Source organism: Chanodichthys erythropterus, chromosome 17 (assembly GCF_024489055.1).
Source record: "Chanodichthys erythropterus isolate Z2021 chromosome 17, ASM2448905v1, whole genome shotgun sequence".
NCBI classification, from domain to species: Eukaryota; Metazoa; Chordata; class Actinopteri; order Cypriniformes; family Xenocyprididae; genus Chanodichthys; species Chanodichthys erythropterus.
In genome coordinates, this window is record NC_090237.1 from 9553228 (window position 1) to 9841585 (window position 288358).

Genomic DNA, 288358 nt, shown 5'->3' on the forward strand with positions numbered 1-288358 from the left:
CGGAAGGAAGACTTTTAGAAAAAGTTTACTTAATGAAAGTTGCATTGATACACATTTTGGCTTTAATTTTTGTATTGTGTGGTAACCGTTTCATAGAATCAATCAGGTACTCGAGCTTACTTATATCATAAGTTGCATGATATTATTTGCATTAAACATTGTCTTTCCCTTGCTTTTTTTATCAGAACAGACCTGTGAGCCATTTTTGGGTTGTGACCCCGCAGAGAACCACCGCTCTCCACCACAAGTGTCAGTACGGTTAGGATTTAGCAGAAGATCTCTGAAAACAACAAAGTTAGAAATGTGTCCTTCATAAGGTAATTTATCCTGACAGGCAGCAGTAAAACTGAGAAAGCGGGAGAAAGAGGAAGACAAGTGGGGGTGTAAAACATACTGTTATAGCCAAAGGCTATTTTTATCAGCAGTAGGGTGAGACACTGGCGACCGTGTGGGATAATGGCAGACCTTATAATCAACAAAATTTATCAGAGGTTTTTGAGTACTTACTTACGCAGCGTACCGAAATGCCGTGGTATTTAGGCAAGACACAATTTATTTTATATTTTTAAATAGTATTTTGTAAATGAGCCTTATGAGCCAACCAAACAAAAAAATGACAATGTTTCTTTTTATAATGGACCTTGTACTTTGGTCACTAATAAAAAACTAGAAGAATAATGTACAACAACAAGGATATGATTTTATCTATTTATTAATAAAAGAGTCATCATGTTAAGATTTGGCAGTTGCTTATTTGCTTGTGTCAGCTTTTCTAAAGTTAATAAAACATGAACCAGACAAAAACTAGAAAAACAAACCCACCTAAACAGTGACTTTATAGCAGATGGCCTATAAAGGTCTGGAGACATGTGATAGGCATTAAAACACTACAGGAGAGGACAGAAAATTAAAACAACATGAAACAACCTTTATATGGATTCTTTTCTCTCTCTCTTTCTCTCTCTTTCTCTCCCTCCCTTTAGGTCTTTTAATCACACAAAGCTACAGCTTGAGAAGACTTGGAATAAAGTGCACACATTATATACAACTTTTTAAAAAAAATTTTTAGCTATTTTCACAACTTGGCAGTCACCATTTATGAAGTACATTTTGACAAAATTAAAACTTTCCTCTGAACGGTTCTTTTAGCTGTGCGTTGTGCAATAGAAGCATTCCATTAAACATAGAGTTTTAATTTTAAACACATATTCAGCTGGTGTAATGTAGAAGTTAAGAACATACTCAGACTGGGGAGGAAGGGAGGGAGTCGGGTTACAGTGTGTAAATTTGTCTGCCATTAAGTAGGCGTGCTGTGCAAGTGCGGCTCAGGCGAGATTAAACCAGATTTAGGGGACTGCACCTCGCATGTGGGTCATTTGCCAAGTGAAGCTGCCCTACAGCCATTTGTCAAAAATCACACAGCTTTACATTTGCCTACAGTAAGGGATTTCACAAAATCTGTCAATCTTTATAGGATTAGTTCACTCCAAAATGAGAAATTTTCATTCCAAACCGGTTTGACTGTTTCTATTTTCATGTAAAAGTTTTTAATAACTTTCTCTCTTTTTCATGCAAACGATGCAGAAGCAACATAAAAGTGATCCATTTGGTGTGATATACATTATTATGTAACTCATATTATACTGTAGTTTTGTGTGTGGAACAGACTGAAATTTGGGCCATATTTACTAACAGCTTGCTCCAGGGCAAACCCTCTTTTGGCTTTAAGAAATACTGTCAGGATTTACTAAAGACATGCTATAAAAAATTAGCACTTTTTTTTTTGTGGTTATTTCTGCAGCTGACCTTATTGCATATGCATTTGTTGGTGTTTCTCTGTCAGATGCAAAATTTATGGGAAGAGAGTATTTAAATGAATCGCGCAAGGTGATTTACTTAGGTTTGTGCTGGTAAATTTACTGGAATGTGCATTATTTTGATGGTCTTTTGATGGGCCCCATTGTATGGAAGCTGGTTAACGCCACTGAATAAAAAATAAAAAAGATAATTGTGACTTTTTATCTAGCAATTCTGACTTCTTTTCTCTGAATTGTGAGATATAAACTCGCAATTGAGAGTTATAAAGTCAGAATTGTGAGATACGGTATAAACACAATTGTGAGAAATAAAGTCAGAATTGCGAGGTATAAACTCGCAATTGCACTTTGTAAACTCACAATTGCGTGTTATAAACTCACAATTGCGAGAAATAAAGATTTTTCCTTGCAATTGCGAGATATAAAGAGAAAAGAAGTCAGAATTGCGCGGTACAAACTCGCAATTGCACGTTGTAAACTCGCAATTGCGTGTTATAAACTCACAATTGCGAGAAATAAAGATTTTTCCTTGCAATTGCGAGATATAAAGAGAAGAGAAGTCAGAATTGCGAGGTATAAACTCGCAATTGCCAATTGCACGTTGTAAACTCACAATTGCGAGAAATAAAGATTTTTCCTTGCAATTGCGAGATATAAAGAGAAAAGAAGTCAGAATTGCGAGGTATAAACTCGCAATTGCACGTTGTAAACTCGCAATTGCGTGTTATAAACTCACAATTGCGAGAAATAAAGATTTTTCCTTGCAATTGCGAGATATAAAGAGAAGAGAAGTCAGAATTGCGAGGTATAAACTCGCAATTGCACGTTGTAAACTCAACGCAATGTCTTGCAATTGTGAGATATAAACTTGTAATTCTGAGGGGAAAAAAAGTCAGTATTTAATATATTAAAAGTCATACTTTTTATATCTCGCAATTCACGACTTTATATCACACAATTCGTGAAAAAATTCAGAATTGTGAGATAAAAAAAAAAAGTCAGAGTTGTGAGATTAAAAAGTCACAATTACCTTTTTTATTTAGTGGTGGAAACAAGCTTCCATACCATTGACTGCATAGTATGGGAGGAAAAAAATACTATGGAAGTCAATGGGGCCCATCAACTGTTTGGTTTGTGACATTCTTCAAAATATCTTCTTTTGTGTTTAGCAGAAGAAACAAATTCATACAGGTACATTTTTGGGTGAACTATCCCTTTAAGAGGTTATTCAGCGAACATCCTGAACTCTCCCTTTGCTTTTCTTGGTACATTTATGAGAGCAATTATTCTTTTGTGTTGGATCTTTTCAATGAATCGTTGATCCACTTCACAACACTGGTCTAAATGATTCATTCACAGATAAATCATTTATTAGGTTTGGATTTTATTAAATTGTCTAAATAAATAACTATATTATATATTCCATATACCAAATCTTGACTCTGATTGACACACCTCACTTACATAACATGACTCAGCAGTTTTAGTAATATGTGTGTCATTATATCTCTGTTTCAGCTCTCTGGACTGCATCCAAGTAAGAAAGGCATAGTTGGATGGATCTGTAGCATGACCTGACAAGCATATTTGCTTAAATGTGGTGAAAAGCATGTGAGTTTTCAATGAACCTTAATTCTGTAATAAGCTCCATTCCACCGTTTCAGTGCCGACTATTAAAAATAATAGATCGGATATCCATTGATTCAGCTCAGTAAGGGTGAGTCAGCGTTTTACATTGTCTGCCTTCAGCTAGAATACTACACAGAGGATTGTTTGCATAGATTTACATTTACAATTATGCTTTTATCCACAGTTTGATCAAATACTGTAGCGCTACCAGTTTAGAGCAACTTTCTATTTTAATCATGTGCCGTTTGGGGAATCTTGAACACATCGACCTGACAACCACGTTCAACACACACTATCTAGGGTACATGTTGCCACACATATTCTTATATAACCTTCGGTAACACTATTCTCTTTGGCTTACACTTGCACTGTGCTTTTCTGTACTTCTCTGAACAATACAGTCTCTGTGTTAACACTATACAGTGGCTGAGGAGGACGAAAAGAAGGGTGCCAGCCAGGTTTTCGAGATAAACGTACAATATCTGGTTTCTCCGCTGATGCCATTCTGGTGCTTTAATTCACAAACTCTGTGCCCGGGCTTGCTTTCCCATGAAATGGAAACCTTCAGCATTGTATCGAGCTTTTCTTCCTTTCCCTGTTGTAAAAGGTCATGTGACTCTCAGGTCATTTTACCCTGTTTGCTTTGTTTTGCCAGCACTACACCTACTGTAACAGCACTAAAGTACAGCCAACTGACATGCACACATAATACTTTGTGTTTTAACCACACACATTTACACAGATGATAATGTAATAATAGAAATGTATTGGTACTGGTTAAATAGTCATGTGATGGTCATATAGATGGTCTTGTTAATATTTACAATTAATGTTATACTAAATTATTTAAAGGTGCAGTAAGCAATTTCAGAGAAACTGTTGATATTTGAAATCACCAAAACAAACACACCCCCACCCCAAAAGGATCACACCCCTATCTTTATAGCTCCGCCCCCAAATTCATGAACACTGGCACCACCCCCTAATGAGTGGACACGCCCCTTACTGCTGATTGGTTACGAGTATGTTTTAGTGCTCGATCCGATCCACTTTCAACAGCATTTTTCAAAAATCGCTTACTGCACCTTTAATAAAGGCAAAGACTATAGAATAACACAAGAAGTGTCACTCGTATTGTTTTGAATGGGAGAAAGTGCAACACGCAATATGGCGGAATAAGTCCCGCCTTCTAAATAAGAGCCAATCGCCGATTGTAAAGTCATCACATCACTGCAGCGACCGTTAGAAGCTCCGGTTCCTATAGAAACAGTCGGTGGCGCACTTCCTATAGAGATGCACACTTAGGACTACGCATGCGCATTAGCTTGATCCAGTATGAAAAATACCATTTTTTGTTTTTGTCATGATTCCAGCGTTTAGAAACTAAATTTATGAGACAGTCATTGGTGATTTCAAATATTAAATTTAATCGAAAGCTTGTCAAACTGCTTTGGAGAATTTGATGTTTCCCCATTCAAAGAGATAGGAGCTGCACTTGCATGCCCGAGAGGCGTCTTAAAGGGATACTCCACCGTTTTTTCATATTAAACTATGTTATTCCTTAACTAAGACGAGTTGATACACACCTCTCTCGTCTCAGTGCATGCACTAAATCGCTCTGTCTTGATGCGAAACTTTGTTAGCACTTAGCTTAGCCCAGTTCATTCAATAGGGGCCAAGCAGAGAAGCTACCAAACACCTCCATGTTTTCCCTATTTAAATACAGTTACTCAAGTAGTGTAACTCGACCTAGGACGGTGACACAAAACAAAACATTGCGTTTTTCTAAGCGTGTAAAATAGATAACTATATTGTATGGCGGAATACCATAGCAAGTGCTCGGGAGCACTTTGACTTGGCGAGGTAATATCTTCATTCGTGAAAAGTCCTCTCACCAGCCCCCGCTCCCTCTCCTGTAAAAGTCACGTTGGTTCTATTGACGGAAATGAGAGGGAGGAGGAGAGGGAGCGGAAGCCGGTGAGAGGACTTCACGCACTGAGACGAGAGAGGTATGTATCAACTCGTCTTAGTTAAGGGAATAACATAGTTTAATATGAAAAAACTGTGGAGTATCCCTTTAAAGGGACCTTGATATAGGTCTTTTTTGAGCAATAAAACTAAACTTTAGCATTTTTGTTTTTTTTGCGATTTTTGCCTTTATTGTGATAGGATAGTATAGAGTGGATAGGATAGGAGTGGATGGGATCAGGATAGGTCCGCGAGCCGGGACTTGAACTCGGGTCACCCGAAACGCAATGGTGCTACATGGCGGCGCTGCCCACAAGGCTATCGGCACTGACTTTAAAATTAAATTTTACATTTTTTATATAAAGTTTATTGTCAGTAATTTCTTCTTCATTAAAAAGTTTTACCTAAAGAAAGATACTTTTTTTTTTTAAATAAAATATTTAAACTCTCTTTTACATGGATATAGCAACAGCTGCTAATACAGATTTTATGTATTTATATCTATGTTTCCCATTATTTTTTAAATAATAAAAAAAGCTAATCTGATGAAAATGACACTGCAGTTGTAAAATGACTCAGCAACATTCTAAGCAGTACAATAAAATGAGATATAAAGCCTTCCCCACGCACCTTCAGATTTGCAGTGTCAGTGAGACATCTGGGAATTTTGCTCAGATCTTTTGTAGAATCTGAATGCAGACATAACAGGTTTTCTCTAGGAGGTCAGTACATGGAGCCAGGCGGGGCAGTGGAGTTTATTCAAGGGCATCAAGGTCATGACATCTGTGACACGCACAGAGGGGAGAACCAGTGTGTGAGCAAATGCTCTGTTTTGAGAAAGGAGGCCCCCTGCCTCGAACCATCCACACATCATCCTCTCTCGCCGTATGGATCTCTGGCACTCAAATCTCTCTCTCAATATCTGTGGAATGTCGTGCTTCTGTGAAGTACGGTTCACACAGTCTAGTACAGAGAAGATGAACCTTATATAAGCAGTCCCTTGGGTTTCAAAAAGGGACCCCCGATGAGTGCGCTAGGACTGTTTGTAGAGTGTAGACTGCTCTTATTAACGGAAAAGCTCTTCCCATAAGGCACTGCACCGGAAAAAAAACCTGTTTAAAGAAAATGATGGGTTTGTTTATTAAGGATAATCTGACTGAAATGACTCTGGCTCCATGCGGAGACCTCCGTCTTCAGCATATTTGATTACTCACTGTATGAGGACCGGAATGAAGACCAGGTTTCTGCTAACAATGAGATATTGTTGTTTTTTCTGTTCTGCAAACATGTTTCTTGGCAAAGCAGTGAGCCAGCAGGTAGGGTATAAAGGTTTGGGTCAGGTATTTTGATAACTCAAAGGCTGAATGTGGAATGGGATATACTAGCGTACTACTCCCAGCATTTCTTCCATATAAATATAAGGCAGAAATATTAAGAGTAGTATGCTAGTTTTCAGCCAGTATCCATGTAGGGCAAGTTAGTTCACTTGGTGGCTCCTATCTAAGGGAATCTCCAACACAATCTCATGGCAATTCTAACTATTATGTTTTGGCGATTTGGTGGGAAATTTGAATGATCTCATTTGTATGTTTTCGTACATCTGCTTACACCCCACTGAGGGTTAGAAGGGGAAAAAACCTATTAACAAGGTGGGAAAGGCAGGACTTTTGTTCCTTCAGGTGTCATACTGAGGGGCCGTTTACACAACGGCAGTTTCAACTAAAACCTGAAAACTTTCTATGTGTTTTGTCTATTCATTTAAATGATAAAAAATTTGTGGCGGCTTAAAAATGCAAACTGTGAAAACCAGTTTCAAAGTGACAACGATACTATTATCGCCTCATTGTAAACTACAAAAAATGCAAATTTTGTGTAAACGGTGACATCATGCGCATGCGTATTACATGTTCAGTCTATAGGCGCATGTTTTTTTACAAAGTGACATCGCCAACTACTGGCCTGGCATGAATAATTCAGCGTTTTTGTTTTTTTGTTTTGTTATTTTTGTAAATCTGTGTGATCAGGGATTGTTTTTACATTGCCGTAAAACACTGTACGTGAAAAACACAAAAGAACAATGTTTCCGTTTTTAGTACATAGTTGTCCTGTAAAACGTACCCTGAGTGTTACTATCTCTTCATTAATTTTTATTAGTGCTGTCAAACGATTAATCGCATCCAAAATATTTTTTTTTTACATAATATTATATATATATATTTAACAAAAATATTTATATATAAAATATTTATATGTATATAAAATCTAAATTATACATATATATATTTTTTATATGTATATGTAAATATTTCTTAAATATATACATGTATGTGTGTATTTATATATACATAATAAATATACACAGTAAACACACATATATTATGTAAATACAAACTTTTATTTTGAATGCAATTAATCGCGATTATGAATGTTATGGATAAGACAGACAGTCTTTAATTAAAAATTATTAATCGCATCCAAAATAAATGTTTGTGTCTACATATATGTGTGTACTATGTATATTTATTATGTGTATATATAAATACACATACATGTTTATATTTAAGAAATATTTACATAGATATATATTTATATTTATTATATATAATATTTATAATTTATATTATATATATAAATATTTTTGTTAAATATATACATGCATGTGTGTGTGTGTGTGTGTGTATAATATATAAATATATATATATATATATATATATATATATATATATATATATATATATATATATATATATATATATATATATATATATATATATATATATATATATATACACATAATAAATATACATAGTACACACATTAATTTAAACACAAACTTTTATTTTTGGATGTGATTAATCGTTTGACAGCACTAATTTTTATGCAAGTGTTCCACATGTTCAATGTGAAAACTTTTATGACATTTTACCTCATTTGCTGTATATTATGGATAAGACACAGACAGAAATATCTCACAATGTTCATATAACACCAACTAAACATAATAAGATGATGAGTTTGTTACATATTATAAATACTTCAGCCACAATTAAAATGTCTGAATGTCATTGCATTAGATGCAAAATATTAAATCAATGACTTCTGCAAACAAATGCTAGCTTTTCTCAGAGACAGCTGCCTTTTAAAACACACTTTTTTTGCAATTAAATAATTTAAGAACTTTTATCAGAATTTAAATACTTTTAGAATATGTAGTTCAGCACATTCATTAACATGTTTCACAACCATAAAGTGTCACAATACTTTAGTCATTGTAATCTTGACCTAGTATTTTATCATTTTAAACCAAATTTTTATTTATTAAAACATGCTTGTGCATTTTTATTTTTTTTTTTATTTTTTTAAATGCCACTTGGTTTGACATTTATTTGTTTGATTCTATAGTTATTTAATGGTATTCATACATTTTAAGTGTCTACGTTTTTTTTATTAAGGCCACTGTATATTATTATATAAACTTTTATACGCTTATCCATGCACAAATGTCAAAACCTTTTTGCTGGGTCTCAAGCATAGACTATAAAAAAAGGTCTCAAGAGAGGATATTAGAGAAGTATCTATATTTTCATACACGCCCCGCCCCTATGACGTCGACTGGAGACGTACTCTCCGAGGCGCCTTTTCTACACCAGTTCATTTCCACGCTGCCAGTAATACACGAAGAGAGAGCAGAGACAATCAGCTCGCACCAAAGACGCCTACATTCACTCTCCAAACATCAGGACACCTTCAGAGACCACAATGACGGAAGAAAAGATCTCCATAGAAGATGTAAAGACGTCCAACGGTGAAGCGCACACAGCCGTCGCCAATGGCTTGAGTGACCGCAAGACGAGCGAGCCGGAGACCACCGGGCAGAAGCTGAAACGGATCGCCATGGCCAATCTGCTGGTCATCTTGACGGTGTCAGCGGTCATCGCCGGCGTGTTCATCGGGCTCGGCGTGCGCAGCGCCGGCTTGAGCCGCACGCAGATCATTTACTTCGGGTTTCCCGGTGAGCTGCTCATCCGCCTGCTTAAAATGATCATTATTCCTCTGGTGGTCTGCAGTCTGGTGTCCGGCGCTGCCAGCATTGACCCCAAAGCCCTGGGCAAGCTGGGCGGCTGGGCGATGCTCTTCTTTCTGGTGACAACTTTGATCTCGTCGGCTGTCGGCGTTATTATGGCGTTCATTATTAAGCCAGGTGTCAATGACGGGGGAAAACTATCCTTAAACACTCAGGATGACAGCGCTGTTCCCGAAGCCAAAGAAGTCATCGATTCGTTTCTAGACTTGATAAGGTAAGTCAAATACTTGTCAAATACAACGTGACGTCATGGGTGCCCGGAAAGTGGCGTAAATTTGTTCCCCGATGAACACGTGTTCGCACATTTCACGATTCTGACTCGAAACGAGTCCTCTTTCCGTTGTTAAATTTCCTTTTAGACGAATAAACTATGACATTATCTAAAGCAGTTTCGTGAACGAACAGTTTCCTTGATTGAGCCGGTGCACAAAAACGGACTAGCAGACATTTTAACAAATGAATCGTAATTTACAGGCATTTTATCAACACTCATACCGAACAAAGTTGGTATTAATAGCATTTTATTCAAATACAAACACATTTTGAACATTACAATAAACACCACTATTAAAACGCAACTTAGTCGTAAAAAGCACATGCCTTGTTAAAATGTTAGAGCATATAATGTGCCTATGAACCCTTCTAAGCTGACTGTTCGAACGAACCGATTCGCCGAAATGATTCAAACTCCCCTCCATCTCAGCGCCAGCTCAGCTTTGCTGAACAGGAAGAGGAAAGAACAAATTTAGTAACAATGTCAATGAACAAGAATGGGTAGATACATTTGTGACACATTATGTAACTGGAGTCAAGAAGTTGTCAAACATATACGTTTAAAAACGTTGCTGCTATTGCCTACATAAACTGAATCGGAGCTGTCACCCATATGAATTTCATTACTGCTCAGGAACCGCCTTTAGCATGCTATGTTTATTTATTTATTTTTTATTTTTAATATCACTTTTTTTTTTTTTTTTTAAATAACGCCACTTATTGTTGCATTGACTATCATAAATTAATTTAGCGACATTGTTTTGACTATCTATAGCGTGACGATCTGAGTGCTGTAACGAACACTTGAGTTGCATCAGCTGCGCGTCACGTGTTAATCCGTTCTGAAGAGGATGCAGGTTGATGGTCAGTTTATAGATGTGGCACTTAACCCATTCACTTTTCTTGGTGTGTGGTTTCCTTAACCAGATAGAGTAACTTCACATTTTTTTAAGCATTATATGATGCGCTAGTAATTACAATAAATGCACATTTTTAAAGAAAATATGTATTTTGAACAGAGGCAAACATCTCTTGCATTCCGTAAGCGTGCCTAAAACCGACTATGGGTGGGTTTTGGGGTTTGGCCCCGTTTGTCGTGCTGTAAACAGGTCAAATTTCATCATGTGTTTTACAGAATGATGTGAAGAGGACACTCTGTTCTCATTTATCTTCAAAAACAAGTAAACAACAACCAAAAAGACATTTTTGTAAACCTTCTCACAACTACACAAGACATGCATGTTAATAAGAATATTTACAAAATGTAAATATTTACACTGACACACATTAGGGTGACCTGACCCAAGAGAAACAGGGCTTTCCTGTTTTTGGTGGAATGCCCTTGGAATTGTCACTCGGCCCACAAAGTGAGAGATGAAATGTTTTGTATACCTTTGCTTAAAAAAAAAAAAATCAAACATATCACACAGTCATTTCAACTTCATACTTAATCTTATTTACTTACAAAAATTGTCCCATTTTTAAGTAATAGATATAATTTCAGAAACCTGGTCACCTTAAAGGGATAGTTCACCCAAAAATTATGGCTTTGTCCAAAAACCTAGGTAGCTGTCTTGTTGCCTCGCTATCTTATAAGAGAATGACTTGTACGGCAGCGTTTGTACATGAAGTTACCTCACGAAACTGATTTCGGACAGACTTCTGAGGCAGCGTAACAGTTTAATGATCTACAGCAATATAGCGCGAGCTTTGGTGAGAACTAAACAAATATTTAATTACTACAGTAGTAATTTCTCGATAGAAATGATATCAAAATTGAAACATGTTGATCAAAATCGTACATTTATACACAAACTGAGCAGCAAACGCAACTTTCGGACGCCATCTTTATTTTTCTAGCTCAACTGTCACAGAATGGAAAGCACAGGATTGTGGGATATCAAAGGCAGCTAAGGATACATCTATGCTTCCTTCGAAAATCGATCTGAGGAAGGTATCTCATGAGAGAGGAAGTTAAGCTAACATTGGATTCGGACGTGCCTTGATGCCTTACTACCTTGAAATGTGTCCTCGGAAGGCAGCATTTTCCAGTTTTCTAAAAAGAAGATATTTTGAAGAATGTTGGTGACCAAACAGTTGACGGTAGCCATTGACTTCCATAGTAGGGAAAAAAAAATACCATAGTAAAAATACTATGGAAATCAATAGCTAATTTCTTTCGTGTTCAACAGAAGAAAGAAACTCGTACAGGTTTGGTAAAACTTGAGAGTGAGTAAATGGAGACATAAAAATGTAGTGTTTCTTTCCTCTCTTTAAGTTTATAGCAGTTGATTACGGATTCTGGTTTCAAGATTAAAGGAGTAATAGTTGATAATTGTTGAGGGTTTCGATTGCTAACAGTCGTGCATTTGTTCCCACAATACCGAAGGAGCTAAACGGCCAAAGCCTGTTTTATACCAGCATTGGGGCTGCTTTAGGTTAATGCAGTTTAATAACTTATAAATCATAAGTTTTCACCAAAATAGTTTTTTTTTTTTTTTGTGTGTGTGTGTTTTTTTTCCCAACCATAACAGACGAGCTATTTTTTGTTTCCGCGTGCTTCCTCGTCATTTCCTTGTTTCGTACTTTTGACCAGCTCCTCAGGATACAGAAGCTATCGTTCAAAGAAAAAGGATTTTGTCTACAGGTGTTGCGGTTCCTAATTTAAAGCCAACTGAAACATTTGTAGTGTTACTCCTTTGTGTCTCCAGGGCGAGTCAATGAGGCAGCGTATGCTTGCCACATGAGGGCAACACGCACGTGCAAACTCATGCAAACATGAGACAGCTGATGTAACTCGTGTCATCCATCAAAGGGTACTCTCTCTTTGGGTTTCACTGTGAATAAATCCTGCCATACAATCGCAAGGACCACCGTGGACCCTGCTGATTTCACACTCAGACAGTCTTTCTGTTGCAAGTCTACAAACAGCACGTTCTAGCGTCTGTTTTCTAAGTTTAAACTTGTGTCAGCTGTTATCTGTAGTTGTGTTGCCTTATCAGGTTTAATGCTAAGGCAAGACCCTGACAGCATGTGGTGGAACAAGCCCTCATTCCCCTGTATTATGCAAAAGATGTAGTTTATCTTAAAAGTTAAGCGAGTCTTGATGTTGCAAACCTATGTGACCTTCTTTCTTTGTGGAACACAATAGCAGTTTTTAAAAAAATGTTCACGCTGATCTTTTCCAGTGAATGAGCCGTTGAATGCCAAAAGCGACCAAAAACCAAAATAGTAGTGATCCGCACAACTCGTGCGCTACATTTCTCATCTTTTCAAGCCATGTTGTTTGGTTTGTGTCGAACAGACTAGTGGTCGACCAATAGTGGATTTTACGATAACTAGGTTGGACCACTAGATGGCCACCTTTAAACATCTACACAAAGGCCATAGCATTGAAATTAGATGCGTATGTATATTGTATGCAGGGTTGCCATGTTTTCATAACAAAACCCACCCAATTGCTACTAAAAAAACTAGCCCAAAATGAGCCCAAACGCGGTCTACGCGTTTTTTTGTAAAATTTGTATTTCAGGGGCTACATATCATGTTATTTGGGGTCACTACAACCCGCGGCAACAGTGTTGAACCCCAATTCAGTGGAAAAACCATGAATTTGGCAACACTGATTGTATGTATACTCTCCCATTTTATTTACTTTAATTTTTAGAAAAAAATAACAAAATAAGTGATGATAAAAAAGGAACTGAAGTTGGATGTGTTTCTGATTTAATGTTTCTTATGGCTGCATGAATGTGCCAATTTGCTTTCTTACGTCTTTTAAATATGGAACTTGGCTGGATAACGAATGTATAAAAGTGACCAGCTGGATATAAACTAATGCAAACAGATGGTAACAAACGTGATATTAAACATTTGGGTTGGACTTGTGTGTGTTTTTTTCACATCGTTTTAACCGTTTGAATAAATTCGTTATCTGTGTTTTATATCTGTATCTGTCTTGTGTGTCAAAACAAACTCCATGAGACATCAGTGATTTCGCCTCAAGAGGTCGCTCTCGTACCGTCCCTCCATCAATGGACGCAACACTGAAAAACTGTTGTTCCAGCAATTGGTTATTGGTGCCGATTAATCGGCAGACCTCTAGAACAGACTAAAATTTAAGTAAATTCACTGAAATATTGCTTGACAGCTATGATCACTTTCATAGTATGGAAAAGAACAGCTTGAACATTCTGCAAAATTTCTTTTTTGTGTTCTTCTGAAGAAAGCAAGTCCGATGCATCATGGAATGTCATGAGGGTCAGTAAATGATTCATTTCTGGGTGAATTAGTGCATGCTTTGTGTACAGTGATTATGAAATTCACACTTTTCCCCCCAGCATGGCCTTTTTTGTGTATACTTTGTGAAAGTTTATTTTAGACAGGGCAAATTCATTGTGTAGTTATATTTATCTGTTAATAGTTACTTTTAATATGTCAACAAACACCGGACTTGAGATGAATCTTTGACAAGGTGTGTGCAGTGCCACGTTTCAATAAGGTCCTGTTTGATGCGTGTACCTTTTTTTACACGCCTTTGTAGAACGAAGGAACTACAATCACGCCTACCAGTCATACTTGGAATGCACTGAGTCATTAAATTGTTGACATATTTGTCGTTGCGTGGTATTATTATTTGTAAATGATGCCTAAATAGAGCTCGTCCCACCCAGCTCACTGGGATTTCAATGCAATGCTTTGGAAACCTGTGACAACATTTGAGTGCGTCAGTAATCAAATATTTCAATGGTGTAAACTGGTCATGCCAGTGTTGCTATGCAGGTTCCTCTGGTGTTTTTGGGTTTCATTAAGGTTTTTGCATGTACTGTATTTTAAGTTCTTGCTGTCCTCTGAATGTTCAGACAAGGGAAATTCGAGGAGAGAACAACCCCTGGCATAGGTGTTTGGCAGTACCCTGCTGTCTGGGAAGCAGCCTGTTGCACAGCACAGCAATTTTGAAGTTGTTCTTCTCTAGGTTTTCCAGTCTCATCTTGCTTCAGCTGTACTATTTTACGATAGCACTCGTCTCCTGACACCTTCCAGACTTCTTTAGGTGTTAGCTGGGAATGATAGCGATTTATTGGAAAGTTCCCTATGGGCAACAGATTCCATACGTGTTCAGAATCAAGTCTGTAATGGTGCTTTTTACTTGCCTTTTTTGAAGATGTAACTCAAGCATAGCTGTTTTTGTGGTTTCACTGGGATAAAAAGTGGCACACAGGTCATATTAACATCATACCAGGCATTATTTTTACACCCAATTTTTTTTTATGTACACAGATCATATTAAGGTCAGGGATACCAGAATATTCCTGAATGTCTGTGTTTGTCATTAATCCCTATCTCCAGGCAGGTCCTAGTGCTCATCTAGTTCTTCTCCATTGGAGGGAATGGGGTTATGGGGTAGAAGGTAATGTGTGGAATAGGGATTAGTGGAGGGATATAATCGGACTAAATTCTCCCAAGATATTTCCACATCAGGCCGCTCAGGGATTGGCTGGTCAGGACTGTGAGGATTTTTATTGCCGGTGGGCTGAAACTGTGGCTAGAATTGGATCTTTGTTCTCTTACTACCTTGCTCTGAATTGTGTTTGCTAATGCTCAAAATATACTTCAGTTTTGATGTGAATGCTTAGCTTATACATACAACCAAATGCATAGCCTTTCAGAACAGCAATACAGTGTTGCCACCTTGTGAACCAACTAATTAGTGCAAATATCTTCAAGGCATTTGTACTATGCTGATATCAACATTTGTCACATGCCCTAGTGAACGCGTAAACTTTAGTATACTTTGGGTTTTATTCACTGCAAGATATGAAAACAAACTTCTGACATTTAACTAGTTAGGATTTGTTTGATTTAATTGGCCGATTTATTTATATCTGGTTTGAGACTGTCAGTTATATAATTCCTTCCTGTCTTCTTCTTTCAGAAATATCTTCCCATCGAACCTGGTATCAGCTGCCTTTCAGTCGGTAGGTTTAACAAGATTTGGTTTAACATGAAAAGCAGACGTGTTTTATGTGTTTTATGTTTTTATGTGACGTGATTATTTGATGATTCTGAACATTTCTTCTTCACAGTATGCCACTGGTTACAAGTTTGTGAAAAATGAGACCAACTCGACCATCTTCTCCATGGAAAAGGTACCAGGTCCCAGATTTACCCTAGGATTGTTTTGAAAGTCCAGATTTTTGTATAAATAATAAATATATTTCTATAAATATATCTAATATAAAAACATTTATTACAAAAATATTCTATTAATACATAGATAAAAAAAAAATATGTATATGGGTCAATGACGTGACGGGTATTTTTTTTTTTTTTTTTTTTTTGCCTTAATAATAATAATAATAAAAAACAAAAATATGACATCCAAAGTATGTAAGGTAGTACAACTTGATCTCTTTTATTGAATCCAAAAAGTTTTAATTATATTTTGCGACATATAAAGGTATTTTAAAGATTTTGAAGTGTCAAAAGCTCATAACCGTCCAAAGGCCAATACAGCCATTTCATCTGTGATTGCAATATCTTAAAATGTATATATTTTTATTCTGACATGATTTTATAACATCATATATCAACATAGTGCAAAATGTGATTAAAATTATGTGTAGAAGTCGTTGCTTTGAGAATGAATGTCCGGGAAAATGAATTTCGTTGATGTAAATCGGAGTAACTAATATAAACGGAGCATTTTGGAAAATGTAATGTTTTCACTGTTCATGCGCATGTCCCAAAACATCAGGTCATTTGGTACAACCGCTATAAAACATGGAAAATGTTGTAATATTTTAAAAACTTGTACTAAATATAAGATGTTTGATTGTCTTTCATTATCTAGCTATCAAGCTAACTAGCTAGCTAGATGAAAATATCGTCATTTGGTATTACCAAAAGTGTCATTCGGTAAAACCGAATTTTTGGTTAAACCGAAAGACTTTTTTTGTAAAAAATGACAAAAGCAGTGTTAATTGATTATAAAAAACACATAATCTCATTGTTAACATATATAAATATTCAATGAATTTTTTATTTTTTATTTTATTTAATGCTATTTTTTTATATTCTAGAAGTGTATTATAAAACATATAATATAAATATTAGTGGTTTAATGTCATTAAAAAAAAAAAAAAAAACTTTTCTTTTTTCCCCCCTTGATTTCAGTCATTTATGTGTTTTATTTTAGGTTCCAGTTGGCTCAGATGTGGATGGCATGAACATCCTGGGTCTCATCGTGTTTGCTATGGTATTTGGGGTGGCTTTGAGGAAACTTGGAGAGGAAGGAGAGATCCTTATTAAGTTCTTCAACTCTTTCAATGAGGCCACCATGGTGTTGGTCTCCTGGATCATGTGGTAAGGGAACGTCATGTGCTTTTATTGTTTTTATTGATGTTTGTTCCCAATTTGTGGATCACCATATCTCAATGTCTTCCTGTCTGAAGGTATGCACCACTGGGTATTATGTTCCTGGTTGCTGCTAAGATTGTGGAAATGGAGGATGTTGGCTTGCTGTTCGCCAGCCTTGGGAAGTACATCGCCTGCTGCGTTATTGGCCATGCCATCCACGGTCTCCTCATCCTCCCGCTCATTTACTTTGTGATTACACGGAAGAACCCCTACACTTTCTTGCTGGGATTGGTCACCGCTTTGGCTACTGCTTTTGGAACCTCATCTAGGTAAATAAACAGCACCTACTTGCACTCTTCAAAATAAAGGTTCTTTATGGCATCTATTTGGGTTTTGGCACTGGGTAGTTATTCTTGGGGCACTGGGATGCCCACCAGGGCAGTCCCCCGAGAATTTTATGTTAGAACCATTTTTCTGGTTGCATTCACACTCCCAGTAGAAACTGTCACTTATGTCCTAGCTGGAGCTTGAGCACACAGCTCTCACATTCTCCGTCTTCACCAGTTGTTTAACACTATAATCTCATATGTCTTAGATAAAACTGTTAAAAAAGGTAAACCGTATACAATAAAATATTATTGCATTTACCATGTAGTTGATGCCCATTGTTGCTAGCTGAGCAGATATACATAATCATGTTTCACTTGGTCCCTTCAAAATCTTGTTGGATTTCCTACTTAGCTTAAAGGTTGAGAAATGCCTGGACTTTGGCGTCGATCCTTCTATCACTGTTTTCCATGTTTGTGGAGTAAATATATAGGCTATAAATTGTTTACACACAGCTTTTTAAAAATGGTAGGTTCCAGATTTTCGCATGTTTTCAGCCAATCAGCGCACCTGTTGTGCTGAGTTAGACCCTACTCTGAAGTAGGAGCTAATTTATTTCCCCCAAAAGGCATTCGTAGAATTAAGATTATGTCCGGTTCCTGTGGTGCGAACACGCCAAAAAGTGGCTACTTCCGCCATTAGTTACAGGAACTATGAAAAAGTTCCTCCAGTGTGAAGAGCCCCTTATGGGATCATGATGAACCTTTATCTGAAGAACATTTTTTCACTATAAACCTTTTGTGCATTGGAAATGTTACGTGAGACGTCGTTTTTTTTATCGGGACAAACTTTTAAGGACGCATTTTGAAGATGGACCCTGAAAAACATACAAATTTTATCACAAATACATTTTAAAAATTGTATATGCAGTGGTTTTATATAGCAATACATTTTAAATAAAACATTTATGCATAGGTCCTTTATAGAACCTCTTTTTAAGACTAAGTCTGTATAAAACCTGATATTTACGTCCATCTTGGATCTTAACACAAGAGGTCTGCTGAGACTGTCACTCCTGGAAGTATCATGCACCACAGCTGTCTCCTGTGACCACTTGTGATCAGATTCCTAGATTTGATGTATTATTAAACCAATTTAAGTTTGATTACTCGCCTTGTTTTGATTTGATTTATTAAATGAGTATTGCATATGCAGAATTAAGCAGGAAATAACCATCAGCTTTTCTGATCAGCTCTGCCACATTGCCCCTAATGATGAAATGTGTGGAGGAGAACAACGGTGTGTCTAAGCATATCAGCCGCTTCATCCTGCCCATCGGAGCAACCGTCAACATGGACGGAGCCGCCTGCTTCCAGTGTGTAGCTGCGGTGTTCATCGCTCAGCTTAACGGGATCCCACTGGACTTTGTCCAGGTCATCACCATCCTGTGAGTTCATTGGATGTCTTTTAGTTACCTCCGTACTCTGCTTAGTTGGAAGACGTTTGTAGACTGATTTTTTTATTTATTTTTTTAATCTCCTTTATAGCGTGACTGCGACGGCGTCTAGCGTGGGAGCTGCTGGGATCCCTGCTGGAGGGGTGCTGACGCTGGCCATCATTTTGGAATCAGTGGGGCTGCCCACCAACGATCTGTCGCTCATCTTGGCTGTGGACTGGCTTGTGTGAGTATCTGGTTTAGATGATTTTGTGGGTTAAAGAGAAAGATGGTGTGGTAAGACTGAAAGGATAGCTGATAGGGAGGAGAACAAGGATGGATTATATTATATTGTTTCCTCATTCTCATTTTTTCAAACCATGAGGATAATTATTGTCTTTTCTGTATTTTTTTTCTTCATTTAGCGATCGCACTTGCACCGTCATCAATGTTGAAGGTGACGCCTACGGAGCAGGTCTTCTGCAGTATTTCGTGGATCGCACTTCCAGTAAAAAGGAGGGAGTGGAGCTAAGTAAGGTGCGAGTGGAGGAAGAAGACCCCGCCTCCAGGCCAGAAAGCTCTCCACTCATCGAGAAACAGGGAAACTTTGAATTGGAAGAGGTCGCTGGACCTAAACCCAGTGACAAGGAGTCCGTTATGTAGAATTGCACAGTATTTCAACAAACTTTCCTTCCCTACCTGCCTGATCTCACTAAATCAGTCTCTGCATCTACGCAGTGACCATGGGAGAGATGCTGGTTTAAATTAACACAGGACAAAGACTACATGCTTTTGACCCTCCTCTATACCCAGCTCTTGTGAAAAGAGTCTGCCAAAACGTATGCACATTTAGATGGAAAAATGCTTGAACAATTATTTATTAGATGCTGGTCAGACATTTTGGAACTTTTTTTTTTTCTTTTTCATTACTCTTTTTAAATATACAAAAAGTCAGTCCGGCCTTTTAAAATATTATTATACATGGCTTAATACTTCTTAATATATGCTCCTAAATTAAAACTCAGATTTCTCTCAACACCTTTTTCATGAAAAACATCTCTTTAAAAAGCCAAAGTACCCGCAAGAACCTCTGCATCCTTCACTGTCTAATCAGCGCACCAAATAATACGCTTTAGGTGGCGTGCTGTTCCGTTATGGCATTTTGAATTACCTCGTTCATGCGGATTCCCTTTAAAAGACCTCAGGCTCCTCAGATGTTGGTCCATCTAAAAGGTGCTGATACCTTCACTGAACTCAGGGGCCAAAAGAAAGATGTAGGAAGCCTAAACTTTATAACTTAACACAGTTAAGTGCTGACATCTTGCCTTCTGCATCTTTTGTCTTTATGCAGACACCATTATGTTTTGTGACGTCCTCTTTGGGGTCAACTTGATCAGACGTGAACACTAGCAAGTTATGTCTTGTGTCTTAAAGCTGCAAGGCTGTTCAGATAAGGCTGTGGAAACCTGTAGATGAGAGAGTTCTCTGTGTGCTGGTTGATAAGCAACTATCTGTGGTCAAGAGGTGTATTGTTTCCATTTTCAGAAGAAAGCCATAGATTAGAGCATGAATCCGGACTGGAAGTGAGATTTTGGATTCTGGAATAATGCTTCTTCATGGGGTGTAGGAAGTTAGATGTGTTACAAACACTGTGGACTTTCTCTGTTTTGCTCAGAATCTTTTTTTTGTTTTGTTTTGTTTGCTTAAAGAATTAGTGTAAAAAATATTGTTTGCATATCCTTTTGTAAAAAAAAAATATATATATACAGAAATGAAGTATACAATTGTTTGCTTTTTAAAAGTGTACTTCTGAGATCTGGTTGGTTTTTGTTTTGTTTGTTTTTTTCTTTTTTTCTATGCATGTTATTTGGAGAAGAGCACAAATATGAAATGCCTGCCATTTTCTGAAGGTATTGAATTTTATGAGGAGGAATCAGGCAGAAAATTCTGTTAATACCATTTACCGGTGAATGTTTAACCGTAACTAGCAGTTGAACTGAATTACTTTTATTCTAATTTTATTTTTATTTTTTTAGAAATGTTTTATATGTTTAACCTAAACACACCAGCAGAAGGAAAGTATCGGGTGACAGGGTGCAAGATGTTCACCAGTGTACTGTATGTTGACCAAATGTTTTTCAATAATGAGAAGAAAGTCGACATATCTAATTTCTGTAGAAATCACTTAAGTTTGAGTCGCAGTTGATCGGTGTGCAGTTAAATCCGACCAAAGATAAACATTAATCTTTCTTTTTTTTTTTTTTTTTTTCTTGTATTTACTCACCAACATTTTAATAGGGTGTCTGGTGCTTGTAATCTGCACTATTATCAGTCTATCATTTCTTTTCTGTTCTGTTAGTGCTCAAGATGTATTTCAAATCACGTGTATTATTTAAAATCAAACATCTGTTCTGCTGACGGATTTCACTCCATTAAAAGCCTGCAGTACATGCAGTACTGTAAAGGCTTTTCATTCCAGGTGGCTGTAGCATAGCTGCCCTGTTGATGCGGATATGTGTGGGTTTAACGGGTGGTTGTATCATAAATGGTTGCTTGATGATGTCATCAGCAGAGTCAAAGAGTACTGTTAAGAGAACTAGTGAATGTACTCCACACTGACTGCAGAATAAAGACTTTTTTTTTTTAAATAAATAAACTTGTGATGTTGTCTGTCTTATGAGTTCCCAGCTGACACTACATGGTGGGGCCAATGTATATGGGCCCCAAGTGGGTTTGGGGGCTAATTCAGACAGGGCAAACATAGAAACTACAGACAAACATGGTGTACAGGCTGTATAGAGCTGAAATGATAATAAAGCTACTCTGAAACCCATGTAGGGCCCATAATGGGGCTAATTTACACAGGGCTGACTTGAAACCCATAGAACCCATGTAAAAAAAATGCATTTGGGGGCCATCCTGGGGCTTATTCAAAAAGGACTGACATGAAACCCATCCACAAACCCATTTAGGGCCCATACCGGGGCTAATTTACACAGGGCCGACATGAAACCCATAGAACCCATGTTAAAAAATGTAATTGGGGCCCATACTGGGGCTTGTTCAGAAAGGGCTGACATGAAAACCATCCACAAACCCATGTGGGGCCCATACTGGGGCTTATTCAGAAAGGACTGACATGAAACCCATCCACAAACCCATTTAGGGCCCATACTGGGACTAATTTACACAGGGCCGACATGAAACCCATAGAACCCATGTTAAAAAATGTAATTGGGGCCCATACTGGGGCTTATTCAGATAGGGCTGACATGGAACCCATGGAAAGAAATGCCTTTTGGGCCCATACTGGGGCTAATTCAAAAAGGGCCGTCATGAAACCCATGGAAAACCCATTCGGAGCCCATAGTTGGGCTAATTCAGATAGGGCCGGCATGAAACCAATGGACAAACCCATATTGTGGCTTATTCAGACAGGGCCAACATAGAACCCATGGACAACCCCATTTGGGGCCTATACTAGGGCTAATTCAGATAGTGCTGATATGAGACCCATGGACAACCCAATTTGGGGCTCATACTGGGGCTAATTCAGATAGGGCCGACATGAATCCCATGGACAAACCCATTTGGGGCTCATACCTCAAGCCCATTATTGTGCCTATATTGGCCACACCATGAAAAGTTGTCTGGGAAAATCCCTAAAATGATGTACATATTGGGTGCTAGAGGATTTTTCAACTAACCAAAGGATAACCACTTGTTTGGTTATCATATTTCTTATTGTCTATATCATGTTTATTTCTATATAGCTGTGCTAGTTTCTCATATCAATCCAGTCTTTCTTCTCACATAATTTCAACTCTAATTTAAATTTCATGACTCAAATTATGTTAGTGCATTTATTTATTTGGAAAGAAGCCCTTTAATAAGCATGATAATGTATAGTCAGCTGGTCATTAGGCTCTTCAGCTTATTAATGTCTTGGTTTGATTTAAAATTCATGAATTATCAGAATTAGAATGTATTGTTCAGCATGTTTGAAGACTTCATGGCCTACTGCGCCACCTTGTGGTATATTTTACAGTAACTATATTTCCTGCTATATCTAAAACCATGAACACCAAATTAAAAACTCAAAAGTAAGTCCATGTGGTTCATTTCCAGACATTTTAAAATGCACTAACATGTTAAGACACAACAAGTGGTAAATGTTGTTTTTATGCATTTACATATGTAATGTACTATAGTGAACATTACGAAGTACATTTGTGAAACACACGGTGCCAAAACCAAATCAAACAAAACAACAAAAGAAAACAGTTAAAGAGGAGTTCAATTCAACAACAGTGTAGGTAAAAAAGTCTGACAGGAAAAAAAAAAAAAAAAAAAATTAAATATCAAAAGTGTAAAGTTTTTTAATCATGCAACATGTTTATTTATATGAAAATGAAACAAAACAATTCATATGGCATAAAAAAAAACCCAACAACATCAGTCTAAATTACCTGGTGCAAGTATCATTAATAAAGTGAATAGGTGCATAAAACAGTAGCTATTTTTTCAGATTTACCCACCCTCTCTTGCATTCTAGCCTTTCAACATCAGCTTAAACATCTCGTATGTCAAAGAAAACATCCTACACTCTACAGTTCATAGTGGTATAATGATGACCATACATATGAAAAGCAGCAAAGTCATTTTAAGGTTTTAATGAGCTGCCTGGGTTGTTTATTATATGGTTCACTTGTGGACCTACAAACATGAATCAGTTTTCCATGATGCAGGCTTTAAAAAAAAAGAAAAGAAAAAAAAAAGTGTTTCTCTGGCAATCAGTTTAAAAATTCTAACTTTTGTTTTGTGTTTAATTACTATAGAAATGGATATATTAATACCATGTATTTTAACAAAAAAAACAAAAACAAAACATGACCTTTACACCATTTTGACATTCCTGGGATTCAGCAGTGTAGAAATTACATACTTAGACTTCCAGAACTTTTATTACCATTGTTTCATACAGTATATTTAGACTATTTAAAGATTCATGACTCAGCAGACCACAACACACACATATAATAAATAAAATTGGCAAGAAATACTAACATTCAAGTGTTCAGATACAGACAGAGACATTTAGTCTGGTTGTAATACTCTACAAAGTTCAAAATGTCCAAAGATTTTTAAATGTCAGAAATGCAGTATTACGCAATTGTGTCAAATCGAGTTACTGCTTGCTACGATCCTAACATGCGACTCTTGTCCAGCCTTTTCTTGGAAGGGTTGGGGTACTGGGGGTTCTCAATAACCCCCTCCCCAAACTTGAGTTCCAAGAAAGCATGGTGGTTGTTCGGACCATAAGCGGTGATGCCAGCAAACTGCAGTGGCACCAGGGGTTGCAGGAAATGTTCTGGGAACTCCACGTCTTGTTTGTGCTCAGTCCAAGTGTCCCTGGTCATAACTCCATTACGGGGATAGAAGGGCCACAAGTCTACATGTAAATGGTTTGCTTCACTGTACTGCACACGGTAGAAGTCACCCTCGACCGCTCGCTCCCATACATAGCCGTTAGCATCCACCAGTGAGCCCGAGTCCAAGTTCTTAAGGTAGTCGCAATTCGGAACGTCCTCCAAGTAGATGCCCAAGTCTACATCATAGTCCCATGGAATTACGGTCTGGTGTCGGGCAGCTCCCAACAAAGAACCCCCTTCCAGCCAGTAACGCACGCCAGAGCTCTCCAAGATGTTGACAACATATTTAGTGGTCTCTCGGAGGGCACGCAAGCAGCAGGGTGGAGTCCAGCGCTCTACGTAAAGGTATTCTGGTGTGTCGTCACGCACTGTGCCGAAACATCGTGGCGTCTCTTTACTGCAGCCAAACCATTGATCTCGACCATCAGGCAACACTACACGTTTCAGGCCAAAGCTGCGCATGAGGTGATTGGTGGCATCTTTCAGGCGACTATCCGCCTTCCACTGGTTGTGTGCAGAGCTAAACAGCGGCCGATGACTGGCGGAGAACGAAGGTCCCTCCAGGAGCTTGACCTTCCATCCCCGCAGAGATGTTTGGACAAACAAGGAAGACATCAGGGGGCGACCTAAAGGAACCGAGAGATTGAAGAGGTCTTCGGTACGGATAAGAACCACGGCGTCTCCCTGCAGGGCTGTGCAGACGCTACCGCTGCTCCCTGAGGCCGCAGGGGTGTAGGTGGCGGTCCATTCCCGCAGATTAACCCGAAGGTGCAGGCACTGCACAGCCGAGCGTGTCAGCACTGGAGCAGCAACCAGTCGGACCGGCCCGCCACCTTCCCCTTCCAGCTCCCGAATAAGACGCTCAATTTGTCGGCCGTGGTCCAGCTCTACACCATCAGGAACTAATAAAGCAAATTCCGTCTGCACGTTGAACTCTGGACGATGAGTTTGTGGAGGCTGGTCAGGGCTCGGCGACAACACCAGGAGCCGGGCTCCCTCGGGAAGAGCCAAAGGAGGGTATGGTGGATTTTCGGCTACAGCAAGGAAGGGTAACTCTGGTCTCTGGCGCAAAAAAGAGCGAGCAACATCACCAACATGGTTCTCAAAGTCTTCAAATTCGCGAACAACGATTGTGACGCGTGGGCCACGCATGTTGCCCTCAAGACCTCCCAATTTGACGCCTCCAACTATGCTTCCACCAACCAGATTACCCATAGCTCCCAGTCCTGGCACAGGAAGAGAGGCTTTCTTTAAGCCCTTACCTTGTTCCCGACGCTTCTCCATCATCTGCTGCTGGGCCCGCGAGACATAATATAGGATGAGCAAGTTCAAAATTATTGCTCCAGTTAACAGAGCCTGGCAAAAGCTGATACGCATTATGGCTCTTATTGTTGTATGCTTTTATGGCACATACAGTAACTGAAATCTTAAATAGAGAGAGGACAGATAATCTTGACTTGTCCAAATTCCTAAAATCTTGAACATTAACATTCTGATTTGGTCAAAAAGAAAGCAAAGTTTGAAGTAAATATTTGATGAAGCATCTTCTGCGACCAGATCAGTTTCGGCTGATTCCATCCATTAAAAAAGACTGATGGGACAGATTCCATATTCAACTCGAACGCCTTTAGTTCATCACAGTCCATTAATGCTATACATGGAGACAAAAAGAGAACATTTTAATAAACATTTAATAAGCATATCAAAGTACAAACTTATTGTTTGAAAAATCCAGATCAAGTTTGTATTACAAAAAGCCTATTAGTCGTCATTACTAAGTCTAGCCAACAAAGATGACCTAGAAATACGCTCAAATCTGCTGTCCCAATTAGAGATGCAATCTAGATAACCTACATTCATGTATTTGAAAAACTCTCATTTGATCACTTGAGACAGGTTCCTACAAATATAGAACATGCATGCAAAATTCAACCTTAACAAGCCTACAATCATCGATTCGTGTAGGCTAGATCTATGTAGCCTCTGATCTTAAAAGCATACACATATTCACGTCATTATGCAAAGCGGTAGAAATCACGATTGTGAAAACTAACATTTTACGGTTGATTCAACATTTTCCTCATCAGCAGACTGTCTGCACGGTATTCTTGCAATTCTTCCCCATGCTGATTCGGAAATGAGCAAAGGAAGCCTGAGAGAAGATCACAATATGGCAGGAAGCTACACTACTGGGTCGCTTCAATCAATCCCATAGAAAGAGAACGAGCGGGTAGAATGACAAATTACGCAGTGCTTCAGTTCTCAAATGGGCGGGCTTTAGCGGTAACATAGGTTTAAAAAATATATAACGCTTCACTGTCTATTTTTAACATGTGTTATCTGTAAGCAAGATTATTTTTTACTTTATTCATTACAATTTAATTTTTTGTTTCTCTGCAATTTTGTAGTAACAACAAAAACAAAGATGGATTAAATTCGAATAATACATTATAAATATAAATTATAATATTTAGAACATAAAATATTATTTAGAAACATTATATTTAGAAACAAAATATTTAGATAACATTAAAAATAGAGTGTATGCACGTGACGCCACCGTCGACCGTTACAACTGCGGTCACGCCCACTGAGTGGCACAAAGACTGATCGGCAGCATTGGTTCTCAGCGTGAATGCCGTGAAAAACACACAAAACACTTCCAAAACGGGAAAGAGTTTTTGATTGTCTGTACAAATAGCTTTGATACAAAACCTGAGATATATATTTAAAGACTGCCGAAAGCTACAGAAATAAATTGATCTCTGAAATTCAAAGAAACAGCTGGACTCCAGGCAGAGAAACGTGGATTTGCAGTTATCATTTTTGTGTCAAAACGTTGGATTTTGAGGTAAAATCATACCGTATATATTGTATTGTTATATATTATGTTGACAACTCATCAATTAAATATTTACCATGTTATATTCTGCATTTGGGTGTTTTTTTTAAATAAATACTGACAAAAACTATACAAGTTTTAGGGCTGGACAATATGACGATATATATATATATATATATATATATATATATATATATATATATATATATATATATATATATATATATATATATATATCATTGATATAAGTGATTACTCCGATTTAGACCTACCTATATTGTAGTTATAACGCAAATCTGCCTGTAAATATTTTTATATATTTCCACGCCGTCGAAATCAGGCACATATAAATGTCAGGAAACACGACTCCTGGCTGCAAATTTTAGTGTAACGTAATCGTTTGTTTTACTCGCGTTACATACCCTCCTTATGCAATGACGCGACATTGCCACGTGATACCTTATACTTTTCTCACCGCTTGTCAGGATGGCCCAATCACAGTCTTTGTGATGACTGGACTCGTTTTTTTGTTTTGTTTTTTAAATAATTTTGTAGATTTTTTATGTGATTTTTATTTTTATTATATTTACGCTGTAGCAGTTCTATATCTTGTCTAATATTAAAAAAATCTCAAGATTTTAATTGTCTTTTGATCTTATGGAGCCGCAAAACGCCCCCTTGTGGAAGCCTGCTTTATGACCCAGAGGGAGGAGCGTTTGCCATTCCGTGGTTGGAGTGGACCACTATTTGGCACTTTTCCGTGTGTGTGAGTACTCGCCTATCTGTATCGGGCAGGAAAACGGGAGAGGGCTTCGGTGGAGACTTCAAACAACGGGGTGGCTTATTTTTCTGTATTTCCACCTCCTGGCTCCGGCGACAGCTCGAACGCTCTGATGGAGGCGGAAAGATCCGGCGGGGTGGCGGGCGGAACGAATCAGAGCCCTGCAGGAAGCGGAGCTGGGCGCAATCCGAACGGGCCGAAGGCTGTGCTCGGTCCTGCTCCCACCGCAGCAGCCGCCGCCGCGGCCGGGCCGATGGCTGGATCTTCCCAGCCGCGAGATCCGCAGGACGGGGAAGCGGGCCTCTCGTTGCCCGGGATCTTACATTTCATCCAGTTCGAATGGAGCCGCTTTCAAGCCGAGAAATATCGCTGGGAGGCCGAACGAGATGAGCTGAGGGTAACAGCGTTTCTTTAATCGCTTGTTTTGGTCTCTTGCAAACGGATTTCTTGAGGAAGAGCACATTTATAGATAAGACGCAGGAGAAGTCACGATCGCCTGCTGTTATTGTTGATCAGGCGTAGTTTTGGGATTACATTGGGTTTAGGTGCTTCTCAGATGTTATTCACTGAAACAGAAGCAGAATTAACTGTGAAATGTTGTCCTTTTGTTGAATAGCCATGCCCACCTAGGTTAAGGATAGGAGTCGATTCTGGTTCCGATTCATCTAAACGATTCTAGCGCGATTAGCGCTGTTCTTCTAGTACTTTTTGAGAAAGGAAAAACATCTATTCTTACTGTATTTACTGCTGTCATCAGTCTGTCACCTGATTATGAGATCGTTTGCTTTTTCACAATTGGTCGTACCTATTTGTTCAATATAAAACTATGTAATATAATGCTACATAATACAAATTTGAAACCCAATCTAGTGCACGTTGTCATATGAACAACCAAGTTAGTTAACATGCTGATTTAAATCTTACGTGATATCATAACACATTAACAGTTTTGCATAATTTCGAGTGGGATGACCAACTTGCGGTTCAGTAAGTGGGTTAAATGATTTCAAGAACTGAAACCAACTGTGTTTTGACTCTTTAAAAAGAACAGGCACAAAACAGTCATCCAATACTCGAACCAAATACACTGGTGTAGTTACATGTTTTTTGATTCACTAAAAAAACGCCTCATAAGAGTCATTCGTGAGGGAATTGGACTGGACACGCAAGAACTTATATTTAGTAAAAAAGCAGTAACATTATTATTATTAGGCTATTTGGTTCATTTCTCAACTCTCTACGGACACACTGAAGCTCAAGTCGCCATTGGCTAGAACAAATTTGATTTTACTCGCCAGACTTTTTACATGCAATGCAAAAAAAAAAAAAAAATCAATTTAATATAAAATATAAATATAAAGTATACATTTCAAATACTATGAAAGTCAAGTCAACAGACTGTAATAAAAAAAAAAAAATAATAATCTACTACAAGCAAGTAATAGCACAAATAAACAACAAAGATGCAAATGAAATAAACAGTGCTTTTCAGGTAGATCTAACAGTAGGTAGATTATATACAGAAATTGAATAAAGTAATCAAATGTAAAATAACGCTGTCTTCACTGTATAAATTAAATATAGATGAATCCTTATTAAAGGTACCCTAGAATTAAATATTGAATTTATATTGGCATAGTTGAATAACAAGAGTTCAGTACATGGAAAAGACATACACTGAGTTTCAAACTCCATTGTTTCCTCCTTCTTATATAAATCTAATTTGTTTAAAAGACCTTCGAAGAACAGGTGAATCTCAACATAACACCGACTGTTACGTAACAGTCGGGGTGTACGCCCCCAATATTTGCATATGCCAGCCCATGATCAAGCCATTAGACAAGGGCAGAATGTCTGGATGTGCACAGCTGAATCATCAGACTAGGTAAGCAAGCAAGAACAATAGCGAAAAATGGCAGATGGAGCGATAATAACTGACATGATCCATGATACCATGATATTTTTAGTGATATTTGTGAATTGTCTTTCTAAATGTTTTGTTAGCATGTTGCTAATGTACTGTTAAATGTGGTTAAAGTTACCATCGTTTCTTACTGTATTCACAGAGACAAGAGAGCCGTTGCTATTTTCATTATTAAACACTTGCAGTCTGTATAATTCATAAACACAACTTCATTCTTTATAAATCTCTCCAACAGTGTGTAATGTTAGCTTTAGCCACGGAGCATAGCCTCAAAGTCATTCAGAATCAAATGTAATACATCCAAATTAATACCATACTTACATGATCCGATGTATGCAAGCAGCATGCATGACGAACATCTTGTAAAGATCCATTTTGAGGGCTTTTATTAGCTGTGTGAACTGTGTTTATGCTGTTCAAGGCAAGCGCGAGCTCCGGGGGAGGGGGAGCACGAGATTTAAAGGGGCCGCAACGTATATATCGGTGCATAGTTAACGATGCCCCAAAATAGGCAGTTAAAAAATGAATTTAAAAAAAATCTATGGGGTATTTTGAGCTGAAACTTCACACACATTCAGGGGACACCTTAGACTTATATTACATCTTTTAAAAACAAGTTCTAGGGCACCTTTAAAGTTACAAAAGTTATTCATTCAGGAGCATTGAGTGTGACTCTGTTGTATGATTAACATTAAAAACACAGACAGTTTAAGGACTACAACAAACAGCTGGTAGGGACTACAGCTTCTTCCCGGTTTAGTGACATCACAAACCCTAAAACTGACATAAACCCTGCCCCAGAGAACACACAACAAGGGGGCGAGGCCATGTTGGGATGCTTTAGAGAAGAGGAAGAGTGTCAGTGTTGTAGTAGAGTGTTTTTATCATGCCGTCATTTTACGCCAGACTGCTTCACAAACGAGGGTCAATTCAATGCTGGATTTGCACAAAAGATTAAAATTACGCCACATGCTAGTCGATAAGTTGAGTTCAACAGCTACATAAATTTATCCACTAACCATTCAGAAACGTCCAGATGCATTCTAAAAGTTGTAACTTCTTCCTGAGTCTTTCCATCAGTGTCCGACTCCGGTTTGAACAATGTAAGGCTGAACAATCCTCATTTTGGCTGCTTGAGATTCTCCAGCTTTGTTGTTGTTGAGCAACCGAAGCGTGAGCTGTTAAAGCTCCGCCCTCTTCTGGAAAGGGGGCCAGGAGCAGCCGCTCATTTGCATTTAAAGGGACACACACAAAAACTGCATGTTGTTGCTCACACCCAAATAGGGGCAAATTTGACAAGCTATAATAAATGATCTGTGGGGGATTTTGAGCTGAAACTCCACAGACACATTCTGGGGACACCAAAGACTTATATTACAACTTGTAAAAGGGGCATTATAGCTCCCCTTTAACACAAAGCCGACTATCTATCCTAGGATACTCACCAAGACAGGCATTTTGACATATTTTTTTTGTGTGAAATTCAAGTGCAAGAAGACAGCTCAAGAGAGCTCAATTCAGTAGCCTATGCTTCAGATGTACAGTTTGCGCTCACAAAACTTCTCACACAGCACGCTCGAGTCATCTTTCGTGTCTTATTGCGAAACTTTGATGACGATGCAGCACTGGTCTGATCGGGAGAGTGACTGTTTTGTCAACGAGCCCTGCATGTGCTCTCTGTTTCTCTCACAGTAGCTGTGTCTCATTTCGAAAGCTGCGTCCTCCAGAGGTCGCATTTGTCGGCCATATACATCATAAAAGTCAGAAAAGTAGTCATTATAAAATTGATCAATTCCTAGTGTCGCATAACTTGATGTAATTTCTTCATGACTTTGTAATGTAGTGGTCTGTTTAATTGCTACTTTTATGCTATTAATTATTTTGCAACCAGTGTAGTCCAATTCCTGAACAAATAGCCTATTTCAAGACAAACACACCTAATTGTTCAGGAATTGGACTACACTGGTTGGAAAATAATTAGGTTGAATTCAAGTAATTTGTTCAGGAATCGGACAATGGTTGTGTCGAAGTTTGTATGTTTCTGATTTACCAAAAAGAAGTGGCTCATGAGAGTCGTTTATTCTGAAATCGGACTACACTGGTTGTGATATTAATTATATTCACTAAAAAAACGGTTCAAACTAGTTATTTGATCAGAATTTAGACTTTAATGGTTGTATGTTTTTAGTTTAGTTAGTTTAGTTTAACTTTATTGTCTGTACAGATTTCCTGAACAGAAATTCATCTTTGACACTGGCATAGAAAACAGACAATACCTTACATTCCCATATCAAATAATAAAACACAGAGAACAAAAAACAACAACAAAAAAAACCCCAATACAATACATATTGCCCACACATATGCATACACACACCTACCCAGACAGATACCTCATGATAATACCTCAATATACTGATGGTACAAATGATCTTTTATATAAGTTCTTTTTAGCCAGTGGTATACGCAGACTGCGCCCCAAAGGTAGGGCCTCAAAGCAGAAATGGAGTGGATGAGTTTGGTCTGAATATACTGCGATCGCCTTTTTTCCATAAAGTGAAAAAACAGCTCTTGCATTGTACTCTTTTTCTGGCCGGTGATCTTATTTGCTTCATTAATAACTTTTATTTTATAAATAAATTTATTTTTCTGTCTCATTACCATACCATGATACAGTATTATATGTTAAAATACTTTCAATCATTGATCTATAAACAATGGATAGGCTCCTTCCTATCCATCTTAAAATTCCTTAGTTTCCTGACCTAAACGCTGTCTTGCTTTCTTGTGTATATGGTCCACATTTTCCTCAAATGAGAGTCTGTCATCAATGATTGTACCTAAATATTTAAAATTTGAAACTTGCTCTACCTTTACACCTTTTATAGTAATTTGTTCATATGAGACACCAGCCGTACCTATTTTTGTTCCCTAAACATAGTTCCTTTGTCTTCTCAATGTTCGATTGTAGGTGACTATCATCAAACCACTGTACAAGACTTTTAATATACTCAAAATAAGTTAAAGGGTTAGTTCACCCAAAAATGAAAATAGTGATGGGCCAATTTCAAAACACTGATGGATCAATGGATCTTGAGTTACAATGGCATTGCTCTCAATTGAGGCCTCACCGAGCCATCAGATTTAATCAAAATATATTCATTTGTGTTCTGAAGATGAACGAAGGTCTTACGGTTGTAGAACAACACGGGTGAGTAATAAATGATATTATTTACATTTTTTGGTGAACTAACCCTTTTCAACTACTTGTGTCCAGTTGGCAAGAGATTAAAACCAAGTCATCAGCATATTTGTTCAGGGTGAGATCCTCCCTGTTACGTTGAAGTTTATTAGACAGAAAAAAGCAGAGGTGATGACACACATCCCTGTGGTAACCCTAAATTCAGGACTGTGCAATCAGATGAGATTCCACTGACACAAACTCGTTGGGGTCTGTTTCTTAAAGCAGAACTAAGTAACTTTTTTTTACCTTCATAAATAGTTTTCTAAGTCATTACGATGGTTAATTGACTTGTAGTGGTATGTTTTGAGGCATGCACTAACCCCCTCTGGCACGTCTATGGCAGAATACAGCACTTGCAAGTTGAGCTTCGCCGACCCGACACAATCTCGCCTCATGTTCACGTTCACGCGAGAGTGACAAAATGCTTTACGGTAATTCAAAAACAATGTATAGCCTATATTATGACTTTATAAGACAATTTTGAAAATTACCCACCTCCATCGAGATTTCTTGTACAAAACTACTGCGCTGGTGAGCGTTGTAGTCCAGAGCTGCGCTTGGAGTATTTACGACAGTGTGATTCACTGAAGGAACCTGTAGGGGGAGCTTCGCAAAGATCCACTTGAAAAAAATTTCAATTCATAAAATCAACCAACTGCATACACCTAAATCTTGCACTCTTTCTTTTAAATTTTGCGGTTGACTAGTATTAAAGGCTGATGTAAAATCCATGACATGAGGCATTGGTTTTATCTAGGTTTTGATTAGGGCTGCACGATTAATCGCATGCTATTCTCACGCGCATTTCGTCAGTAAAGCCGGTTCCCTGATTACCGCTAAATCGTCATCACCTGCTTTCAAATGAAGCGGCATTTAATAGACAGAGCCGTAGATCACTGAAAAGCCACGCAATATCGCGTTCATATCGCAGATGAATCGCCTGCGATATGAACGCGATATTGCGTGGCTTGTCTGTGAACTACGGCTCTGTCTATTAATAGGCGCTCCGTTTAAAAACAGGTGATGGCGATTTAGCGGTAATCAGGGAACCGGCTTTAATGACGAAATGCGCGTGAGAATAGCATGCGATTAATTGTGCAGCCCTAGTTTTGATTCTCCAAAAAGAATCGGCTCTAAAGTTGTATTGATTGTTTCTTGAAGTGCACCCCACAGTCCATCATGATTGCACAAACTATATTTCTTGTACACCACAATACGTTTAATCAAAATCAAATCAAATGACAAACTCTTTCATCTTTACATTTGTAGATTTAGCCTAAGTTTATTGGTGTTAATGCTGTACAATACGCACAATATCCTGTCCTTCGCACTATTGAGATGATTTTCCGTTATTGTCTTAGTTCTTTCTCATCCGTGGCATTAAGTGCATTAAGATAATAGAATAAAGGCTGTCCTGGAACTCCATCTGACATTTATTTGAAATTTAAATTCCAAATAAATGTTCTATTAATTGACATTGAGTCACATGACCCATTGACTGCTGCTTCTTTTGTGAATTGTGCAGCTTCAAGACATGACGTAATGCAGACCCGCTGGAGAATTGAAGCAAGTGCTTTTTTCAGTCCCAAGAGAGCCGATCTGTGTGTCCAGCGCAGAAGATGTCAGAGCAATTTCGTCATTTAGTGCTGTTACTTACATGTCTTACATTACATTATGTGAAAGATGTATTGCTCTAGTTATTTTATATGAAACCTGGAAACAAAAGCTTGCACTTGCATCAAGAACATTTTAGAGGGGAGAAAAAAACCTAAGGATTAGGGATTTTCTTCCAATAAAATTTGCTTAAACCGTCTTTTCTTGAGTCTGGACTCCCCTGGCCTAGTTTGCAGCAGATCTTGGCCTGAGAAAAAGCTTTGCGATTAGGTGACCCCATTCAAACAGTGCCTGTAGTAGATTACATAAGGAGTTGCCAGTGTGTGCTATAATAGGACAGGCCTTGTGGCTGTCATGGACGACTTGTGTGTGTTCTTCTGCCAGACCTCTTCTGGACATGCCCGTGGAAATGTGCACAGGCTTCAGGGACCAACTGCTAGGTTTTCCATGTCACACGCATTGTTTTTGACTTGGCCTATAAAAAGTGTGGTGAGGGACAGTTGTAGTGTGTGACCGTAGCTGTGGGGCGTCATGTTCCCTGATGTTTTTATGTGGGACACCTGTGCTATTGTGTTTCTTTTGTGACAGAATCGTTCAGGTATGGCGTCCTCTGAAGCAGGAGTATCATTAACTAAAACTGTAAAATATAAAAAGTTTTAAACAAAGCGAAAATTAGAAAGCACTAAAATTACTAACTGAAATTTAAATAAAAACTAATGTTGTACTAAAATGAATACTGAAATAAAAATAAATTCTAAGTATTAATATAAAGGGTATAAATTAATATAAATATATTAAATAATATATTCCTCATTTAAAGAATTCCTGCCTACACAAAATAAAGGTCATTGCACACTGAGTCCGAAATTCACATGCGAAACTTTCGCACGTTAAAAAATAAATTCGGATCAGGTTCGATTTTCTGCGTTTTTCGCATCTGTGGCACACATTTTGAGAGACGTTTTGACAATTCAGAGCCACCGTACACGAACGCAAAAATCCAGAATGCCATCTGACAACTTGATCCACGTGTTCTACAGCACTAAACTAAAGTAGCACTGAATGACAAACAACGTGAGGAATACAAAGAGACCGAATACAAAGACAGATTGTGCCAGTAGCAAAGCATCAAACTGAGCGACTGACATCCTTAAGTAACTAATCTTTGAAACGCTCGGATAATCCCGCAGCTCCTTGATGAGATGAATTCTCCTTTCTCTCTATGCAATCTCGGGATTGAATGGACCCAATATTTCCTTTCTTTTTCTCTTTTTAAGATGAGAGAAGACAACTAATCGTGCTCACTGCTGCTTGAAGACCTCATTTTATGTTTTGCGATTTCTTTTCTTTTTTTTTTTTTCGCAACGTATTCATTAATACGCATCAGACTCAGTGTGCAAGGTCTCTGTGCGTGATGAATTTTTAGGATTGCGAATACGAAAAAACGCATGCGAAAATTTCGGACTCAGTGTGCAAAGGCCTTAAAGGGGGCGAGGCCTGGTTGGGCTCTAGTGTTTTGAAACTTAAAGTTATGGTAAGGGGTGTAACATTTCTGAAACCTGTTCAAAGCAGTTGGCCAATTACAACACTCTGATCTAGTTGACCAATCAGAGCACATTGTGCTTTTCGGAAGGAGGGGCTTCACAGAGACCGGAATTAAGCAGGGTAGCGTTTCCCAAAAGCATCGTAAGCCTAAGTTGAGCGTAGCTCCATTGGTTTCAATGGAGCTACGATCAACTTAAGCTTACGATGCTTTTGGGAAACACAGCCCAGAGCGTTACTGACAGATTGGGAAAAGAGGTGCTGCAACAATGTCAAATATATACAAAATAATGTGAACACCTGGGTAATAGGCAATATTTCTTTAAGGTGTTTTACCAAAATGTGCTTTTAATACAACTTCCAACCTTATTAAAGGGATGGTTCACCCAAAAATGAAAATTATCCCATGATTTATTCACTGTCAAGCCATCTTAAGTGTATAGGACTTTCTTCTTTCAGACAAACACAATTGGAGATATATTTAAAGGTGCTCTAAGCAATCCTGGGTGGAGTAACTTCCTGTTGACGTTTGAAGTGTTGTCAAACAAAACTTCCTGAAACAGTCATGAACGCGCATTTACAATCATTCTTGTCGGTTATTGGCTGGAGCGTGTTTATTATGATTCATGGTCCAGGCTGCACCGGTTTGTTTTTATTGCCTTTTTTGGAGCTTGTGGCGACTACAGAGACCGCGTTTTTTTACAGTGTGTTCAGGGGACAGGCAGCTAGCGGATAGCGAGGAGATGTTTGCGGTATGTGACAAAAAATGTTTTGGCCTAAAAACGCGTGACATCACTTAGAGCACCTTTAAAAATTATCCTGGCTCTTTCAAGCATTATAATGGTAGTGAACGGGGGGCGTGTTTTGAAGCCAAAAATAAGTTCATCCATCATAAATATAATCCATACGGCTCCAGGGGGTTAATAAAGGCCTTCTGAAGTGAAGTGATGTGCTTTTGTAAGAAAATCTCATTAAAGTAAAATAACTAGCTTCTGCCAGAAGACCGTACGTATACTGCGCAAGTCGATTTGCACCAAATGAGTAACCCTCTGACACAATGTATGATGTAGGAGTAGTATAAGTTTAGACACGTCTCGCGGTTTAAACAAATAGGGCTGGGCACCAAACTCAAGCTCCTCTTCTCTTATATCGAAATCCTCTGACATTTCTCTTTAAAATTTCTTCTAATTTGTGACTGGTGTTTTGTTTTGCTCAACTCTCTGTGCTTCTGTGTTCGTCATTACGTTGTGCGTTCTCTTCTGCCGCAAATCAATGTGCACGGCCGTCTGCCGGAAGCTAGTTATTTTACTTTATAAAGTTTTAAATATGGATATTTTTGCTACAAAAATCAATCGCTTTGTTTCAGAAGGCCTTTATTAACCCCCTGGAACCCATGGGTTATTTTTTATGATGGTTGAATGCGTTTTTGGGCTTCAAAATCTGGCCCGCCCTTCACTATAAAGCTTGGTAGAGTCAGGATATTTTTAAATATATATCTCAGATTGTGTTCGTCTTAAAGAAGATACATCTAGGATGGCTTGAGGGTGAGTAAATCATAGGATATTTTTGGGTGAACTATCCCGTTAAAATAGATTAATACAACTTTTACAAGTCTCCAGTTGAATGTCATCTATCACAACATCTGCCAGTTGCTCCAGAGATGTTGAAGGAGGGAATCTGCTTCTCATTCTTCTCTCCAAATCTGTCCACAGTAGTTCAATAATCTTCAAGGTGATTAAACAGACCAGGGCAGATGATGAAGTTTATCTTGGTGCTCCAACTGTCCAGCTTTTATGATCATAACACCATCTTTTTCACATTTTAGCAGTGGTTTCTCTTTCATTGATGTTGGCTTCTGTGGTCTGTTTTTGTGGTCTTCAGGGTGAATATTGAGGTTTGCTTTCACTTTGCTGCAGTTGTTTGGACACAATCCTTCTTAGTCTTTGACAGACCCTATTATCCACTTTCGGTTTTCACCCTCTATTCTTCTTTGCTGATGAAGTCTTGCCATGCTTTGTGTACACAGTCATAATCATTAAGACTGTTGTTCTTGAAACACACAACAGTTGGGTGGGTATGGTTACAGATGCTCTTGTTAAATGGGCACGGATGATCTGACGAGTCTCCCATTTCGCACACAGCTTGTACTAAACAGCTGAAAACCACTTATACTGCACAAACTAGACAATATGGACAACAAAAAGATAAATAAAAGATCATCACAATGTTTGTTTTTTCACTGTAGCCTCCACAAATGATATTAACCCCGATAATAATGGGTGTTCACATTTTGTCCAACCCCAATAGCAGGAAAACAAGCATTAACCTATCAGCATTATTAACCCATCAGCATCCAGTACTTGACTACTATGTAATCAGTAAGTATTTATCAAGCAATATGGTTGTCACAATCACGACTCTTGCATGTAGTTTTAATGTCTAAGTCTGGTCTACGCCACGTACAATCAGCAAAATATTCATGATGTGATTCTTTACACGACAGACGCATAGGTCAAACAACAGGTATCTTCATCTCTGTCAACTCCCTTAATGTCAATATAACATTGTATTGTCAATACAACCTTTTTTGAATATAAGCTTCACTAAAGGCTGAAGGCCAAAGTTTCGCCCAGCTTATTGAACAGAAGTGGTATAAAAACACTTGAATAAACGAGTTCAAATGGGTTTGTATACTCTTAAAAGATTCGTCCCAGAAAATGTCTGCTGCTCCATTTGTTGGAGTGAGTCTCAAAGGGGTGCTAATGTGGGGAGAGAGAGTGCCCTTGACCTGTTCCCACCCACAGGAAGTCACAAGAGGGACGGTTTGCCACATAAATGTGTCTGTGTGGTAGTAACGGCCTCTTCCTAAACCGTCAGTGACCAAAAAGTTTTTTTTATTTTTGCAGCACAACACTACAGAACTGAGCTCAGTGTCTCTGTTCAAGTAGAAGTATTAGATTTTGCTGTGTAACTATTCTAAGCATTCATATGTATTGACTTTTTTTGCTAGTGCTGAGAATAATTATATTTTGATAGGTTGTGATGTGTCATTCCCAAAGTATTTCCTTGATTGACAATGATGTCAGATGCACAGTGACGAGTATCCCAGTTTCAAAGGCCGAAAACATGGGAAGTTACTTGCCTTTGTGAAAATGTCAAAGTGCTCCAAAGACCTGCCATAACAGGTTTCCTGCCCACACCATGGCAACTGCGGTCGAGTCGGTCTCCATGAAGACCTGTGCCAACTTGTCATGCTTTACTTTTCCTGCAAGTCAGCCTTGGAGACAGGGAGTGATTTTGAACAAATGTTATATATGGCTTGACACGGCCTACATAATGATATTAAAAACAGCTCTAATAGAGAACAGGCTGGAATTGTCCTTGTTTGGGACAAAAACTCACCTTTTCATGATTTTAGGAGTTAAGCACTGTCTAGTTCCTCACATTCAGCTTAAACACAAGTCAAGATAGGCTTGCTTGCTAAACAGATTTCTCGCAATATAAATAAATACTGTTATAAATAAAGTTTTGTTATAAATAAATAATAATAATAAGTATTAATAATATATAGTGGTGGTAATCAATAATAAAGTAATAAATAGCTATTATTATTATAGCATTTTTAATTTAAATCAACATATTCAGATTTATTTATAATTTTTTACATTTAAAAATTAATTTTAACACAACAACAATAATAGCTATGTATATTGTTTCTGTATTAATCTTAGATCTATAAATGGTATAAAGTATTATTCATGTTGATAATGTAAATAATTACCATAGTAGTTGTCATTTTACTATGGGTAGTGGTGGTAATAATAATAAATAATTAATATTTGTATTTAAATCAACAGATTTATTTAGAAATTAGGGCTGCACGATATATCGTATGCGATTGTCACGCGCATTTCGTCAGTAAAGCCGGTTCCCTGATTACCGCTAAATCGCCATCACCTGCTTTCAAATGGAGCGGCATTTAATAGACAGAGCCGTAGTTCACGTGAAAAGCCACGCAATATCGCGTTCATTATCGAAGGCGATTCATCTGCGATATGAATGCGATATTGCGTGTCTTATCAGTGATCTACGGCTCTGTCTATTAAATGCCGCTGCATTTGAAAGCAGGTGATGGCGATTTAGCGGTAATCAGGGAACCGGCTTTATTGATGAAATGCGCGTGACAATCGCATGCGATATATCGTGCAGCCCTATTAGAAATAAAGGGTTAGTTCACCCAAAAATGAAATTCTGTCATTAATTACTCACCCTCATGTCATTCCACACCCGTAACATTCATCTTCAGAACACAAATTAAGATATTTTTGATAAAATCCAATGGCTCAGTGAGGCCTCCATTGACAGCAAGATAATTAACACTTTTAGATGTTCAAAAAGGTACTAAAAACATATTTAAAACAGTTCATGTGAATACAGTGGTTCAACCTTAATGTTATAAAGTGACGAGAATACTTTTTGTGCGGCAAAAACCTAAATAAGGACTTTATTCAACAATATCTAGTGATGGGTGATTTCAAAACACTGCTTCATGAAGCTTCGACGCTTTACGAATCTTTTGTTTCGAATCAGTGGTTCAGAGCATATATCAAACTGAAATTTACGCCCCCCAGTGGTGAACTATTGAAATTTCGAAACACTTATGACATAACGAAGCCTCGTTTACTGAAATCACATGACTTTGGCAGTTTGATATTATTATTGTAAATAATTTATGTATTAGTTTTAATAATTGTATTAATGTTATTTATAATATAATAAATAGTTATTATATAATATTTAGTAATATTTTTAATCAACAGACAGATATTCACATTTATATGCTGTACATTATCTGTATGATGAACAATGGTAAAAATAGCTATATTTTAATTAATTATTAACTCAAAAATAAACATAGTTCACCCAAAAATGAAAATAATGTCATTTAATTACTCACCCTCATGTTGTTCAAACCCGTAAAACATTCATCCATCTTTTTAATTAAATCCCACAAAGGTAGTAAAGACACCATAAAAGTAATTTTTAAATAAATTGGTAAATTATGTTTTGTTGTGCAAACAAAAATCTCGCTTCACTTCATAAAACTGAGGTTAAACCACTGGAGTCACATGGATTACTTTAATCATGTCTTTACTCCCTTTCTGGGGCTTGAAAGTGGTAGTTGCGTAGGCTGTCAGTGGAGGAACCGAAAGCTCTTAGATTTCATTAAAAAGATCATTGTGTTCCGAAGATGAATGAAGGTCTTACGGGTGTAGAACGACATGAGGGTGAGTAATTAATGACAATTTTCGTTTTTGGGCGAACTAACACTTTAAAGGTATTATTATTATGTAATTTTGTATGTGGTGGAGTCCAACGCCTATACAGTTCTGTTGTGAGGTACACTGATGGTGTGGGGGTGTGTGATTGCTTTCTGTGAAAACAAGAATATGACTATGCAAACCTGAGTTCTGCTGACCAACACAAATCACTATTAGAGATGTATTTACCTGCAAGCATAGATTAACTGGGCAGTAAAGCAGCACGTTTTGTCATTTGTAATAGAGACACATGCAAAAATGATTTATAATCAGTAATAATAAGTCAAAGCCACAGAAGGATGCTCAATTTAAAAAAAAAAAAAATCTCTGGCCTGAACATGGCTCACTTTGTTGGTAACTTCAGCTTGACATCTCTAATTGATGTGGGTTTCACGGTGAACTCTAGGGGCAGTTGAGGCCCATTTTTATTTATTCATCTCTGTTTTCTCTCTTTTCTAAACCACAGCTGGCTGGGAAATGAATGGTTCTTGGTTTCTCCTTGTTTATAGTCTCTTTTCAGTCAACATATTTGACTTTCATGACTCTGGTCGGTGCTCGGTCAGCAGCAGTCTAAAATAAAGCTTGTGGAATTGCAGGCCTTTAGTTAACCGTTGCCCTCAGAATGTCATTGGTGGTGGCACCATCACGGAGCTTCAGCATATAACCTTTCATTTTCTCTCATATGTATCTGGTTTGAATCAGTACCATATTTATATCTTTGTCTTTCTCTGTGTGTGTGTGTGTGTGTGTCTGTCTCTCTTCCTGTGTTCAGGCTCAGGTGGCGTTTCTGCAGGGTGAGAGGAAAGGTCAGGAGAACATGAAGCAGGATCTGGTGCGGCGAATCAAGATGCTGGAATACGCTCTGAAACAGGAGAGGTGAAACACACACACACACACACACACACACACACACACACACACACGTTTGTTTTGCTATCTTAGTGGGCACTCTGCATAGGCGTAATGGTTTTTATGCTGTACAAACTGTATATTCTATCCCCCTATCCCTAAACCTAACCATCACAGGAAACATTCTGCATTTTTACATTTTCAAAAAAAACATCATTTAGTATGTTTATTAATCCATTACTGCTGGCTGGTCCCCACGATGTAGGTGATCTCAGGTTTTTATTACATCGTGGGACATTTACTGTAATATAAATATAAACAAGAACACACACACACCTCTTCAACTGGCAGTATAATGTGAAACCACTGTTCTTTTTTTTTTATGTTCAATTGTGTTTTTTTTTATTTTATTTTTTATTTTTTTGGCTCTTTGTTTATTTTTTTTATTTTATGCTCTGTGTTTTGTTCTCGTTTTGTTGTTTTTTGTTCTTTTTTTTATGTTCCGTTGCAGTGTTTTTTGTTTAGTTCTTTTTGTTACGTTATGCTTTGTGTTTTTGTTTTGTTCTTGTTTTGAATTGTGTTTTGTTCTGTGTTGTTCTTTTTATATTCTATTATGTTTTTGTTTCTTCTTCATTTTTGTTCGTTTTTTTTTTTTTTACTGTGTTTTTGTTTTGTTTTTTGGCTCTTTTTTTGTTTTCCTCAGGTTTTTGTTTTGCTTCGTTCTTTTTGTTTTATTGTGTTTTTTTGGTTTTGTTCTGCTTTTATCTTGTGTTTTTGTTTTGTATTTTTCATTCTGTTTGAAAACAATCTTTTCGTAATATTCTATTGTGTTTTTGTTTAGTTTTTTTTTTCATTTTTGATCAGTTTTATTTTTTTGTGTTTGTGTTCTGTTGTTTTTTTCTTTTGTTCATTTTTGTTTAGTTTTTTCCTCAGTTTTTTTTTGTTTCGCTTCATTCTTTTTTCCTTTTTTATTTTGTGTTATATTGTTTATTTTTTTACGTTTAATTGTTCGAGAGATGATGCTACACTGTGTCATTGTAAGATTTGAGGATTTTTCCATGATGTTTATCATTTATATTCTCATCATTTTGATCCCAGGGCCAAACATCAGAAGCTGAAAAGTGGCACTGATCAGAGTCCCGGAGAGAAGAAGCCAGAGACAGAAGCTGAACCAAGTAACAACCTAGAAAGAACCTATCAAACACATACACATGCTATGAAACGTAGTCTGATACATGTTTTCCCAAACATGTTAATCATATGAGAATAAATACTGTATGCTGTTGGTTATGTTTTCTTGTTTAGTGACATCATTCTGTTTCTCACAGTACCCAATGGGCCTGCAGATTCAGACTCTGAGCCAACCAATCAGATGCCTTGGAAGGAGGGCCGGCAGTTACTGCGCAAGTCAGTGTATTTTTCTTTGCATTAATTCTCAAATGTATTTTTCAGAATGTTGTGCTGACACTGTGCGTGTGGTGTTTTTGTGTGTGTTCATGAGCAGGTACCTGGAGGAGGTGGGATACTCCGACACCATCTTGGACATGCGCTCCAAACGTGTTCGTTCCCTATTGGGTCGCAACAGCCCAGAGGCGAACGGGCCTCCTCCCAGTGAACCGCCCGCAGATCCAGAACCTCGTGGAGGAGGAGAATCACTACTAGTGCGCCAGATAGAAGAGCAGATCAAACGGTTAGAACATGCATGTTTACATCAGTGAAAGTTGAAAATAACCGTATCACACACATATATATGTTAGTGCTGTTAAAATTAGCACGTTAACGCATGTGATTAATTTTTTCAGTGGTTATAGTACAGATACTTCTATCTTATAGGCGTGCTGGGAAAGAGACTTCTAAAGAACGGATGGGCAGCTCTGTCCTGGATAAAATTCCTTTCCTTCGTGGCTGTGAGGATGACGATGAGGATGACAGTGATGAAGAGGAAGACTTCCAGGGCATGACTACAGACTGCATTGATGGACGCAAAAACAAGAAATCCAGGGGCAAGGTCAGAGTGTTTACATGAAGATTAGGCTCACACGCACAGATCCTGTTTTGTTGCTCATATCGTGTCGTCTGTATGCATGTAGATGGGCGGAGAACCCATGACCACAGATCTTGACCCGGAGGACGAGGATGATGAAGATGATTCTGAGGACGCCCTGGGCGAGTTTGATTTCTTGGGCTCAGGAGAGGAAGGCGAAGGTGCGGGAGAAGCTCGCATATCTGGAGACGGCCGTGAATTGGGTATGGAGGCCCATTTGTTCAAAATGTTTCAGACAACTCGTCATTCCTGCATTGTGTTTTTGACAGTGGATGTGAGGGTTTCCCTTTATCGTCACACTGTGACCGCTCATTGTTTTCTTTTCATTTGCTTTTGTTTGTAACTTCCTGTTGATAAAATCTGTTGACAGGGCCACCATTTTGTCTTCACGTCACTGCACGCTTGTTTGTTCCTCTTGATGTTCCCTTCACCACTTCCAAACGTGTCATCATACCACCGGATGAATGACTGGCAGCAGTTGAATTGAGTTTTTTTTCTGCTCTGTCTGCTGGTTTGTTTACTCCTCTTACTTCCTCTGCCCAGGTTCAGAGAACCGCCGGAACAAGTTGCAAGGCATTATGTCAGATTTTCCCCCCAAACCCGCTCCACCCCCTACTATCCCAGGCCAGGCGCGCTCCAGTGAAGGTAAGAGCAGCCATTCGGCTCTCTGAATCCCAAAATGATCACCTACGATAATAAAAGCTTAATATTTTCAACTATTTGCGCTGATTAAAAGACTAAATAATTAATCAATCAATCCATTAATTTATTCATTAATTTATTCGAAACATTCATTGTTGCTAAGAGTAAAAATATTTGATACATGAATTTAAATAAATATTAATTATATTATATTATATTATATTATATTATATTATATTATATTATATTATATTATATTATATTATATTATATTATAATCTCAGTGATGTTATGGAATAATTTTTGCTTCATCAGTATAGCAATTCTTATAAGTAAAAATTCTTTATTTAAAATGTCAAATGCATAAAGGGATACATATTGCTAAGTTGATTTTTGTTTTATTTTATTTTTTTTTATATTTATTTAACCCATGTAATCATTATTCAAACAGACAATCATTGTTGCCAAAAAAATTAAAATAATTAATTCATGAAGTAAAATAAAAAATATGGTTAAAAATTAAGGCATTTTTCCACATATTATATTATATTATATTATATTATATTATATTATATTATATTATATTATATTATATTATATTATATTATATTATATTATATTATATCATATATCATATCGTATCATATATCATATCATATCATATATCATATCATATATCATATCATATCATATCATATCATATCATGTGACCCTGGACTGCAAAACCGTGTATATTTGTAGCAATAGCCAACAATACATTGTATGGGTCAAAATTATCGATTTTTCTTTTATGCCAAAAATCATTAGGATATTAATTAAAGATTATGTTCCATAAAGATAAATAACCTACTGTAAATATATCAAATTTATTTTTGTGATTGGATATGCATTGCTAAGCACTTCATTTGGACAACTTTTAAAGGCAATTTTCTCAATATTTATTTATTTATTTATTTGCACCCTTAGATTTACAGATTTTCAAATAGCTGTTTTTTGGCCAAATATTGTCCTATCCTAACAAACTATATATATTTTTATATATATATAAAAAGACACCCACACTATATAAAATATATATAATAATACTTTTTTTTTTTTTTTTTTATCAAGCTAGTCATTGAAATGGACGTTTAGTGTTAATGATTTAGACTTTATAACACTATTTTTTTCAAATAAAAATGACATGTTTTAGTGTCCAGAGACACTATAATACTGGCTAAAATTCTAATAGGCTAAGTATATATTTTTTTTAAATTCCAATTTCAGCATGTTATGTGTATGTGTCTGTGCTCAAGGGGGCGCTCTCGGCTTCTCATCTGATGTCTTCATACTGGATGCGGTTGGAGGAGGAGATATGAACCTCGGAGAGCTGGCTGACCTTACTGTTGCCAACGACAATGACCTCACCATTGACGTTAGTGTTATAAGTAATCTTTCCTCCTTTTTTTTTTATTTAAGGTATACAAACATATACTACTTTTGGTTTAGTAGTAGTACCCTTTGAAATGTTTATTGTTGGTTTGCACTGTTTCACAAACTTTTTATTTTTTTATTTTTTTTTTAATAAAGTATTTACTGCAAAATTGGCAGTATGTTAGTCAAATTTCACGTCTCACTTTAGTTGCAGGAAAGTCGAGAAGAGTTCAAGAAAACGTGGAACCCTCGCTTCACACTACGAAGCCACTTCGACGCCATCCGAGCACTGACCTTTCACCCCAGCCAGGCTGTGCTGCTGTCTGCCTCTGAGGATGGAACACTCAAGCTGTGGAACCTCAACAAGGCAATGCACTCCAAAAAGTAAGAACCACATCCTGAGCCTGCATCAAAACAAGACACGCCACACAAAAAAAGATCCTTATTTCACTTCCCTCTTATGTTGAGTATGTCACTATAATTGTGTTAGTGTGGGTGTCTCTAGAGGTATATTTAGAAATATTGATCCATAAATGGTTCTTTTTGCGCTGTGTGCTAAAATGGAAGCCTCTCATTTTTCGCTTTCACAGAAATGCAGCGCTGGACGTTGAGCCCATTTATACATTCAGAGCACACAGGTGAGTGGGACAGGTTTATAATTGGACTATAATCTGGGGTACGTCCACCTAAAAATTAGACTAACATACTCTGCCAAGTGCTTAAAGGGATAGTTCAGCCAAAAATTAAAATTCTGTCATAATTTTCATTTTTGGGTGAACTATCCCTTTAAGGCTAAATTATGAATCTAAAGCCCTGTAGTGGGCTGCAGCCTGTGATGTCATCAAATGCTGTTCATCAGGTTTTGCTTATTTTACTATTTAATGGCATTACCATTGTTTGTGGTCTTTGAAGTACCTTAAATTACAATGTAAATGAAAATGTATGGAAATCAGTCAGCACCACTGTATAAATCAGAGTACCATGGTATTACAATCTGATCACAACCTGAACTTTTTTGTTTGTGTGTGTGTGTGTGTGGTTTTAGTGGTGCTGTTCTTTCTCTGGCTATGGGGGAGGAGGGAGAATCATGCTACAGCGGCGGTCTGGACGGCACCGTGCGAGGCTGGAAGATTCCAGACCTTAATGTGGATCCTTATGACAACTATGGCAAGTCTACCTAATGCACTTGCAAGTTACACAATGTCACTCAAAAACAGTTGCGTTTATATTACAGTCCACTAGAGGGCACTGACTACAAATGCATTTGCAGACGCATTGGACAGAGCTAGACAGAAATATTGTGTGTAAATGCATTCAGATCCAGGCGTGGAGAGCAGCGTGTTGTCGGGGCATGAAGACGCAGTGTGGGGATTGGCTTACTCCTCCAGCCTGAAGCGTTTGGCCTCCTGCTCAGCAGATGGGACTGTGCGGATCTGGGACCCCCATAATTCCTCACCGTGTGTGTCTGTTTTCAACAAGGAGAAAGGTGAGGAGGAGACCTTGAGAGTTTGGATTGGTTTTCTTTCCTGTATGTCCCTCTCACTCATTCCCTCTCTGTCTTACAGAACACGGCACTCCCACCTCGGTTGCCTTTGTAAACACTGACCCATCCCAGGTTGTTGTGTCTTTCGATGGGGGCGAGACTCTGCTTTATGACCTCAACACAGAGCAAAGCATCATGGTCCTGGAGACCCAGACTAAGGATGGTAAGCCCCATCATACAGGAACTGACATTTAGCAAAATGTCACTACTGTTAAAATATATATATATATATATATATATATATATAATATAATATAATATAATATATATATATATATATATATATATATATATATATATATATATATATATATATAATATAATATAATATATATATATATATATATATATATATATATATATATAATTCATATATACACTACCGTTCAAAACTTTGGTGTCAGTAAGATTTTTTTTAATGTTTTAAAAGAAGTATCTTCTGCTCACCAAGCCTGCATTTATTTGATTGAAAATACAAACAAAAACAGTAATATTGTGAAATATTATTCCAATTTAAAACAGCTGTTTTCTATGTCAGTATACAGTTAAGTGTAATTTATTCCTGTGATCAAAGTTGAAATTTCAGCATCATTACTCCAGTCTTCAGTGTCACATGATCCTTCAGAAATCAATCTAATATGATGATTTGATGCTCAAGAAACATTTATGATTGTTATCAATGTTGAAAACAGTTATTTACATTTTTATTTCATGATGCTATGATGAATAGAAAGTTTAAAAGAACAGCATTTGTCTGAAATCTAAATCTTTTGTAACATTAAACACTACTGTTCAAAAGTTTGGGCTCAGTAAGAATTTAAATTTTATTTTTGGGGGATAGAAATAAAATTAATCAATACTTTTATTTATCAAGGATGAGTTAAACTGATCAAAAGTTACAGTAAAGACAATTATAATGTTAGAAAATATTCTATTTTAAATAAATGCTGTTCTTTTGAACTTTCTATTCATTGAAGAATTTTGAAAAAATTTGTACACAACTGTTTTCAACATTGATAATAATAATGAATATTTCTTGAGCATCAAATCATCATATTAGATTGATTTCTGAAGGATCATGTGACACTGAAGACTGGAGTAATGATGCTGAAAAATCAGTTTTGCATCACAGGAATAAATTACACTTTACTGTATATTGACAGAAAACTACGGAAGAGGATTAGGGCCAAGCAATAATAAAAAATAAAACCATTGAGATTAAAGTTGTTAAATTTCCAGAAAAAAACTCGAGAAAAATTTCGAGAAAAAAGTCAAAATAAAATGTTGAGAATAAACTCGTTAAATTACAAGAAAAAAGTTGTTAAATTTCAAGAAAAAAGTTTATTCTCAACATTTTATTTCGACTTTTTTCTTGAAATTTAACGAGTTTTTTCTCGAAATTTAACAACTTTAATCTCGATGGTTTAATTTTTTTATTATTGCTTGGCCCTAATCAAATTAATGCAGACTTGGTGAGCAGAAGATACTTCTTTTAAAACATTAAAAAAATCTTACTGACCCCAAACTTTTGAACGGTATGTGTTTTGGAAAAGGTCATGTAAATTAATAAAAAAAATATATACTTTTTTAATTTTGATAATTTTTTTTTTTCTATCAAATAAAAAAAAATGAAAAAGAATATAAACATTATGTAATTCTGTTAAATATACATAGAATAATTCTCATGTTTATTATATATTGTATTATATATGATTATTATATATTATAAATTATAATGCATTTATTTATTATGTATTGGGTAACACTACAAAAAGGTCCCATTAGTTTACTCTAATGCATTAACTAACAATGAGCAATACTTTTATTTATTTATTTATTTTTCAATAAATAAAATGAAATAAAATGAAAACTAGCTCAGGTCCATTAAATAATATTAATAGATTTAGATTTTGATAATGTATAGGTACATGTTGAAATTAACATAAACTAAGATTAATAAATGTTTTAGAAGCATTGTTAGTTCAGACTAATGTAATGTTAATGTTAGTATCACTGAATATTGTTATATTAATATTATTTTGTAATATTTTTGTCAAACATTTTAATTTAGATTATTTACTAATTGAATGAAAATTGGCATTTTGGAAAAGGTCATGTAAATAAATACAACTCCTTTGTATAACTCCTACTATAATTATTCATATCAATAATTTATTCATTATTACGTATTTATTATTAATTCAAATAGAATTTTACATATATATATATATATATATATATATATATATATATATATATATGAGCAGGCATTATTTCAAAGTATATCACAATGGATGATCAAATTCTTGACCTACGTTGAAAATCATATTTCCACGCATAACGTTACAGAAGTAAAATGGGTTAAGAATGCAATTTAATGTTGAACAGTAATAAAATATTGTGTTTTTCTTTACCGTCCCCTGCAGGCAGCGAGCTGATTAACCGCGTGGTCAGCCATCCTTCCCAACCGATTTCCATTACAGCCCACGAGAATCGTACCATCCGCTACCTGGACAACAAGACAGGTAGGTGTGTGTGTGTGTGTGTGTGTGTGTGTGTGTGTGTGTGTGTGTTGAGAGCTTGTAGCAATGTTGTTGCCCATAATAACACTCACTGCATATTTTCCAGCTGTGCACTGTGGGAACTGTAAATACACCAGCAAAGCCATTTGACCCTCCTATAGTGCAGTCACAATAGACCTCTCAAAGCAGTTAAAAATAACCTCCGGTATAAAAAATCCTCAATCGAATCGATGCCAGACACCACCCTTTATTCAGCAGTTTATATAGCAAGAGCCCTTGAAAAGAAGCGAATAACATTCTTGGTGTGAAAGATTAGCCAGTGGTGCAGTACCCGTGGCTTTATTTTCAGGCACATTAGGACGCTTTTATCGATTTTTGTGGATACGTGCCAGCAATGGAAATTGTCTTAAAGGGATAGTTCACCCAAAAATTACTCATCCTCAAGTTGTTCCAAACCTGTAAAAATGTCTTTGTTCTGCTGTACATAAAGGAAGACATTTTGGAAGAATGTTTGTAACCAAACAGATCTCTCCTACTGTTGACAATCATAGTATTTTTTCCCCCTACCATGGTAGTCAATGGGGGACGAGATCTGCTTGGTTACAAACATTCTTCCAAATATCTTCCTTTATGTACAGCAGAACAAAGACATTTGTACAGGTTTGGAACAACTTGAGAATGATTTTTTTGGGTGAACAATCTCTTTATGAAAGGATGAATATAGAAACACAATCTTATTCCATTGGTTGAGCCAGAACTTGGAATATCAGCCCACTCAGAAACAATATATCAAAAATGTCCCACATGACCTAATAATTTTCCTATTTCCTCTCGCTGTGGCTACAGGGAAAGTGATCCATTCCATGGTGGCTCACCTGGATGCTGTAACCTGTCTTACCACAGACCCTAAAGGCACTTACCTCATCTCCGGCAGTAAGTACATTTACACGAACATGCTGTGTGTGACATCAGCGAACAAAACAACAAGCCATCTGAATTCTCCCGAACACATCCACGTCAACAGATCATTCTCACGCAAATGTGAAAGTTGCCAAGAATCTGTATCTTGTGTTTTGTTTTTCTCAGGTCATGACTGCTCGGTGCGCTTGTGGATGCTGGACAATCGCACGTGTGTGCAGGAGATCACAGCACACAGGAAAAAACACGATGAGGCCATTCATGACGTGGCCTTCCACCCATCGCAGCCCTTCATCGCCAGCGCTGGGGCCGACGCGCTCGCCAAGATCTTTGTTTGATTTTCTCAATGGTAAATGCACATTCATACACATTAAAACTGGATTATATATAGAAGTTATAAGTTCAAGGTTCTGTATTTTTTTTTTTTTTTTTTCTCCTGTATAAGCAAAAATGTATATCATTTTCAAACATTTTATTTGATAGTTAAACATCTAACATATTTTTATGGAAATGTGGTTTAAAAAACCTCGCAATCCCTTGTGAAAAAGAAGTGAACTTAATTGTATTAAATGCCCACCTGTAGTGTACTTTAAATCTTCAAAGTATATTTTGTTAAAAATATTTAGTTGCAGAGAATATATTAATGAAATAAAAGGCCACTTAAGTGTGCTTAGGAAACACACTTAAGTACACTTATAAAAAGTGTTCTTCGTAATGTGACATTGTTTTAAAACATTTTAAATATAATTTTTACTTATTTTGTTCATTATTAAATCATTAATTCTAATTTTGACTGTAGTGTTATTCAGTATTACATTTAAAGTTAGTACATACTAAACAACTGCAGTACCAATCTCAACCACTAGCTGTCAATATTACATACCGCACATTTAAGTGTATATTATTTCCATAATAAGTACTCCTTTTAAAAGTATATTAAAGTGTACTTCTTTTTCACAATGGAATGATACACATTTATCAGTAAATAATTAAAAATTTTGTTGTCTTGTGAACAACCACTATGTGGATTTAAGTTCCAAAAACCTGAAGTAGACATCTCTGAAAGTAATGATCACATGCAGTTAATTTAGTGAAGGATTCCTTATTTGAATGATTCGAAGTGCTCACTTTTGATCGCAAGTCTCTTTGAACGATTAATTAAAAGATCAATCCATTAAAGGATTAATGGTTCACTTTAAAATGAAAATTTCCACAAGCTTTACTCACCCTCAAGAAATCCTAGGTATATATGACTTTCTTCTTTCTGATGAACACAATCAGAGATATTTTAATAAATGTCCTGACATATCCAAGCTTTATAATGGCAGTGAGCGATACCAACGAGTATGAGCTGAAGAAAGTGAATCCATGCATCATAAACGTACTCCACGCAGCTCCGGGGGGTTAATAAAGGCCTTCTGAAGCGAAACAGTGTGTTTATGTAAGACAAATATCCATATTTAACAAGTTATAAAGTAAAATATCTAGCTTCCGCCAGACCCGCCTTCCTTATTCAACTTTTGAAGAAAGTGTATACTGGCATCGTGTCGGTTAAGCTTTTTTCATAAGTTGAATACTGAAGGCATAGGATGTAGCGCAAGCGTTTTGAACTGCGAGAGGCATTGCACTTTCTTCGTAAGTTGAATACGGAAGGTGGTCTGGCGGAAGTTAGATATTTTACTTTCTTCAGCTCATACACATTGATCCCGCTTACTGCCATTATAAGCTCAGATGCATCGGGATATTTATTAATGTAACTTTGGTTGTGTTCATCAGAAAGAAGAAAGGGTCATATACACCTAGGATGCCTTGAGGGTGAGTAAAGTTTGGGTGTAATTTTCATTTGAAAGTGAACTAATGCTTCAAAATGACTTGTTTGTGAATCAGACTACACTGTTAGTGATCTATGTTTTTGTTAGCAACCATAAGGACAACTCAAAAAAATTTTTGCCAGTATTTTACATTAAACCATCTTTCTATCTTCAGATTTAATTGACTTGCATAACTCAACTCACATTAACAACTTGAGTAAATCACGATTTCTTTCATTCAGCAGCTAGTTGTCTTTAAGCCGTGAGTCCACCAAATAATTTTTTCAATTGTTTTTAATAGTAGTGTCACGTTTTTAAAACTGCATTAACATGACAAGCCGCTGAACGTCTATTTCATACTGAGCATTGTGCGTTATTTACCAGATGCAGGGTTGAAGAATGTTCAACTTTGAGTAAAATGCAGTGCTCATCAGAGCATAATTATGTCAATATGGTACAAGATTATCCTATTCAAATCAATGTGATTAAATGAGTTTTGTCAAAAATAATCTTAAAGTAATCAAAAAGTAGTCAGATTACATTACCTTAAATGTGTAATGTAATGGATTGCATTATTAAAGGTGCCATCGAATTGAAAATTGAATTTACCTCAGCACAGTTGAATAACAAGAGTTCAGTACATGGAAATGACATATAGTGAGTCTCAAACTCCATTGTTTCCTCCTCCTTAGATAAATCTCATTTGTTTAAAAGACCTCCGAAGAACAGGCGAATCTCAACATAACACTGACTGTTACGTAACTGTCGGGATCATTAATATGTATGCCCCCAATATTTGCATATGCCAGCTCATGTTCAAAGCATTACACAAGGGCAAAACGTCTGGATGTGCACAGCTGAATCATCAGACTAGGTAAGCAAGCAAGAACAATAGCGAAAAATGGCAGATGGAGCGATAATAACGGACATGATCCATGATAACATGATATTTTTAGTAGGGCTGCCCCCTAATAGTCGACTAACCGTTAGTCAACTTGAAGAGGCTTGGTCGACCAAGATTTTATTAATCGGTTAGTCGCAGAAAAATAAATCTCCACAGGAAGTGTCGAGGTCACGCATTCCTAGAGGCACAGATCATTAACTGCAGGAAATCCAAACATTCACCTATCATTTATCGACCTCAAATATGGCTTATCACTTGAAACATGTAAGTCGCAACTTTAGTCCATTCTCTTTAATTTTTGCCTATAGATAAATGTGCGCTATTATTTGGCGCGTATCCAAGTGTTTGTTTGGAGAGCGTGTTTACTGCATGACATGGAGGCGCCGGTGTGATCACTGCACTTAACTTAAAATACTCCGTCATTTTTGGTCATAGATAAGAGTAATGCAAAATGTAAAAGGTCTACTTTTATTTCTGTAAACTCACAATAACAGCAAAACGTTGTGCTTTTGTAAAACAATGAAAGCAATCAGGATGCGTTTTCTGATCTCGGTCTCGGTGAACTTGAGCTCGTAAACAAGCATGAACCGAAACTCATCGTATAGGCTGCTTTCCTCACAGACACAAGAAATATATCTGTAGCTTGGAATGTCTACTTTTAAACGAGCCAATTCAAATGGAAAATAAATATTCTCAGATTATGTAATCCATATGCAACTTGCATATAGGCGCGTCCACTACTGCGGAGATGAGAGATGAGTCAGCATTGTTGACTTAATCTCTGCAGCCGAAAACACAGAAAACATTCATAATCATTACGTTTGCCGGTGCACTGTGGCAAGCTTTATGCATGTGTTTGAGCACTGATTAGGCTATGTATACATAAGATTAAAGGCTCATTATGATTTATGGCTTATTAATATAAATGCGCGATTAGTCGACTAATGGCTTAAATGAACGACTACTGGTCGACTAGAAAAATCTTTAGTCGAGGACAGCCCTAATTTTTTGTGATATTTGTAAATTGTCTTTCTAAATGTTTCGTTAGCATGTTGTTAATGTACTGTTAAATGTGGTTAAAGTTAACATCGTTTCTTACTGTATTCACGGAGACAAGAGCCGTCGCTATTTTTAAACACTTGCAGTCTGTATAATTCATAAACACAACTTCATTCTTTATAAATCTCTCCAACAGTGTAGCATTAGCCCGTTAGCCACGGAGCACAGCCTCAAACTCATTCAGAATCAATGTAAACATCCAAATAAATACTGTACTTACACGATTAGACATGCTGCATGACGAACACTTTGTAAAGATCCATTTTGAGTCGAGAGCACGAGCAATTAAAGGGGCCGCAGCCTGAATCGGCGCATTTCTAATTATGCCTCAAAATAGGCAGTTAAAAAAATTTATTAAAAAAAATCTATGGGGTATTTTGAGCTGCAACTTCAGACACATTCAGGGGACACCTTAGACTTGTATTACATCTTTAAAAAAAAACATTCGATGGCACCTTTAAATTTATTGTAATCAGTAACTGTCTCTTTTTACCCAGCTGTCCAATCACAGTGGAGGAGGGGCGGGGCAAATACACACCGACCAACCATCACAATCTGCATGTATAACGATGACAAACAACAAAAAGCACATTTCTTAACCCAAAAGTGCCAGAGTGAGTGCGTTACATTGCGTCAATATTTTTATATACAGAAACAAACTATTTACGAAATCAGATATTAGTAACCGTTCCATGGACATTCTATATCAGCACATACAGCGCCCGTCGCAAGCAGTTTTCAGAATAATGCTGGCGTTTTCAAACGTTTTGGTGGAAACACGGCCTTATGGTCTAATTCAGTTATTTATGTATGCCGCAAGTTATCAAAATGGCTAAAATCATTTGCAGCACCTTGTTTCTTGTCGCGTGTGCATGTTCCCATGCGTTCACTTGAAACCTGCTGCCATGAGCTAATTTTTTGCTTTTATCTCTTCTCAGGGGAGCCACCCTCACTACTGGGCCAAAAGAGTGAAACGCCGAATATCTGCACGCACACACACACACACACACACACTCAAATGAGGGGAACAATGTTCTACACATCACTGCCTGTGTAAAAGGCACACAACTCAATAACCCATCATTTTTTTATGCCTCACATTGTAATACAAACTCTAATCGCTTTCAATACTAATGAGTTTGCTGCTCTGGTCCTGATTTCAGTTTCAGACGACACTACTAACAATCTGCACAGCGTGTTGCGAAGGATGTCCAATCTGTTGACGGATGGACCACGCAAACACACACCTTAACGCAACACACACACCCTGGTTTTTAATTTCATGCTCGGTTTAGGTTGAGGATTTGAAGGCTCTCGGTAAACAAGACATTACCCAAGCCTGCGCATTTTCTCAATGTAATTTGCATTAGTGCTAATCTGTGAATTAATGTCCTCGCGTAACTGTTGCCTAGTAACGTGAGGTGATCGATGCATTTCATTCCAAAGACTGCTTTAGATGAGTTTTTTTTTTTGGTTTCGTTTCAGCTGCGAAGTACAACACAGCTTTACCTTTAGCCTCACAGCTAAGAGCCTTAGTATTTCAGCCTTTCATAATCACCTCCTCAACACATTTCATTGGTATGACAAGTACACCTTGAACTAAAACCAAACACATGTATCTGCATGTGTACATTTGTGACGGTGCCAGCACAAGCCTTTTGCAATCACCGTCTTCATTCATATCCAATCAGGTGGCATTATCCGTAATAGTCAGGTGACTGTTGAGTAGTGTATTTATTGTAGTGTTCGATATCAGTCGGAAGACTTTTTGGGAAGATCTGCAGTTGGATGAGAAACTAATTTCTGTATATAATCAAGATGCGCTGTACATAGCACACTTGTTTCACAACCTTGGTGCTAAGATCTCTGAATCAGGGACCTGTTCACGACGAGGGTCGTAAAGTATCAAATCTCGGTTGACCCCTGCCATTCCTCGGAGTCATCATGTACAGTTTTTTGGCATTTCGGAAATACAGCCAGTGTGTCGGGAATTTCAGAATACATCTGGTGTGCCGAAGTGGCTTTTAAGGTTTTGTCAGGGTATTTTTAAGACGGGCGAGAGGATCTTCGGTTGGCGATTGTTTCCAATAAAAATTGAAACAAACTGCAAGTCCCAGTTTTTAAGGACAGCTGTATTGTTGATTCTTGAGTTTTTGGACATCTGTGATCTTGACCTAAGTTCTACCTAAGAAATGGTGTTTTAAGTGACAAGAAATCTAGTTCCCCCACTTTACGGTTGAATTTTACCAAGAAGGTAAAATTACAGTGGTGGAACATAGCAGTTGAAAAGTCCCTTAGTTAAGCCAAGATAGGAGGTGTTTCATGGTAAAACAGCTCTCATTTTTAATTGAAATAAAAGTGGGGTGCCTTGCTTTTTGTTGGCTAAACAAGGAATCAAAATGCCACTCTGAAACTTGAGGGGGGCACCAATGTGAGATGAAGAATCTGATCTTTAGGTTTCTTCGTTGGAGGGAGCCTGGTCTTGGGCTCTGGAGATCGAAGGTCACATCATGTATTAGCCAGTTTCCGTTTTGCAGGGTTTATTTTTGTCCTTTAATGGTTTTCCTTGGTCATAGATGAGTGGCTAGAAGGCAAGTCAGAAGCGACAGAAAGACTGATGGGCTATAAAGAGCGCTTTAGCATAATGGAGCCATGTCAGTCCTTAACCAGACAGCCTCCGTCTAGAATCACTATCCATCCAACCCAGAAAATGAGGTTGGGGGTTTGGTCTTTGGCAAAAAGCGGTCTTGATTTGTGAGTTGGCAAGTGTAGAAAACCTCTTGGAGTAATTTTATTAATGGACAAGGTTATGTCTTGTGTCCTTTTGTATAATGACGAGACCACCATTTCATTTTGGGATGTTCGCCCAGTCAATGAATGTCACAACCACAGACATGCGTTCAGTGGAATCTCATAATCATTTGCTGCTTACCTCTTTTCCTAGAGACTTCGCACTGCTCACTAACGGTTAGCTTTATGCTACACTACACGTGTAGAATAACACAAACAGTTCGGTTCATCGACGGATTGCTGCATCGTTAAGTTCTCTTCCAAAGACTGCCGGTTGCATGGGTGTTTAGACGAGTCCTGCTGTCTCTTTTGTACACCTTTTTTCCGCACCCCTCGATGCAATACGAGTCTCGAAATTACAGTGACAAAACACATTCCTTACCGAGAGAGGACAAATCTGTGTAAAAAAAAAAAAAATGGATAGAAACCGAAAATGTTTATATGTTTGACAAGCTGCCGATGCAAACTGTAAGTTTTCCATTTTCTCACATATATGCTTTTCTTTACTAGACATATTATCATTATGATTACTAGTAATAAGGTGTAAGACGACAGTAGTACCTTTTTTGCTAGGCTTAAGAATTGCTTGTGATTGTGTAAAAGCCTAAACTGAAAATTGTATGGAAATTTAAGAAAAAAAAAAAAAGAAAATGTTTCAGTCCACAGCCAAGGTAAAAAGGACTTTTTGTTATGTGTTTTTATTTTTTAATAGCAATTTATCACTGTGTGATATTTTGTACATCATATTAAGCTGTATTCAAACTGTATCCTCTAACTACAAGGGATAAAAAAAAGACCAGCCTTTTATTTATTTTGTTTTATTATACATATTTTTGAACTGCTTTCTAGCTTGTATCAAATTACATCTTTTTCATTATTCCTGTTGATTTTTCTTTTCTTTTTTTTTTCTATTTCTTTTTTTGTTTATTCTGCAGGTCTTGTGTTGTATGTCATTAAAAAAAATCCAAAAACAACTAAATAAAAACATGGTTTTGTACAGAGATTTCATTCTTGTTTGGTCTGAACTCTTCTGTCTGAGAAAGTGTCTTTAGGTATGATTTTTTTTTTATTTTTTTTTTATTGATTGATGATCAGCATGTTTGGGGTCTGATATACAGTAGGTCACCTGGTCTGTATGAGGATAGTCAGAGGCCCTTTTTCCACCTGGTATTAAGATACATTATGGTCGAATTGATCACAAGTGGACGAGGGAGACACATACCCATTTTTCCACCTGGTATTTTAGTCCACTTTCAACCATTTCTGTCCTGATTTCTTCAAGGGGAGGATCTATGGGCGGGTAAATGTATGTTTTTTTTTTCCAGCTCTTTCAATCTAATGGACAAAATAAGCTTGAGCAATTTACATATGAACACGCACGGAGACAATGGAAAAACGCTCGGAGAGCATCAGCTTTAGTTTCTTCTCTGATAGCCGTAATACGCTGAACGCTGTGAAGAAATTAGGAATGGTGAGAGAACATTGTGCTTGGTACATTTTTTTTGTCTTCAAACCAAACTTGGGTCTTCAGCCGACAAAGTTTAAATCCCATCTGGTTAGCGCACTTCCCATAATGTTTACACACATGGTCAGTAGGCAGAGAGTAGGAGTTATTTTGCGGCTGTTCGAACACATTTGACCACATGAATGTTTCCACTGCGAATTCAATCCGGTCGAATGCGTTTTCGACTACCTTTTGGATTTGGTCAAAAGTGGACAAGCTCAAAATATTTTCACACTCCACTTCACATTTCATCCACTTGTGATCCGATAAACCAAAGTGCACCTTAATACTAGGTGGAAACAGGGCCAGGAAGTCAGATATTTAATTACAGAAATAAAATCATTAAATTAATTTTGTAAACATAGTACAGAATGACCATTTATTGAAACTAAGCTGCAAAATGGACTCCTGATTAATTTATAAAGACCAACATGAGCGGTCACATTTCAATGTTGGCAAAGTCTCTATTCTGAAGTTTACATAAACATTTAGCAGATTTGCAGTTAAATTGTACAGTCTTTCCTGGAAAAACTTTCCAAAAATATTGACATCTCCACTATAAAGGTCTTTTTTTGAATGAGAAAATTCCCTTCCCACAATACCTGCCACAAACTAGCAATAGCAGGTAGAAAGTCATGGTTCATGGATGTACTGTAGCTAAAGCATTGGTGAATTTAAATGTTTTTTTTGTTTGTTTTTTTTTGACAGATTCCATGACAATGTCGATTGGTAAGATTCCACCACAAAAAGGTGCCCCTTTAATCTGAAGGATTAGAGAGAAAGCCGAAAGCCCAGTTTTCAAAGATGTCTCGTGCAAGGTTCTAATTTAATAGAAAAACACAAAGGAGAAAAATGTGTTTTCAAAACATGAAACAATAAGAATATTTTCCTTTCTAGGAAGCTGAAATGTATTTTTTCACCATTGTTATTGTTTAAGCTAGCAAACTTACTTTTTTTTTTTTTTTTTTTTTTGATTTGAGTTCTCAGAGTTTTGTGACTAATTCAATATTGTTTCTTATCTGTGAACTCACACTCGTCCATTCAAGGGGAAAAAATGCAGAACTCCCACCTTTTGTAAAGTTAGTCTGGCTGTAGGATCACACGTGGGCTGGTTATTTAGTTGTGTTTATGCTACACAGATCAGATATTTGGTTGTCATGTGGGACTGGGCAAAGAGAGAGAGAGAATGAGTGAGTGACTGAGAAAGAGTACAAGTTAGTTTGGTGCCCCAGGCAAAAAGAGGAGGACAAAGTTGTTCCAGGGTGGGGGAGTAAACAAGCCAAACTGTTACACAAAGAGACGTAAAAGTTGAGAGGGAGGAAAGAAGGTGTATGTGGGACTGGGAGGAGACAGAAGTGGATATGTATGATCTCATAGAGCTTCTCATTTACAGCTCTCCTTCCTGCTGATTGGCCAAAAGACCTGTCAGTAACCTCACTTCCTCCTGGGCTCTGCGAGTTTCAGACAGTAGGGAGGTGGAGGCAGGGGGAGGAGGGAGTGTCCTCAGTAGTTTTCTCACTGAGGCACAGCAGACACGGCTCAACACGACAAGAAACTGAAACACTGCCTGACTTGCAAAGCAAGCCTAACCAGGAGCTCTCTCCGGCTTGTTTGCTGTACTCGGAGGCCATCTTGAGCAGACGGGCGTACTGCTACAGGCGTTTGTTTTGTTTTCTCATTTGTTACAGTTTCTTTTATGTCACCAGTGTGTTTCCTTGAAGTTTGGACGTGTGCCTATTCAAAGTTTCTTTGGAGTCGTGAGAGAACAGGAAGCGGGAGGAGGAGGAGGAGGAGGAGGGGATACTTAGTTTGAAAGCTAAACTTTATCTGCATTGCTCACCTGCTCCTTCTCTGGAATGAAAGCTGTATAGAGAACCTTTCCGTGAAAGAGAGGGCGAGAAGAAAGAAAGCGACTTCCTGGAAAGGGATCAGTTGTTTTTAAGCTCTAGAAGACACGGGACACACAGCAGGGACGGCCACTATTGATGAGCGAGTGACTGCTGGTGTGTGTAGGTGAGTTTGCTGCCTCACACTACCCAGTCTTATCTCTCTCTTGACTGTCTTTGACTCTTCAGCATGGCCAATGTCAGTCCCTTCATGTCTCCGGGACCCATGTCCCAGGTCTTCTTCCCCCCGGGTGGCCCATCTCCACCTGGGTCGGTGGTGATGCAACAAGGGACGCCGGTCTCTGTCCATACATCTCAAACCCCAGGGTTCGCTACAGTGGACATGGTGGTTGCCCCAGGTCCCGGCGGGGCATCTGGAATGCCGTCTGGGCCTCCGGCGCCAGCTGGTGTCTCCTTCATCATACAGATTGGGCTGACTAGAGAGTCTGTGCTTCTACCTCAGACTGCAGAACTGGCCTACGTCAAACAAATTGCTTGTTCAATTGTGGATCAGAAGGTAAGCACCACCCAGTACATTGTGCCTTGCTACTGTTTGCACTAGCACTTTTGCACAGCTCAAACGGAAGTTAAAAAGTTTTGAAGATGTGTATATGCCCTCAGAGTTTGTGTATTATGTTCTCCAGAGTTTGTCTTTTCTAGAGCAGTTTATATGTGGAAATTTAGTGGTTTACCTTGGGGTCTGCTAAAATGATTTTCAATAAAAGCCAGACTTCAAAGATTCGTCATTGTATTTTTTGATCATTTTAAATGGACTAAGAAGGGTGTCCTTTACTGGAACCCCCCCAAGTCCTTCACACCATGCATGCCAAAAATATTTCTTACGTAACTCACTGTGACCACAGAGATATGCAATGTATGCAGAACATGCTGTGGAAACGTATGGCAACTCTTATCCAAGTTGTCCACATAAATATCCCACACTGACCTCCATACATTGCTAATGAAGGCACTGATATGTCCATTAAACTGAAAACCTTCAGGTAGTCCATCTTACTTGGGTTGAGCTAAATCAAGCCCTTGAATCAAAAACTCAGATGCACATAATGTCCTAGTCCAGTCCAGAACCCATTCCTGCACTAATGGGACAAGAAACAGGCCAGCCAATTCGTGACTGCCCTTACCTCAAATCTGCATTAGGACCTAACAACAGATTTTATCAGCCAATCAGACTGTGAGATGATTCGATTATCAGATTTCCATGCTCTGGGCAGTGGCCAGGGTCAGCTTAAAAGGTTCAGTGGGAAGAGATTTTTTCCAGGAAGCATTTGTAGAATAGCACCATACCAGTAATCATGCTTTGCTCAAAGCCCCTTTTAGAGAGCTTTGCAATAACTAGTTTGAATTTCAGGCTTGAATTCTGTCCATGTGAAGGTATTGATCTGTACCTATAGGAAGGTAACTTGTTGCAAAAGTTGCCTTGGAAGGGAACCTACAGATGTAGTCATGTTTTAATCCTCAAAAAAAAACACATCAAGGGAAACTATGATTTTTTTTCCTTGAACTCACAAATCAGATGATTACAACAAGTCCTCTGTTGTGTCCTTTGGATTGGGAGATTTGTGAGCTTGGCTCCTTCCCTCATCTCCCCTTGGCTTCAGGCAGAGTGAGTCACAGTGTTCCCTCTCTGTTTATTCAAATGGCTCCCTCTGTTCCATAGGCACTTTTTTCCATTCACTTGGAGGGTAATGCGGCGGCATCACTCAGTTCCTCCCCCTAGGCTCAATTTATCCTCTTCTAGGACACGTTTTCCTTTCCATCACTCCCTAAAGAACTGCAAAATTGTTTGGCCATGTAATACATAATTAAAGCATCTATAGGGCATAAGACAAGGACAGTCTCCATTGATTAGATTGTCCCTTTTGTTCCTTGCCCAGCCTATTTTCCCTGCTGGTCCAACACGTAAGCAGTCCATTGTCCGTGGGATAAAAAGGAGGAAATGAAGCCTGTTTCCTCCCAAAGTAGGAGGCCACAGTGTGTCCTCCGCCTCTGAACCGCTCCCTTGGGCTTCCTCCAGGAGTTTGTTTTCTCACTGCAGGTTCACAGACAATGCAGTTACTTGCATCTCTGCACATCTCCTTATAACATACCTTCCCTTCACATATAGCTGTTTTTGACTTTCTTTTGAGTTTGAGCAATGACTTTAAAAAAAAAAAAAAGAAAAAAGAAAACGAGGTGTTAGGAGGAGTTTTGTATGTGGTTGGCAACAAAATAGGTGTCATGGTGTATACAGACTGAAAATGAAACAAATAGTTGGGGGTTAAGTCACATGTGTCATCTTCCCCTAGAGAGGAATGTGTGTGGCTTTATCTAGATCCCTGAAGGAGTGCATTCTTTGGAATGCCCGGATCACACCATCAATCTCCTGTTCACCCATCCAACAGGCCTCGTAGGCCTGGGGTGTTAATAGTAGAAAAAGAGCAGGTTTGTGGTTTCATTTTGAGTGGTTTGAACAAGTTAGCAAGAAATACCCTGTCCTCTTTAATATAGCGTATAATTATAATCACAGTGTGCAGCAAGCATGTGAGTCAGTTTATACTAAACAGAAGAAAGTTAAACAGTACAAAAATGTCATTCTTGACCTGTGTACCAAGATACTCATGCACTGGACTGCGACCAGTGTCGAACCGAGGTTATTGCCATCATAATTCCCACACACTGTAGATCCATTCTTGACCTATAGGTTAAAGAGGTTGGATATCAGAGGGTGTTTCCCCACTCCTGAGGGAAGAGGACTTTTTAGGACTCTCATGTGGAAATATCAGCAGCTGGTGTAAAATCACTACTCGTTTGTTTTCTTACAAATGTGGCCACTATAAAGCACACAGTGTCTGGTATCAGGGGAGTCACAGGTAATTCTGCACCGTGCAACTCCTATGTACTATAGTCCTCTCACTCCTGCTCATTTGCATGGCTGCAGAGAGTCTTTGCATGGAAGGACCGTATTTCCTGGTTAAGTTACCGCTTTGCACCAGCCACCATTTGACTATACAAAACACACATTTGGTCGAGTGCTTATCGTCAGGAAATGAATGACAAAAGAGAAAAGACCAGAGAGACAATTTTCGACTTCTTGTTTTGTTAGGGATATATTCTTATGAGCTGAGTTGAAAGCTGTTTTGCATTTAATCTCAATGTCAAAGATTTAGATAAGAGTTGCTGGTCCTTAGATAAGAAGAAATCTGCTCAATTTCTTCTTTGATTTGATGTAGAGTGAACTCCGTGTTTGATCACAGACTCATTTTAATATTAATAATAACTTTTTTATGTTATGTATTATTTTAAGAATATATAAGTCTATAGATAGTATACAGCAACTGAAATTAGAAATGTAAATAAGAATTTTAATTGCAAAATAAATAAATGAATAAAACTATTGTGTGGCAATGTAATGGCAATTCACTGGCCCCAATTACAAGATTAGTTAATGTGAAATTCCTTGCCTGAGACTTCACTGTCAGCACCAAACAAAAATACTTTTTCAGGTGCAAAATAAAATAAAATAAAAGTATGGTGTGGCAAATGTAATGGCAATTTACTGGCCCCAGTTACAAGATTGGTTATTGTGAAATAGCTGTTTCGTGTCTAAGATACTTCACTGTCAAAATCAAACAAAAACACATTTCCAGGTGTCAAATATAATTGGTTTCTCAGTGGTACTGTACAGTTCCAGCGGCAGATCACTTTCCTCAGACAGGATTTTCTGGCATACACATTTACACTTCCTTTGTAGTTTTCCCCATCATATAGGCTATTATGAAATCCAATATCATTATCCCTTGTTTGTGTTATGACTTATAAGCTGTCTAACTTTGGATTATGGAATATGATTATGGTGCAAACTTTGATAAAACAGCCTATTATTTTAGGCCACACCAAAATTGTCATATTCTGAGTGTACTATGTAAATACCATTGTGAATACCAATGAATGGCGATCATGGTGTTTGTCAAAGTACTGTAAGTACTGTAGCATATGCTGTGATGTCAATTCACCAAAAGCCAAGGTATGGCGAAGTCTGATGATGTCATCAAATCTTACTCCCTCGAAATGATGAAAAAAGTGTATGTGTGTGTAGCACGTCCAATGATGAATCATACATAGCTTTGATCATAACCAAGCAAATTAGACAGTTATAGACCACTGTTTTAAGAATGGACTTTCAAGTACTTCACACAACTTTTTCCAGCACTTCAAAGATGTTATTTTTAATGTGATGACCAAAAACAATTTTTGTTTATCCTTCAAAAATTGATCACATTTGTAAAACTAAGTTTCATGATAAAAGAAAACCTAACACTTGGTGAAATACAAACACGTTTGTTTTAAAATAACAAAAATACACGAAATTACCACTATAACCAGTAGATGGCTGCACTTATTGTCTTATTAGCAATTTTCACTTCCTAACATAGTTTTTTTTTTCAAACCTCTTGCTTTTTCATTTAATTTTTAGAGATTATCTTTGTCACTTTTTGTACTGAAGTGTGAAGTATATATTTGCAGGAAAGGTCACAAAGTCTCATGAAAAACAAAAACTTTTATTCAAATTGCGAATGAAATTAGACACAGAGTAAAGACAGCTTCCTTTACAATCAATGAAGCTGTCGGTTCAGTCTAGACTAAAAGTCACAATGAATCTTTTATTTACATCGTGTCCACTTTGTTATAATGAGAGGATTTGCGCATGTAAAATATAGTAAACTTGCGCTAAACATAAACTGCCGTTTTGAACGATATTGAACTAATTCTCACTACCGTTAACTTAAGCACCTTTGATTGGTGATTATTTTCAACAGAAATGCCTGTGATTAGCTACAATACTCAACGCTGCAAAATCAAGTTGTAAATAGACACATTTGCAGCACCGTTGAACTCATGTGTCACAAATATAACAACCAGATTGCTTTAATTTACTTGCTTTTCTCTTTTATTAAACAATTAAAAATTGTTACACATATTAATATAATACTGTTACACCTGCAATTAAAATATTTCTTTACATTGACCAGCCGCTATACCCTGCCATACCCAATTGACGCCCCTGAGGATGTGATACGGTCGTTGTACCATAGTACAGCCACAGTAAGTTTGTGAAAGTATAATGACATAATGCGTACTATGTGACATATATTAGCTTTCACTGGTCAGTTCAAAAAGAGAAAACAAACAAGTTAGAAACAAAAGCAAACTTTTGTTTTTGTCTAGCTGGGAGTTGGAAGTTGGAGGTGTGTCCAGATTACTCTTTCAGTATGTTGGGTGCTCAATTATGAGGTCACAGATGGTTTCTGTTACCCGGGGCATTATGGCTCACCCATTTCACCATAGTTTCCACCAAAATACCACAGTTAACAGTGATTGTTGCTACAAAAAAACTTGGTGTTAGCACAAAATTAATCAATTCTTAAAGCTTCTTAGAATGTTTGATGACTATCTCGTAAATTTATTATGAAGTAGTAACAACTAGAACTTTACTAGAGCGGTTCTATAAGTAGCCGTTGAAATAATAGGGTGTTGTGGCTAGTTTCCAGGGTGTTGCTAGATTGTTGTGCTGTTCTTTATTTCTTATTTACTGTACTATAGATGTCTATATCATGTTTAATATTTAAAAGCCATGCTGTGCAAGAGCTTCCGCCAGACAAATGACATCAACTTCATTTTTAGTCCGTTTTTTTTTTTTTTTTTAGCACACGTCTGTTAGTTCTAAATAACAACATTATATTTGATGTTAACTCAGTTCAGCACACAGACACACAAACGCTGCTCTTTGTAAGGCTTTAATTCCATAGTTGGCACACCTTTTGGTTTTGAAATGTGTTGTTTAATGCCATGCTGTTAGTAAATCAGTATGTAATTAATCCCATTAGGATTATATTCTTTTCAGACCAACCATGGTTTGTAGTTGGTTTCTTTAGAAGAATGGAGATTTTGTATTGTAATACAAATCAAAGCAGCTTAACTTCACCATAAAAAAAAAAAAAGCATAAATGAGTGGAACGAGGTGTCAGGCTCTCATGTGCTTGGATTGACTGTAATGTAGGACGGTGTGAACGTTAGACGTGGGTGGAGAGTGCATGCGATTTTGGAGAAGGTGGAGCAGTGTGTTAGTGCATGTATTTGTGTAAGAACAGAGGTTTTGTGTTTAGTGTTTCCAAGCCGGTTTGCTGCAGAAAGTTGAATGGGTGGGTTACCACAGTGGGTAAACACATGATCTCAGGGTGAGGAGAGAAGTCTGGTTCCAGTCACACTGGCAGACGAGTATTTATGTGTGTGTTTTTTAAATGCTGAGCTCAAAAAAAGTACAGTAGTATTACCTTGTTTTTATGGACATGTGCTATGACACACTATGGTAATAATTCAGAGCCATTGTAACTATATCCCTTGTGAAAAAAATCACTTTTAAAAGGAGTGTTTATTACAAAAATAAGAATGAACTGAATTTTAACTGCAAGTTAATGAAAATAATTGTATATGCAATTATCTGAATTTTAGAGTGATTTTTTGACCCACTGAAGTAGCACTTTAAATAATAATAATAAAAATAATGTTATTGTCTTTGAAATATGGTTAAAATGTACTGCCATAAAGAACTTATATAATTTAAATATATTTGTAATTACATATTTATAATTATAAAGTTGCAATTTAGTGCAATTATATTATATAAATATATATTAAACTTAAATGTATTTTCAAATAACACACTACAGTTCCAATTCTAATCAAGTACTTTACATGGGCTTTAGTATGTTAATGTACTAATGTACTACTTTACATATGTTTAGTATGTCAACACATCAACTTGAAGAAGAAGAAGAAATTTTATTGACATTATAATAACATAACAAAATTTGTTAAGTAGCTCTCAGAGACCAGCAGCATCGAGAAAACAAAAAGTAGAATCCACAAAGTAAATAATTACAATATAAATATCACATTATATGCAAGTTATATATATATATATATATATATATATATATATATATATATTCACATATATATATTCACACACATTCACATATATATATATATATATATATATATATATATATATATATATATATATATATATATATATATATATATATATATATATATATAATATATATACAGAGGAATTGAATAGTGCAAACAATGCAGTGCAAACAGCTAGCCAAAGTATCAGTACATTAGCAGCAACGCTCAAGTGTTTAACTGTTCAATTTCCATTCTCCCACAAGTGTGTGTGTATATGTATGGGAAAAGGGTGTGATACATGCTACAGCTCTGGGGAAAAAGCTATACTATACCCTACTGAAGGTAGGGTAGGCAATGTTTTTTCACAAACACTCTTTATTAAGGTTGAAACTGTCTTTACATCCTGATAGCAATCCATAATAGAAGTGGTCTAAATGTTAAAAACAAATGTACATATCTTCTGTTCTGTGTAAGTCTCAGGACCAAAACATTTTTGTCCAATCATTGAATTCGGTCTGAATGCAATATGTCCTACCTGGCTGTGGACATGCATAGGCTACCTCCGCGCACCAAGCTCGCGCAGACATCACTGCAAACATTATATGTAGAGTTGTAGCGCTGCAAACAAACGTAGGCCACCTTTTACAGTTCCTCCTGATCCAAAACCTCGAGCTTATGCTAAATACTCACCATTTTTTTTTTATTCAGTATTAACAATACAATACAACAACATCTGTTTATGCCAGGGTTGATACACAAAATACACTACTAAAATAGACATACAAGACAAACAATAACCACAACATAAAATAGAAATAAAAAGAGACCAAATTACATGAAAGGATGCAAATTAAACATATTTAGAGAGTACAAAATCGGTCTTAATAGCCTTTCTATTTTTAAGACCTCTTACAGTGGTGTGATATTGTTTTAGCTCTACTAAAAGGTGTTCAAAATTTGGTTTGGACTCTGCCCATTTCTTCTTATGAATATGGAATTTTCCTAAGACTAAAAACAATTGGACAAAAAAAGAGAAATCCTTATCTGTTCCACCATCTTCAAAGTAAATAAACACATCTTTTCTCCTCAATGTTAAAGTTTGTCCAGTGTTACGTCTTATAGTTTTCAACATCTCTCCAAAATATCATAATACTCACCATGTCGTAACCGTAATTAAGAGATGGCAACCCGTGACGTTCCATCCGAAGCTGTTCAGGTTCTCAGACTCGAATTTATACATTTCTATGGCAACACTGTCAACGCCGAAATGAATCTACAGCAGTATAAGCAAAGACCCTTTAAGACAAGTCATTTCACTCGGCGGCCATCTTTGCAGCTCCTATCTCTTTAAACGGGGAAACAAATTCTCCAAAGCTGTTTGCCAAGCTTTCGATTAAATTTCATATTTTAAATCACCAACGAAATCTGACAACAACCATCTCATAAATTTTGTTTCTACACGTTCGAATAAAGACAAAAAACTGTATTTTTCAGGCTGGACGAAGCGAATGCGCAGTCCTAAATGCGCGTCTCTTGTGTCTCATTTCGGAGGCGCGCGTCTGACTGTTTCTATAGGAACCAGAGCTTCTAATAACGGTTGCTGCAGTGACCCGTGACTTTACCAATCGGCGTTGGCTCTTATTTAGAAGGTAGGACTTATTGCGCGTTGCACTTTCTCCCATTCAAAACAATACGAGTGACACTTCTTGTGTTATTCTAGTCTTTGGTATAAGTCAGAGCTCTGTAAGTTGTTTTCGTTCATTATTGTTTTTCATGTGTTTTGGAGAGCTTATTGAAGGGAGGGTGGGATCTTATGTTTTCAAAGCTAGCTTGCCATTGCTAGGCTGTGCAAAATTGCCTACTCAAAACTTTGTGTACTTTTTTAAAGCATGACAAACATTGATTTAAAATGTACTGTAGTGTAGACGTGTACTTAAGTGCGTTATAAACATATTCATGAAAGTGAACTCTCTTTAAGTACACTTAAATTACCTTTTATTTCATTAATATATTATCTGCAGGTACAGTTTTTTTTTTAAGTACACTACAAGTGCACATTTCAAGTACACTTATTTTACACAAGAAATATCAAATTTCCATGATAGTATTAGCATCAGATAGCCTACCATCACTGTATCATTTTGACACATTAAGGTTCTTTTATGTGTGTCTAGGTTTAGGAATAAAAAATACAGTTCTAATAGTTCTGATTTCATGGCATTTATGTACTGCTTCTTTTCAGTTAATTGGTAAAAAAGACTCAAGAATCAGTCACAACTTCTTCAAAAGTTCTAAAAGAATCTTAAGAATTTATATATATATATATATATATATATATATATATATATATATATATATATATATATATATAAACTTTTCAATTCTCTTCCATTTCCATTAACTTCTATTTTTTTCTGTCTAAAGTAATAAAGTCCTGACTATGGCTCTGGGGATCAATGTGGCATTCCTGTTGGCTTACCTGCCTCATCACCCTGACGCCTGGGCCACAAAAGACCATTTCAGCACGCTGGAGCACATACTCATTTAGTCCCCTCGCCAAGTCCCCTCCGCCCCCTTCTCCCCTCCGCTTGCCAGCCATGCCTCTCATGTTACCGTTCACTTGAATAAAAAAGGGCTGCTTTGTTTTCCGAGCCCTTGCTTCAGCCCCGGGCCGTGCACAGAAAGTGAGTTTGTGGGCTTAATGAAATCACTCTGTCTGTGTGTGTGTGTCTGCAACGTGTGTGATTTTTGCATCTAAACCAACATGTTGAGTTCAGGAGGTAGACGGCTCCGGTTCCACTTTCAGACACTGTTGTTTTTGTTGTCACTGTGCAGTTGAAGACTTTGAAAGTGGTTCAAAATCACATTGACTGTGTTAAAGGTAGGGTAGGCAATTGTTTTATAAACACTTTTTGTTATACTGGTTGAAACTCTCTTCACATCCTGATAGCAATCACTAATAGAAGTGGTCTAAATATTAAAACGTACATATATCTTCTGTGGAAAACACAGGACCAAAGATTTTTCGTCATGTTGACTGGCAGGTAGGACATTTGGAACGAATGCAATGATACGATGCCTGTCATGTTTATTGAACATATATGATGTATATATGAACATGAGGCTATGCAGAATTGTAGACAGACAGTCACAGAGCGTCAGCAACCACCTTTTACAGTTCCTCCTGAACCAAAACAACAAGCTTATAAGCTTATATTAAACGTCCTCCGACTCGGATTTATGTGTTTCTATGTCACCACTGTTAACGCTGAAATGAATCTGCAGCAGTCAGGCGGTACAAGTCAGAACTCTGTAAGTTGTTTACATTCATTATTATTATGATGTTAATGTGCTTTGAGACATGAGGTAATTTAACGGCGTCTCTCATTTCATAACACTTTGCAGACGCTGCTGTGTGCGTTTGTGTGTTTTAAAGGAGGCGTGGCTTTGGAGAGCGGGATCTTGTGCTTCAAAGTTAGTTTGCTACTGCTAGCCTGTCTGAAATTGCCTACTCTACCTATAAATAGAGCAAAATTGATAACACAACCTAAATTAATATTCAAGCTCTATTGATAGTATTTGCTATGCTGTTACAGAAAATTCCTTCAGTTACAAAAACAAAACTTGCTTACAGTAATACACTGAAAGTTGTAGGGTTTTGAGGGCAAAAATGTGCATGATACATTTTCTCATTAAAAAGCTTCTATTAATTAATCTATACCAAAATGTGTTGTATTTTAGCTGTAGTTGTCTGAATGGTCTTTTTATCTTATCTAGATGCACTTCTGGTTATGCATTCCCAGCATAATTTCCTTTGAGTGGCATTCGTTTCATGGAAAAGTGTTGCACAGATAGGCAAACCATGTAGTTATGTCCCTTCTTGACATCTTTGCTCACATTTTATGAAAATTACCGGGTTTACTGGTTTTTAACACTCATGAGAATTTTGACGTAACTGTATGGGCAGGGTAGGATAGTGACTACGCTATATTTAGCTTGTTTAAACTATGTGTGTAATTGTATTTAACAGTTTTTCTAGTATATAACTGCTACTTAGACTTCCATTTTAAATGCATAATGTGTAAACACACTTTTTGTTGGTTTTTACAAACCATGACGAGTCAGAATAATGTCTGTAGTGACAGACAGGATGCCACAGATGCTATCAATAAAGTTTCATTTAACCTGGAATATTATGGTAATTAGGGTTCAGTTTGGAAAACATAAACAGTCGGGTTTATTTTAGCTATGGTGCTCATGTGAGTGAGTATGTCTTAGACACGTTAGTATTTTCACAGAAAATAATGGTTTTAAAAGGCTTTACAGCATTTCACAAGTGCCTACAACTTTCCACAGCACTGTAGCTTTGCATTATTACAATTAATGGCAACGATTAATGACACTACAGCAAAAGATATAAATAACTTGTTTAAAAGCATTTTTTGGGGTGAAAATACTAACGTGCCTAAGATTTTTGCACAGTGTTGTATATCAATTATAATGCTGTAGCAGTAGTTTGATAGCACTTTTCAGTTAGTATGAAAATATCATTGGTATTTGGAGTAGTCCTGCAGGCTGCCATGCTCTACGTAATGGCCCTAGCCATGTGTGGAATGTAAATTTGGCCTTTACACCTTTTTCCATTACACAGATGTTCACCTTTGTTATTATATGCTATCTACTCGTGACTCAAAGGAAAGTAGTCTTAAACCACATATACGCTAAACTAAACAAAGAACCAGTAAAATTGGTACCTCCACAAACCTTTCCTTCCTTGCCCTCTTGAACTTGCGAGAACACAAACAGGAAGTCAGGCTCTTAACGCTGATATTCTACATAAACATCACAGGAGTTTTACCATGTCTTACAGGCTTACTGATCCGTGGTCTGCTGTTGCTTTTGCGGTAGTTGAGTTTATAAGAAAACCCCATGAAGATCCAATGAAATGGTTTGACAAACACAATTGTCTTTCCCGTCGTGACGTATTTCCTGCTAAAACAGGAAGTTGGGGCAGAACTTATTGAAGGACTCTTTCTGTTTTGAATAGTTACAGCCATCATTTGCTACATGCTATTGCTGTTTGTAGATGACATTTGAAAGCAGTTGTTCTAGAGATTGTAATATTAGAGATGTGCATATGTAAATTATAAGTATGTTTGCTTTATTGATAGAGAGATAAAATGTAATAATTGTGTGTATCTGCTAAAAGTTTGCTTTGTTATCTTTTTTGAGTGCACCAGCATTAGCTTGCTATTACAGCTAAATAGATTTATAGTTTGTCTAAAATCCACGAAAGATTGATTTTACAGGGTCTTTGATTGCTTTTATGTCCTTATGAAACAATGTACTTTTATCTCCCCTTTTACTTTAGGATACTTGCAAAAAGAGTACTGATTATGTATATAATATACTTAAGTGCAATCCAGTTTACCAGATGCTAAATGTGCTTAAATAGCGCTGTGCTGTGAGTATTTATATTGACTGGTTGTCAAGCGCCAAAAAGTGCATCCTTTTATTTTACCCTTGTGAAAAAAGTACACTTTGGCATGCTTTTGAATACACTAATATACTTAAGTGTGATCTGAATGTAATGTATTTGTACACTTAAATGCATGTTAATTGCAATTCAATGAAAATGTATTGAAGTTAAAAGTTAAATGCAGTTAGCTGTGTTGTTTAAGCTACTTAAGTAGGACTTGAATACACCTATATATGTAATTGTCTTTAAAATATGGTTAAAGTTACTGTTGAATACTTACAAGCATGATAAACTAAAATGTAATTTCTCTAAAACATGTAGGCCTATGCCATATATTAAAATATATTTGCAGTTACACATTTGCAATGATGGACTTGCTATTTAGTAAATTTAAAATATAGTTAACTGGAAATGTATCAAATAGCACTCATAATGAATTAATTTACATGTGCTTTACTGTAGTATGTTAGTCAGAACATCAAAATACACTCTAAATGCTGGGTGTTTCAACCCATGGTTGAGTCAAATTTGGACAAACCCAACACTTGGGTTTAAAAATTTAATTTAAAAATGTAAAAACCAATGGTTGGTTTTGTCCATTTGACCCAACTATGAGTTGAAACAACCCAGCATTGTGTAAGAGTACTTCTTTAAAGCATGACAAAAGATTATTAAAACAGTGATTTTAAAAAAGAATATAAAGTAAAAAAAAACATAATTTTGACATGATTACTAAGGGCACTTTTAAAAATGTACTTAGGAATCATAGTGATGAAAGTGTACTCTCTTTAAAGGGTTAGTTCACCCAAAAATTAAATTCTGTCATTAATTACTCACCCTTATGTTGTTCCACACCTGTAAGACCTTCGTTCATCTTTGCACAAATTAAGATATTTTTGATGAAATCTGATGGCTCAGTGACGCCTCCATTAACAGCAAGATAATTAACACTTTCAGATGTCCAGAAAGCTACTAAAAACATTTAAAACAGTTCATGTGACTACAGTGGTTCAACCTTAATGTTATGAAGTGACGTGAATACTTTTTGTGCTCCAAAAAAACAATTCACATTAACTGTTTTAAATACATATTTAGTAGCTTTCTGGGCATTGAAAGTGTTAATTGTCTTGCTGTCAAAGGAGACCTCACTGAGCCATTGGATTTTATCAAAAATATCTTAATTTGTGTACCAAAGATGAACGAAGGTCTTACACGTGTGGAAAGACATTTTTGGGTGAACTAACCCTTTTAGTACACTTAAGAAGCCTTGATTTGAATAATATATTATCTGAAAGTACACATTTTAAAAATATAATTTTAATATAAGTGCACAGTTAAAACAATTAAGTGCACTTCTTTTTCACAAGGGTAGTTTCTTTAAATGGTCAGCTACTTTACTAGCTGTTCAGATTTGCATAGCAAAGAACTCCTTTAGTTTTTGCGTATGCTGTAGGGGATTGCCTATTGCACAAGTGGACAATAGGGTGGAGGAATAGAAGAAAAGAGTAAAACTCAGTAGAATAGAATCTTTTATGCTATTGTGCTCCTGCTGACCTCACTTGTATTTGTTGTGAATCAGCTACTGACATCACCCGTTTATTGCGTCATCTCTTGCGACGGGGAATTCTCATTCATTCCTGTCTCTCAGGTTTTTGAACCGTGCCTCAGAGGAAAAAAAAAAATGAAAGAAAAAAAACTTGGCATTTCAGATAGGTTTCTCAGCTTGGAGGAACTATGACATCACGCGACCCAAAAATAACCTGACTTGCGAAAAGCATTTGTTCCATCACGCACAAACACAAAGGCTGATATAATGCCCGCACTAAGCCAAGCATTTGCCGGCCTCTAATGAGTGTAGCCTGTTGACGTCTTTACACAATAATTGCCATGCCATCATTTCATTTAACGTAAATATCTGCCAAAATCCTTGGGAAGTTTTTGTTTTAGCTAGAGACAGAAGACTATTTCGAAGGTGATGACGGTGGACGGCTTATGAAGTTGCAGCCAAGGGTGTTGTCTCAAACATTGTATTGCGTTATTCATTTTATGTTATTTTTACGATGAGCCTTTTGACTATGTCTCTTCCGAGTGCTGTTTGTAACATTTTAAAAACATATGCATGCCTGCCCTCCAAACATTAAGCAGCCACAGTCCAGTTTCCGTTTATTCAAATTTCTATGGTCACAATGGAACAAATGCTTATAGGAGAACTGTTTTTAAAAGGGTTATCTTTATGAAATGGTAAGTGTATAAGCTGTACTGACTGGAAACAAAACATGTATTTTGCAAACAATCAGCCATTGTTCCTAATATTCATTCAGTCTGGTGTGCCACTTTACACAGTAATCTCCTTTTGCTTCATACCCTTGTGAAAAGAAGTGCATTTTAGCATACTTTTAAAAAGTGCTTATTATAAAAAAATAATATATGACTGTGAACTCAATATTATGTTGTTTTTAAACACTTAATTGCATTATAATTGCAATTAATTAAAAATGTATTATCATTTAAATGGTAATTAGCTGAAATTTTGAGTGCTTTTTTGACCCACTTAAGACTTTCATAATTACGTCTATTGTTAAATATGGTTAAAGTGTACTGTTGAATGTACTGACAAGCATTTATTGTAAACTAAAACACATTAGTGTCATTTCTTTTGAAAAGTGTATGTTATCTGTTTAAATGCATTTGCAATTTAGATGTTTTAGTAGCACTTTATTTTACAGTCCACGTACATACTATGTACTTATTACAGTTATTAACTGGGTAATAACTACTAACTCTGAACTTACATCTAAACCTGTAGTTACCTTATATTACTCAGTATTTTCTTAGGTAAGTAGACTGTAAGTACATATACGTACACATACTGTAAAATAAAGTGCAACCGAAGTTTTAAAATATATTAACTTTAAATCTAATACTGAATAGCACACTTTAAAGTAATTTACATGTTTTTAGTATGCTATTCAACACATCAAAATAAGTGTACTTATTTAAAGGATGACAATAAATGATAAAAACAATGTTATAAAATCTACTTTAAAGTAAATCTTTTAATATGACTTACAAAGTGCACTTTTTAAAAGTGTAAAAAAAGTTCTCTGCACATTTAATACAATTAAGCACACTTCTTTTTTTACAAGGGTACTTCCAAGAGTATAACTTTCTTCCGCCTGCACACATATTATTTAAAAATTGACTAAGAATTGATAAGCCCAATTTTATAAACATTACTAAACAGTGCTAACTTAGCAACTGTTGCAGTCTGCCATTTAATCAGATATGCTTTTAGTGTTTGGATTGTTTTAAAAGCTTTTTCCTGTAAATTATTCAAAATATGGTTAAATATTGTTGACGGGGGGTCACTTATAAGAGTGACACAAGGTACCCACAGAGGTTCTTAGTGGTATTTTTTTTCCCCTTTTCCAAATTTCTATGCATTAAAGTATGCATCATAGGCTGAGTTCGAAATCGCATACTATTTTGTGTAGGTACGTATTTTGTGAGCACTAAAAGTTCTGTATAGTATGAATGTATGTTGTATGAAGGTAATCCAGACATACTACATCCTCCATGTTGTCATGATCATGTGATCAACCAGCGTCAGTTGCATTGCTTTACCGCCATTCATAAATCCTCTCCCTTGGCTTCATGGGATTGTGAAATATCCATCGTATGCACACTTCAGAATCTCACAGGAAGTAGTAGGTCATCCAGATACTTTTTGCCTACTTTTGTGAATTCAGACATACTTCTTTTGTCACATACTGTTTTTCACCTACTATATAGTAGTATGCGAATGCAATTTTGGGTGCAGCCTACGTTCATTCAAAATCACCAAGGGGGTGGAGTTTAACAAAGGGTCAATCAATTGTTATTGAATCTCATGTGCGATTTTCACAGATTGCTTTATGTAACACAAACATTTGGTTTTGATGCCATATATATATATATATATATATATATATATATATATATATATATATATATATATATACAAGGGCGTAGATTTGGTTTCAACATTGGGGGGGTTGAGCGTTGGTATGCTGCCTGTTATTATTTTTTTTATTTAAAAAAAAATGTTTTATGTGTAGCGTTGTTGGATAATTTATTTCTTCTCTATCTATCTATCTATCTATCTATCTATCTATCTATCTATCTATCTATCTATCTATCTATCTATCTATCTATCTATCTATCTATCTATCTATCTATCTATCTATCTATCTATCTATCTATCTATCTATCTATCTATCATAACTTTATGGAATTTATGTATTACCATTGATCAAATTCTAACACAACGGAGTGATTCTAAAAAGAAATAAATTATGTTATATATTGAAACCGCCAGTAGGTGGCAGCGATTTGACATTTTAATGAGTGAGCTACTTAAATTGTTCATTCAGCCAATTCGTTCAAAAGTCACCGATGTGAATACTTTTGTCATTGGTAATTACAGACGCTATTGAAAAATGAAGTAACAAAATAGATGGGTGTTTTAGTAACTGGTTACAGTTACACTGGTAGTTATGGCTAAATTGCAATGGATTAGCTAGCTAAAATATATGTGGAGTGTACCTAGCTTACAATGTTTTCATACCTCCTTCTCAGTTTATGCTTTATTCTTTTTAACGTCCCTCTTTGAACAGAAGTTTAATATTGTCGGCTGGGCAACGGTTCTCTTCATTTTTTGGTGCTACCCGTGCTCTCCATTCAAACATTAGAGCTCCACTCGCGTTGTGTTGGTGAAAGTGTGACGTTGGGCGTTACCAATCGGTTCAATGGAAGGCGGGTTTTTTTTGACTAATTTATTATGACAAACATATTTGATTAGAAACAAAATTATTGTTACAAAACAAATGAATTATACATATTTTAGTATAGATCTACTGTGATTTTCATGTTGAAATATTGGGGGGGTTGTAATTGATGGATTTGAATATTGGGGGGGTTACCTCCCCCCATCCCCCCTGCAAACTACGCCCCTGTATATATATATATATATATATATATATATATATACACAGCAAAATCTCCAGAGTTAAATCAACTCTGCTCAGGGTACATATGGTCCCTCTCTAAATAGTGTTAAAATAACACTGAAGCAGAGTTAAAGTTAATGAGATAATTAAACAATTAATTAAGTGATGATTGTGCATTAGTGATGAACACCTGCTGTTAACAAGCAGAATCACTGAAGAAAAGAGAAACACAAGAATTACAACTTACTTCAGTCACAGTTTAACACTATTTAAAGAGGGATCATATGTATTCTGAGCAGAGTTGATTTAACTCTGGGGATTTTACTGTTTATATATATATATATATAAATATTATTTTGAATTCAGATGTAGTTATATGGGCTTATTGTCCTTAATATCATTTTTTAAAAAGCTACTTTTTCATATGCATTGTTTGTTTATTTGCTTTATATTGGTCGACTGTAGTAATTACTGTGCAAATAGTGTCTTTAGCAATTATATTGGTCATATAAGCAGTTACAGCTTCTGGCACGATTCACTGAGTATGAGTCTGGTATGACTGTATAATCAATGACATCTGTGCAACTACATAAATCTTTAGAGCTATTTAGGCCTTATGTTTGTGAAGCTTTGTTTTTGTTCATTGATAGGCAAATAGTTGTAATATTTAATTTAATCTGCTTGTGACATTTTAGGCAGCAGTTTCAATTACAGTTATCTGTCCTCTTGATCAATTCAAAAGGAACTATCAAAAGAGAAGGTCTCACTTCATTGACTTGTTTGACACTTGTCTTCAGTACTTAAAACTGTGTGAACTCTTTTTTACAATTAAAGAAGCAATGCTGGGCATAAAAAGCCACATAAACTGTGTGTGTTGTAAACACTAGATATATGAAAGGAAATGGCGGTGATGATGAAAAGCGGAACCCTACTTTAATAGTTCATGTTTCTCACTTCTCTGTTGCTATTTTTGATCCAGATTCTCATGCTCTCACACAGTTCTCTCTTGGTTTAGCTACCCAGTCATCTTTTTTTCTTTTTCTTTTACCTACTATTAATGTGGAGGTGTTCAACCTCAGGGCCCACATGACCCCAAAAATGTACAGTAGATGAGGTTGCAAAAGATTCCTATAAATAATAACTTCAGTAAAATATGTCCAGCTTCTCTTGAGCTTAAAATATTACAAAATGTGGGCTACAATGTAAATTTGAGAACCTAAAAAATGGGTTCTAGACTGAAAACATCTCTATTAGAAATAGAATAGAAATCTGCAAGAGCTTATATAAATTGTTCTCATCAAAAAAAAAAAAAAAAGTACCAAAAAAAGCATAAAATGCTAAAATAGTCTATTCTTACGTTGCCGTGGTGCTCTTGAATGTGGCTCTCTGGTTGCACAACGTCTCTAAACACTATAAAGCAGGTCTTTGAGTCCTGAATTGGAGCAATGGGCATTTCCATTACAATTAGTTGATGTTTGGATAGCACACAAAGGGCAATCTAAGGAAAAAGTGACTTCTCATTCCATTATTAAGGAGTTTGTTTGTAAGAACGAGGCCTTGACGTGTGGGAATAATAACAGACTGAAGTGGGTCATAGTGTTGCAGACATTCATTCTAAAACTGCTGTGGCCAAACTGTGTTCGCATTGTCAAACCATGGTCTAGGTCATGTGAGCATGATCATATCACAGAATGAAGCCACAAAGTGGTTTAAGGGGGTTCATAGATGAGTGCAATATATCTTATTAGAGGCGGCCTTTGCAATTCAAAAAAAGAAGACAACAATTACTCAATTTTGTTTGTTATTTAACAATGTTATCTCATATTTAACTCTTAATGGTTTATTTGTCTCTTTAACCAGAGCTGGTTACAATCAACAAAACAACAGTATGGAATCTTAATCACTCACTTTATCAACCACCAGTAGGTGGCAGCATATCATTGTCTTAACGAGTAAATTTACACAACAACGATGCACTAAAAACGGAAACGTTTTTTCTTTGCATTTTTCGTATGCAGACGACAACGTTGTCAAAATGATCAAAAACAATAAAAAATGCTGTATTACGAATGCAAGCCAGTAGTTGGCGATGTCACTTTGTAAAGAAACACTATGCGCAAAATTTGTTTTTGTAATTTACGTGGAGACGATAATGGTATCGTTTTCTGAATTGTGAATTTGTGAAAACGAATTTTACGTGTTCACTCTATTGGCAAATAGTTTTTTTTTTTTTTTTTTTTTTACACAACGTGACCTCGCCAACTTGTGCAAAACTTTTACTAAAGCACAAAGTTAAATAAGCAAAGTTAGCAGTATATCAGTAAATAAACAAACAAAACAAACTACAGTGGTGTACTAAAGTAAGTACACTGAATTGTTGCTACCATTAAAATTCCATTGTATAGAACAAAGTACTTTGATATTAACATCTAATTTTTATTGTTATTAGTGTATGGATTATTATTAGTGTTAAAAGACTAGAACTTCAATTTGTGCTAGTGTTACAACTACTTGTTTTATGTTAGCCTACTAGCTGTGTTAGCTTAGCAGTAACTGCTATTTGCAGTATTAAAAGTAAACAAATTTAATGATGAAAAATATTTTATATTTAAATTTTCTCAGAGATTTGAAACATGTTGACAGTCACATATACCTGTGTGGATTGTTCACTTGCAGCTTCAATGTCTGCTTCAAAACCTGAGCTACTTTAAAAAAAAAAGCTAGTCGCATTGGGAGATCAATGGTGCAGTTTATTTGATACTAGAGTTTTATTAGAAAAAGCTGTTGCCAGATCTGTCTTAAATCCCTGCAGCGCACTGGGGATCACCCTTTATTGGCATTTGATGGGTAATACAAGGAGGGAAAATACAGTTCACACTTGGGAGTGCAAATAAATGTCACTCCTCTTTATTGCTTTCAGTCAGTCCAGAGATTTGCAATATTACATGCAAGCAGAGGACATTGGCTATTTATAGCATGTGGTTTCATATCAACGTGCTCATGTCTGGTGAGACAACACAGGGTCAAAGTCCTGACGGATGTTGTGAAAGGTGTTTGTGTAGACTGCTCTGAGAAAACAGAGAAGAGAAGAGAAGAGAAGAGAAGAGAAGAGAAGAGAAGAGAAGAGAAGAGAAGAGAAGAGAAGAGAAGAGAAGAGAAGGGGGCAAAGGTTTCCATAATTCATCAGAGTCATAATGGGCGCAGCCGTCTGAGACCATGTGGGAAACACGATCCTAGTCAACACAAAGCACCCTTAGAAACACTGCGCTGTCTCCAAGCGAAGCCCAGGGAATGGCAGATATGATTGCACCAGCGTCTATTGTTTGTGCCACTGTGCAAACATGCATAAGAACAATTGAGGATACATATGTAGCTGAGCGATTTGTGGCTGATAGTTTGGCCTAAGGGCCAAACTGTAAAATCCCACAGTGGTCTGGAAAAACAACTACCAGTTTAATTGGGAAATGAAATGAGAAATGGGTTGGTACAAAGTAGTAAGCCGCAAGTGCTTGTTGTAGTTAGAATATGCAGGCAATTGAATGACGCATCTTATATTTGAGTGTATTATTTTAGACCATCAAGGTTCTTATTAATGAAAAAGAAAAGAAAATACTCCGATTAAGATGTTTACGTGCAATCTAGGCTCATTGGAAAAACGTGCCTCTTCCAACATTTTTGCAAAACTCCAAAAATATACCTATACATTCAAGTCAATGCAGTTTCCAGGTGAAATGGACACTAGTGGCAGTAAAACAACAACTTTTGCTGCTTTTCACACAAATTATGATTACAGGGGTATATTATCAATTGATAAAGACTTATTTTCACATGGTTTATGACAGCAAAACCATAGTGCATGAACTAATGAACTTTTAGAACCACTAACCAGACATTTAATTTCCAAACTGCCATGGTATGATACACAAACTTTGCCAGATTCACGTTCATCCTGAACATGATTTATGTAAAAGGCCTTTTCGTTACTGCTCTTTTTATTTGCCAACTCTAGGCTACTCAATATATTGTCATTAATGCACCTAAAATCCATTCCCTTTTTCGGTGCTTCCATCTACCATGCATGACATCTATGTGCCATGACTATAAATATGTACATTTTATAATCAGAATTTATTTCTAAAAGTAATAAATATTAGTTATTCCACAAATGTAACCCTGAAAAAAAGTAAATTGTACAATTCAGCACATCAATGTTTTCCTTTACTTCTTGCTGAGTACCTCAAACAACTCTTGCTAGTATCTTTTACATGTTTGATTCCATTAGCCTTCCAAACTTTAGCAAATACAGTAATTAGTTCTTTTCTCAAAAGTGCTCATTGTAGCAGCCCGTACCATCAGCCAATCAGATTAGAGTTTGTCATTTTTTGTGTCAGTGAACAAGCTGTAGCTGTTCTGAGACAATAACAGTTTTATACTATAGTTATAATGGGACCGAAATAATGGTTTGACTCATCAGCCATTAAAACAGAAATAATATATATGTGAACCAGCTCCATTAATTGCAGGCAGATTCTGAACAGACTTTGCTCATTATAGCAAGAGCCTCAAACCACTGCGGGACCATTTTTGCTTGAGGCCGCCTGCTGCTGTCAAGTATGTTTAGAGGCTGGTTAGAAGTTGCGGTAGCAGGCCGGGTGTGGACTATAATCTTTGGCAGCAGCTCAAGCCTCTGGAAATAGACAAGATGGAGGGTTGTTGACTTTCTTGTGGAAGCTTCAGGCAGAGGGAGGGAGTATTTTGGGCGAAAGGCAGGGACCTGGGTCCGTCTCTTCCTCTGGATGAGGTGGAGGTTAACCACATGTGCTCCGAAAGGAACACATGGGAATCCTTAGGCGGTTCTGGCAGTGGAAAAAACAGGAACTGGGTGGAAAGGTGTTGTTTTGGGTATGGAGTGCAGTAATTCTCTATACTCTTTCTCTTTCCTTTTGTCTGTTTGTTTCTTCCTGTCTTCCGCAACTGTGGGGAGCTTTGAAGCTCTCTGATCTTGTGTATGGGTTTGTGTTCTCACACCCCTCGCTCTTGTGCTGTAAATGATTTTTCCATGCTCATATCACAACATCAACATGATCCCCTGCCAGATTGGATTGTACATTGTTCATTAGCATGTCAATGAATGGAAAGTCCCACCAAAACTCCACATTGAATGCAAGACCAGCGCACCAATTCTGGTTGAATCTTGAACCTGGTTTTACTTATTTACAGGATTATTTATGCATGAATGGATTTTTGAGTGTGCGATGTGTGTGTGTGTGTTAACCTGCAATCACACTAGACTAGGATGCAAAATGTCTACAGACGCTGCAATGGTCATAATATGACTTTATACTCTCTGCTGCATCTTTTTTTTTTAAATATAATTCAACACATAATACATTCAAAATGTATTCTTCTTCACTTTACTGCAATACTGCAGATTTAAAGTTTGCGTTCTATTAGTTCAGCTAATATACTTCAAGCCAAGCGAAATCAAAGAATGACATAATTTCAAACAAAATCAGGCCAAAACAACATTCGTTTGGAGTTCTTTCCGTGAAAACGAAACACCTTGCCAAAGTAAACTTTCAGGAAAAGTTGCTCAGGCTGGAAAACACCTTCGAACTACCATTGGTCTGTAGTGATTTTTTAATAGGTAGGTGTGGCTCTGAGGCTCCGCCTTCTTTGACATGGAAATCTTTTCCGGTTCATTTCTTCTGTTCAGTCCATCAAGGTCAGATGCGAGGAAGAACATGAACACACAGGAGAGCTGCTTTATAACAGAAATTGAAGCTCTATTGAAATTCTTATTGAAAGAGACACTGCACTGTGTTTTCGTGTTTAATACTGTAAAGCTGCTTATTTTAAAGCAATCTGTTGTATAAAGTTCATGCAAACATATCCACATCAGTATGGTCAGATGCTTTCTTAACGGCTGGTTTCTCACCGATGTCAATTTATTGGTTGTTTGTGTTGTTATTGAGAGGAAAACATGCAGCATAAATCTACATATTCATCTTTGCAGTGATATACTGTTAGTGATCACCCCAACGCTCCCCACCATTGTCGGGATATTCACTAACACTGTATCTCGGCAAAGGTATTTCAAACATCTTTCTACCCCAAATAGAAGAATGAAAAAGAACTTCGTCGTCGGTATATCAGGGAGTTAAAAAATCTTCCCATGACGTATCAATCTTTTATTAGTCACATATCTTCACGCAATACGAGTTCACCAAATTTGAAATTTAAAACACAGCAAAATTTGCATGAGCTTGTGTTTTCTGTCTCCCACATTCGCATGCGTATGAAAAGAAGTCGGCGGAATAAAAAGTGTGGATATTATCCTTGATTCCATGTTCCACAGTGGAAAATCCCATTGACTTTCTCTAGTGCTGCTCGCACACCCACAAAGACACAAGACGAGGGCCCTTCAGAAAGAGTGAGGCTGCTGTTGTGATGGCTTCCAACTCACTGAGTTGCATGACATGCATTGAAATGGGCATTATAAAGTATTCAGGAGATCTGCTCCAATGATAAACCTCTATGCATTTGACTGACATTATCAACCCCACGTCCCACACTCCTTTGACCTGCGGTATGGGGCGGCTGTATCTTTTTTCGTCCTTGTTGTTCCTTCATCCTTTATATGTAACACTGCACCTATGTCATGCTATTGACTCTGCCCAGCTTTCTCATTTCAAAGTCGGTCCAAGTTGGCTTGTTCAGGTATAATCTTCTCATGCCAGGTAGTTGCTTGGTGCCAATTGGGATTTCGCTCTACAATGATTGGCAGGCGATGGCTGTAATGCAGAAGTGCTCGGGTATCACACCCGACTGGCTCTCAGGCTTATATCTCAGCACGCTCACAGCTGTCAGCCTGAAATGAAAGGCAACCAACTGAATCCACCACGCCAGATCACATGCTAATTAGCCCAAATGGGTTCTGCGCGACACTGCGTTGGAATCCCCCTGCAAGATCTTCATCAAAGAGCTGTTTTTCTGCTGCTCTACATGCCTGGTGATCAAAAGGCTTTGGATGTAAATTATTTTTGTTGGTTTATCGTCGCCATATGGTTTTGAAAATGCTCCAAGCTGCAACTGAAAGTCCTTAAAGTGTTCATGTCATATGTTTTTGATAATTTTTTTTCTTCAGTTGATGTTAGGCAAGGTTTTCATGCCCTAAAATCAGTGATAATGTAATATTACATGACCATTTTCACACTCTCACTGACCAAAGTATGCTTTCTCTTTGCATGTAAAATGAGATACAAAGTTTTACTTATGGACTACAAGTTTTCTGTGTGATTCAGTGGAAAACCGTTGTAGAAAACCATTCTTCAATAACAGCCTCTTTGCAAAGGTTTGATTGACAGTAACCAGGTTTCCATTACAGATTTGCACAAAACTTTTGCAATATTTTCTAAATGTCGATAACTTTTGCGAAATGACAGTGTTTCCATTAACTGATGTTTTGCATCTAAAACGTAATTTTTTCCTCTTGTGATAAGTCATTGCAAAAATCATGGCAACGGATGTTAGTAGGTTTAAGTATATTGCAGCCAATGCACTAAGCATTATTTTTAATCGAAGGAGACGTAGGCATGTTATCCAGGCATTAATGGCAAAGAAAGCCCCTTATACTTGGGAGCGGCCATGTATGAGGTGTTTCTGGGTGCTTCGAGGTCCTGATAAATTGTGCCATTTCTTCGTTGTTTAGAATCCAGTATTCCCGTAATGACCTGTAAATGGAGAAAAAAACTCTTTCCAAATATTGCTTTTTTGAATTGCCTGAAAAACCACCTTATGCAAGCGTAAAAAAACTTGTTTTGCGCTATATGGGAGTTTTTGCGAAATTCATGCGTTTCCATTGGGCGTATTTTCAATTCGCAATTTCAGTTTGCGCAATTTGAAGGGTAATGGAAACGCTGCTATTGTGAGACAAACAAAACACATTTTGATGCTTGTTAGTCCACCAAAAATTAAATTTTTGTCATCATTTACTTACCTGCAACCCCCATTTTTTTATTGGCCATTGTCTAGTTTTGTCCCGCATAGCTGGCAACCCTGATTGGGCCCCATTGATTTTCATTGTATGGACTGTGCCGACATTCTTCAAAATATATTTATTTTTTGTGTTCCACAAAAGGTTTAGAACAACATAAGGTGAGTAAATGATGACTGAATTTTCCTGTTTGGCAAAATGGATGACTAGCATGTTTAATGGCAAAGGCAAGAACCCGCACAATGTTTGGAAAATTTTTCCTATGTTTGTTATCGTTAGTTACATACTGACTGAAAAAAATTATGTTTATGCATAATATACATCCTGCTGCCTCTTTTTTGTACTCTTTTTGGACAGTCAAAAGTTCAAGGAAATTTACATTTTTCTTAATACAATCTCCTAAAACAACACAAACAACAAAAAACCTCTAAATCCATTCAGAAGAATTACGGCAGCTCTCAACACAGCAGAGCTACACAAATTAAAGCTCTTCTCTGCAACAACAGGAAATCTTCAAAATGCATCTGGCAGAAGCAAAAAACAACCCCCCCAACTCGACGTGCAACACTTGCACAAATAAGAGAGGAGTTCCCTGGTGGGTACACCTGCAAAACTGCCACCATTTTTACACCATCAGGAACCCTTGCAGATGGCTCTTCAGTAACACAATGACCACTATTCCCAGTAACTCACCCTAAAATGCTGGATTCGCCATGTTTATCCAAGAGCCAAAAATCATTGAAGGATGTTGTGGTTGAGCTGCTGTAGTGCAGCGACGGTTGCTGACAACAGGAAAAGAGAAATATTACATTAGTGCAGTGCAGTGGATATGTATAGATGCTCTATAAAAGACGCTAATAAATTTATCTTGCTTTCTTTGTTTTGTCCAGTTTCCTGAATGTGGCTTTTATGGGATCTATGACAAGATCCTCCTCTTCAAGCACGACACCAGCAGCAATAACATCCTGCAGCTGGTCAAGGCAGTGTCGGATATCCAGGAGGGGGACCTGGTGGAGGTTGTTCTGTCCGGTGGGTAATACAGTTAACCAGCAGCTCAAAAGACATTCAAATTTGCAGCAACAAAGCTTGTAGAAGTCATTTATTATTGAGATTTGACGATTTCTGCTGACATGAGTCACTTTTGGCCTGTTTCCCCCATTTTTCCATTTTTCCCATTATTGTAATTTGAATGAAATTATCATTCTTGTTTAAATTTAATTAAAATTTTAAAATGATTCAATAAATGTAATTATAATAATGTTGTCATACTACAGTAATAAGAATATAAGGAGAGTCTAAAATAGTACTAAAATGACTAAAACTGAAATATATATTAAAGCTATATATATATATATATAATATATATATATATATATATATATATATATATATATATATATATAATCTATATTTGAGTTTTTCAGTTTTAAAAATATATTAAAAATGACAAAATCTTAAAGAGAGAACTGAAATATGCAAATCAAAGCTAATTCAGAAAATATGAATTAATGCTATAATATGATATAAAATAATGCTAAAATAACACTATAATAATGAGAATTAATAACTCAAAAGTAAAATATTTAAATGCAAAAAAAATCCTCCTTTTCTTTATGCCGAATACTGCATGTTTTATTCAATTTTCAAAACACAGTCACACAAAAATAGTTTTTTTTTTGTATTGTATGATTTACCTATACAGAGCAACACATAGAGATGTTATTATGCTGTGACAAATGGAAGCACTAGAACATGAATCCACAGGCTTTGTATTCCTGTGAAGATTGTGTTGAGTCCTTTTAATATCAAAACGCCTTTTAGAGGCAAAAACACAGTAGTGAACGGATATAAATCAACAGTATATGACTCAAAGTCATTTTTCTGAGAGTTGACATATTTTTCTGTAATGTTAAAATGGCTGTAAAGCCAATAGCCAAAATCTGAACAATAGCTTTTTTGGCACTATCACTGTAAAAAGTAATACGCTGTATCTACTCAATAAAATTGTAGCAACAGATTACAAGCAATATTATTAATTAAATTCAACATATAAAAATTCCTTAAAAGTCAACCATTTAAAATGTGTAAATTTAGCAAACACCATTACAAAAACCCACAAACTGACATAAGATGCAAAGAGTCAATCTGGCCAACTAAATGAAACACTGATCACCATAATAGTGACCAAACATTTTCAATCTGAACCTCTGTTAATCCTTGTGTTTATCTTTGCTTCAGTGATTCTGCTTGTTATCATCATGTGTATATTCAATGTTGGTAATAGAAAATAAAGAGTTCTTAATTCATCTTTGACATCTGTCTGTTATTCAGATATTTTTGTTTAAATTTTACCCAAATTTTACTCGTTTTAAATGGTTGACATCTAAGGAATTCATTTGATTAATTCTAACCCAATTCTATTTGTTGAATTTAATTAATAATATTGTTTGTAATCTGTTGCCAAAATGTTATGGAGTAGATACAGTGTATTACTTTTTACAGTGTTCATTGAAGGAATAGATTTGACCTGATTAGATCATATCAAAGTCCCATTCGGCCAATTTTGATCATTTATCTGGTAGAGAAACTCACACAAGCTCCAGTTAATTGTGAGCCTGATGTCCGAGAGCCAAAGTGGAAGATCAAATGTAGCTAATCAGCATAGAAGTGTTTTAAGAGGATGTTGAAATAATAGATTTAATAGAGCTCCAACTCACATGGCTTCATACACTGCAAATCACATAAATGTCCATAATTTACATAAGAATATTTTCAGATTTAGACTGAGTTTGCTACCTAAAATCAGTGTCCATTTACTGCACATTGTCCTTAAACAAGGTTTGAACATTGACATTTGATTTTTTGTTGCTTATTCCACAGCTGCTGCCACATTTGAGGACTTTCAGATTCGGCCGCATGCATTAAACGTGCACTCGTATCGCGCACCGGCATTCTGCGATCACTGCGGCGAGATGCTTTTCGGCCTGGTGCGTCAAGGACTCAAATGCGATGGTGGGGACTGGTTTTGTATTCATCACACTTGTGTTCATTAAACCATAGCTAAATTTATTGTGAGTGGTCTTTTGATTTTATCTAGAATATTTCCCATGACCTAACTAGCCCACTTCCATCTAATATGGACATAGGCATGTATATGGATATAAGCCAACCAAGTGTTCATTTTTTTTTGCCCTCTCACTGTCTCCCCCTGCAGGCTGTGGACTGAATTACCACAAACGCTGTGCCTTTAGCATTCCCAATAACTGCAGTGGGGCGAGGAAGCGGCGGCTGTCCACCACATCCCTCACCAGCAGTCAGTCTCTGCGTCTGTCCACCTCAGAGTCCCTCAGCAGCATCAACAGCAGTGTGACATCTGAGGATGCCAGCCTCATACGATCGCACACCCAGATGGTACAGGACACACAAACACTCAGTTTCATGTTTCCACAAAATTTTAATCAAGAAACATACTTTATGTTCTTTAATAAACCAGAAGTTGTATAAAAATAAAAATATAGTCACTTTGGATGATGCCTCTGCTAAATGAATACATATAAAAATTGTAAAAAAAAAAAATAATTGCTAAAAAAAAAAAAATATATATATATATATATATATATATATATATATATATATAATTTTTTTTACAAAAAATGAAATATATATATATATATATATATATATATATATATATATATATATATATATATATATATATATATATATATATATATATATAGTAAAATATTATAAAATAGGGTACAAATAAAAGTAGTTCATGTTAACTAATGTAATTAACTAATGTTAACTAATGAACCTTATTGTAAAGTGTTACCGATATTTCATATAATATCTCTGAAATGTAAATATAATGTTGGTCTCTCTCCAGCCCCGCACCCCCAGTGAGGCCCGGCGCTTTTACACTGGGCGGCCCGTCCACCTGGACAAGATCCTCATGACCAAAGTGAAGGTCCCGCACACATTCGCCGTTCACTCATACACGCGCCCCACCGTGTGTCAGTACTGCAAGAGACTGCTGAGAGGACTCTTCCGCCAGGGACTCCAGTGCAAAGGTCTGACAGGCCCGCTCAATACATTGCCCTGACTTCAGAAATTGGTAAAACAGAACAGTTAGGAATGGGATTTGTTCATGATGTATTATTGAATTTGTCATTTTCTTGCATATTGACCTATATGGATATTGTACCAACAAGGTGATCAGATTGATTTAGTAGGAATGATCGGCTGATTGTACATTATGCTGCTTATTATGTGGCTACTCACTAAATACCTAAATAAATGCATGGCCATGAAATATTGAAGTTCAAATATAAAAGCTTAAATTCAGCATCAAATCAGTCAATTCAAGTCACATTTATTTATATAGCTCTTTATACAATACAGATTTACAGTGATGATGCAAATAGAATTTAACTCTGCTGTGAAGCAGGTCTAAAAAGACAATAGTAAACAGTCATTATTCAGTTGAAATCAGTTAAGTGTTGATTCATTTCGGTTCAATAACTGTGTAAAGTACATCAATTATGAATTATTTTAAATGAGTTCAATTCAGCTATAAAGCATCTCTACAGAAAAGTGATATCATCATCCAGCTAAGTTGGAGTCAAATCAGTATTGTTGTTGAATATTAAGTGTCCCCAACTAAGCAAGCCAGAGGCAGCAGTGGCAAGGAACCCAAACTCCATTAGGTGACAGAAATGGCACCCAAAAAACCGTGGCAGAAACCAGGCTCATTCAGGGGGCCAGTTCTCGTCTGGTCAATGAATGAACATGGTGTAATTATAAATATTTCATGGGGGTCTGTGCAGTGGACTTGTCTGGTTCTTGTGGTCTTTGCTGAGGATCTGTGCCGATGGCTGTTGTGTTGATGAGGTCTTCACAGGGGATTGTTCTAGTAGACACGGTCTCTGCTGACGTTCAGGGCTGCGATGAGGTCTTGTCTAGGTGCAGATACACCATTTGATCTGGATACGACCCAGATCTGGCTGACTACGGTAACCTCGGGATAGGATGAGACAGACAAGACTAATATTAGCGTAGATGCCATACTTCTTACGATGTAACAGGTACGTCTGGTGTTATGGGAAGTGTCCCTGGTTCCGGTTGACATACTGTAATTTATGCAGCCTAACAATACTTTAACGGATTTGAATTATAGAAATGTGATAATGTGTTATGTTATAACAGGTTAAAAAGATGTGCATTTAAACTGACAGAATGTGTCTGCTTCACGAACAAGGCTATGAAGACTTTTTCTAGAGTTTGAGTGCTAAATAGGAAAAAGATCCTGTCCGCAGTCGATTTTGATATTCTAGGTAATGTATGCATTGTTTAATAGGGAGCCAATGCAGTGACAGAACTGGGTTAATATGGTCATATTTCCTGGTTCTAGTAAGAACTCTAGCTGCTGCGTTTTTACCAGCTGGAGTTTGTTTATTAAGCGTGCAGGGCAACCGCCCAGTAATCTAGCCTTGAGGTCATGAATACATGATACTAATTTTTCTGCATTTGTCTTTGAGAGATTATGTTGTAATTTAGACATATATTTTTAAGATGGAAAAATGCGGGTTTTACAGAAATGTGGCTTTTAAATGAAAGATTGGTTTCAATGAGCACACCCAGGTTCCTAACTGACGACAAAGACTTGACAGAGCATTTTTTTCAGAATTAAATGGTAGGAAATTACTAGTCATCCAATTTTTTTACATCAACTATCCATTCTGTTAATTTTGTGAACTGGTATGTTTTGTCAGGGTGCAAAGAAATATAGAACTGAGCATCATCAACGTAACAGTGAAAACTATTGTCATGCTTCCTAATGATATCTCCCAAGGGTTGCATGTACAGGGTGAAAAGGAATGGTCCTAGTACCGAGCCTTGTGGTACTTCATACTGAACTTGTGATCGATACGACACCTCTTTATTTACTCCTACATATTGCTATTTCAACCAAGGTGGACCCAAGATTATTTATAAAGCAATCTAGTGGTATAGGTGATAGCAATATAGATATAGCAAGTGAGCACTGCATCTTTCAAAGTCAAATTGCTGTTGCATGTTCAACAGGATTGCTGTTTCAGAGCATTTCACAATCAGTGAATACCGCACATTTATGCCTAACAATTGCTCATGATATATTATATGTTGTAGATGGTTGTAAGAGTGCTTATTTATGTCTTTCATCATTTTAAAAACAAGCAGCTGGAAATAGTAAAGTGTAGCCTTTTCAAAATAAGAGTTCTTGTGTATTTTGGGCTTGCTTATGATTAAAAGTCCCTCATTATGCATCTTTTTTTTTCCTGGCTATTATTGTTATTTTCATTACACAATAAACAGTATCTGGCATTTAAATCAGCGCAAACTATTGCATCCTCTCTCTGGGACACCCCATCACAGGAAAGAAATACTAAGAACATTATTTAAACTAGTTTTATTAGTATCGGCACTTGTTTTATTGCCTTTCTTCAAAAGCACACCAATATTGATGGACCTCTACTTCGTGTGTATTGATGTATGAGAACATAAACCAATTTCAATACATGTAAATACTGAATAAAACATGTACTGAGTATTTAAACTTGCAGCTACCCTGTTTTGCAGTTAAAAGAATTTGAGATAACTGATTTATTTTTAAATTGTATGGGTTTGTTCTGTAACGGCATACAATATTAATTTTATTTGTGGCCGTATTGTAAAATTGTGGCCAATTTTAATTTTTATTATTTGATTTGAAAATAACACTTGTTTTATTTCTTTTAGACTGCAAGTTCAACTGCCACAAGCGATGTGCATACAAGGTCCCAAATGACTGTTTGGGGGAGACTCTTGGTAATGAGTGTGAGAGAAATATTATTGACATGATAGACATTGTTAACACATTTGGAATATTTGCACTGTGTGTTGTTTTTGCAAACATGCAATTATTGTTTGTCACTTCATGCTGCTTGTATGTGACTTTTTTGACCTCTTTTCCATCTGTATTTCTCACAGACATATTAAGTCCAAGCACAGATGCGGAGGTGCCAATGGACTACAGTAATGAGTATTCTGACACTGATAAGTCTTCTATGATGGATGACTCAGATGAGGCCTGTAGTATCCCTGGATCTTTCTCCCCAGACAGCGGCCAGGAGGGAGCCAGTGGAGACCAGAGGTAGTTTGACAGGTTTAAGACACACAGAGTGTCTATTTATACCAAATGCAAATAACCCACCTTGTTGGCAGAGACTATTTACACCAACTCCGCCCACCAATGTCTGGTTGAGACAGACAAAATTACAAAAGAAACCCATCTGATAACAGGAGCAGTGGTGTGGAGAGTAAGGGGCTGTTCACGTTGCGTCTAAAAACGTGGTAAACGCCGACCACACAGCTTTCTCCTTCTTTCCGAAGCACTCAGAAGCTTGCTCTCTCTTGGTGTCTGCCATTGCTAAGCAACCAGGAGCTGCACTCTCCATGACGATGAAGAAGTTTCATCAAAGTATAAATGGATTTTCAGCACCGAAATCCCTTGTAGTAGCTCTCCTACTAAATTTATTTAGAAGAGGGAGAAAAAAACAGCTGTTCTTAGCTGAGCTTGCAATGTTGTTACAGAAAGGGTGAATTTGATTGGTTGGTTCTTGTCACATGACCTGCAGTGTGCTTGTGGCATTCTGAAAAGTTGGGATTTTTTATTTTGCTACGGTGTAGACGCACCTGAAAACGCGTCACACTGCATGATCGTCGTAACGGCGTCACTCTCTATTGTGAGAGAAATATAGAGCTGAGTATCATCAGCTTAACAGTGAAAACTAACGCCATGCTTCCTAATGATATATCCCAAGGGTAGCATGTACAGGGTAAATAGCAATGGTCCTAGTATTGAGCCTTGTGGTACTCCATACCGAACTTGTGATCGATACGCCACCTCTTTATTCAAGTCAAGTCAATTCAAGTCACATTTATGTATATAGCCGTTTTTGCAATACAGTTTCTAAGCAGCTTTACAGTGAAAATAATGCAACAGTTTGTTTTGGCTGTACAGCAGCTCTAGAAGAAAATAGTGTCATTGTCCAGCTTAAGTAAGTTTGTGATAATTGAATTCCTTTGTAAAAAGTTTATATTAAAAAAATAAAAAAGAGCTTGCTTGTTGCGCGTCTACATTTAAAATAATGAGCTTGCGCTCGCAAAAGACATGGCATGTGAACTTGATTTCACCAAGTGCAACATATTATTGGATCATGTTAGGTTAGGCTTAGGGTAGGGATATGATTAGGACTAATTTTTGGTCAGGAATCTTGTTTCAGGTATTTAATAGGCTTATTGTAAATAGCATATATCTTTATTTACACTTAATGTAAACAAATTGCCTCTGTCTAAAAAAATTGGAAAGTATAGTAATATTTTTATGGATTATACAAATCTTACACACCAAACAATTTGTAGTCATGAAAAGGTCACATTAAAATTAGATAAAGCGTCTCTATGGAGCCTTTCACTTCCAGTGTGAAAATTCGATATGCATTTTTTTTTTTTGTCTCATACTGTGGGTGTTTTTATGTTTGTCTCTGTGAAAAAAAACACTGACTTTTCGCAAACTGTTCACAGGCAGTTAATGCTGCTTTGTTGTGTTTCTCTTGGTATGAATAGACTTTATTTAGCAATTGACTTTATTCAAACAAATGCCTATGTACCTCTACTGTATGTCTGTCACACAGACCTCATGAACATATGTCCTGACTGTTGTGATGTCTCTCCCCAGTGCTAATATTCCTCTGATGAGAGTAGTGCAGTCCATCAGGCAGACCACACGTCGTTCTAGCACGGCCATCAAAGAAGGCTGGATGGTGCACTACAGCAACAAGGACACACTGGTACTTCCTCTTACTGCTGGCTGACCTGAAAGGGACAGTTCACCCAAAAATGAATATTATTCACTCTCATGTCATTCCAAATCCATATGACTCATATGTGGAACCCAGTTGGTGATCTTTTGAAAAACATCAATAGATCTGTGCCCCTTCAAAATAAAATGCATCAATTATTGATGTATTAATTAAAAAAATAAAACTCTAAATAAATAAATAATTTCTCAAATTCACAAATAAATAGATGTATCTAACACTTCAATATTTAATTTTTAGATGATTTTCAGTGCATCATTGATTAATTTGAATTATTTTTATATGTGATATTTACATATTTATTAGTTGCTTTTCTTTATTCTTTTGCCAAATGCTTTTGTCTACACAAGCAATTGGCCAAAGCTTTTTTTTTTTTAAATGCCTTTAAAAATCAGGTATTAGTGTATTATTTTATTACAATTAACTGATATTTTAAAGATGAACTTCATAAGCAATTTTAAATCTGTCTGTCAGTTTAAAAAGTAATTTATCTATTAATTTTTTATGCTTTTAATTATTAATGGATTATTCATTACTTCAAATGACACTCGTAGTCTAAAGAGATATGTTGTTTACTTTCACGCTAATTTAATACATGTTTAATAATGCATTTAGTTATTTAAATATTGTGCATTTGTACTTTTTGTACATTTAATGACTTAACTTTGAGTCATTTGGCACTAGCAGTGGTAGATTTTAATATTTAATATTCAATAATTTATATTTATTTTATATATTTATTTTGTCATTTTGCGTCTTGAAACCCCCAGTCCATATCACAAATTATCTGAAAAATAGTTACAAGGATATTCTTCAAAAATGTGTCTTCTACAGGTTTGGAATGATAAAAGTGAAGACATTTTTGCGTGAACTATTCCAGAGTTTTCTCTCTACTCTTTACACTGTCCTTACCTCACTTCCAAACATCGCTATTGATATTTCTTTCTGTGTTCTGCATCAATCTGCACACTTGCACTATAATATCAGCAAATCTTCATCTTTTAAATCACAGCCTATTCTGGGTGTCTCCTGCAGAATTACTATTGGAGTGGGTATTGATTTGTAAGAATGAATAGCCGTAAATGTCAGTCATAATGTTCGATGCTTCTAGACGAGTATTTCCACAAAGAATGGGGAAAAATTGGCTAACCGTTTTCTCAACATAGATATATTGACCTGTTCTCGGCCTCCTGTAAAACTTCTCGATTTCTGTGTAGCATTTTACTCCTCTAGCCTTTTCGTTCTAACTTTCCTCCTGGTTTTTCTCTTGCATCCTCCTTTTCTCTTCAGCTCTGTTTACCCTTCGCTTTCTTCCTCCTGTCTGCTGGGGTGAAGCTGACCCCCAGCACCAACTCCTTGTTGACCTATGACCTCTGACTTCTCACTCCACCCTCCAACAGAGGAAGAGACACTACTGGCGCCTGGACTGCAAATGCATCATCCTATTTCAAAACGACACCACCAACAAATACTACAAGGTATAATCTCCATTTATGGTTTAATGACTGTTTATTGACACTATGAGCTAAAGTGCACATGAAGAAGGAGTTAATGCGTGTGTGGAAATGCCACATTACGTTTTGCATTATGCATTCGCAGTGACAGATGAAGCATGAAAATTCTGGGTTCATGAAATAATGCATTACAAATGGTTTTCACACGCTCTTTGGTCATTTAGGTGACTACACATGTATAATTACATGGTCTGGTGTATCATTTCAGTTAATTATCGAAGATCCTGCTGTGAAATTAACCTCTGTGCACTTTGTCTGAATGATAGAGGGTCTAATTTGCCTCTTTTGTCTGCCTCTGCAGGAGATCCCGCTCTCAGAAATCCTGGAGGTACGGCCGGCGGGTGACTTCTCTCTTGTACCTGCTGGCACCAGCCCCCATTGCTTTGAGATTATGACGGGTACCATGATCTACTTCGTTGGTGAGGACCCCAACACCACCCCGTCCCCGTCATCCAGCGTGTCTGGCCTGCCCATCTCCATCACCCCCAGCAGCGTTGCGCCCAATAGCGGGGTGGGACGAGAGTTTGCCAAAGGCTGGGAGACTGCTATACGTCAAGCCCTCATGCCAGTCATCTTCCAAGACAACCCTCCAGCAGAAGGTCACACCCCTCACCGTAAGTGAGAGAAGTGTGACAGTGCTTACATAGTGCACAATAGGGGGAATGTTGGTATATGAAACCTAAACGAATAACTTGGTTATGTGGAGAATTTAGTTCTCGTCAGTAATATTTAATTTGGACTATTTAGTAATACACCGATCAGGCATAACATTATGACCACTGACAGGTCAAGTGAATAACACTGATTATTTCTTCATCACGGCACCTGTTAGTGGGTGGGATATATTAGGCAGCAAGTGAATGTTTTGTCCTCAAAGTGGGCAAGTGTTAGGATTTTAGTGAGTTTGACAAGAGCTGAATTGTGATGGCTAGACGACTGGGTCAGAGCATCTCCAAAACGGCAGCTCTTGTGGGGTGTTCCCGGTCTGCAGTGGTCAGTATCTATCAAAAGTGGTCCAAGGAAGGAAGGCTGGCCGGTGTGGTCCGATCCAACAGCTCAAATTGCTCAAGAAGTTAATGCTGGTTCTGATAGAAAGGTGTCAGAATACACAGTGCATCGCAGTTTGTTGCATATGGAGCTGCATAGCCGCAGACCTGTCAGGGTGCCCATGCTGACCCCTGTCCACCGCCGAAAGCGCCAAGAGTGGGCATGTGAGCATCAGAACTGGACCACGGAGCAATGGGAGAAGGTGGCCTGGTCTGATGAATCACATTTTATTTTACATCACGTGAATGGACGGGTGCGTGTGCGTCGCTTACCTGGGGAACACATGGCACCAGGATGCACTATGGGAAGAAGGCAAGCTGGCAGTGTGATGTTTTGGGCAATGTTCTGCTGGGAAACCTTGGGTCCTGCCATCCATGTGGATGTTACTTTGACACGTACCACCTACCTAAGCATCTGGCTGTGGCCTCTTTCAGCAGGATAATGCATCCTGCCACAAAGCAAAAATGGTTCAGGAATGGTTTGAAGAGCACAACAATGAGTTTGAGGTGTTGACTTGGCCTCCATATCCAAATTCCCTAGATCTCAATCCAATCGAGCATCTGTGGGATGTGCTGAACAAACAAGTCCGATCCATGGAGGTTCCACCTCGCAACTTACAGGACTTAAAGGATCTGCTGCTAACATCTTGGTGCAGATACCACAGCACACCTTCAGGGGTCTAGTGGAGTCCATGCCTCGATGGGTCAAAGCTGTTTTGGCAGCAAAAGGGGGACACAATATTAGGAAATATTAGGAAGGTGGTCATAATGTTATGCCTGCTTGGTGTACATAAAAAATGCAGTTCATACAACAAACTACTTTAATTGAAATAAAATAAAATATATAAAATATAAATAAAATATATATATATATTGCTTTCCATTTCTGAAAGAAACTCTTTTTTTGATAATTATTGTAGAGTTAAAAGTAAAAAAATGCCTAGTTAGTCCAATTGTCTGAACATGTGACAATTCTGAAAGGCTGAAATTCTGATATATGTAATGGCATGGCTAAATGTTTTATTTATTTATTTATTTATTTTAAATAAAATAAGCAGTGAAACTATTTTATTTTATTGTATTTTATTTAATTTAATTTTATTATTTAATTTAATTTAATTTAATTTAATTTAATTTAATTTAATTTAATTTTATTTTATTTTATTTTATTTTATTTTATTTTATTTTATTTTATTTTATTTTATTTTATTTTATTTTATTTTATTTCATTTCATGACCAAAAGAAAACTCATTCAAAAAAGTCAAGAATTTAAAAAAAAAAATTGTTTTAACTTGAAAAGTATATTTTCTCTCTCACATGTATTTAAGATGCAAGAAAAGCATTTTTAGTTCTTTTTCTTTGATAGTTTTACTACTTGACATTTTTAAAAATTAAATTAAGTCATTAAAAAATGATATAAATATTTTTCAAAAATGTTTCATACCAACATGAATACAAAAATTACATTTCTAATACAAGTTTTTATTTATTTAATTTATCATCCTAGACACTTCATTTGTCATTGTCCCTTATATCCGTATAATACTGAGATTATAAAGTGAGCCTAATTTGTTTATTAATCATTTTGACCTTCAGGGCAGGCATCAGTCAGCATCTCCGTGTCTAATAGCCAGATACAAGAGAACGTGGTGAGTGAGTGATATTGACCTTTAAAGATGCAATACATAGTGTGATGATAAAGATGATGACAAAGATGATTATGATTATGATAATGATAACTATTAAGATAATAATGATGATGATGTACCCAACAGGACATTGGAATGGTGTATCAGATCTTTGCTGATGAGGTTTTGGGTTCTGGACAATTTGGTGTGGTGTATGGAGGTATGTCTATGACTGCAAACTGGAATTTTTTGCTTTGTGGTTGCTAAGGTGTATTTGGTGGTGTTCAGGAAGATTGCTTTTTTCCTACTGGTCCAATTCAGAAGAGCAAACCACGAAAACGTTATGATTTTCCAGATAGAACTCAAAGTCTAATTCAAAAAAATACTCTTATCTGAAGTATGAGCAATGATATTATGCAAAAATGGATATTTAAAAAAGGTGCTACATATACAGATCATTATCATTTTCCCAACCCACACAGGAAAACACAGGAAATCTGGTCGAGATGTAGCCGTGAAGGTAATCGACAAGCTTCGGTTCCCCACCAAGCAGGAGAGCCAGCTGAGGAATGAAGTAGCCATACTGCAGGTGACCAGCAGGGGGCGATAGAGAATCAGTGATCTCATCACTCATGGCACTGTGTGGCTAATGAGTGCCATTGTATTGACTGAATGATAATGAACACATTTCACACAATTCTGCTGTGTAGCCTCTGATTGTGAGGACACCTAACATGAGGTCATGAATGCAAATAAGCGACAACAATGTGACTCACTCAAACGCGTCTCTTTATCTTGTCCTTTCTTTCTCTCTCAGAGCCTGCGACACCTGGGTATAGTGAATCTTGAGTGCATGTTTGAGACACCAGAGAAGGTGTTTGTAGTAATGGAGAAACTCCATGGTGACATGCTTGAGATGATTTTGTCGAGTGAGAAAGGACGACTTCCTGAGAGACTCACCAAGTTCCTCATCACACAGGTCAGCACTGTGGTTAGAGCACAAAACATGCTTCTTAAAAGGGCCGTTTCTTAGAAGAGCCATTTACACCAAGAATGATAACTGTAAAGTTTTAATAATCATTCTAAAGGCCAAAATCGAAGAAGAAGGATGGATTCTGATTGGCTGTTAATGTTTTTATCCTTCATCAGCTGAAAGACATCATTCTGAAATGGATTCCAGTGATATTGTTCCTTTGTGTCGTTATTATTATAGTTGTAGTGCGAACTCTGCTATTCTCATAGAATTATAGGGATAGTTCGGCAAAAAATGAAAATTCTGTCATCATTTACTCACCCTCAATTTGTTCCAAACCTGTATGAATTTCTTTCTTCTGCTGAACACAAAAGAAGATATTTTGAAAAATGTCGGTAACCAAACAGTTGATGGGCCCCATTGACTTCCATAGTATGGGTCACTGAGGCCCATCAACTGTTTGATTACTGACCTTCTTCATTCTTCTTTTGGGTAAACTACCTTATTTTTGGGTGAACTATCCCTTTATGGCTTGTTCACATCAGTTCACAATCACTATATTATTTATCCAAATGTATCCTCTAAAATCACAGAAGGTATTGTCTCTTACTTCCTGGTCATGTCATAAAATTTGGCCATTCTGGCAGGGTATATTTAATTTCCTCTTAAAAGCATGTAAAATTGATTTGGCACCTGGCATTTTTGGGGATACTTCAAGTATAGGAAATAAATATTTATCCCAGGCTGTTTCATTATGCATGATCTTAGCAATGAAGGCAATTTTATCTTAATTTATAACTTCTTAAAGGCTCTGTGGTCAAGGATAGATGTGTGCTTCGACAAGTCTTAGATACTGTCTGTTATTTTAACTAGGAACTACAGTAAATCCGACAGTTAGGTTAATAAAGATTGTTACTGCCTATTGTTTTAGTTCCTCTTAATGTTAATGTAAAAGGGAACAAGTGTGTAAGTATCTTTTACAGGTTTTTTTTTCCATTCTTACATTCTTTTTACTTTTGTTATTCAGTTAACTTATTTCCACTGACGTGTATGAACAGACGTATGTGGGTTGTCGAAAGTATGTAAGCTTATGGTGCGAGTATGTGAGTATGCATGGTCATGTACGTGTATGAGCCAATGATGTGACAGGTCATTTTTTTATCCAAAGGCCTTAATAATAATAATAATAATAATAATAATAATAATAAAAAACAAAGATATGACATCCAAAGTATGTAAGGTAGTACAACTAAATCTCTTTTATTGAATCCAAAAGGTTTTAATTATATTTTGCGACATATAAAGGTATTTTAAAGACTTTGTGTCAAAATGTCATTCGGTTTAACCGTCAATACAGCCATTTCATTCGTGATTAAAATATCTTAAAATTTAATAAATGTATATATTTTTTATTAAGGCATGATTTTATAACATCATATATCAACATAGTGCAAAATGATAGTAAAATTATGTGTAGAAGTCGTTGCTTTGTTATGAGAATGTCTGGAAAAATTATGTCATGATGTCATTCGGAGTAACCAATATAAAGGGGCCATTTTGGATCAAGTCATGCGGTCAATATCATGTGACAGGATGTGACTTCATTCAGACACCTGCAAAGGACCACATGGTCGTGAAGCAAAGTAACTAACTCTCTCTTAACTATTTGAAAAATTCATGTTTTCACTTGCTCATAGGCATGTCCCAAAACATCAGGTAATTCGGTACAACCGCTATAAAACATGGAAAATGTTTTAAAAACTTGTACTAAATATAAAATGTTTGATTTTCCTTTTGCTAGCTAGCTAGATATCAGCCTGTTAGCATTTGAAAATGTCGTCATTCGGTATAACCAAATGTGTAATTCGGTAAAACCGAAATTTTGGTTAAACTGAATGACTTTTTTTGGTGACAAATTTTGTCCATCTTGTAAAACATGACAAAAGCAGTGTTAACTGATTATAAAAACCACAATCTATGGATATTATTAGTATGCATTCTTATCATGGTAATTTTATTTATTCATTCATTTTATTTATTTTTTATTTGTCCTAAAGTTTATATATTCATACATTGAAGTCTTGTTTCTGAAACGTATAGTGGTTGAACATGTTGTGATCGCTATTCATGGTTCCCTTTTATGAAAAGCTAAAATAAAGTATTAAAAAAATATAAAGATTAAATAAAGAATAATCATTCTAATTCTATGAGAATAACACCACAGCTATAATGATGACAACACAGAGGAACGATACATTTGGTATCACTTTCCAAACCAGTTGATGAACAAAAAATGGTTAGCAGCCAATCAAATTCAACAGACTTTAAAGAACTCAAGCATTTAAAGTGGCAGGCGGCAAAGCTGCAGTGCATGCTTATAATAAACAGAACGTCATCGTCTGTTGGTGTGGACACTAATATAGTTATCAGTATACAGTAGTTAATGTTCTTTGTTTTGTTTCTCTCTAGATTTTGGCTGCTCTGAGGCACCTTCACTTCAAAAACATAGTGCACTGCGACCTCAAACCTGAGAACGTGCTATTGGCATCAGCGGATCCTTTCCCACAGGTCAGAGAATTCACAATTTTAACACGTCAGCGCCCCGACAGAGATGCATGGGAAACAATTTCTCTGTTGCATAATGCAAGGTTTTATTTCTCCTTTTTTACCCTTTGTTGACTCTTGTGACATAACATGTCTCACCACACATGCTGCATTTTCATAGGTGAAACTTTGTGACTTTGGTTTTGCTCGCATCATTGGAGAGAAGTCTTTCCGCCGTTCTGTTGTGGGCACGCCGGCTTACTTGGCCCCTGAGGTCCTCCTGAACCAGGGATACAATCGCTCTCTGGACATGTGGTCTGTTGGTGTGATCATGTATGTTAGCCTGAGTGGAACGTTCCCTTTCAACGAGGATGAAGACATTAATGATCAGATCCACAATGCCGCCTTCATGTACCCGCCTAACCCGTGGAAACAGATCTCTCCTGAAGGTACACTTATAATATTACACCAAATAAATACAAGCACCTCATTTGTTGTACAATAAAATGTCAGGTCAAATTAAGAATGAAAGTATACGAAAAGTTAAAAGTGCTGAATTAAGAACATTTTGCGTGGCTATTCCTGGAAATTTACTTCATAACAACAAAAAGAAATTCGATGCATTAAAAGCAGGCTGATGGTTGAGTTGCTCCATCCGCCTTTGATTTTCTGTCCACTGCTGTAAATCATTTAGCTCCAATCAATGTAGATTTTGTTTGTGTGATCTCTGTTTCTCCATAGCTATCGACCTCATCAATAACCTGCTCCAAGTGAAGATGAGAAAACGCTACAGTGTGGATAAGAGTCTCAGCCACTCCTATCTGCAGGTAATGCCAATATCAGACCAGCCACATTCATGCTATTAATGGCTCTTTCCATGAAAAGGGTGCCAGATATGGCTTTCTGAGAATATTGTGTGCACTTAAAAAAATAAATAAAAATAATTGTGAAATAAGACTTATATCAAGAGGTCAGATTAAATTTTGCACATGCTGTTTTATTTTAAATAGTGCTGTCAAATTGATTAATTGCAATTAATCACATCTAACATAAAGGTTTGTTTACATAATATATGTGCGTGTATATATATTTTAATATTTATATATATTGTATATGTTTGTGTGTATATGTATATACACACAAACACATCATGGGCCCTATTTTAACAATCTAAGCGCATGGTCTAAGTGTCCGAATCCAATTTTGCTAGTTTAATAACAGAAAAAATGTTCAGTGGCCAGGTGCATGGTCTAAAAGGGTTGTTCCGATTCTCTTAATGAGTAATGGGTGTGTTTTGGGCGTTATGTGCAATAAACCAATCAGCGTCTCATCTCCCATTCCCTTTAAAAGCCAGTTGCGCTCACGCCATGGCAGATTCGTTATTTACGTGGCGGAATTTGCAAGTGGAAAAACTGAACGCTTCTCTAGTGAGGAAACGGATTAAACGGTTAAAGCGCGCCATCTTTCTACGGGAAAAGCTGGATTCCACCAAAACATTTTTATCTTTATGCACACAATAATACATTGTAATCCTTTTATTTTTAATATCTGACATGTTTGCATGCTACTGCACGTCCTTGTGTGTGTAACAATCAGATTGTACGAGCGTTGTGCGCTCTTTAAATAACAAAACAAATATTGCGCCATTGACTTTAGACCAGGTTTCTGGTGGTCAATGGCAGTCTATTTCAGTTGCCTCAAAATAGCAACACGCCAACAATGCACCTGAACAAACCTTGTTTTCAGATCAACACACATTATATAAATCCACACACACATATATATTATATAAACAGAAACTTTTATGTTTGATGCGATTAATCGCAATTAATCGATTTGACAGCACTCATTTTAAAATAATATATTATGATGTTTGGACCTTTATCAGCCCTCTAGCTAAAATTTAAGGCATGCCTAAATACAGTTACAATTTTTTTTTTTTTTTCACTATTTTCTGGTTATAAACAAGAAAACATCTGAAAACATTTTAATAAATTATTTCTTATAAATTACAGAATTATTACTATAATTTTATCTATTATATTTTAGATTTATTTATTACAATTGTTGTAATTGTGCTATTTACATACTGTTTGTATGGGATGATGCACAAACAGTCAGTTGTCAACTTAAAATAAACCCTGATAGAATGTTTAGGAGACTAACACAGTGTTTATTTGAACATTTTTTATTTCCTTACTTGTAGAGATGGAGAAACAAGCACAGCTGTATGTAGGAAACTATGTAGGAAATTGCCTGGATAAGCAGTCAGTTTGATAATGTTGCTATGGACAATGGTCATTTTTCAGAAATACATCAGTGATGAATGTAATGACCAATCAAGATCAAGTATTCCTTTATATTATATTATATTATATTATATTATATTATATTATATTATATTATATTATATTATATTATATTATATTATATTATATTATATTATATTATATTATATTATATTCACACGAATATTTGAAAAAAGGTCAGTAATTATGTTAAAAGCAGAGGAAAAAAAGACAAGGGTGAGATGACAAAATTTAAGTATGGATTTGCTGTAAAAGAGAGTTTTATGTTTGAGGAGCAAATTACATTAAGGACAAATAAGCTCCCTAAGTAAAGCGCTTTTAGACACCGCAAAACAAAATGGATCATCATTAGCAGTGGCGCCCTTCTGTCTTTATCATCTCCTTACGTGCTCTCCCCCTCCCCCACCTCCCCCGTCTGCTCTTTCAGGATTACCAGACCTGGTTGGACCTCCGAGAGCTGGAGTCAAAGCTCGGGGAGCGTTACATAACCCACGAGAGCGACGACAGCCGCTGGCAGCAGTACGCCCGTGACCACACGCTGCCCTACCCTCCTCACCTGGTGCCCCCGCCACCTGCGTCCGACGACGACGAGCTGGAGGGCGCGGAGGACGCTGATATGCAGGGGCTGACAGAGCGCGTTAGCATCCTTTGAAGAATAAACCGACATGCCGGACGAGAGGAATGAATAGAACCTGCCAGAACTTTAGCAACTTTTAGTGCACCACGAGCGTAGGATGGAGGTAGTTATGTAGCCCTCTGTATGAAAGCGTAGCTTCGTGTGTCTTTGGTGGTCAACAGCAGGCCCTCTGAGCTCTGACCTCCTTCAGCCAGAGGACTGGCGATGATGTGTTTCTGAGATGCAGATATTAAGGTCGAAAAAAAGAACTGTTTGGATCCCTGCACAGGCGCAAAGTCGAACTGTTTGTTGTAGGCCTGTGCGAAAGAATTTCGGCCAATCTGTTTTAAGGAAACCCTTATTTAATTTGACTGGTTTTGGGTTCGCGTCACACAATTGTACATCTTTCTTAAGGTGCAGTCACATTTACCACTGTTTAGCAAATTTTCATGAGCCAAATCCAGTCATTTCATAAGGAATCCACAAAATCAGGAATCTTGCATGAGGGTGAAAGATTTTGAGATTGTCACACAGATTTGCCAGGTTTTCCAACAGAAAAAGTTTGAAAGTGACTTCTGTGTGAGCAGTGCTTCATACATTGTTTTTTTTTTTTTATATATATATTTTTGACTTTTTTTGGTAGGACAGTACAGATCAGACAGGAAAGCATGGGGTGGGGAGAGGGGGGTGGGATAGGCATGGACCTCAAGCTGGGACTCAAACTCTGGTTGCCGGAGGCACAGTTGCGATATATATAGGGGTGCATTTCCCAAAAGCAACTTTAGCTAACGGTTGCAAGTTCGAACGTTGCCAACATAGTTGAACGATTTGTAGTTTCCCGAAACCATAATTCCAATGAGCAGCAGACAGCGTCACAAACTAACATAGTTGGATTTATAGCTCTCGAGCTGTGGTTAGAAGCATAGTTTCTTGTAAAACTGACATGTGGACTTAAAAAGATCATGGCATAGATAGATATTGGGCATAATATGCTGACATATGAGGGAACCTGCAGTTTATCAAACCTCAAATAAAGCAAAACGACAGGAAACAAGTAGTCCTCAGTTCGTTACAGCAACATGTCAAAAAACAACTCGACTCCAGGAAGCGAAACTTAAATATGCAGTTATTATTTTGTGTCAGTATGTTGAATTTTGGGAAAAAAATAACAATAAAATATACAGGGTATTATTTTATGTATTGTCTTCACAACTCATCAATTACATATTTACCATCTTATATTCTGCATAATTGGATGTTTTTAAATAAACGGTGACAAAAACAATACACGTTTTAGGGGTGGATGATATTACAATATATAACATTGATATAAGTAATCACCTGGATTTAGACCTACTTATATTGTATTTATAAAGTGTTCACAGGCAAATTTTCTTTAAAGGTGCCTTAGAATTAAACATTGAATTTATCTCGGCATAGTTGAATAACAAGAGTTCAGTACATGGAAATACATACACTGAGTTTCAAACTCCATTGTTTCCTCCTCCTTATATAAATCTCATTTGTTTAAAAGACCTCCGAAGAACAGGCGAATCTCAACATAACACCGACTGTTACGTAACAGTTGGGATCATTAATATGTACGCCCCCAATATTTGCATATGCCAGCCCATGTTCAAGGCATTAGACAAGGACAGGCACGTCTGGATCTGTGCACAGCTGAATCATCAGACTACGTAAGCAAGCAAGAACAATAGCAAAAAATGGCAGATGGAGCAATAATAACTGACATGATTCATGATAACATGATATTTTTAGTGATATTTGTAAATTGTCTTTCTAAATGTTTCGTTAGCATGTTGCTAATGTACCGTTAAATGTGGTTAAAGTTACCATCGTTTCTTACTGTATTCACAGAGACGAGCCGTCGCTATTTTCATTATTAAACACTTGCAGTCTGTATAATTCATAAACACAACTTCATTCTTTATAAATCTCTCCAACAGTGTGTAATGTTAGCTTTAGCCATGAAGCACAATCAAACTCATTCAGAATCAAATGTAAACATCCAAATAAATACTATACTTACGCGATTAGACATGCTGCATGCTAGGTGCCCTAGCTAGTTAGTTTCTACAATGATCCATCATATTATGGTGCTTATGCAGTAAGGTACGTCATTGAATGGGAAATGCACCCCTGTATGTTGGAGCGCTGCCCATGTGGCAACACATTCTGACAACACATTGCTACACTATTGACAATAGATAATGGATCTTATGGATCCGTTATGTTCTGCCCTTCAGAGTGAGTAGGCCATAGGGATGCTCTCTTCCGACTGGAATTGCCAAATGTGACTGCACATTTAAGAGGACATGTTCTTGTATTCAAAAACAAAATGGAAGAGAATTAAATGCAAGATTGTGTGTTTATAAAAGTTTAACTATTTTTTAACTCAGCACAGTATTTTAAAATCTCAACACTTGTTGGAGGACGTTGCGAGATGTGACACAATGGCCAGAGACTTTCCTCTGAATGTGTATTTTCTGACAGCGGTGCTTTGAATGCGATGAATTAAAAGACACAGCTTTTCTGAGATGGTTTTTATGGTCTAAACTGTCTAAAGGTGCGTTTACATTTACATTAGATGCTCTGCAAAATGCCATGGGTGAAATCCAGTCATTTAATTAGTAATTCATGTGATTTAGGAGTTTTGTCCCCCAAGAAGATTCCTATCGGGTTTATGTTGGTCACGTGAACAACAGAAAGCTGCTTGGTTTGAAAGTGACTGCATCTTCATACATCTCTATGCTATTGACAATAAATAATGGACCTTTTTTGCCCACAAAATTTCGGCAACAACTTAACTGCAAATTGAATAACAGAGAAAATCAAATAAGTTAGTCAACCTCACTAATCAACTAGTCAACTATCATGACTCTTCCGTAGTTCATCATACACAACAGACATACGTCAACAGACTGAGCTATGAATCCCCAGGTCTGACGTGGTCTTTGCATTCAAAAGAAATGTATCAGTCATGATTTAGTGATTTAGTGACTGGAGTTTTTTTTTGTTTTTTTTTTTGTCAACTTTAGTTTCAGATCTATTTTTACATATTACTGAGAATCTTGTCATCAGTTAGGGTGATGTTTCCTCTGAGAAAGAACATCATCTTATAATAACTGATAATGTCTGACTGATAAGAAGGGCACAGAGACTACCTAGACTGTTCTCAGATCAGCAATGGGCTAGTTCAACTGATCTTCACTAGTGGAGCTGTACTGGTGGTGTATTATTACTCCTAACTGACCCTAGACCTGAGCATTAGGCTGCATGTCACTGAGAATTAGGTTTGCTTTAAACTTATTGCTATGAAGGACTGTTTTGTACACATGTAACCTTAGAAATTATTATGTAGTTTGTGGAAGGGAATGTCTGAGCATTTCCAGTAGATATAATAAACATGGTGATACATAAATCTGTTTAAATGAATCTTCTTGAATTCTGATGTTTGAGTCATGTTGAATTCTTTTTATCCTCTTTCCCTGATTGATTCTCAGAAGAATCTAGCAGAAACAAGGATAGAATGATAAACAAAAATACATGGAGAACTTCCAGGTTCAAAACGGTTTGATAGCATCTGTGCACACAGAAAATAACTTCCTCAATTTATAAAAAGCAAGTTTGAGTAATGCACTTACAATGGAGAAAGGCATTCGAGAGGGTTTCAAATATTAATTCTTATACCATTATACAAAAATGCAAAAGTGTTGAGCTGTAAAGCTGTCTAAATCATCTGTGTAAAATGCCTGTTATGCTGTTTTAAAGGTTCCTACACAGCAAAATCTCCAGAGTTAAATCAACTCTGCTCAGAGTACATATGGTCCCTCTCTAAATAGTGTTAAAATAACACTAAAGCAGAGTTAAAGTTAATGAGATGATTAAGCAATTAATTAAATAATGGTTGTGGATTAGTGATGAACACCTGCTGTTAACAAGCAGAATCACTGAAGAAAAGAGAAACACAAGAACTACAATTGACTTCAGTCACAGCCTTATTAATTGCTTAATTATCTCATTAACTTTAACTCTGCTTCAGTGTTACTTTAACACTATTTAGAGAGGGACTATATGTACTCTGAGCAGAGTTGATTTAACTCTGGGGATTTTACTGTGTAATTTGTTTTGGATGTCTCCTACAATAGGTTTACATGCATCCAATATCAAAAAACACTTTTTTTCCTCATATACATTGCAGCATCACCTCAACTCAGTCTAAAAACGATTCGTTAACTTGTGTCCGAAATAAAATACTTCCCTACTATACAGTATGCAAAAACAGTAGCCTACACCAAAATGATTTGTCCGAATACATAGTATTCGAAACACGATAGGGGAAAAGTCCCCGGATGACCTACTACTTCCGGCGAGATTCTGAAGTGTGCATTCGATGGACACTTTACTATCGCACAAGGCCACAGGAGGGGATTTATGAATGGAAGTGAAGCAACACAATTGAAACTGGTATGTCACGTGACAGTAATGTGGATGTAGTATGTCAGAATTTAATTCATACTACTCATACTGTATAGAGCAGGGGTGTCCAAACTAGAACCTGGAGGGCCGCTGTGCTGCAGATTTTGGCTCCAACTCCAATTAAACACCTGAACCAGCTAATCAAGGTTTCACTAGGCATATAGAAACTTCCAGGCAGGTGTTTTGGAGCTGGTTGGAGCTAAACTCTGCAGGGCAGCGGCCCTCCAGGACCGAGTTTGGACACCACTGATATAGAGTGTACTTTTTTAACAGTCGTGAAGTAATTTCAAGTGTCTCATGGAGCCCGTTTCCGAGAGCCTACTCTGCTCAGGTTGGTCAGATGGCCCGGTCTGTTGTGATTGATCTACCACTTACAGTGCATGTCGGAAAGGATATGCCCATTACCATATCTGAATTTCAGCTCTGGATCTTCTTGCATTTACAGTAATACAAACAGTAACGATGGCGTTGTATTAATTCAACCCCAAACTTTTGAACAGCAGTGCAGATGTTTCAAACTTCCTGAATGAAACGTTACAGGATTTTAATGTGGTCACATTTTGAAATATAATTACTATTAAAATTAACAATTTAATTGTCCATATCAATCAAAGGTGTGATTAATGAATGTAGTGTATAAAGATGAATGTGTATGCATTTCAATTTTTTCTGCTCCAGTATCTTGCCACTATAGACCTACTTCAGCTGTTAGTGCATTATTGTAAAAACATTTTTTACAGACTAATAAACCAGTCAAAATCATTTTATGTGATAATCAACAATATGCCACAAATACTGCTGACAGAGTTTAACCTCTTTTGAACCCATAAGTGAAAGTTCAAACTAACATTATGTAAGGAATAATTGACTCCAGGCCGTTGCATTACACCTCAGGTGTGCTTTATTTTCTAAGAATTCAATGGCCCACAGTCAAATATTATTTATGCTACAGTTACCACACCTCAAGACATTTTTCTGATGTATTTCAATACATTTGTCAGGTTTTTAGTCCTTAAACACTCTTGTGTTGGACTAATTTGTTACGCATCTCATCCCAAGCCTCCGTTGATAATTCCAAAATAGTCTTATCTAGCAAAACAATTGGCCATTTTCTAAAACAAAAATAAAAATGTAAATACTTTTTAAACACAAATACTCGTCTTGCACAAGCTCTGCGATGCGCCACACATTATGTCGGAAAGGTCACACGTTCATTTTCTCCTTCAAATTCAACATCGTCCAACATCGTTTGACTTAGTCTTTGCACTTAGGGTGCGTTCACACTTATAGTTCAGTTCGTTTGGTTAATTTGGTCCTGACTCCTGACCAAAGAAAAAAAAAAGGCCTGATCCGATTAGCGTTCAGATTGGCAATTTTATCACCGAACCAAAAGATACCGAACCTTATAGGGATACATTCACAACGTGATTGGTCGGATTTTATGATGTATTGCCTATTTTGAGACGGAACTTACCGAACATCCGAAACAATGCTGTTTGCTGAGGTAAATGCGCTCGTTGTGTGTGTGTAGCGGTGCGTAGCCTGCATGTGATGGTATTTTGGCCAGCTGGGAACTCGTGAAGAGCTTATAAAATGTGCAAAGTAGTCAAAACACTGGCGGGAATCCATCCGTCACACACACACAAATGATCTGCTGTGAGGAGACGGGCGTCTGATGCCTGTCATTGGCAAACTCGCGTCTATGACGAGAAAAACTGACATGCGTGAGGATTCTCTCCTTTTTAGGGTCTGGTCTTCCTGTTTTTGGTTCGTTTACATGTCTTTGGTCCGTTTTGCGGTTATATATCATTCGAACCGCACCAGAGTTCCATCTTTTCAGCGGTCTCTCTCCGCTTGTTTGGTGAGCATCAGGGTTCGGATGGCAGCGTTCACATATGTTCAAATGAACCGCACTACATTGCAGCATCACCTCACCTCAGTCTGAAAACGATTCGTTACTTTGTGTCCGAAATCAAATACTTCCCTACTATACAGTATGCAAAACAGTAGCCTACACCAAAATGATTTGTCCGAATACATAGTATTCGAAACACGATAGGGGAAAAGTCCCCAGATGACCTACTACTTCCGTCGAGATTCTGAAGTGTGCATTCGATGGACACTTTACTATCGCACAAGGCCACAGGAGGGGATTTATGAATGGAAGTGAAGCAACCCAATTGAAACTGGTATGTCACGTGACAGTAATGTGGATGTAGTATGTCAGAATTTAATTCATACTACTCATACTGTATAGAGCAGGGGTGACCAAACTAGGTCCTGGAGGGCCGCTGTGCTGCAGATTTTGGCTCCAACTCCAATTAAACACCTGAACCAGCTAATCAAGGTCTCACTAGGCATATAGAAACTTCCAGGCAGGTGTTTTGGAGCTGGTTGGAGCTAAACTCTGCAGGACAGCGGCCCTCCAGGACCGAGTTTGGACACCACTGATATAGAGTGTACTTTTTTAACAGTCGTGAAGTAATTTCAAGTGTCTCATGGAGCCCGTTTCCGAGAGCCTACTCTGCTCAGGTTGGTCAGATGGCCCGGTCTGTTGTGATTGATCTACCACTTACAGTGCATGTCGGAAAGGATATGCCCATTACCATATCTGAATTTCAGCTCTGGATCTTCTTGCATTTACAGTAATACAAACAGTAACGATGGCGTTGTATTAATTCAACCCCAAACTTTTGAACAGCAGTGCAGATGTTTCAAACTTCCTGAATGAAATGTTACAGGATTTTAATGTGGTCACATTTTGAAATATAATTACTATTAAAATTAACAATTTAATTGTCCATATCAATCAAAGGTGTGATTAATGAATGTAGTGTATAAAGATGAATGTGTTTGCATTTCAATTTTTTCTGCTCCAGTATCTTGTCACTATAGACCTACTTCAGCTGTTAGTGCATTATTGTAAAAACATTTTTTACAGACTAATAAACCAGTCAAAATCATTTTATGTGATAATCAACAATATGCCACAAATACTGCTGACAGAGTTTAACCTCTTTTGAACCCATAAGTGAAAGCTCAAACTAACATTATGTAAGGAATAATTGACTCCAGGCCGTTGCATTACACCTCAGGTGTGCTTTATTTTCTAAGAATTCAATGGCCCACAGTCAAATATTATTTATGCTACAGTTACCACACCTCAAGACATTTTTCTGATGTATTTCAAGACATTTGTCAGGTTTTTAGTCCTTAAAACACTCTTGTGTTGGACTAATTTGTTATGCATCTCATCCCAAGCCTCCGTTGATAATTCCAAAATAGTCTTATCTAGCAAAACAATTGGCCATTTTCTAAAACAAAAATAAAAATGTAAATACTTTTTAAACACAAATACTCGTCTTGCACAAGCTCTGCGATGCGCCACACATTACGTCGGAGAGGTCACACGTTCATTTTCTCCTTCAAATTCAACATCGTCCAACATCGTTTGACTTAGTCTTTGCACTTAGGGTGCGTTCACACTTATAGTTCAGTTCGTTTGGTTAATTTGGTCCTGACCAAAGAAGAAAAAAAAAAGGCCTGATCCGATTAGCGTTCAGATTGGCAATTTTATCACCGAACCAAAAGATACCGAACCTTATAGGGATACATTCACAACGTGATTGGTCGGATTTTATGATGTATTGCCTATTTTGAGACGGAACTTACCGAACATCCGAAACAATGCTGTTTGCTGAGGTAAATGCGCTCGTTGTGTGTGTGTAGCGGTGCGTAGCCTGCATGTGATGGTATTTTGGCCAGCTGGGAACTCGTGAAGAGCTTATAAAATGTGCAAAGTAGTCAAAACACTGGCGGGAATCCATCCGTCACACACACACAAATGATCTGCTGTGAGGAGACGGGCGTCTGATGCCTGTCATTGGCAAACTCGCGTCTATGACGAGAAAAACCGACATGCGTGAGGATTCTCTCCTTTTTTTTTTTTTTTTTTTTTTTTTTTTTAAGAAAATGACTGTTTCTCTAAATAAGACTCTTATTCCTCGGCTGAGATTGTGTAGAGTCCTTTGAAGCTGCATTGTTGAACCCCAGTGAAGTCCACTATATAGAGAAAAAACCTGGAATGTCTTCCTTAAAAAACTTAATTTCTTTTCAACTCAAGAAAGGAAGACATAAACATCTTGGATGACATGGGGGTGAGTAAATTATCAGGAAATTTAAATTTTAAAAAGTTGCTTTCAGTTAAAACAGCTCAAACATGCATTTTAGTCTGAAACTAGGCTTAAGCCTTATCTGTAAAAACCAGGGACAAATGTGAGAAGTAATTCAGAAACCTCTCTGTACTCTAGAAATCAGTCAATCAGTGAAATGAATGAAATTGCAAACCAGGAGAAACAAGAAGCATGAACCAAAGTAATGCTGTAATGAACTCAAAACAGTGTGTACTCATATTAGAATAAGTCTTTTATACGAGTCTCAATCCTTCTCATTACTGGCTCAGTTGTAGTCAATAATGTATGAAATTCATTGAAAGGTCAAAACACCTTTAGAGAAATGTGAAGCCTATACCTTTTTTTTAATCAAAAATAAGAGAACTGCTTTACATTTCCTAGTGGAACATCACCTTTAAATAATTAGTTAAGAGAATAGGTTTAACTTCATTTCAAAGAAATCTCAGATTTCCCAGAATGCCTCAGACTGAGAAACAATAGGTGGTTTTGCTTTTGAGGGGGTGGAGGTGGTGGTGGTGGGGGGATTTAATTAAACTTTGATTCTAATAAGGTTATACTGATGTTGGAAAAAATCTGGGGGAAAAAAAAAAAAATGACTAAGTGCTCATAATGCAAATTATGATTTTATTCCATTATGGCAAGTGCAGAGAGCATGTAGACTGTAGTTTCTGTTTTGTGTAACAGGAAGTTGTGGCATTGTGTAGACGTCTGAAACAAACTGTACCTTCAGTGGAACTTTGTCATCTTCTGCTGTTCACTACCGTGTCTGGAAAAAGCTTTTACTCATTGTGGTTCTCCATCACATGCAGCTCAAAAAAAAAAAAAAATTCCACAAGTCCTAGCCTAGCATCTTCCTGTAAACATGTGTGAGAAATGTTTTATCTCTCCTCCCCTTTCTCCCTCTCAATTCATCTCCTCTCCATCCACTCAGCGGCCGAACCTGCTCTCACAGGGTCACTTTTGATCATCTCCGGGCAGGAAGCGATACTGAAGTGCATGACAACCCCCTTCATGTCTGAGATACTCTTTTCTCAGAGCTCACGTGGGACTGCAGCTGGACTTGAGGAGGTTCTGGGGCTGAGCTTGTAAAGTTACACCGCTAGGATTGGGTGGACACTGGTGGAATTGGAGGAGAACATTTTATCATTTCTTGTGTTGATTTGCAGGTGAGATTCTCTCTTTTCTGGGCTGGTTTCAATACATGAACTTATAGTGGAGAATGAGTGTGTGCGTGCGTATGTGGGTATAAATGAGATAAAATCAGAGGGTTAGACAGTCTGCTATAGATAGTAACTTGAGCAGTGCAGTTGTCAGAGACTTGATCCTAGTAACTTAAAATGTTTACAACACTTGGATACGTATTTGGCACATTCAAAGAAATGGGTGCCACTTCAAGTACGATGAAGAGATTTGAAAGTTTTTTTTTTTTTTTTTTTGTCTGATAGTATGTACAAAAATACAATGTTTAATAAATTGCATTGTGGCAAAGCATTATGGGAGATAATTATACATTCTTAAAGGTATATTGTTGACAGTTATTTTGATATTATGATATCATTAAAATACGAGGTGTGTTTTAGAATTCAATGCTGATGTTTCTATAAATAACTGCTTTCACTTACAAAATTATGCGGTAACAGGGTTGACATTTTAAGATTCGCTACTGACGATAATAACAAACCATAAGATGAGGGGCAGAAAAAGATCAGACTTTTGGCTTGTCTTTGAAGAGCTCTTGAAAGAATGATGTTGTAATTATGATAGTTTTAACAATTAGTAATCAATGGAACAGTACTGGAAAGGGGGCAAAATATGATGGTAACAGGGTTGATGCAGAGTTTGGAGACATAACTTAATGTCTTTTAATGCGTGTGTAATGTATTATTAAAAAGACTTGAAGCTGTGTCTCAAGGCTCTGTATCAACCCTTTACATTATAAAAAAGTGCATCTTACTTAATTCCATTAATTTTCCATTAATTAGTAGTTATTAAAAATAATCTTTTCAAGAAATAAACTTTTTACCAAATTTGTTTCCATCATATATGTAGAATAAAAGCAAAATGTTTTAATGGCTCTAATGGCAGCCATTTTATATCATAAGTGGAGTGCACAGTTCCAACCCCCAATAGATTTTTAAATTTATCTCCTTACTGCCTAACCCATCGTGTTTTTTTGGGTCATATGTCTCTGCATTGATTTAAAGGCACAATATGTAAGATTTTTGGATTAAAGTATCCAAAAACCACTAGAACAATAAGTAACACTTTAGTATAGGGAACACATATTCACTATTAATTACAACGTTTCCCTCAATAAATTCCTAATTTACTGCTCATTAATAGTAGTTAAGTTTAGGTATTGGGTAGGATTAAGAAAGCAGAATAAGGCCATGCAGAATAAGGCATTAATATCTGCTTACCCAGACAGCAACATAGTGTCGGCCCAGATCCGGCCCACATCTGGTCCGTGTGTAATCCACATATACCATAAGTGGGCCAGATCTGGGCCACACTATGTTGCTGTCTGGGTAATAAGTACTAATATACAGCCAATATTCTAGTAATATGCAAGCTAATAAGAAACTAGTTAAAGGGATAGTTCACCCAAAAATGAAATTTGATGTTTATCTGCTTACCCCGAGCGCATCCAAGATGTAGGTGACTTTGTTTCTTCAGTAGAACACAAATGATGATTTTTAACTCCAACCGTTGCCGTCTGTCAGTCAACTAATGGGAGTGAATGGGAACTTGAACAATAAGAGTTGAAAAAACGTGCATAGACAAATCCAAATTAAACCCTGCGGCTCGTGACGACACATTGATGTCCAACGGTGTATTAGAGGTAAAAATTATATAAATACTGTTCAGTTTCTCGCACAAACCGATCGTTTCATGTCTTAGGACATCAGTGTGTCGTCACGAGCCACAGGGTTTAATTTGGACTTGTCTATGCAAGTTTTTTCGACTCTTATTGTTCGAGTTCCCATTCACTTGCATTATTTGACTGACAGACGGCAGCGGTTGGAGTTAAAAATCATCATTTGTGTTCTACTGAAGAAACAAAGTCACCTACATCTTGGATGCGCTGGGGGTAATTTTTGAGTGAACTATCCCTTTAAAAGACCCTAAAATAAAGTGTTACCGAACAACGTTATATATTTTGTTGACTCGTGTACTCACAATATTACAAATTTTTCCAACAATTTTTAAATCCAGAGAAATCAGCTATTTTAACCTCATAGTCTCATATCAGCCACCGAGCGAACGCACAGAGTAACGCTGACATAACTTTCAACATGTTCACAGGATGCCTCAGGATGGGAGTTGGCTAGGGAGTGATTATGCCATTCAGAGTGGCTGACAGGAGTTGCAGTCCACCACTCTTCTTTCCAGACCACTAGCTTGAACCTCAGGGGTGCTCATTAAACCTGTAATTACAATAGCAAAACAAAAACAAAGCAGTGTAAACACATTATGTAAGCTAAGGTAAAGGAAATGGACAGGAACTCTCCATTAAAGTAGATTATGTGTTTATCAATACTGTACAGTAACTGCTTACTGAGGAATCCAGCGTTGTCCCTTCCTTTCTGGACAAAAGTCTGAAAATAACATACTGATATTTTGAATAATACTATTGCTAACATTTTAAGAGCAAAAAAATCTGTTAGAACATCCCTAAAACATAACAAAACAATCACTAACGCGCACCATCTTGTGGCCTTTGCTTTATTGAACCCTGAACATGCAATTTGATAGTAAAAACACGCAGTGAAAACAACCGATGTTCCTTTAAGAGAATGCCACTGTTTTTAAATGTTTTTCAGCAGCTGTATGAAGTGCACTTAATTGTATTGACTGTGCACTTGTAGTCAACTTCAAATATTAAAAATATATATTTTTTGAGAACGGCAGATGTCCACTTTGCTATAATGTCAAATTAAAAGTTTTACTTTAAAGTCCATTTTAAATGTTTGCTGTTTTAATAAACGTTTCTCGCAGTACACTTATTTTGATGTGTTGACTAAACATGTAAAGTACTTGATTATAATTTTAATTGTAGTGTGTTATTTGATATTACATTTAAGGTTAATACATTTTAATGTAATTGTATAATTATAATCGCAGTTAAATCATAACATGAAATTAAGTGTGCGAAAAAAATGACATTTAATTTGGAATAAGTATATTATGTCTGTAATAAATACTCTTTTAAAAATGCTACATTGTACTTCCTTTTCACAAGGGAGTCAGTAGGAACACAAATCAAACCATGTGTTTCATTACTCACTTGATCTGTTATGGGATTTTCATGTCAAAAGTTCTGTACTTGGAAAATTTTAAAGTAAAGTACCTGAGATTTTCCTCGCTAAACTTCTAGGGTAGAGTCCCTTTTTGTGGTTTGGATTATGTGTTTTTGGTTTAAATTCATTTCTTGGCCTGTAATTTCTGGTGTGTGTCTGCAGGTGCAAAACCAAAAACATCGTCATGTTTGACGTTTAAAAGCGTCAGAGCATCAGAGATACACGGCATATGTTGGGGTGGGGTCCGGTGGGAGTTAATTATTCATTTCTTAAGTTTTAAAGTGAAGATTACATTTTAGCAACAGTAAATAACGTGCAGTTTCTGTTTGGCGAATCGTGATCTAAAATTCAACCACATCCTATAGCCTAAATGTGCACACCACATTGCCCACTTAGTTGGTGACGTAAATTGGACTGTGAAATGACAGTATCATTTGCATAGACTTCACAACAAATGAATCAGCACATCATCATCGCTTATAACCTTTAGGATTATTCGGCACTATCGTCATTCACAGCAGAGCTGAGGGGAGGCTGTGTGTGATGCAGCTTTCAATTATTAATGTATTGTATGGGAGACTGTTGTGTATTTGCTGGTTCAATCTAATTCGACATCTAAAAGTCTTCTTTGAAGCTTTGAGAGTGTGTGCTCAGGTTACCCAGTTATCGATTTTTTTCCTCTGTTTTACACGGGTAGGGTGAATTGCACACGTTGCTTAAAAACCGTTGGTCAGTTAGACCTGAATTGAATTTAAGCATGATGCACCACTGGTAGGACAATCACTATAGCAGCTAATGTTGTTAGTACGGCTGTGTTTGATATTGGCAGATTAAGAAACCCATTAAGAACTCAAGATCTCTTGAATGAAGCAGATGTCTGTGAATACACTGCATTTTTAAAAAGCTCTTGGAACTTAAATGTTTTACATGTCTTTGTTTGCAACCACTTATTGTGTACTCTGTTTCAGCTATTTTTAGAGTTCAGATCCATAAGAGCATCAGTTCAATTGTAGAGGGTAGTGTGCTTAAAGGGATAGTTCACCCGAAAATGTAAATTCTGTCATCATTTACTCACCCTCAAGTTGTTCCAAACCTGTATGAATGTCTTTGTTCTGCTGTATACAAAAGAAGATATTTGGAAGAATGTTTGTAATCAAGCAGATCTCGCCCCCCATTGACTACCACAGTAGAGATCTGCTTGGTTATAAACATTCTTCCAAATATCTTCAGCAGGACAAAGAAATGTATACAGGTTTGGAGCAACTTGAGGAGTAAATGATGACAGAATGTTCATTTTTGGATGAAAAATGTACTTTTTAAAAAATGTACTTGCTGATAATATAACATAAATAATAAAAAAGGCCACTTTCAAGAGTACACTGTAAAAAAATATATTCATGATTTATCACAATATTTTTTCTTTTTATCAGATCAACTTAATTAATGTGGTTCACATAACATAATATTTTGAGTTTCTGTTGATTAAACCAATTGCCTTCATTGTATTAACTCAAATTTTTAATTTCAATTAGGGATACACGATATATCGGTATTGGAAATTTTAGCTGATATATTAAAGCCAATAAATAATGGCTCATTTTCTTCAGCTGAGACACTTCCGATCCGTCTCTGAAGTTTAGCATGATGGTTTTGAATTGCTTGAAATATGATTGGAGTCACTTCAAAAAGGAAAATACAGTTAGGTTAAGTGTAACGTGCAGTGCAAATCTGTCATTAGGCTACATAAAATCATAATGATATAATATAACATCATTATAATTGTGTGCTTGGGACATGGCATTTTTGGTGAGACTTTTGTTTTTTGTAATCAGGCTCTCAAAAATTATATAAAATGTTGGATTTAGGTTTATCAGCCAATATATCGGTTATCGGCTTTCAATTATCGGTTATTGGTCACAATTTTAATATCGGTGCATACCTAATTTTAGTGAACTCAAAATTTTAACCAGGGAACTTACTTTTTTAAGTTAAACCAACAATTCTTTTTTTTTTTTTTTCCAGTGTAAATAGTGCACTTTGTAATAATGTCAAATTAAATCTTTTAAAGTACATTTTAAATCATTGTTTTAATAAAAAAAAGTGCTGTTCTGTGATGTGTTGATTAACATACTAAAGCGCATATACTAAATTATAATTTTTATTGTAGTGTTATTTGATATTGCAATTAAAGTTATATTTCAAATGTACTAAATAACAACGGCATCATTTCAAATGTGTAATTACAAATAAGCCTATATTTAAATACATGATATACAAGTTTCAACCAAGTATATTTTAGTTTAAAATAAATTCTTGTCAGCACATTTGACAGTACACTTTGTTTATTTCAAAGACAAAAAAATGATGAAATTACATATAAAAAAAAAAAAAAAAAAAAAATGTACTTCAGACCTATAATTAAGTGGGTCAGAAAGCACTCTAAAGCTTTTAAGCCAATTGCATTTAATCTAAATTTAAACTATAATACATTTTTATCTAATTGCAATTAACATGCAGTTAAGTGTCTGAAAACACTCAGTTCACACTTAAAGGAGCACTATGCCTTAAACCATTTGGATCTGTTTATATGAAACTTAATTTTAGGCATCATGTTCTTAGGACAAGCCTGCTAACATTACACAAATCACACTGGTACATGCAGCTGAGAGTAGAGGTGCTTTCCTGTGCAAAATCTGCCTCCATGATGCTTTGGTGTCATGAGTGGTCGTTTGTTTCCTTGTTAAATGTCAAATGAGCCCACCTCATTTGCCCAACACTGTCTCATTTTGGTCTTTAGATAAAGCTTGATGAAAATTTACAAATATTAGCTGACAGTTTGCCATTCATTCATGTCTGTAGCAGAAATTAATCAAGATGAGTTACATTTATATTTATATTTACGATTAGGAGTATAATGAGCAACACTAAGAGTGATGAAATAAGAACAGGATATTAGTAGTGCATGTGTTGCTAAAAGGTTTTTTCCTGTTGTATGAAGAGGTGAAAAACATGTTTTTTTTTTTTTTACTGTGGTTGTGGTGTGTTAGCATTTCTCCCAGGACTTGCACTGAAGAGCAAGAATTGAGGAGCTGCAAACCCTTCATGTGTGGAGACTGGCAGCTGTATAAGTCGGCAACAGTATCTTGAATTGAATCTAGCAACAAGTGAAAATACTTTCCAAAGGTTAAAAACAAGCTGAGCAATAGCCTTTAAGATGAACTCTAGGGAATGTGCAGGTAGTGATGGAGTGTCTAGCTGTGAAATTAATTGAGCAGCACAGACATGGACCTTATGGAAATTGTAAAATGCTATGAATAGCATCTTTCAGAGAGAATTCAAAGTGTACGGCTCATCACTCGTGTTATCGGAGAAAATGCATGTGTATATATGCAGCATTTGAACAGATGTAAAGGCTCTGCTGACAAATATTGATGATGTCAAAGATCTGTGTAGGCAAAAGCAGCTGGAAACCTTTCGAAATACCAGATTTGAGGCTTAAATTCATTATAAACCCACTCAGTCCAGGCGAAAAACTTTTCTTTCCCTGCCGGTTCAAAAGAACAGGTTTGCTCAACCGTGAAATTAAGTTTAACACCAAGTTTGACATTTTGCCTTCAAAATCAACAACATATCATAAAATATATAGCAAATAGACAAGGAAAGAATTCTGGTCACAGAGTTAACAGATTACTTTCATCCTTCTGAGCTGATATCTGGGTAATATTTGTGTCGTATTTGAGCGTTTATATTGCACTGCACTGTAAAAAGTAATACTGTCTACTCCATCAAATTTCGGCAACAGATTACAAGCAATATTATTAATTAAATTCAACAAGTAGAATTGAGTTGGATAATCAAATTAATTCCTTAAAACAAGTAAAATTTAAGTAAAATTTAAACAAAAGTATCTGAATAACAGACAGACGTCCAAGAAGTTGCCAACATTGAAGACACATGATGATAACAAGCAGAATCACTGAAGGAAAGAGAAACACAAGAATTAACAGAGGTTCAGATGTTGATGGTCGCCATTACGGTGATCAGTGTTTTGTTTAGTTGGCCAGTTTGAACCTTTGCTTTTTTTGTTTTTCATGTTTAATTCTCCATCAAAATCATGGCACATACAGACAGTAGTACTGGGATGACATTTTGTTACCCAGTTTGTTTTTAATTAATTACCAGGCTTCCCGCAAGCTGTTATTTCTGATAAGAATGACTGTGCAACCTTTTGTGAACCTTGATTTTTAGGGGAGTGTAGTGTGTAAATAGATGAATGAAATTTCCTTTTCAGGTAGCTTATAAATAAAACAACACATGTGTCTGGTAGAATAACTATTGTGAGTGAAAGACACATTCATACTGCAGTGGATTTTATTTGAAGCGCAGGTGTTAACCTAAGACCCTTTCACTGACTCGTTGCTGTTGGTCTCGGCTGCATTGCATCTATACGTAAAAGGCAAAGTTTTGAGCTTCATATATGTTTTTCTCTTCTCACTCAAACCACAAACGTTATGCAACTTGCAGGAAGTTTGTGGTTATTAACTGGAGTCTGCGTTTTTAAGAATATTTCTGGTTATGTGTGTGATGTGCAATATAAATTCTCTCATTTACGAGAGTAGACTAGTTCATTAGCACATAGTCTGAGTCACCCTTTCAATAGATTCATTTTACACACGTCATTGCAATTACTACGTGAAAACTCCACAGATTATTTATAGAAAGGACCTTTTTAAACATCACTATCTACATCAACAACAAACAACAAATAACAGGGACAACGTTTGCGGTTAACCGCATTACAGTTAAACAAGAACTCAAATTTTAAAAACGTAAAGGTAAGTAGTTTACCGCTCTTTCACATGCTCAAAGGACTGATCAGCATCTGTTATGCAAATAGACAAGTAGCTGTACAGTGTGCTTTAATAATGCTTGTGAAACTTTACCATGTTTTTACAACACTAAATGCAGCCACTTTGTAATGTTGTAAATTCAGGCATAGCCTATTAACCCTTACGAAAAAGAAGTATACTTCAAGTTCATTTTATGAAGTATACTTGAGTATGTTTAAGTGTATTTTTAAGTATACTTCATATAGTAAGTATATTAATATCAATACACTAATAGTAAACTTGTAAGTGTACTATTTTAATACTGCTTAGGACTGTAAAACTTTACTGTAAATTTACATTATACTGTATTTTCATAAAACAGTAACATGCTGTAAATTTTACAGCATGTCTGTAAATATACAATAGTTTTCTGTTTTCAGCCCGTTTCACTCATAATACAGTATAATACTGTAGAGGCATTCTGATTTTTTTTTTTTTTCCCCGCGCTCATTTCAAATTTCTAGGCATACATCTTAGCTTCGGTCCCAACGCTTTTAGTGCTTCACGTCGACTCTTCAGGGTTTAATGTTATCATTAAATGATATTTGAGTGAATATAGTGTGCAGTTTTAAGCTTGTGAAGCGTCAGTTCGTGAGTCACGACTGGACAACGCTGCTGAGAAGACGGAGATGTTATTTTCCGCCTGATTAATCAAAACGTTTGTTTCTATGTCAAGAAGATGGATAAACGATTGTTCGGCTGAGAATACGGTAAGTCAGTCTTTTTTTGAGCTTTTCGTTCACGTTTCTACTTTGTTGTGAATGATTTGATCTTGAAATGTTTAACTTTTGTTCCTCATAAGCAAACGGTTCATGTTATAGACAAACCTTAGCATATGTTATTCTTACAACCTGATTTTATTCCCCCGATTTTATTATTTTAATCCCCATTTTTAAACTTTTTTTTTTTTTTTTTTTCCGTTTCAGGCTGAATCATCTGATGTAGCTCCATTGTTTACGTAAGTGTTATGCTTATTTTCAAGTGTATCAGGTTTATGACAAAGAATTCAGTGAATAAACGATTTTATTTTGTCAATTATTTTAAGCATTATTTTAAGAGGCATCTTTTCTGAAGTGTAACAGGACACATTACTGAGATCATATGTTTAGCTGTGAGTCCTTGTGTTCACAAAAATGCTATGGTGCATATATTCACAATATATATTTTCTCCTTTTTTCTCTTTCTTTTCTGCTTTTTTAGGCACTTTGACATCAACCATGAACACGGCTCAAGAAACAAGAAGGGAAAGTGACTTCCAAGACTGGCAACACTTTTTCTTTTTTCCCAAAAAAAGGAGCAGTACTGAAAAACTTGTAGGCCTACTATTTGTTTTTACTCCACATTTGGAAAAAGTAAATAAGATTGCTGTATTGTTCATTGATAACTGTTGAGTGCATTTAAAATGTTGACCTTTCAAGGTTGCAATTCTCTGCTTTTTTTCTGTAAAAAAAAATAATAATAAAAGTTTTAAAACTCAAAGTATGTTGCTTTCCATTTCCTTTGCCATAACATAAAAACAAAAGTATATTTTTAATTATTTAATGACAAATATAAGTGCAGTATGAAAAGCTGTGTACATGCAGTTAATAGCTGTAGATAAACAGTATAATACTGTAAAAGTACATAATATTACAGCAGGATACTGTATTAGGTAATTACAGTACTATACTGTAAATGTTGTTTACAGAAGTAGTACTGTAAAAATACAGTAAGTGGCTACTAAATTTACTGTAAATTTACAGTGAAAAGTTTTACAGTGTAAGTCCAATTTAGTATACTTTAAGTGTACTATCATTGTAACTTTAAGTGCGCAGCTATACATTTCTCATTTGTACCGCATCTGTATTACTAGTAAACTTAAGTAAACTAGTAGATTACAATTTTAGTACTTGTAGTACACATTTTATCATGGACACCAAATTTACCACATAAACTTTAATTGTTGTAAGCTTCCAGAACTAAATGAGCTTTTAGAAAGCTCCTGAATACTGATAAGGGTGTAGTAGATCTAATAGATAAAGGCAACTCTTTCCATAATCTTGGTCCCAAAACTGCAAAAGCACGATTACCTTTTTGAAGGCAATTTGTCCTATACTGCAAGGAGTTTTTGGTTTTCTGACCGCAGTGCTCTAGGGGGGATTATAAGGAATCAACAGATTAGTAAGGTACGTGGGGGCCTGATTATTTGAAGCTTTGTATACAAACATTAAAATCTTATATTTGACTCTAAAATGAACAGGGAGGCAGCACAAATTTGCTAAAAACGGTGTAATGGATTAAAATTTCTTGATCCTCTTTAAGCCTCGCTGCAGCATTTTGCACAGATTGCTGTGCCAGGGATGCCACAATAGAGAATTACAAAAATCACAATGTGATAAAACAAAAGCATGAATGACTCTTTCAAAGTCTACATTTGATTTTTTGCTAGGAGACGCAAATTATAAAAGCAAGCCTGTACTACCAAATTTGCTTTTCCATTTTTAATTGATCATCTATATAAAGAAACCTAAATCTCGTACCAACGTTTTACAGTGCCAATGGTCTCGAATCTAAAAGGACCTTGACAGAGTCATTTGACTGGCCAAAAACAATGACCATCTGTTTTGTCTTTAACATTAAACAAATTTTCATCCACTTTTTAACATCATTTAGGCAAGCTAAAAGAGAATCCAAAGATTTTGTTGGGTGCCTTGGTAAATACAGTTTAAGTGAAATAATGGAATGATACTCCATATGCTTTCTAAAGATGCTGCCCAACGGGAGTAAATACAAAGAAAAAAAAGTGTAGGAGATAAAACAGACCCTTGTGGTACACCCCACAAAAGGCATTTTTAGTGGATGTTGAATTTCCATAATTGACTGAAAAATATCTATCACTTTCAAAGGATTTAAACCATTTCAAGACCATATCTTTTAAAACTACTGTGTGTTCCAGGCGAGAGATAAGGATATTATGGTCAATCATGTCAAAAGCTGTGCTGAGATCCAGCAACACTAGAATAACAGCATCTCCTTTATCTAAAGCTAAAAAAACAATCATTTAACACTTTCAACTGTGCCGACTCTGTTCCTGTGGGCTGCTTTAAACCCAGATTTTACTAGAGTTTCCATTTAAAAGTGAAAGTAATTGTTGGAAAACTACTTTACTTAATTTTCTAGACAAAAGGCAGTTGTGAGGTCTATAATTCTTCATATCATCACCTTTTTAGTTTATGAAGTATACTTTCAGTAAACTAGTAGTTTAGTAGGCTATAGTTTTATACTGCAAGTATACTTGTAAGTTTTCTTTAAGTGAACAACATCACACTTATAGCTTACTATTTATAAATTATTTTGCACTTTAAGTATACTACTAAGTTCCTAGTTAGGTTTTTTTTTTTTTATAGGCTACTTAAACTATAGCTTCAACTATATTTTGTCTAATTTTAAAAACATTTTATTATAGCTTCATGCGTCATTTTTTATCAACACTTGAATGTGGGTTTAAACATTTTAAACAAAAAGCTGAGAAAATTGAATTTTTTTGTCAAAGATATTGTCCAGATGGGATTCAGAATGATGATCAAAATAGACTTAAAGTATTCGTTCAAATTAAGCACACATGTTTTTTTGTAAGGGAAAAAGTCATCCATAGTTGTATTTGTGGTGGTTACCAAGGTCTGAGTACAAATAATATAGTTAAACTATGCAACAGTAAATTATGCAAAGACTGTGGTAAATTTCATTTTAAAGACAGCTTGAAAGTAATATGTGGTTATCTGATGGTTGAGTTTATTTTTTTGACTGTATTTTTCAGAGAATAAATGAAAATACAGCAATTCTGAATATTTTAAATGATTGGCATTTCATGTAGAATTCACTAACTGTAACCAATGAATTAAATTTAAGCTTTCTTTGTGCACGCAGATTATGATGAACTCAACATTCAATGCAAGCAACTCATCATGTGTGGTCATGAACCCGTCGGCAAGTCACCTGCTGATGTCCATCTACATCATCGCCTTCATCCTGGGACTGCTGTTCAGCCTGGTCACCATTGGCCCCATAATTCAGCAGATCTGCAGAAAGAACATTCTAGGGATCTACCTTCTCAGCCTGTCCGTCTCGGATCTCCTGTACATCCTTACCATGCCTCTGTGGATCTATTATTTAAGCAACAACCACAAATGGACCCTTGGCCAGGGACTCTGTAGTATGGCTGGCTTCTTTTATTACTCCAACCAGTACATCAGCATCTTTATCCTCTGCTGCATCTCCATCGATCGCTGCCTGGCCATCACCTTCCCTCTGAGAGTCCAAGCCTTCCGGCGCCAGCGCTATGCCTGGATCATCAGTGGGCTGGTCTACGTTTCTGTCATGGCCTTGCACTGTTTGGTGCTGTACCTGGACAAGCTGGAAGATCCCCTGGATGATAGCGACCAGAGCTGCTACGAGACCTTCCCCATGACAGAACGCATTGCGATGTTCAACCTGATACGGGTCGGAGTTGGCTTCTTCGTACCGCTGGTGATCCTCACAATATGCTACTGTTTGATCTCAAACAAGGTGCAGCAAAGTACAGGGGTGGACATGCAAGGCAAGCGCAAAGTGAGGCTTTTGTCAATTGGAGTCATTGGCATTTTCTCTTTCTGCTTTGCACCGTACCACATCCTCCTGATGATAAGATCCATCATTTTCTTTTCTGTTGGAGAACAACAAAGCTGCTTCTTTGAACAAGCAATGTATATACCCTTCACTTGCTCCCAAGGGCTATCCAGTCTGAACAGCATGGTGGACCCAGTGCTTTATGTTTTGGCGAGCAATGGAGTTAGGGAGGACATGAGGTTGTTCTGTTGGAAAACGAGCAGAGACAAATGACAGGAAGCCCTCTTGTTGGTTCCAAGTGGAAGACAAGAGTAATAAACTTGAGTTAAAATCAACTTCAAAGTAGATTTGTGCCTGACAGAGCACTGTTTATTTGTAATGTGGGTGTATTTGGGTGTATTTGCACCCATTCAAGAGTAGTGCAAATCAGTACCCAGCACAAAATTGCCCAAACCGCTTGTGCTGACAGCACAGGCACAAATTTGAGGATGGTTTCTGAATGTTAAGATGTGGAGGGAGCACACATAGCTGCTGTACTTTTCTGGAACTCCACCACTGACATCCAGACAGCTGAATCAAATGTGTTCGACTAATGTGCTTGTCTGGATTACAGTGATTTTCTTTATCATTCGATGAGTAATTGTCAACATGGCTGTAAAACCTGCTTTCTGCAAGGCAGCTTTTGGTAAAAAGCACCAAGTTGTGTGAGCAAAGCTCATCTGTAATATGCCTAATCTGCATAGAAATCAATGACATGTACTGGCAATACTGATGCTGCAGCATTTTTTGTGCATTTAGCATCTGGTTAAACTGGATTGTGGTGGCTTATTGAATAATAACATAGTGTTTAGTGCTGAAATACTGTGCAAAAACGACTGTTTAGGGAATTAGCCACTTTATGCAAGTGTTGTAACCAGGGACCAGTTTCATAAAGACAGTCACTAAGTCAGACTAGCAGTTTGCCAAAAGGGTAATTTTTGGGGTTCAAATTAGACCTGTTTAAGTAACTTACTGAGAAATGTTATGACCAGGCTTAAAAAAAACTATATGGCTAACTCTTGATCCCAAGTCCAAGATCATATTTTCATGGTTTTGGTCTTGGTCCTTGATTCAGAGTTTATGTACATATTTTCATAGTTTTGGTCTTTATCCTTGAGTCTGAGTCCAAGACTAAATTTTCATGGTTTTGGTTTTGGTCCTCTATTCAGAGTTTATGAACATATTTTCCGGCACACATCTTGTACATGTGGATTACACAAGGACGAGACGTGGGCCAGATCTGGGCCGACACTATGTTGCTGTCAGGATTTGGTCTTAGTCCTCCAGTCTGAGTCCAAGACAAAATTTTCAAGGTCTTTTCTAAACTTTCATGGATGATTTGGACTCTCTCTTGACTTGATCTCAACTCTCTTCTGGTCACTGTCCTGACTCAGACTCGAATTAACTGGTCTTGACAACAACATTCCTGTCTGCAGATGTTAATTTATTTATTTATTTTTTAACTCAGAATCCGTTTAATCTATTTGTGTCGAAAAAGAAAAGGAATAATTACTTTGCTGTTTTATCTGAGATAGGACGTATGTCTGTGTCTTTACGAACACCAAGAGGATGTTTACAAATTATGGATTTGCAGTGGAACAGGACCTGGATCTCTGTCTTTGAAGGACCCTTGAATCACTTGAACTTTCTATGTAAGAGCCGTACTCAGCCCAAGTGTTGTTATTGTGGGATAAAGCCTCGCTTGTTAGTCCTGTTTAATTCACAGACAACTCCCTGTAACGTACCGTTAAACCAGATTTAGCTGTTAAAGATTTAATCTGGGTGTTAAAAAACAACCTGTTGCAATGTAAGCAATTTCAGTGCTCAACATGTTGCTATTCTCTCTTCTTAATATATTACGCTCAATAAAGCCACATTTTCATTCCTGTAATTTACCAATGACGCAAAGAAACTAAATTATGAAATAAAAGAATTGCTCTGATTCTGACTCTCATGAGACATTAAAGGAAGTGATACTTTCGTTACAGTTCTTTAAATGAAGGTAAAATGAGGGGGTGGGATCATCTACCGACAGCTTAATCATGATGCTTCTGAAAAACGAGCGACCCATATCACACCATCAACTGTTCTAAAGCGCTGATGACGAGGAGCGCTTGTGTAGCATCTCTAACCGTTATCGCCCACAATACACTTTGTACAGTTTTGTTCCCCCACCTTCTGCTAGCATGATTGCCTCTATAGATGAGTGGCTCTCGTGTGACTGCGGTCTTCTGTAAGTCTGTGAGCGAGAGTGGCCTTCTGCTCTACTGTAAAATGCCTCAGACCAACTGAATGGAGTGATTTTGAAGTGTGAGCGAAGCAATGAATTGCAGCTTTGAGTACCTGATCTGCAGTCTGAATGGTTTAAATGACTGCTCGCTTTCACCTATCGCACCAGACGCCGCCGTGCCATTCAGGGAAGATTGAAATGGGATGCGATATAGTGTCAGAACTTGTCATCCGCATATATGGGCCAGAACATTTCTGCAAGGTTCACATAAGGAAAGAAAGCCACATTCTTTCTTCATAATACATGTATTGCATCACAATAGAACTAATGTGTGCTATTCTGCATTACACAATGAAGCTGCTGCTGAGGTCTCACCACAGCAGGAAGTCTGGAGGGATTTAGAGAAAGAGAACAGCACAGAACACTGTGTCTGCTTTCCTCCACTCAAGCAATTGATTTGCACCTTCCTGAACGCAGACAACAGATGGAGGTGAGAGAGCACGCACATGAAAGAGCTGCGCACTGGCATTGCATCAAAATGCAAATAATTGATTTTGTGTAACTAACGGCTGAATCTCACAAAAACATGTCTGGGTCGCATTTACCCCATCCCCCTAAAAAAAGAAAATCAATAAAAAAATGAAACATATTACTTTGAATGTGTTTGTACACATACACTATAGGGTTCACGCCATATACTGTAACTACGATATTTTGACTCGTAAAAAGTGTTCACGTCCTCGTAGAGCTCGTAATTACAGTTTGTAAGCTGGGAGTTTTCTGAAAGCTCCCACGTGAACCACATGGCTGCTGTACCACCTGACCAATGTTGATAGTGGTGCCATAGAAACGCATTATTCCGAGACTTGAACAGCTCAGAATACAACGTCATGAGTTGTCATCTCAAGATTACGATAATTACAAGGTGGCGTGAATGCAGCATATCATCCAAAAGTTTGGGGTCGTAAGATTACTAATCAAATTTGCCTTCAGGAATTTATTCACCACTTTCAATGACATTCTGACAGTTACTCTAACTGTTATTCACGTGGCATAACCACAGAGCTCAGAATGACCTTTTGGACTGAGAACCTCATAGGGACATCTCAGAACACACCAAGTGAAATTCATTGATCCAAAAATAAGAAAAGATGTTGTCAGGGTTGTTGCAGTTGGGATCATACACCTCATTATTATTCTCACAACAAGTCAGCTTTTTCGTCATTAAAGCGCCTGGAATCCATTGTGGAATCCATTAGTGACTCTAAATGAGAGACTAAGAGATTTTTTGTCTTCTCAATAACCCATTTTTTCCCCATGCAGACCAAGGAGTATTTTATATGGGATTTATAATTTATTGTTTTGCAGCAACAAAGGTGTAATGTTTGAGGGAGTCACATTCACAACAGGCATTTGGTGAATGTCTTAATAAGAAGAGACTACATTAGCAATAGAAAATAGCAATTCAATGTGTTTTTGATTTATAATTTTTGATATTGTTGAATTTTGTTGAAACATATTTTTGATCTGAATTTGCTTTTTATTTTCACATTTTGCAGATAGTAACAAGTATTAATATTGTAGACAGACCTTTATAAATGGTTAAAGCTGTTGACATATTTAGCTTACCATCATGCTTTCTGTGGAAACCTATAAAATTAGTAACATTAGACATCTGAACATGATGTTCCATAAAAAAAATAAAAAAAATTGGAATTTTCAAAAGCCAGTGGCTTATTTCTATGATCATGCTCCTTAGTAGAATAATCTCTTGCATAAACAAGCACCCAAAATGATTAGTCTATATTAATTAAAAATTTAATTTATCTTGGCATAGTCAAATAACAAGAGTTCAGTACATGGAAATGACATACAGTGAGTCTGAAACTACGTTGTTTCATCCTTCTTATATAAATCTCATTTGTTTAAAAGACCTCCGAAGAACAGGTGAATCTCAACATAACACCGACTGTTATGTAACAGTCGGGATCATTAATATGTACGCCCCCAATATTTGCCAGCCCATGTTCAAAGCATTACACAAGGGCAGGACGTCTGGATCTGTGCACAGCTGAATCATCAGACTAGGTAAGCAAGCAAGAACAATAGCAAAAAATGGCAGATGGAGTAGTAATAACTGATGCATGATATCATGATATTTTTAGTGATATTTGTAAATTGTCTTTCTAAATGTTTCGTTAGCATGTTGCTAATGTATTGTTAAATGTGGTTAAAGTTACCATCGTTTATTACTGTATTCATGGAGACAAGAGCCGTCACTTTTTTCATTTTTAAACACTTGCAGTCTGTATAATTCATAAACACAACTTCATTCTTTATAAATCTCTCCAACAGTGTGTAATGTTAGCTTTAGCCACAGAGCACCATCAAACTCGTTCAGAATCAAATGTAAACATCCAAATAAATAGCATAGTTAGGCGATTAGACATGCTGCATGACAAACACTTAACCAAAATTGTAAAGAACAATTTTGAGGGTTATATCAGCTGTGTGAACTTTGTTTATGCTGTTAAAGGCAAGCACGAGCTCCAGGGGCGGGGAGTGTGAGCATTTAAAGGGGCCGCAGCCTAAATCGTCTCATAGTTAATGATGCCCCAAAATAGGCAGTTAAAAAAATTAATAAAAAAAAAATCTATGGGGTATTTTGAGCTGAAACTTCACAGACACATTCAGGGGACACCTTAGACTTATATTACATCTTTTAAAAAGATGTTCTACGGCACCTTTAAAGCTGCAGTCCGCGATTTTTCCTCTTTGTCGCCATCTCTGTTTGAAACATGCGATTGCAGTCATATGTGGAACAGTTATCTGTACATGTGTTGTGCAACGGCACAGCTCGTCAGTGCGGATGAATCTAATGTTTGCTGTCAGTCACCGCACCAGTGTGGATACTGAACTTCAGAATCACAGATTCTACATCTTGAAAGTATGACCAATATAAGAATTTTCACTGGAAAATATCATCTGAACAAGTAAGTAACATTTCTGCCACTTTTGTTCTGACCAACTGAGGAAAAAGGCATTAGGCCTACAATAAATCACGCTGCCAATGATGATTAAATCTAATGATCGCTTAGCTCAGATCATGCCAAACCATGCAAATTAGTGTAGATTTTAATTTCTGTAGCCACTCAACAGTCCAAAGTCTTTTGCTTTTTGACTATGGGTGAATCTCCAGTTGTCACTGATGATTGTCATTTGGACCTTTCTGGATTACAATCCACCATCAAAATGAAAAGTTTAATTATTTCAGCTGCTGTGAGAAAAGGATATAAATGATCCGCTACCAGCAGCGTCCTCACATGATAAAACCGACTAGCCTGGATTCCTTCCTTTCTGTTTACGGACTTGACATAATGACGCACAGACGAACTGCTGCAGGCTCGAATTCCCTGCGGAAATCCACCATGTTGCTCTTATTATAAAACATTATTACAAGCTTACTGTTGTGAATCGAGCTAAGATAATGAGATAGTTTTGAACACTGGCTGGTTATGAACTTGTTAAAAAATTGATTTTGGATAATTTTTAACCAAAAAAAGTTACGGATTGCAGCATTAATATTAGTCAAAATTAAAACGATTCCTGCAAATATTGGCTCAAAGAGCACAACAGAAAGAAAATTTCATGCACTCACCCTATCAGCCAATCACTGATTCATAAAGTCATTGCATCACTACAGCTGTCATTAAGAAACCTGAGACTTGCGCATAGGACTGAAAAATAAGCTTCTTTTTTAATGCTATTTGAGCATAGGAAACAACATTTATAGGACAGTTCATGTCAGATGTTGTTGCTGATTTGAAATATGTTATTTAATTGTTTTTGAGATTTAAGTGTTCCCCTATTCATCTTGGATGCCCGAAACAGCTGCCCGGAGTCATTGCAAATATGGCCACCAACTGAACAGACATTCCTTGAAAGGGACTTTGGTAGCGATCATAACAGTCAAGTCGCACTCGTTAAAAAATCTAAATTTGCCAAGAAGCATTACGACAAAGGTTTTACATCAATGATATCAATTGCTCATTGGCTCTTGCTTGCTTTGTGACTAGGGTTGCAAAATTTCCATGGAAATATATGGGAATTAAAAGGGGTAGTTTACCCAAAAATTAATATTTTGTCATCATTTACTCACTCTCATGTAGTTTCAAACTTTTATGAGTTTCTTTGCTCTGTTGAATGCAAAAGAAGATATTTTGAAAAATGTTGGTATAACCAGCCATTGACTTTCATTGTAGGAAATACTATGGAAGTCAGTGGGGTAACGCTTTAGATTACAGCCCGGAAAGTACTGCGTAATTACAATGAATTTACAGCATAACTTTCAATAATTATAGTGTAACTATACAGTAAGTATGTGTAAGTATAGGGGAACAAAATGTAAAGTATTGGGAATAAAGGGGTAACAACCAGGAAAATAACAAATTATTTATACTGTAAATATTTTATAACTAAGGGGTAAATATGACATATAACTAAGGGGTAAATATGACATTACGGGCCATAAATTAAAGTGGAGCTTGTTACCCTCTTATTTCATGTAGTTACAGGGTAAATATGACATTACTGGCCGTAAATTAAAGTGGAGCTTGTTACCCTCTTATTTCATGTAGTTACAGGGTAAATATGACATTACTGGCCGTAAATTAAAGTGGAGCTTGTTACCCTCTTATTTCATGTAGTTACAGGGTAAATATGACATTACTGGCCGTAAATTAAAGTGGAGCTTGTTACCCTCTTATTTCATGTAGTTACAGGGTAAATATGACATTACGGGCCGTAAATTAAAGTGGTGCTTGTTACACTCTTATTTCATGTAGTTACAGGGTAAGTAATTAATAAAATGCAAACAATCTGATATCACTGACTCTGAAACCTTTATTTGAAAAACAACTTTATTAAAAACAGGTCTACAACACTTATTAATTTTTTTAAATAAACTTTTCATTTCAAACTCTAAAGTCCTGACAGAAAGTAACAAGTTTTGTCCGTTTTTTGGTTGTTGTTGTTGTTTCTCGCTTGGCTTCCACCTGCTGTTGTTTCTCAGCTGATGAATCTTAAGAAGGAATCCCGTTGCTATTCTGTATTATAAGAAAATACAGTACACCCCAAAATTTTCTCATGGTTTAGGCTATTCATCTTTTCGCTTCTGACCAACTGTCACCAGCGCCTGCATGAGATTCGACTTTGCGTTCGATGAAGCACATTGAAATGATCAACGTGAAGCTTTCATGGCGTTCCACATGAATGGCGTTTCACACGAATCTCCCGCGAGAACTGCCGTCTCTGTTATTCTGTCTTGTTTGTTTCTCGTTCTCATTAACTGTTATTCTGTGTATTTTGTTGTGAGCATTACTAAAAAAAAACTAAAAAAAAAAAACTGACGGCATCCAACATCTGCGTGAGTTTATGCTACGTCACGCTTCAAGTTCAAGCATGAACTCTCAACCCTCGCATGCACGCGCAGAAGACAGCTGGTCGAAAGTTTTAAAAATATTAAAATATATGGTATTTTTCTTACAAATACGTATCGTTTCACTTCAGAAGACATCGATTCATCCATTGGGGTCGTATGGATTACTGTAGTTATTGCTGTTTGATGCTTCGACTTTAGGAACACGTGAGCTTGCATTATAAAGCGTTCCCAGATGATTTATTTTTTTCCTAAAATCCTTTTTGTGTTCATCTTAAGAAGGTCGTATTCATCTCAGATGGCATGAGGGTAAATGTTGAGTACATTTCCGGGTGTACTGTATTTTTTAAATACAGAATAGCAAATGGGATTTCGTCTTAAGATTCATCAGTGGAAAGAAAGAAAAAGAGGAACAAGAGGAGGAGGAAGCCAAGTAAGAGAAACAAATAAGAAGTGTTGTAACTTTAAATCTGTTTTGAAATAAGTTGTTTTTCAAATAAAGTTTTCCAAGTGATATGACTGTTTGCGTTTTTATTTATTTATGTATTTATTTTTAATTAATTACTTACCCTGTAACTACATGAAACAAGAGTGTAACAAGCTCCACTTTAATTTACGGCCCGTAATGTCATACTTACCCTGTAACTACATGAAATAAGAGGGTAACAAGCTCCACTTTAATTTACGGCCCGTAATGTCATACTTTCAATACAATACAATAATACAATGTTTATTTATATAGCACATTTAAAACAACCGAAAGTCGACCAAAGTGTTGCACAGAGTATGCAAAAAAAGAACAGTCAACAGGGTAACAAACAATAAGACAATCCATAGAACAAACATTGTAAAATGGATGAGGTGTATTAAAATATATCATTGCACAGCAAGTCAGGAGATGTTGAATGCCAAGGAGAAATAAGTTTTAAGAGTAGACTTAAAAATAGACAGAGTGGTAGCAGCTCGAATTTGAATTGGGAGACTATTCCACTACTTACCCTGTAACTACATGAAATAAGAGGGTAACAAGCTCCACTTTAATTTATGGCCCGTAATGTCATATTTACCCCTTAGTTATATGTCATATTTACCCCTTAGTTATAAAATATTTACAGTATAAAATAATTTGTTATTTTCCTGGTTGTTACCCCTTTATTCCCAATACTTCACATATTGTTCCCCTATACTTACACATACTTACTGTATAGTTACACTATAAATATTGAAAGTTACGCTGTAAATTTGTTGTAATTACGCAGTACTTTCCGGGCTGTAATCTAAAGCGTTACCGTCAGTGGTTACCATCTACTGTTTGATTACTAACATTCTTAAAAAAAAAACATCTGTGTTTAACAGAAGAATGAAACTGGTTTAAAATAACTTGTGGTTGAGTAAGTGATGACAAAATTTTCATTTTGGGTGAAGTAACCCTTTAACTAATTTGTAAAATTGCAAGTTAGCTTATAGGGTACTTAAATGTAGTTGGAAAAAACATCTCCAGAAACTAACCGGATACACCCTTTACAAGCCTATTCATCACCGATTGTGACATGCTGTGTTTATAGTGTACGGAGTGGATCAGGATACGATTTTCACCGACTAACAACTGTGTATCTGTTACATTTTCCTTTAGACTGCATATGAAATGGTTAGCGATATTGTACAATAGGCCTAAAACAATACGATTCTGTGTTGGCATTTGCTTATGGGCTAAATAAGGCTCAGGTGTGGCTCGGTTTTGGGATTTCTGGATAAAGACTGTTGATATGGTTTACTTAAAGGTGCCATAGAACTTTTTTTAAAAAGATGTAATATAAGTCTAAGGTGTCCCCTGAATGTGTCTGTGAAGTTTCAGCTCAAATACCCCATAGATTATTTTTTTATTCATTTTTTAACTGCCTATTTTGGGGTATCATTATAAATGAGCCAATTCAGGGCTACTGGCCCTTTAATTCTCATGCTCCACGCCCATGGAGCTCGCGCTTGCCTTGAACAGTGCATAAACAGGGTTTACACAGCTAACCCTAACCCTAACCCTAACCCTCAAATGGATCTTTATAAAGTGTTCGTCATGCATGCGGCATGAATGCGTCGAATTAGGTGAGTATTGTATACTGTTATATTGTTTACATTTGATTCTGAACGAGTTTGAGGCTATGCTCCGTGGCTAACAGCTAATGCTACACTGTTGGAGAGATTTATAAAGAATTAAGTTGTGTTTATGCATTATACATACTGCACATGTTTAAAAATGAAAATTGCAAAGGCTCTTGTCTCCGTGAATACAGTGAGAAATGATGGTAACCACATTTAACAGTACATTAGCAACATGCTAATGAAACATTTAGAAAGACAATTTACAAATATCACTAAAAATATCATGATATCATGGATCATGTCAGTTAGTATTGCTCCATCTGCCATTTTTCGCTATTGTTCTTGCTTGCTTACCTAGTCTGATGATTCAGCTGTGCACATCCAGACGTTAATACTGGCTGCCCTTGTCTAATGCCTTTCACAATGTTGGGAACGTGGGCTAGCATATGCAAATATTGGGGCGTACACCCCGACTGTTACGTAACAGTCGGTGTTATGTTGAGATTCGCCTGTTCTTTGGAGGTCTTTTAAACAAATGAGATTTATATAAGAAGGAGGAAACAATGGAGTTTGAGACTCACTGTATGTCATTTCCATGTACTGAACTCTTGTTATTTGAGTATGCCAAGATAAATTCATTCGAGGGCACCTTTAAGGCTGTGAATTGGTACCAATATTAAAACTTGTTCTGGCCCAGTTCAGGGCTGGTTATGGGTTATTAATTGGCTGAGATTTGGGCCAGTTATGGCCCATTTGAGGACCGTAAAGCGGCAGATAACAAAAACTGCAGCATGTGCTTATAATAAACAGAACGATATTGTGCGTTGATGTGGATGCTAATATAGTTATTCTGTTCGTGGTGTGAACAGGCCTTTAGATAAGATACCTTCATAAAACATTTTAATTAGTGTCTACTCAACATTTTATTTAGCGTCTACCTAATGTAAGCTATATTTTGGAAAAAAACTAAATATAGCTTACATTGACTCTCTGGTAGAGGACCTTTTTCATTCCATACCAGCTTTTCCAGAAGCATTTTTCTGCTATTTGGTAATGGTTGACCCAGTGACACCTATTTCTGGCATTTTGCAAAAAATGGACACACTCTGTCTCAAAGACACACAGCATGCGCACTTGGTAAGAGGGAGCAATCTGTTCCCATCGATCAAATCGGTATCATACAAGTTATATGTAAGAAACATGTCACAGAGGCACCATGTATAAAACATAAGGATTTGAAAGCCTTCAGACCATTAAAGGATAATTTACTATCATCATTATGTCTTTCCAAACCTGTAAAACATAAAAAAGTTAAAAAAAAAATCTTTTAGACTCGTCTTTTGTGTTCCGAGACACCCAAGAAAGTCATACAGGTTTGGAACAACATGAGGGACATGACAGAATTTTAATTTCTGGGAGAACTATTCCTTTGAAGATAACTAATTTGGTTGCTAATTTTAATCAACCAAGCAAAATTGGTCATGACAGGCAGTGATTATCATGTGTTTTTGTTGTACGGTATGGAAAAGACAGCTCTTTAAATGTGAGATCTCTGCCACAGCATTTAAAAAAGCACAGTTTTTACTTGCAAAAATCGCGCAATCTTCTGAACAAATCACTGTATACTGCAATGAAAAATTCACTTGGCTCAATCTGGCCTGTGCATGACAAATCTGTCTTTATTCACAATGTATTTGAATGTGAACGAAATTAGATACCAAGACAGAGCAAGACCTCTATTCATCTCTCCTCCTCAGAGAAGTATTGATTAAGGTTTGTTCTTTTCTTTATTTATTGAGCATACAGAGTTCACAGAATACTAAGAGCTCCTGATCGTTTCAAAAATCTCCAGACGGCAAAGCCACATAATCATCTCTCAGATAATTACTTGATAATAATGCAATTTCGCATCGCACATCAGGAAAATTAAAGTGGTTCACATGTATAGGCCTACAGCTGTTCAAAGCCATAATTTTTAAAAGCAAAATGAATACAGATTAGCAGCTGATAGCTTTTTTTTAAAGCTCTGCAAATACAGCTCGCCTGCATTTCAGTGTCTGGTGCATTTTGTCATTTGTCTTATTCATTGTTATTTCCTCTTCTGAACAGCCTATGCAAATTTATGCAAATCCCTGCATGGTTTACCTTGGGAAATGCAGGGCAAACACTTGAAGTTTCTGTAAAATAAGTGCATATGTAACTAGCTGACTACCCTGATTGCGGTTCGCATTAAGGCTAAGAGGGCTTACAGCACGAATTGAGATGGCAATGAAACCAAAATTTTAAGTGTGTGCGAGGGGTATTGTGGGTATTGAAATTTAAAGAGGCTTCCATCTTGTGTTTTTGAGGCCATCGCTAACACATTTCTGTTTGATGTTGTTGTTATAGCAGCTGCCATTTAGGATTTGTACTTTGTGCAGTTCCCCACAGGAATATTGTGAAATGAGAAAGTGATGCACTGCCAAATGGGAACAATCCAAATGAATATTACTTGAGTGGAAACTTAAAAATGGTTGCTATGGTTTCCCCAAAGCACCATTTCACCCCTGCAATGTTCACTTACACTTCAGCTCTTTGAAACATGTTGTCAGTACTGCGCCTGGAGTATATTTTTCATGGTTAAAAAAAAAAAAAAAGAGTTTAAAGTTAAGTGTGATTTTCTTTTGGCTCACAATGAATGCACAGGAGATTGAATTTATGAATGAAAGAATCAATTACTTGCTAGCTGGAACTACAGTTCTAAATCAAAGCCTTTTGTGCAGTTTTAGGACACAAAATACATTCATGTTCCTTAAAGGGAAAGTGTCATTTTTACCAGTGTTATAAAATTAATTATGATATTATTGTGTTAACAACACACATACCAACGTGCAGAGACAACTATATTGTTGCTGCTGGGTGGAAACCTTGTATCTCTATATTTTGTCATTATTGTACTGTAAACCCAAATAAGTTGGGCTAACTCAAAATACTGAGGTAATCAGTTACTTAATTTTTTTGAGTTATGATGTTCCCAATTTTAAGTAAGCAGAACTATCAAGTTTTGAGTTTGTAGTGCTCATGCATGTTAATTGCTCATAACTTCCCTAAAGTTAGCTAACGCATACATTTTGATAGCAATTAACAAAGTTTTAGTTAATTCACCTTTTTTTTTATCTAATTCAGAAAATTTCTTGAATTATGTCAGTGCTGTGAACTCAAAAGACAAAAAAACGTTTCAAATACCCCTAACAGTTAATTTAACAGAACTAATTTGTTTAACTTAAGTTTGTCTTACTCAAACCAAGTAAGTAATTTGAGTGTTTACAGTGTAGTCAACATTTGAAGTGGATCAAAACCTTTCATCAAAGTTGTCCTAAAACCTTATTCTTAGGACAACTTTGATAAACTTTTTTGATCCGCTTAAAATGTTGACTACTGTATTTGTCACTATTAATATCTGTCTGTGGATTTTGCACATATTTATCAAAAAGAGAGTGTGACTAAACCTAGTAACTCCATTGAATCCTCAAACTGTCAGTCAATCCTCATAACTCCACCCTGCCTCAATCTTGAATGAACATTTCAACATCAGATTGTCTCTGGCTGCCTTAACTGCTTCCAAAAACAAGCTTTGTTATAGCAAAAATTGCAAGAGAAAGTCTGATCAGATTAATTTGTTTATTTAGTGATGATGATTCACTGACTAAACTCTGAGTGTATTAAATGTTAGTTGTTGTTTTTTTAATGCATTATGCTGAAAGAGTTTTGAGCAGTGTCTTTTAGACTCACACAGACATCATGAATCAGTGTATGAACCTCAACAATGGTGAAAATAAACAATCTTTTTTTGTGACTTCAGTAGCTTGTTTTGTGATGCTCAGAGTCAATCTGTTTTTTTCTGTAAATTTTGTCACCGTTGCTGAGGATCAGTCGCAGAATCAGTCTGTGTGAATCTATATGATGCAGTCTGAATAATTTCTGCAAATGTTAAATTTTTTTAGAAATTTTACATTCCCAGAACATTCTCTGAACGTTCATTCTGGTGTTAAGGATGTGATCTAGTAACGTTCCCAGAATGTTCAGAGACAGTCACGACATGGAGTTCTTTTAAGGTTTGGGGAACGTTATTTTACAGACCTTCACAGAACATTCAGGATGTTCTCTGAACATTTAGGGAACCATATTTTTATGTGGAAATGTTCTCAGAATGCCCCTGCTGCCCTTGTCAGAAAACTGAATTGAAAATTAGAGCTAAACTGACTAATAAAAGTGGCTGTTCAAACAAAATGTCTTTAAGAAAAAAAAAAAAGGTCTTTACAGGTAATTCCTGGATTAATATTACAAAATCTTTTCTCTAAAATGTAAATCACTTGCAGAAAGTCATCAGCTGACAGCACATGTATGAGTTAATGTAACTGCTGTATCACTGCATCAGCAACTACACAGTTACTGCAGCCTTTATATAAAGCAACATGCAGCAGAACATCAGTGTTTCTGGATCATCATTGACTTAAGCACAGGCTCTACTCTCCAGCACAACGGTAACCTTACAAACAGATAACAGAAACAGAACATTAAACTCTACGTGGCAGTTTCCCGGACAGGGTTTAAATTAAGCCAGGATAGGCCTTAATCTAGAATAGTTCATTGTGGCTTAAAAAATGGCTTTCTGAAACACAAATTAAGTACAGATTACTAAAACCTGGACTATGGAGTCCTGAATTAAAATAAACCAGATTAATTTAAAACCAACTGCGCTAATCTGAATTAGCATGAGAGAGGTTGCCTTGAAAACATGGAATGAACCAAGAAAAGCTTAAAATTGCTTAGAACCAGAGGTGGGAAGTCCAGGGGTCAGAGAGTAAAAGTCCTGCCATATTTTTATTCCGCCCACTGAAGCATTAATGAGATAAATAAATGTTTAATTGAGTGATGATTGACCATTATTGAAGACACCTGATGATAACAAGCAGAATCACCAAAGGAGAAAAATCACTATTTTTAAGTTACCATCATCGAGGTCAGGGTTTGTTTTAGTTGAGCTCTTGACCCTTGTCTTTTTAATTTTAGATTTTGTTTGGATAGTTTTAACTGCATTAAAACCAACCAGACAAGCAAAGATGATCAGGTGGTGTTGGTTATGTTTTCACATAATCATTATTTGATCTGAACTCATTTAAAGCCCAATCTTAGTTAGATTTACATTATTGATTACAGCAACACTGTGATTCTACAGCAGAAGATCAACTTTATCATTTTATTTATATATATATATATATATATATATGCATTAATGAGATAAATAAATGTTTAATTGAGTGATGATTGACCATTATTGAAGACACCTGATGATAACAAGCAGAATCACCAAAGGAGAAAATCACTATTTTTAAGTTACCTTCATCGAGGTCAGGGTTTGTTTTAGTTGAGCTCTTGACCCTTGACATTTTAATTTTAGATTTTGTTTATATATATATATATATATATATATATATATATATATATATATATATATATATATATATATATATATATATAAATAAAAATAAAAATAAAAAGTTCTGATTTTTAAAAAAAGGGTTCATTTAAACACACAGACATCAAGAATCAGTCTGTGAATCTCAACAGGGGTGAGAATAATAACGCATGTTGCAATGCATTCTGGGTGCCACCAATCAAAATGCATCCGTGCCTCCCATCATGCATTGCTGTATGAATAAATTATGAGCTGAATTGTCTTAGTAATTTTCTTTATTCTCACTATTTAAATTTTGCTGTTTTTATGTGACTTTTTAGTAACTTGTTTCTTAATGTTCAGAGTTGATCTGTTTATCAGAATATGATGCTTGTCACCGTCATTGAGATTCATACGCTGATTCTTGATGTCTGTGTGCATCTAAAGAAAAATATCATTTTTTTGTGTAATAGGAACTTTCAAAAAAAAAAATTGTATTGATAAAGTTGATCTTCTACTGTAGAATCACAGTGCTGCTGTAATCAATAATGTAAATCTAACTAAGATTGGGCTTTAAATGAGTTCAGTGATTCAGATCAAATAATGATTATGTGAAAACATAACCAACACTGCCTGATCATCTTTTAACTTTGCTTGTCTGGTTGGTTTTAATGCAGTTAAAACTGCCCAAACAAAATCTAAAATTAAAAAGTCAAGGGTCAAGAGCTCAACTAAAACAAGCCCTGACCTCGATGATGGTAACTTAAAAATAGTGATTTTCTCCTTTGATGATTGACCATTATTGAAGACACCTGATGATAACAAGCAGAATCATCACTCAATTAAACACTTAATTATCTCATTAATGCTTCAGTGGGTGGAATAAAAATATGGCAGGACTTTTACTCTCTGACCCCTGGACTTCCCACCTCTGATGAAAACGCAAAACGTTTCATTTCATGACACATTCAGTTATGCGTTACATGAACTAAATGTGAATTATACCATGTTACATTCATTGCTTGCATCTCTGGTCGTTCAGCATTCCTCTTGTAAAACAGCTGCTACTTTCCACGCACTCTTTCAGAGATAAAACTAAATTCATATTTGTCTTCTCTAAGACCTGCCTTCTTTGATTTGATTGGCCATCTCACTCATTTTGACATTGACGAGCGCTGTTAGAACCCCCTCTCCTTTAGTTTATTTTAGTTGTGGGTTTATTTTAAAAAACGATGAATAAATACACCTATCCATTTAGTTTAGTGAGCCTGCTATTTAGCATAAGCCTCAACTATGGTGGGAACAGAACGAGAAGAGAGTCAAACTCCGCCTATGAGCGGGACCTTGATTGCGCGCGGCTCCACTTCAAGCTCACTTCTGCGCAGGCTCAGGTCCTAAATCAGCACAAGATGTCAGCGCCATATTGTGACAATGGTGGCTTCAGTTTTCTACAATGGAAGAGAGTGGAGGTGTATCATCCTTTTTTTTTTTACAGTCTATGGTCCCAATGTGTAGTGAGGAAATGTGAGTAAGATTTTGAAAGCATGTTTCCGTAGAACTCGTTTTCGTAGAATCTCATTTTTTGGAGAGCTCTGACTTATCGACCTATGCAGTGTCGGAAACATCTAAAAATGCCAACAGCTTCAACAGTAAAATGTAGTTAATCAGTTTTTTTGTAATATTTACATTTAATAATTCCAATAATTGATGGTTAATTAATCGATATTGTTCATTAAATTATAATTAAGGCCAGTTGTTTAACATAAAGCGTAGCTAGCACAGTTGGATGTATACCATCCTGCTTCTGTAGCTGAATAAACAAAGTTAAATACTAAGCTGAATAAACTTTTATTAAAATTTTTTTAAAAAGGCATTTGCTTAACACTCTCTCTCCCCCCCCCCCCCCCGTATTAATGTGTTATTATTATTATTAATGCATTTAAATGAAATGCCTCATACTGCCTTTCATTTGTACAAAAGGTGATGCTTGTGCCCCTAATTATTTGCAAAAATGAACCCCTTAATGAGTTAAATTTTCAAAAGAGGACTCAATTCCTGACCTGCACACAAAAGGCTGAGCTCTTTTGATCTCCGAGCCTCGTTTTTCTTTGTTTTCCTCCATCTTGAGGTTTTGCTGTACAGTTTGTGTCTTTGAGAACCACTTTAGGATCCTTCTTAAGTCAAGAGGCGGTCAGAGAAATAAGAACATGAAATTTCACTCCTAGAATCCTTTTATCGCACCTCCTTGTGTAGCTGATTTCTTTCCAATTGAATCTAAAACAGCCAGATGTGTTTGACATTGGAACCAATAACAACAACTGCTATTTATGAAAGCTTCTGGTGCGGCTTGCAGAATGTTTGTTTCCACTGCATGATAATACCTGCATCTTCCAGTCTGCTGTGCTCTTTTACCTATTCCTCTGCAAAGCTGCTCTAAGCTTAATGACATCATTAGACCCACACTCCCACTTCACTGATTTTCCTAATATGTTCTGCGGGAAAGTAAAATAGTCCCTTTGTCTGGATAGAAAGTTTGGTAGATGATGTTTATATACCTCATGCTGTATTTAGCAGATGTCATGTTTGAGCACTCTCATGGAAAAGAAAAATCACAAAGGAGATATCTTTAGTATCTCAGTTGAGACAATGAGTCTTCAATGAGATTAAATGGAGGGATAGAAATTCCAAAAATCTCAACATCACAAACTGTGCTCGGACTTTCCAAAGAGTGTGAAATATTAGCTGTGACTATATGCTTACTCATAATGCTCAACATGGGGCGACAAACTGTTGCTGCCTCTCACAGTTTCAACAAGGTCCTGGGGACTATTTGTCATCTATTATGAATCACGCCTATTAGCATTGTTGCTACCGCGCTCCCCATGCAAAGAGATCCACTGTATGAAATTAGGTGGTCCGGACATGTTGACTGCAAGGAATACACAAGTTCTTATTAGGGAACCTTTGGGTATTATCGGTTAGGTCCATTTTTTTCTTGTGTGCAGTGGGCATCTTGCCCCTGGTGTCCCTGTGCTGGGCTAGCAATCAGCGTTGGTGGCTAGATTTGATAATTAGCATGCAGATCCATTCGCAGGCATATGTCGCCTGACAAAATTGTACTAACTTCTGCTTCATCCTTTACCTACTGTGCCTATGTATGTAATCACAAAATTGTATGTGCCTACATTCATGTGGAAACAGATTGTTGATTCATGCTACTTGTGTGCAAACCTATTTTGCATATACTGTCATGTAATATAAGCTTTCTAATAAATGACAAGACAATACTTCAAATACTGCTGAAAGGTTTGCATTTTACTCTCACATTTACAAGGTAACACAATTGCAAAAGGTCGCCCATAGTGACAGCAGATGTTATCTGTTATGATTGCATTCACACAGGTTATAATCCACATTGTCATAGCATAGAATCAGCTCAACCAGAACTACAAGACTGTATGATTTGTGTGTGTGTGTGTGTGTGTGTGTGTGTGTGTGTGTGTGTGTGTGTGTGTGTGTGTGTGTGTGTGTGTGTGTGTGTGTGTGTGTGTGTGTGTGTGTGTGTGTGTGTGGCTGTTGTAATTCATGTCTAAAGCTGAGTGCACACTGTTTCACACATTTCAGGGGATGTAACATTTTAGGCTTTTTTTTTTTTTAAAGCACAGCATATCTACAGTAGTTTAAGGAGATGCTTGGGTTGTTTAATTTGTATTTCGCATACATCTTAAAGGGTTAGTTTACCCAAAAATGAAAATTCTGTCATTAATTATTCACCCTCATGTCGTTCCAAACCCGTAAGACCTTCATTCATCTTCGGAACAAAAATTAAGATATTTTGATTAAATCCAAGAGTTTTTTTTTTTTTTTTTTTTTTTTTTTGGGTGATAAAAAACGACATGAGGGTAAGTACTTAATGACAGAAATTTCATTTTTGGGTGAACTAACCCTTTAAAGGTGCAATGTGTAAAATTTGGCAGGATCTATTGACAGAAATGCAATCTAATATACAGTGTTTTCAGTGGTACATAAAGACCTTACATAATGAACCGTTATGTTTTTATTACCTTAGAATAAGCCATTTCTGTCTCATACACTGCGGGTCCCCCCTCCATGTCAAGTTGCCATTAAGCGCCGGCATGTTTCTACAGCAGCCCTAAACGGACAAACACTCTACAGAGTGCGTTTCAACACTATGTTGTTGTTCTTCTAAATCATTCATGTTTTTAGAGGCAGCTTGCATCGTCACTATGTTGAATACGCAAAAAGAAGTAGTAGTAGGAGTAGTTGCCTGGTTTATTAGAAGCAGAGACCGTTCTTTGTTAGAAGTAATAAGAAACCTCAATGCTTCACACAAGCTACTCTCTGCTCTCTCAAACGATGACATGTCAGCCAGACGGCCACCGTAGCTATCTCCCACGAAAGGCAGGGTGCGAGGGGTGTGCGCCGTTAGTTGCAGTTCGCAACCCCACCGCTAGATGTCACTAAAATTTACACACTGCACCTTTATGATGTAAGAACTGATAAATATTTGATTTTACCCAAGATCTCACCAGAATCATATCATACAGTCTGACAAGCAACTATCCAGATGCACATGAAAAATTTCCTTCTATCCCAGGAGAGTCGTGCAGATAAAAAATGTTGTAGAATCAAGTAACATCTAAGGAGTCATATCATTGTTAAATATTCCAAGTATTGGTTTTAGATTGGGAGGAAATTCTGATTAATCATCTGATCACGAAATTGGACATCATGCATCACTAGCTATAGTTCAGCTACAATACATACTATTACTATGACTGTTGTTCTTGAAAATACTTAATCTGCAGTAGCTTTTTTTTCTGTAAATAAATGTATTTGTGTTATTAGAATGTAATTTGCAGTTACATCAAAAAATGATTGTGATTACATAATGTATGTTACATAATGCTCTAAGTAATCTGATTATGTAATGCGTTACTTTACTTGTTAAATCAAAAAGTAATCTGATTACATTATACATGTTACTTGTAATGTGTTACTCCCAACGCTGCACATTTCAGATGAGATTGAAAACAGCTGATCGCTAGTTTTACCACAGTCTGAAAATATCAATAGATCAATGTTGATTTCAGTCTGAGATTTTCTCAGAGAGGAGAGCTACCGTAGAAATGTGTTCATTTTGAACATAATCAGAATTATCAGCTATTAAGGGTAAATCATCATACTCTGGTAGACTGGAGGCAGCGTGAGCATTTTCTACATATTCTGAGTTGAGTTTCCACAGAGTTGTACCTTCACCAGTTGGAGAGATTTTTGATGGAATCACATCCTCATGTTCTGATATCTAAGACACACGAAGTTCAAGTTGTATGAAGTTCTTTGTCTGCTGGTTGAAAGGGAACAAACTCAATTGTGTTTGCATTAATTGAAACGGTATTAAATATACACTGTCCACTCAAGTGGATATCTGAAAATGTGTGTAAAAAACAAACAACAAAAGTTTAAATCTTGTTTTTCATGCCTTAAGAGCAACAACACACACACACACAAATCCTGACTGATGTTTTCATAATTCATGCATGAAAGGGTTAAAAAAGAAAACCATGAATAGTATGGCTTTGTTTGTCACACAAATACACACAGTGACATTCTATAGTTAATTACCATTAATCCTTTGGGTCACATACGCTTGTTTATTCATCTGGGAAAAGGTTGACTTGATGAGTAATGTAGTGTTGTGTGAATGCATTGTAGATCATCTAATTAAGGGTATCTCACACCTCCAGAGAACTGTTAGAATGAGACATCAATTCTCACAGCTCTCCGAGGAAAATGACAAAACCACATAATAGCAAAACAACGGCACTTGCTCCTGTGAAATTATCATCACTTTAGCTCCTGCTACTTACAAAAGGTCAGACTCACTCTGTTGAACATTTCGTAGAACTATGCCTATCTTCAGAAATATAGAAGTGTTCCAGTGCGAGCTATGTGCCTCGTATGTGTCTTAAAGCAGAGTCTGCAGTCCATTACCAGAGGCGAAAGGCTGTCATTTGATTGAACTCTGACTGCCAGAGCCCTCTTGAGAGTGTCTGGACTTGAGAGTGAGAGGCTCTGAGGACAAATTTCCGAACAGTGATCTATATCAGACATGCAGTGATCCTTAGAGGCTTGTGAGGCTGAGAGGGTCTATAAGATGTTCTGCATCACTTGTTTTCTGACATGGCTCTGAGCGAAAGGGATAGAATTAACCGCTAATCATATAAATGCAGATATAACAGAGTCAGTAGGGACAGGTTAGAGGTACCTCAGCCAAAACACCTGAATTTTTTTTTTGGCTACTTGCTATTAGCAGAGAAAAACAAGGAAAGGAATTGAAGTGAAAAAGAGCAGTCAACATCTAGTTGTTGTTTGCTGATATTCCCCTTGGCCGTGGTGGGTTCAAAGACAGGGTATTCCCAAACGGATTTACACCTCCAGTAAAAGCAGCACTGTAAATGTGTTTAACATCAGAAGTTTTCACTCAAGGTACTGTAGGGAATCTTGAGCCTGGATCACTAATGTCCACATTAACATCAAAACAAAGCTGAGAGCCTGAGTATTCTTTTTAGTCCTCATGAAAGAAAAGCCCAACGACAACAAAGCCTTCGTTTTCAGATAAGAACATTGAATATTGGCTGGGATACCTCTCCAGTGCTGCGGAACCTCCTTAATGTCTGAGTGCTCCTGATTAGTCTGTGCATCTTCAGAGGCAGCTGTCAGGGACAGGGCTCTCAGGTGATTGGCTCTCTTTCACCGCTACCTCTGAGATGAGTGTCAGGCAGGTGGCAGGGTTGCGGGAGGCACAGCGAGAGAGTAGCTTCTGCCCACTACGCCTGCAGGGGCACAGGTAACCCCGCAGGTGCATGCGGACCTTGCTGTGCAACGAGGCATAGATGAAGGGGTTGTAGCAGGCTGAGCTCATGGCTATCAGGTGGCAACTGACCTGCAGCACGTTGACGTAGCGCTTGTCCACAATCTGGAAGTCTGAGTCTAGATCCAGAAGGAGATTGAGGACTTGCAGCGGGAGCCAACAGAGGGCAAAGGCAAGCACAGACGCCACCAGAAGGGAGAAAGTCTTGCGCCGTTGCTTGCTCCATCGCTGCTGGCTTTGGGAGGGCTCTCCAGGCAGTGTGTGTTTGCGGAGGTGCACACTGATGGCACAGTAGGAGATGCTTACAGACAACAGGGGGATCATGTAGGACGCCAACAAGAAGAAGCAGGAGTAGAGTAGGCGCTGCCGTTCGGTACCCAGCCAGAACTCCTCGCATACTACCAGCTCCATGCCACTTGGTCGCAGGTCCACGTAGCGTGTGTGGAGGGAAGGGGGAGCGGCAAGGGTCAACGAAACTGCCCAGACGCCCAATGCCACTGCGCCACAGCCCCACACGGAGATACGCCTCCGTACCGGGTACGCCACCACCACGTAACGGTCCATGGCGATGGCAGTGAGGGATAATACAGAGGCGAAGACCGTTGCACCTTGCAGCAGAGGAATAAGGTGGCACATTGGACGTCCGAATGCCCAACCACGCGCATCAAAAGCGTACGACGCGGTCAGCGGCACGCAGCTCAGGCACATCAGCAAGTCCCCAGCTGCCAGGTTGCCAATGAAGAAATTGGTGGCATTGTGGAGCTTCTTGTCTGACAGAATGCAGGCAAGAAGGAAACTGTTCCCGACACCAGCTACAACAACAACCAAGGCGTAGAGTGGGATAAACAGAGGTTTGAAGCGCCAAAGCAGCTGGGTTCCCGAGAATTTATCCAGGGGGTCTGTCCGATTCAAAGCTCCGAGGGTTGCGTTAAAGCCAGCCAAAACTTGTTCCAGAAGAGGATCCATTTCTACCTGTGACAAAAACATTCATGAACAACAAAGACAACCATCACAAGCACACAGGTACACACTTGCTCAACTGTTAGAGATAAACTCAGTGTGAGATTGGCACATGGAAACACCGTTGCCATGCTCTTGATGGAACCCTTTTAAAGAGTCTTTCTCCTTCTGTCTTGATGAGACTTGAGCACCCTCTAAGCGCAAAGCAGAAAGGCTGCGTTTCACAGATCCAATTAATTGTCAAAGCTGTTTTTTTTTTTCTCAAGGTGAGTCATAAAGTCTAATTACAGAGTTATTATTTAGTATTATCTAGAAGAAACTCCTAAGATATTTACCTTTATTTAAAGTCAAATTTTCTGGAAGATATAATTCATAAGGATCTACTGGTTATCAGGCCTTATGAATAGAGAATGCATTTGATGACTATAATTACTTTTTGAGTTTATATATCAACCTCCATTACAGAATTTCACAGTGTGATTACATAAACGTATGATTACAGTAGCAATAATACCGCAGCAGATATGAGTGGAAAAGGCCATAATCAGTAATAATTATGATAATAAACATCACATTTTAATCAATTAACAAGTCATTATCAAATTTCCATAACGATTTGCACTAGGATACAATGTGTTCCAAATATGCACAGTGATAGAGATTAAGTACAAATAAAAAAACTGATATTAGTGTGTCATATGAGAAATGGTATCTGATGGTGGCATTAACCGCCAGTAAAGCAGTCAGGCAGCTGGTGGTCAGAATGAGACAAAACAGATGCAGTGAACTGATAAAATTTGAATCCGTTTTTAATCATTAGTTAGGACTTAAGCAAAACTTAATTGCTCAATCAAATTGAATTAAATCCACTCTTTTATTCACTGATGTATGTGTGGAAAACAATTGAATAAAAAGTGTACATTTACAGTACAGTTTTGAAAAGGCACATGCAATGTGAATGAAAAGCAAATGCGTGTTTGTGAAAGAAAATGAAAAAGACAGAGAAAGAAAGAGTACCTGATGCACAAATCTTGATGTATAGCAAGGTGCGGTTTTGATGTTCCTTCAGTGTTGTTCCACAATTAAGATATTGTTCATCTCCACTTTTCCACATCCATAAATGATCCTCTGTGCCCAGTTTGCCATGCAGTAGTGTGCATCTGATGTCATTTACCACTGTCTCACTGGAGGAGAGTGGTTAGTGAGGTGCAGACCACCAACCCAATGGTTTGTGGTGGAGGGGGTGCTGGGGGCTGAGAGGGAATGGGAGAGTGCGAGAGAAAGAGAGAGAGAGAGAGAGAAGGGGGAGTGACTTCTGTCACAAACGCAGTAAGGCTGAAAAGAGACACAGTTCTCCCTCTGAGACCAACCTTCTTTCTCTCTTTCTTTCTCTCTCTCTAAACTTGAAGGCACACAGACATACTCTTTTATAATAAACTCAGTATTTAATCTCTGTTTGAGATCATTTTTCACTTTCCCAGCTTGCTATCTGTGAGCTGCTGATAATTCTGCACGTGGTTGGAACTCTATTGCGCACCACACAGAATCACATATTGATATGAATCAAAACAAAACTGGCAGTTGCTGAACTTTTAGAAAACAAATATAATACTCTTAAAATACTTTTCACATGCTAAGTAGTTTAATTTGTCTATACTAACAGTGTCTTAGAGTAGCCGATATGGATTAACAGAATTATTTTTTGCCAATATGAAATGACATTAATATTTTCCACCTCACTATAATTTCCATCACATCTCAGATGGATTGTGTATATATCCTAAATGCACATGATTAAATAAGTGCATGTTTGTTAGTTTTTTTTTTTACTGTGTAATTGACAAATTTATATTTATTTACCTTGATTTATATTTTCTTTTGTTCAGACATCATGTCTAATTTTTAATCTCAAGTTCTTCTTAATACACTTAGTACACCAAGCAACTTTAGGGGGAAAAAAAAGAAGAAGAAGAAATATGAAGTTATTTGTTTGTATAGTCATGACACAACTTATTTTATATAAAAAATTATTATATAATGTTTAAAAAAATATTTATACTTATTTTTTTTTATAAATTTAAGTTTTTCATTTTAGTTCTGTCTTATTTTAGAGAAAAACAAATTACAATATTTTTTATACAATGACAGATTTTTAAAAGACTATAGAAGATATATATATAAAAAAAAAAAAAAAATATATATATATATATATATATATATATATATATATATATATATATATATATATATATATATATATATATATAGATAGATAATATGTGACCCTAGATCATAAAACCAGTCATAAAATTTGAAATTTGAAAGTGAGACTTATACAACATCTGAAAGCTGAATAAATAAGCTTTCCATTGATGTATGGTTTGTATATGCCGAGATACAACTATTTAAAAAATCGGAATCTAAGGGTGCAAAAGAAAAAAAAAAAAAAATCGAAATATTGAGAAAATCGCCTTTAAAGTTGCTCAAATGAAGTCCTTAGCAATGCATATCCACTCAAAAAAAAATTTCTTTTAAAATATATTTACGGTAGGATATTTACAAAATATCTTCATGGAACATGATCTTTTCTTAATATCATAATGATTTTTGGCATTAAAAAAAAAAATACATACAGTGTCTTATTGGCTATTGCTACAAATATAACCGTGCGACTTATGACTGGTTTTGTGGTCCAGGGTCACATATATTACACATTACACATTTTGTATATAATAGATTTTCATAGTTTAAAATGCTAGGTTGGGTCTTGGACAAGCTAAAACAACAGAATTTCTATATAAAAGGCACTGTAATGTAGTTTGAATAAAAATCAACCCCTGAGGCATAAAGGAGCCTAAGTTGAAAAAGCACCCAGTTACACAGCAAAATGTCACCCACTGTAATATTTCTCCCTTCTGATGTTGATATAGTAGTAAGGTTAAAATGACAGACTATACCTCATATCTGTCATTGAATTTCACACTGTCATTAGTTAGGGAAAGATCACTACATCCATTTTTCTCCCTCATATTTCCCAGACAACCACTTCTGATTCACTGTTGTAGATCTATTTTGATTTCCATTGATTGAAACCAACCCTCCTTGATTTTCCTAGCGTGAGGAATGTTCCATACTAAACCATTCAAAAAATGCTCTTGTGCCGAGAACAAAGAGAAAAGTTGAATGTCAGATACATAATTCCTTCTATAAGCATGACTCCTAACAGTTAATCATCATTAGCCTTGCTATTTGCACCAGAATGAGCAGGCAATCATTTGTAGAATTTAAAATCATTCAGTCATACAGTCAAACTTCTCGTGGTCTGATGTGGTTACTAAATCATGGTCAGGAAAGAATCAGAAGAATCAAGAGTTTTAGTGATGCTAAAAATACAAGTCTCTAAAAGGAGGTTTGGGATTCAGGATAGATTTACGTGCACAATGTGCAAATGCAATCTGAGCATGAAACAAATGTACTGATTATGTACTCTGAATTTCACTAAAATGAAAACTGATGTTTCAATGAATTCATGGAAGTTAAGTGTCCATAATCAGCAATCATTGTTTGATTACACATTTAATTCACATGAATTCAAAGTAAATGTTTTATCTCCATAAAGGACAGCTGAAGTTTTGGGTGTGTTTTCAGTTTGGACAGTCGAACTGACATAGAGTGGATGTGTTCGGGGTTGGCATGAGGCTAAACACAATTAATTACCATCTTGCTGATGCCCTGAGAAGGGTGAACTAAAAATGGCCAAAAAACAGGGTGAATAGAGTGGATTTGAAAGGTTAATTGCAGTTGTGCCTGTCTAAGTCAATGTCTTGGCATAGCTAGTTTTTCTGAATTTGGCTGCAGGCAAAGCCTTTAGTGTAAGACAATCAACACTAATAATTTTATCCCTCGATTTTGACCTCTTCAGTCACCTGACCCTTGTTCAACCCCAGCAACTGCTCTCAAACTGTGAACGGTGGTGTCATATGCGAGCTGTTGCTTTTGCTTGACGAGGGGATGAATAAAAGGATAAAAGAGGGCAAATGGAAAAGTTATAGATTCACTGGACGTAGTACTGGCTCTGGTTAAAACTCATTTAGTGGCACTGAATCAGAATGCCAGACTCAGACGTGACCTATTTTTTTTTTTTCAAAGCTCTTTGAGCAAGTCAGTCACAAAAGGCTTTGTGACTTATTTTTGAATGAAGCAGGATATTAAACAAGAAGAAAAAAAAAAAATTCTATTGTGAACTGATTGGGTTACAAAAAGTAATAATGTATCTTCCTGATACTTCCGTGGCAAGTATATTTTTCCAGCTACTGCAATGGCCTTGGGGTCTCAAAGAAGGTCCACGGTGTTTAAAGTGACAGTAGCCTAATAAAACATTATCTGTGATGTCTGTCATTAATGTTAATCAAAGGACAAAGGTAACAGAGAAAATTGTACTTTTAATAAGGATTAATCTGTATTTAATTTATAATTTATGCAGTGAAGAATTTAAAGTGTTTGATAACAATTTCTGTATATTACCTACCTGTTAGACAGGGAGGAAGGCCACTGGTAATGGCATTTGTCATTATAATGGGTTTATGTTTTAAGTTCACTTAAATGAAAAGTCTAATAAATGTTGAAATTGATAGTTTTTAGTTAAACTGTAATGTTGAATGTCTATAATTAATGTAAAAAAATCATAAAAAGATGCCATTAAATATTTAAAATATACTGTCTTTATGTTGTTTCTACATTAATTTGGAGAGTAACTGTGAAATTATTACAATATAAAAATATTAAAAACTGTTTTTAACTGTGATTACTTAGAGAAAAAATGTGTGATTAATTAGTTAATCACAAAATATTATACTATAATATAATTGACGACGGGCCATTGAATTATTAGAAAATAATGCACATCCATGGTGGTTGCAAATGTAAATATAGCTGCAAGCGTTGATGATGGGGCCCAAGCCCCAGTGGCACTGCCACCCCGGTGTTTTCAGGGCAACAGTGCACAACAGGAAATATGCATTTAAACTTTGTAAATGTAAAAGAATTATGTCAAGATATGAGACTCTTCCTGTTTCCCTTTATGTCATGATGTTAATCACTCGCCATGGCAACACATTTGATATATCCAATATCTGTTCACAATTTAACACTGATGCAAATTTGTCTTGCCACCATGTTCAGAAAGTTTGGTGTGAATCGTATGAATCCCTTATGTGGAGTAGCTAAAAATTAAGAGCCTGATTATAAAAAAAAAAAATCACATTCAAACCTAAATATCTGACTTCCTGCTGGTCGGAGCTAATAACTGTAAATTATAAAGTTGTCCAGCTCAATGAGAACAATATATGTCCCAAGTTTGGTGACTGTAGGTAAAACTAACACTTTTGTCAAAAGGTGGCGCTACAGAGCTCTCCACAGCAGTTTCGAAGGCTTTGCCCATGTCTACTGGCTGACCGCTCTGATGTGTTTGTTGAGTTTCATGTAATATGAAGCATGCTAAGAGCCTCAAAAACATCCAAGAATATTATTAAAGTTCGGTGTGTTGCCATGGCAACAGTATTTAAGATATCAATAATCTTTACACCTGCCCTGCTTTGACATTACACTGATGAAGTTTGAAGCAAATCAGGTAAAAATAAGACGGTGATTTCAAAGCATTTTGAAAAAGACACTTCCTGCTGCCAGTTGGTGGTGCTATGACTTTTACTCACAATAGTCACATCCATGTGATTAGCCTCCTACAACCAACACATAGCTGAAATTTGAGTTGTGGACCAAGATTTCAACCCCATTCAGGGGACGCTGTCGAGCCCCCCTGCCATGCCCGGGTACCAGCTTCAGCCCGGCGCTAATGGCCATGGATTCTGACCTGTGTGCAAATTTTCAAGAGTTTTTGAGCATGTTAAGGGCCCCAGAAGTGCCCAAGAAATCGTGAAAAAATAAAAATGATAATAATCCTTACGAAAACAATCAAGTTCAAGTTTGGTTTATTTCTAAAGCACATTTAAAAACAGCCAGAGGCCAACCAAAGTGCTGTACAACAATGAGTGGAGGAGTGTACATAAAATATGCAAGAAACAGTGCAAAGACAAAGAACAGAAGGCAGAGAAATATACACACTATATACACACACATATATACAGTGGGTACGGAACAGTGGCTATTGCAGCCATTTGCTAAAATCATTTAAGTTCATTAATATACACACAGCACCCCATATTGACAGAAAAACACAGAATTGTTGACATTTTTGCAGATTTATTAAAAAAGGAAAACTGAAATATCACATGGTCCTATGTATTCATATATATATATATATATATATATATATATATATATACACACACACACACATATATATACACACACACACACATATATATATATATATATATATATATATATATACACATACTCAAATACCTACATATTACATACAAAATGCAAGAGAAAAAAGATGAGTTTTAAGGCATGACTTAAACTCAGATAAACTGAAAGCCATTCTAATAGAGTTTGGAGGATTGTTCCAGAGTGTGGGTTCAAAAGTGCACTTCAAAAGCTCGATTACCCCTTGTCTTTAGATGGGTTCTGGGGATCTTTAGGAGTAATTTTCCCTCTGATCTTAGTCCTCTCACAGGAGTGTAAGGGTGAAGTAGGTTAGTCAGATATGAGGGAACAATCGCCCTTTCAGGGCTTGGCCCTAATAATTCAATAGACCGAAGTCAATTATTCCGCTTATACTAGTTACCACACCTCAAGAAATGTCAGGTTTTTGTCCCTAAAATGGTCTTAATTTCTTACATATCTCCATTGCTAATTCCAAAACGTCATTTTAGAGCTAGTAACCAAGGCTTAAGCCATGGATAGCAGACTAATGCAGTTATTAATGCTGTTATTGGAGAGAGAAACAGAAAGAGATTAAGTGTGTGTGAATTACCTGAGTCTATGGACCCTATCATACACCTGGCGCAATGCAGCGTGACGCAAGTGTTTTTTGCTAATTTCAGCCTGAAGCAGTTACCATTTTCAAGTCTTGCACCACATTGTTTAAATAGAAAATGCATTTGCACCTATTTGTACGCCCATGGGCGTGCTGGTCTAAAAACTAGGTGTGAGCGCATTGTAGGCGCATTGCTATTTTGAGACAATTGAAATAGTCTGTGCCACTGACCAACTGAATCCTGGTCTAAAGTCAATGGTGCAATATTTGTTTTGTTATTTAAAGAGCACGTTAGTAATATGGGCCTATATGCGGGTGCATGACGCGCGTACACTCTGCTTATGAAGATTCAGAAACTCCCAAGTTACTGGTTTGAATACATAACAGAATATGTTTTTATGTATGAGTGTTTCAGTAGCTATTTATGTCAATGTGTAGTTGAAGGTGAAGTGTGTAATTTATGCACCACTATAGCGAAACCAAACAGAAAGCATTTTAAAAAGAAAACACACATCACCCCCCTGAGCAAAAACAGAGTTCTATAGGGAACTGGTAAAAAGAGCTATTTTAAATGCATTTCAATATGAAACAAACACAGAGCTTGGCAAAAATGTCACCTTCACACAAATACCAAAATTTGTTTTGTCTATTCAGAGGTATTTCAGGTGATTTCTTCAGTCCTTCTGAGGTTTTATCATGCAGTCCAGTCAGTGTCAGCTGCATAAAATTGTATCTTTCTCCGTTCGGCCATCCCTTCAGTGCTAGTAAAGGGATCATGCATCTTTTCCCACTCTCACATAAAGCGACCTCTGACCCCCTCATGCTTTTAGCGTTCAGCGTGTCTCAGTTTATTCATTACCACTCACACAGGAGATAAACAACATGGCGAGAACTTTGAAGGTGCTGCTCAGCAGTGAAGCTCCACTTCTAGTCGAAAAACACAGAACTCAGACACACAAGAACTTTAATTACAGTACAATAACCCTAAAGGTCCATTCACACCAAGAACGATAACTATAAAGATAACGATAAAGATATAGTTCTAAAAATCGATCTAAATATAAAAGAATAGCAGTGTCCACACCACAGTTATAACAATAACGTTATAGAGAAACAATATCGTTGGGATCACTTTCAGAACCATTTTTTTTTTTCCAGCTGTTGAACAATAAATCACTGACAGCCAATCAGAATCTGTTCGAATTTAAGGAATCGCGCATATAAAATGTCAGACGACATTGTAGAGAAGTTAATTGCCGAGGTCCAGAAAAAGCTACCACTGTTTGACAAGTCAAACCCCCTTTTCAAGGATACTTGAAAGAAAATGTAGGCTATATTGGAAAACAATCGGTCATACCCTCGGAATAAATGATAAGAAGTATTAACGATGAGATCATTATGTCAGGCTAGCAAACATTGTAACATAAAATTACCTCAGGCATCCACCGCTAATTTCGTCAACATTGTCTTTCTTCTTTTGAAGTTGCAGTGAAAAAGACTAGGCGTTGTTTTTATTCCACTATATTGACTTGGTCAGCTAAATCCACTGTTAGATCGATTACACTAGCTATATTCACTCGAAACATAGCATGCTGAGGACATCTGCTGGTTAAAGCCTTGTAAATGAAAAAAGAACAGCAAAAACATGTTGTACACACTTTAAAACCGCAGCGTTTGCGCTCAGAATAAACAGACCAGATTACGTTTGTTGGTGTGGACACAAATATAGTTATCGTTATAGTTATCTTTATAGTTATCGTTTTGGTGTGAATGGGCCTTAAGAGAGAATGGAGTATTCTTGTTCTTCACTCTGTGCAGCTGGTTTAAAATGTTTTCTGGTCTTTCCCAAGGATATGGCTTGAAGAAACAACGTTAAAGGGTTAGTTCACCCAAAAATGAAAATAATGTCATTTATTACTCACCCTCATGCCGTTCCACACCCGTAAGACCTTTGTTCATTTTCGGAACACAAATTAAGATATTTTTGTTGAAATCCGATGGCTCCTTGAGGCCTGCATAGCCAGCAATAACATTTCCTCTCTCAAGATCCATTAATGTACTAAAAACATATTTAAATCAGTTCATGTGAGTACAGTGGCTCAATATTAATATTATAAAGTGACGAGAAAATTTTTGGTGCACCAAAAAAACAAAATAATGATTTATATAGTGATGGCCGATTTCAAAACACTGCTTCATGAAGCTTCGGAGCGTTATGAATCTTTTGTGTCGAATCATGATTCGGATCATGTGTCAAACCGCCAAACTGCTGAAATCACGTGACTTTGGCGCTCCGAACCGCTGATTCGACACAAAAGATTCATAACGCTCCGAAGCTTAATGAAGCAGTGTTTTGAAATCGGTTGAAGTCGTTATTTTGTTTTTTTGGCGCTTTATAATATTAATATTGAACCACTGCACTCACATGAACTGATTTAAATATGTTTTTAGTACATTAATGGATCTTGAGAGTGGAAATGTCATTACTGGCTATGCAGGCCTCGACTAATCCATCGGATTTCAACAAAAATATCTTAATTTGCGTTCTAAAGATTAATGAAGGTCTTACAGGTGTGGAACGGCATGAGGGTGTGTAATAAATGACATTATTTTCATTTTTGGGTGAACTAACCTTTTAAGGTCAGCAAATAGGACAAATAGACGTCTCCGAGATATACGTATGCAATCAGGGATCATGAACATGTTTGTTACATCACAAAAAGTGGTTATCAGCTCCCAAACAGACTGAGAGGCATCCCTGTAACCTGATTGGAAAGCTGATCTGAGACTCTCAAACACTCCTCCTGCTTGTTGTCCAGATGGAGATCCATGTGTGGTCATGTCAAGTGTCTCAGTTTCATCCAGGACTCTAACATGAAATTAATGGCACTTGAAAATGACATAAGCTGGTCCAGCTTCACATACATCAGATCAAGTCATCTATAATGTAATTTTCCCCAGAATCTTAACCTAAGTTAGTAAATTATTAGTATGACATGAAGACCCAAGTTAATTTAACTCCCTTACTGATTATTATTGGCCACCTGGTGAAATCTCTAGATCCAGATGGAGAACCATGTAAATGAGCTCACTTCAACCAAAGGACCAGATTAATAAAAAAAAAAGGGAAAAAAGGCAAGGCAAGGCAAGGCAAGGCAAGGCCATTTTATTTGTATAGCACATTTCATACACAATGGTAACTCAAAGTGCTTTACATAAAGAGGAAAAATAAAAATAGAACATAAGAAATAGAAATAACAGTAAATCAGAGAATTTTGCTATCTGGATGGATGAGCTAGGAAGTCTTAGGGAGTTTTTTTGTTGTTGTTGTTGTTGTCCATCAGAGTGGATCTAAACGGATCTATCCATCAGAGCAAATCTAAATGGATCTTCCTCACACGACAGGACTGCTACCTGTTAAGGCACTTCAAACTGATGAACAAAGTTTCAATCTCCCCTTTTGCCAAGACACCTCAAACTGCGCCACACAGCCCTAATCCCCCTTCTGGAGATATCTCATCAATGCAACGCAGTTCAAATTTCCCCTTTGGAAATTTCCCTCTTTGGAAAGTGTTCTGACTGTAATCCAGAGATATCTTAACCATGCACCACAGCTCAAATTTCCCCATGGTTTATCCCCTTATCCAAATTTAACAAATTTTAACCTAATCAAAAATGCTTTCTTCCTAATTCTCCCAGCTCTTTCAACCAGACAGCAATATTTAAAATGCATTCAGAAATAACAAGATTATACATAAAAGATATAAAATACATTAAAAATGAAATAAAAACAGGAAAAGGATTTAAAAGAATAAAAAGATAATATGTATAAAATAAAATGCAAACAGTTCGGGCATAGCACAGTGCTCAATCTGCAAATGCATAGATAAAAAGATGTGTTTTGAGTCTGGATTTGAATGTGGCTACTGTTGGAGCACACCTGATCTCTTCTGGAAGCTGGTTCCAGCTGCGGCTGGCATAACAGCTAAAAGCAGACTCTCCTTGCTTTGAGTGAGCCCTTGGTATTTCTAAATGACTTGACCCTGATGATCTGAGTGATCTGTTAGGTTTATATTCTATGAGCATATCTGCAATGTATAGAGGTCCTAGGCCATTGAGTGATTTATAAACAAGTAACAGTACTTTAAAATCAATTCTAAATGCAACTGGAAGCCAGTGCAAGGACCTGAGGACTGGTGTGATGTGTTCATGTTTTCTGGTTCTGCTCAGAATCCTGGCAGCAGCATTCTGTACGGGCTGCAGCTGTCTTATGGTCTTTTTGGGAAGGCCAATGAGGAGCCCATTACAATAATCCACCCTGGTGGTGATGAAAGCATGAACAAGTTTCTCTAAATCTTGACTGGAGCATCAAAGCATCTAATTGCAATATTTTTGAGATGATAATATGCTGATTTAGTTACTTTCTTTACATGGCTACTAAAACTCAGGTCTCAATCACACCAAGATTCCTGACTTGATTTTTAGCTGTTTGACCTGAGTGAAGGTACATGTTCACTTTGAGAACTTCATCTTTGTTTCCAAAAGCAATGATTTAAATTTTGTCTTTGTTTAACTGAAGGACGTTTAGGCACATCCAATTTTTAATTTCATCAATGCACTGGCACATGGAGTCAATGGGGCTGTAGTCGTTAGGTGATAGGGCTAGGTAAATCTGGGTGTCATCTGCATAGCTGTGATATGCAATTTGGTTCTTTCTCATTATTTGGCTCAGTGGCAGCATACAGGTATATAGGTTGAACAGGAGGGGCGCAAGTATTGAACCTTGAGGGACTCCGCATGTCATGGATGTCCACTCAGACTTATGGTCACCGATACTCACATAATAACCTCTCCCTTCTAAGTATGACCTGAACCATTTAAGGACCACCCCAGAAAGCCCAACCCAGTTTTCCAGCCTGTCAAGAAGTATGTTGTGATCGACAGTGTCAAATGCAGCACTGAGGTCGAGTAGAACCAGCACTGATAATTTACATGTATCTGTGTTTAGGCGAATATCATTTATTATCTTTATGAGCGCTGTCTCTGTGCTGTGATGCGGTCGGAAACCAGATTGAAAGTTGTCAAAGTATCCATTCAAGCTTAAGAACTTGTTCAGCTGATTGAAAAAAGTAATCTAAAAAGTGTTTTAGATTAAAGTTGTTCTACTTAATACACTACAGCTTTATAATAGGCTACTTACCATAAATAGTTTGAAATTAGATCATAAACTGAATGATAAATATTTCTTAGGATCCAAGGTATATCTTATCTTCAGACCCCTGGTTGAAACAGGGTCTGAAGCAATTAAAAAGGAACTGACTAACATAACAAACATTCATTATGTTAATGAACGGCTGTATTTGTAGAGATTAAACCATTACGTTTTGAGGAATGCTCCTTGTTTAGATTTTTATTGAAAACTTGTTTGACTTACAGCATAAAAATGTTATAATGTATAGGTACTGGTTCACTGTTGCACAACCTTTGATGTTTGAAATTCTATTACCAGGAGCTGAACATTCACAACAGAGCTGAGAGAGAGAGATGGTAGGGGATGTATGAAGTGTGGTTCAAAGGAAGCTGGACCAGGCTGTGAACAAGGATAAGGTTTCGTTCTGTTGCACCTTTATTTTGTATACACGCTAGAAATTCAATTCTATTAAGTCTCCTCCCAAGTTTCAAACAGTCTCCCCCACACAAAATGACAATGAACCAAATCTGAAAGTTTTTTTCAAGCACCATTTTTTTTTTTTTTTAAATGCACAGATTTATGCAGACCTTTTTTGCACAGATTTCTGTTTTCTTCTTTTTGGATTTTATCTCCCCTGTAAATAAATGTACAAAAAAAATAAATACTGCAGTCTCATCATATGTCATATATGACAACTTTGGTTAGAGGGAGAGAAGATGTGGAAGCTGACTAACCTGGACTCTAATACCACCTGTTGATGCCAAAAAGCCTTGCCCTGTCAGTGGCAGAGAGAAAGGTAGCAGCATCTCTGGTCTTCCCATGCTGATTGAACTTGGGCGCTGCTGGAATGCCGGGGATGGATGGTAAAGGGTTTCCTCTGGTCACAGAATTCACAGAGTTTCCGATGTCGGGAAATAAAACACATTTTTGCCACCTCCTCTTCATGTGTCGGGATGGAGGCCTCATGTTAGGGATGAATGGAGGTAACTGGTTTGGGCAAGGGACCTCTAAAGTAGGTGTCATGGTCAGCCTTGTCAACATCTTGCTTTTTCGGCTTGGGAAACATTTTGATAAAATGTATTTAATCATTTGAAATGAAAAAATGTGTAAGGTATAGGACCACAAAACCAGTCATAAGTCACACGGTTATATTTGGCAATAGCCAACAATACATAGTATGGGTCAAAATGATCAATTTTTCTTTTTTGCCAAAAATCATTAGGATATTAAATAAAAATCATGTTCCATGAAGATATTTTGTAAATTTCCTACTGTAAATATAACAAAAATGTATTTTCATAAGTAGTATGTGTTGCTAAGCACTTTAAAGGAGATTTTCTCAATATTTTGATTTTTTTTTGCACCCTCAGATTCCAGATTTTCAAATATTCATATCCCATCCCAAATATCTTCCATACATCAATGGAAAGCTTATTTATTCAGCTTTAAGATGATATATAAATCTCAATTTCAAAAAAATTGACCCTTATGCCTGGTTTTGTGGTCACATATCCTTAATACTTAAAATATTAAATATTATAATGCTTTATGGCTATATGGAACAGATGTCCAGATGAGTTTAAAATGAGCAAACGTTCAAACAAAAATATACATAGAAGCATCCATTAAGATGCAATCAGTCTCGTGCTACTGCTTACCTATTCATTGCGATCACAAACTGCTGGACTGATCTGAACAGCTCCACTCAGATGAAACTCTAAAGACGCATCATAACTATGGCGTCATAATGCGCCAATCTCTACTGCTCTGTTACTGCAGGCGCAGAGTTCAAGCAATACAACATTAAAACAAACGCTTCTTACTGTGTATATCTTGAAAGAAAAAGTTTAAAATGCCTTTGCATTCGTGTGTCACACACATGAATGCGGATATTAAATGCATAGAATTACCCTTATTGGATGACTGTACGGTGTAATATCATGTAGGAATGTGTGTGTGTGAACGCGCTATGAATAATACATGATTATTCTGACCTCTTGTGGTGAATTTACTCAATCGCTGGGAAAGATTTAAGTTGTTTAATAAGATGTTTTCTGGTTTCGGTTCAGTCAAAAATAATTGTAGAATACATTTTCTCTAAACTGATTTAAAATAAATAAATAAATAAATAAATTAAAAAAATAACTTTCAAAACACTTTGCTTCTCTTCCCGAATTTAATTAGAGAAAATAAGGGAAATATTTCATTTTCCATAATTTAAGAGATTTGGCTGGAGCCAGGAAATTCTACTTTCCACAAAAAAAAATAAATAAAAATTATTAGGCATTTATGTGAACATTTATTGTTAATTAAAACAGAATCACTGTCCCCAATGCTAAGCATTTTAGAGATCAAAGTTGTTGTTTTTTCCCCAAAATTTGGTGTAAATTAAAAAAAAAAAAAAAAAAAAAAAAAAAAAAAGTGCAAGAGTGACATGTAACATGTCATTACATTTAATAATGCATTAATTTATTTATCATTATCTGAGAGTCACTTTACTACTAAAAGTTCTGGCAGAGCAGAAGTTCTTTTGTGTGGAGTTTGCACATTCTCCATGTATTGGTGTGGTTTTCCTAGGTAGACTGGATACACTACATTTCCATTTCCATTTAGTCATTTAGCAGACACTTTTCTCCAAAGTGACTTACAAATGAGAATAGTAGAATCAATTAAATCAACATGAGAACAACAGTATGTAAGTGCTGTGTGAAGTCACAGTTTCGTCAGTAAACTGCTCATGGCAAGGATTTTTAAAAATAAATAAATACACAAATAGATGGAAAAAGAATAGAAATCAAAGTAAGTGCTACTATTACTGACTCAAGTGCTGATGAGAGAATAGAAATCAAAGTGCCCCAACTAAATTGGTGTGGTGGGTTCCAGCACTGGGGTTGCATGAATTTCTCTGTCTCAGCAAAACAAGTATTCCTTTAACAAACCCATTTAATAACATAAGCAAATTTCACTCCTTTGTCCTCTCAATACCAAAACTATCCCAACTACCACACTACTATCACTTGGAAAGCATCAAATGGGAGGGGTTTTAAGATCTCTCACTCTCAGTAATCTGAAACACCTGTCACCGAGAAAAAGGGAAAAATATTTCAGATTTTTTTTATTGATCATAATAAACCTTAATTGTGAATTTACTGTATAGTTTGTATAAATTTTGCATGCATTCATCATACTGCTGATGAAAAACAGGAATAAAGTGTGTCAGAAAATACTGCATGTAAAAGGTTTATGATGGGAGTGGCTTGTGAAACATGTCATCACCTGAGTGAATAATATGAGGGTTTAAAGAAATTAGCATGGATCATCTGTAACCATTTAACAGACAAAATATGTTTGTTGTTACACTGACTCTTTATTCTTCATTTAAAAATCTGTTTTGGGAATTTCCTTAACATTTTTACGAAACATAAAAAAAAAAAAAAAAAAAAAAGATAAATCACAACATTTATAAAAATGGGAAATCTACCATACAAATATGAAAAACATAGATGAGAATGAGGAGAAAACAAACCAGATTTTAAAATAGTTTTTAGTTGTATAGATATAAGAGCAATATTTTTAATGAAGAAAGAGTAACAGTCCCACACTGGCATACATCATATTTGTAAAATATCAGAAGACATTATGCTAACAATGAGTATTGTTGAATTACATTTAGCTTTTTACATTTAACATAGGCTATTTAAGATGAAAATGAGTAAATATATGAGGAAATGGTCATAACACATTATTACAGGAAAAGGTTCATACATTTTTCATCAACTGGCATGTAAGTGATAAATGAAAACTTCACCTTCTGTTTTTTTATTTAGATAAAAGTTCTATAATACAAAACTGTTTTATCAGCTGAAGTGAAATCCTGGATATAATAATGCTGGTGATGGGCATTATCACTCTGTAATGTGAAAGGCTTCTTTCAGACTCTGTAGTGCCTCCTCCTTAGTGATTTTCCCCCATGCTTCAGGCAATACAGCAGGTGCACACTGATATTCTTTGGCAAATCTAATGTTGTGCTTCATGAACACATACCTCCAGTAGACTGCAGCCCCATTATTCCTAGAATCTTCTGGGTAAATGTTCCAGTCTGGGTAGATGGACCGATACTCCTTAAAGGGCAGAGACTGGCCCCCTGTATGTCTGTTTTGAAACTGGTTTTGTCCTACAATATCTGCAGAGCAGGTGTTGTGGGACAGAGTGGTGGAGTTAGCATTGGTATAACACACTAGGCCTTTAGGTCGATGCACAACAGCTTCGTGCACTTTATGTTCTTTTTCTTCCAGGTCACATGGAGCTTTGCAGAAAGGACAACGCTTATCACACCCCTTCACTCTGTCATATAGCATGTCCTCAAGTTTATTAGGGAGGTCATCAGGGACTTCAATGACGTCCTCATTCTCCATAAATTCCTGAGCAATTGAAGAGGACAACACAGAGACTGATTCCTGTAGGTCTGCAAGGAAGTGCTCACGATGTGTACTTATGTCAAACAAAGGTTCTTCCAAGATTTGAGTTGGCATAGTGATTTTTCCCAGACTCTCCAGGCTGATGCAAACTTTCTCCAGTAGTAGTCTAACATTGCTCTGTGCCCCACTACTAGATTCTGATGCATGCTTAATGCTCCTCTTTACCCAATCAAAGATTTGGTGCATTCTCTGTTCCCTGCGGTCTTCGATCATAACAGAACCTGACAGATAAGCTCTGATAAAGTTCTCAATACTCTTCCGGCTGAAGCTTTCATGGGACTGAAGATACTCATGGAAATTCTCAAAGCTATCCTTTAGCAGCATTTCTTTAAGTAGACCATAGTGGAACTTCTTTGGTGAGCTATAAAGCCGTGCATTTTTGTTCTGGAGCATGTCATCAAATATCTGTCTCTCCAAACTGCTGTAAATAAAGTCTTCAGCTGTTGGCTTGAGGCACAGGTTGGTGAAAGACTGAGCAGCTTTTTGACACTGGTGTCTTTTTCTGAACTGATATATGAAATTCAACATGTGCCTGTCCTTGGTCTCATTTAGAAATCTTTCTTTAGTTTCCCTTTCCCTTTTGAGCAACTGCTGCACCTCTTGAAATGACACCAGTGCTTTGCTACAGATGTATCCTTTGATATCCGCTTCAAATTTGGGATTCATCATGAATGACTCACCTTTTAAAACTTCTAGACCCTTATCCACAATTGCAAGCAACTCCCTCATGTAACTGTCTGAATAGCACTCTTTGTGGTTCAGTTTTTCTGAGACTCTCTTGTCACAGTCTTCTATCAAATTATTGGTGAATCGTTGTGCAACATTCTTATTGTACTTCAATGTTTTCTTCATCTTACTATTCAAAGCAAAATGGCTAGTCTTCACTTTAAAGCCATTGAGTTGGTTTGCATTTCGGAGTCTAACATTTTGCTTTTTTAGACCACGATTGCTTAGGTTTTTCTTTAGCAGCTCCATCATCCTTGCTAAGATTTCCTGTGTTTCTTGGGGGGGTTCCTTCCTGTTGGATGGGATATTTTCCCAAACACTTACAAATTCACGTTCAAGCTCCTTGTCCTCAGTCACAGAGTCATTGTTTTTGTAGGTCTGCAAGAGTGAACGTAACCTTACCTCCAGGGCTGCTTCAAGTGATGTCAATAAGGCATGCATCTTTATTGTCATTTCATGGCGAATGGTAGCAGACTCAAGTTTCTGGGAAACATCAGATGTCATTTGCTCTTGAATGAGGTCTACTCTTTTGAGAAGGCTTCCTTTGTACTTTTCCACAAGGGCAATATCAATATCTTCCTGCCTAAGGTAGTCCCAGAGACTTGCCTTAATTTGGTCTCTCTCTGTACTGATTTGGGTAGTTGCTTCATTCCTCAAAATTGTGAGTACGCCATCTGAATCCATACCTTGTCCATTTTGTAATGCGGATTCTTTTAATTCTGTTATGTGATTGTCCAACCCTTGAACCCAAAGATCTAGTTGATCATTGAGCTGCTTCTCTCCCTGTACAAGTTTTGTGCAAAGGCCAATGATGGCATCAGCTGCACCTGTGTCTCCAAACTTTATGGCAAAATTTTCATTTTTCACTTTCTCCCATAGATTGCACATGTACTCCATTAATGCACCTAAGCAGGTTGGCTGGCCATTTATTGCCTTTTCATGGAACATCGTCAACAGGCTTTTCTTTAGCCTCAGAACTGCATCACTGTTGATTTGATCATTTTGTGATGTCACAGAATTGCTGGTCCATGAGCTGGACAGGTTATGGCTTACACCCCCTGTTACACTTGTGAGAAGTGTTTCTTTTTGAGATTTATTTGGTATCTCTCCTGTGGTAAGTACATCAATTGCATAACTCATGATTTTTCCATCCATTCCTGCATCTTCTGAAGCAACCTTAAAGGTAGTTTTCCTCTCCAGGTTTTGTGTGCAGAGAAGAACGCTGACAGCAATCTGAAGGTTGCTTCTTGCTTCGTCCTGACCCTCAGTTGGTAAATCTACCAGAGTAATGTCACTAAGTCCACTAACAAAGGTAGCCAGTTCAATGTCATGCACAAGACTTCCTCCTGCTTGGCGGTTCAAACCTTCTGTGTCAATCAACATCAGAAATTCACAGTCCATCTCCATTCTTAAGTTGTCAGGTAGGTTGAAGAGAAGCATGTACGCCCCTTTGATATGCCTTCTACCCCACTTTGGGAAGTTGGCACCAAACATTGCAGATAAGATCTCTGCATTCTTAGAGTTGTGGAAACCTAAGATTGTCAAAACTCTCATTCGACTGAACTTTGGCAGCTGCTTGTATACCTCATAAAGAACGCTATATACCCATTTCATGGGAAATACTGAGGCATCCCCATCATAGAGCTCAAGGGGTACTCCATACAAAAGTAGTTCAGCACCTACATACGGTAAGCGGAACATGTCATACAAGTCACTGTTTGGACCACGGAAGTATCGTTCGTAGACCAATCCCATTTCTCGAAGGAAATGTTCAAGTCCAATGCAAGGTTCTTGCATCCATTCCTCATTTGTTCCCCTAAGATGGGACAGTTTATCCAACTGCTCAACTTCAAGTTTCACCCTCATCCAAGAGAGGAAAAATGCCCGCTTGGTTGTGTCAAATGAACAGAGAGCTGCAATAAAAGCTCTCATAGCTGTTGTTAATTTATAATCAAGCAGTTGTTTTATAAGATTTTCCTTCTCCCCTCTTAAGCTCTGGGTTGTATGTTGTTGGTGACGTCCCTCTTCCTTCTCCAGCTGACACAACTGTTTCCATACCACACCCTGCAAGGGCAGCTGGTTCTCCAAATAGCTGGTCATTCCATCTTCAATTCCACTGAGGACTTCTTCAACTTCTCCGAATGCCATTCGACAGATCTCATCTTCATCAACATTAATGTCGAGGTCACTGGCCATACCAGCTGTACCTACAAGATTTGCGGTGTGCAGGTATGGAATAAAGCGATCAAGAACATCTCTTAAGATTTCAGCAATTTCTTCCTCATTACCTTCATAGCCATTAAGCATTGTTCCTTCAGGCATTTCTAAATCCTTCACCAGCCTTTGTTTAATTTTCTCATTATGATTCTCTTGGCCATCCTCTACTGACGTTGAGCAGTCAATTATAATCATGTGGCTTGTATTCTCCCTCCACGAGGCAAGCAGTTCTCGTTCCTTGGCACCAAAACTTCCGCAGAACACTATGAGGACTGCAGATGCGTAACACAGCAGACTCATCTGTTTTTCGCAGTTGGCTGCATCTCCACGGAGATTAGCTACTAGCACAGGACGAGAGAAGACATTGTCATGATGATCTCCTGAAGGCAAGTTCCAACACATCTCCACCAGACCATCTGAGAGAACACGAGGCAGCTGCCCTCCATCCATACCACAGTTTATGAAGCACTCACTCAGCTTGTGTGGACTCCCAAGAACGCGGTTGAGTACTCGAGATTTTGAGACACTGCAGAGACCTAGCCTCACTGCGGAGAGAAATGGCATCCTGGAATTGGCCATGTTCTTCATTATAGTTCCCTCAGAAGGTGACTTCCACTGACCCAGAACACCTCTAAATGGATACAGAAGCATGGTCCCCTTCTTTTCTGGGTAAACTGGTGGAAGATACAGAGGCACTGCAAAGTTGCACTGCAACATTCTGTGAGTGATCTCTTGCTGTAGGAAACTATTTGTTGTCATGTAGATGACAGCAACCAAGTCTAAAGGATTGATAGCACATTGTGAATTCTCATCCATGTCCAAACCGTAGTCTCCTACAGGTACCTTGCAGTAAGTGCTGCGGGCTTGGGGATTACATAACCAGAGCCGCCGGAGGAATGCATTTGAGAGCTCTGTTGGGTTCTGTGGAAAGTCATCTTCAGTGCTTGGAGTGTTTACATATAGCATTGTGGTAAGATCCATAGGTGAAACCTTTTCCCTGTGCAGGTCCAGCATATACAGTAAAGTATGCTTGTCCCTGTCAATTTCAGACACTAGAGAAGAGATATATTGGAAAAATATTTTTAAATAATCCTGCAATATTACTGAAAGCTATGATATTAGCAGTTTCTAAGAAGCTTGGACAAAAACATGTTTATTAATGGAATGCTGGATGCTGAAGATTAATGCATAACCCTCACCTATCTCGGTAGTAAGAGGCCCCAGGTCGGGGGCAATCTTCCGATGTAGAGACATTGTTTTAGAGTGTCAGTTATAATATGTAGGATCACATTGACCAGCCGGCAAATAATGGCAATGTTAAAGAGTGTCCATATTTTTGCTTACGAAACTGGAAAAAAACAACAACAAATAAACTGTTACACAATATATACACAATGCAAATTCAAAATGCATGTTTTAGCATTGACTATACATTTAGTCAAATAACAATGCTGATGTTTTACACTTTTTATTAAACTTAATGTCATTTTTGCAGCAAGACCTTGAGAGTTCATCTGATTATAGATTCAGTAAGTGCCTACCTGTCCTAAAAAGGTCAAATTAGATTTTCGTGTCCTTGATGGAGGATAAATTATATCCAGACTTTTCTAAACTGCATCCATCTGAGGAACACAATTCAACAAAATTGTTCACATTTTGCCTTGAGGGAACAAAATTATGGAAATCATACTGTGCTAATTAATTTCTGACACTGTTGGGGCATTACTGATTAGATATCTAACTGTGCATACTGTATTGTATTAACTTCACATAGCTAAGCTTTTCTTTTTCATCTTATAATGTAACTGTGAATGTGACCAACGCTGTAAGTATTTTGCAGCAAATTCATACACCAACAACTACTTAACATGCATCTTTCTTCCCTGATTTCCAGAGTCATAAGTATGCTTATCACAAGCCACACAGATGGAAAACTAATTTGTCATTAAAAGCAATGCCTTTGCATTCCTCAGCAAGCATTATCCAGTCACTAGTGAATAATTAATTAACCACAGATCCAAAGCCACAAATACCAACATCAGTTATAATCTATTCAGTTAAAATCAAATGTAAAGTACAAATCAGTGTAAATGAAAGCAAAATGAAAGCAATTTCTCCTTTAAAAAAATCAGTTTGTCTGACCTGATACTTTCGTTAGATGCGAGCTGTACTGTCATTAGATGGAACCAACATGGACATAACATTGAGCTCTTATATGAGACCTGAGAGCGATAAGGTCTGCTTTTGTGGAATTCCCCCCACCCCACCCCATTCATTAGGTATGTACGCACATATAGTTCTTGATCACGTACACACTTCCATATCAAAACAACCCCCGTGAAGCAGAAAAAGTACCAAATAATCCAAACAAACTTCTTACACAGTATTAAGCAATGTGTTATGTGATTGTCTAAAACAGTTCTATACATTTGTTTAGGTAACAAAATATCAAACCAAGTGGCATTTCATTTAAAGATAAATGCATATATTTTTAAGCATGAATAGACTTTTAACGTATAACATTTCACAAAAAAGCTTGTTAAATTTGTAAACAACAACATTTGGTTACTCTGCTAGGAAACCTGTGCGAACTCCTCAGAAAGGTTCACTCTAAAAAAATGCTGGGTTAAAAACAACCTAAGTTGGGTTAAATATGGACAAACCTAGCAGGTTGGGTTAAAGGGCACCTATTATGCCCTCTTTCACAAGATGTAATATAAGTCTCTGGTCTGGTCAAGTTTCAGCTTATAATACCCCACAAATTTGCCCATATTTGGGGGTGAGCAAAAACATGCCTTTTACTATATTACTATTTTGCTGGCTAAAAAAATAAATCCAAAATTGGTTGAAAAAAAAAATGGCTGGGTGAAAACAACCCAATTCCTGGGTTTGTCCATATTTAACCCAGCAGTTTTTAGAGTGTTCGGTCTAAGAAAAACTTATTTTTTTGCAGATATTTTGATATTTCAGACAATAAAATGTGCAAAAAAAAAAAAAAAATCTTAGAGACTTACAGTACATTAAATAAGATTCTTAAGCCATATCCAGTGACTTGATGGTGTGCTCACGTAGAAGACACTCAAAAACAGCTTAGCAAAATTGGGAACCCAAAACATTGTGGCAAGTACCAAATTTAAAAATCTAGTTTGAATTACTATTGCTGTTAATTTTTAATGCATTTATGGTGTATAGATTAGGATTATGCTGCCGTGGCTGTAAACGTGATTAGCTTTCATGCAGGAGTGATGACTTCATTAGTGACATCAAACCTTCAGTTATCTATCCAGTTACTGACTGATTAAAGCTTGATTAGTAGAGAAGAAATTCTGAACATTCATGTACTTTGATAACATCTTTATAGATAGACTTGTTTACAATTGTGATTTTTAATGTGGAAAAGTAAAGATTTAATGACATGTCCTGATTTAATGAAAAATGTATAGTTTTTACAGAGACCCTAAAGGGATATGGTGAAGGGAAAAAATATATTTCAATGTTTTTGCAGTCCTCTGAGAAACTTTTGCAATGATAATGAAAATATTATGAGTGTGAGAGGAATTTCAATGCAATATTTCAATTCTTTTGCAGCTTTTTCCAGGGAATGCAATACTTTTGCATGAGAAAGTTTGTATGGGGAAAGCAAAACTTTTTGTGAGACAGCGCAAAAGCATTAAAATATAATTTTTTAATAAATATGAAATTATGTGGATGTGATATTATTCAAAATAATGCAGAAATTTTTAATACAGCAGTATTTAATAATAATATATAAGTTATATAATAAAGAAATCACAGATGTCTGAAGAATTCCTACAAAAGGGGAAGCAGGTTATTTTGAAAAGTACATTTTTACATTTTCTGAAGTCTTTAGCACTTAGCTTTAGCACTTAGCAGTGCGGTTGCTATGTTCTTTGGTTGCTATGTTCTTAAGTCAAATTCAGGTAATTCAAGTTAAAGTGTAATGTCTGGCTCAGGATGAGGTTAAAGCTCTACCCAGAGGGATAAACGCTCATGTGCGCATAGGAAAAGATTACATGCCTCCTATTTCTGTAACGCAAAGCTCTTTAAATGACTTAGCTGTGTGAGTGTGTCTGGCTGAACAGAAAGATGCAGCTCTAGATCCTTGACTTCTCTGAGTATCACCACGGTTGACAGGCTCTGCCCAGGACTACCTAAAGAAAAACACAAAGAAAGACATTGAACAGGCTTTCAAAATGCTGGTGACAATGCTAACAACCATGTACATGTTGGTGAGAGTGGCTGAACAGGTAAGGCAACTCATTAGATTACATCTCCATGCATTTGTCGCCAATTGTCAACATACCAGCCAAAAGCCATTCAGTTGACTGAGATTCTTGTCATTGTTTCGTATGCCAGATGAATGAACTATGACAAAAATGTTAGATGGACAAATACAACAAAAGTACTCATACCACAGAGAACAATATCAGGACTATAATTAAATAAGTTATTTTCTCATTGACTACATGGAAATGAGAGAGTACCCATGTACTTCAATGCGTTTTGTAACCTATTTTGTAACGTTAAAAACAAAGTGCTGACACATTTTATGGACATATACAAAGGTATTATTTGAGTTAACTTTTAAGGGTGTTTCTTCAACTATGGCCATTTTGGCCCTTGTAGACTTTTAGAAAATAAACTCTCTTAAAACACTCTCACTAGTTTAATATGTAAATGTCCAGCATATATCAGTCCCCTTATTGGTCAGGGTGGAAATTATGTCACAACTGAGGGACAGTCATAATTTTTGTAAATAATAATAACAAAAATGTTTTATAAATCATATGATTTATGTTTAATTTACTTCACAGTTTTAGTTTAGTTTTTTGTGTAATAGTATTTTATGAGGCATTTTCACATTTTAAGATTGTCATAAAATAATAATAAAAAAAAAAAAATAATAATAAAAGTATCAAGAATAAATGAAGGCATGGTAAAAGGCTTTAATCACAGCTATATTGTAACATTCATTTAATGAAAAGCAAATGCTGAAACCCAATAGTTTTAGTTCATTTAGTTCATGTAATAATATCGTATGAGACATTTTCACATTTTAAGTTTGGGACAAAATAAAAACAAATAAATAAAAGCATTTGAAATGCATCACGAATAAATGGAGGCATGGTAAAAGGTTTCCAAGACAGCTATAATGTGACATTCATGTAAGGAAAAGTTAAATGGTTTCAAATGAAAATAGTTTAAATAAAAATCAACCCCTGGGTCACAAAAGTTCCTGTAGTTGATGAAACACCCTTAAATGCCATTTTAGTGGTAGCACTTTATTTTACAGTCTTGTTCCTCATGTACACACTATATACTTATTATATAGTAATTACAATAACTGGGTAATAACTAGGTAATAACCCTGAACCCTAAATGTAACCTTAACCTATGTAGTTACCTTCTATCAACCAGTACTTTCTTAGGTAAGTACACCGTAAGTACACATACTGAAATATAAAGTGTAATAGCAAGTGCACATACTGTAATATAAAGTGCAAACCTCTTAGTTCCATGGTATGTATAAAAATATCATGTACCTAAACACCATTTTATGCACTTTTTTATAAGCATTTTTTAAAAATAATGGCTTTTTGTTATATGAAAAGTCTTCATGTTCACATGTCATCTCTGGCTGCTTGAAGATACATCATCCTCCAGTCTCAGTAATGAAGGTATTAGGGTGCACGACATTGCGATTCAGGGCCTTAATACTCTTGATAAACAATAAGAATGAGACTGCAGGAACTAGATTACTTAAGTTTTGACACGACTTCTGTTTATTCCACAAGAGTTGATTTAATTCACAGGGGACAAGATAGATGCTTTTTAATGACAGCTTAGCATGCAAGATCATGACACATCATAAGGCAAACCAAAAGACCTGACGTCATCCTAAAGAAGCAAAATGTGGTCTGAAATGGAAAAGCGTACACACACACACACAAACAATATATTGTCCATCAAGCAACACACACATGCACACACTGATCTAGCTGTGTCTGTTTCAGCTGGGCATTCGATGGGTACGTCAACAGGAGCCTCTTCCGTATGTGGTGTCTCAGCCCCTGCCGTGGCAGGTCCACAGTGTCTCCCATTCTCGGAAAGGAAGTCGTTCAGAGGAGGTGAAATACTTGACTATTTCTTAAAGGGTTAGTTCACCCAAAAATGAAAATTCTGCCATGAATTACTCACCCTCATGTCATTCTACACCCGTAAGACCTTTGTTCGTCTTCAGAACGCAAATTAAGATATTTTTGATAAAATCGCCAGCAATAACACTTCCTTTTTTAATGCCCAGAAAGCTACTAAAAGCTTTCTGCTTTCTGGGCATTGAAAAGGGAGGTGTTATTACACTGTCAGAAAAAAAGGTATGGCGCTCTCATTGGGGCAATACCCTAAGGTACAAAAGTGAACCTTTGAACCTTACTTACCCCTAAATGGTGCATATTAGTATCTTAAATGTACATATTAGTACTTTAAAAGTGCATATTTGTACTTTAAAGGTACATATTAGTACCTTTTTTCCCAGTGACAGCACCGTACCTTTTTTTCTGACAGTGTACAGGCAATGCAAAAATATCTTAATTTGTGCTCCGAAGATGAACAAAGGTCTTACGGGTGTGGAACAACATGAGGGTGAGTAACTAAAGGCATCATTTTCATTTTTGGGTGAACTAACCCTTTAACTATTACTGTACCTACAATACACAACCAACTAACCCCCTAACCAACTAAGTCATATTTCACCCCCTAATCAAAAGAAAAACATAAGAAAATGTTTGCACAATTAAAACGGAGCCTGCAATAAACATTATTGTCATGTCAATTTTTTTTTTTTAAATTAAGTATTTATACATTATGATAATATTTGTGTAATAAGATAATTTAACTGAATAAAATTAAATACCTAGTTCTCTCATGTAGCTCTAGATGGCACAGGCTGATAGGTCCTTAACTCAATTTGATAGTGATCACATCGTTATCTACATAGCGCAGCTGATTGGTTGCTGTTGCATTAGTGGTCAATGAGATGCGGCTCAACATTCAAAAACTGGTAGCGTTTGCTGTTAGCAGTCTGAAACCCTCCTCCTCCCCAGCACCACCTGTATAGATCTGCTAGGGGTTATTTCATGTACAGTATATGTGCAGCAGCAGCATGTCTTACATGTTCACAGCAATGTCTGTGAATGTATTTGCAGTAGCAAGTCTCTGTACTTGCTGTGTAGCAGCAGCAGAGTACTCCGCCAAGACCAAATACAAGACCAACATTACATATGCATTACCATGCCAGTCTCTCAGAGAGTTGTCATGAAATGAATTCATCCTAAAAGTTGCACTGTGCTTTGAAAAGATCTTTGTGAAAGAGTGAAGGTGAAAAGGGCAATGCTGGTGGGTGGGCAAAGAGATGAGAATTTTAATGTGGCTCCAAAATATGCAGTGGATGGTTTGTTTGAAAAAAAAAAAAAAAGCATTGAAGCCTTGCTCAATACTTTGGTCTCATTTCTAGGTTTCTTTCTTATTATTAGTTTCCATGTGAACTTAACCTTACATTCTTAGTGGTTGCATCCTGTTATATCGTTCTACTGAAGTTGCGCAATATGACTTAGTCTTAATTCCAGTAATGGTCAGACATTACTAGGTGCCGTTCAAGGCCGACACACACACACATATTCCACTCTCTGCTAACCTCAGAAAATCTAGGCTTGGACATCCCTCAGGTGCCTATAATCCAATGGAGAAGGATTTGTGTCTTAATGCAGTATGGTCCCTAGAAATGAAGTCTGTATTGAAGCCCTGAGGTTCTTAAACAACAGCCACTTAATACATTTATAAATCAATGGTTAATTATCAAATACATTAATATTTCACTAATAATGAATTAATTTCCATTTGGATCCTTAATTTTCTCAATTGATATAAAGAGAAGAGAGTTTAAAGGTAGTCATTTAGCTGATTTTTTATCCAAAGCATATCACAGAACATTCATTACGAGGACAATCCCCTATAAAAGTGTCCTTACTAAAGACAGTAAAGCAGCTTTCCTTTTGGCATGTCAAAATGGTCAAATCAGGCTGCTTTACATTTAATAATTTAATCAAGTGATGACATCAGTGCACTTTCTTTGCGTTAAAGGATTAGTTCACTTCAGAATTAAAATTTCCTGATAATTTACTCACCCCCATGTCATCCAAGACGTTTATGTCTTTCTTTCTTCAGTTGAAAAGAAATTATGGTTTTTGAAGAAAAAATCCCAGGACTTTTCTCCATTTAATGTACTTCACTGGGGTACAACGGCTAAAGGTCCAAACTGCAGTTTCAGTGCAGCTTCAAAGGGCTCTACACGATCCCAGACGAGGAATAAGGGTCTTATCTGGCGAAACGATTGGACATTTTCTAAAAAATAATAAAAATGTATATACTTTTTAACCACAAATACTCATCTTGCACTGCCCGGTGATGCGCCACGCATTACGTAATCACGTTAGAAAGGTCATGCATGATGTAGGCGGAAGTAGTCAAGAGCCCATTACAAAAAAAGGTAAAACAACAATGTCGGTCGAGAAGAAAATGAGAGTTTTTCACCCTACCGAGGTACCTACGTCACACAGATGCCATCCAATATGACGCTAAATACACTACTTGGTCTCCAGTACGAGATCAAACTTTCCTGTCAAATGTAGTGTTATGTAGGGGCCACACAGTCGTGGGTCATGCAGTGCCTTTGAAGGGAAATCCCCAATTAGAAGTATCCAAGAAATACTCTTAGACACTGTCATGCACATTTCCTATCATACTGAATTTTTCTGAAAACAATCATGGTCCATTTTAGTGACAATAATTGTGGGTCCACGGAGTAGAGCGGCCATAAGGACCGTGACATGCCCTCAACGGCATGAACACATTGAGTCGCAAAGTAACCCGCTGCAGTGGCATGTGTGGAATGTCCCGGCAAAGACGTCTCACACCTGCGTGATCTGTCTGGGCCACCATGTCTCGCACATTCCAGCAGGAAAGACAGAGGCGACACTTGTGATAAGACTGTCATGGCTGATGCTTTCGTGCGTACAAGGACATAAGGATGCACTGACACTTCCGAAGACCTCAAAGTAGCGATGCAAAAGCAAAGTGTAAAAGCATTTTTGAGATGGTGCTGAATTTCTGAATCTTGTTAAAGGGATAGTTCACCCAAAAATGAGTATTCTTATTATTTACTCACCTTCATGTAGTTCATTTTTTTGCATAATGGAGCATCTATTTTCATACATGTGAAAAAGGTTTATATGGGAAAAGTTGAGAGCCTAAAATTACAAAAAAGGCAATACAAGTGGTCCATATGACACTATATCCCAAGTCTTCTGAATGATAACTAATGTGAGCAACAGACTAAAACAAATAACCTTGCGGTGAAATCATTCCCCTCACAATAGAGTTTTTTTTTAATGCCTACAAATATGCAGTTTGATGTCAATGACGATCAGTCAGGAGACAGACAATAACCACTGATACCAAACTTGGGACAACTTCTTTCCAAAAAGTTAGTAAACACAAAAGAAACTTATAGGCTACTACATAATTTGGAACAATAAAGGGTGAGTAAATGATTTTCATTATGGGGTAAATTATCCCTTTCTGTGCAGTTGGAATAGAGTGCCCTTACAGAAAAAACACATGAACTTCACATGTGCAAAAACACATGTGGTCACATGTGACCACATGCACATGTGATTTTTGCACATGTGATTTTTGCACATGTGAAATTTAACATGTGAAAACATGTGAAAAGCACATGTGATCACATGTGACAAAATGCACATGTGAAATTTAACATGTGATCACATGTGAAAAGCACATGTGTTCACATGTGATCACATGTTTTTCACATGGGAAATGTGTGCTTTTGGAACATTTACACATGTGAAACACATGTTTTCACATGTGAAACCCATGTTTTCCCATGTGAAACCCATGTAAACATGTGTATATTCCCATGTGAAACCCATGAAATCACATGTGAAACATGTATAAAATAGCCATGTGAAACGCATACATTCCCATGTGAAAACCATGTAATCACACGTGAAATGTATATTCCCATGTGAAACCCATGTGATGGAATGTGAAACCCATAAAGTCTCATGTGAACCCCAAGTAATCACATGTGAAATGTATATTCCCATGTGATCACATGTTAAACCCTTATATTCCCATGTGAAACCCATGTAATCACATGTGAAACGCATATTCCCATGTGAAAACCATGTGATCACGTGTTAAACCCTTAAATTCCCATGTGAAACCCATGTAATCACATGTGAAATGTATATTCCCATGTGAAACCATGAGATCACATGTGAAACATGTACATTCCCATGTGCGATCCTTGGAATAACATTTGAAACCCATCAACAATCATTTCTAACAAAACAACAACAGAAAATGATAGCATGTTCTTATGTAGGGCCTATAGCCATGTTTCCCAACATTAAAACAAACAATTCAAATTTATTTACAATTCTTTATTTATAAACAATTATTTTATTTAATTTCATTAGAAATACAAATGTGAATATGAATTTTTAAAACAAAAAAAGCAAAACCAAATATAAAAATATGAATTGTGAGTTTCTGAATGTGTGGAATGTCGTTTCAGTCCTCTGTGTCTCCTTCAGCAGGTTTCCTGTTTTGGGATAGTAAAACAATCAGATTAGGGCAGTCTAATATCTATCCTGATAAAGTAAACTTAATAAATAAAGTAAACTATCCTGATAAAGTAAAGTTTTATTTCTTTTCTTTATGGATTTCAGGATCATATATGATATGTTATATTGGTAGTAGCCAATCATATCCTGTGCGCACCTACAGCATGCCCTCTAGAAGCCATCCAAAATGGGAGTTCTAATGACTCTAAGGATTTCTAGTGAGGTAAAAACATAGCATATAAAGATTTGTATCTGACTCAGAGTATTCTATTTATGTCTACGTATATGCAGGGTTCGTACGGGTGCTTGAAATCCTTGAAAGTGCTTGAATTTTGATGATGTGTTTTCAAGGTTTGAAAAGTGCTTGAATTTTGGATAAAGTGCTTGAAAATCCTTGAAATTGTAACTGTATTTCTTTTACAACAAATACCTATCTGTTTATTAAATGGAGAAATAAAATGGCGCGTTTATATTTTCGCCTGGCTCCGCATTGCGAGCATAGACCGTAAAATAGTGAACGATTCGTTCATTTTGAACGAGTCTTAAATATGACTCGGGACAACGAGTCATCTCAGAGAGCGATTCGTTCATTTTGTGTTGACCGCGCATGCGCAACATCTCATAAGCATACTACGGGAAACAGAAAAGATTAGTTCATTTCTCGAGTCCGCGGGTCCGAGTCGTTCGTTCATCAAGTCACAGCTCCATATTAGGGCACGGATATGCAGTCTGTACTGGCGGAAACAGAAAAGATTAGTTCATCTCTCGAGTCCTCGGGTCTGAGTCGTTCGTTCAAATCCCCATAGGCTGAATACAGAAACAGAAATGATTAGTTCATCTCTCGAGTCCTCGTTTATAATAATATTTATTTTAAATAATTTAAATAATAACAACACCACATTTAACAATAAAAATATTCTTACACAAACAAGATGGAACTTTCTTTTTGTTCAGATGTTTATTGCAGACTTATTTTGATAATTTTATGAAAATTCTTAAATATAGTAAAATATACAGTCTATAATCCGAATGTAATGTTGTATATTTTGCGAGACACTGGACCGGGAAGCGGTCACGTGACAAAAGAACGAGACTCGGACCCGAAGACTCGAGAGATGAACTAATCATTTCTGTTTCTGTATTCAGCCTATGGGGACTTGAACGAACGACTCGGACCCGAGGACTCGAGAAATGAACTAATCTTTTCCGTTTCCGGATGCTGGTGCTGGTATGCTGGTCATCAGCATACCAGTACCAAAACACAACATATGCTGGTCTTGCTGGAATGGGATGCTGGTGCTGGTATACAGTTTTATTTTATTCTATTTACAACTACATTGAATTTTGTTATGATGAAAATCATGAAAATACAAGCTTTCATTAATACACATAAGTTAATGTAATAATAATAATATATTGTTCAGTAAACAACATTAACACAATAATAATAATTTTTTAACAAAAACAACAGTCATCTGGCTCAGCAAGCAAATTACAATAAAACATTAATTCAACAATAATTCATTGTAAGTGCTCAAATTTGTAAGGATTTTATGTTTTTTTTTTTGGTCTGTTGAGTTGCGAGTTATAGTCAGAATTGCTTGATATAAAGTCAGAATTGTGAGAAATAAAGTCAGAATTGTGAGAAATAAAGTCAGAATTGCGAGATATAAAGTCAGAATTGTGAGAAATAAAGTCAGAATTGTGAGAAATAAAGTCAGAATTGCGAGTTATAAAGTCAGAATTGCGAGATATAAAGTCAGAATTGCGAGATATAAAGTCAGAATTGCGAGATATAAAGTCAGAATTGCGAGATATAAAGTCAGAATTGTAAGATATACAGTCAGAATTGTGATATATAAAGTCAGAATTGCGAGTTATAAAGTCAGAATTGCGAGGTATAAAATCAGAATTGCGAGATATAAAATCAGAATTGTGAGTTATAAAGTCAGAATTGCGAGATATAAAGTCAGAATTGCGAGGTATAAAGTCAGAATTGCGAGTTATAAAGTCAGAATTGTTTTTACTGTATGTTGATCCAAAGAACGCAGCCTTTGTGAACAGAAGATACTTTAAAAACATTAAAAATCTTATCGACCCCACACTTTTGAACATTAGTGTATGTTTAAGAGGCTTTACTTACTAGTCATTTGGTCCGACAGGAACTTTTTTATCCGCTCCAACTCTGCTATGGTGCAGGGCATCAACAGGGAAGGATCTAGGAACATAAACAATTTGTCACAGAGCCAACAATATTATTATTCAATGCCAGGTTCATTAAAAGAAAAGAAGCTACAGCAGGAAAAGAAGAATACACATAAACTGAATTTATGTTTTTTGTTTACTTATTCATTAAATATTGCTCATACAGTGTCACTTACATTTGGATGTCAAAGCCTTCTTAAAACAAATTAAATAAATAAAAACTGTAAATTTGAGAAAATAAAGAAGAAAATAACAGATGCATGGTATAGGTAAAAAATATTGTGGAAAACATGGATATGGAGTTAATTGGTGAGTTTCACCTGTGTTTCCTTCCTGTCAGCAGGTTCCTTCAGAAATGCTGAAATCTTCTGAGCTTTCCCTCTGTTGTAGAGGGGTTATTTTGTCGCTGCTGAAATCACAGAACAATGTTTATCAATATTTGTTTACCATGAAAGATCAAAACGCTTTTGAAAACTTGTGCTCCCTGCAAGTTACGTCACCGATTAACAGTAGGCTACATTTACGTTTATAAATTAGCCAGCTTCTAATCACCCATAGACAGCAAAACCTTTACAAAACTATCAAAACCTCTACACATAAACCTCTACACATCATCTACACATAAAGATGTGATTAAAAGCCTAAACTATTATAAACAAATCGATCGTTAGAGTTAGCCTACCTCTTCTGAAAACGGGATGCTAACGGAGATGATAACGGAGTTTTTCGAAGACACTAAACTGTTTCTGTAAAGTAAATATTCAACATAAGTGTGTCAATTGCATGTTAGAGAAGTGTCAAGAACAGTTGTGTGTGTTATTCGTGTGATTTTAGCGACTAAACTCACCTGAAAGAAGTGAAAACAACAGCGAGAGGCTGCTGTTTTTGCTGCTTGTCAGTTGTTGTTTCTCCGTTTCCATGGCAACTCTGCGCCGCTCCAGGGTTTGAAAGCTACTCAAATGTTCAGCCCGCACGCTCATAAAACACGTCAGTCACGCAGTATTTACATAAATAAACATGTAGAATTAACACATTACATAAAAAAATCTCATTAATATTAAATCATGAATTTAAAACTCATTTTGTAGTTTTATGACCCTATAGGAGCAAAATGCCACCCCAGCATAGTGGGACAATTGTGGCACTTTTATAACTTAATAAGTGTGTAACTTTTATAACTTAATTATTTATTTTTTTTACAAACATTCAACCACGTTATTTTATTTGAAAGCGTGCCCATAGGCAGTTTTTATACCAAGTTTTTGATATAGATATTAAGTCAGTCTTAATATTTTTTATTCAGACTTTCAGATTTTTTAACTGTAAAAATAATATAAAATAAATACACACTTATCAAAAAAGATGTCCTGTAAGCGCTTAGTAGAAACTGGACCGATTATCGGCTTGCCACTGGTGTACCAATGGTGACCCAGCAGCGGCAAACCGCTGGTGATGTGCCACCCAAAAAACGCTGTCAGATTGACGGCATTTTCAGATTGGTCAGCTTGCCGATGGTGTGCCGACGGTGGTCCGACCGTTTCAAGCCGCTGACTTTGTGCCGCCCAAAAAATACAACATGTGAAAATATATTCCACATGTGCTCCACATTATAACCTATAGGCTAGTAACATGTTTTCCATATGTGCCACTTGCTCCATTATGTTCAAACTTTGTTCACATGTGTTGACATGTTGTTCACATGTGGTGAAATGTTGTTCACATGTGGTGAAATGTTGTTCACATGTGGTGACATGTTGCTCACATGTGATCATATAAGTTCACATGTGATCACATGTGGAAAACATGTGATCACATGTGAAGTTCATGTGTTTTTTCTGTAAGGGTGCAACCACTGGTTCCAAAAGTAAAAACTCAATTTTCTCCATATGGAAATTGATTTTTAACGATAACGTGTGTATATATATATATATATATATATATATATAGATCTGTCAGTATACAGTAGATCTGTCTTAAACATTTATATATATATATATATATATATATATATATATATATATATATATATATATATATATATATATATATATATAAATGTTTAAGACAGATCTACTGTGAGTCCAGAGGGTGATCACAATTTCACCAAGTACAACATGTTCCTGAATCAGTGTCGCTGTTGATCCTGGAACAACATTCCAATCAACCAATCAGATTTGAAGGACAACTTTACAGTTTGTCAAGTTTAGGCTTACAACTAGGGTTAGGTGCTTCTACATCAGTGTTATTCACCTATCATTTCCCTCTGATTTTAGGGAGAAGTTATGGTAGGGTTAGATTTAGAGGTAGGGATTAGGACTACATTTTTGTACAGAAATGTTGTTCCAGGATCAACAAAATATGTCTTACTTGACAGAATCAAACAAGTTTGTCTGTCAGTTTGGTACTGAAGCTACAAATTCACCAATACAAAATTTGCACATAGTTAGTTTGCCTGGTTTGAGTGTGCAAAAAAAATAAATAAATAAAAAAAAAAAAAAAAAAAAAAAAAAAATATATATATATATATATATAGAACACGTACAACAATATATTATATATATATATATATATATATTTTAATTTTTTCGTGTAATTAAAAAATTATTTAAAAAATGAAACATTTTTGAAATGTGCACACCTACATTATAGGAAATGGAGGGGTTAATGATACAATTATTTTTGTTCTTTTATGAATTTAATAATCTCAGGATAAATGGTAAAAGATATTTACCAGGAAAAAACACATTTATTTAATAATAATTGCTATTATGACACACTTTCATCATTGGAGTCCCCGAGTCTGTTCACTCGGCGGCCATATTTGCAACGCCTACAGGCAGCTATTTCAGGCATCCAAGACCAAGTCCAATCTATTTGAATGGGGGAATCATGAAATCTCAAAAACTGCTTGGCCAACTCACAATTAAATAACATATTTCAAATCAGCAACAAGATTTGACATGAACTGTCTCATAAATGTTGTTTCTTATGCCAAAATAGCGTTGAAAAGCATATTTTTTTCAGCCTATTCGAGCCAATGCGCATAATTAAATATTGGTTAAATATTGGTATATATTTTATTTTAAAAATTATACTTTTTTGCAGTATCTATGGGGAAAATGAATGGAAAAACACATGTAACCAATGCGACTGAAAAATTGGTTGGGCACTAATGCACCAAATAGAAAAGCAACATCTTTCAAACACAAACATTCCCCTCATCTGCCATTGGTTGAAAAATAGATAGTCCCAACCACAATCTTTGGTTTAAACACTGTTGCTATACCAGGCCGATCAGGAAGCTCAAATAAACAAAACAATATTTTGATACCACCACAATGATTATCATCACACTTTTCTGAGAACTCAACCTACAAATGGCTTATTCATAGTTATAGTTATAGTTATTCATATATATATAAATAAAGACACAGAAAAAGTATTTTAATAATTAATAAAATACACACTTCAGCATTTGTGTGTGTATGATTTGTTTTGCAGTTTGAGGGCCAGAGAAGGAACAGCATAGGAGTTTACAGAAAGCGTAAGTATTACCTTAAGTATTGTAATTGTATTAAAAAACAATATATATAATATATATGTATTGTATATATAATAAAAACAATATATACATATGTGTGTGTGTGTGCGTGCGTGTGTGTGAATATCACAAAATACTCCATTTTAAAATATTCAATTTTTAGACTCTTCATCCAGTAACGGACACACCGGAAACTCTGCTGAGAAGGCCGCGTCTACAATTCAGAACCAGTACAGGAAGTACCAGCAGAAGAAGCATAAAGACCACAAATGAAAGTTCAACCAGGCTAAACTGTCAGCATTTGAAGTGTCCATTCCATGCTTTTCAAGACACAATATTCTCTTGTCTGAACCTTATAACCCCAACAACTGTCATCACTCAAAACTGGTCTCCATCAATGTTAAAAGACGACTTCTGTGAGCTACACAGTCACATATTCTGATTCACAGATAGCTGACACCTGCACAAACGTCCAGACAACGACAAACATTTCAGACCATTTGCTGATAAAAGACGCCACAAACTTCAGACACAAACACTTTAAGATCTTTAAGATAAATGCAGACAATATGTTCACAATATATAGTAGAATATCACAGGAATGTACATGAGGACAAACCATAGACTTCTTTAATTTGTATATATACTTTAGACTAACCATAAAAAACTCTTTGTATTTTTAAGATTAAAAGAAAATATATTTAGTTTTTTTCTAATTGAGGATGCCCTTGAATGCGGAGTTGGAAGAGTTACTTTAAAAATGTATTCTGTTACAGTTACAAATGACTTCATGAAAAAAGTATTCGGTAACGTAATCCAAGCACCACAGTATGAATGTAATCTGATTACTTTTGGATTTCTTCAAGGTCACAAATGTAAATAAAGTCAAGTAAAATGCAAATGTCATCACAATACTTTCAATTATTAAGGACTTGATGCAAATATTAAATATTTAAGAAAATGCCATGTAGTTGTAACTATGCTGTAATTAAATGCTCTGGTAATATATGAAACCAGAATTTTATGCAACAGAAATGTTTCAGTAACAGAAAAATGCAGGGTACAAATTTGCATTTTTTTTTCCTCAAGCAAATATAAGAACAGATGCACTGAATTATTTTAACATTAAACAAAGCTAAAAAAAAAAAAAAAAAAAAATTATATATATTGTAGTATTTTGAATTCATAATTCTGTCAGGTATTGCTGTTAGTCTGTTGGCAGCATTTGCCATACCTAATAATGACTTAGCTGCGTCTCATCCTGTGTCCAAACAGAATGATTGGAGACAGGTGTTGTTTGCGCACGCGCCAGTAGGTGGCTCACGTGAGTCATGACTGCCAACAGAACCAGAACTATAATCAAATTTCATTATAGCCTTGTCAAAATACAATTTTTTTTTAACAAAATGAAACTGTAATCTGAATACTTTGTTATTGATGTAACTGTAAAGAATTAAAGCTACCCGTTTTTGGTACACTGATTACAGAACACTGGAATTGTTGAATTAGGCGCAATTGTGCCCCCAATGTATAGCTAAATAAACCCACACAAACATTTATGTTTTTTTCCTAATCATTTTAGGTTAATCAACATTGTGTAACATTTCTCTGTTACAAGTGGGTGCTAGTGGTGTTTTAAAATGGAGGCAAAGTCCTCAGTTTTTTTTTTTTTTTTTTTACTTTTTTTTTATCAAATGTAAATTCCCTGTTACACTTAATGTTGTCACATTTTCCTGGTTAAATAAACATTAGTGTTACATAAATACTGAATACAATTCTATGCTGTATTTTTTACGCTATGTAATATTGTTGTATTGATTAAAACCAAGTAAAAATCTCGAGTTTTACGCATTTTTACATTTATTCCAAAATAATAACTAGGCAGTAACAATCAGCTCGGTAAACGCTGGTCACAGACACGAAAATTTACCCAAGCTGATTGCTCACTAAAACCCCCCCAGTTTTTTCAGATCATTTCAAGTTTGATTTTGACGTGACATTAAGCAGTGATATCTAAGTGGGTAAGTTGTTTACTTACTTTTTTAATCTCCCCATTAACGGCATCGTTTTCTCCATTCAGGTCGATTCGCGAACGCGCACGAAAACAAGAGGCGCGGTTTATCGCACAAACCAATCAGATCCAATCATAACCGTATGCACGTGACGTCACCGTCGACCGTTACAACTGCGGTCACGCCCACTGAGTGGCTGACTGAGCGGCAGCATTGGTTCTCAGCGTGAATGCCGCGAAAAACACACAAAACACTTCCAAAACGGGAAAGAGCTTTGTGATTGACTGTACACAAACCTGAGATATATATTTAAAGACTGCCGAAAGCTACAGAAAAAAGAAGCAAGGATCTCTGCAATTCACAGAAACAGATGGACTCCAGGCAGAGAAACATGGATTTGCAGTTATCATTTTCTGTCGAAATGTTGGATTTTGAGGAAAAATCATACTATGATATATATTGTATTGTTATATATTATGTTGACAACTCATCAATTAAATATTTTCCATTCTGCATAACTGGGTGTTTTTAAATAAACACTGACAAAAACTATACTATAAAACTATGTTTTAGGGCTGGACAATATGACGATACAACATTGATATAGTGATTACACGGATTTAAACCTACTGATATTGTAGTTATAGATTTGCAGATTTGTTTTCCCCGGCGTCGATAACAGGCATAAATGTCAGGAAACATGAGTCCTGCTGCATGTCAATATCCATGGATTAGGTTTATTTGACAAGTTGCAAGTCCAGCCTTTAGTGTAATCGTTTGTTTTACTCGAGTTTTCAGTTTCCCCTATTAAATCGGAACTTTTGCGAAGCTCCCCCTACAGGTTCCTTCAGTGAATCACACTGTCGTAAATACTCCAAGCGCAGCTCTGGATTACAACGACTACAACGCTCACCAGCGCAGTAGTTTTGCAAATACAGTACAAGAAATCTCGATGGAGGTGGGTAATTTTCGAAATTGTCTTATAAAGTCATAATATATACATTGTTTTTGAATTACCGTAAAGCATTTTGTCACATACCCTCTATACATCTCATCTCACGTTACGTCTTCTCGGCCAATCATTGTGGAGATTGAATCTCTCTATCACGAGCACAAGTTAATTACGTTCCTGCCGTGCAGTTTTGCCAAGTCCATGGTTTTCCCGTGGAATTGGGCTACTTTTACACTGTTGCGGTGGGTTAAATCAACCCAAAATAACATGATATTTACCCTGGAATGCAAATTTTACCAGGGGAGCCCCGCCAAAAACGCAAATTTTACCCCCCGGAATGCGATTTTTATCGTTGGACCCCCCTCAAATGCCTTTGGGCTAGTTTTGAGGAGCAATTTAGCGGGTTTTGTTGTGAAAACCTAGCAACCCTGCTGCCGCAGCACTTAGATCAGTTGTTTTCAAGCTGAGGTTGATAGTTTAGCAATAAAGTATAAACTAAAGTATAGAAAATGAGTTCAGCGAATTGGGAAAGTTTCCTCTCGATGTTCTTGTGTTCCCTATTCAAATGCGTCATGTGAACGAAATCGGCTCATTACAGACACTCTAAATGGGCTCGTGCATATGAGGCGCCAAACTGGACAAGCGATGCGAATGCCGCGAGCGAGCGAACCTGCGCGAGAGAGATCGAGTGTGTCCGAGAGCGAGCGAACCTGCGCGAGAGATCGAGTGTGTCCGAGAGCGAGTGAACCCGCGCGAGAGAGATTGAGTTTGTCCGAGCATTAGTAAATTAGTACATTAGTAAACAGTGATCAGATTATATGCAATCACTAAAACAATTCTACTGTAGGAGTGGAATTTGGGGACCAAAATTGGTTTCAAAATTAGGATAAAATTTTAACAGAAAGAACACAACAATTTACTGTAATTCTACCATTTCAATACCATTTTACATTTGCAGCAATGATTACAGCTATAATTCTACAATATAAAACATAAAACATTACATAAACAATACATAATTAACATCTTTAGTGGCATATATAAAATGTAGGCTATACAGACATATCAAACTATTATTCAGTAGATGGAGAAAAAATAAAGAATAAATAAATTATGGTACATAATTTTCTGTTTATTAAAGCACTATTCTATTTCTATTTATTATTTTCTATTTATTATTTAAAAAAAAAAAATAATAATAGGCATTGACAAATTGGCTGAAACTGAAACCCATCATAAACAGCCTTAACAGGAAGTTAAGCAAAAGGAAAATAGCACTTGCTTTAAAATGAATCCTTTAAAAAAAAAAAGTTAATTTGTTCAATTAAATTCTCATTATTCATTTACCCTGATGCACAACTGCCTTTCTTCAGCAGAACACAGATATGTTTAGAAAGAAATTTGAAATCTGTAGATGCATACCATGAAAATAAAAGACTGCAATCATTTGGAAAGTCTAAAAGAAATCAAATAATGTCTTATAGCAAAATAACAAAACAAACAAAATAAATAAAGCTTTAAAAGCTCATCCTGTTTGCACTCAATTCATTAAGAGGCTGTGTAACAATTATGTTACCATGTTCATGTGAAAAGAAAGTGATGCTTTGATTGCAATAGAAGAATGAACTTCACATGGGAGTTTCAAACCAAATTTCAAACACCATCAGAGCCCTGGTCAGATGCACTAATTTAAAGGTGAGGATGTTTTACTTATTGATTTGTTTTGTTTGCATAAATCACAATGGTGGAACCCATTTTCTTGCATTATATATGCATACAGAGCTTGAATTTCCGGCAGATTAAAAAAATGCATTTGTGTTCTGAAAAAGAAAGTCATGTGCACCTGAATGGCATCAGAGTAAGTAAACAATGAGAATCTTCATTTTTGAAACAATAGGCCTCCTGCTTTATATTTCAATCATTATGATAACAATGTTAAAAAAAACAATGTTAAAGAGAAAAGTGTAAATCGCACAGTCCAATGAGAAGAACTGGTTTGTCTATAAACCTTAAGAAGAGTCCACTTTTTTCCCTTTATGTTAGAAAATGTAACACATGACAAAAGATTTATCATTAACACTGCACATGGCTGTTGTGTTCTTTCTATTACACTTTTATCCCAGTTTTTAAACTGTAATATTGGTCCCCAAATTCCACTCCTACAGTAGAATTGTTTTAAATGACTGCATATAATCTGATCACTGTTTACTAATGTACTAATTTACAAATGCTCAGACACACTTGTTCTCTCTCGCGCAGGTTCGCTCGCTCTCGGACGCACTCTGTCTTTCTCGCGTAGTGTCGCTCGCTCGCGGCGTTCGCTTCACTTTTGTCCAGTCCGGCGCCTCATACGTGCACACCTCAGAGTGTGTAAAAGGATTAGTCCACTTTCAAATTATACTCACCCCCATGTCATCCAAGATGTTCATGTCTTTCTTTCGTCAGTCAAAAAGAAGGTTTTTGAGGAAAAAATTCCAGGATTTTTCTCCATATAGTGGATTTCAGCTGCTAACAGGTTGAAGGTCCAAATTGCAGTTTCAGTGCAGCTTCAAAGGTCTTTAAACGATACCAGACGAGGAATAAGGGTCTTATCTGGCGAAATGATCGGTCATTTTCGATAAAAATACAACCGTTTATGCTTTATAAACACAAAATATTGCCTTGAACATACTTCCCGTTTCCGCGTTCTTAAAAAAGCTTATGCTGAATATCATACGCCTTCCCTATTCTACTTACGGAATGAAGGACATTCAGCGTAAGTGTTTTGAAGAATGCGGAAACGGGAAGTACGTTCAAGGCGATACTTTGCAATATTTTATCGTTTAAAGCCCTTTGCTAAAAACTGCAATTTGGACCTCCAACCTGTTGAAATCCACTATATTGAGAAAAATCCTGGAATGTTTTCCTCAAAAACCTTCATTTTTTTTTGACTGACGAAAGAAAGACATGAACATCTTGGATGACATGGGGGTGAGTAAATTAGTTTATTTAAAAGTGGATTAATCCTTTAAGAATGCGGGAGGGTGCCCTTCTCTTAAGCCAAAAAATACATGCGGTCCACAACGGCATCAAATCTGTACAGCAAAAGGCCCCCTCAACATCTGACAACACACAGGCTCTCCATGACAGCGACCCAGAGGTGGAGTTCAGACCTTCCCACTAAGGTACGCCTAATTATTTAACTATTGTGGTAATTTGCAGGTCGTGTCAAAAAGTTCTTGGACTAGATAAATAGCTGTATTCTGTATATTACGTGTATGATAATTTTCTTCCAAATAGATAATTTTGAGCTACTGGTATGATACTTTGACATTTCCAATCTGGCAACACATACTTCGGGGGTCTGTTACAAGTTAATGGGCTCAGAGGAGGCAAGAGAGACGTGGTGTCCCGCTGTAACTTTACCTGCGGCATGGTGTCGCTGTTGGACAGTGTTACTTTAGAAACATTTATGCACTTTAGTTTTAATGTCACATTTTGTGATATTTGCATTGTTTTATTTTTGTAATATCAATTATTTTCTCATCCAATTGTTTTGAGGAGACACTGCCTCTCTTGCCTCCTCATAGGAAATGCCCCTATATGTGCCTAGGTGGGAAGCAATGTGAAAATCTGTCATTTCAAAGTCTGTAGAGAGCGATGTGTATTTTGCAGCTGTGAAATAACAGATAATGTACTAGTGATTTTTATAAACTGCCATGGCAACGTACAATCACATTTAATAAACATTTTACAAGCCCCAAGTTCTCCCTCCAAAGCAAGATGTAGTCATTCTTCCCTCTGCTGGTGAGCTGGTGCAAGTGGAAAACTTGCAGGTGAATTGCTACTACAGAAACTAACCCCTAACCCTACCCCACACCTTGACAGACATTTTTGTGACCAATTAAAAAGAACTTTCTCCACGCCCCTACCTTATGTCACGAATATTACTCCAACCTGCAGATACCCACACTTAGATTATAGAGAAAACAAAATAAACAAGAAAGAGTGCCTTATATCTGAATATAAACTTGTTTTCCATTTCATTGTTTTCTAGACAGACAGACAGACAGACAGACAGACAGACAGACAGACAGATAGATAGATAGATATAAGTGATGCAGGAAATATTTATTCTATATCCTAAAAAAAAACACACAAGGGTCAAGACACCATTCATAGAAAGATAGCTTTATTGCACAAGGTGTTGGAGTACTCTTTTTCTGTTTTTGTTTTGTTTTCATAGAAAAAAAAAACTGTATATTTAAACACAAGCAATTGCAAATTGAAGCAACTTTTCCATAAAAGTTTAGGAATCCCCTCCGCATTTTTTAAACTTTTTTTCCCCTTTAGTTATTTGTCTCCTTTTCCTTTTTCTTTTAATAACCAGCAAAATATTCAGAGCATGCAATGCCATTTTTCGTCAAGTTAACCAAAAGGTAGAAACAAAACAAAAGTAAAAACAAACAAAACAACCAACAACATAAATGAATAAAAACATAAGACAAATTATAAAAAGGAAAAGATAAATCAAACACCAGACGTCTGGTCTGGGTTTATGTGCCCCATTCAAAACTCAAGGTGTAAAGTATTTTTTGTTAGATTTTATACTTTTTTTGTCTTTTTAATCCCCTCACATTTAAAGTTATACCTTTAACCAGACTTACAATTGTGCCCTGGTTGCTAATGGAGATGTCGAAAATAGTAATTATTTATACAAAACAGTTTCATATATACAAGAGTCTTTATTTGTAGATTAGAAATTATGCTGACAGGGAGGTCTTGGGTATAGCAGGATTTTTTTATTGGTTGATGAAAAGGGGCTAATCGGATCATTTGGGCGGGGAAACAGGCGTGTGGGTTTGGAGTTCTATTCCTGACTCCGCCCAGTATTCACACAGCTTCTCCTGTGATTGGTTGGAGCTTGGGGTCCCTGATTCGACTGGCTAAACAGGCCTGCCCCATTGCGTAACACAACTGCATTTTCTTTTCAACATAAATCCTCATAGAATCAAACAAAAAACTAAGTTGGATACATATATTTTTTATAAACAAAGCAAAAAAAAAAAAAAAAAAAAGAAAAGAAAAAAATGTAATTCAAGTCAGCAACTGTCTTTTAAATGTGAAAAATCATGGGACGTGAGGGCTTTGTGGGGTGGTCAAGGGAATATTTTCACAAAATGTTTCACCTGAACAGGCATGAATAGATATAGATATTGGTCTAATCCTAATGAACGTTCATGGCAAAATGCACTGGGCACGTCTGCCATTAAACAGACAGACAAAACCCAGTCAGTGGGCATTTGAGCAGCAATAAGAGGAACACATACTTCTTTCATTGTTTTTAAAACAAATCCACATTCTTCGCAACTATGTCTCAAGATTGGTTTAGATCTGGGCGATCAAATTTATCTTACACAGCTTTGGGTACACTGTAACAATCCTAATTTATCAAGCCACCAATAAAACATCTCCTGGTGGTAAGTCAAACAGATTTTCTTTCATATGCCAAAAACAGATATATTATCGTTCAATACGCTCAATTTTTAACCCAACATGACACGTCCCTATTCTGTCCCGTAGGATTTGTTGTGTCAAGTCTTCCTAACATGAGATATGCTCAGGCGGCTGCATATAACTGAATCCTGTTGAACAAACTATGAATGTGTGCTATATTTCCTGTGCTGACGTCTGCAGGGGTTGCATGTTATAAGTCACCAATAAATATGCAGTACATAAATGTAGCGATCTTTCCCCTGATATATAAGATCTGACCTTTCAGACATGCTGTAAGCTTAAATTTTTTAAATCACAGGAGCTATCTCACCTTAAACGGACGGTTCACCCTGAAATTTTAATTTGTAATAATTTATTCTCCTATGTCATTCTAAACCTTATTTGTTTTCTTTGAAAAATTAAAGAAGATATTATGAATTTTTTGTTTTTTGATATTCAACTAAAGTCATTGGGGTTCAAATTTTGTTCAGTTGGGGCCGTCACAATATCAGATTTTCACTACACGATTACTGTTGCGCAACAACATTATTGCAATATCTATAGAAATTTTGGCGGGCTTTTCACTGTTGAAATAGTTAACCCTGGGTCATTCTAAACAGATTGCTGGGTTATCTTGCTTCACGTTTTACACTGCTCATAATTTAACAATTAATCCTGGGTATTCCTAAACTGATGTTTCACATTGCACATTCCTAAACCCTGGGTTAAAGTTCTTATTTGCATATTCATCCAATCAGTTTCACTGATGTGGTTTTCCCGTGGAATTGGGCTACATTTACACTGTTGCCGCGGGTTGTTTTTCATGTCCCCGGGATGAACATCATATTTAGCCCCTGGAATGCAACTTTTACCTGGGGAGCCCCACCGAAAACACAGATTTTACCCCCTGGAACTTGATTTTTACTGTGGGACCCCCCGTTAAAACTTGATTGGGCTAGTTTTGAGTAGCAATTGGGCAGGTTTTGTTGTGAAAACCTGGCAACCCTGGCTCTAGCATTGCGCATCCTCGTATTGCCGACTGTACTATCGAGTTTATACTGAATGAACATTTCAGACTATAAAAGGTAAGAATGAAAAAAATCTTCACTCAAATTGTTGCATTTTCTGTCGGAATTTGACATTTTTCCTCTCAAATGCTGAATTTACTGTTTATATACAATGTGCATTTTTCCATGACTGTCCAAAGCAGGCAAATAAGAGTACGCGATTGGTTGTCTGTTACTAAGCATCTAGCTGCATAATTTCACACTGTACAAGTTTGGCACCACAATGTGGAGTTAACACTGCAAAAGTTGAGCTAACCCTGCTTCGAAGCAGGGTTTCATACCCCGCTTCTAAATTAGTGGGAAACTTGCCTTTACCCGGGGCTAAAACAAGCTGTGTTTAGAACGACGATAACCCAGGGTTAAGCGCAGTGTGAAAAGCCCTAATGTAATCATCATTAACTTTGATTTTGTGTTTCATCAATTTTGGCTAATGAATCACACTCGTACCTGCAGACGGGGCTGTCTTTTTATGAAAACTCCAACAGTGGTGAGATAACTTTGTTGGTAGATTTGTCATCTCCTCCAACATGATTTTGTGTGGCAGTAATTGCGGCACACTGCACTTTATTCTTTTTTCCATTTGCCTCCTACTAAGTTGGAGTGTCAACCATGCATTGGATTAATTACGATATTATGTGCAGTATTAACATAATATCAATATTTTGGTTACCGTCAATACCAGTGTATTGCATCTCCCCTTTTTTCTTTTTATAGGAAAAAAAAAACAACACTTCAAAACATTTTCTTATGTGTTCCACAGAAAAAATAAAGTCATACCGGTTTGGAACGACACGAGGTTGAGTAAATGATGACCGAATTTTCAATTTTGGGTGAACGGTCTCTTTAAGGGCCTGACGGAAAGCTCTCTAAGCACTGTGGGTATTTTCTACTATTAGTTTGGGCAGTAGAGATGGTGCACGGATTCAGATGGCGCTCACAGATGTCGTGGGTCCATCTACGAGCTGGAGTTGCAGTGGCAAATTTCCATTGTTTCCAAGCAACTGTAGAGAGTGTGTTGGGAAATGTCCATAAATATCTCCTTCGTACCATACAGGCATGTTGCACTATGCAGCCCGGCTGATTATAACGATGACAGGAAGTTAGTTTGGGAATCTCAAAGGTCTTTTCCCAGAATTCCCAAAACGGCGACTGCTGCGGCATGTCGAAACACACCCTCTGCCGTTCTTTTTCAATCTCTCTTAGTTATGTTACCCGTTTGTCTCAGCATTTCGTGATCGACACCTCCTCTCGCTTACTGCTGCACCTCCCACTGAGCGATTGTCTTCAAATCTTTTTTTAAAATAAAATTTTTCTTTTTCAATTAGATATGGCATTAAATCTCTGCTCTCACCACGTATATATTTACTATATCTTTAGATAGAAATATATATGTATATATTTTGACAACAAACATTGCAATATATTTTCTTTTTTTTTTTTCTTCTTTTGTATTGCAGGAGCCCTGATGTAGTACTTTTTTCCATTGAAATCATTGGGAGAGTTTGTCGATTTTTGGAAGTTTCTCTGTGATGGGGCTTTGCTTTGGAAACTGAGTGCATGAAGGAGGATTGAGAGGATATTCGATTCATTTTGGGGCTGAATGAATCCTTCCCCTCCGACATTTCACTCATTCCCTCCTTTATCCACCCCTGCGCTACCTAAAGCTAGAGTCTCTATGACCTTCAAATAGGAATGACCGCTAGAGTCTTCGTGTGGGGAAGGAAAGCAAAGAATAAAGAGAAACGATGAACAAACGCAGAAAAGCTACACAGCGACGGCAGATATCTCTCCCTCTCTGTTCACGGGCCCGTCTGCCTCTAATTCCTCCCTACCTCTCTGCCCTCTTCCCGCCTTTCTGCCTGTGCTCGGTCCATCCAGGAGAGGCTGTTAGGCGTTCACAGTGAGACAGAGGAAGTGGTGACGTTTTTGGGGAGGTCTGGGTGGGGAAGGAGGGGTAATAAGTATATGGCATCAAACACAAACAATCGAACAAACGAACGAACCAACCAACAAACAGCAAAACAAGAGCCTTTCTTTCATATCGAAGGCAGCCAAGAGAGACGAGAAGGGAGACGCGTCTACCCTTTACATACTCCCTATATCCTGTCCCCCTTTCAGATGAACTCTAGACCGTGTAGCTCAATGGGTGGCACTTGGCGTCTCCAAGCCGCTCCCTTTCCAATGCCGAGAGACCAAGCGTGTAGGCCTGGTTGTGTGCTTGCCACATGTATACATATATATTTACACATATACATACACATGCATACACACACACCACACATACACAAGCTTGAGAAAGCTCAGTGGATCCACCTGGCCCTCCTTAGTGCTAAAGTTCAAAATTTCGAAAACAGAAAACTGAACAAAAAAATAAAAGTACAGTAACCATACATCCGCTGTGAAAATGGCTCCAGACATTTTTTTCTTGATTTTTTTTCTTGTTTGTTTACAAAATAGTCAATAACACTCTATACTGTGTCATCAATTGCATGAAAAAAATCCCAAAGACTCGATTCAGGCGGTTGAGACTTTCGTCTTCAAGCTGTTTTTCCAGACCGATGTGGATCAGGAGGGGCGGAAGGTGAACACCGTGGTGGATTCGTTTATGCATAAGCTTTCCGAGGCAATGCGTTGCAGTATGAAGCTATGCGAGAGACATAAAAAAGAGACACTTTTTCAACAGCCTAAAAACATCTAGACGGGTCAATGCGAAACAATATATCTCTTAAAACCGCTTTTTCCTATTTTCTGAAGTCGAGAAATCAAATGAACAAGTGCACATGGAAAGCATTTCGTGCATAAGGTCCAAGGTGTCTTTGACAGAGAGAAGGAGTGGGGGGTGGGGGAAAGAAGGATACAACTTAAGTCAAAAACAAGGCAAAATTGGGGGAAAGGGTCTGGGGGTTTGGCATATTTAATCCTGGAGAAGGCCAGATAAGCTTGAGCAGAAGAATTAAAAAAAGGAAAGCAAATAAAGGTAAAAGAGAGGAAAAGAGAGAGACCCCTGTCCCGCCATTGTTCGTTTCCGCCCCTGCCCAGACTCCAGGTGTGTGTGTGAACGTACTGTATGTGTATACGTGTGAGCTACACCAGAGTGTAGGATTTGGAGTACGCCCCAGCATTCTGCTTTTGCAGTCTGCCCAGGCCGGACGAGCTGCTCTCTAGCAGAGAGTCTCTGGATCCCCCGACCTTGGAGCTGCCGGGCGTCGGGCCGCTGCCTCCCGTGGAGCTTGCACTGGCTCCCGCTCCGGCGGCGGCCGCCCCGCTTGGGGCCGAGGAGGTGGAGGAGGTGCTGGGCATGGTGAGAGTCCTCTGGGGCAGGGTGGCCGTGCCTGAGCTGATGCTGGAGCTCCCAGCGGCCCCGCTTGAGGCTGGGCCCGACGTACCGGAGGCCCCTGAGCTGGTCAGGCTGCTCAGGCCGCCGTGGCCCAGCGTCAGGGCCTGCTGCTTGGAGGGGTCTAATGTCATGTGGCGGCCCTGTGTGTGGTAGGCCCGGGCGGCGAGGCTCCGGATGGAGGCCTCGCGGGGTGGGACCACAGGGCAGGGGTCGTGCAGCTCTGCCTGTTTCCGGAAGAAAGGGTCCGTCTTCATATAGAGGGGGAGGTTACAGTACTCACCTGCAGGACAGAGGGAAGTGTCAGTTAAACAATATTAAATCTGTAGCTGGAGGCTGTTAGACATAGATTTTCTCAACAATTTTGACATTGATACCATGGGGGAAAACTGCCATACAGATATTTTTAATATTATCTCATAATTTGGCAGCAGGTATATTAGGCTGCTGTAACTTTAAGACCTGACGCATTGACCCATTATACTGTTACATATGCGTTTTCTCAAATATTTACGTTCTGACTGTAATCACATGAATACTCGCCAAGACTGGCATTTTGACATAATTTTGTGTGCATTTGACTGTTTATGTGCAATAGGCAAAAAAGAACTCAGTTTAGTACTGAGAGGCGGCTTTATGTGCGTGCACTGTGGGTGTGAGCAAAAATGGTAATGTGTATCTATTCTGTGGAAAATGAGTTTTGGAAGCATTTCAGATATTTCCGTATTGATATGTATCGAAAAATCAACATTTTGACATCACTAAATTGCACTTAGTTTATTATTTCAAATGCCTTTTTGAAAGACTACTTTTGAAAAATGTATATTATGTAAAATTCAACCGGTCAGATTGGCTCGTAGGAGTGACTGCGTTACGCGCCATTGCTGAAATATCACTGCTTAATATCAAGCCTTGATTATAGTTATTTATTTGTTTTTGTAATATTTATTTTTTTATAAAAAAATTAACAGAAAATTTAATTAGAAATTATATAAAATAATACAATTATGTGACTATTTATTTTATATTTATTATATAAATAATAATACAAATACAAAACATAATTATTATTTGTTTTTGTAACAAAATATTTTAGAAATTCATAAAAGTGTAAAATATAATTTAAAACATTACTTATATTCATAATTATATAAATATTTATTTTTTATATATTTTTTAAATAAACCCTCAGAAAAATCAGAAAATGTTCACTGAAATTATACATATGCAAAACATTTAAACCAACCATGTTTTTTTAATTATAAACTTTTTACAGTATTAACCCCTTTAGAAATATAAGAATTATTATTATAAAAAATATTATAATGTTATTTAATAAAAATGTATAGCTATAATATTTTACATAATAAATATGATTTATAATAAGGGAGAAACAGTTTTGTAAATGCCACAAGCTGGACTAAATGCTTAAGATTACAAAACCATTTAGATGTGTCGTCAACTCACTCTTGTTGGCGCGGTGGGGAATGGGCACTGCCACGTTTTTGCCACGGTCGTAGTCCTGTGGTTTGGGTGGGGAGGCAGTGAAGCGACAGATGCCCGGTTCGGATGGTGTGCTCATAGAGGTCATGCTGTCTGCGTTATCATTGGTACCCGTGGTCATCTGATCGGAGGAGCTGTCTGAGATGAAGCACTCTGTGATCTCAAACTTGGCGTGCTGCAGGTGCTCTTCCAGCTTAGCGTGTTCGTACGCTCGGGCCAGCTCCTCATATGTGGAAGACGCACTCTCTGTGGACACCATACTGTTACGTCCCTTATCTGGGAACAGGAGAGAACAGAGTTAGAGTGAACACACTGTTAAACTGTGGGTGATCACTTTATGTGCTGGTGTAACAGCCCCTTTCTTTCAAAGTGGGCAGTTTATGGCTAATGAGACCATACATTTTTTTTAAAACTTGAAATTTGAGTGTGTGTGTGAGTATGTGGACCTGTGTCCTGGGACAGGCTGGCACTGTAGCTGTCACTTTCTGTGACCGTGATGCCATGCTGGGAGCCCACCGTCCGCCAGTCTGAGGTAAGCGTGCGAGCAGGTGTGGACGCCTGGCATTTAGTCAGAGTCCACTGGCTGGAATAGCGGTTCCTCGTGCTGTGCGCAGACTTCACGCTCTTCCTCGATACTGGATCTGAGAAAGGTAACATGAGAGAGTGTATGAAACATTCACAAATGATACCTTCTTTTATGGATTGAATGGGCGAGCTGTGACATACTGGTGCCAGGCCTGATGTCGGACATATCAATCAAAGGGCCTGTGTTCTGGATGAGGGCGGGGTGATGCACAGACACGCCCGTACAGAAGCTCTGAGGGTTCACTGATTGGCTGAACTCTGTGTCGGTCACAGGGATGGTGGCCTTGTCTTCACCTATCGCACACAACAGAGAAAAAGAACATACCTTGAAGAAAAAAAAAAGTACTTTCATAGTTTAGCAGTTCTTTAGCCAGGTTTCATTCAGGAATCAATTTTGTCTCGGATTTTGACTTCTTAAATTCCTTAGAATATATAAAAATTGACGTGAGAAAATGAGCAATTTAAAATTAATATCATATACACTAACATGCAAACAATGGCGTGCAGTGGTGTTCTGAAATGAGGCAGAGTTTTCACTGTTCTTTTATGTTTTGACATTTTCCAGGTTACATAAACATTACTTACACTATCAAAAAGAAGAAAGAAACAGAAAAATACCCAATACAATTATTCTATTTTGTTCTTTTACATTAACAATATACCAATAAATCCACATATATTTCTCATCAAGTGCATACGGAAGAGGATTAGGGCCAAGCAATAATAAAAAAATAAAACCATCTTGAGATTAAAGTTGTTAAATTTTGAGAAAAAGCGTGTTAAATTTCGAGAAAAAGGTCGAGATAAAATGTTGAGAATAAACTCATTAAAATAAATTACGAGAAAAAACTTGTTAAATTTCAAGAAAAAAGTCAAGATAAAATGTTGAGAATAAACTCGTTAAATTACGAGAAAAGTCATTAAATTACGAGAACAAATTCATTAAATTATGAGAAAAAAGTCGTTAAATTACGAGAAAAAAGTCGAGATAAAATGTTGAGAATAAAGTCATTAAATTATGAGAAAAAAGTCATTAAATTACGAGAACAAATTCTTTACAAATTTATTCTCATAATTTAACGACCTTTTTCTTGTAATTTAATGACTTTGTTCTAATAATCTAACAACTTTTTTTCTCGTAATTTAACAAGTTTATTCTCAACATTTTATCTCGACTTTTTTCTTGAAATTTAACAAGTTTTTTCTCGAAATTTAACAACTTCAATCTCAAGATGGTTTTATTTTTTTATTATTGCTTAGCCCTTATCCTCTTCCGTAAGTGCATTTTAAGCATTTTTACAATAATTACAAAACAGCAACAGAACAGCAACAAAATTCAGATTACATCTATATTTTATTTGTGGACTGATGTTCAGCTGTTCTTTTTAATAGTCAACTTATTTTAGCATCACCGGTCATTGAAGCTTGATAAACACTGCAGGTGTCGTGATGGTCACAAACTACCTTTAATTTCAGTAAATGATTGCTCACCCTCACAGATCATGTCATTTCAAGTTTGATTATGTGACAAAGTGGTGATATTTAAGTGGGTGAGTTGTTTACTTACTTTTTAATTAGTCTTCGCATTAATACAATTATTTGCTAATTCATAATCTAATATAATAATATTTCTTACAGGTATATTGCCATGACTTACATTTGACTCAACAGCACATGCATACACATACACACTGACCTATCTGTTTGATTCCCTCTTTATCCTCGATGAGCAGCTGCACGCGGGGGATATCTATGTGCAGCCGGGGTCCCTGAGGTGGGCCTTTAACTGGAGTGTCAAAACTTCGATTGTTCTTACTGCTCCAGGTGCAAAACAACCAAAGACAGACACACACACACACACACACACAAAAAAGTATTGCCACTGCCACTTCCTTAAACACACACATTTCATAAGGAATTAATGAGATTAATGTTTTAATTTTAGAGTTTAATATTTGCACAGACTATTAACTATATCCTTACCTGATAAGCATCTCAGCCAAGCTCTTAGCATCTACAGAGGCAAACAGGTATTTTATTTAAACACTCCTGTAAAATGATGTAATTTATATATATATATATATATATATACAGTTTCCAGCCTCTTTCACTCCCTAGCTCACCTCTGAGTCTCTTGAGTCTCTTTTCTTTGCGTTTCTTGCGGATAATGAAGAGTAGCGCCATGCCCAGTGTGACCAGGATGACAGGGGAGCCGATAGAGAAAAGCTTTTTAACATCATCCCCTTCCCCTCGCGCTGACTTAATAGGCGGAATAGTGCCTGCGGAGGAAAGGAAATAGAGATAAGTGAAGAGATCAAGATAAAGCTCATGTCAAGGCTCTTATCACTAAAATTCAGTCCTAAAAACAGATTAATTAATTGATTTAGCTGCTAATTGTACATGTTCTTTTGTGTCGTCCTGTTGTACATGCCCTGGCGGAAATATATTTGTACATCCGTACTAAAGTACTGAATGACAGTTCACTGATGGTGCATTCACATCATGTCATTTTATTATAGCTGATGCTTTGTGTACTGGGACTTACTGCCATCATAATCTAGCGTGGCAAACTGGGAGCTCTGGTTCCCACAGCCGGCGCTGTTGCACGCCTTCATCTTCAGCTCATACCAGGTGGCCTCACGCAGCTCGGCGAGGAAGATATCAGCCGAGGCGTTGGTGCGCACGCTCTGCCAGGCCCAGGTGCCTTTGGGGCGGAACTCTAGAAGGACAGCAGTGATGGGGCAGCCGCCGCTCGTCCAGCCCTGCAGGTTGAGGCGAGCGTGGGTGGAGTTGATGTGAGTGAACAGGGGCTGGTCCTTATTGAATTGCGGCTCTGCAAAACAAGAAACAATACTAATGATTGACTGAGTTCATACTACAACCATGTTGAAAAAAAAAACATAAAGAAGCTTGATAAAAGGTACAAGTGTTTTTCAAGAACGTCTCACCTCTGCCATGAGTCTTGGCCTCAATGATCTCGCTGATGCGACCGGCTCCCACACTGTTTTTTGCTGCAAGTTTGACTTTGTACCAGGTTCCACAGCGCAAGTTGTCCAACTTGAAAGAGCGTTCGCTGGAGCTAATGAAGACATCCTTCCACTCCTCAGTGTTATCTACTGAATACTGCAGCACAAAACCTGAACACACACAGATATATGCATTATGGGACAGCTGCTTGAATTCTAGGATTCTGTTCAAAATAATACTGTACTAAAAGGGTGTGTTTTGGAGTCTAAAAATATATTTGAATAGCATACTAATATACTATTGCTTGTGGAGTATGCAGTATGGAGTAGTTATGCTGTGTACAATATGTACATTTTCTAGATGCAAAAAACACCCAGATGACTACATTTGCCAAAATGTGCAATAGTAGAGCACACTGCATAGGATACCGTATCCCATAATGCAGTGTGCCCCACTGGACTTCCCATTTCTATAACTAGAAGCAATTGAATTACTCATTATTTGAGAAGACTGACTAAATGCTGTCAAATAAATACAATATTTATTTAACTGGTAAAAATGTATTTTTAGTAAATATTAGATTATAACTGAACTAATTGAAATGCAGCATATTTCAGTTTGAAATGTTTATTGTTGCATACTACATTACGTACATTTTAAAAAATACATGATTTTGGCACTAGCATAACTCTGGGACACTGTGATAAAGACTTCCTAACATCACCACTAGATGGCGCATTGACCTTACAGACTAATCACAGAGTAACAATCTCAGATGAAGGGCTGATCAGATGGCTGTAAACCTCCTTTAGTTACCCAGAGAAGAAGAGAAAAAATGCTGACTGCACATTTATGCAAATTGATGCACAATATGGCGTCGCCCATCATTAGGAGCGGGACGGATTTGGTGTCTCACTTTGGCTTTGGCAGATGGCAAAATAAAGGGCGCCACATCAAAAGGATTTACCACTGACAGCCTGGTGTGCTCCTTATTCTCCTCCCACCTTTCCACACACAAACACCACAGATATCTATGTTTTTACCTAATTTACTGTGAGGTGCAAGCAGTTTGACAGTAACGTGACACAGTGACAGATTAAGCACAGTCTGAGAGAAATACAGATAGACAGAGATAGAAAAAAGGGACAATGTGCTAAATACAATAAAACAAACTCCAGAGATAGATAAAAGAAAATGAAAAAGGGAGAGAGATAAAGAAAGAGACTTCTTGTTTGAGGCGACCAGAAAGAGGCAGGACAAAAGCTTGTACCTCTGATGGAGCTTCCTCCATTGTCTCCAGGAATCCAAGCTAGAGTGATAGAAGAAGTTGATGTGGTGGAAACGGTCAAGCGTGGTTGATCTGGAGGCACTATAACACAGGACACACACAGATTGGTGGGAAATCTTCCTATTAATATTCAAACACCAATAACGTCCTGGAACATGACACATAATCTTATCTCCACCCTAAAGGTGTGGTCACATTTAAGGTTGATAGGCGAATTTTCATGGTCCAAATCGAGTCATCAATATGAATTTGCACAATCGAGAATTTTGCTTGAGAGTGAAAGATTTCTGCATGCCGAAGTTGGTCACGCAAATTTGCCATTTTGACCGACAGAAAGCGGCTTGCTTTAAAAGTGGCTTATGTGTGAGTTGTGCATCATACTAGATCTCAATTGGACAATGGACCTTTACACACAAAATTTCATCAGTGTGACCGTATCTTAACCCTAAATTCTGATTGGTAGGAACTATTCCAGGACCAACAAGCTAGTTGACTCAGGACCATTTTACAGGACTGTGAGGAAATAAACTCTTCCTTACCTTGTACCAGCAGGTTTACGATGATTGTGTCAAACCCCAGTGTGTTGGTGGCTGTGCAGGTGTAGTACCCAGAATCCTCGGCTTTCACAGAGCGTAGCACCAGGGTACCATTTGAAAGAATGTTGCGGTGACCATCTTGAGTGACCGGGATGGCGGTGTCTTCACTGTGAGGATTAAATCACAATCATATTGACCTTTTTATATTTTAATAAACTAGAGATGAACATTTAGGACTAACAAAAAGGAATTTGGGGTTGTACAACTGAACTTTTACTTTTCATATTTCAAAAACTCATGGAAAAGTCTTTTCAGTGCCGAAAGCTGAACCCAGACCTGTCTTTGGTCCATTTGATGGTGGGTGTTGGCTCTCCCACCGAGCTGCACGGCAGCCGGACTTCCTTCATCCATGGAGTGGTCACCGTTCCACCAAAAGATAGGATTTTAGCAGGAGCTGAGTAAGACAAACAAAGAGTCATATAAAAATATACCGGTGAGCAAATTATGATGGGTTTAGGGTGGTTTGACCTTCCTAATTAAGGTTTGAACCCCCAAAGGAAGTAAAAAAAGAGTTGGGAAGGGGTTTTAGGCACTGTTCACATGCATTCCCCTGCTTTTCCATTGTTTTTATACATAAACACGCACTAGATGTACATCTTTGTTGAGTCAAAACAATGGACATCTTTTTTTTGCATGCAGGACAGTGTTCTAAAAATGGGGAGCTCAAAGTAAAATAAGTTCAACTTTTAAAAAAGACCTTGCGGTTTTTGCCCGTTCCACTGCCCTTCACCTCACATTTTTAAATGCAATAACACCCATAAAGAGATAGTTCACCCAAAAATAAAAATTCTACATGTTATATAATGGAAATTTAGTGTATTCAAACAATGTTTTTGTGACCACAACAGTTCTCACAGTGGAAATTGTACATACATGGAAAAATGGGCCATCAAGGGACTCTTGCTCTTTAAACTAGCTGTGAACTAGTTGTTAAATAATAAAGAACACACACACATAGATTCTCTCTCTCATTTTCTGACCCAGGAAATATTGATTGAACTGCCCCCTTCATTGTCAGGCATATTGGCCGGGTCATTGTCTGCCATCTCTTTCTCATTTAGTTGCTTTTACTCCTCTCCACGTAATAAATGACAGGCTATAGCTTCATCCATCAGGAGAGAATGAAAGAAAAGGAGGAGAAGAGAGCATCAGGGACAGCATGACCCTGTGCTCACTCAGGTCCTCCTCCTTATCAGGCAATTGCACAGTTTTGCTGAGTAAATAAAGCAAAATTACAGACAGGAAGCCTAAAACAGTGATTCCTGCTTGAAAACTCTCAAACTGTCTGTTTTGAGATCAGATATTGACTTCTTTAGCCGCGTGCATGTGTATACAGAGCTGATTAAAGATATATGACACCGGCCTTCATGAAGACTTTTTTCCATTAAACTCTAGGCGGACTCACCTTTCCCAGCAGGCTCCACAGTCACCTTCTCGCTGATGTTGCCCCGACCAGCAGTGGTGACGGCAGCTGCCCAGATCAGATACTGCTGACCCCGGGTTAGGTGGGTGATTCTGTATATCAGCAGCTCAGGGTTGGCTTCGTATTCGCTGGGTGCCTGGGATCATCGCAAGAACACAACGTTACGAACAAACACTCTAGCGCTGATAAAGACAGCACAGTGATGTTATGTTAGAAAAAACAATGCACAATAGCAAGTAAGGTCGATTTCAAACATTGTTGGAGTTTGAAATGTGTCCGAATGCAATTCATAATGAAACTCTAGTATGTCACATTTTCAGCACTGCCACAAGGGGCACTATAGTGGATATTAGCATTGATTGTCTTCTTCTACAGTCAATTTGCTCTTTTAGCTATTTAAAATTTAAAGGACTATACTATTCAGGAAACCCATCATTATTTTTATTATTTTTTTATTTTTGGTGATGCTAGGGAAACATAATTTAAACTGTCAGCATGTCTGCATCTAGATACACAGGTGCGGTCAAATCTAGTGTTGCTCTTTGACATTTTGGAGGCTAAATCCAGTCATTTCAATAGGAATCTGCATGATTAGGAGTTTTGTGTGAAGGCACATTCACTTATGTTCAAGTTATTAATTCTAATACATTCCACTTGAATTTGTTGTATTTACTTAGGCTACGTTGCCATGTTGACCAACATAAAGCTGCTTAAGTGTAAAAGTGACTTTCATGTGAGCTGTGCTTCATACAGTACATCGCTACACTATTGACAATCGACAAAGGACTATTTTTGCTTGCAAAATTTTGCACCTTAAATACAGATTCGGTTTAAATGTACCATCTGAGTACTGGGCTTTGTTATGTATGTTATGTTATGTACAACGAAACTGCACTTGCTAAGAATTAACGTCTGTGCTTGTATATGTTTCTGGCCTGACTTTAGGCTTCAGCACTTATAAAAATGCTTTTTAAAGCTAAAAATGAAAGATGATGACTTGTTTTCATACAGGATTTATACTGGGCTCTTTAAAAGGTGAAGATGAATGTGTAACTCTTAGTGTGGTGGCACCTGGAGAAAATGATTATTCAAACACAGTGCTTTCCTTTACTCTTGAATTAATAGCGTTTGCTAAATAACACGCACAGATATTTCTGCTGCTTTTCTTTATGTGAGTGAAAAAGGCTTAACTGTCTGTGTGTGTGTGTGTGTGTGTGTGTGTGTGTGTGAGAGAGAGAGAGAGAGAGAGAGACCCAGGGGGCCTTACACAAGTAGATGATAGGGTAAAAAGACAATACCCCTAGACACGCTAGATCAGTCAGCCTCAGATAACACTAACAATAGAGGTAGACTAATGAGAGATATCTGCTGCTCACCTCAGCATGCACGAGACACACACACACACACACACACACACACACACACACACACATACTCCATGATGAGTATTTCTATTATTATATCCACCTTTCATTGTAATGCACAACAAAAACATAAAACCGTATCACTGTACACACACAGAAATAACATGAGGTTAGGCTGTGCTTCAAGCTCTCTGTAATTGTAGTGTGTTTAAGAGAGCCGTGTGTCTGCTGTCCAAACGCATGTTCATCACAATGAATGTCTGCTGCCCGTAGACATGCAAACACGCGCAGTGTCATTCCCACCGATTGCCCTGGATGCTGCCCTCATCTTTCGTACCCCTCGGTCCTGACACTAATACAGCACCCACTACACCACCCCCCACCCCACATACAGTGCTGTGCAGAGGTGTTTCTCACATCAGTTTGATTTCTTAAGTGAGCTAATGGATTTTGGGTAAACATATTTTCATGTTCTATTCATAATCAGAAATATCTCTCTTTCACTATAGCTCTGTTCCAAACCAAGTGAGAAGCTTTGCTGTATACTACCTACACAGGCAGCTATCTTCTAAGGTGGCATATTCTAACTGAAATGGAAACAGAATGGAATGGAATCCTCATCAGTGGTTTTGGGACATTTTACAAAAGGATATATATATTATATAAATATCATATATAAATATTTCATCATTTTCTCAAGGTTAAAGTCGACATGAATTGGATCTTTTCTAAATGCATGTTATTGATTTTATAGTGGAGGACCTTGTCATTTTTTATCGAGCTGTCATAACTCAACTTTTTCTTTTTGATAATCTGTTTCACTCAGATGTGTGTCACAATACACTACAATGTGACTTTAAAGGGGCTCTATGTAGGAATGACACCCAGTGGTCGAAATACTGGTACTGCAGTCCAAATTCAAAATATTGTTTGCCCCGCCCCCTCCTTCAAAGACGACAAACTGGCAGCTCCAGAAGTAATGAAAATATTTATCTTGAAATCTGTCATGTAAACTATGTATAAACCTTAATAAAACAATTTAATAATCAATTAAAAAGGAATTTATACCTGTATGATATTATGCTGTAGCCACATTGGACCAGCAGTTTGGAAAATGGATGGATGATTCAGCTTTGAGCGCCATCTTCTGGTCAGACGCGGGAAATCATGCGGCAAGTGACTCTCACAGTGCATTTAGGGTATTCTCTAGCCATTGAGCATACATCGTTTGTACACTCATCATTGTGGTGCATTGTGGGATTGAATGAGTGCACACAATAACGTCCACTATGGTTTCGGACACCACTACAAATGTCTGTCCCTTCAAATATTGCCCCATTAAAGGGTATGGGGGCGATTTTGGACACAGCCTACATCTGGTGCTGGTTTATATATTTGCCAAAGACAAGGGGTTTAGAGATAAATAGTGATTTTCTATAATAATAAATTTTAATAATATAAATTATATCATCAATATAAATATCATTTATTCATTTAATTATGTATAATAATCATAATAATTATACTTATAAATGAATACACATACACAGACATTGCTTTTATCATATCATGCTTGCTATTTTTCGCATTACAAATGGGTAATATATTTAGCTGTCTTCATATTTTAGGAAGAGGATCATCATATTTGGGGGCCTTGGCATCAAAAAGTTTAAAAACTGCTTCCTTCTGGGAGTGTGTCTGTGATACCTAAAGATGCTGTCTAGGTAGGCAGCTCACTAGGCTTCTGAACCTTCTCTCCCTAGTTCATTTCGATTCATCTTTTTCCTCCACGTTCCCCCTTCTCTCTCTTTCGCAGCATGAATCAGGTACGGGAGGTGTGGGTGGTAGGGGTGGAGTGCTGTATCGGATATTAAAATATTCCTCCGGTGTGGAGATAGCAGTGATCCGGGGAGCGATAGAGGGAGATAATGAAAAGAGGAACAAAAGTACTCCCCGCACGCTGAGTCTGACCCCCCTTCCTCCTCCCCCCCCCCCCACCCCCACCCCCCCTCACACTCATTTACATAGTAATCACCCCGTGCTCTGTGAGAGGCCAGAGAGAGAGCAAGAGAGAGAGAGAGAGGAGTGATTTGTGAATGAGCAAAAGAAAAGAAGAGAGTGAGCATGTGTACATCTGGACAGGTACATTAATTCAGTGTGAGAGTACACAAATTATGTGTGTGTGTGTGTGTGTGTGTGTGTGTGTGTGTTTGTCGAGGAGGTGCTTATAAATGTGATCGAGCCTGTGTGTGTATGTGTGTGTTTGTGTGTGCTGTCAGCTTGTTTCCTGCCCTCCCTGATGAACAGATGAGGTTGTCTAGGCAACGTGATGAGACGCAGATATGCAAATGAGACGGGAGGGTGAGCTTGCATGCACACACTGCAGTATGAGCCTCTCATTTACACACACACGCACACACACACATCCCGCTGATACTGCAGCACAACCTCACACATGCACTGATTAAAAATACACTCACCACAAATCCAGACGCAAATAGACGATATGATAAACTAAACACTGATTTATACTTAGAATCTGAAGCAAAATTAAATCATCATAAAATCCACAAATACTTATCCCACACCCATATGAAGTAAAGCACATATGTGGTAAAACACATTCGCATGCTTCAATAAACACACAAACATTACAAGTATGCCTTCATTTTTGAACAAAAAGCGACGGCAACACTAAAATCAATGTTAAAAACAAGTTTCCCCCTTTTTTTGCCTTACCGGTTGGCCCGATCCAGGGCTGGAACAGTAAATTGTGTATTTTCGGATGATACCATTGGGCTTGATGGGGGGAAGCCAGGAGACCACCACACTGCTGGCAGAGGATGGCACTGCTTTGATGCCCGCTGGAGGGCCGGGGTCTGAAAGAGAGAAAAACTAGATTAATGTCTGACAGAGGCCTTGTGGGATATATCACCTCCCTGTGACCTAAAGGTTTGTCCCAATATGTTGGAGACAGGGATAGCTGCAGGTCGGAGTAATGGGCATGCCAAAAGGAGGCGTGCCGAAACGTGAATTGCTACAACAGAAACTAACCCCTAACCCTACCCCACACCCTGACTGACAGCTTTCGTGACCAATGATAAAGACCTTTCTCCACGCCCCAACCATCAAAACTGAAACGTACTTTGGACTTTGGAAGCATCTCTACATAGAAAACACCAAAGAAATAGTGCTGTTGTGAAGTGAACATGAGACTCACAGAGTCTTTGCTTACAATTGATTCCTGTAGATTTCCTCATCACAATGCGATTTTTGCCAATGGACAGTGACATATGAAAATTTGCAATCCATAAATATTTTTTACCGGCCATTAAACTGTTTTTGCAAAAACAGCCAGTTATGACACCAAAATTTTAGATACCAGTTCACAAAATTCACAATTCTCTATTCCAATTTCGGTACCACAGATAAAACTACTAGCCCAACTAATATAAATTTAAAACAGCAGTTTTCAGGCAGAGACTTTTAAATGAAGTAATCAAATGTAAAACTCAAGCCATAACTTGGCTGTGTTTACAGACGGGCTTTTTTTTGGGACATAATTTTTTGTGAATATGTCCATTCAAGTGCAAGAAGATGTGAAACAGACAGAGCTCATTTCAGTTTCCGCACGTTGTCTGAGATTCGGCTTTCTAGGTGCGGATGTTTTAAACTTCCCACACAGCATGTGAGTATGGAATTCAGTTCTCTTTTGTGTCTTTTTGCTCTTGAATATTTAAATTGTCAAGGCTTAAACTTTAGGGACGATGCAGGACTGGCATGTCAACTGTCCAGAGCGTCTTTCACATTTGTTCAAGTTCATGTTCTCACAACACTGCATTGTTAGAATTCATAAAAATGTTACCAGCCAACTGATAATTGACACTGTTTCATATACTTGCCAAACGCTGATTTTTACTTGCATTCGGTAAGTGTTAATTTTAGGCAATGCTCGCTCAAATTTGGTCAAAATTAAAATATCTTATAATGCTGTAGCCTACTTTTGGGAACTGCCTTTGTCTGCATTCAGATTCTTTCTAGGTAGGCAGAAAACTAGCTTTTGGAATAGAGCTAGAAAGAGGAGCCAACATGAGCCTATTGTACAGAATTAATCTTCACACCAAGACAGTGTTCAGTGCGAAAATGTTAATGTGTCTGTTCGGACTAACATAAACCATCAATGTGATTGAATATTGATGCACTTTTCCATTACACTGCGAAGAAAACTGATAAGACTCATGCTTTTGGTGTTACATAAAACTATATTGGGGTCCAGAGCTTTGATAAGGATTTGCCCCAAATACATTAAACCCCCATCAAACTTCTGTCATCTTAGAAATAACCATCACAATTGTGTCTAGAATGTTCAGCAAGACATGGAGATTCAAGAAGGATTTGGAAAAAAATTCATCATCATCTTTCCTAGGGTTTAGCCAAACAGGGGTTAATCCTTGAGGGGGTGCAGGTCTTAAAGTGGTGACACAAACTGCTGTGATATTTTGTGGTATTAATGATGATTTAATTGCATAATTCCTTATAAATTATGGAGACCTCAGCCATAAGTTGTTATTATTATTATATTATTATTATTATTTTTATGAAGTCTTCATAGGTGTCATGAGCAGACGAAAAAGGGGCCAAAAAGTTGGGCCAAAAATTTTGGACAGGATGCCCCTTGTCAAACTGATACCATACACTCTTATCCACTCCTATATCAACCATATTCAATTAAATGAAAATGATCAATGCATCTCTCCTATTCTCCTCCACTCAGACGCCCTTATTTCCCCGACCCCCCCCTCAACGCCTCCAGGGAACGAAGGAGAGACAGATATAGGATAATCCTATCCCGACCAGTGTAAGCACAAAATTAATGTCAGCTAATCCACAAAGAATAAATCCTTCTTCTTGTGTTGGAAGGGGGATCTGCTTTGAGACATATACCCGCTTTACAGACCCCCCTCCTTTAGAGTCTTAATTCTCATTAAGTGTGCTAATGCTATATCAGAGCCTAAATGTCGCCACGGTGACCGCATCCAGCAATCAAGCAATTCAGCATCATCTGGACTGGGACCATGCAGCACTTGCCTCCAGCTAATGTGGTTTTTGTGGCAAGATTTTCTACCCCACAACCTCCCCCCATCCAGACACACACACACACCCTTGAGCTTGAGTAGAGGGTTAAGGGGAAGTGGCTTGCACATAATGTGGCTGTGTGTTTGAATACGGTTATCCGCTGTCTGGGTTGAATGTGCACTGGAGGGTCACAATTATCTGACTATATATTGTTTTACTTTTTTGTGGTCCAAAACCAAATAAGCCGACAATTCTTGGAGAATTTTAGGGTATCATGAATATACTCAATAGTAAGCAGTAACGGTAATTTGTCTTTTCAAATCCCTTAATGGGCCACATTTTAAGAAAGAATTGTTCATAGCAAAGTCAATCTCAGAATGCATTACAGCAATATAAATAGCGGAGCAGAATGGCAGGAGAGAGATGAATTTGTCGAATAAAGTCATTATTTTTGTTTTGTTTTGTTTTTGCGGGAAAAAAGTATTCTCGTCACTTCATAAAATTAAGGCCTTTGCACACTGAGTCCGGAATTTTCGCAAAAAAATTCGTTTTTTCATATTCGTAATCCTAAAATTCGTCACGCACAGAGCACACTGAGTCCGATGCCTATTAATGAATCTGAATATTTTTATGATGGACGAAAGTTTTGGAGGCAGTGTGTAAACGTAATTGACATAACGTGAGGTCGAATTTATTTTTTAACGTGCGAAAGTTTCGCATGTGAATTTCGGACTCAGTGTGCAAAGGCCTTTAAGGTTGAACCACTGTAGTCACGTTTACTATTTTAACGATGTTTTTACTACTTTTCTGAACCTTGAATGTGGTCATTTTTTTGCTTTCAATGGAGGATAAAAAAAACCCTCTCAGATTTCATCAAAAATATCTTAATTTTTGTTCTGAAGATGAACAATGATGGACTGTATCTTAGCAGGGCCGTCCCAAGTTTTTTTTCTTTTTTTACAGTATGTGTACATATATTCAAGTACACTGACATATGGTCACGTCACGTGTGTGCATGTGTGTGAACTTACGATCTTCTCGAGTCTGTATGTAGAGTACGTTGCTGCGGACGCCATCTCCTGCCTGTGTGTAGGCCAGGACCTGAATGCTGTAGTTTGTGAACTTCTCCAAACCCTTCAGCTCCACCTGCTCACGAGTGGTAGTGATGTTCTGCATCTCTCCCCATTCTGAGATGTGAAAGATACTGAATGACTCTCTTTCTGCATGTTCATATACTCACTAATAACAGCAGTGTAATTAGAACACATCACACAAGGGAACACAGGAGAACCATGTTTACACACATTCCACTTACAAAAAAGTACCATGGTGTTATTCAACGGGAGACTAAAATAGTCTATTTTGCTGGACAAAAGTTGCTACTGTATAGCTATATTTAGCAGACAATGATATTTATGTCCAAGTGCAAAATAAACAAAAAAGGAAAAAGGCTTTTCCATGTCTCTTTGGAGATAAAGAGACATGGAAAATAAAATAACATTTATTTTTGGATGTGTACCATAGTAATGCCAAACTATTCTTTGAAGAAACTTGATTCCTACTGAATAAGATTCAGTGCATTGTATATATTACCATCTGATTTCATCACTGTAACATGTTACCACCACAGTACTTTTATGTAAGTGACACATAGTTGAATCAACAACAACAAAATCATATTGTTCTTTATTTCAATTATAAATAATATACTCTTACCTTGTAAGATATTATTCAGCACATTTATGAGCCATTTTTACTGTGCCAATAAATTGGTTTAATATACTACCCTTCAAATGTTGCGGTCAGTAAGATGTTTTTTTTTAAAGAAATAAACACTTTCATTCAGTAAGGACACATTAAATTAATAAAAAGTAACAGTAAAACATTTATAATTTTACAAAAATTTTCTATTTCAAAAACTGTATCTGAAAAAAATACACGGTTTCCTCAAAAATATAGCACAAGTTTCTACAGACCACATATATATATATATATATATATATATATATATATATATATATATATATATATATATATATATATATATATATATATATATATATATATATATATATATATTTATTGTTGTATACATGTGTTGGTAACACTTTAGTTTAGGATCCAATTCTCACAATTAACTAGTTGCTTATTAGCATGCATATTACTAGGATATTGGCTGTTTATTAGTACTTATAAAGCACATATTAATGTCTTATTCTAAATCCCTTAATCCTACCCAATACCTAAACTTAAAAATGACCTTACTAACTATTACTATGCCTATTTTGCCTCAAAGTTTATTAAAGGCAAAAGTCGTAGTTAATATTTAGTTAATAGTGAGAATTGGACCCTAATCTAAAGTGTGACCTAAATGTTTCTTGAGCACCAAATCAGCATATTAGAATGATTTCTGAAGGATCCTGTGACATTGAAGACGGATTAATGATGCTAAAATTTAAGTTTTGCATCACAGGAATAATATACATATTTTATACTGTATAAACAGTTTTTACTTTATTTTTTGATTGAATAAATGCAGCCTTGGTGAGCATAAGAGACTTCTTTCAAAAACATTTAAAAATCTTACCGACCCCAAACTTTTGAATGGTAGTGTAAATTTTACAACATTTGTGTGGACATTTTCAGAAATTTCACCTTTAAGTAAATTTTTTTCACACTTTTAGCTATTTTTTTAATCCACATTTTACTGTTAGATATAAAAGACAACACACATACACCCGTGCACCCACAAATGTACATCGTCTGTGGTTTGGACTGGCTGGGATACAGATACAGGGGCGGACAGTAGGGGGCGCTCTAAGGGGACTGCAGCTAGTGAGGGAGTAACAGTAGTAGCGTATAATTACTCTGGTTGAGCCCCAGTGTCTGGCCCCCACAGCACCCACCTCCATCGGGGTAGAGGGACCAGAACACCACACGGTAGCCCTTCAGAACCCCATTCAGGGTCATCCGCGGAGGCTCCGACCACGTGATCACCGCCTCATCCGATGTCACCGTGATTGCCCGCACATTTTGGGGTGGCTGGCTGGGAACTGCGAGAGAAAAAGAAAACGAGAGACGGTCACATAAAAGGAAAGGAAGCAGCGGTAAAATAATTCAGGCACCGATGGAAGCGCAATACAATAGGTGAAGTGGAAACCAAAAATTGCAGTGAAAGAGCACAATTACAGTGATATAGTAAAATGACAGTAATATACTGCAATTGGAGCACTTGGTGAGGCCCAAGAGCATCAACAACCTTGTAACTGCACTCAAAAAGGACAGAACAATCACGTCCTGAAGCTGAAGAGAAGTGAAACGTTACTGTTATCTCGATCTTGAGCTGTTTCACCTACTAAATGCGTTTGCTTTTTTTCCGGATGCACCGCAAATGTGGTGGTGGTGATGTGCCAAATTGCGTCCCTGAATAAATAATGCCACTATTGAGGGGACACAGAGCCTGTCTGTGTGACTTGCTGGGAGGGAAAAAGCATGTGCGGACGACAGGATGAAAGGAGGGATAGAGGAGGGATAAAGCTGGCTTGGCTCTATGAGGGAGCAGCTGCAGCTGGCGCAGGAAGAGGAGCGAGTAAAGGAGACGGTGAGAGGAGGGAGGGAGAGAGAGCAGAGGAGAAATGATGGTATTTGTTTGAAGAGGCCTTAGGGTCCGACTCTGTCTGGCCCTGGTGGACCACACTAAAACTGCCATTTAGAGTAGAGTGGCTTGACAGAGCGCTCACAAGCACAACTCGCTATAACTCTTCAAACCTGCCTGCAAAACCTCACTCACTTTCTGAATCTGATGCACTGAACATGTATATTGGATTCTTACAGGTATATTGGCATCTTACTTTCCTCCCAGCTATAATTATTAACTCACATTTCAAACCAGAATGACTTTCTTTCTTTCTTTTTTTCAAAGAATATCTCTGCTGCTTTTGTCAATATAATGCAAGTGAATGAGCTTAGTACCATAAAAGTGTCAGGAAAGTTGTCTATATAATTTGTGCGCTATATATCCTGAAGTCATACAATAGGTTTACTGTATGTGACAGACTAAATTTAAGTCATGATGCACTGAAAATCTTGACAGCTGCCCTAGATCTTCTTGGCATATTCATTAGAGAAGAAGCCATGTCTGATTAATGAACAAATCATTCGTTTGAGTCAGATCTTTTCAATGAATCATTCCAAAGAGGCCGCTGTGAAGTGAACCAAACCATCCATCTTTGGACCACTTTTCAGTGACGCCTGGATGCAACAAACCCACATCAAAGAACTCGCGACCTTGACTGTGGTGTCGCCTCATGTCACCTGCCTCTGGGACAAAACGTTTTAAAACACAGCAAAGTCTATAGCCATCTAGCGTGACTGTTCTGCACCTGCATAAGAGGAAATAACTCTCCACACCAGCATGTGGCAGCAGTCCATATTTATCATTCAAAAAGGGAAACCGGATAAGCTACGACTGTTGTTATAAAATGAAAAGAGTCTTCTGTGTGTGCCCTCTTGACATTCTTGACAATCTTGACAATCTTGACATGCTAAAACGGTCGAAAAGCCACCGAAGGGGGTTCAACTAGTGCCAAAGGTGTGAAATACACCACAAACACTAGACCCTCAACGATAGCCTGACATTAGGCACTTTCGCAACCGGGTAGTTTTAGGAACTAGCCACCAGGGCAACATGCTCAAATGCGACATGCTTCCCGATAACTAAATGTTCCCCTAGGGCCATTTTCTTGGTTGCATTCGCACCGCAAGTAGGAACTCTGAAGTGATATATTCCAGCATGCCAGACATTTATTCTGACGGCGCTAAGAACGTCAGAGCCTGAAGCCCCGGGTATACTTCACTTTCCGTGCCCGGACGCGTCATGCAGTCTTTCAAAGTATACTAAACCAAGGATGCGCGCGGATGACAGAGTTCGACACATGCACAGTGCAATTTTTTCTATACTATTACCAGACAACCGGACATTCACTAGGCAGGATCGGAGAAGAAGAATAGTGCAACCACCATTGCAACACAGTTCAGAAGATACACCAAGAGAGAACAGGAATCAAAAACCATGGAGAAGGCATGTCTTATTTTTGAATCGCTCTTTACACACTCTTCTTCGACGACTGCACATTGTGCTCAGTACTGTGAGTATTGCCACCTGCATGCGGACAGGGTGTGCGGCCGGCCACAAGCCCTCCGCATGAAGAAAATTACGTCATGAGGACGGTGCAGGAACGCGGATGGCTGAAGTATACCCAGGGCTTGAGAACACAGCGCTCCCATTCTCTGCCTTCATTAGTGAACAATCTGTTTAACAGTCCTGTCTAATACATTATAAAGAAAGTAAATAGTATATATATATATATATATATATATATATATATATATATATATATATATATATATATATATATATTTATACACAGTGGCATGAAAAAGTATGTGAACCCCTTGCAGAATCTGTGAAAATGAGAATTATTTTAATAAAATAAGAGGGATAATAAAAAAAATGCATGTTATATTTTGTTTAGCACTGTCCTGAGTAAGATATTTTACATAAAAGATGTTTGCATTTAGTTCACAAGACAAAGCAATAGCTGAATTTATTAAAATAACCCCATTCATAAGTATGTGAACCATTGATTATCAATACTGTGTGTGGTTACCAGATGATCCACGACTGTTTGTTTGTTTTGTGATGGTTGTTCATGAGTCCCTTGTTTGTCCTGAGCAGTTAAAATGAGCACTGTTCTTCAGAAAATTCCTCCAGGTCCTGCAGATTCATCACTTTTCAAGCATTTTTGCATATTTGAACCCTTTCCAGCAGTGGCTGTATGATTTTGAGATTCATCTTTTCACACTGAGGACAACTGAGGGACTCAAACTCAACTATTAAAAAAGGTTCAAACATTCACTGATGCTCCAGAAGGAAACACAATGAATTAAGAGCCGAGGGGTGAAAACATTTGAATTCAAATATCAAGGTAAATTGTACTTAATTTTTCTGCCGAGAAACACACAAGTATCTTCTGTTGGTTCCGAAGGGCAGTACTAAATGAAAAACAATGATATTTAAACAAAATAAGAAAAATTGTGACATCTTCATCCTGTTCAAAAGTTTTCACCCCCTGACTCTTAATGCATCGTGTTTCCTTCTGGAGCATCAGTGAATGTTTGAACCTTTTTTAATAGTTGAGTTTGAGTCCCTCAATTGTCCTCGGTATGAAAACACAGATCTCAAAATCCTACAGTCACTGCTGGAAAGGGTTCAAATATGCAAAAATGCTTGAAAACTGATGAATCTGCAGGAGCTGGAGGATTTTTCTGAAGAACAGAGCTCAGTTTAACTGCTCAGGACAAACAAGGGACTCATGAACAACCATCACAAAACAAACAAACAGTTGTGGAACATCAGGTAACCACACACAGTACTGAGAATCAATGGTTCACATGTTTTCCATGTTCGTAGAGTTAGTTTGTGGAGTAACTGGTTCAGGTGTGCTTAATTAGGGTTGGAGCTGAACTCTGCAGGACAGTGGCCCTCCAGGAGCAGAATTGGACACCTCTGTTTTATAGAGTATGCACGTGAAAATACCCTAAAGTGGTAGCTGCTTTTACATGGTTTCCAGCTGGTACAGTTTTATGATCATTAGCTGGTCAAAGCTTGTTTCGTTTTTCAATTAGCTCCCACCAAGTAGACCTGGTTTCAATCTGGTAAACTGTCTTGTTTGAGTTTTTTTTTTTTGTGTGTGTGTGTGGAATTTTCGGGTTGGAAATTTTATAAGAGAAACTAAAACTTGACAAGAAAACCACTAATGGAGGTAAAAACAAAGTCATCAGGGAAAAAGTGATGGAAAAACTCAACGGTGGCACAAAAAGAACCCAGGAGCTTTCCAAAAATAAGAATGGAGAAGAAAGACAGCGGGACAGAAGTGGGCGGAGGGGTGGAAGGGGAAGTTGGGAGATGGAGGGAGAAATAAATGAAAGGTGTTTTGAGAGAGAGTGAGAGAGGACTGGGAGCGGAGAGGAGGGGAGTTGAAAGCCGGAGAGAGGGATCTGGAGGAAAGATGAAAAGAGAGAGGGGGAGACAATGCGCTCAGCTGCAGATAATTAGACTGGGAGGAAAAGCAACGGATCAGGGAAAGGGGCCTCGGCAGACAGGCTAATTATAATTATTTTTCCTATGCTTGTTGTTATTACTATTATCCTTAACAGCATCAATATCACTGTCACCACAATGACAGTGACATGCGTGTGGATGAGGACCATGGGCCAGAGTCGCCCTGTACACATGACTTGTGCACAATCACACGAAAGAGAAATCCCTAGAGGGAGATAGATAGATAGAGAGAGAGAGAGAGAGAGAGAGAGAGAGAGAGAGAGAGAGAGAGAGAGTGTTTCATTACCATCTTCAAGTGTTGTGGCATTGATCTCAGAACTGGAAGGTCCTGTTCCGGCTCGGTTGAACGCCTGGACCACCACACCATACTGAGCAAACTTCTTCAAGTTATCCAGTGTGTACACCTCACTGTCACCTGTGGCTTTCATCTCCACTATACTGTACTGTCCATTACTGCCTGGTCCATTCTCCCTATAACCGATCTGATAGCCACGGATCACTCCATTTTGGAGCTCTTTCTTAGGTGCCTAAGTGGAATGAAAAGAAAAGGAGAGAGACGTAAATCTAAAAGTCTAAAGTCCAAAAAAATGGCAAGTTTAAAAGTCACTAGCTTACCTTCCAGGTGACGCGGATACTCTGAGAAGTCATTGGCTGTAAAATCACCTCCATGGGTGGTCCATCAGGAGCTGTGAGAAGAGAATCATGTGACGTCATGAGGATATTAAAGGAATAAAACATTCTGTTACCTTGTTTTTTTCTGTGAAACACAATAGGAGAAATTTTGAATAACACCCCGGTAGCTTTTTTACAATGAAAGGAGACTGGTACATTTAAGCTTCAAAAGGGATGCAATTGCACCATCAAAGTATAATAAAAGTGTCCAATGCAAATTAGGTGCTAAACTCTAAGTACACTCACTGATCTTCCTCTCCAGTGAGCTTTCAACCATTGTGACCAAGTCAGTGAGAACCAAATTGTTCTGATTTTGTGTGGAACAGTTTGGAAAAGAATGGCCAGGAAGTTCTTTAAAAAATGCATCTTTTGTGTTCCATGGAAGGAAAGAAGTACAGGTTTGGAATAGCATGTATGAGGGTGACTAAATGATGCCGATTTTTTATGTTTTGGTGAACTGTTGTTTTATGCTTTACGAATGTATGTACATCAGAGGTGGTAGACGTACGTGCTTCCTCTGTGCTGATGGTCAGCTCTTTGCTGGCTTGACTTCGTCCAATCTTGTTGTAGGAGTACATGCGAATGCTATACACTGATGCCGGGTGGAGCTCCACAATGTTGGCCTGGTTGTTGGTGGGCGAGATCTTACGGGTGGCATGTTTCAGCTCCCACGGGTCTACGACAAGGACAAAATAACACGGATACATTACTACATCACACCTCCATCCAGGCTGTGCTGGAACATTATGTTTGTTAGCATGCAAAAAGGAATGTTTACAGGTCAAATCATATGGATATAAAAAACAAGCGATGCATTTAAAACTAGGATGAACGCAGATGTACAAAAAAGCAAAATAAGGCAATACACTTGAGTCGCAACGCCGCAGAAATCCGTTCACATCCCATTCATCTTCTCGCAGTCTGAGCTTATTCGCTACATATTCTTCTGACATACAAATACATATTTAATGCACGCTCACAATGTAATTCATCCAAGCTTGAAATGGAAACAAAGCAATGCCGCACCGGATTTGTTCTTGTACTCAATGTCGTAGCTGGTGATGATGCTATTGCCGTCAAACCGCTGCGTCCACCTTAGGTTCATACTCCGATCTTTGACCTCTCGAACCTCCAGCTCTGGGGGGTCAGGGGGTTCTGCAAACCAAACAAGTGGAAATAGACTTCAAACAGATGGAGGAGATTGAGACAGAGAGAGAGAGAGAGGCTGAAGAGTAAGAGGTGGCTTGGGGCCGGGAGGTAAATTATTGATTTTGTGTCTCTAGATAAAGAGTATCATGTAAGACGTGAGCATGTTGTTCATGGCTGATTGTCTTGCCTTGCACCGTCAGCTGGATGAGCCCTCGGCCCTCGCCGTATGAGTTGATGGCGTGGCAGGAGAAAAAGACAGAATCCCCGCGCTCCGCTGGCTTCAGCTGCAGAAAGAGAGAAAGTGTTTGAAAGGGATGAACTTAGATCTTTTTCTGTTTTTGAGGCTCATTTCATGTGTTGTTGTACGTTGTAAAAGTGTTTTCAATGTTAAATACTTTCTCTTATCCCAATGTGCCTAAACTGTAAGTAATAATATCAATACCACTACTACCACTACTACTACTACTAAAAATAATAATAATAATAATAATTAATAATAAAATTAACCTTTCATACATAAAATGCAGATTTAAATCATTTGCAGGACAGAATACACAGTAAAACCATTTATCGAATTAATAATAATAATACATACATACAAACAAACAAATGAATTAATTAATAAATAATAGTGCTGTCAAACAATTAATCGTGATTAATCACATCCAAAATAAAAGTTTGTGTCTACATCATATGTGTGTGTACTGTGTATATTTATTATGATTATATGAATGGGTCATTGATGAATAAGGTTTTTAAGTTAAAAAAAAAACATAATGGAGATATAATTAATTTTAAAGTTTTATTAAGTGTTAACAATGAGATTATAATCAATTTCTTTTTCACACTGCTTTTGTCATTTTTTACAAAAGTCATCCGGTTTAACCAAAATTTCGGATTTACCGCATGACACTTTTGGTTATACAGAATGACGATATTTTCAAACTATGCTAACAGGCTGATATCTATCAAACATTTTATATTTAGTACAAATTTTTTAAATATTACAACATTTTCCATGTTTTATAGTGGTTGTACCGAATGACCTGATTTTAGTTACTTTGCTTCATGACCATATGGTCCTTTGCAGGTGTCTGATTGATGTCACATCCTGTCACATTACAGTATATTAAATGACTTGAACCAAAATGGTCCCTTTATATTGGTTACACCGAATGACATCAATGAAATACATTTTTAAGACATTTTTTTTTTTTTTTGCTCATAACAAAGTTTACTTCTAACTTCTCCACATAATTTTAATACAATTTTGCATTTCTTGATATATGATGTTATAAATCATGCCAGAATAAAAAAAATATATACATTTATTACATTTGAAGATATTTTAATCACAAATAAAATGGCTGTATTGGCCTTTGGACGGTTAAACCGAATAACCTTTTGACACGCCAAAATCTTTATATACCTTTATATGTAGCAAAATATAATTAAAACCTTTTGGATTTGATAAAAAAGAGATCTAGTTGTACTACCTTACATACTTTGGATATCTTATGTTTGTTTTTTATTATTATTAAGGCCTTTGGACAAAAAAATTACACGTCACATTATTGTTCCAATACACACACATGCATGTATATATAACAAAAATTTATTTATTTATATATAAAATATTTATAGTTATATATAATATAAATCATATATAAATATAAATATATAAATTTACATGAATACATGTAAATATTTCTTAAATACATGTATATATTTATGTGTATTTATTTATACAGTACATCATAAATACACACAGTACACACACATATATTATGTAAAAACAAACTTTTATTTTGGATGTGATTATTCGCAGTGAATCATTTGACGGCACTAATAAATAAATAAATGCAGCCCAATCTGCTTCACAGGCAATAATATAAAACCATTTATAGAATAACTAACTAAATAAATAAATGCAGCCCAATGTGCTTCTCAGGTCAGAATATAAAAACACTTAGTGTAAGTAAATAATTAAGTAAGTAAGTAAATAAATAAGACAGATCAAAACCTCACCAAACAGCAAGAGCAAAAATAAAAGTAAAAAATATGTAAAATGACTACTAGGAAACCTGTCTGGAAACATTAAGGTAAGGCTCTGCCTTTCAACATTCACGGTACTCCTTCACTGACATCATACATGTATGCGTGTGTCTCACCTTCAGTGTGGAGATAACTTCATCGCTTTTTTCATTGGGGCTGGTGGTGATGGAGTACCGAGGGTTGCGGTCGGGGTCAATAACGGTGTCGCCTCGCTCCCAGCGGATGATGATGGGGTACTCGCCCCGGGCTGTGCAGTTTAACTCCTTGTTCTGCCCCTTTATGGCCATGGTGGTGTTTGGGTGGGATGTGATCATAGCCGGAACTGTATGAAAAGATGGCATAAGAGGACAGGAGGTAAATATATGTGAAGGAAAGAGTGAATTTTAAAAGAGGCAGAGGTCAGTGTGACTTTAACCCGACACCTGGTGTTCTTGTGACACGGGGCAGTGAGTGTTAGTGCGTGCATTTCTCCAGCTCCTCAATCACTTTTTCACACTCTCTTGCTCACTCAATCCTCTCGAGTAACTCTTCTCTAGTACAGCCTCACACACACACACGTGCACACAATATCGATCTGAGGAGGGTTCCGCTGTTTTGTTTTCATCACTTATTCATTCCCTCCCTTCCAACGAGTGAAACGGATAGAATTGAGGGAGGCAGAACAGAGGAACGATTCAATCAATAACACCAACACTGAATCAGAGAGAGAGAGAGAGCGAGAAAGAAAGAGAGAGAGAGAGAGAGGGGGAGACAAATCCACTGTTAAAAAAATCAGATGCCATAAACACAGAGCTGCATGTTATCCACATCCAAATTTTGGGTGAAAATACGCTGACATGAAAAAAAAAAAAAAAAATAGGCTTCCTCATCTTTATAGAAAATATTTGGCCTTATTTTTTTTCTTTGGATTATATGGTGAAATACCACCTGGAAAATTCTTTGTAAGATTCACCCAGGTAGAGTGTTAATGAACACACTGGTGGATGAGGTTTGTTTAAATGTGGTCAGGACTGTAACTGAAGCCTAAGGCAGTGTTGCGTGGATGGGAGTTTTATGCACTCTACATTATGTGAGGGATCAATAATATGGATGTGGACAGAACAGATCGTGTGTCCGATCTAACGATCAGTCATGAGATGGCCTTACGGATTCCATTGTAATGTTCTATTAATCTAAATGAGCTAGGTACACTTGTTTTGCTACTTTAAACACACACACACACACACACACACACACACACACACACACACACACACACACACACACACACACACACACACACACACACACACACACACACACACACACACACACACACACACACACACACACACACACACACACACACACACAGTAACTCATGGCAATTTTAGCTACTATATAAAAAAGTCAAAGGCTTCTTGTATTTCTTGCCTCAGTGTGACTGATATATCATAACCTGGGTCATTAGTTTGAGTGACAAAGTGTGACAGGTGCAGGTGTATGTGCATGTCTGTGTGTGTGTGTAGAGGTGGTGTGTTGTGTGTGAGTGTGTCCACTCAAGCATCCCGAACCCTTCCCGCAGGCATCAGTCTGAGACGTGAAAGCCCATCTGAGGGCCGTTCTTAAACAAAGACCTCAAACACACACCATGACAAACAACCCCAAAGACTGCAGGTCAAATCACATTCAAAATTCCTCAAATCTGCTGTGACGGGAAGCCAAAATATGGCTTTATTTTTATGCCATGGTTTAATAAGAGATTTAACTAGTAGAAAATTTTCTGATATTCAAAGATTCTAGCAAAGGATTCTACAGCTATGTCTTGAAACATAATGAGCTACATATCAGGCAAAAATTAGGCAGCAAAGTGATGTTGTCTTCTAAGAAAACTTGTTTTGGCCAAAATCAAAAGCAGTACTGTATGTATCTTGTGAAGATACCTGTGAAGTTATCTCTGTGAAGTAAGTTCCAGTGAAGTTATCTCAGAATTTTAATTCAAGATGTTGAATGGAATCAAGGAAAATGCTACTCAAGGAAAAGTATCGCTAATTCCAACTAAAAGATTTAAGCGCTCAAATTTCTTTAAATATTTGTGTGTTATATATTTTTTAAACTGTAAAGAGTAGCAAGGCTTGAGCTTAGCAACATGCCAACATTAAACTCTATATTTTTAAGGGCCATATGTACCTCGAAAGTGCAAGGCTTCCTGTGTCAGTCTTTTCCAGTTATTTTAGCTGTACAAAAACAATCCGTTATGCTGCTTGATATTGCAAACTGGTCTTTTTTATCATGTTATTTTAATTATCATAATCATAAACACACTACTTTTTTTAGCACAAATAGTTTTACCATTCATTGCACTTTCTTTCTACTTTCCAGAATTTTTAAAGGTGCCATCGAACGTTTTTTTACAAGATGTAATATAAGTCTAAGGTGTCCCCTGAATGTGTCTGTGAAGTTTCAGCTCAAAATACCCCATAGATATTTTAAAATAATTTTATTAACTGCCTATTTTGGGGCATAATTAGAAATGGGCCGATTCAGGGCTGCGGCCCCTTTAATTGCTTGCGCTCTCTGCCCCCTCCCAAACTCTCGACTCTATCACTGCATAAACAAAGTTCACACAGCTAATATAACCCTCAAAATGGATCTTTACAAAGTGTTCGTCATGCAGCATGTCTAATCGCGTAAGTACAGTATTTATTTGGATGTTTACATTTGATTCTGAATGAGTTTGATAGTGCTCCGTGGCTAACGGCTAATGCTAAACTGTTGGAGAGATTTATAAAGAATGAAGTTGTGTTTATGCATTATACAGACTGCAAGTGTTTAAAAATGAGAATAGCGACGGCTCTTGTCCCGTGAATACAGTAAGAAACGATGGTAACTTTAACCACATTTAACAGTACATTAGCAACATGCTAACGAAACATTTAGAAAGACAATTCACAAATATCACAAAAAAAAAATATTATGATATCATGGATCATGTCAGTTATTATTGCTCCATCTGCCATTTTTCGCTATTTTCCTTGCTTGCTTACCTAGTCTGATGATTCAGCTGTGCACATCCAGACGTTAATACTTGGCTATTGTGTAATGCCTTTCATAATGTTGGGAACATGGGCTGGCATATGCAAATATTGGGGGCCGACTGTTACGTAACAGTCTGTGTTATGTTGAGATTCGCCTGTTCTTTGGAGGTCTTTTAAACAAATGAGATTTATATAAGAAGGAGGAAACAATGGTGTTTGAGACTCACTTTATGTAATTTCCATGTACTAAACTCTTGTTATTCAACTATGCCGAGGTAAATTCAATTTTCAATTCGATGGCACCTTTAAATCATACTATTGTTATGGTTCGATTAAGACATTCACAATGGGATGAGTAGTTATACTCAACGTTATTTAAAGGGGTAGTTCACCCAAAAATTAACATTTTGTCATCATTTACTCACCCTCAAGTTGTCCCAAACTTGTATGAGTTTCTTTCTTCTGTTGAATACAAAAGAAGAAATTTTCAAGAATGTCAGTAACCAAACAGGTGACCCCATTGACTTCCATCATATGTTTCCCCATACTATGGAAGTCAATGGGGTCCCTTCACCTGTTTGGTTACCAACAATCTTTAAAATACCTTCTTTTGTAAGTAAATAATGACAAAATTTTCATTTTTGTAGGAACTATCCCTTTAAGTACACATCCTTGCACTTTTGTCTTTTGTTATTTAAACTACTTCATTTGTCCACATTGAATCAGTGTTGCGATGTTGTGATTTATTTCTAAACTGGTTGGTTTGCTTTGGTTCATGGCTTAGAACTCTACTGAAGAACTCCTATGGAGAAAATAAATGGGAAGATTGCTTCTAGTACCAAGGCTACTAAAAATGTTGCTGGTCACTGTTGCACTCTATTGCAATAAGCTCAAAATAGGCATGTCACATGCCTCATGTGAGGATTGCTGTTTGCAAAAGTGACCATTAAAAGATTTGCTGCCAATGAAGTGTTTCAAAACCATAACTTGTGAGGTTCCATGATGCATCTTTAGAAGACAGATGCCTCTGCAGACATTGAGGTAGCTCACTAAGTTTGGAACAGAGCTGATGTCATTATGTGTAAAGATGTAGATGAGTGGTCAGACGCACTTTTAACGGTGAGCATCATGCTCTTGCTGATGTCGGACCCCACTCCGTTGCTGGCCTGACACAGGTAGTATCCCCGATCTTCCTCTAGAACGTGGCGGATCAGCAAAGAACCGTTGGACAGGATCTGGATGCGACCCGTCAGTGGAACTGGGTGGTACTGCTGGGGGTTCCCTATACCTTCAGAATCAAGATGACGACAGTTTTGGTTGTGGCTCATCATCAGCTCTTGAAAACTTGAAATTTATGTTTTGGACATGCATTGACAAAAGTTGTTACCTTTGGCATGCTTCCAGACAACTTTGGGAGGAGGGTACCCTTCCACAGAGCAGTTCAGAACCTCTGACTTGCCATAGATCCCATCCTGGTTATTAGGCTGAACCCGAAAACCAGGGGGAACTACAATGAAGAATATATATATTAGGATACCAATAGAGTTGTATTGTCAAACAGGATATGTTCTTCTGTCAAACCTTAATACCAATCCTAACCCATTAATCCTTGTCCCGAAAAATGTCCTAATTGGTGAAATCACACTTAGCATCTTATCCTACTATATTCCTCTATAACTCACCTGTCACAATGAGTTGTCTCTCCGAACTGACAGTTGCTGCGTTGTTGCTTGCAATACAGGTATAGTTTCCGTTGTGCTTGAGCGAAACTTCGGAGATCTGAAGAGAGCTCATGAACTCCTTGGTTTCGATGGTGACTCCCGATGTTCCCGACACAATCTCCTGCCCGTCTTTCCTCCAGGTGATCCGGATTGGCATGTCTCCGGAGGACACCACACACGCTATGTACATCAGTTTACCAATGGAGGTGGGAGGGAAGTCAAAGGGCTGGATGAGGGGAGGAACTGATGGAGAAAGAGAGCGAGAGATCTTCAGTATCAAAATTCGAACCTTTCGTAGTCTGCAATGTAATACTGACCCCATCACCCTCCCAAAAATGCACACACACATATACGCTCACACACATCCCACCCCTCCAGCCCATAATAGCTGCTCTAATTAGAGCCCAATTGGCATGGGGAATAATGGCATTGCCATGGAAACAGAGGTGGGGGGCTCCATCTGAGACATCTGGGGGATTTAATCTGGGGCTCGTTAAAATTCAGCTAATTAAATCAGAGACATGACAAGACAAGCAGCACACTATACTGACTTCACACTGGAGTCAGTGTTCAGTTGTACCGGTACAAACACACACACGCATTCACGCAAACGCACACACTACACCTCGCTGTCTTTGTACCAGTAGCTGTAGCCCCTTGTATGGACACACACGGTGAAGTGAAGATTCAAAAAGAGTGACCTTCCTTTTATTTAGATTTAACATACTGAAAATAACACCCCCACACATATACACATGCTAAATACACTGGGTAATTGATGAATGGTTGTAATGCTGCAGAAGGCCTGTAATCCTGTTAATCAGAGGCTATTAGTGGTGTGCTTTCTTTCAGGGTCCTTGTGCCAACGGATGGGAAAGACCAACCCAACCTTCACCACCCGCCTACAGCTTAAATATACACTCATTCTAATGCAAAACACACTCCATTTACCAAAACACACTCATTCGGCCACAATAAACCACTACACTTTCAAAAGAAATTTAAAAGATGAAGTACTGTACAGTGGGCATCCTTTCATTGAAGATGTTATCAAGAAATGCCAAACCCCAAATGGAGTGTTTTTTTTTCCTTTTTGGAAATCCTCCAAAAAAAAAAATCAAGATACCCCACTGACTAGGCTCAAGTCCAAAAAATTCTCTCAGGGCAGCCTCTTCACACCAAATCCAATGTTACTAAATGACAAATAAAGTTTCACACTAAAACGATTTACGCCAATTTTTGTTTCATTCTCTGTGGACACCTGAATAAATCGTTCAGCATATGAACAATCAAAAAAGGACCTACAAAATGGAAGTAAATAAAAACGAATGAAAATGTATGAATACAACACAATATTTCTGACTTAGTGTGAACACATTGTTTAGTCACATTCAAACTAAATCTAATGCGTCTCAACAATGCAAAATATACAGTATTAGCAGCAAACATGCAATTTCACACAAAGGCTATTGACACCATGTCTGATGCCAATCTTTAAAAAAAAAAAAAGTTTGGATAGCTCGAAAAAAAATTGGTATAGAGCTAAATCCAGTCTGACTAACTGACATTAATGCATCATAAAATAAATTTAGGGACATCCCAATAAAGTTCCACCCATCTGAATCCACCCATTGAATACTGAGTATTTGCTGATACCCGATCCGATACTTGGGACTCTTTGTTTTTGTATTAGGGCTGGGTGATATATCACATGTGATTGTCACGCGCATGTTGTCAGTAAAGCCGGTTCCTTGATTGCCGCTAAATCGCCATCACCTGCCGTCACCTGACAATCGCAGGCGATATATCGCCCAGCCCTATTTTGTATACATTTTAATATTTTTTGTAAGTTTAAATATGTATTAGATCTTCTTTACAAATGCGGGACTATTATTTTGACGGGTTTTCTCTTCTACGGAGCTTTAATACAGGCAAATCTTCAGAGATATTCTGCAGATTTAAAGTTTGTCAGTTTATTAAGCACCCCCTGAAAATGCATAATACCAATCCAGCTTGGAAAGGTTGGAAGGGATCTTTAAATGTTCTGCTAAAAGGTTTATTGCAAAGTGCTATAATTTTTATGGTATTTATGTAAAAAAAAAAAAAAAATGTGTACATAAAAAAACTGCTCTAGATGGTGGTTTTGCTTCCATAAATAGCCATATTAGCCTTTAGTGGCTTAGTGTTTTAGAAAATTAATCTGTTTGGTCTTACTATGCTTGTGCCCATTCGAAATTATATCCAAAGTTAAGATTCCCAATATAACAACAACAACAACAACAACAACAACAACAACAAAAAATACAATAAAAAAGACCTATTTGATAATATTTGATGATGATGATTATATATAAATAGGTGTGAAGGATTTTATACAAAATCCAAAATGACTATTCAACACAAAGTTATATATAGCCTATATATTTAAAACATCACAATTTACCACAAAGAAACTATTTACTGTGCATAATGGAGGATTTTTGTTTGTCTATGATGATAAAAAAATTATGTGGATCATTCAACTTCACACTGGTATGAAGGAGTTTGCACTAAATCTTAAATAAACAAAGATATAAAAGATTTATGAGCAGTTTTTTGCTTACAATCTTGATGTTCATTTATTTTTATTTTTATTTATTTTATTTTTTTTTACGTAAAAACCTGTAGAGTGCCCTTCTGACTTTTTTGGGTTCATCTAAAAAGCTTCTGACTTTTTTTAAGTGGCCATGAACATCCCCAAAATAATTGGTAGTAAGCACAAACCTTTGACTGTGACGTAGACAGTCTGGCTGATGGAGAGCTGGGGTTGGATGAGCACACTGCACTGATACGCCCCCTCATCCATGCCCTTCTGCACATCGCTCAACTTCAGAGTCCCGTTCTCGTACACCACCTGACGATGGTTGTCTGGCAACGGCACCCCGTCTTTATACCACTTGATGGAGTAATAGGGGTAACCAATCACACGACAGTTAATGAAAGTGTTGCGACCGGCCACGGCTGTGATGTTCCGCATGGCCCGGATACTGGGAGGACCTGCAAGAGAGAAAAAAGCAAGAGCAAGGAAGAGAGAGAGAGAGAGAGAGAGAGAGAGAAAGAAGAAGAAGACAAAAAAAGAGGGAGAATGTGGCGGGTAGAAAAGGGTAAAAGAAAAGGATTTGAGAGAGAGTGGGAGATGGAAGACCAGGTTTTGCATGGATATTTTGGGTAAAGAAGGGAGAAATGTGGGAGGAAGAAAGGAGAAGAGTGAGTGGTGGAGGGGGAGGAGGGGGTTAGAATGCCCTTGGTCTTCATAGCACAGATTGTGGTGTAGATGGTGTGTGCATCTAGTTTCAATGTGGCTTGTATCATATCCTTGATCAGAGCTTGGCACATATCGTAGACACAAACCATGCCTTTATAAATCTAGCAACTGAATGAGGTGTGTATCTGCAGCTACATTAATAGCCTATGCCAAGTTAATGGATTTAACAGTAATGCTATGTGCGGCGTAATCTTAACAATAAAATACTAACCTAAAGTGTTTGTGTGGTCAGAGTGAAAATACAACATTACATTTGATAGCAACATCCCAAAATACACATTTAAAGGATTGAGGACTGCGAGAGCAGAGGCCTTAGAATTATTTTATTATTTAATTGTGCCATGTTGGCCTGCTAACAGCTAAATCAGTTAAGTTTGATAAGCTAAATGCAAAATAGCTACTGAATGGCATTTGAAAAGTAATTCTATAATGTGTTGATGCTTTTTATTGGAACTGGTCAGTAGTCTGAATTTTGAGGTGGCATTCACACTGACATACATTTAAGCGTTGGAGTTTGCAAAGTCACTGTACTGACTTAATGAGATTTTTTTACAGCTTAAATTAGCCTAAGCTGTTAGATTGTATTCAAGCTGGTCAGGCTGGTCTGTTTTGATGGTTTGGGGGCACTTTTCAGCTTGCTAAACCAGTCATTTTACAACCGGCAAAAACCACCTTAGGCATGGTTATGCTATTTTTTAACAGGCTGTTGATAGCTAGTACACATTCCTGCTTTGACTTCAGTTTCATGAAGAGAATAATGTGAGCTCCACTATCTAGTAGTCACTGTGCATTTGCATAAAGTTTGCTCAGATTTGCTGAAAATCTTTGTCTCTTGTCACCTCAAATCACCAACTATTGCTGAAACTTGCTCTGTCACTGCAAAACTGTCAGTACGAATGCCCTTTCACGTGATTAGCATATGCTAACAGCTTCTGGTTCTGCTTTTCAGCTTGTTAAATCAGCTGAACACCAGGTTAGCCAGGCTAGGAGGCCATCTTCAACAGCCAAAAAAACACCTTAGGCTTGTTTATGCTATTTTTTTTAGCAGGCTGTTGATAGCTAGTACACATTCCTGCTCGACTTCAGTTTCATGAAGAGAATAATGTGAGCTCCACTATCTAGTAGTCACTGTGCATTTGCATAAAGTTTGCTCAAATTTTTGTCTCTAGTCACCTCAAATCACCAACTATCATGAAACTTGCTAAACACTGTCAGTGCGAATGCCCTTTCATGTGATTAGCATATGCTAACAGCTTCTGGTTCTTGCTAGCAAGACCAGTCATTGCCGAAATTGAAAAGGTTAATAATGACCGATTTGTGTTTGTTTTGTTTTCTTTGTTTTGGGAAAAAGTCAAGGCTGACTTTCTTCAGGACTCTGCTCTCAGATCACACACGAGGATGGAGGGGTATATGAACGAATGGATGGTGAAACACTGTCAAGATTTGAATGGCCAATGCCTGAAGATGCAGAAAGAATAGAGACAAGGTGGCTTAGGTGTAAAAATAGAGGAACCAAAAGCACGAGAAGACGAAGAAGGACATTTTGTTTCCCTCAAAATGGAGGGCGGATCGGTTTATAAATCGTCGATGGGGCATATGGAGATTTTATGCACACAAATATTCTCATCCTCTCTAACAGCCCACTCCTCATCCTCGTATCTCTCTCTCTTCTTCTGTTGCTCTCTTTCCCTTTCTCTCAGCTCAGCGTGCGTTGTGCTTTGAAGTCACCGCTCTGACAAGTCAACCCTGATGTATTATTCAAGAAGACTGTCGCACAGTATCCCTCTTCTCTCTTCTTCACAGTTATTCTCTGGCTGTCTTTCTATTTCTCTATTTTTCTTTTGTTCTCAAACATAATATATGAATGTATGAACTTAGATAAGGATCCAGACAGTAACTGAGCAACTCTATTGTACTGTTCACAGGAAGAATGGGCCTGATTGCTCACTGGTGTCTGTGTTTGTTAAATATTGTGTTGCGAAACTATCATTTCAAAAATAAATGTGTGCGCGTGAGATGGATAAGAGTGTGTGGTAAAGTCAATGCTGTCAGTTTTTATGAGCGCACTGCGCTCAGAGTATATTAGTCAGGCAGTAGTGTTTTAAGACTATATGAGTGTGTCCATGAGCATTGGGATCATTCAGTGTGTGTGTGTGCACTAACTGTGGCTCCCTGGCATGGGGTCTCATTCTCACTGCGATGATTGTTCTGGCATGTCTCCTTAAAGCAGACAGATATGTCATAACTGAACATTTCAGAGAGAGAGAGAGAGGAAGAGAGGCTGAATTCAACAGGCCTGTCAACACAACTCAATCTCACTCAGACGGCACGCCCACAGACCGTTCACCAACCGTTTGATGCATATTATGCACAAAACTGTCTCGATCTAGCAAACCTAATCTGATTGGCTGGTTTACCGCAACTTCCAAGAGAAATGACGCACTGGGTTTTATCTGTCCGACTGGAAACAAAGTCTTTGTTTACAAGGTACTGGATTGATAAAACAAGCACTACTGAGGATGAACTTATTACTAGAATTGTCAGGTAAGTGGCATCAGATCTTTAAAAAGATATTTATTTCAGAGCTGAGGCCTCTTGTTTCTCTCTTCCAAATGTACCAAAAAGTATCAGGTAAAAGATATTAAAATAATTTTTTGAGGCACTTAGTCGCAAGTTAACTAAGTAACCATGAGCAGAATTTTGTATTCCACTTTGTCTCTGATATAATCAGTACTCATTACTTACTCATTAGACACCATATCGAATCCAACCGAAGAAAACGCGTTGCAACCGAAGAAAAAACACCAGCAAATTAAGAAAACCTCTACATCATCTTGACAAAAAATGTGAGCTTTTTGTTTATTTTAACATTCTGTATTTGGATGCACTGCAAGCATTTATAGCGCATTTCTGTATTTGGTTGCATTGTGAACTTTTGCAGTGTGTTTCTGTATTTGGGTACATTGTGAGTATTTGCAGTGTGTTTCTGTAGTTGGTTGCAATATGAGTATTTGTAGTGCGTTTGTAGTTGGTTGCGTTGTGAGTATTTGCAGTGTGTTTCTGTAGTTGGTTGCAATATGAGTATTTGTAGTGCGTTTGTAGTTGGTTGCGTTGTGAGTATTTGCAGTGTGTTTCTGTAGTTGGTTGCATTGTGAGTATTTGCAGTGTGTTTCTGTAGTTGGTTGCGTTGTGAGTATTTGCAGTGTGTTTCTGTAGTTGGTTGCATTGTGAGTATTTGCAGTGTGTTTCTGTAGTTGGTTGCGTTGTGAGTATTTGCAGTGTGTTTCTGTAGTTGGTTGCATTGTGAGTATTTGCAGTGTGTTTCTGTAGTTGGTTGCATTGTGAGTATTTGCAGTGCGTTTCTGTAGTTGGTTGCAATATGAGTATTTGTAGTGCATTTGTAGTTGGCTGTGTTGTGAGTATTTGCAGTGTGTTTCTGTAGTTGGTTGCGTTGTGAGTATTTGCAGTGCGTTTCTGTAGTTGGTTGCATTGTGAGTATTTGCAGTGCGTTTCTGTAGTTGGTTGCATTGTGAGTATTTGCAGTGCGTTTCTGTAGTTGGTTGCGTTGTGAGTATTTACAGCGCGTTTCTGTAGTTGGTTGCATTGTGAGAATTTGCAGTGCGTTTCTGTAGTTGGTTGCGTTGTGAGTATTTGCAGTGCGTTTCTGTAGTTGGTTGCGTTGTGAGTATTTGCAGTGCGTTTCTGTAGTTTGTTGCATTGTGAGTATTTGCAGTGCGTTTTTGTAGTTGGTTGCGTTGTGAGTATTTGCAGTGCTTTTCTGTAGTTGGTTGCGTTGTGAGTATTTGCAGTGCTTTTCTGTAGTTGGTTGCATTGTGAGTATTTGCAGTGCTTTTCTGTAGTTGGTTGCATTGTGAGTATTTGCAGTGCGTTTCTGTAGTTGGTTGCATTGTGAGTATTTGCAGAGCGTTTCTGTAGTTGGTTGCGTTGTGAGTATTTGCAGTGTGTTTCTGTAGTTGGTTGCGTTGTGAGTATTTGCAGCACGTTTCTATAGTTGGTTGCATTGTGAGTATTTGCAGTGCGTTTCTGTAGTTGGTTGCATTGTGAGTATTTGCAGTGCGTTTCTGTAGTTGGTTGCATTGTGAGTATTTGCAGAACGTTTGTATATTTGGTTGCATTGTGAGTATTTGCAGCACATTTCTGTATTTGGTTGCATTGTGAGTATTTACAACGTGTTTATGTATTTGGGTGTGTTGTGAGTATTTGCAGTGTGTTCTGTATTTGGGTGCGTTGTGAGTATTTACAATGTGTTTCTGTGTTTGGGTGCGTTGTGAGTATTTGCTGCCCGTTTCTGTATTTGGGAGTGTTGTGAGTATTTGCAGTATGTTCTGTATTTGGGTGCGTTGTGAGTATTTACAATGTGTTTCTGTGTTTGGGTGTGTTGTGAGTATTTGCTGCCCGTTTCTGTATTTGGGAGTGTTGTGAGTATTTGCAGTATGTTCTGTATTTGGGTGCGTTGTGAGTATTTACAATGTGTTTCTGTTTTTGGGTGTGTTGTGAATATTTGCTGCCCGTTTCTGTATTTGGGTGCATTGCAAGTATTTGCAACGCGTTTCTGTATGTGGGTGCGTTGTGAGTATTTGTAGCACACATGTTGTCAAACTGATGAAGACGTTTTCTTAATTTGCTGGTGTTTTTTCTATTTAAATGTTGTTTTTCAGTTGCAGCGTGTTGAGCTCTCTTGGCCACCATACATATAGATATAATCAATATTGAGAAAGTGAGGATGTAAGCGATAGACGTATAGTCTTTAAAATGGCATGCACTGTATTAGAGTCCCAGATCATGAATTTTCAGAATTCACAACTTTTAAAATAGTTTTATGGAGTTTTTGTCCACTGAAAGTTTTGTTTGGAAATACATTTCTTCAGCTGAACAATCAGATTGTTGCTAAACAACAGTACAATCCATTGAACGCACTGTATTCTATCCCTCACAGCCTCGTTTTCAGTCCTGTCAAAAATTAAGTATGGCGCTACCCTGACTAAGTTCTATTGAAATCCTAACATGTCATAATATGTTAAAAAAAGAAGAAAAGAAAGAAAAAGGATCTGTCACTACTTCATTTATATTATCTCCACTCTTGTCTGCTCGCTTCTCTACACTCCTTCTCCACTTGCGTTCTCTCATCTGGTTTCTGCTCTGCTTCTCTAATACCTTCTAATTTTTCTCCTTTCCCTTCTTTGAGTTGTTTCTCTCCTCTCCATTTCTCTCCTCTTCTCTTATCTTTGCTCCACTTCTCTCCTATCCTAAGAGATTTTTTCATCTCCTTCTCTATCTACTTCTAGTTTTATCTCTTTTCTCTCCTTCTCATCTATCCTACTAATATCTTCTTTAAGTTTTGGTCTCTTCTTTTCTCCACTTCTGTCCTCTCTTCTCTTTTCTAACTGAAGTACTTTCCCTTGTTTCTACCCTTCTCTACCATTTCAACTCATCTCTTCTCTTCTCTCAGTCTGGTATCTTAGCTGACGTGTCTCTTTTCTCTTTGGCGTGATGGCGTCTCCCTGCTGCCAGCTCTCCACTCTGTCCCAGAACAGCCAGGACACCACACGTGTGCCAGCCAGCCGGCGACATTGAAACAGAGACACCGTGTATGTGTGAAAGAGAGGAACAAAGACTCAGCAGATGGAGAGACAAACAGGAGAAGTGGAAAGATACAGAGAACACAAACAGATGATCTGACAGTAGAACGAATGCTGTTCAAGATGAGAAAACGCACAGGTGACAGTGCTGCGATGAACAAACAACATAAGACGCTCCACCCACACACATACACCCACCCGCCCCACCCACGCACACACACAATGACACTTGAGTTGATCAGAAGTGATGACATCTGGACTTGAGATGAGGTGGAGGAGGTCAGGGGTCGGGGAGGTGGCGGGTTATAACCCTAAACGTCTGAGATTGAAAAGTAGACAGGCACCTCTTACGTTTATGCGCGCTTGGTACTCGGCGCTACCGGCCGAGTTGCGTGCGGCGCAGCGGTACACGCCCCCATCGCGGATCTGGGGGTTGGTGACATTGACGTGCGAGACAGTGGAGCCGTCGGAGAGCGTGTACTGGCTGGCCCGGTGCGCCGAGTCCCGCGCTACCGGCTCGTCGTCCAGCGTCCAGGTGATGGTGGGGGGAGGGGCGCCTTTGGCCGCACACATGAGAGAGAAGGGCTCGCCAGGGGCTACCACGCGCTCACTGAAAGACGAGACGATCCGTGGGGTGCCGTCTGACAGGAAAAAGAGAGAGGAATACAGATAGAACACTTCATAATCTTTGAAAGGCACACTGCTGAAATGTTTATTTCATACGAACAGTATGAAAAGCAGTACATTTTACTAATACTAAATTTTACTCATGCTGAATTGAACTATAAATCCATGTCCTAACCAGATATGACTGAAAAAAAAAAAAAAAATTACTGAATTTTTGAATATAAACAATAAATTCAAATAAACAAATAATTCAATAAATTTAAATTGAAAAATACAAGTTTACTTAATCCAGAGTTTTACAAACCCTAGGGATAATTTAAGCTATTTTTTTTTTTTTTACTACTAGCCCTAAATTGCCTGGTTCCTTTCTGTTTCTGTAAATTAAAAAACAGATATATTCTGATTGACTGTTATGCTGTATTTTATGTTCATTACAGACAGAAAAAGTACCTGTTACTGGAAACTTGTTGTGTCGTGCCTGTGTAGGACACGGTGTAACTTGCTTAAAAATAATAGTAATCTAATTTTGGAACTTGTCAAAAAATAAATTTAACCACTGCAGAGTTAGAATCCGAACCACAACCTTCAACACTATCCCATTATCCACTCACCCTCAAGCAGTATGATGGAGAAGTCCTGTGCGGTCTGACCCTTGCGGGTGGCAAAGCACTGATATGCCCCTGAGTGTCTTTTCTGGGCTGCCGTGATGAAGAGTGTCTCGTTGTGGGCTCCCTGGATGGAGAAGTGCTGGTCAGGCACAATGGGTTCTGTGTTGCGGAACCAGGAGACGGTGAAGTGGGGTGAGCCCTGAACAGCACAGGACAGAATCACTGTGCTGCTGATGCCTGTTTTCAGGTTCTTGGGGGATAATGTAACTCTCAGAGGCTCTGTGGAGAAAAAGTAAGACAGAGAGAGAGAGAGTTGTTTGAGTCTGAGGGTAAAATTCAGAAAAAATATATATATTATTTTAGTGTAAGCCCATGTGTCCACCAAAGTGATAGCCAGCTGAAATGCTAGGCGCTCTGCTGAAAATGCCTAGCTGTGAGCGCTTGAGAACACTTCAGTGTTTTTTTCAGTTGAGACACTTTGCTTACTATGATACAGAATATCCCATTTCACAGATAGTTTATTTCTGTACCGTTTCTATATATAAAACATCAATACAATGTAAAGTATTTGCTCTAGCTCTTATTTTAAATTATTTTGTTCTGTTATTATGCTTGTTGTTGACATTGTACAAGCAGAATGTGGCGGTTGGTCAGTGTTGTATTTGTCCCGCCCCTCCTCCGCTGTGATTGGATGGCTGGGTACAAAGTGACAGTGATGAGCACTGCGTTTTACCCAAAGTTGAACATTCTTCTACTGTCGGCGACCGGTAAAAACGCTGAGTGCTCCACGTGAAATAGATGCTTAGCGCCTTGTTACGCTCTTGACATTTTAAAAAAGTGCTACTCCCATTGAAAACAATTGGAAAAATATGCTAGCCTTGGATAAATATGGACACTAAAAGTTCAAATTATGTTGTACCTTATCGGTCCTTTGTTGTGATAGATAGATAGATAGATAGATAGACACAGACAGACAGACAGACAGACAGACAGACAGACAGACAGACAGATAGATAGATAGATAGATAGATAGATAGATAGATAGATAGATAGATAGATAGATAGATAGACACAGACAGACAGACAGACAGACAGACAGACAGATAGATAGATAGATAGATAGATAGATAGATAGATAGATAGATAGATAGATAGATAGATAGATAGATAGATAGATAGATAGATAGATAGAGAAAATGTCAGTGAACAATAAGGCAGCTGGTGCTATGTGCTGGAGGCCTCTGTGGTGCATGATGGTGTGTGTGCGCCCTCCTCTCCTCCTGTCCTGTCAGAATCTGTGTGAGCACACTGATGTGATGTGCCCACCGGCTAAACGTCCAAATGTCCATCCCACCTCCCATTCCTTTATTCCCCTCTTCCTTTCACATTAAGACGCCAGCCAATACCTTCCCATGCCTGTTCGAACACATACACACATTTCTGGTAGAACAGGGGTCAGACTGGAAAGGCCACAACAGTCTTCCAATCCTCTCATATTACTTTCTCTGTAAGTCACAGAGAAGGTGGCAGAGGTCTATCAGTGTGCCAAAATCACTTAAACACAAATGTGCTTACTCTCTGGTACACTCCGTTTGATATCTCTTTCTCCCTATGACATAACTGCACAGGAGATATGGGGCACTAGATTGGTCCGATGGCATGGTGTTGAACCTACTTGACCTGGACCCTCTCCTTCGAATGAAAGGTTGTGGATATTCCAGGATTTTGTAAGAGATGGACAAACATATCACTCCATAAACTGACCCCCAACAGGTGACCCAGATCCACTGGCCCTGGTTTTTTCATGATTGGGTTAATGCTTCTACTTCAATGGTGGGTACTTCTATAGGGGAGCCAAAACCCTGGGGGAAGTCCCCTCATCCCTGTTCCTTGAGCTCCAACACACCTGAGCCAGCAAATCAAGTTCTTTGGATTCAGTTGAAAATCACAGGGAGGTTAACTGAAAGCAAGGCCAGAACTAATCCTTCTATAGGAAGGTTGATCTCTAGAAACAAGGATGAGGACACCTGCCAAAGGGTTTTGGTTTCTGCTTTGGGGAATAGAGTAATTGGCTACTATCAAGTTGCACATTACAGAACATTTCAGTCAAACAAACAGTTATACACTATAGCTAACACTATAGGTTGAAAAAAAATGTGTTGAAGCCTAACCACAGCTATATCCTTATGTGTAAGTATGACTGTTTAATAGGAATGTTGTTCAAGGACCAACAAGAATGTCCTGCCTATGGTAAGTGAAAAGGATTATAAGATTTTGCCAAGTATACATGTTACTGGACATTCTGTTGTCCAGTAAGAATGGTCATAAGAATGATGCTGAAGCTCCAACCACGGCCCTTTCCCTATGCACTAACCCTAAAATCCAAGTTCAGGAATGTAGTTCCAGGTCCAACAAGGACGTTGATCCGAGAACATATTCTACAATTTAAAGGGTGAAGATAGCTTGTAACTTTTGAAAAGCTTGCATTTTTCCCTAACCAAATGTATAATGGTGATGTTTTATATAATTTACTCTTGTCCTACCACAAGTCCTTTTTGTACCTCCCCTCTTTCCCTTTTGCTCTTTATTTCTGTTTTCTCCTTACCGATGACATTAAGGTGTCCTGTGACCTCTTTGGAGCCAAAGCTGTTGGTGACTTCACAGATGTAGTTTCCAGAGTCTTCCAGGCGGAGATCGCTGATTGTGAGGCCGGTCAGTCGCCGCGTCCAGCGGGAGTCAGCGGGAAGCGGCCTCCCATCCTTCAGCCAGCGGATGGTGGGGTTTGGGTAACCGGAAGCGATGCAGGGCAACTCTATGCTGCGCCCCACTTGTACCTCTCCTGACTGGAAACTGTCCATCACAGAAGGCGGGGATTCAGTGGGGTCTATGGAAAGAGAGTAAGACCAAGCAATATTGAATTATAACAAATCAGCACATTTACATACATAAATCTTAAAGGTACAGTAACAAAATTGCCTTATTAATTTTAATGGTCTAAGTAAAGGTAGAAAATGCTCGGTTTTTTTTTGTTTGTTTGTTTGTTTTTTTTTTGTTTTTTGTTCAAGAACCTTTGACTTACATCATAAGTGGCCTTGAGGGAAAAATATAATTAAAATGTAGAATATAATCCCTTTAAATATCAATGACATAAATTTGAATGTTAATGTTTTTTCTCAAAGAATCACATTTAAGACAGTAACAAAACCAATTACGAAAATATGGTAGTGCACTATGATTGACAAAAATGACAAAAATGTCACCCACACAAATGCTTATACTCACCCAGCACAGAGAGACGAGCCCCATTGCTCTGCCTGGTTTCTCCGCTGTATTTGTGCTTGGTGATGCAGCGATAGGTGGACAGGGCATCCTCTTTCTGAACGTCAGATATGTAGAGGGCCCCATATGATGTCAGGAAAAACCTGTTACCTGAAGACAGAGAAGAGATGATATAAACATGTGCACATGAATTTCATTGACCCACAAAATAATAAAAAAACACTGAAGCCTTTATGATTCTCTAAAATACATTCAGTACCACCTTCATATGCAAATCTTCAACCACAGGAAATCAACTCAGTCATTCACAGATAGAATAACCATCTTTGGACTAACAAAAATCCAAATGTTCTAACTGGTAGGAAATCTTACTCACTGAGACCACCAGTCTCCAGTTACCACATACAAAAACTAATACATGTATAGATATGAAATAATTTTTGAAAGACACAACAAGTAATCCATTACAGACTAAGAAAGAGAGAGTGTTTTAATATTTGATGTGTATGTTATTGTAACAGTATATTACTGTCACGTTCATTTCACATCAGTGAGGCCTGACTCCACTCTGATTTATCTATACATCCACGAAGGCCGTATTTTACTTTGCAGCCCTCGTGCAGAAACCAGAAGTGGGTGATAAACGTTTACCCTCCTTTTCAGTCCTTCTTATTCAATCCAGTACATTTTAGCTGTGAATATTCCTGACACAAAAAGACAAATAAGATGTTTGATTGTGGTCGTGTGTGTTTTCATTGGCAGAGTTTTTTAATGTGAACATTGAGATCTTGAAGGATCTTGAGAACACTGAAGGGGTAACATCATCAAAAACCTCTAAGGCCCTATTTATACCTGTTATTAAGATGTGTTTTGGTCGATCGGATCACAAGTATATGAGGGAGACGCATTCCCGTTTATAACTGGTGTTTTAATCCATCTCTTTTGCCCACTTTCAACCACTTCTGCCAAGATTTCTTTGAGGGGAGGGTCTATGGGTGGGTAAATGTATAGGTTTTTCAGATCTTTTGATCTAATGGACAATGTGCATATGAACGCGCATGGAGACCAGGAATGGTGAGAGAACATTGTGCTTGGCACGTTTTTCGTCTTCAAACCAAACTTGGGTCTTCAGTCGACAGTTTAAATCCTGTCTGGCTAGCGCGCTTCCCATAATGTTTACGCATTAGGTCAGTAGGTGGAGAGTAGGCAGCCTTTCGACCACATGAGTGTCTACACTATGAAAGCAATCCAGTCAAAGGCGTTTTCAATTACCCCTGGATGTAGTCGAAAGTGGACAACCTCAAAAAGTTTTAGACCCCGTTTACACCTGTGTTTAGTGTCGTCCACTTGTGATCCAATTGGCGAAGACGCTTCTTAATAACAGATAAAGTTAATACTTAATTGAAACAACGTAGAAGTCTCCTGAGCTATGAAAGAGCAACCTCAGAGCAATAAAATGTGTGTGTGTAAAATAGTTTGTCTGTGTTCTGCTAAACTGCACATCACTGGTCACAATAACAACAGCAAAGTATGTCAGTGTGTGAAAACAGTCAGTCAGTCCCTGTGTGTGTCCTAGTTTCTCCAGGCAGGCAAGGCATGTGGATTGGGTCAACCGCACTGTTATGAGAAAACTAACTGGACTGGAAATGTAAAAACTCACAAAACACAAGCCTGACACAAATACAGACTTTAAGACTAAACCTTCAGCTATAGGTCAACATCTGGAGTCATATCCACACTGTGACTCATTAAAAACATGAAGATGTGTTTACATTAGATGTGGTATCATTAGTTGACTATTTGCCATGTGTCTTCTTTATCCATTTACATTAGGACAGACTTGTACATTCAAAAATCACTCAACAAGACACAACGTTCCTACAGAAAGCAGGATTACCCAGTGGGAAGAGCATGCGTGTGTGTGAAGGATGGCGATCGATGCATTTTATGGCTCGAGAGCTTCATCCAACGCAGATTTATGAAAGCGGAGAGGACAGGCTTGACTCGGCAGCCCACACACACACTCCATCACTATAACAAGCAGCTCACTCACACACACACACACACATGCAGATAGTAGCTACAGACAAACAAAGACAATGGCTGGAAACAAAGATAAATTCAGCATGCGTCTGTGTGAATGTCATGGCCATGTGATAAGACAATGAAATGAAGTATGTGTGCACAGAATTAGGTGTGCGTGTATGGATGTGTGATTATTTGCGTCACAAAAATGTATTGCTGAATGAATATTCGTATGACAGCTAAGCATGAGCATACGTGTGTATAAGTGTGTGTATAGACGTAACACGGTGTCTGTGTAGGTATTGTTGTCATGCTGAGTGCTAGGCCCAGCAAACTGTAATTTAAGAGTCGGCCCTCGCGCTTCAACCTGCATATTAAGCCTTACAGGATAATATGCACTTGGTGACTTTAACCCCCTACAACATCAGCGCAATGCTGTCACAACATTTCACCCGGAGAGAGAGACCAGGGAGGGAGAGAGAGCGAGAGAAAGAGAGGTAGTCAGTGAGTAATTTTGGTTTAATCGCAGTCGCTTGGATCTTTCTCATTGTGAAGACTGGTAAATTAAATATCAGCAACCAGGGATACAAGGTCTCTCTTTCTCGCACTTTTTCTTTTTCACTTCGCCTTTATTTTTTTCACCCTTAGCTGTATAATTTGTTGCACAAATGAAGTGAAATATTAAACAGATATTTCACCCAAAAATTAAAATTCTGTCATTATTTATTTATGTTGTGCAAACCAGTTTCTTCTGAAGAACACAAAAGGAGATGTTTTGAGTAATATTCATACTGCTCTTTTCTATACAAACTGCTCTTTTCTATACAAAAAATAAATAAATAAATAAAATCATATGATGTGCTATATTTCACATCTTCAGAAGTTAAACTTTAACAATAGATATGTGTGATGATCAGTCAACACAGTTTCATGGCAACTATCAAAATTATTAACATTTTGGAAAATTGGTAGCTAATAAATTTGAATTTGTACAATCTCTTTTGTACGTTTTTATATGATCTACTTATGTCCCACTGAGGGTTAGGTTTAGGGGTTAAACTTTACACATAAATTTTTCTAAAAATTGTATGTTTTTCATACAAATTGCATCGTATGAAATCACCACCCTGTAAAATAGTTATGTTTCCTCGTGAGGTCAGGTAGGAACAGCCGATATTTGCTGAAAATTTAGCTTCCAAAAAAGTTTTTTACATCTCAATCATTTTAAAATGAGATTTCAGATCAAAATCCTTTTTTTTTTTTTCAGAAAACAGCAACTTAAATTTCGGTTTTGTGTCATCAAGTTTTTATATGACATAATCGTGAAATCACTCCATACTCCCTCAATTTTTATTTTCATCCACTCATTTTCTCCATATCTCTATATCTAATTTGTCTGCTTCTCGTTTTATTTTATCTTATTTTTGGCTAAGGAGGAGAAGGAATGGAATAGGGAAACGTTGCAAGCCATATTCAAACCCACATTTCCCATATGAGCACCACAGTTGCACTAACCACTAAGCCATGGTTTCAACATCTGCTACTTATATAAGTGGAGTCCTTTATTTGAGTATTGATTTATGCTTTAAAGAAAATGCATGCACCTGTGTGTGTGTGTGTGTGTGTGTGTGTGTGTGTGTGTGTGTGTGTGTGTGTGTGTGTGTGTGTGTGTGTGTGTGTGTGTGTGTGTGTGTGTGTGTGTGTGACTATCCATAAGACATTTGTCTTCACACAAGAAGTGAACCATTGGGTGTACAGATTAAAAAATGGAGATTGATGGATTAAAAGAGAGACAGACAGAGCTATGCACATATTAGTCCCACATCTCCTTGCGATCAGTTCTGTTTGGGAGTGCAGATCAATTCTTGTCTAGTCTTCCTTCGCCTTGAGGTGTGTGTGTGTGCATGAAGGATTAGAGGGGGGCATGTAAGGTCTGTCTAAAACAAGGGCTTGAGTGTACCACACACATACACGGCTCTGTGGTAGTGCTGGAGTGTGTAGCGTGGGCAGCCTGGGGCATCATGTCAGACCAAGAGAAGAAAAAAACATGTGGAATTGGATTTATGTGTGGAGCATGGCAAACTTCCAGTTACATCTCACTCTACACAGACTCCCAAAGGCCAGAGAAACACACTCACACACACAGAAAGAGGAAAGAGGTTTGTATACATGTTCGAGAATGTGTATTTTTTTGTTACTCGATGTCAGGAGGGCAGGCAAACTCTCTCGCTCTCTCGGCACAGGGCCGCTGAGAAAGATCTGGTCTAAAAATAAAACCCTACCGGAAGTAAAGTCGCCATTTTCCTGCAATAATTTTCAAGGTAAAAAGAAACAGAGTAAGAGAGGATATGAATAGTAATGTGAAATACACAATAGTGTGGAAAATAGAACAACAACAAAAAGAAAATTGCAACGCATGAATGCCAGGGGACTCTGAGGTAGGGGCGGAGAACGACAGAACGACAACAGAAGGGAAAAGAGGAAGAAGACGCGCACAAGATGACAGGAAAGAAATACCGAAATATCACAAATAAAGAGACAGAAGGAGAATGCATGATGAGAGAACGATAGACAACATGAAGATGGAGAGAGAGAAAAAAAAGAGGGGTGTGGGCTGAAGCTGTTGTTGAATTTGCTCTAGGAGCTCCCATGCAAATGATGGCGCCGCTGCAATGCTAACGAGGACCGGGTTTCAAACTGTTCGGCCCATTACTTATTAATGCTCTGCGTCTCTTCCCCCTCCCTCTTTCCCTCTTTCCCTATCTCGCTCCACTTTTCCCTCTCTCTCTCTCTCGCTCGCTGTTGCTAGGGCCCCTGCGCTCACGTGACGTGGGTTAGGGGGCGCTGCGGTGGCATGTGCAAAAACGGAGCGAGAGATGGAGGGAGGGATGATGGGAAGGCTGGCAAGGAGGGGTGTAAACGGAGGGGATGCTAACGCTCGTTTGTTCGTTAAGCCACAAACGGGCTACCAGGGCATGCACGGAGAGCCTGGCACACGGAGAGACAGGCCAGCCAGGGCTCTGATTGGCTGCGGGTGGAACTCAACGTCATTTCGATGCAGAATATGGCTAACGAAGGAGAGATGACAAAAATCAAGAGCTAAAGGGGATCAAAGATAAAAACAATGTCACCAAGTGAAGGAAGACAGTTGGTGACGGGACAGAGAAGGAGAGATGAAGCGAAAACAATTCTATTCTGTTCCACAGAAACAGTCACGCTCAAACACACACTACACTGCTGATTTTGTAAGCAAGCCTCAACCAAATCTTCCTTGAAACAATATGGTGTATCCAGAGAAAACTCCAGTTCCTGCTTGCCTGGCCTTGTCTTAAAACAAAGCACCCTATTTACACCTGATTGACCCTTATGCTGGATGTATCTAATGTGATTCTTCAGGAAAAATGTCATGCTCAATGAACAGTTTTGAACCTTGATGTTGACTGGTCAAACATCATCATTGGTGCCCCATCATTGGGGCAGTTGTGGCCTAATGGTTAGAGTGTCGCACTTGTAACCTCAAAAGTCGCGGTTTCGAGTCTCAGTACCGGCAGGAAATGTAGGTGGGGGGTGTGAATGAACTGCGCTCTCTCCACCCACATTACCCACAACTGAGGTGCCTTTGAGCAAGGCACCTAACCCCCAATCGCAGCCCCAGGCGCCGCAGCACACTGCTCCGGGTGGGTGTTCACAGCGTGTGTGTTCAATACTCACTGCTGTGCGTGTGCACTTGGATGGGTGAAATGAAGAATGCAAATTCTAAGTGTGGGACACCATGTATACTTGGCTACAAGTCACGTCACTTTCACTTAATGCGAACCACCTGCTTAACAGCATCCTTACACCATGTTTACGTCTGACATCAGTACAAATGGATTTGGAACGTTTGAGTGTAGGCAGTCTCGAGTTGCGCCTGGAGTAGACACAGAGTTAGAGGCCAATTATTAACTTTAGTTTACATGTCAGGAACTACTGGTGGAAGGGCAGCACTTAAAGAATTTTCAGATGTGCACTTATTTTATTTATGTTGTGAGGGGATCCTTTTAGTTATGCAATCAGGCACTAGAGGTGTGCCACATTGTGAATATAGTCATGACTGAAGGGGTTGCAGATGCTCCACTGCATGTCATGCCTAATGCCCTTTAGCTCTTTCTATATTCACATATAGTGTGCTCTCTTGTACCTTACTGATACAGAGAACTTGCAGGTACATTTAGATAAGGAATCAGATTTCTTCAACCAATGCACCACACATTTATTGTGCCTTTCCCTGCATCTGCTTCTTCTCTCCACTTCCCTGCTGTCACTCTTTCCTTCCCACCCACTCTTGTCCAACTTCAGCCTGTGTTCTGTAGTTGCACTGGCTCCCGCTGTTCTCCTCCTCTCCATACTCCAACATTCCAGCTCAGTCTTCTTAAGAACCTCAATTACATCTGTGTGGGTGATCTCGATGGCCATGTTCACACAGCAGCAGAATACGGTTGTCAGTCTTGAATTTGAGTCCTTAATACAGTTGTGTTCACACACAGTTCAGGAGTGACAACCGTATTCTATAACCAAACTCACACCTGTAAATTTTCAGGACCCACAACTGTTTTTTGGGGGCAACCCTGCTGTTTGGAGGAACTAGACTGAACAACTAGTTGTCTGTTATGTCATCAAGACTTATAGAGAGAGAAACAAGTTGTGTATCAAGGTTTTAGATCTAGTCACAGTCTTTCACCAGAGCTACTCTCATCAGTTTTGAGGTCTGCACCCGATTCAAATACTCCACTTTCAAATTAGGTTTAAAAGCTGAAGTTGGTTAATAAAGATTAGATTGATCTCTTGTCATGTCATCTGTGTTAAGACTTTACAGTTTTATGGATGTCGCCACAAATTGAACACAAGCTTGACTTCCAATTATATAGATAGTGTTCAAGACATATTGTGAGCTTTTGTGCTAACAGGACATTTTGAGATTTACATCTGTATAATAAATGCAGTTGTCAATCCCAAACACTGACAGACTGAACGTAGCCTCTCTTTTAAAAATCCTTCACCCTCTATCTAACACTCTAGCTATCTGATATAAATTGTCCCACATTCCCTGTCATGACAGTATGTCCATGCAAGTCCGTGTAAGGGGCAACTCAAAATTCATTCTTTGAAAACCAACATGAAAGGCCACAAAATGTTTCAAAAGGGTAATAAATGTGTTTGTGGTAGTTTTAGGGCTGCTGATCTGGATGGTGACTTGAAGACCTATGTGATCCATCAATATCTCCGAAAAGTCAGCTAACAATTCCTTCTATTTTACTGATAACACTGCACTGAAAACTGCACAAAAAACACCTGACCCAATTGTTTTGTGAAACACAACAAAGCCTTACTAGATTACATAAAATACTAAGACAGACTTTTGAATTCACTTTCTGAGAATTAGAAAGGTCAAAATGTCAAATAAAGAGCCAGATGTCCCCCATGTAATCCACGCATGCATGTTAATATTCATCCGAGTGCCTACTCCGTCCTGTTTCGTCCTAATGACTGGACACAGGGGGCAGGCATAAAACATTGCTGAGTGTGGAGAGTTCAACTATAAACATGTGTTTTTCTGGCCACAACATGTGTGTGAGTGTGTGTACTATCAAAATTCCGCCATCATTGCTTCGCCAAGGTCAGAGCGGAGTCACCCCGATAAACGTAATTTCCTTTTGATATCAATGCTGTTCACACATACATAATTATACATGCACACACACATACACCGCCACAACAGGTGTGTAAATTATTGTGTATGTCGGGCTAGGGGTGGGGTTACACTATCAAATTGCATTTTGGTGACTTACAAAGTGATGTAACCTTCAAATCTGTCTTCAGCCTGATTCATGAGCCATAAAGCCACTTTGGCTGGAATTAGTGGAAACAGGAGATGGCCAGGGTAACTTCACAGAGTTGAGCCATGTGAGGAGAAAGTATTTATATAGCAGCAACAATTTTCAGCACCATGGACAGCACCAACCCATAATCACAACTTCAGAACTGCTAGTGGTAAATCTACACAGGGCCGCTCCAGTTCAGCACCATGGACAGCTTTAGAATGTGTGGCTGTCTACAACGCAATCCCTTTTACATAGAAACAACGGAACGGAGGTATATCGCCAACAAAATACAACACTGCACAAATCCTAACCTCACAATGACACATCATGTTACACCAGGCCATGGAGATGCACAGAGCAAATTAAATAGTAATGTGACATATGGTACATGGCCGCAAAACCCAGCCCAGCAACAGTGACACAAACATTCACTAACTGCAAAGGACAAAAACAGCAACCTTCTAAGCCATAGAGGAAAAGGAAGGAGGGAAATGGAGGTGGGTTCTGTGATACTATATCTGTCTGTCTTGTTAGAGGGGAGAGAGATACATTTGCATATTTCATACAATTTTTATGAATTTAGCAAATGATTTTACTTAAAGTGACATTACATTGCATTTAAAGGGTTAGTTCACCCAAAAATTATAATTCTGTCATTAATTACTCACCCTCATATTGTTCCACACCCGTAAGACCTCCTTTCATCTTCGGAACACAAATTAAGATATTTTTGTTGAAATCCGATGGCTCAGTGAGGCCTCCATTGACAGCAAGAATTGTGTAATTAACACTTTCAAATGGCCAGAAAGGTACTAAAGACATATTTAAAACAGTTCATGTGACTTCAGTGGTTCAACCTTAATGTTATGAAGTTATGAGAATTCTTTTTGTGTGCCAAAAAAATAAAAAAATAAAAAAATAAATAAAATAACGACTTCATTCAACCATATCTAGTGATGGGCGATTTCAAAATACTGCTTCATGAAGTTTCAAAGCTTTACGAATCTTTTGTTTCGAATTAGCGGTTCAGAGCGCGTATCAAACTGCCAAACTCACATGAACCATTTAAATTTTGAAACGTTTCGAAACACTTATGACGTAACGAAGCCTCGTTTACTGAAATCACTTGATTTTGGCAGTTTCATACACAGTCCGAACCACTGATTCGAAACAAGAGATTTTTAAATCTTCGAAGCTTCATGAAGCAGTGTTTTGAAATCGTCCATCACTAGATTGTTGATTGGTGAATGAAGTCGTTATTTTGTTTTTTTGGCATGCAAAAAGTATTCTCGTCACTTCATAACATTAAGGTTGAACCACTGTAGTCATATTAACTGTTTTAAATATGTTTTTAGTAGCTTTCTGGGCATCTAAAAGTGTTAATTAACTTGCTGTCAATGGAGGCCTCACTGAGCCATCGAATTTTATCAAAAATATCTTAATTTGTGTTCCAAAGATGACGAAGGTCTTACAAGTGTGAAACGACATGAGGGTGAGTAATTATTGACAGAATTTCAATTTTTGGGTGAACTAACCCTTTAAGGTGTACACTTTATCAGTTTGTGTATCCCCTGGGAATGTCATTAAAAGCCATAAAACAAATAAATTAGCCAATTTTGTTTCAATTAAGGATTGCAGAAATGAGTACACCCTAGATGTAATTCAACACATGTATAATATTCTAGTACTTAGTACGCCCTCCATAATTTTGAATATACTGCTTTGACCCTTCTTACCACGGAGTGTACAAGTTCATGACAAATTGTCACATCTGTCCTGTCTAACTCCTCTCTCGTCTCTACAGAATCCCCCACAGGTGCTCAAGAGTGTTAAGATTGAGTGCAATACAGAAGGTTTTTCAGCTTGGGAGAATGCATATCATTAGCATGTTGAAAAAAATTCCCAACAATGCAGGGAATGAGGAAAGTGTAACATATTCTGTTTCAAGTTTGTGTATTAAATTACACAGTTGTGTGGGAATTCATGACAGCATTGATAGAGCACAACTCCCTCACACCTTCAGCACTCATACATCCATAAGAGTTTTACTACCACTGAACTTTACTGTGGAAACCAGGCACTTCTCACTGTACTCATCCTCTAGCAACACCATAACATTTTGGATGCTATTAGATCCAACATGATTGATTTGGTCTCATGAGACCAGAGTATTGATTCCCAGAATCTATATTTTGTAAATATGGGCTTTGGAAATGGCTAACTGACTTTATTGTGCTTTGGCTACAGTAGGTAGTTCCAGTGAGAACAACAACCATGCATGTCATTTCTGAAGGCTGCATCTTACTCTGTAAGATAAACAGTCACTCTTTTCATAGCTTTTGCTGGCTCTGAGACACTCGCTTCAGATTTAGCCTGCTCTTTGTCAAGCAAAAAAATTCCTCATCACTAAATGCAAGCTTAAAATGAAGTCCTGATTATTTCATGGTCCTTGTCACAAGTCCATTGTTTTTGAATTTCTGTGTTACTTTCGCTCTATTTTCACACTTAACACAATGATTTGGTAATCCTCTGGTACCACTGTACTCTTTTGTGCTAAGAAATAAGTCTCCAGACAGTTCTCTCCCAAGTGCCTCCATTGTTGTCAGCATTAAGTCTGAGAATGATTCAGTGGGCTATATAACACTTTTAATTGTCAAGAATTTACTTCTCTTTAAATGTTTTGGTTCAACATACTTACCTGTTGATCAAAAATTGCCTTAAACTTACACCAGAACATTTTTTATTTTTGTTTTATTTAGTAACTTTTAGGAGGGTGTAATCATCTTTGCTACACAACATTTTATCATCTTGATAAGAAAATCTTATTTTCCTGAATATTTTTTGACATGCATTTTGTAATTGCTTAAGCAGACTTGCTGGAACATTATATCTCTAAAGAACCCTAACAAGTCTTCTAAGTAATTGATTGTGCTGTGCACACTATCTCTCTCTCTATCTCACTATCTCTCTCTCTCTCTCTCTATCTATCTATTGTTCTATCGTTCTATCATTCTATCGTTCCATCTATCGTTCTACCTATCGTCTCTTCACATCTGTAAAGCACACACAATTACCACACACTGCAGTGTAGCCACAACACACAATTAATGAACATGTGCCACATGTGTGGCAGGTGTGTTTGTGTGTGTGTGGAGGAAGTAATTAAGATTGAACTGTAATAAAACACCCATCCTGCTAAATCTCAAGGCCTCACTGAATGCTGTATTAACTCAACTATCTGACTGGGACATGAATGGGAATGAACAGAGCTCCAGCAGAATCAATACCTCTCTCTCCCAGTCTCTTCTGCTCCACCTCTCTCCGCCACCATCATTTTTCTCTTGTCCTTTTTCTTGGCCGCAAAAGAATTACTCAGCGGCTGACAATAGGACATCTACACCCAACAATAGCCACTCATTCCTTCATTGGCCCCCCTTTCACTATCTACGCTTATGAATGATATCTCTCCTTCATTTCAGCTCTATTCACATTCAAAGCAGAGAGAACAGGCAGCCTGAAGTGTCTTGTAATAATAGAAGCATAGTTTGATAAAAGACGCCTGACACCTTGCAGGCTCTCAATGACAATGCAAACGTTGTGTCTGAGATGCTGGTGCAAGGTTGTGAGGATGTTTGTCATATCTAAAGGCCGGCTCATGAAGCTATTAACGGTCTCTACCTCTCTATGAGGGTTGGAGGTCGCAACTGCATAGGGTTCCAAGAGAAACATCTTACTGATCAAGATTTCAGCTTCTTAAAGGGAAAGTTCAGCCAAAAATTAAAATTCAGTCATCATTTACTCACCCTCATGTCATCCCAAATCTGTATTACTTTATTTCTTTCTGTGGAACATTAAAGTTTTTAAACATATTAAGAAAACACAGAATTATATTTCCATTTAAGTTTCAACTCAAGCATTAGTTTCAATTTACTTTACACAAAATTATTAAAGTGATCTCATTAGTGAATTTTCTTTTCTACTGGTGAATTTGAGTTTATTTTCTCCTTTTTCCAAACCCTCCTCATTTCCTACAGTCTTCCACCTTTTGACCCTTCACTTCACTATTTTATTTTCCACCACACCCTTCTTACATTCCCTCCCCTCTATCTCTCTCTTTCTCTGTGCAATGGTTGGAGGAGAGTGGGTTTGTGGAGGACTAATATGCTCATTAAAAAGGCATGCTTCACCGTCAAATGCCAGCTGCCGCTCTTTTCCCTCCTCCTTCTATCCCTCTCTCGCTCTCTCTCTCTTAGTTTCCTACAGTGGGAAATTGTGAAACCCATGTTCAACCTCAACCACTGCTTATGTCTGAAAATAATAAGTAAACACACACACCGAGCACACACACATACTATATATATATATATATTATATATATATATATATATTATATATATATATTATATATATATATATTTTAGGGGTGTAACAGTACACAGAAGTCATGTTTCGAAAAAGCAACAAATCCTCAATGCTAGGTTTCTTTTTATTTTGAACAGTCAGTAGTGTAAATTACAGTTTTTTTCCACCTAGCGTCATTTAGTCCCATAGTTGATACAGTACAGCCTTCCTTAGTGTATTAAGCACTAAGCAGTAAACAGAATGCACTTTTGCATAGGTCATATTTTTTGTAGGGCTGATAAAAAACAAGGTATTTGGTCACAATCAGCTACAAAACTGAAAAGCATCTCATGTTATAAAAGTACAAATTAAATAGAATAATGAAAAATAAAACTTGTGCAAAGATTAGTTTTCTTTGTGTGCGAGAGTGCATTAACGTGGTGACAATGGCAGATACACAAAGTTCAATATTATGCTTTTTCAAGAAATCACAGAAAGATGAGCAAGAAGGAGAAAAAGTGCCATCTACATCTGAGCCTACTTCACATTTCCAGGACACGCATTCATTTTTTATGAATATTTTATCACTAGACTGTGACTTCCACAACACAAATCATCAAATTTCGTCTCATTATAACAGCAGAAACAATTTAGAATACTCTGTCATTTATGGTCATACAGATAAGAGTTAATGCCCGTTAAAACCAAGAACGATGGCTATAAAGATATCTATACTAGTGTCCACACCAGCTGACAATTTCATACTGTTTATTCTAAGTGTGTGCTTGTCTGTCACTTTAAATGCTCAAGCTTGTTACAGCAGGATGGATTCTGATTGGCTGTCAATGTTTTTATCGTTCATCAGCTGGATAAAATGGTTCTGAAAGTGATCCCAATTATATCGCTTCTCTGTGCCGTCATCGTTATAGCTGTGGTGTGGACACTGCTATTCTTTAATATTGAGAATGATTTTTAGAACTATATCTTTGTTATCTTTATCATTGTTGGTGTGAACAGGCCTTAAGACATCATTCGAAACTGTAAAAAGTCTGTTTTTATTTGTGTACACTCTACACTCACATTAAAAACAAATCATTGCGCTTTTGTAAAATAAAGAAAACAAACAGGATGTCGCTTTCTGCCGTCCCGGTTTTCTTTCTGCGAAGTTAGCGGAGCGCGTTACAAAAATTAATCGAAACTCAGAGTATAGGCTACTAGCATGCTCTTGATTGCCATCTATATAGTTCGTCTTTTCTTCTTCTGCTCTTTTTCCTGTTGTGGCAGTTAGAAAACAGCATTGCATTGCCGTGCACGCCCCCTTCTGGACTGGAGTGTGGATTGCCTGTGACTGACTGTATTCGTCACCTGACTGTATGCACCAAACCATGATATCCGTACTGTGACGGTTTGGGACAAATACATGTACCGTTACAACCCTAATACATACATACATACATACATACATATATCAAAACGGCAGGAACATATATATAATCAATCTCTCTCTCTCTCTCTCTCTCTCTCTCTCTCTCTCTCTGCCAGTGCTGGTTAAAGCCTCTCTCACACTCAGCAGCCTAATTAGAATGGCCATAAATATTCAAGGGGTTCAATGTGAAAGAAAGAAGCAAGAAAGGAAGGGGAAGGAGAACAACAGAGGCCTTAACAGGAAGAACACAAGTGGAGGAAGCAGATGCCAGAAGACTAGGAAAAAAGGTGGAGAGACTGAAAATGAGGGGAGAAACAGGAAAAAAAAGTGGGATGTGCTAAATCTTATTGTCCATGCTTGTAGGTTGCTCTTTTATAGAGGTCTCAGTTAAGTGTCTCCTAATCAGTTAGAGGTCTCCTAATATTTTGATCCCAGTTTGAGATCTTTTCTGAAAGGTTCACAGCAATGATGGAGAAGAACCATTTTTGGGTTTCCAAAAGAACCTTTTGGTGAGCAGTACTTAAAGGAATAGTTCACCCAAAAATGAAAATTACCCCATAATTTCCTCCCCTTTAAGCCATCCTAGGTGTATATGTCTTTCTTCTTTTAGCCGAACACAAACAGAGTTATATTAAAAGTACCCTGGCGCTTTATAATGGGAGTGACTGGAAGAGGAGATTTTGAAGCCCAAAAAAGTGTATCCATTGATGATAAAACATACACCACTTGGCTCAGTGGGATTAATAAGGGCCTTCTGAAGTGAATCGATATATTTGTCTAAGACAAATATCCTTATTTAAAACGTTATAAAATAAAATAACAAGCTTCCGGCGTGACAGCCATACTCATTCAACTTAAAAATTATTAACTTCCGCATTATAATGTAGGACATAGCATAGAACGTCATGGCATTGTGTATTATGTCACGGAAGTTAACGCAATAGGCTTGTTTGAGATGCACGGGCGCTGCACAGACCGATATGAAATCAAAGTAATGCGAGAGCGTTTGGAGAGCAAACGACTCCTTATGCTTTTGAATCGTTCTTGTAGTACTTTGATGTCATAGTCAAGTCACCTTTATTTATATAGCGCTTTTTACAATGCAGATTGTGTCAAAGCAGCTTTACATTGATAACTGGTACATACATTTTGACTGCACAGCAGCTCTTAAAGAATAGTGTCAGTGCAGGCAGATCAAAGCACTATTGAATAAAATGTCAAGAATACTGTTGAATATCAAATGTCAAGTCAAATGTCAAGTGTCCCCAACTAAGCAAGCCAAAGGTGACAGCGGCAATGAACCCAAACTCCATCAGGTGGCAAACAAGTGGCAAATAGGTGTTAAAATGAAGAAAAAAACCTTGGGAGAAACCAGGCTTAGTCGGGGTCCAGTTCTCCTCTGGCGAACAGTGCTTGAATATGTTTTCGTAAACAAATTCATCGCTTCGCTTCAGAAGGCCTTTATTAACCTCCCAGAGCCACGTGGAGTATGTTTTATCATTGATGGATGCACTTTTTTGGGCTTCAAAATCTCCAGTTACTCCCATTATAAAGTTTAGACGGAGCCAGGATATTTTTGATATAACTCAGATTGTGTTTGGCTGAAAGAAGAAAGTCATACACCAAGGATGGATTGAGGGTGAGTAAATTATGGGGTAATTTTCATTTTTGGGTGAACTATCCCTTTAAAAGAACCATTTTAGTTTAGAGGAGACATGTAAGGGGTTCTTTTTTTTTTTGCCCTATTGAGACTTTACCTTTTTCTCTCCATTTAATCTCATTGCTGTCTTGGAGAAACCACTGAGATATTAAAAAGATCTTGTGTTGTTCTACTTCCATGCTGTTATGTCTTCAAACACACACATAAAAGCAGTTGACAACATCCAAACACATTTGCAGTCCTTTTGTGAGTCTCCTCGTTTAATAATTAAGGCTCATTGATAATTGATACGGACATGGGCGTTAAGAAGCAAAAATGAGGAATCAATTTCTAATGCACATCACCAAAGAGAACTAACACTACCAAACATGAGCAGATTATCTGCAGTCTGGAAGAAAAAAATAGCAAACCAGGCAAAAGGAAAAACGAATCTGTGTTTGCTGCTAAAAATCTTTCCAGAAAATCAATTATTAATAAACTAACCAGGCCTGTTGCACTAAAGACAAGATGAAGCTGTAAGGTGCATGTGTGTAACAGACAATGATTGATGTAGGAATTGTCGGTGAGGTTGATTTAAATCTGTAGGCTGAATGTGCAGAACACAAGGCGTAAACACACACATACATACATACACACATTACACACTGGCTATTCCCACACAAATCAATACAGAGTCTCGCCAAGGAAAGTTTGGCCTGGCTGACTCCTACACTGAGGCAAGAGTGCCAAAACATCACTCACGGAGAACTGCACTGCTTCTTCCTTAGGTTTGTGATTAAGTGTGCTGATTTTTTTTCCTTTTTATTTAAGATTTAAAAGCTGTTTTAAATTGAGTTTAACATCTAAACAGGCTTAGGACTGCTTTTCACATTTATTTTAGGTGCATTTTTGTTAAAATAAATGCCACTAGCTTTGCTATTTTGTTACCTAAAGTTTTTGATGAAGGCATGCTAGAAAAAGAACAATACACTACATCAATGACTTTTCAGAATTTATTAAAGGATTAGTTCACTTTAAAATTAAAATTTCCCTAAGCTTTACTCCCCCTCAAGCCATCCTAGGTGTAAATGACTTTCTTCTTTCTGATGAACACAATCTGAGTTATAATAATAAATATCATGATGCATCCGTGCTTTATAATGGCAGTTAGTGGGATACAAGAAGTATGAAGCTCCAGAAAGTGCATCCATCCATCGAAAATGTACTCCACACGGCTCCGGGGGGTTAAAAAAGGCCTTCTGAAGTGAAGCGATGCATTTTTTTTAAAAAAAATATCCATATTTAACAAGTTATAAAGTAGAATATCTAGCTTACGGCAGACCGCCTTCTGTTTTCAACTTATGAAGAAAGCGTAACAGACATTGCATCAGTTATGCTTATTTTCATAAGTTGAATACGAAATGCATTTTGAACTGTGAGAGGCATTATACTTTTTTCCTAAGTTGAATACTTTAGGCGGCCTGGTGGAAGCTAGATATTTTACTTTGTAACTTGTTAAATATGGATATTTTTCTTACACAAATGCATCGCTTTTAGCCATTATAAGCCATTCACTGCCATTATAAAGCTTGGCCGTGTCATGATATTTATTAAAAATAATAAACTCTGATTGTGTTCATCAGAATATATATACCTAGGATGCCTTGAGGGTGAGTAAATCTTGGGGTAATTTTAATTTTAAAGTGAACTCATCCTTTAACTACCATGACTTTTCCAGGACTGAAAATCTTTTTGGGGCCACTGTATCAAATGATAGGAAAGGAAAACAGCAACAAATAAAAAAAGAGAAAGCCAGGAAATGTGTGAGGCACTATAGAGACAGATGTTGTAGTGTGGCACTTGGTGTCCCCTCATCCAAGACCCAGGGGCCAAGAGATTGCACATGACAGAGAGAGAGAAAGAGCAGAACTGTGTGTGTGTGTGTGTGTGTGTGTGTGGAGAGAGGGAGAGAGAGAGAGAGAGAGAGTCAGTGTGGCAGAATCCTGTCTGCATCACTGTCTCTTCTGCATCGGTGCCTCATGCTCTGCCCCAATTTAACCAATGCCACTATAATCAGTAAACAGCATACAACACAGGGGGAGGGGATAGAGAGAACACAGGAAAGATAAAGAAAGGAGGAAAGAATTAAAGGAGGAAAGAAAGGGGAGCTATGAATCATAACTTATAACATATTCCTCATAACTACTTTAATGTGCAGAAGGGTTGCTCTCTTTGTCTCTTTGGGGAATTACAGTATCTGAAAAAAAAGGTTAAACAAAATCTGTGAGAATTATTTATTGAAGAAGACTTATCCATACTTTGAGCCTTATACCCAAACACTCTGCTGTAAACATAGACGTTTGCGACCACTAGTATATTCCTTTAGTTTTCCAAGGAGTAAACAAAGTCATACGTGCTTTGAGCAAATGAATACAGAATCTTAATTTTTTTGATGAACTAATAATTAAAAGTCAGTCATATTTATTTGCTGTTTGGCTAAGGTCTCTGTAAAGGAAAAGAGCAACAGAAGATGACGTGCTCAGAGAAAGATGGAGGATGAAGTCATGTGGAAAATAAAAAAATAAAAGCACTGACATTCAGGTAAAAGTCTCTCTACAGCTATATTTAGCTTTATGCAAAGGTAAACAAGGTATGAGGGAATTTTGGTACATTGTTATTTTTTTCAGAGCTTTCTTTTTTTTTTCTTTTAAGTTTTTATTTATTTCACTGTGTGCCATTAATTACCATTTGTAAAATGGCATGTTTCTTGATTAATTCTTATTCATCAAAGAATCCTAAAAAAATACATGTTCTCCACAGAATGTGAAGCAGCACAACTGTTTTCAACATTAATAATAAAAAGTACTGTTTCTTGAGCAGCTAATCAGCATATTAGAATGATTTCCGAAGGATCATGTGACACTGTAGACTGGAGTAATGATGCTGGAAATTCAGCTTTGACATCACAGGAATAAATTTAATATATTTTAATATAAGTTAATATATATATATATATATATATATATATATATATATATATATATATATATATATATATATATATATATATATATATATATATATATATATATATATATAAACCTTAGAAAACGTATTTTAAAATTGTAATAAATTTTTTACAGCATTTTACATCAAATAAATGCAGCCTTGGTGAACATGAGAGACTTTCTAAAACATGAAAAATATTACCAACCCCAAACTTTTAAACTGTAGTGTACAAAAATCCATGTTATGTTGCCATTTAAAATATATAATTCATCAGTCAATATTCAAAAATAAATAATAAAACATTTTCATTATTATTATTTAAGACAAAGAGTGTGCAAATTAGCAGTCAACATATAATCGTACTCTAAGAAACCTGAATACTAAACCAACAGGCAAATTAACATGACCCTGGTGGCAAGAAACAGAGAGAAGAAGAGATTTGAGGAAGGGAGATGGAAGAGTGAAAAAAGGGGAAAGAGATGAGATGAGGAAAATGTAATGGGGGAGGGAGAGAGGGGTGACTTTATAATTTATGAGCCATGCACCATGTGCCTGGTGACATCTGCTATGGCACAGCTAATGTGTGTCCTCCATCCCTTTACTGGGATGCAAACATACTCACACACCACACACACTTTTACATACACTATAAAAAAATCACTTGCTCTACAAAAAGCAAAATGCGTAGCATTCAAAATGCATTGACTATCCATTTAAACATCAGTTCATGTGCACCACAACACATCATCATCCAAGAACAGCTAAATGTATTCACTTGAGTAGAACAATGCCATTGGAAAACATGCAGCTGGATTGTTTCCAGTGGTGAGTGTTCATGTTTTGGGATTCGAAAAACAAAAAAACAAAAAAAAAACAGACTTGAATTCTTGAGAGAAAGACCCAAATACAACTTCAAATTCCAACCATCTACTATCTATACGCTATTTTACGGGTAAAATTTTACATTTGTTAACACTAGTTAACATGAACTAACAATGAGTAATCTTAATTAAAGACCTCCTGTGGTGAAAATTAAGTTTTTAATGTTTATTATGTATATTATATAATTATATATGGTGTTTTTTATATGCTTTAAGACAAACCTTGCGCAAATTCATCAGTCAACACCATTTCTGAGTATATTCTACTTAAAACTGAACTGTTCATTGTCTTTGAACCAAAGACAATCTCAAAAACATGGTTTCAAACCGCCCATTAACTACCGTCACAAACATGTAACCAATCCTGGCGATGTGGGGCGGGCCTTTCCCTATCATTTCTATCATACTCTGTGGTCATTTTAACACAGTGAGCACTAAAACACCTGGCGAACGGGAACATGGTTTGTGTAACATTAGCAACACATTATTAGCTGTTTGATAATATAGTCAAGCCAAAGGCTAATCATATCAATTACCGTAATGTGTCCGACATTGTAGAGATTGATACATAAAACGCATTACCATTCTGTAATTTCACCACAAGTACATCAACTTCCTTACATTGATTCCTTACACTACATCGACCCTGTGTAATTCACTCTTCTTATTCTTCTTCTGAATCAGCTTCTGATTCAAACATATATGGCTGGATAAACCAGTATTTCCACTTACCATTGGGTAGCATTTAATACAATTGACCGAGTGGATCAGGTATTTTGAGCTTATGCGACTGAGTGGAGGCGGAGACTAATTTGCATATTCATGGTTCCACACAGACTAAATGAAGCCAGGATGTAGAGTTACATTCAAGCTATTTTAAGGCATGAAGTTATTTTCACATTTTGATTATCAAAGGTGAGTTTTAAGGGATAAAAGTATTGACTGACTAAAGGGGGACTGATGTTAATGTTCACCCTTAAACCCAACCGTCAATGGATCGTACGAAAACGTACAAATGGGATCATACAACCAATTCGACAAAAACATAAAATAGTTACGAACTGCCCTGATAAGAGTGTTGGTCCTTTAGCCTTCTGTTTGAACATTTTTTTATTTTAATTATTTTCTTAATGTCCTACTGATTGTGAAAAAAACGCTCAACTAAATCCACAGTTTCGAGAACAGAAGTTGAGTTGCGATGAGCATGGTGATAGTTGTTTCTGTTAAGCAGCTGAGTGTTGATGGTTTGCATGTGAGGCTTTCAAGCGTACACGGCCTGTCTGATGATGCGTTTCTCTGGCAACACCACGTCGCATAACAGCCCTAATCAAAAATCCTTTCAGAACTGGAGGCCAATCTCCTTTTTATGCACTGATTACAACATTACTGCCTTAGCAGGTGAGAGCTGTGAATAGGCATAAATTAGAGGAAACCTAACTATAACAAGGAGTGTAGTGTAACACATCTCTCTTGATCACCGTACTGTCAGAACATAAGTAAAGCCATGCTATCGTTATCATCTTTTTGAGCTCTTTCTTAAAGCATTCTGTTGTTATTTCAGAGCCAGACTGAAGACAGAACTGGGATGGTTTGCTATGATGTCTGTTGTGAGATGCTGGTGTGAGACAAACTAAAATGGCATCCGTGATACAGCATATGTTGAACTAAATGATTGTGATTTTGCCAAGTAGGATACATTTTTGGATCAACATCAACCAATCGAATATTAGGGTTTTGTTGAGAGATATGGATAGCCTTTGGGCTTGGGTTGGTGCATGAACAACATTTTTTATCAACTATATATTTACACCAAAATTTCACCTGAAAATGGCATAAAATACCTTTCCATTTTTTTTTTTTTTTTTATTATTTTGCCGCAGAAATATCACCTGATAACAGAATCTGATAACATATGATTGGGATGCCAATTAGATACACAATTGTGTATCTTATAGGCATGCACTAGAAGTGGCATATTAAAATTCTTCATCATATATTCTTTTGCAGTTTTCCTTGAAATCAGTGTTGCCAAGTCCACAGTTTTCCCGCAGAATTGGGCTACCTTTACACTGTTGCAGTGGGTTGTTTTTTTAGTCTGCAAGTTGAAGCGAATCCCCCACCCTCCAAAAATCTATTTTTACCCCCCTGAACACTATTTTTACCGTGATTAGGCTAGTTTTGGTCATGATTGAGCGGGTTTTGTTCAATTCTTGAACAGATTGCACATGCACTTGTCTGTAACGCAACATCACATATAATAGATTGTAGGGTACAGATGTGCTTATATATTCATAAATCTGATTTATTTTTTCTTTTCTTGATGTCATTATGTGGTTTTCTGCACACAACTGTGTTAAAACAAAATCAAAAGTTAGTATTTCAGTAAATATTACATCAGCACTGATACATAATTCCGTGAGCTGCCTCATTTTTCTCTGATTTAGTAGCTAATTGTTTGGACTGACCAGGCTGATTTTTTTTTTTTTTTTTTTTACATTCACTAATACTGTATGTTAATCCAGGAACCTAATTGTCAAAATCATGGTCACTGATTGAGTTTAGAATTCTAACAATGGAGAATGGATGGACAATGAACAGTTGGAGGTGAGGGCAGGTGATGCAGCAGGGGATGAAGGAAAGAAAGATTGCAGTGGATCTGAACATGGATGATATTCATCAGAGCGACAGGCGTGGAAAAAGGCGGGAGATGGAGGGAGGGGAGGAAGAGGGAATTTCTCCATCTCCATATGCCACTCCTTCTTTATGAGGTTTCTCTCCTTGGACATATTGGATTTTTCTCTACCGTTCTTCCTCACGGTTGTTTGGGTTCAGGCACTTCCAGCATTCATCACATTTGTCAACAGATAATCATTACCAGAGTACCGGGACCTCTACTGAAGGGCAAGAATTCTGACCTATCCACACTCTAGCATACTGAGGACCCAAGAGTTTAGTGTGCCAGCATAAAAAATAGCATAAAAATAGACAAGAAGTGATGACAGGGAGAAGAAGCTACACTTTAAACATATTCTCAAATGAAGATAATAATGCTGAAAAGAACAATCCCTTCAAAATGCTATCTTTCAGGAACACAAATAATGTATCTCAATGCAGTTTTTCTATTACGACATACTCTGATATTTTAAGTCAAACTAATAAGCAGACCAGGTAAGCAGAATTAATGTTTTTTTTGGGGCTGACACCAGGGTTATTATATAGTTAACTAAAACTAAATGTATTAAAAACATTTTGTTAATTGAAATAAAGCTGAAATATTAAAAAATATACATTTTAGATGAAAAACTTACACTCAACAAAAGTTATAAATGTTGCCTCAGCAGATAACCAAGTTTAAGTTTAGGGACTAAAATTACTAACTGCAAATAAAAAAAAATAAAACTCAACAACAACAAAAAAAACCTAAATAGTAATATTTATCATCATCATAATCATGATAAAAAAAATGACAAAATCACAACAAAAAGCAAAATTAAAATGAACGTTGAAAATATGAAAATGAAAGGTAAAATATAATAGTCCATAAATTATACTAAAACAACACTAGCATTAGAAAAAAATGTTTTTGTGGTTCATTTGTCCTCTTCCCAGCATGCGCTGGGTCATGAATAATTAATACAGCTACTGTTAATTTTCTCATTTTAGTAAATTGTTGCCTTGTGATGTCAAAATGAGTTCATTCTTACTCTGGGGTATGAAATGTTTTGCATTAGTAATTTTGAAAGTGGGTTTGCTTTGTTTTAAACTCTGCGGGTGAACTGCGGTGTCAAAGCTATAGGCTACAGTTAAAAATGATGCAGTACTGAAACATTACTGCGAGTTGCTTAGCTAAAGACAGCCAATCATGAACTGCCTCAGTGCTTATCTCATTGAATATTCATGTGCTTTGTAAAGTTGCTTGTACAGAAACTTTCACACTCTGTTTAGTTAGAGCATCTGAGGGAAACAATTAAAAATGTGAAACAGGGACACCAAACGTGTTAACTGACATGTTTTAAGAGACTATTAACTGACGGTTTTAAGAGACATAAAACAGAGTGGATTTATGTGCAGTTATTAAAGGTGCAGTAAGTGATTTCTGAGAATTAACACCCCCTAACACACACACCCTTGTCCCTTCCTTGCTCTGCCCCCAAAATGCACAAACATGCAATGCAAGAATGGATGTCTCTTTATCATAGCTGAAGCAAAGCAAAATAGTGCTTCACGAAAAATAAAGCGAAGATGACAAACAAACGACAAGAACAAAAAATGAACATATAGTACACAAGAGTATATGCAAGCAAGAGTTGTTAGTCGGCAGCAGCACACCAGCTCCAGACAAACAATGATACTCAAAACTGTCCTGTTACTATAGCTAACATTACAACAACAGCCTTCCCGCTTCGGTATGGAAATATTGACATGGGTCCTAAAGCTCTTGCCTGATCAAAATCCTTCTTTTTCCAGTGATAGTCCTCTGACCTTTTCTCTTTTGTAATGTCTCTCAGCCATCTCTCTTTCTACAGTCAAATCTCCCTCTTGCTCTTGCTCTCTCTCTTCCCCCATCATGAGTGGACATGCCCCCTACTGGCTACAAGTGTGTTGTGGCACTCGACCCGATCCACTTCCAACAGCGTTTCTCAGAAATTGCTCCCTGCACCTTTAAGTAAGTAATACTCACCCAATCAATATAATATAGTGACTTCATAAATATGCAGATATGAACATCAAACCAGGGTTTACAATGTACTGAAAATTAAATCTCAAAATGTGGCTACCCAGGATAAAATATGAGCAGGGGAAAGAGAGTTTATGTTTACAATTTAAAGTCGGCATGAATCGGAAGATCTTTTCTTCCATATTGTGACATATCCCAGTGAAACGGCTTCTTGAACAAGAAAAAAATTAGGGCGGGACTTGATTTTATCCATGGGGAATTTATTGGATGGTTGTGGTTTGCTATTGGTGGATCTCATGTGAGTGACAGGTTGTCCTGCCCTCGCATTAGTAAACAGAAGAGAAGAGATATCACTGCAAGAGGGAAGTTATTTTTGATTAAAGATTATAAGGGCCCATGAATTTAAAGGTGCCCTAGAATCAAAAATTGAATTTACCTTGGCATAGTTGAATAACAAGAGTTCAGTACATGGAAAAGACATACAGTGAGTCTCAAAAACCATTGTTTCCTCCTTATATAAATCTAATTTGTTTAAAAGACCTCCGAAGAACAGGCGAATCTCAACATAACACTGTTACGTAACAGTCGGGATCATTAATATGTACGCCCCCAAAATTTGCATATGACAGCTCATGTTCAAGGCAGTGAGCGCGTGATTTAAAGAGGCCGCAGCCTGAATCAGTGCATAGTTAATGATGCCCCAAAATAGGCAGTTAAAAAAAGTTATAAAAAAAAAAATCTATGGGGTATTTTGAGCTGAAACTTCACAAACATATTCAGGGGACACCTTAGACTTATATTACATCTTGTAAAAACTTGTTCTAGGGCACCTTTAAAAAAAATGTGCACAGATAAATCATTTATAATAAACACTGCAATATCCATAAAAAAAAAAAAAACTGTTAATTTTGATTTCATGGTGACTTTTAGATTATGAGACTTTTATCCATAAATGAACTCAACTTGCAAACTGTTGTCTTCATTTTTAAGTTTGACATATACCTCATTTTTTACAGTGTAAAGAGTAGAGAAAAAGAAAGAAGGTATGAGAGGGAAATGAATAGGCATAGGCTAGAGGAAGCGAAAGAATTTGACAGAGCAGTGACGAGGCGAGGAGAGGGGAGCACTGAGTATGTGTGTGTGTGTGTGTGTGTGTGTGTGGATTCATATCCCCCGGCTCTAGCACACATTAGCTGCATTAAGTGAGCTGACAGGTCCATCCCCATTACCCGCGCTGGTGGCACACACTGCACACAGCGGCCTGACAACTACACACATACACACACAGACACATGCAGCCGCCCAGCACACGGTGGCCTGTCTCAGCCTGACAACCTCACCACGTGGGAAGCGCTCACACACACCAAACATATACTTTCTTTTTCTCCGAAGAATAAGATCCTCCGCAAAGAATTTTCCCTCATGAAAACCAGTCTTAATTATAATGCATGCATTGCAGTCTAGTCAAAAGTGCTGAAAAATAACATTAAGATTCATTTGGCAAAAGAAACTTAAGGTAAATTCAAGCTTTATGTTTTACAAGCCTTGATGTTGTACCAGCTAAGCTCAAAAAGACTAGATATAATGCACAGTGTGCAGAAATTAAAGTTGAGTGCCAATGTGGTATTGGGTACGTCTGTATCATGTCTTCTAGCTGCATTATTGATTGGTTGTGTTGTCTTGAGGTTCAGGGTTAAAGACCTTCTGCCGCCCGCATTGTTCAATTATTCACCCTGCCCAACGTCTGTGCACCAACACACACAGCAGACAGTAGATATTGGACACTCAATGCGATCCACACACAACTCTTGATTGGGAGGTATTAAACAGTGATTATGTCATACTGAAATATAAAAATAAATGTAAAGAGGTCATGGACTAAAACACATGGGAACACCTACCACACTCGGTATTAGGTTCTATGGTTAAACAATATTATACCATAGTTTGTCTGAATACTCAATTCTGATTGGCTGGAAGGTGTCTGTGTGATAAAACTGTTTAATGCAGAGGTACACATCTCTCTCTCTCTTGATAATTAATTCAAATAAATGCTATAATTCATTAATTCAAATAAAAGTGATCTTACCATTTGAATGCCTCCATGCCGTGCATTACCTGTGGATTATCCCTTATTTGTTGTATGTATCATGTATCTTGATAACGTTATGATGTATGTCCTAAAAACATGGTATTACTTTGTGTTCAAAACCATGGAAATACCTTGGTATTTTTCAAAGTATCTTGGACTACCATGCAAATAACATGGTACATGGATATGGGCGCTATCAAATCTTAAAAAAAAAATATTATAATATCATATAGAAACCAATGTAAAAGCTAAATGTGGAAAAATCTACAAAAAAAAAAACAAAAAAACAAAACATGGTATTACTATAGTTTTAACAGGATATTTTTCCAGACATTTCAGACATGGTATTACCATAGTTTTCATGTTTTCATACATGTGGCATATGTACATGTTAACTATTCAGTACCATGGTATATACTGAAGTAATACCGTGTTATTGCATGATATAACATGTGCCACAGCAATATCATGCTTCTTGTACCATGGAAATGTACTATGTTTTTATATATCAAAATAATACCTTTTTGGACATGTACAATGGTAATACCATGCTTTTTGGATATGTACCTTGTTTTCTGGTCACAATCCATATAATATATACTATTCTGAACGTGTACAATGGTAATGCCATGTATTTTGGACATGTACGATTTTAATACCACTTTTTGGACAGGTACTATGGGTTTTTGACATAATATGAAAGTTTTTAGATATGTACCTAGGTAATATCACAGAATATAAATATACAAACCATTCAGTACCATTCAGTAACATGTACCACGTTTTTTTATATGTACCATGGTAATTCTACCATGGTAATGTGGATGTTTTTGGACATGTACCATGGTAATACCAAGGCATATGAATATACAAGAAAAAAGGAATCTGCACACCAAACAAACTCAAAGTTCATGGTCCTATGAACAATATTCAGTGCTTTTTGCTTTTTCCGTTCAGTTACTTTTTTTTTTCTTACTTATTTGTGTGTGCACAGTCACATTTTTTTTTTGGTGGACTTTAATATTTTGTTTCACTTTCTATGTAAATCTTCAGTAAAAATCTTGTTCAAAGGTCCTTAAACTTTGCATTTGTTTGGTGTGCGGATTCCTTTTTTCCTGTTTTTCATCATTGACTGAATCTACGCACCCAATTGTATTTTTTCATTTATAATTTGAAGCAGAATTTTTCTTATTTTTTTGTCTTATATGAATATACAAACCAGTCAGTACCACGGTATGTATCAAAGTATACTGTACCTAGGTTTTTTGGCAATACCATGCTTCTATTATATTACTATTACCATTACAATGTAATCATTCAATACCTAGGTACACATCGGGTATCATGATATTACCATATGATATCATCACTGTACCATGATACCACCACAGCAGCACTTCCAGACTATAAGACTGTCTAAATCGCTGCTGGCCACTTCATTTCTCTGCTTAAGCCTCATCTGATGACAACATCCAGGCTAGTTTCTTAACAGGCTAAGCTGCCAAAGAGCAGCAGCTAAGCTCTCATTTAGCCTGGCCTTCTGACACTCCCAGTCCATTCAGCACTTAGCACTAATGTTAGCCTCGGCGCTAATGCCACTAACTACAGTGCGCCGGCCAGACCGGTGGTTATTCGGAAACATACAGACAGAGATAGTGAGTGGCTACTGACCCTTTGTATCTTTCCAAGTCTATCTGTCCTACCATCACAAGGAGGATTATGGTCTCAATCTTGCTTTTCTCTCATTCTGCTCCGAGCAATAAGCTGCATATACAGAAAGGAAAAGAAAGGAAGGGAGAGAGGAGGGAGGGAGGGATGGATGGACTGGGGGATTGTTGTTTGGGGTTAGTAAAGACGTTTTTCCTCAAATGCGATTTCTCTCCTCCGCTGACTGTAATCTCCCTGGGCAAATCCGTCTTTAGCCAAACGAAGCAAAAACAGAGGAGAAAAGGAAAAGCCATCTTTATCCAAATCCAATTGCTCCTGGAAGAAGGAGAAAGAGTAAAGGAGGAGAAGAAGATCTTGTAATTTGTCTGAGGGATTACAAGAAGAGCTGGCAGGCCCAGCGTGTGTGTGGTACATTTGTGCTAGCATGCTAGTTCATGTTGTTGTTGTTCAAATGTTACATAAATACGCTACTGAGTGTATGTTTTGATTGACAGAGATGAAGTGTGTGGGAGATCTACAGGCCTAGATGGAAACACAGACTGTTTTTACATTTTCTGCTCTGATTTTGCGAGGAAATCTGCAGGTTTCTTCTAAGGTATGAATTCAACCCAAGCAGGTCCACTTGGGAAAAGCTATCAGTAAGTGTTCGCATTTATCACAATGGTGTGAGAATTCAGAAAAATTGCAGACTAAACTAAAATTTGTTTTAAAGAATGATAAGAAACATCTTTCTGTTGAGTTGTCCTTATAGGCTGCATGCAAAAACAACCTGATTCCAGAAACAAATGACTCCTATGATCTGGTTCTTAAAGATAGGTTCCTGGTTTGAAATCATCTGAAAGACTTGTATAATTCACAGAGAGAGAATTTATTTCATATTTAAGCAATATTATAAGTGAAAAGATACCCAAATGTATTAGAAATTAATCAAATCAACTTAAAGAAAATTGAACACAATCAGAATCAGAATCAAACTGAATATGGATAAACTCAAATTGAATCGAATCAAATTATAGGCTTGTGAATTGGAATTAAACTGAATCAGGAAATCTGTATCGATAGCCAGATTTATTAAAAGTGACATATTAGTACATCTTGTAGATCATGGAAGTTTGCTGCATCTTTTACAACCTAGTAATTAGAACCAGAAATCAAGATGGGGCTTTGAATTGAATCAAAATCTAACATCAGAAGCGAATCAAATGGGATCTAATCAAATCAAGTCAATAACTTATGAATTGAAATTAAATAGAATCAGGCAAACTAAATCTGGATCAACTCAAATTGAATCTAATCAAATTATAAACTTAAATTGAATCAGGAAATCTGTATCGATAGCAGCCTTATTTAAAATTGATATACAGTATTAGTACATTTTGTAGATCATGGAAGTTTGCTGCATCTTTTACAACCTAGCAATCAGAACCAGAATTCAAGATGGGGCATTGAATTGAATCAAAATCTAACATCAGAAGTAATTCAAATTGGACTTAATCAAATTAAGTCAATAACTTATGAATTGAAATTAAATTGAATCAGGAAACTCAGTTAAAAGTGACTTTTTGTTGTTGTTTTTTTTAGATCACAGAAGTTTGCTGGCATCGCCGCATCCTCTACAACTTACTGTAGCAATCAGAACCAATCAGACTGAATTTAATCAAAGTTCAAAATCAGTAAAATAAGTCAAAAATTAGAATCAAATCAAAATAATCAAAATTACCCATAATTTATTTTGTGGATTGGGTAATACAACACCACAGATAGCATGTGCAAATACAATGTTATCACAGGGTGCAATATATTCTTAGTGAAACTGAATGTTGTTTGTTTCTCTGTGTCACTGGCAACCCTGTACACTTCACGATGGCTAGTGACAATATATTCACCCAGAGGTCACGGTCCTTGTTGACATTTTGTCCTGTTTGACCCTCTAACCCGGCCAAATTGTACCATGCTACCAAGAGAGAGGAGCGACATACCATTCCTCATCCCTCTCTCTCTCTCTCTCTCTCTCTCTGCCCTGGATGTAACAGCCTATGACAGCCCCAATTAGGCAGTGTGGCAGCAGCCACTACCAGGCACATATCAACACAGACAGAGAGAGAGACAGTGGAGGAAGGGAGGTGCAAGGCTGGTGGCTAAAGTTTATGTGCCATCCTTTGATTTGATGTGAGAGAGCACACACACACACACACACACACACACACACACACACACACACACACACACACACACACACACACACAGGGACAGGGGTAAAAGAAATAGACAGAGGTCCAGATCTGTGTCATTGTGATGTGCCATCAGCGTCTGTGTGTTTGTTTCTGAGTGACAGTGATCCACTGGAGTCTGTCTCATGCTGCCTACAGCTGTCCACTCATACTGTACTTCATACTATCACGGAGCATATGCTTATCAAACATAGCGACTTATACCATGAACATACTCTACGCATGTAAACTTTTTTTAGTAAATAAAGCAATATTTACAGTGCATTTTCATTATATGGAAATAAGCAACTTTTGATAACTTATTTTTGGGTTACATAAGACAAATGAGACATTTAAGACAATTATTGTGGAGTTGTAATGCAAGTAATGCATTACAATATTGCGTTAATCCCTAAAAAAGTAACTAATTTCCTTAGTTATTTTTTATGAAAAGTAATGCGTAACATTACTTTTGTGTTATTTTTCTCACCTTGGCTGAGCTTGCTTGTTTGTTTTTTTAATAACAACAAAAAAAAATCTATTTTTGGCAAATGTTCAGGCCCTTTCACACAAAAAGTAAAATGAATAAGCCTGAGGCTGAAGGAAATGCATATTACGCTAAATTTGATGTTTATCTGCTTACCCCCAGCGCATCCAAGATGTAGGTGACTTTGTTTCTTCAGTAGAACAAAAATTATGATTTTTAACTCCAACCGTTGCCGTCTGTCAGTCAAATAATGCTAGTGGATGGGAACTTCTACTATAAGAGGAAATAAAACTTGCATAGACAAGTCCAAATTAAACCCTGCGGCTCGTGACGACACATTGATGTCCTAAGACACGAAATGATCGGTTTGTGCGATAAACCGAACAGTATTTATATCATTTTTTAACTCTAATACACCGCTATGTCCAACCACGTGCAGCACTCGTTAGTAAGGTCTGATCACGCTCTGACAGCGGAAGTGATGTCTTGCACTCAGTGAAGTATATGCGCGAGACATCACTGCCGCTGTCAGAGCGTGATCAGACCAAACGAATTGAGTGATGAATGCAGTTGGACATAGTGATGTATTAGAGGTAAAAAATTATATAAATACTGTTCGGTTTCTCGCACAAACCGATCGTTTCGTGTCTTAGGACATCAATGTGTCGTCACGAGCCGCAGGGTTTAATTTGGACTTGTCTATGCAAGTTTTATTTACTCTTATAGTAGAAGTTCCCATCCACTAGCATTATTTGACTGACAGACGGCAACGGTAATTTAATATAGTTAATTACATATTTGCATAAATTAACTTGCTTTACTTATTTGAAAAAGTAACTTAGATAATAGTAATGCGTTATTTTACTAATCTGATTACGTGACTCAAGTTACTTGTAATGCGTTACCCCCAACACTATTTAAGACATGATATGCGGAAGGTACAACTCGGTTGTGAATGGATGATTTCTTTTCACGGTGAATCGGAAGTCGCAAAGAATCGAAAGTAGCAGCAAAACTTTTTTCCATATTGTGACGAATGTGTTTACATTCACATTCTTGCTTACAAAAAGTATATTCCGGGTCTTACCGTAGCATATTTTCAATTGTTATCAAAATACAAGGTAGTCATATCCCATGCAATGCACCAAGCCCATGATCAACACGCGCTTAGAGATGGCTGAAAACACACACATGCATACAGAGGGAGGTAGTGTCCCAGATTGAGAAGTGGAGTGCTACAGTAAGCTGATTACTGGCGGTCACCCTGCCTTGCCCTTCCACAATTAGGTCACCCCCACCCCCTTCATATTCCATATTTCCCCTGATCTCTCCATCTTTCTGGGCCCCTCTCTTTGCTCCACCCATCTCTCCTTAACTCCAGCACTCCTTCCATCTGTTTTCTCCTCTCCTGTTTCTGGTACATAAAGATTTCAAATCACAATTTTGCTTTAAGTTAATATTAGCTAATGACTGTATAGTGCATTAAGTATATTTACTGTATAATTCAAATTCATTGGTCATAAAGCGTGAATCATTCAGTTCTTGAAACATCTGGAGTTTAAATATTTTAATTAACTATTTATTTTTAATTATTTCATTTAATTACTTTTATATATACCTAATGGCTGTAAATAGTTTGAAAATAAGCAGCAGAAGTATCAGAAATATCTTAGGGGGCCGTTGAATATCTTGGACAATGGGGGCCACTTACTTGTCATTTACTAACCTTGTCTGTGCAAAACTAAAACTAAAACTACTATTATGATCATGTAAAGGCAGCAAAAATAAAATTTTTTAAAAAATGTGATATACCAAAATATAAACATGGTAACTACCTCCCAAAGTGCAATAGCTTGAACACAAAACTAGGATGATTTAGACAGCTTTACAGCAGAAATATCAACATTTTTGTACAGAAGAATTAATATAAGTGCTTCACAAATATGAGCTGAATATTCAGCTTTTAAATCCTTTTGGAATGCCTTGTCTGATTTAAATGAGCCTGGCACATTCTATGAAATATTTTTATTATTTTTTTTTAATAAAACCTGTTAATTTAGATTACATTTACCACATAAAGCGCATTCTCCAGTTACCTGACAAAACACTCTTTCACAGTGTTGAAATATATTTATATATTTATAGTTGTGATCTCTTGGCTACGGAGGAATTTTTCTCTTTCTTTCTCTATTTTCCTTTCATACATGGTAGAATTTGTGAATTTTGATTGAAAGAAATGCTCAATAATGCAATAGGCTAGATTTAGTATGGACTACAGATTCTTTCCCTGTTATATCCAAAGGGGAAAAAACGGAGTTTCAAATCAAAACTACATAAAAATATAATGAACGGGTGTGTGGGGTGGGGGGTCTGTATTAAGGTAATAGAAAGTAAAAGTACATTTCAAGCAAATAGCAAGCAAAACCCCTGCAGCAACAGTTGATATGAAGATACCAGAGAATCCTGTTGAACTCTCTCTCTGAGTTGTAGAACACACATAAACACACACGTCCCCAAACACCGATCCACAACAATACCCTTTAAGTGATTTTTGCTGTTTCAATCTCTTAGTTCACTCGTCTACCTTTAGTTGAAGGATAGAATAAATTGAATGAATAAGAGAGGGAGAGAAAGAATGGAAGAGCTCACATCAGCACTTAAAGGAAGAATGCATTATTGATGACAAGACAAAGCGAAACATTTATTTATCATCCCGGACACAGTCCTGAGAGAGAGAGAGAGAGAGAGAGAGAAGAGAGAGATGAGGGAATCAAAGAGCCGAGAGTCATATAGTTCAAAATCAAGTTCAACCCCCTGCCAGGCTTGGAGCTGATCTGTGGTAAAGAGAAGGTCATGGATAAGCCCAGAGAGACCATATAGAGAGCACTTACTGAAATCCCATAAACCCCTGTTCCCCCAATGCCATGTTCGCTTTTATTACAAGTTTCGGGAATGCCCGAACATACGTCATCACAGGAGCGAATGCTTGGTCAACACACTACAAAAGCACAGTCTTTGCATTAATTTTGCAGAAACCTCATATTGTTCCAAACGTCCATCTTTCTTCTGCCGAGATGCTAATATCCGCTATAGTGCCCACTGTGGTTTGTGTTGCATAATTGTGTTCTGACACATTTCCAAACAAAACAACAAATGAAATCAAGCAGCTACAATCTGTATTCACAAATCTACAAAACAAAATGTGCATCACAGGGACATTGAAAAACATGCAAAAAAACCAAAACAAACAAACAAACAAACATTATATATAAAAGATTGAATGTGTAACTTTTGCTGCAATTAATTCTGACATCTGTTGACCACAGACAATTTAAGATGCTTGGTTTTACAGGCTGTCTCAAATGCTGCACTTCTGCTTGTGGTCTTGTGATGGTCGTTGCATGTCTGGGAAGCTCAGGTGCCCTAATTGTGAATTAGGTTCAAGAAAAGTACTGTGAAGTTTGCTAAGCCTACACTGATGCAGACTCCACAGTGGACTTCTACCTCATTTATACAGTATGTGGTGACATTAGCGAAATTTCGGCAGCATTTCACTGGCAAAAAAATAAATAAAAATGTCCATTTTCTGGTCACTGTAAAAAAAAAAAAACTAATGCTCAAAAATAATTAATTGGTTTGAGTAGGGTAAATTTCAATTAAACAAATTACTTTGTTTTTTAAGAACTTTCTTTGTCTTTTGCGTTCACAAAACTGACACATTTTAAGTAATCTGAATTGTTTCATTGTTTTGAGTTTTGTGAACTTGTTTCTTTTCATTTAGGCAAACTTAAATTTAACTGAAACTGGGCTGGGATTTCTATTTCCCAGCATGTTTTGCCATGGCACTCAAAAGAAAGAGTAAATGCTAGTGTTGAGTAGGAGATTTAGTAGTGTTTAATGTTTTGCTATGCTAATTTATACGTGGCGTTTTTGAGTGGTTACCATCATCGTGACAAGTGGAGCATGAGCTTTGCATTACTGAATTAGCTAGTTAAAGCTAGCCAAGTTTCCACTACTAAAAATATTTAATTTGAGATAACATGATAATCTAAGTTAAATTTATGAATTAGCTTACTCAAATATAGTTGAGTAATTAAATGTATGAGTAAAAAATAAAAATCTGTGAGTTCTGCTTACTTAAACTTTAAATTTCTTAACTTTTTTTTTTTTTTAATGTAACTGATTACCTCAATTCTTTTGAGATTTGCCAACTTATTTGGGTTTACAGTGTTGTCAACTCTGTAGAGATGTACTTTATGAAGCACAGCTCACACAGTTACTTTCATCCAAGCAGCTTTATGTTGGTCAACGCGAAATCTGCATGGGGAAATCTTTTGCCCACACTCAAAATTCCCAGTTGGGTGAATTCCTATTGAAATGACTGGATTTTGCTCTCAAAAATTTGGTTTAGTGTGGCATTTAGGACAGCGCTACTCTTTCCACACTCTCAAAACAGATCTTGCACCAATCCATCAAACGCTCACCAGAGCTTCCTTAAGCATGTGTGAGATTGAACAGTAAACAGTTAGAGATTAACTCCGGTCACCTCAGAGACAAATGCTGTACCACAAGCTGTTTCTGTGGCGATTTTCTGTTTGGCTTCAAGAGTGGTTCAATACAATAAAAGTCTTTCAAACCTTAACAAGCTCCACTCTTTGTCATTGAGCCATTGTGTTCCAACTGAGACTGTGCATGTTTTGCTTCTTTGTATATTTGCTGAGTATTTTTTTAGTAAATTGTGGCTTTTGAGATATGTGTACGGTGAGGGTGCTATTGTGTTTTTGAGACGTGTGCACGGTTGTAAGTGTGTGTGTGATGAATGGTCCGTTACAGGGATAAGTACTCAATAACAGCTGACACCGTCTTGCCCTCTGCCCTATGCACACAAAAGCCCCAGATTATATTATTGTTTGACTGCTGCCCCTCGCTCTGGCTCACACACACAGCCTCAGAAACTCCCCTTGAGCCCCCACAGCCAACATAATTACCACTATTGTGCACCAGACACACACAAACTGACAGGCACACAAAGACGCATGCTCCCTGAGATGCTCACACGCATACACACACACCACTTGGGGCTTTGACAAAGATACGTAAGAGACGGCATGACCTCCAAAATATGGATGCATGCACAAATAATACACAAATACAGAATCTGTTCATAGTTTTCTCTAACAATGATTCAGTACTTCAGAGTTTAGTAATAAAAACACACTATAACAGAGTACCCGGTCTGTCTCTCTTGAGTGAGCTGAGTGCATGAAAAACCCCAAGACCGTGTCGCCCTAGTGTACTTAACTCAAGACCGGCAGCTAAAAGTGTATCACATCTCGAAACAATTTTTGACCTGACCTGGGTGGGGTCAGTGTAAATGCTGATTCGTCAGATCTATGCAGAATGACAAATGTCACTTAAAACTAGCACACCCCTTTTTAGAGTACTGTGACCTCTTTCAGACACCAGGGGGAGGGGGGTGGCACTGAATGTACTGTCCCTTAACAGTTAATCTTTAATGGGCAGCTTCTGTTCAGATACTCGGACCAAAACTAGCTGTGAAATGGCTGTGGCGGCACGGATGGAGAGGCCATACGAGGAGAGACAGAGCAAAAGAGGGGTTGGGGGTGGGGGGAGGAGGAAGGTTAAGTGGAAGAATGGACCAATTCTCTTTCGTGGCTGTGTTTACAAGACTGCACGTGCACACAGACAAATGTAGCCATTAATGCGGTCTATCTCTCTCTCTGTCTCTGTTTCTGTCTTTTTCTTTAAAACTACACCCACCCCCTCCGCCCAACCTGTCCTTGACAGATTGTCTACGCTCGCCACACTCCGCACACTCTCAGAGATGCCCCAAAACATACACCTGCTGAAACCACTCTGGTATTTCCCTTTTACTTATTCTCTCTTCCTCTCATCCTCTTGTTTCTCCTGTACCCTGACTTCAGGGAAAAAAGTTCCATGATCATATACAGTTGCAAGAAAAAGTATGAGAACCACTTGCAGAATCTGTGAAAATGTGCAAAATTTTAACATAATAAGAGAGATCATACAAAATGCATGTTATTTTTTATTTAGTACTGTCCTGAGTAAGATATTTTATATAAAAGATGTTTACATATAATCCATAAGACAAAAAAAAAGTTTGTGAACCATTGATTCTCAGTACTGTGTGTGGTTACCTGGATGATCCACGACTGTTTGTTTGTTGTGTGATGGTTGTTCATGAGTCCCTTGTTCATTCTGAGCAGTTAAACTGAGCTCTGTTCTTCAGAAAAATTCTCCAGGTCCCAAAAATTCTTCAGTTCCCTTTCATGGGAACTATCGACCCTACGTCAATGACGTAGCGTCTCGTTCCCTTACTCAGGGAACAAGGGTTACATCAGTAACCCGAGAAGTTTTCCACCATCTTTTGCATATTTGAACCCTTTACAACAGTGACTAAATGATTTTGAGATCCATATTTTCACATGGAGGACAACTGAGGGACTCAAACACAACTATTAAAAAAGGTCCAAACATTCACTGACGCTCCAGAAGGAAACACGATGCATTAAGAGTCGGAAGGTGAAAACTTTTGAACAGGATGAATAGGTCCAAATATTTCTTATTTCGCTTGAATATCATTTTTTTTTTTTTCATTTAGTACTGTCCTCCGGAAGCAACAGAAGATACTTGCATGTTTCCCGGAAGACAAATTAAATACAATTTACCTTGATCTTCAAATTCCAAATGTTTTCACCCCCCATCTATTAATGCATCATGTTTTTTTCTGGAGCATCAGTGAATGTTTGAACCTTTTTTAAAAGTTGTGTTTGAGTCCCTCAGTTGTCCTCAGTGTGAAAAGATGGATCTCGAAATCATACAGTCACTGCTGGAAAGGGTTCAAATATGCAAAAATTGCTGGAAAACTGAAGAATCTGCAGGACCTGGAGATTTTTTTCTGAAGAACAGAGCTCAGTTTAACTGCTCAGGACAAACAAGGGACTCATGAACAACCATCACAAAACAAAAGAAACAGTCGTAGATCATCCAGGTAACCACACACAGTATTGAGAATCAATGGTTCACATACTTATGAATGGGGTTATTTTAATAAATTCAGCTATTTTTTTTGTCTTGTGGATTATATGTAAACATCTTTTATGTAAAATATCTTACTCAGGACAGTACTAAATAAAAAAATAGCATGCATTTTGTATGATCTCTCTTATTTTGTTAAAATTTTGCACATTTTCACAGATTCTGCAAGTGGTTCACAATACTTATTCTTGCAACTGTATATATAATGTTCCTATGCGTATGCTATGGTATGAGTACAGTGCGCGTGACGTACATTTCATAATCGGCACAGTATGCATCTATTGTACAGCCCTTTTCTTCTAACTGCTCTCAGCTTGCACATGCGCCTTGAACTTTTTTACACTATTTAGTTTGTCGATAAGGTGGAAACACTGAACTGGCCTGTTGTTTTAAAGTAAAAAAAAAAACAAAAAAAAAAAACAAGGGACAAAACAGTGACAACAAAATAAAAAGACAAAAATGACAGACACCCGAGCTGATGAACGCTTGTGTGAGGGGGTAAGAGATGCCCGCAACTCTACTTTCCAGGTAAAACAATTCCCCCTCTGAAAGTACCTGCTTGCTACAGTAGGTAGTACATTTTCAAAGTTCCGGAAATCTTGGGGGTGGGACTTGTGCGCTAAACATGCTGATTGGTTGAGTTCATGCAGCATTATTTCAACCATCGTTATTTTAAAGTCTGTTTCAGTGTGTGCAGTAAGAGTTGTTTGCTATTCAAATCAACAATGGAGTCTAAAAAATACGACCGATGAGGTTCGTACGATGAGGTTCAGGCTTTATTAAGCTTATATGTGGAAGACAAAATCCAGCGGGAACTAGAAAGTCGCGTGCAGCCCTACGTCACCAGACTAATCTTCACGGTACTTTAGACCACTTTGGAAATGCAGCTAGCAATAGGTCTGGAGGGAAAAAGTTCTTGGGACAAATTGTTCCGGGTAATTTTGGTGGAAACGTGACTCATGTGTCAAGTGCCTGTTTTTGTGAATGCTATGAAATGGAGTATACCTTGAAAGGCTAAGCATTCACGCCAAAACAGATCTTTTTGGGCTTTAGTACTAGTAAGGTTACAAAGGGGAAATGAGAGTGTTAGTGTGTAAGTGTGTGTCATGATAGAGGTGAGTGCCCCATGTGTGTGTATAATTGTTTGATAGGCTGAGAACACACAGGCGTACCCCAGGGGTCTGCTCTGGGCCCATTCTGATTCCAAAGAAGCAGAGAAAAGGAAATAAGATTGATTAGCCTTTCTGCCTAAAATTGACACTCTCTATTATGCACACACACATTTACCTAAAAGGGGACATAACAAAAACTTCTACTGTTTTATAAACCTAATTATATGACAAAGATTAGTTTTAAAAAGCCCCAAAGTATATAGCCAGAAAATGCAGAACATGCCCCTCATTCAGTTGCAGATGCAAAGAAAATTTCAAACTAAAATCTGGTTTACTAGTTGTCAGCAGTGTGCATTGTCCCACCCTCATCCTGCCTGTATAAGCAATAAGCAACAGCCAATGAAATTGAGAGTAAAAAAGCACATTTAGCTAACTTCTTGGCAAAAGTTTGAATACAAAGTAAAGCTAAGTAAACCTTTCACATACTTCACAAGTGAACAGAGCTATACTCAAATTGTCTACACAAAGATCTCTATGTCAGTGACAAAATGGAGGATGATCATGTTTGTATATAAGTGTGTGTTTGTGCATAAGGTAAAGATGGGCAGAAGGAAAGAGAACCTTTCATTGCGGTAGCCATGTGGCTTTAGCCATCTGCTGACATGGTCTAAATTAATTAGCTGAACTCATTACAATTTTGCAAGGGGCCTCTAGCTTTAATGAAACAGTCTGTGGACACAAGCAGAGATCTCCCTCTTTGCTTCTCTCAATCATCAAGCCTTTTTAAATGCTCGAGTTCTTTAAAATCTCTTGGAGTCTGATTGGCTGTCAATACTTTCATCATTCATCAGCTGGGAAAAAAAAATCGTCCTGAAAGTGATTCCAACTATACTGTTTCTCTAGCTATAGTGCAGACTTCCCTGTTCTCATAGAATTAGAATGATTATTAAAACTTTATAGTTATTATTATAGTTATTGTCCTTTAGACAGGATGTTCATGCTGAATGGGCTGTCAGGTCAGTACATAAGACACGAATTCTGTAGCCATATCATAGTTTTGTTGGTATAAACCAAAAGTTGTTATATACTTTTAAAAATTTAGACCCAGCAGTCTTTGTATAGCTCTGCACTACATTTGTTGTTCTTGGTATCCTGACAGTGAACACCACAAGCCTAAATTCCAACAGATTTGCTAGCAGACACACCTTTCCATTTCACCAATACTGTTGCTATGTGTCTACTTTTTTATCTTTCTCTCCCTTTCTCTCCATCCAGAGGGAGTGCTCAGTCAGTCAGTAGCACCAAAGACACAACAGATGGGACTCAACATCATCCATAAGAGAGAGAGAGAGAGCGGGAGAGAGAGAGAGAGAGAAAGAGAGAGAGAAGCATTTATTATTTACACCACTCCATATTGGAATATTAATGCTAAAAGCAATCGGGCGACTCTTCATTAAATTAACTGGAGATGCAGAGAAAAGGAGAGAGAGGGAGGCAGAGAAAAGGGGAGAAGGCACATGCTGTTAAAAGGCCCTAAAATTAGTGAAGCAAAAATGAATCCATTAAGGCTTCCATTCTCTGCTCTCTTCCTCTTCCTCTCCTCTCCTCTGCACACCTCACACGCTCCCATTAAAAACTGCTGCCCTGGCAGCACGTGCACACTTAAAGCTGTTTTTCCATGTCTTTCCAGAAATATTCATTTCTGTGCTGTCCCCTTAAGTGCCTGCTCAAAATTTAAACATGCATTTGGTGGCCCATACATCCTCTGCTTCCATTTACCCCCTCTTTTCGCTATAGCTCCTTCTCTTTATCTATTCTTGATCTCATCATTCACTTCTTTCCATTTTTGTAATCCCTCCTTCATCTAAATGGCATTTTTCTATAGATTACGCAAGCCCCAGATGTGTACGTGGCGAGGGTACATCTGGCATAACGGCACGGGATATGCAGAATCGTTAGCGGCCCTCATATTTATGCACATACACAAACGCGCATGCCAGCATTAGAGCCGGCAGCGTCTGCTTGGCAACACGGTGCGTGTGTGTACAAGCAGTCTTCCTATTAGCTGAGCGCTGGTACGCGCTGTTGACTTATCAAGAGCGGAAAAAAAACATACATTTAATCTCCCTGGCATTACATGTTGACGCTCCAGTTACAAGCTCACTGCCTGCTCTTCAAACTGTGTGTGTGTCAGGTTTTTCTTTGAGAGGACCAAATGTCCCCACAAGGACAGTAAAACCTGAAATCGACCAACCAACGAATGGTGTGAGGATAGAAAATATCATTAGCTCAGTATAAAAAACAATAAATGTCAATCAAAAGTCCACACTAGGATAGAAAAACAAAAAATGTGTGCACGAATGTGCGTTTTCCTGCATAAGGGTGACAATCTATCCTATTTAAGGGCCCTGGACACACATACGCACACACAAAGGGGTCGAATCAATTCCAATTTCCTAGGTGTTCATTTGAATGATTGGGATGGCAGGGTTGAGATGGAGAGCCAGGCACACACACTCATTTAGACAGACAAAGCAGCGTTCTGGCTGTCTGGGTTATGGGTCACATCAGGTTTAACCTTTATGCAACACGAAAAAGAGGACAAGAGAACGGCTTAAAACACAGACCCTTACTAAACACCTCTGAAGAGAGATAGATGCTAATGTGCCTCTGACACAAGGCTTTTTTTTTATGTGAACAAGCACTGTGTTTGTGCATACAGTATGTAAATATCAATGCACGATTTTGTAAATATCATTGTGACATGTTTATTAGTGTGTGTGTGTGTGTGTGTGTGTGTGTGTGTGTGTGTGTGTGTGTGTGTGTGTGTGTGTGTGTGTGTGTGTGTGTGTGTGTGTGTGTGTGTGTGTGTGTGTGTGTGTGTGTGTGTGTGGCTCAGTGCATTAGCGCACTGGCCGCAGGGTCGGCCCCATGAGAGGATTATTGATTTTAATGGCAGATATGCTGCTATCAGAAAGATGTCATATCGCGCACAGATTACTAATCTGAATATGAGACATGACACAACCCTGCCACCCACCCCTAAAACAAACCCACAAATCAATATCAAAAGTACACAAACTGATCCGTGTACACACGCACACCAAATCAACCAACACAGGACAAACACACCTCTGTTGCACACATACACACTGCACAGACATCCCAACATACTGTCAGAGTTGCTATGGCACCCGGTCCATATGTGTGATGTGGCTGCTGTTAGTCTTAAAATAAAACTGGGTTATTCAGATCTGACTGTTTGCAGTGCTAAGCTTTGCATTAATGCCCACACTACTGCAGGTTTTAATGATCTCAGCTGTTTCTGAAAAAATGCTTTGCTACTGAAACGCATTTGGGGAGAAAAACTGCTCACACAAAAGCTTAAGGATTTGATTGAAAACTTTGGATATGTATATTAAAAAAAAAATTGACATCAATCATCAATCAATCATCTCTCTAGTGAAGCCATTTGGTTGGTTTGTTTTAGGAACAGACTGAAATTTACATCATTATTGACTGAAAAATGTTGCTCTCAATTCTCATTTGTGCATATGCATAATAAAATTTGTTGTATTAAGATTTGTTGCACCAGATCTAGCACCAAAGACACCAAACAACACTTATTTTTCTTCTGTGTTGGGTATGGCTATGGGTTACAGACTTTGGAGCATATTAACCAATGTGAAAAAGACGTCTGATCAATTGTATTGAACATGCACTTGTAGTCTACATCAAATCTCAAAACTATATATTAAGAACAAAAAAATAGTAACGGATAATATAATATTAATGAAATAAGGCAAATTAAAGGGTTAGTTCACCCAAAAATAAAACATAACAAAATAACAACTTATTTAGTGATGGCCGATTTCAAAACACTGCTTCAGGAAGCATCGGAGCACAGTGAATCTGTGTATCGAATCTGCTGTTCGGAGCGCCAAAGTCACGTGATTTGACACGCGATCTGAATCATGATTCGACACACTGATTTGTTTATGCTCCGATGCTTCCTGAAGCAGTGTTTTGAAATCGGCCATCACTATATAAGTCGTTATTTTGTTTTTTTTGGTGCTCCAAAAATATTATCGTCGCTTTATAATATTAATATTGAACCACTGTACTCACATGAACCGATTTAAATATGTTTTTACTACCTTTATGGATCTTGAGAGAGGAAATGTCATTGCTCCCTATGGAGGCCTCACGGAGACATCAGATTTCAACTAAGATATCTTAATTTGTGTTCCGAAGATAAACGAAGGTCTTACGGGTGTGGAACGGCATGAGGGTAAGTAATAAATGACAGAATTTTCATTTTTGGGTGAATTAACCCTTTAAGGTACTTTAAAAGAGTACACTTTCATGAATGTTTCTTAATTTAAACAAAAATAAAAAATACTTTAAAGTACAGTTTACTAAATTGAAACTTCATTTCAACTGTGTAATTACAAACACATGTAAATACATGACATACAAGTTTCAATATTAAAGTATATTTTATTTACAGTTAAATACCACCAAAGACTGTATATTTTAACCATATTTTAAAGACAAAATAGTAATTATGAAATTACATACAAAGATATGTTTAAGTGGGTCAAAAAGCACTCTAAATTTCAACTAATTGTATTTAATATAAATTTAAACTAGGCTTATAATACATTTTATTTAATTGCAGTTAAGTATCTGGAAATATTACATGAAATAATATACTTTAAAAGAATATACTCAAGTGTGAACTAAATGTAATAGGTACACTAAAGTCTACTTCTTTCAATATTTCTTATTTCAACTTGTTCAATATTTCTAATTCTTTTTCACTTCAATAATTACATTATTTGGTTAAAAAACAAAATTTTCAATTTAATGTTCAGTCTGTTCCTCACAAAAAGCTGCTGCATGGCTGCAAAAAAACTGGAAAAGACATTGGCTACATTTATGGTTCCTTTTTTGGAGCTTTGCAGCCTGTGGCTTCAATATGTTTTCATAGTATGGAAAAAGAGTAGCTTGGAC

The 288358-nt window shown here is 37.4% G+C and overlaps 8 protein-coding genes and 1 long non-coding RNA gene across 24 annotated transcripts in view; 4 read left to right on the forward strand and 5 right to left on the reverse strand.

Annotated features, from left to right (window-relative positions):
* Positions 1-8825: 8825 nt before the first annotated feature.
* Positions 8826-21520, forward strand: slc1a5 (solute carrier family 1 member 5). Its single transcript, XM_067364864.1, has 8 exons — positions 8826-9712; positions 15707-15749; positions 15858-15920; positions 16970-17136; positions 17226-17459; positions 18710-18904; positions 19005-19139; positions 19318-21520. Exons 1-8 carry the CDS (start codon positions 9174-9176, stop codon positions 19553-19555), a joined length of 1614 nt encoding a protein of 537 aa, XP_067220965.1. The 5' UTR covers positions 8826-9173; the 3' UTR covers positions 19556-21520.
* A 1825-nt stretch (positions 21521-23345) lies between these two features.
* On the reverse strand, positions 23346-25959 carry fkrp (fukutin related protein). Its single transcript, XM_067365813.1, has one exon. The coding sequence runs from the start codon at positions 25699-25701 to the stop codon at positions 24091-24093; it is 1611 nt and encodes a 536-aa protein (XP_067221914.1). The 5' UTR covers positions 25702-25959; the 3' UTR covers positions 23346-24090.
* A 1937-nt stretch (positions 25960-27896) lies between these two features.
* Positions 27897-59084, forward strand: strn4 (striatin, calmodulin binding protein 4). 2 transcript variants are annotated; one of them, XM_067364847.1, is made up of 18 exons: positions 27897-28344; positions 42365-42468; positions 43540-43616; positions 43770-43848; positions 43946-44131; positions 44275-44449; positions 44532-44688; positions 45029-45130; positions 46423-46541; positions 46749-46924; positions 47131-47178; positions 47586-47707; positions 47859-48026; positions 48106-48246; positions 50510-50608; positions 51452-51538; positions 51692-51872; positions 55795-56210. In XM_067364847.1, the coding sequence occupies exons 1-17, from the start codon at positions 28060-28062 to the stop codon at positions 51859-51861; spliced, it is 2295 nt and encodes a 764-aa protein (XP_067220948.1). In that variant the 5' UTR covers positions 27897-28059; the 3' UTR covers positions 51862-51872; positions 55795-56210. The 2 variants fall into 2 exon arrangements, with proteins under 2 accessions (XP_067220948.1, XP_067220947.1); XM_067364846.1 differs by lacking the exon at positions 55795-56210 and adding an exon at positions 56236-59084 and having other exon boundaries at positions 27898-28344.
* A 2004-nt stretch (positions 59085-61088) lies between these two features.
* Positions 61089-109876, forward strand: prkd2 (protein kinase D2). 2 transcript variants are annotated; one of them, XM_067364913.1, is made up of 18 exons: positions 61089-61994; positions 87806-87944; positions 89796-89927; positions 90130-90326; positions 90805-90988; positions 93696-93773; positions 93927-94089; positions 95677-95788; positions 97219-97296; positions 97634-97946; positions 99976-100028; positions 100155-100227; positions 100490-100596; positions 100825-100986; positions 103450-103548; positions 103706-103973; positions 104266-104351; positions 106261-109876. In XM_067364913.1, the coding sequence occupies exons 1-18, from the start codon at positions 61668-61670 to the stop codon at positions 106483-106485; spliced, it is 2796 nt and encodes a 931-aa protein (XP_067221014.1). In that variant the 5' UTR covers positions 61089-61667; the 3' UTR covers positions 106486-109876. The 2 variants fall into 2 exon arrangements, with proteins under 2 accessions (XP_067221014.1, XP_067221015.1); XM_067364914.1 differs by having other exon boundaries at positions 93696-93764.
* Positions 109877-115023: 5147 nt separating this feature from the next.
* Positions 115024-132409, forward strand: gpr184 (G protein-coupled receptor 184). Of its 10 annotated transcripts, none has more exons than XM_067365225.1 (6): positions 115809-116308; positions 118449-124278; positions 125009-125042; positions 125259-125290; positions 125533-125645; positions 128239-132409. In XM_067365225.1, the coding sequence occupies exons 5-6, from the start codon at positions 125550-125552 to the stop codon at positions 129187-129189; spliced, it is 1047 nt and encodes a 348-aa protein (XP_067221326.1). In that variant the 5' UTR covers positions 115809-116308; positions 118449-124278; positions 125009-125042; positions 125259-125290; positions 125533-125549; the 3' UTR covers positions 129190-132409. The 10 variants fall into 10 exon arrangements, with proteins under 10 accessions (XP_067221323.1, XP_067221326.1, XP_067221328.1 ...); XM_067365227.1 differs by having other exon boundaries at positions 125012-125042; XM_067365222.1 differs by adding an exon at positions 115024-115106 and having other exon boundaries at positions 116074-116308; positions 118449-125290.
* Positions 132410-150883: 18474 nt separating this feature from the next.
* On the reverse strand, positions 150884-152017 carry si:dkey-202l22.3 (7 transmembrane receptor domain-containing protein). The gene has a single exon (XM_067366146.1). It carries the CDS (start codon positions 152015-152017, stop codon positions 150884-150886), a length of 1134 nt encoding a protein of 377 aa, XP_067222247.1.
* A 15497-nt stretch (positions 152018-167514) lies between these two features.
* si:dkey-202l22.6 (interferon-induced very large GTPase 1) lies at positions 167515-193677 on the reverse strand. Its single transcript, XM_067366152.1, has 4 exons — positions 193406-193677; positions 173105-175735; positions 172763-172911; positions 167515-172615 (listed from the first exon to the last, which is right to left on the reverse strand). Exons 3-4 carry the CDS (start codon positions 172815-172817, stop codon positions 168048-168050), a joined length of 4623 nt encoding a protein of 1540 aa, XP_067222253.1. The 5' UTR covers positions 172818-172911; positions 173105-175735; positions 193406-193677; the 3' UTR covers positions 167515-168047.
* Positions 181786-185427, reverse strand: LOC137005371 (uncharacterized). Its single transcript, XR_010892239.1, has 5 exons — positions 185343-185427; positions 185178-185241; positions 184816-184904; positions 184434-184508; positions 181786-182268 (listed from the first exon to the last, which is right to left on the reverse strand). It is a non-coding gene; the product is annotated as an uncharacterized lncRNA (long non-coding RNA).
* Positions 193678-200601: 6924 nt separating the features above from the next.
* The window catches only part of dscaml1 (Down syndrome cell adhesion molecule like 1), a 113473-nt gene continuing 25716 nt past the window's right edge, over positions 200602-288358 (reverse strand). The window contains exons 2-32 of one of the 5 annotated variants that reach the window (XM_067364873.1): positions 244837-244983; positions 244160-244438; positions 241558-241833; positions 240664-240960; positions 234179-234451; positions 231377-231658; positions 231082-231201; positions 230806-230982; positions 226794-226999; positions 224810-224906; positions 224500-224628; positions 223982-224149; positions 223417-223487; positions 223088-223328; positions 218585-218731; positions 216710-216865; positions 213342-213481; positions 209221-209374; positions 208092-208209; positions 207759-207922; positions 207202-207300; positions 205913-206101; positions 205510-205797; positions 205088-205243; positions 204948-204978; positions 204661-204779; positions 203106-203258; positions 202826-203020; positions 202344-202655; positions 200944-201159; positions 200602-200874 (exon numbers count right to left, since the gene is read on the reverse strand). In XM_067364873.1, the coding sequence (XP_067220974.1) occupies positions 200627-200874; positions 200944-201159; positions 202344-202655; positions 202826-203020; positions 203106-203258; positions 204661-204779; positions 204948-204978; positions 205088-205243; positions 205510-205797; positions 205913-206101; positions 207202-207300; positions 207759-207922; positions 208092-208209; positions 209221-209374; positions 213342-213481; positions 216710-216865; positions 218585-218731; positions 223088-223328; positions 223417-223487; positions 223982-224149; positions 224500-224628; positions 224810-224906; positions 226794-226999; positions 230806-230982; positions 231082-231201; positions 231377-231658; positions 234179-234451; positions 240664-240960; positions 241558-241833; positions 244160-244438; positions 244837-244983 (5648 nt within the window). In that variant the 3' untranslated portion in view covers positions 200602-200626. Of the gene's footprint in view, positions 201160-202319; positions 202656-202825; positions 203021-203105; positions 203259-204660; positions 204783-204947; positions 204979-205087; positions 205244-205509; positions 205798-205912; positions 206102-207201; positions 207301-207758; positions 207923-208091; positions 208210-209220; positions 209375-213341; positions 213482-216709; positions 216866-218545; positions 218732-223087; positions 223329-223416; positions 223488-223981; positions 224150-224499; positions 224629-224809; positions 224907-226793; positions 227000-230805; positions 230983-231081; positions 231202-231376; positions 231659-234178; positions 234452-240663; positions 240961-241557; positions 241834-244159; positions 244439-244836; positions 244984-288358 lie in introns of all 5 variants that reach the window. The other 4 variants (XM_067364871.1, XM_067364872.1, XM_067364870.1 and 1 more) reach the window with 4 other exon arrangements.

Bases quoted from the DNA above. Each gene is read 5' to 3' on its own strand.
- slc1a5 (XM_067364864.1), top strand. From the start codon at position 9,174: ATGACGGAAGAAAAGATCTCCATAGAAGATGTAAAGACGTCCAACGGT. The intron at 15,750-15,857 runs GTAGGTTTAACA...TCTTCTTCACAG, and splicing joins TATCAGCTGCCTTTCAGTCG to TATGCCACTGGTTACAAGTT. The intron at 18,905-19,004 runs GTGAGTTCATTG...TCTCCTTTATAG, and splicing joins GTCCAGGTCATCACCATCCT to CGTGACTGCGACGGCGTCTA.
- fkrp (XM_067365813.1), bottom strand. From the start codon at position 25,701: ATGCGTATCAGCTTTTGCCAGGCTCTGTTAACTGGAGCAATAATTTTG.
- strn4 (XM_067364847.1), top strand. From the start codon at position 28,060: ATGGAGGCGGAAAGATCCGGCGGGGTGGCGGGCGGAACGAATCAGAGC. The intron at 43,849-43,945 runs GTCAGTGTATTT...GTTCATGAGCAG, and splicing joins GGCCGGCAGTTACTGCGCAA to GTACCTGGAGGAGGTGGGAT. The intron at 50,609-51,451 runs GTAGGTGTGTGT...CTGTGGCTACAG, and splicing joins CTACCTGGACAACAAGACAG to GGAAAGTGATCCATTCCATG.
- prkd2 (XM_067364913.1), top strand. From the start codon at position 61,668: ATGGCCAATGTCAGTCCCTTCATGTCTCCGGGACCCATGTCCCAGGTC. The intron at 95,789-97,218 runs GTACTTCCTCTT...ACCCTCCAACAG, and splicing joins ACAGCAACAAGGACACACTG to AGGAAGAGACACTACTGGCG. The intron at 97,947-99,975 runs GTAAGTGAGAGA...TTTGACCTTCAG, and splicing joins AGAAGGTCACACCCCTCACC to GGCAGGCATCAGTCAGCATC.
- gpr184 (XM_067365220.1), top strand. From the start codon at position 125,466: ATGCTATGGTGCATATATTCACAATATATATTTTCTCCTTTTTTCTCT. The intron at 125,646-128,238 runs GTAGGCCTACTA...TTGTGCACGCAG, and splicing joins GGAGCAGTACTGAAAAACTT to ATTATGATGAACTCAACATT.
- si:dkey-202l22.3 (XM_067366146.1), bottom strand. From the start codon at position 152,017: ATGGATCCTCTTCTGGAACAAGTTTTGGCTGGCTTTAACGCAACCCTC.
- si:dkey-202l22.6 (XM_067366152.1), bottom strand. From the start codon at position 172,817: ATGTCTCTACATCGGAAGATTGCCCCCGACCTGGGGCCTCTTACTACC. The intron at 172,616-172,762 runs GTGAGGGTTATG...TCTCTTCTCTAG, and splicing joins GCCTCTTACTACCGAGATAG to TGTCTGAAATTGACAGGGAC.